The sequence below is a fragment of the Notolabrus celidotus genome, chromosome 4, assembly GCF_009762535.1.
Source record: "Notolabrus celidotus isolate fNotCel1 chromosome 4, fNotCel1.pri, whole genome shotgun sequence".
Taxonomy (NCBI): Eukaryota; Metazoa; Chordata; class Actinopteri; order Labriformes; family Labridae; genus Notolabrus; species Notolabrus celidotus.
The window spans coordinates 3,555,812-3,844,169 of NC_048275.1; the positions used below are offsets into that span (position 1 = coordinate 3,555,812).

Below are 288,358 nucleotides of genomic sequence, written 5' to 3' on the forward strand. Positions count from 1 at the left end.
ATGAGGAATGAAGAAGAGGGCTTTTCAGGCAGACCAAAATCTGATTTCAAAGTGTTTTTTTGAGCATAAACTTTAAAGACATGTTTTGGGGACCTCTTAGACCAATATATGTTGATGAAAAAAGCGTGATATGTCACCTTTAAGATTACGAGTTTTGCCCATATAAGGACATGACTGACGTGACTCCCAGTCGGGAACACATAGCTGTTGGCTAAGAGGCTCACACTACGTCACACTCTGCCTGGTTGAGTTCTGCATTTCCAATATGGCTGCCGCCGTCGATTGGCTTCAAAACAGCGCTCAGGAACAGATTGGTGACATCACGGATACTACGTCCATATTTTATACAGTCTATGATCGTATTGGATTTTTGTTTGTCTGTATCACGTGGATTTGTACATATTTTATCATATCATCTGCATAGAATCAAAACGTCTTATCATATAACATCCATGTCATGTCATGTATTATAATGTATCATCATGTAGTGTATATTGTATTGTTTTTGTTAACTTGTATTTTATCATATGGTATCATACCGTATGGGTGTGTCGTATTTTTTCTCATCATATTTAAGAGCATTTTGGACAATAAGACTTTAAAGCATGGCTTTAATTAATGATAAATGTGCTTATTTTGTGACTTCAGCATCTTTGGAGTCAAAGAAGCTGAGAAAAACTACAATAAGTGAATTTACGTCATGCAGCTCTTTACAGCCAGTGTCTAATAACAAGGCTGGATCCTGCTCAGACCAGGGTGAGCAGCTGTCGGGACACGGCATGTTGGAGCTGCGTAAATGCTTGTGGTCATTCTTTACTTTAGTGCGCTTCAAACTGTGACTTAAATCTCACCTCCCTCTCCCAAAGGCCCTTCCTCTGGTCAGCCGCTGGTGTTGCCTGCGGTTTCTGTGGCTCAGCTGCAGCTTCACGTGCTCCTGCAGATGTTTACAGACTCTGCGTATGCAAACAAGATCTGAAATTAATTAAGGCCATCTTCTGACTTTTATTTCCATATCATTTTTTCATTTGAGGTAAAAAAAAGAAAAAAAAAGGAGCTCGACATGCCAAACACTGGCTCCCAGATCTGCAGCCACACCTACGGCTGCTCTCTTTTCCTCAGGGGAGAGACATGGTGTGAGAGTGCTTTTTAACTTGTCAGGACTGAAGAGCTTCTTTCATGACGCCAGACAGGAATGGAGAGTGTTAGAGGTGAGGGTTTAGTCATCACCTTTTTTCTCTGTTTACTCTTCCCTGAGAGCATCCTGCACAGGAAACAAACGGTCTGTATGACGGACCGGCTGCAGGAGCGTTCAGCCATGTTTCCCTCACACCGTCTGATTATAAATCACACGCCTGCAGGAGGAAGATATCAACATTCTTACAAGTAATTACGTTAAATATCACCTGTAATTACCGCAGAGAGCAGCTACCTTGTGATGTGCTGACAAAGGATTACTGAGGTGGTTCAGAGCTTGCAGATGATTGACAGCGTCCCTTCGGTTGCGTGTCAGAAGCCTGCACTCCACAGTAGCTCATTGATGCTTCGACCACGACATCCACTCGAGGGAAAACAGAATAGGTGATCATTTGATACCTCGGGTGAGAGAGCCCACCCTGAAGAGAGTGGAATAATAGTGGACACACTGAGGGTCGCTCTGACTGAGCAAACAGGCTGCGAGTGTTTCTTCAAGTGGCCCGTTATGAAAACAGAGTGTGGATGGGAGGGTCTTTGTTATGGTGTCTCACCTTTAGTCTGTTTGGATTAGGTGTTAATGATAAAGCAAGGATATGAGTCACAGGCTGCATCCGTCAAAGACTGCATGACGTTGATGGCTGTCTCATTTTGAAGGCTCCTTCATTCGCCTCCTACTTTTCCTAAAGGATGCATTTGGTGCATAAATGTCGGTCTACCTGTCAGTGTTTTTTTCTCGAATTCAGATCTTCCACTGACTGTTATTTACTGTTTATGTTTGCTTATATGTTCCTCGCTTCTCCATTCTGTGCAAAAGTAGAAACATTGCAGTGCAAGATGGCTGCCTCCGTGAGAGGGGACCGTTCCTATGTAGATCTAAATGATGCATTCTAAGCTAACGAAACAAGATCATTTGAAATGAAGGGGATTTTACACAAATTTAAACATACGTATGCATGATCAATCAATCAATCAATCAATCAATCAATCTTTATTTGTATAGCGCCAAATCACAACAAATGTTATCTCAAGACTCTTTCCAAACAGAGCAGGTCTAGAATGTACTCTTTGTTCTATTGTTAACAAATACCCAACATAGTAGCTATTGCCGCTGGAGTCCAGCATGTCCGTATCAGCTGGACTCTGGCACGTCCACATCAGCAGGCCGTCTACAGCAGAGATCCAGAGAAACCTACAAGACAAGGGAGCTCAGGGACTCCAGAAAGTACCTATAAATATTGCTCACTGTACCACTGTACCTTTAAACAGCACACACTGTACCTTTACATACTACTCACTGTACCTTTAAATACTACTCACTGTACCTTTAAATACAACATACTGCACCTTTAAATTTTACACAGTACCTTTAAATACTACACACTGTACCTTTAAATACAACATACTGCACCTTTAAATACTACACACTGTACCTTTAAATACTACACACTGCACCTTTAAATACTACACACTGTACCTTTAAATATAACACACTGCACCTTTAAATACCACACACTGTACCTTTAAATACTACACACTGCACCTTTAAATACTACAAACTGTACCTTTAAATATAACACACTGCACCTTTAAATCCTACACACTGCACCTTTAAATACTACACACTGTACCTTTAAATACCACACACTGTACCTTCAAATACTACACACTGCACCTTTAAATACCACACACTGTACCTTTAAATACTACACACTGTACCTTTAAATACTACACTGCACCTTTACATACTACACACTGCACCTTTAAATACTACACACTGCACCTTTAAATACTACACACTGCACCTTTAAATACCACACACTGCACCTTTAAATACTACACACTGCACCTTTAAATACAACATACTGCACCTTTAAATACTACACACTGTACCTTTAAATACTACACACTGTACCTTTAAATCCTACACCCTGTACCTTTAAATCCTACACTCTGTCTGCCTGATTGTAAATATTAGTCAGTGATGAACGGGTATTTTCTTCTTAGTTTGGTACAGGCCTTATATCACCCTGAGTTTAAAGATGTGTTCAGAGCTCACACAGTGGACGGCCTTCAGAGCTGAGTGTGTCCACTGTCCAGCACTGACTGCTTCTGTTCCAGCGGCCTGAACACCCAACATATACCTTCTTTCACCGTGGGGAGTGTTATCTTTCTGTCTCTGGGGAGGCTACATTACCAGTCTAATCTTGTATCCAAAGGTAACATCTGTCTTTTATGAGCAGATTTATTTTTCTAACTGGCTGTTTGTTTTTCAGTGGGTGTGAGGGTGGAAAAAATGGGGTGTCAGTGTATAGATATGTATATATAAACATTTGTAATTCACACCAGGTTAGCCTGAACCCTTGCAAACGAGGAAAAGTGGGTTCTCACCTTAATTCAGGTGAAGTTTAATAAATTATTAATGTTTGAACATCCTCTACTGACTCATGGTACCATATCAAATCATATCATACTGTATCATATCCTAGCTTGTCTTATCATAATGTATCATATTGAATTATGTGTTCAATATGATATCAAACCTTACACACTTTATCGTAATATGTTGTATCATATCACACTGTAATTTAATCTATTACCCGTCTCTCTTACTGATCTTCAGGCTGTGTAACATACTTGATTCTGATTGGTGGAAATCCCTTGACAACGGTTATTAACTTTCACTAACATGAGCAACACCAGAGGCAAACTGATCACACGTCATGTCAAATCAATCCAACCATAAAGAGTTCCAGCATATTATGCTTCTGCTTGTTAAAGGTACAGTGTGTGGTATTTAAAGGTACAGTATGTGGTATTTAAAGGTACAGTATGTGGTATTTAAAGGAACAGTATGTGGTATTTAAAGGTACAGTATGTGGTATTTAAAGGAACAGTATGTGGTATTTAAAGGTACAGTATGTGGTATTTAAAGGTACAGTATGTGGTATTTAAAGGAACAGTATGTGGTATTTAAAGGAACAGTATGTGGTATTTAAAGGAACAGTATGTGGTATTTAAAGGTACAGTATGTGGTATTTAAAGGAACAGTATGTGGTATTTAAAGGAACAGTATGTGGTATTTAAAGGTACAGTATGTGGTATTTAAAGGTACAGTATGTGGTATTTAAAGGTGCAGTAAGTAATAATTAAAGGTACAGTGTGTAGTATTTTAAAGGTGCAGTGTGTAGTATTTAAAGGTACAGTGTGTAGTATTTTAAAGGTGCAGTGTGTATAATTTAAAGGTATAGTGTGTAGGATTTAAAGGTACAGTGTGTATGATTTAAAAGTACAGTGTGTAGGATTTAAAGGTACAGTGTGTATGATTTAAAGGTACAGTGTGTAGTATTTAAAGGTACAGTGTGTATGATTTAAAGGTACAGTGTGTAGTATTTAAAGGTACAGTGTGTATGATTTAAAGGTACAGTGTGTAGTATTTTAAAGGTGCAGTGTGTAGTATTTTAAAGGTGCAGTGTGTAGTATTTAAAGGTACAGTGGGTAGTATTTAAAGATACAGTGTGTTGGATTTAAAGGTACAGTGTGTATGATTAAAAGGTAGGGTGTGTATGATTTAAAGGTACAGTGTGTATGATTTAAAGGTACAGTGTGTATGATTTAAAGGTAAAGTGTGTTGTATTTAAAGGTACAGTGTGTTGTATTTAAAGGTATAGTGTGTAGTATTTAAAGGTATAGTGTGTATGATTTAAAGGTACAGTGTGTATGATTTAAAGGTATAGTGTGTATGATTTAAAGGTACAGTGTGTAGTATTTAAAGGTACAGTGTGTATGATTTAAAGGTACAGTGTGTAGTATTTAAAGGTACAGTGTGTATGATTTAAAGGTACAGTGTGTATGATTTAAAGGTACAGTGTGTAGTATTTAAAGGTACAGTGTGTATGATTTAAAGGTACAGTGTGTAGTATTTTAAAGGTGCAGTGTGTAGTATTTAAAGGTACAGTGTGTATGATTTAAAGGTACAGTGTGTAGTATTTTAAAGGTGCAGTGTGTAGTATTTAAAGGTACAGTGTGTATGATTTAAAGGTAGAGTGTGTAGTATTTCAAGGTACAGTGTTTATGATTTTAAGGTGCAGTGTGTATGATTTAAAGGTACAGTGTGTATGATTTAAAGGTACAGTGTGTATGATTTAAAGGTACAGTGTGTATGATTTAAAGGTACAGTGTGTAGTATTTAAAGGTACAGTGTGTATGATTTAAAGGTACAGTGTGTATGATTTAAAGGTACAGTGTGTAGTATTTAAAGGTACAGAGTGTAGTATTCAAACTCTATACATTGTATTATATCTTATCTTATTAAATCATATCGTATTGTATTCACAGTATCGTGTTGTATCGTATCGTATCATATTTTATTGTACCATATTTTGTCGTATCACATCGTGCAGTATTGCATCCTGTCATATCACATCATATTATATGGTTCAGTATCATGTTGTTCTTTATCCTGTCGTATATTGTATTATATCATATCGTACTTTATTGTATCATATCGTATTGTATCACATCGTATGGTATAGCATTGTATAGTATCATGTCCCAGATATTCCTATCATACCATTCAGTGAGGGGCGCTCACTTTGACCTCTCTTTGACTGAAGGAATCATCCAGAGCAGAGTCAGGTGTGTTTGACTGATTGCTCCTGATCTGGACTCATTGAGCTCCTCCTGAGTTAGTGAGAGGAGCTCTTCTGTGTCCGTTTGTATCTTCATGCTGCAGAAGTTAGAAAGAGAACAACGGTTTTAATCGACACTTATGTGGATTAGTTGAAATGAAGCTTCATAAATAAAAAACAGGAAAGCCTGCGATCTGTGGATCTAAAGTGAGAGTGAACACGACCCCTGAGGGGATATTTGTTTGTGCCTCTCTGGTTTGAATTCATGGAAAGAGTTTACAGTAACGCTCTAACTGTGTGTTTGTTAAATTGTCACTGTTGGAGAGTGATAGGTCTGCGGTGAGGTCGGTAATTGCCACTCTTACAACACTACTATCTAATTTGGGGAGACCAGAAACTCTCACATTGTGTTGTGAAGGGAAGAGCAACATTTTAAAGAACATAATGTGGAACAACAGGAGGAAGAAAAGATATATCTCTGTAGGTGAATCGATCCATGTCTGCATAGTTTTGAGTTGACCACATTAGGTTCCCGCCTGCAGCCACAAAGCAGTAAAAGACTAAGGTGGACAGGGGGGGGCGAACTTTCCGTCATGCCTGCACATGACCTGCAGAGCCATTAATCTCAGTAAGCACTTCGAGGTGACCAGGAGCTAAAACATGCCTTTGACTTCACGGATTCTGTGCAGATGTTTCAGATTCGACATCAGTCAGAGCAGCTTGTCAGCGCGCCTCTAAACGGGTCTGTTTTCAGTCTCACATCTGGAGGAAACATAAAGTAAAATAGAAGTGAAGCTGCATGATTTTTGTCAGGGTACATTTTATTCTCAGTGTTTACAAATATGCTCCTCACACTGGTCTGAGGTGGACATGTTGAGACGTGGGACACATTGACGGGCAGGGAGATGATGCAGAGTGAAGCGCAGCACAGTCAAGGTGAGCTGCAGGCTGCCCCGCGGTGCATTCCTTCAGCTCGTGCAGCCAAAACACTTGATGAAAAGTGAAAGTGCAGTGAGGACTGAGTATTTTCAGAAGAATAACGCTCCCTCCGCCCTCCCCTTTCTTTCTCAGTGTTGCCCTTCCCTCAGGTCATTCATGTGAGGACAGGAGCCGAGGTTCAGCTCCACCTCTGACCTCGGTCAGGTTCACTGTGCAGCAATTACACAACCCAAACATTCCCGCCTCACGCTGCAAGGGGAGGAAAGCTCAGGACTCAAAATGTGTGAAATCAGGATATCATGTTGGTGAGAGGTTTCTGTCATCACCAAATCAAATGTTTGATTCCTTTTATTTGTGAACTTGGATGGTGCTAAGGTGGTTCTAGCCTCTCTAGTGTGTCTCTTTGAGGATTATTTTATGCAAATGTCAAATACAAATAACCTTGCTGTGCAATTTGTTGTACTTATAACACAGGAAGTCTGTTTTCCAACTTTCAGTCACTGTAAACCAAGTTCCAGGTGTCTAGCTCAATGTTCACTCTCCGTACCTAGCTTGCTAGCTTGTTAGCTTGTTAGTGAAGCAGTGTTAATGATCCCACTTGTCATCACTCATCATTTTTTGCTATGTTTCGTCACTATTTGCCACCAATCGCCCTTATTTTGCTGTTATAATATAGTGTAAACACTCAGTAATGTAACCTTATTGGCTGTGTTTAAGGAGAGCGCCCTCTGCTGGTGCCCCTGCAGACTTGGGTGGTGCAACCTGTGCATCGCTGCAAGAGTTTTGTACCCTGTCTCCTTGCTAAATAGAAAGGTAAAACCAGGTTGAAACCTCCAGCTTTGAGAAATGAAGCAGAAGTGTGAAATTGCAGTTCCTCGAGTGTCCACTAGAGGCTGGGTCTGTAAATACTGGAAGCCACATACACACTCATTCAAAAACACCTGAAAAGCTCATTTCTCTTTTGGGGGGTGAATTTGTTGGAACTCATTAGTTTTAAAGATATTAAGATTACAAGTTATGGGGGCATTGGTGGCCTAGCGGTCCAAGCGCCTCACATACAGAGGCAACAGTCCTCGTCGCAGGGGTTGCCAGTTCGATTCCCGGGCCACGACCATTTCCTGTGACTTCACCAACTCTCCACTCCCCACATTTCCTGTCTCTTCAGCTGTCCTAGCAAATAAAGCCAAAAGGCCCCAAAAAATATAACTTTAAAAATTAGGAGTTTTGCAGCGGCACAGAGTTGATGGAACACTGCAGCTGTTAGCAAAGGTGCTAACGGCTCGCCTCAACTCCACCTCTTTGCGTCATACTAGATTGAACAAAGTCAGGTTGAGTCAGTATTTCCAATATGGCGACCACTGACGATAGGCTTCAGAAAGAAACAGGTGACGTCACGAAGACTACGCCCGAGTTTAATGCCGAACACTTTGGAGACGTTGTTGCTTTGTCGTGGAGTAAGTGAAGCTCACCACGTTATTGTGTTTTGCTAGCTTAAACTACATTACCTGAACCTGATCACCGTAAGTCGACCCAGTTCACTCAGAGAACGACTATTAATCAACTAATCACCTCTTATAGGTCACAAAGCTCCTCAGCGGCTCTTATCCAAATACTTCCCTGTGAGGGGCGGAGTGGGTTTGTGCAAAGACTGAAGCGATTAAATAAAACCTTTTGAAAATGATTTGCTTTGGCAGGTATTGAGGGAGTTAAGCTAAATACACATTCCTGCGTTGGCACTAGAAATAGATCTAAAAGGAGAGGAGCAGTTTGCAGGGTCACAGGTTTGCAGATCCGAACATGTTGGCACGCACACAGATCGACTCTTATCAAACGCACAAAGGAAGGTTAATAGATGTTTAGTGAACGCCGTAGATGTCACGACTCCTTGGAGCTGATGATTTATCTAACACGCTGCGTTGTGAAACATTTGATCGCACATTAGCGTCCGTTTGCGCGGGACACCAGAATCTATCAAAGACGTCCCGGAGAGGTTTGGTTTCATAAGGATGCTTCAAAGCAGACGGTCTTGGCCACACGCCCAGGAACAGGCCTGGAGCGCTTTCATCTCCCTGCGTCCTACAGCATCTCACAGTTTCTCACAACACAACACACACACATCACACACTCTGTGGTATTTTGCAGACCTTCACTTTTGGGTACATCATGTCACTTTGTGGATCTCTTGGGAGCTGAATACCACCTCAGGGTCGACATCTTCTGTTACATGGAAACACGTCTGTATTTCTAACAACATGGTTTGTGGAATGAGGAGCGCTGTATCATAACGGATAACTGCTGTGCAGGAAAATAAGACTCCAGACTGAGCCTTGAAACCATAGACTGCAGAGATGATAGACATCACCGCTGTGACATCGCCCATCGGTTTGTTTGGCATTTTGTTTCCTGCCATGTGGTTTCTCTGGAGCCAGAAGTGACCATATTTGTACAAGGCGAGCTGGGAGAAACCAAATCCAGCTGGTCCCATCCAGTGTCGCCAAATCCTCAGTACAGGAAGTAGCTGTAAGGCGTTTTTCCACCGGAGGAACTTTACCCTGGAACTACGTGCGCTTCGATCGGTGGACCCAGGGTCTAAATTTAGTTCAGGGGTAGATAATCTCGCCCCTGAAAGCCCTTGCTAGGGTGGTAGTACTTTTCAAAGGTCCCGGGGCTTTCTGGGGGGCCTCCAATGCTGAACGTGTCTGATTGGTAGATTAACAATAACATCACACACATCTGTGATTCACTTGATTTCTCTTTCTTTCATTAGTTTTTATTTGTTCTATCTTTTTTGTATGTGTGTGTACTTTTCAAAAGAAGAAGCTGTGATGCTCTTGATTTAGCAGCTTGTAACAGTAGTCTTCTCTCAGCCCACCGTGAATGCGTCTCTCCTCCTGGTGTTCCGGTTTTAAAAGTGACCCTGTAAACTGGAGACCTTCTGAACGTGTCAGTGTTTGTGGAGTTCTCCAGTTAACAGGGTCGCTGTTTAAACCAAAACACCGGGTGATCTAAAGCCGCGTTGAAATGTCTTTGCTACTCGCGCTTATCTCCTCTCACGTGTTGATTCATTCTTTGCTTTTCCATGTTTTTAACGGCAGGTGCAAAATTTTCACTGTTTTGCATGTTTTTATGCTTTTGGAGCACAATTTAAAATTTGAGAAAAAAAAATTTTTTCGACAGGCTCTGGGTCAATTTTTTTTTGTCAATTTTTTTTGGTCAAAATTTTATTTTTTCAAAAAAAAAAAAAAAATTTCAATTTTTATTTCAAATTTTTATTTCAAATTTTTTTTTTTCAAAATTTTTTTTTCAATTTTTTCCAAAAAACATTCACAGTCATTGTTTTTTTCATCTGTGATTCACTTGATTTCTCTTTCTTTCATTAGTTTTTATTTGTTCTATCTTTTTTGTATGTGTGTGTACTTTTCAAAAGAAGAAGCTGTGATTCTCTTGATTTAGCAGCTTGTAACAGTAGTCTTCTCTCAGCCCACCGTGAATGCGTCTCTCCTCCCGGTGTTCCGTTTTTAAAAGTGACCCTGTAAACTGGAGACCTTCAGCTGAACGTGTCAGTGTTTGTGGAGTGCTCCAGTTAACAGTGTCGCTGTTTAAACCAAAACACCGGGTGATCTAAAGCCGTGTTGAAATGTCTTTGCTACTCACGCTTATCTCCTCTCACGTGTTGATTCATTCTTTGCTTTTCCATGTTTTTAACGGCAGGCGCAAAATTTTCACTTTTTTGCATGTTTTTATGCTTTTGGAGCACAATTTCAAATTTGAGGAAAATTAATTTTTTCTTCAGGCTCCGGTCAAATTTGTATTTTTTTTTTTAATTTAAAAAAATTTTTTTTTTTTTTAAAAATATAATTTTTTTTTTTCCAAAAAAAAAATTAAATTTTTTTTTTTTAATTTTTATTTCAATTTTTTTTTTTTCAATTTTTTCCCAAAAAAATTCATAGTCTTTGTTTTTTCCATCTGTGATTCACTTGATTTCTCTTTCTTTCATTAGTTTTTATTTGTTCTATCTTTTTTGTATGTGTGTGTACTTTTCAAAAGAAGAAGCTGTGATTCTCTTGATTTAGCAGCTTGTAACAGTAGTCTTCTCTCAGCCCACCGTGAATGCGTCTCTCCTCCCGGTGTTCCGGTTTTAAAAGTGACCCTGTAAACTGGAGACCTTCAGCTGAACGTGTCAGTGTTTGTGGAGTTCTCCAGTTAACAGTGTCGCTGTTTAAACCAAAACACCGGGTGATCTAAAGCCGTGTTGAAATGTCTTTGCTACTCGCGCTTATCTCCTCTCACGTGTTGATTCATTCTTTGCTTTTGCATGTTTTTAGCGGCAGGCGCAAATTTTTCACTTTTTTGCATGTTTTTATACTTTTGGAGCACAATTTAAAATTTGAGGAAAATTTATTTTTTCAACAGGCTCCGGTCAAATTTTTTTTGTCAAATTTTTATTTTTTTTAAAAAAAAATTAAAAAAAAAATCAATTAAAAAAAAAAAAAAAAAAAAAGTTTTCAAAAAAAAAATATATATATTAATTTTCAATTTTTATTGTCAATTTTTATTTCAAAATTTTTTTTTTCAATTTTTTTTTTTTCAATTTTTTCCCAAAAAAATTCATAGTCTTTGTTTTTTCCATCTGTGATTCACTTGATTTCTCTTTCTTTCATTAGTTTTTATTTGTTCTATCTTTTTTGTATGTGTGTGTACTTTTCAAAAGAAGAAGCTGTGATTCTCTTGATTTAGCAGCTTGTAACAGTAGTCTTCTCTCAGCCCACCGTGAATGCGCCTCTCCTCCCGGTGTTCCGGTTTTAAAAGTGACCCTGTAAACTGGAGACCTTCAGCTGAACGTGTCAGTGTTTGTGGAGTTCTCCAGTTAACAGGGTGTTCAAACCAAAACACCGGGTGATCTAAAGCCGTGTTGAAATGTCTTTGCTACTCGCGCTTATCTCCTCTCACGTGTTGATTCATTCTTTGCTTTTCCATGTTTTTAACCGCAGGCGCAAAATTTTCACTTTTTTGCATGTTTTTATGCTTTTGGAGCACAATTTCAAATTTGAGGAAAATTAATTTTTTCGTCAGGCTCCGGTCAAATTTGTATTTTTTTTTTTTTTGATTAAAAAAAAAAATGTCATTTAAAAAAAAATATATATATTTTTTCCCCCAAAAAAAAATTAAATTTTTTTTTTTCAATTTTTATTGTCAATTTTTTTTTCAAATTTTTTTTTTTCAATTTTTTTTTTTTTCAATTTTTTCCAAAAAACATTCACAGTCATTGTTTTTTTCATCTGTGATTCACTTGATTTCTCTTTCTTTCATTAGTTTTTATTTGTTCTATCTTTTTTGTATGTGTGTGTACTTTTCAAAAGAAGAAGCTGTGATTCTCTTGATTTAGCAGCTTGTAACAGTAGTCTTCTCTCAGCCCACTGTGAATGCGTCTCTCCTCCCGGTGTTCCGGTTTTAAAAGTGACCCTGTAAACTGGAGACCTTCAGCTGAACGTGTCAGTGTTTGTGGAGTTTACACAGCTGTTGAAACACAGAGGGAGAGAACACAGGCGCTACAATCTAGAATGAAGAAATAACCTATAATCTTGTTGCTCATGATCTTATCTTATCCTTTAGGTCATGAAGAGGTATCAAAACCTCCTCACAGTACCTTCTAAAGAATGATTCTTCCCCTCTTCTCTGCTGGGAAAAGTTACCTGCTAACAAGTGCTTACATATAGCTGAAGATTTATCCTCTTTAAACTAGAGCACATGACATCTTGTCCAAGATTATTGTTTGATATCTGCATGAAAATATCCCCAAAAAGCTCCAACACAATGCCTAAATTAGCTGAGGTGACACTTAGCAGACAGCTAGCAGCTCCCACGTGTTACTTTGAGCTACTGGCCCTTTAATTATGCAAACTCAAGCCTTAATGTAACTTTAAAAAGTGTGTTATATAAAAACATGAAAAGAGAAATGTTTTGTACCAGGCTGTAAACATGTTTATTCCTGCTGCTGTAAAGTTGGACGTGTTAACATGGGACTCTATGGGGACTGACTCACTTTTGGAGCCAGCCTCAGGTGGCCACTCGAGGAACTGCACTCCAGATTTCCCAGCTCATGCATGAACCTGGACTTGCTGAGTAGGAGCACTTGATTGAGGAACAGACCTTGACCTCTGTCACATGGCCCCTGAAACAGAGGTCTCCTTATCCACAGCATCAGACCATGAGGTGTCTGCAGGGGGGGAGGGGAGGGACGGGGGAACGGGTTCACCCTGAGATGTTGTTTTGCATTTCTGTCACATCATTATTCACAAGGATACTCTGGAAAAACTGAACGTGGACTGACAGAGGTAATAAGGACCCTGTCTAAACCACTGTGTAATCAGAGTTAAGCGTGCATTAACCCTCATATTGCAAAGCTTCCTTCCTGGTGGACACACAGATCATTACCACGGGAAGAGGTGCATTTAAAAACCTTCAAACACCATTAATCAGCCTGAAGGAGGGAGCAATCATGTCATGAATGGCTGTTTCCTGAGATCATGAGGATATTCACAGCAATGCAAGATGTGAAAGTAAAAGGTGTCTCAATATCTGCACTCTCACTTCTCTCAGGGGGGTGGGGCTTCTCAGGCTGGAGGTAGCTCTGCTGCGACCTGCTTCAAGGAGGTGAACACCAGTCTCAACCACCTTAATATGACTGACTTTACTGGTGTATGATTACATGTTTCAAATAAAGCTTTGGTAGATCATGGTTCAATCACCCTTCAATCACCACATCAAGAAAACTGTCAAGTCCTGTTTCCTTTATTTAAGATCCATCTCCAAAATCAATCCATTCTGTCACATTCAAGGATTTAAGAGGATTCAAGGTCACATGCCGACCTGGAGAAAGTTATTCACTCATCTTCTCCCGTTTAGATTACTGTAACTCCTCCTCCCAGTATCACCAATAAATCACTCTCTCGCCTCCAACTGGTCCAGAACGCAGCAGCTCGGCTTCTAACTGGTTTTAACAGACGACATCACATCGCTCCGCTGGCGTCTTCTTAGAATAGATTTTAAGATTTTACTGACCCCTTAAAGCTCACCTGGGAAGAAATGCTAACACAATATGAGCCATGTCACGGCCTTAGATCCTCAGGTGGAGCATTTTTGATCGTTCCAAAGTCGAGGCTCAAATGCAAAGGGGGTCGAGCTCTCTCCATGAGAGCCCCTCGACTTTGGAACGACCTCCCTGAGAAGATAAGGCACGCAGAGTCAGACATCTTTTAAATCTCTTCTTAAAACCCATTTTTACAGACTTGCTTGTATAAGACTTCATCCTTCTAACTGCTTTTACTTTTATTTTATTATCATTTTTAGTTTTTATCCAACTAATTAATTGTTTTAAATTGTATTTGATTATTTTATTTCATTATTTATTGTTTTAAAGCTCCTGTGAGGAACTTTCAGCTTGTGTCGTTTTTGTCGCCCCTATGGGCAAACATGTACATCTTGTAACTTTCCTGATATTGTCCTGTACTTGATTTTTGGATCACTTACTGTAAATATTTTTCCTTGAAATGCACAATAATGCTGTTTTTTCAGCACGCTGTCAATCGTCTGGTGTAACACCTACCCCCTCACAGCAGTTTCATGCATTAAAAATAAGTATATGGAAATTTTCAGTCGTGTCGCTGATGGTCTAGATTGCTTTTGAAGGTCATAAAGGGACATCAGTATCAATATGGATCTGTTTCACGACCACACAAAAACTTCTCATAGGAGCTTTAATTTATTTTTATCTATTTACTTATTCATTTATTATTTTAATGTTCCTAATTTATCCTTTTCACTTTTTCTAATTTTCTTGATGTGATGTCGTCCCCTTACTCTGAAAACCTCCTTTATTGTCCTTGTAATGCTTTTATTTACTTCAATCCATTTTCATTAATTAATTTTGATTTATTTACTTGGTTTATTTATCCTGGAAAAACCTCTTAAACAATGATTTATTGGTCTATTTTCACACCTCTTCATTGTGTTTAATTGATTCTTTTTAACCTCACGTTGTATTCTGTGTTGCATTGTTCAAATTCCTCCTCCCTGTCTGTCTTATTCGAACCATGCTTTGTTTGTCAAAGCACTTTGTAAACATTTGTTTTTAAAGGTGCTGTATAAATAAAGTTATTATTATTATCAGGGTTGACATGATTTTCTTCCCACAACATTGAAAGGTGCCTGAATAAAAAGTTGCACATGAGCTCACACGTGGGTTTGTAGTGGAATTAAAGCGTCCCTGTTTAATCAGAGGTTTGAAAACATGGTGACCTCAGAGAAGCTAGCAAAAGCCTTCACCCAGAGGAAAATTTTACTGCTCAAGGCTTTCTCTTCTAAGCCTCTGGAGACAAAATTGAGATTCTTACTTCAGCTTCATTCAAGTTTCAAATTGTTCTCATTGGTTTCTCCTAAAATTCACTAGGAGAAATAGCTGAGACCATGACATGAGTCTTATTTGAGACTTAAATGAGAGATCTCATTAATGGATCATTTTCTTCTCTTTTTTTTAAATATATTTTTTGGCCTTTTTGCCTTTATTTGACAGGACAGCTGAAGAGAGACAGGAAATGTGGGGAGTAGTGAGCGGGGGAAGACATGCAGGAAATGGTCGATCGGCCGGGAATCAAACCGTCAACCCCTGTGACAAGGACTGTAGCCTCTGTATGTGGGGCACTTAGACCGCTAGGCCACCAGCACCCAAAAGAGCCCTTTAATTGTAATAATCTGGCTAAATCTGGTCAGCCCTTTTGCGGCCCATATTTTAAATAAATGGTCTGTCATACCTGGAGATATGAAATCTCTATCTGTTGCAGTTTCTCTCAAATCCACTAAATCTTTGTGAAGTGGTTTTGTTCCAAACAGACTTGTAAAGGAAGGACCAGACTGTGAAGTCAAAGAATAGATCATTTCACATCTAAATATCTGATCTTGAAGTGGTTCAAATGTTTTAATGAGAATTGTAAGTTTGTTGACAATTACATTGAAATGTTAATTTTGCATGGCACTATAAATGTTCCTGAAAAGATGAGCTCAGGATCTTTCTTTGCTCCATCTGAGCTCAACTTGAGACACAAAAACTGAGTCTGACAAAAACAAATGGATGAGGTTAGATTGAGAGAGCTCCCTGATTTCTCCACCTGAGCTCAAAAGGAGTCACAACACTTGAGAAATACCTGAGAGTCATTTCAGATTCTGACCAGATCTCCTTTTGAACTGAAAGGGAGACTAAGCTGAGACTTTTTACAACTTTTTTTTCTGGAGGCAAGAATGAGAAACAGGAGACATAAGCTATAGTCTCATTTAGCTTTCAAACAGATCTCATTGTTGTCTAGGAGACAGAAATGAAACACTTTTGAGATCTCCTCTCTAAATTTATTTTCCTATGGGCAGACCTCAAAGGAGTCCTTGGTGCACTTAGAAGTAAATAAGGACACAAATCAGAGCGCTGAATATCCATTTTTCACTGAAGCCAACAATCAAAATCAAAAAGCTCACATGATTGATGCCCAGCTTTCTGAACGTGTATTTGCATTAAAGCTTTATCTTATATCAAGCTGTTAGCTCTTTATTAACATGCGTCACACTGGGAGGGGAGAGATTAAGTGGGATCAGATTAATAACTGGGCTGATCACCAGCAGCTGTTATTTATGGGACATCTGCCAAACATGAGTCCATTTTTTAAATCCCCCTTGTTCTCTTTCATCACGCAGATTTACGACGGCTCCGGTTTTACGTGGTGTTACTCAACGGATAAACGAGGCGGGTAAATTTGAACAGACCGAGATAATGAACGGTTTAATTGAGACGGGAGAGAGCGGAGCAGCGTCTGTTTGATTCTCGTGTGTTTCAGCAGAGACAGACGCTGATGACATACGTCGACATAAGTGGAAGCTCTGGTCCTGCCAGGTGTTGTACAGCTGGACGATGAGCCCTTAAGTGAGTCACTGTAAGATCTGTCTGGTATGTTCTCCAGGTGGTCAGGAGAGAGTTCCCTTTAAGTGAGGCCAGGCTGTGAAAGGTTAAACTCTCACATGTGGATATAAACTGAGGGAAGGAGCTCAATGTTTATGCACAAACGTACATCCTGTATTTAAAGATCGTATCATCTCTCTGACCGTGCATCAGGGTCCAGATTATAAAGAAAGAACTGGTTTTAAAGTCATTTATTGGGGTCAGTTTGCCTTCATGAGACCGGAGAGCTGAAGACTGACCGGTCAAAGAGAGGGAGCAACATGCAGCAAGCAGTCGTGACCAGAACTTGACCCAGCAACTACAGCGACAGGGTCTATAGCCTCTGGGCGTGTGTGTCCTAGCCCCTAAATTTAATGAATCTAAATTGCTTTCCCACGCTGGAACACAACGGGGTCTTAAGGAGACCACACACTACAAGATAAACCATCTTAAGCCCGGTTACCCCCCCACCAACAAAAGTCAGCAAAGTCCTGTGTTTTGATAACTCCCAAAATCTAGAACACTACGCTCCCAACATGCAGGCCTGCTCGCCGTATCTAAAGTCCCTAAATGTAGTATGGGAGGTAGAGCCTTCAGTTAACAGGAACCTCTCCTTTGGAATCATCTACCAGTCAGGGTCCGGAAGGCAGACCCCCTTTCTACTTTTAAGAGTAGGCTTCAAACTTTCCTTTTTGATAAAGCTTATAGTTAGAGCTGGATCAGGCTTGGACCAGGTCTTAGTTATGCTTCTATAGGCTTAGACTGCTATAGGCTTAGACCGACACACTGGGATCCTATCTTTCCCTCTCTCTCCTCTCTCTGCCTGTCTCTTACTTTAACTCTTCCTGTCCCATTAAAGTTACTAACCATAGACCTTTCTGGAGTCCCTGAGCTCCCTTGTCTTGCAGGTTCCTCTGGATCTCTGCTGCTGTGGACGTGCCAGACTCCAGCTGCTACAACTATCCGTCTCTCCACTATCATCTCTCTCTCTCTTCAGTCTGGTCCTGCTGGAGGTTTCTGCCTGTTAAAGGAAGTTTGTCCTTGCCACTGTAACTTGCTAAATGCTGCAAAGTGCTCTGCTCATGGTGGATTAAGATGAGATCAGACTGAGTCCTGTCTGTAAGATGGGACTGGATCTGATCCGGTCTTGATGTTGGGTCTTTGTTAATGATGGAGCATAGAGTATGGTCTAGACCTGCTCTGTTTGGAAAGAGTCTGGGGAGAACGTTGGTTGGGATTTGGCGCTTTATAAATAAAGATTGATTGACTGAAGAATGCGTGTCCTTTTTGAAACCTCTGTATGGTGACGTCTGAAATCTGGTACCTGATACACAGACGCTTCAAAGAGGCCTTGAAGGGGCCACATTCACTCGGCGGTCAGCGGGTCACTTTAAGTTATTTTGTTCTTTCTTAATTAGACCCAAACAGGCGTGTGTCACGGGTCAGCGGTTGTAGTCAGAGTGTCATCTTTTGTAATGACAAGTTTTTGCTGAGGGAGAGGATAACGGCTCGGACGAATAACCTCCTGTCAAACACGGGTCACCTCCCCAACCCTGATGAGGCTCCGGGACAGATGAGAACATCTACGTTGCTCACGGGGTCATGCTTTTTTAAGGAGATCTGAAACGTTTCTTTGATGTGACTTTGATCCTGACTGACAGTTTAAAGCTTGTTTACCCCTCTCTACCGTCCACCGAGGCGCCTGGGTGTTACAACACATCAGTTTGCGGGGCAGAGGACCTTCCAGTGAGATCTGCAGCCTGATAGCTTGTCAGTTTGTCAGGTTCTTGCAGCTGCAGGTCACCAGGAGAGCTGGGTCACTAATCTCTTCGATCCTTGGAAGGCCAGAGGAGAGAATCCAGGGTCCAGTGTCAGAGCACAGAGCTTTCACTCAGAGGAGGCCGGTGCGTGGAGCGTCACCGACTCTTTCAGGTGCGCCAAGCAGAGCTGCCAAGTCTTCCTGGTAAGCTACAGAAGTCTGCCAGACAATCAAAAGGTTAGAAAGAGTGTCATGTAAAGTTTCTTGGAACTCCATGCTCTGCGTCTGATTCATCTCCAAACAAGGAGACGAGCTTTTTATTCTGTTGCCTGTCAAAAACTGATGTGCAGACCCCTTTGGGTACTGGTGCGTGTGCAACCCTCAGTGAGACCTACTTACATAAGTTACCTGCTAAAACAAACACACTCCAGAGGAGAAACTGCAAACTGGATCCAGTGCCCGAATAAATGTTTGCATGTGGTTCAGGGCCAGAGATCTAAAACCACAAAACCAATCCACATCTCTCCCCGGTCCCAACACAGAGCCTGTGTGTTTTAACTTCATACTGAAGCATTCATCTATTCTTTCTTTTTGGGGGGTGTACTATGAGGTATTATGTAAAGTCCTGCAGACAACAATGCATCCCCTTTCTCCTGAGTATAACGCTTTCAGATAAGACCAATAATACAAAGTGGTCTCTTCCTGTGTCGGAGTTCAGCAGAACAAAAGCTCAGTAACACCACACGCTTATTTTTGGTTATCTATTTATACTTGAGGAGGTAACCTTTGCTGCAGCAGGCTCGCCTTGTTGGAGCAGAGGAGTGTTTTGGTGCAGGGGGGAAGAGGTGAAACAGTCCAGTCTTTGTGCCTGTGGTAAAGTCACTGCATGAGCTGCTGGCTTCACTAAGGAGTTTATAAAAACCTCTGACTTAGGAAGAGGATTTCTTAAATCTCAGGGTTGGACCTCAAATCTCTGCACCGTGCTATTTTTGGCTCACAACTTGACTTCCACGCACAGAACGCCACGAATAAGTCAATGCATGTCAAACACTTAAAGAGCATAGACCAGATACCTGATTATTATTGGATGCTTATCAATCACTCACCAATGAGACACCATCCTGACAAGGTGACACGAGGAGGGGTCATGTCTCAACCTGTTGGGATTCTAACCCCCATAACCACCCACTCACCATACATTATCACTGTTATAACTAAGCTGCCAGCTAAAGACGTAAACAGGATCACAGGACAGGATGTTGTGTTCCCTCTCAGAGATGGTTGGGGGTCCAGTAGCTCCTCAGGCTGCTCTCACATCCGTTCCCCCTAACTGTCATTATTTCCCCACTCTCAAAACCAGCCTGAGACCACACCACAGCGTCAACAGGCAGACGGGGAATGAGTGGGACTACTTTCTGTGGATTGATTTGATATGACGTGTGATCAGGTTGTCTCTGGTGTCTCTTTTGCTGTCTAGAATTAATCAGTGTTCTAATTGGCTTTGATGAGTCAGAAGCATTCCATTCTATTCTCCTTCATGTGGAGTGATCTGACCAATCAGAATCAAGTATTTAACCCAGCTGGGTAATAACACAACAAACAAATAGCTGTAAGATTTAAATCTGAGACTAGTTCTGACTCTTATTAGAGATGGTTGGGGGTCCAGTAGCTCCTCAGGCTGCTCTCACATCTGTTTCTGCTAACTGTCATTATGTCCCCACTCTCAAGACCAGCCTGAGACCACACTAACTCACTCGGTCTTGAGAATTCTACTCTGTTCTTTCGCTTTGATCTATTGGAATCATTCCATTCTATTGTCCTTTGTTGTGTTCCATTCCATTCTAACAGTTCTACCACAGTATCAACAGGCAGAGGGGAAATGTAACATGATTTGATATGACGTGTGTGATCAGGTTGTCCCTGGAGTTGCTTTTGCTGTTGATAGTTAATTAACTGCTGTTATGGGATTTTGACCAATCAGAGTCAAGTATTTAACAGAGCTGGGATTTCAAGTTGGAAGAAGAAATGGAGCTCAGACTTCTCAGACGATGTGTTGGTCCAATAAAGTCGGACATTGTAAGATTGGACTCTAGTACCCCTTTTCAACCGAGGCACTTTCAGGGCCGGTTCGGAACCGGGGCTCAATTGAGAACTGTTTTTACCTGTTTCGACTGCAAGTGAACCGGCTCCCGGCCAGGAAAACCGGTTCCAGAGCGGCTCCAACTCTTTGTTGCTCTAGAACCGCAAACTGCTTATGTCAGGAGCGCGGGGCGGGGTTGCCGTGATCACAAACCCAAACCAAACGTGTTTCTGCCATTGTCCTGCAACGAAAAAATAAAAAAGACTAATGGACTCCAGGACAAAGCAGTGGTCTGCCGAGGAGACTAGCTGCCGTCGTCCGCTATCGTTGTTGCTGCAAGGGAAAAGTTCACGCTAGCGCTGCTGGGAAAAGTGGTCATGTAAATCTGATTTCATGATATGCCTCTTCCACGGGCTCGAGCGGGCAGAAACCCGGTTCACGTTGGTCGAAAAGAGGTAAAGGAGGCTTGATTAACTTTTGGAGTCAGCCTCAAGTGGCCACTCCAGGAACTGCAGTTTTTAGGTACTTCGGCATAAGCTACGCTTTGCAGGCCCCAAAGTTTCCTGCGTGAAAAACCCTCAGAGACGATGGTGTGTACATGCTGTGGACAGGCTGAACTTGTGTATAGAGTTCTGTAACTGGACATTTTCACATGTACACAGCTGGATGTTCCTGCAAACTAGACCTCCTGTTTCTAGAAATCACCAGGAAGTGTTGATCACACTTTTGTCTTTCAATTGTGTTTCTTATCATCATATAATCTTAACTATCTGTTCATGTAGGACTTTAATGATAGAGGAATGTTTAGAAGGGTCTTCTAACTTATTTAGAGTCCACATTTCGACAGAACCCTCCTCAACAAACCCTCTTAAGAGATTTCCTTCTCAAAACATCCTAGTGTCTTTAAATAGCTCAGAGCTGAAAGGAAGTATAGAATATATACCTCTGTGAAGGGCACACTTTTCTAATATCATACGCAGATTGACCCAAAAAATGACAGGCAGGCCATTTACCTGCGTGCCTCATGAAGCCTTCATACAAGCAGTCCCTGTGTCTCTGATTCAGTGACACGGAGAGCGAGTGTGTGGACCTTTTTAAGCCGATCCTGTATTACTCTCTTGACCTGGTGTATGTCCTCTGTGAAGAGAGGCTTTGTTGCCCTCAGACAGCTCGTAGCCTTTAACACACACCTTCATAATAGTATCTGTGTCTGTGATTTTCCATTTGGAAACTTGTGAGCTTTTTAACCTCACATCCCCGGCTTCGCTCTGCACAGAGAGCGGGAGAGCGTAATCATGGTGAGGCTGATGATACAGTGGACCACTGTGGCTGCACGCTGATAGCTTCACACACACGTGCCAAAGCATACAGGTGAGACTTAAGCTGATCTTCATGTCTCCTTGTGACGTGCCAATACCTGAGAGTTGAACGGCTTAGCGAGCGTCAGATCAGACGACAACTGAGCCCCGGTGAGGATGCATTTTATACAAACAGAGCCAAGTGTCTGCACAAACTCTCACTCGTCTCTTGTCTGCTGTTGACATTATCAGAATTTTGTAGTTCTTTGCACCTGCTGGATGTAGGTTCCTCCTTGACCTTTGACCTGTTAGCTTAGCAGAAGAGTAATCTCAGTAACAGCTGTCCTCTACACTGGAGGCACGACTACTGCTGGTCTCCTGCTGTCAGACTGACTAATCTTCTCACTTTCACTCAAAAGGATGGACCTGATAACCTCTATAACTTCCCTTCAGAGAGAACAACTTTTTCAGGCGGCAAAGGATAGCATCTGAACTTTTGCCGAGGCAGTTTTCAAGCAGTAACTTCTGGGGCCAGTGTTGATGTCCCAAAAACTGCAGTTCCTTGGAGTGGCCACTTGAGGCTGGCCCCAAAAGTGTGTCAATCCCCATAGAGCCCCATGTTAAAATGTCCGACTTTACAGCAGAAATAAACTCATTCACAGCCTGTTGTAAAAACAATGTGTATTAGGGCTTTAAATGAAGCGTAACTACCTCTTTGAGTGACAGGTGGAGTTGCTACATGTCAGCTAAGCTAATTAAGTCACCAAACTTAAGCTCTGGTCCGTGTTTGTGGTGTTGGAGCCATTTGGAGATTTTTTCCATGTGAATATCAGCACACACTGCAAATTTAGGAACACCACAACTACAACATACTGCGAACACACCGTTACCTGCAACATCCGTCCCACAGGCTTTACGATGAACACGGTGCATTGTGCTATTTTCACAGAGAAGCCATTCAAAGTCATTCACCGACTTCAGGAGGAGTTACACTTTCAAGCTGGTGTGTGATTGGTTAAGTGAGCGTTGGATCAAACCGAACGGTGGTTGATTAGTAATGCCTGAAATCGAGTCTGTCCCAATTAAGGAGACAACCTTTGAAGGACCCAGCTTTCGTAGTCTGTGCAGACCGATCAGGCCTAACTGAAGTGAGATGGTCTGGTCTTCGGAGGAGTTACTGTTCCCACCCTTACACTGGCGTCACATAGCCCCACCTCTATCGCCTTGCAATGGATGGCTAGCTGGCTAATAAACTACCAAAGCTAAGCACGTAACCTAAGCAGCTTCACCAACGTTTCAACAATTATTTCACATTTCAATGTTTTTGTCTTTTATAACATTTGCACAGCTCACTATTGAGTTAAAACCAAAATACTATAATTCAACAGTGTGTTACTCGGCTGTTTGAGTGTCCGCAATCTTGTTTGAATTGGCGCACAACTGCAGAGGATGCACCTGATGCATCCTCTGCAGTCCGGTATAGGTAGGACACATTTGTAGGGGCCCTCAAACGCAACCTTTGCAGGATGCAGCCGTCGAATTGGGACACAGGTGTCAAAACGCTAACATCTGACTTCCACAGATCCATGTCCAATCCGTTTCAACCCCGGTCTGGCTCCGTGCTCTCTCGTCTGTCAACACCCACCGGTTGCGTTTTCAGAACGGAGCACCGTCAGACAGCTGGAGTCTGCTGGGACCGAGGTTTTTCTGCGGTAATCCCTGAATCAAGGATTCTCCTCCTCCTCCTCTTCTCATCCATGTTGTCTTTCTGGTCCTCTGAAAACCTCTGACCTGTTGACTCCAGGCCTGGCTCCGCTCATCATGATGGTTTGTTGTTGTAGTTAAGTGAAATACGATCTGGTGATAACACAGAGTGTTTTATTCTGAAAATTAACCGGATGTTTTCATTTTGTTTTGGTGAAACCTGACTTCCTGTCCCGCTCCATCTGCTCTGTTGAGATTGATGCGTCGTGCTCCGATCGATAGAAGTCTTGTGTATCTGATCCGGAGGACTCAGACCTGCCGGATCAGATACACAACCAGAACACAATGGAGCAGATCCAGTGGAAGTTAACACATTGACTAGAATAGAAACCTATCAGAAGAAATGGAAATAAAAGGTTGCACCACAAGAAGTATTTGCACTTGCTTCGTGCCACAGAGGCGTCCGACAGGGCTGCACACACAGGAGTCACTGCAGAGCTGAAGTTGTCGTGTGGCTTCTCTGGGTGAAGGCGGGGGCTGAGTGATGACTGGATTCAGTGTTTGCTTCTGGACGGGTGACAGTCCGGGTCAGAGGTTCACTTTCCCCTCAGCTCCGTCACTCTCTCCCTGGACCGGCTTTCAGAGGCTCAAAGTGAAGGTTTGATGGGGAGGACTCGGAAGAACTGTGGCATCTGGCAGCGGCAGCCTACCTCCACATCCTGAGGGCCGGAGCCAGAGCCGCTCTGTGGTGGCCAGAGAGGGGAACAAGGTGCACACTGTGATCGGAACGCTCGAGGAGGGGAGGTTCAGGTTTCTCCTTTGGAAGGTGTTTGCCACAGAGAAGCTCGCTGTGAAGAGGGGAGGACTGGAGGAGGGGAGACGGTGGGAAAGTTCATTAGTTCCCAAAGAACAAAAGGAAATGAATCAATAAAACTGAACCAGCATGTGTTTGTGACATCCTCAAACTCCCCTCCTTTAAACGCTTTACTTTAACATTACTGTAAATCATTTGGGAGAGCGCCACACTTACACAGTGCCAGATGTTGACACTGACGTCAGAGCTCAGTAAAACACGCATGAGCTCACACTAGCTTGATTATACTTAATATGATACTCCTGACCTCAGCGCACATTAAGATGTATGACCTCTACATATGAGCTACATGCAGTCATGCTTGCAGACGTGAAGCCATCACCTGAATCTCCTTCTTAATGGAAGTGATTACTGAAAACCAGAACACGTCTCTGGAGAGGAGGCACCGGCTTGCAGTCATTGATGCAGGACTTATGAGAAAGTACAGTGGTACATGCATGAATTGACAACATTAGTACGGCTTATACAGTGACACCATTACACACAGCCTCCATAACCAGGCCATATAAAGCAACAAAAGCTTCCCCATGTTGGTCTGAAGGGCTTTTATAGGACAAACATCATTAATGCAGCTCATTTAGACTTTACTTTGAGGCTTTTTTGCACAGAGTTAGAAAAGAGTGATAACTGCACTTGAACATATCACATTCACTTTGATGCAGAGTGACCTAAATGTTACACTCTTAAGATCCATTTTATAGTTGTGTTTTGTGCAGAATGTTCTGTATGGGAAGTGTGCAGTACATGTTGTGTGTTGTTTGTTGTTTGTAATTATAGTACAGCTGTGGAGGAAGCTAAATGTTTGCAGAAGACAAAGACAAATTTTCCCTCAGAGGACAATAAATTGTACCATATCAAACTTTATCGTTATGTCTCTGTCAAATCATATCAGGCCGTATCGTTTTATATCGTGAGGAATGATGTCAAATATACCAGAACTGCAAACACCTTTATTTGTATCGTGTTGTTTCGTTTCATGTCGTGTTTTATCGTATCCAATCGTGCTGTATGGTATCATATCGTGTCATATCATGTCGTGTTTACATCATTTTCCATTCCATTTTACTTCCTCCACTTATCCGGGTCCGGGTTGCAGCGGTCTCAGCATGGAAGCCCAGACACTCCTCTCCCCGACCACTTCTGGGCCGCTCTTCTGGGAGGATACCGAGGCATCCCCAGGCCAGCTGAGAGATATAATCTCACCAGCGTGTCCTCGGTCTTCCCCGTGGCCTCCTCCATGACGGACACGCCCGTAACACCTCCCCAGGGAGAGGTCCGGGAGGCATCCTAACCAGATGCCCGAACCACCTCATCTGGCTCCTCTCGATGTGGAGAACCAGCGGCTCTACTTTGAGTCTGAGCTCCTGACCCTCTCTCTAAGGCTGAGCCCAGACACCCTGCGGAGAAAGCTCAATTCGTCCGCTTGTATCCGCCATCTTGTTAAATCAGTCACTACCCACAGCTCATGACCACAGGTGAGGGTTGGAACGTAGATTGACCGGTAAATTGAGAGCTTTCTAGCTCAGTTCTCTCTTCACCACAACAGACTGGTACAGCGTTCGCATCACTGCAGACGCCGCCCCGATCCGCCTGTCAATCTTGCGCTCCCTCTTCCCCTCACTCATGAACGAGACCCCGAGATACTTGAACTCCTCTGCTTGGGGCAAAGACTCTCCTCTGACCCGGAGTGGGCAAGCCACCCTTTTCTGACTGAGCACCATGGTCGTATCATATCATTGATTATATCCTATTGCAAGGAATGATGTAAAGCATACCAGATCTGCACAGACCTTTATTTGTATCGTATCATGTCGAGCTGTATCGTGTCTTATCTTGCTGTAATTGGTTTCGTATCATATGGTGTTGGGTTGTTTCATATCATACTTTTATTGAACCTAAAACAATGTTTCAAAGAATTACAGATCTGTAATATTTTTTTATATTTTCATATTTGATCATATTAATATTCTGCTTTGTATTATTATATTTGTATTATATTCATTCTTGCATACTGAAGCATGTTCAAATCTTATGCAGGTTTTCTATACTTGCTCTGTCTCTATCAAATAAATACATAAATGAAGATAAGATAAGATACTCCTTTATTCGTCCCACAACAGGGAAATTCATGTAGTTACAGCAGCAAACAAAAAGGTGCACAGTACAAGAATTTAACAAGAACATATATAAAAACAAATGTCCATCAGAGACGACAGCTTGGCCATAATTCTCCTGTCAGCCACCACCTCCACAGGGTCAGCAGATAAATATCTTAGATTAACTTGGCATGAAGATGAGAAACAAAAACAGAATCCTGACAAACTATTAAAATACAGCTGTCAGTAAAGTCTGATCATTCTTGATAGAGTCATAACAAGTGAGCAGAACTTGTTGTCTTCTGAAAAGTTTCCCAGATAACAGAAGGAACCTGTTTGAAATAGGCCGACCAACAGCAGACTCCTACATCCTCTCAGACAGACTAACTTTAGACATCGTCAGGAGAGCTGTTTACCTCTGTTTTCCCGTCTCTGTGCTAAGCTAAGCTAAGCTTACTTCAGGCATACTGCACTGATTAGACACTTAACCAGGTGATGATGTGTTGAGATCTTTTAAGCTCAGTCAACATTTGAAGTTTCATAATCTACAGATGATGCATTGTGCACTGGGGTGATTTCAGTTTAATATAACATGTTTATCACTGTTTGTTTGAGGATTGGTGCACATGGCTGTAGCAGACGTTTGGATGCACTGTGCAGCTTTTCACCTTCCTCAGAGAAGAGGCTCGTCCCATCTCCACCATGACACAAGCTGACTTGACATTTCCTCGTGCGCCAACATTTGCACCCAAAAATCTCAATCTGCTTAGTTGAGACATACACAGGATTACAGGTGCAATCTTTCGTGGAGTGAGTGGTGGTGGAGATGTTAGAGGGGGTATTAGCGAGCGCATCTAAGCTGGATTTAAGATGAACTGACCGTTCAACCCCCGCCGGTGCATCGCTGTAGTGAACACTGGACGCTGAGGAGAGCAGAGCTTCTGCACGGGACGGCAAGGATTCATGAGCTGGCATGGAAGCACCGGCCATGGAGATAACGCTGAAGGCTATTCCTCTGAGGATAGTGAATATTCCATGGAGGAATAATAACCTCAGCACTCTGCATTCAGACCCTCCTCTGTCTGAACAAGGGGAGACTCTCATCGGAGTCTACCTGTTAGTGTTAGGTGAGTCCGCCTCAAAGTCCAGGAAGATGATAAACCTGGAAATGTGGCTGTTTGTGTTTCTTATTGTTTCCTCTCAGATTCAAATATTTTAGGACAGCTTGGGAATGTTAGAGCAATGTCCGAACCATCTTCAAGAATGCATAAATTTAAAAAATGATGTCCAATGTGCATTCAATTAATATCTTTAAAGTGGTGAATGAACTCCTGCAAAAGTGCTCAAAATATTTACACTTAGTTTGAAACGTTGTGTAACTTGTATGAATCTGTTGTGCACCCATTTAAAGGTTTGTTTGTGTTTGTTCTCAAAGCCCCCGACACATCACACCAGGAATACATTTAATATTTTTTTAGGTTTCAACAGCTATAAAGACTTTATTTGTATTTTTCTCCAGTGGTCAGTGCATCCATGAAACATTGTGTTGTTGATCTGTTTGTCCACTTCACAGATTTCACAGAAGCTGAATTATAAAAAGACACAAGATCTGTTTTTTTATTACTTTAATTTAACTTTAGAGTAAAAAATGTCCGCTTGTTCTTGATCTCGGCCGCTCAGTGTTACAGATAAAGGAATAAGAATGGTCATAACACTCCTCTTCCTGCTTTACCAGCTATACTTAACTCTAAACGATTCTAATCTTCGCCTCTGTAATCTTCTCTGCTCTGCTTGGTGGTCTGCTGTTCTGCACAATGAGACTCTGACTCTACTCTACTCTGCTACAATAACTCTACCTGTATCTGCTCTACCTTTCTTATCCAGCCTTCTCAACTCTAGTCCACTCTATTACAATTAACCCTGGACCATTATGCTCTACTTCAAGTCTACTCTATTGTACTCACCCAACTCTGGTGTACTCTGCTCTGCTGTGGTTTAGCCTCCTCTAGTCTCCTTTATCCACTCTACTTGATTCAACTCTGTCTAGTCTACTCTGCTGTACTCTACTCTGGAATACTTTAATCCACTCTATACAAGTCTACTCTTTGTCTTCTACTCTTCTATTCTGTACTCTACTTTTAATCTAGATAACTCTATTACTTGAAACCATACTCTACCCCACTTAACTCTCCCTCTACTCCACTCTACTCTAGTCTACTCTACTCCACTCGACTCTACTGTAGTCTACTCTACTCCATCCTACTCCACTCTACTCTACCCTCATATTACACTATTCTATTCCACTCTACTCTACTCCAATGTAGTCTTCTCCCCTGTACTCTATTGTAGTCTACTCTACTCCACTCTACTTTTACTCCACTCCACTCTACTCTACCCTATTCCACTTTACTGTAGTCTGCTCTACTCCACTTCACTCTGCTCTACTGTAGTCTACTCTACTCCACTCTACTCTACTGTAGTGTAGTCCACTCTACTCTACTGTAGTGTACTCCACTCTACTCTACTGTAGGGTACTCCACTCTACTCTACTCCACTCTACTGTAGTAGTCTACTCCACTCTACTGTACTCTACTCTACTTTTTCTCAACTTTACTCTACTCCATCCTACTCTACTGTAGTCTACTCTACTCTACTCTACTCTACTCTACTCTACTCTACTCCATCCTACTCTACTGTACTCTACTCTACTCTATTCTACTCTACTGTAGTCTACTCTACTCTACTCTACTCTTCTCTACTCTACTCCATCCTACTCCACTGTAGTCTACTCTACTCTACTCTACTCCATCCTACTATACTGTACTCTACTCTACTCTATTCTACTCTACTGTAGTCTACTCTACTCTACTCTACTCCATCCTACTCTACTGTAGTCTACTCTACTCTACTCTACTCCATCCTACTCTACTGTAGTCTACTCTACTCTACTCCATCCTACTCTACTGTAGTCTACTCTACTCTACTACATCCTACTATACTGTACTCTACTCTACTCCATCCTACTCTACTGTAGTCTACTCTACTCTACTCCATCCTACTCTACTGTAGTCTACTCTACTCTACTCTACTCCATCCTACTCTACTGTAGTCTACTTCACTCTACTTTTACTACGCTCCACTCTACTCCATTTACTATATGATACGTTACTCCAGTGTACTGTTTTGTACTATACTTTACTCTTCTTGTCTCCACTTTACTCTACTCTACTCTGGTCCAATCTCATCTACTCTACTCTACTCTAGTTCGAGCATCTTTACTCTAGTCTACTTCTCTCTGCATCACTTTGCTTTAATGTAGTGTTCTCTACTTTACACTTTGTTTCTCTAAGCGATTAAAGTCGTACTAACGGCTAATCTCAACTTCACCTAATTGATTTATATCCAGTGTTCTCTAATATGTCGTATAAGACAGAAGATAAACACTTTAATACATCTCATAACTTCCCTTCATGTTTCTTTACTGTCTTTGAAACACTGACCTGTAAACATGATGGTACTAAATGTCCCGTGTCTGGTTCTCTGTGTTTCTCTGCAGGATGGCTGTCCTGGTTTGGAAACAGTTTAGTGATGTTTGTCCTGTACAGACAGAGAGCCTCGCTGCAGCCAACAGACTTCCTCACTTTAAATCTCGCCATCTCCGACGCCAGCATCTCCGTGTTCGGCTACTCCCGAGGGATCCTAGAAATATTCAACATCTTTAGGGACGACGGGTATCTGATCACCTGGATTTGGACATGCCAGGTAAATAAAACTGGGTTTTAATACAGTCAAAGAAAGAAATAGTGTTTGCATGTGAGTAACAGTCGGTGGCATTGTGATAACCTTGGACTAAAGCTCCCTGAATGTGATGACTGTGCAGAACAGGTAAAGGAAAAACGTGTATGCATTGATTCTCTTGATCCAATCCCCATTAATGAAGTACATTAAAGGAGTCTGAGGCAGTATTACGTGAATGAGTATGCATGAGTGTGTGTGTGTGTGTGTGTGTGTGTGTGTGTGTGTGTGTGTGTGTGTGTGTGTGTGTGTGTGTGTGTGTGTGTGTTCGCTCAAGGGATTATGCGAGTAGCCATGTGGGCTGGAGGTTAAATCTCTAATCAGATTAGCCCTGTGGAGACCTTTAAACCAGGGAAACTCTGAGCAGAATGGTACCTGTCAACAAGCAAACAGGAAACAAATGAGGCTGCAGGGGAGGGGGGGGGGGTGCTCGTTGCATCACCTCACCGCAGAGTTTCATGTTGTTGAGTTTTATCGTTGCACTGGGATAAAAGATGAACTCTTCCAGGAAGAAGAGCTCATTTCTGTGTCTTCCTCCTGCCACAGGCTCCGCTTGAAATGAAATAGTTGTCATACTTTAACTTGGAATCCATCCAGGGTATTTTTCTTGCTCAAGGCTAGCTGTGGCGGAGATGGTGATACCCATGCTGCAACCAGAATGAAAACAAGCTGCAGACTCAGAAGCCTCAAGCTTGAACAGGAGGTCTGTGGCACCGCTCGGGCTTCTCCGCGGCCACAGAGATGATCTCACGTTGCAGACATCCGATCTGAAGTTTTCAGGTGGAGGAGAAATATTGAGATAGCGGTACGCCCCTCTCATTTCACCGTCCCCCTGAGAGAGGTGGGAGTAAATAAAAGGAAACTAAGAAGTGACATAAATAGAGGAGGGAAGGAGCAGGAAGGTGGAGGAGACAGGCATGTGAGAAGCATTAACAGCTTACTGCATCGAGCATGATGGAACATGAATGCTTGAAAGCTGGGCCAGTGTTTTTCAATCTGTGGGAGAGGATATTATTGAATATGATGGAGCCTTGTGCCAGCCTTTAATGCTGCAGAGAAGTGCCAATTAAGTGCAAAAGGTGTGTAAAAAAAACACACAAGCTTTGATGAAGACATGAAGATGCAGAGGTAACACAGGGGATCAAATCACATCGTTTCAGCAAGCCGCAAATCTCTATTCTAAGAAAAACAGATAATGAGCAGTGCTGAATTAAAGTAAGACTAGTCTAGACATTAGTTGTCCGGTAATCTGCTGAATGTGAGGGTGTAAAAGCGTGGTGACTGACAGTAATAGGATTAAGACTAAGGAAGATCAGGAAATTAACCAGCGAGGGACCTTAACTGATCCGTGTCACCTGGAAACGGCACAGCAGGCCGCCGTAGAATAACTCCATCCATCCATCCACCCACAGCTGTTAGCACCAGATCACATCCCAAACTGTGGACTGAGTGCTTAAAGGGTTTGAGGTTCAATGCATTGTGCAGCCAGCAGAATACAAAGGCATGCAGATAACAGGAAGTGCTCCTCATCTGCGGCGTCTCCATCTGATAACGTCGGATCCAAAAGAGACTCTGCAGCCTGAAGACGTTTCAGAGATGTGACCGACCTCTTCTTTGTGTCTCTCCAGGTGGACGGTTTCTTCACCTTGCTGTTCGGCCTTGCGAGCATCAACACCCTGAGTGTTATCAGCATCACCAGATACATCAAGGGCTGCCACCCCAACAAAGGTGAGCGCCACACTTCCTGAAAAACGAGCGAGGGAACGCAAAGAGAGCCTCAGACCGGCGTCTCTGCCTGCCTCACATTCCTGCAGCTCTTATCTGACAGAAAAGTGCGGTTTTGGGTGCTAATGAAACCTTATTACCGACTCCAGCTCGGGAAATTACTACCATCCGTCTCCAGCAATTTCATTTACATTTCGCCAACATGTCATTTTGGAGATTTGAGGTGACAGGAGCTATTTTTGGATGCTGAAGAATGTCTTAATTACATGGAAATTAGGCCGAGTCTGTGTTGTCAGAATGGGATAAGAGCTTTTACTGTTTGCGGTTGTGCATAAAACACGAGCAATATAAACGTGTACGTGGGTTTTTTAAGATCGGTGTTAAAACTATGAACTCACATCAACAACTTTATTATGTGCAGCTGGGAGTTCTGCAAACACTGAGTGTAATGAAACGACCTTAGCGTCTGGTACTTAGCGCAGTTTGCATTCATTTCAATTCATTCAGGTGAATCACACTGACATCACACGTCACTGGTCATACAACCCTAACAAATACCAACTTTTTACATGACTAAAATTACCTACTGTGGCTTTAATTGGCATTTGATTTAGATTATTTTATCTGTTTGAGAGAACAACCAAAATCAGTGACTGAGGTGTGACTTTTCCAATCTAATTTTGTGATTTAACTCTTAATAAAGTGATTAAAGTGTATTTAAAATGTGAAAAGTAGAAATATGGATATGCAATAGGTCCATCTTCAATGCATTGTAACTCACATTTCTGAAATTTGAGAGTAACTGTGATAAATTGATCATAAAGTCTGTGATTAAATAAGAGGAGGGGGTGACAAAGAACTCCTTTAACATAATAAATTTGACCAAACGTTGACAGAAACAACATAATGTGATTAAATAATAATAATAATCTTAATTTATTTATAGAAACTAAAAGTCAATAAAAAGAGAAATGTAAGGACGACAAATAAACAATAAAAAAACAGAAACATAGAATATAACATTAAAAACTCTCATAAGAACTGTTATTTCCAGACACACTGAACCAATCAGAGTCCTTTATTTAAAAAAAGGGGCGGGCTCTTTAAGATGACGACACAGTAGAGCTGCTTCAGCCTTTTGGTAAACAACCAAGATGGCAGCTTCAGCCATAGGGAGGTCTCGTTGAACTAACTGGATGATGTATTTGTACTCTGATTGGTTGTGAGTCTCTCTATTCGCGCCCAGACCCATTCGTCATGTGTGAGTCTGACGATGCTCGGCTTAATTAGAGTCAGCAATTAGGCCACATCCCTTGCAGTTATGTATTCTGCTATGGCATGCTGCTACGTAATGACCAATCACAGTTAAGTACTTCAAGTTAGAGCCTGAGTATTCATTTATGTCTCTGTTTTTTCAGCCTCATTCGTATTCCTGATGTTAACTTCAACTCAATTTTCTTTGGACTCATTTAACTTTTACAGATTTTTTTATGCCAGTTCTTTTTTGTATGGCTGCTCATTTTTGTATCGTGCAAAAGAGGTCATAATGCCAATCTGTACTCATCTTTAAGTGGAGTAATTTGAGACTATTGTGAAATCTGTGTTTCCCAATGCCTTTGTATCAAGCAGTGTTATTATTCCCCTCGTTCCCGTTATGACGGACCAATCAGAGCTAATCTCCAATCCTCCGTCTTGATTGGTCCGGCACTATGGAGTATGCACTATGCCGGACTCATAACCAATTGGAGGACTATGAGCTGTGTTGGCATGGCTTATAGGAGCAGAGAGGGGAGGGGCGGGGCTTAGAGGAAATCTGGATGGGAGGGATAGTGTTGAAATTCAAAGTCCTTCTCTCTGAACAGATGTTTACTCTGTGACGACCAACAGCAGCTTTAAATCCAAATGCTAAATCTAAATATTAAATAAAAATAAAAATGTCAAATTATACATCCAAATGTTAAATGTTGCTTTGCGATCCTAAATAATTAGCAAATATGCAAATTCACACTGAGGTCTAGCGGAAATACCAAAATAAAAGCTTCAGAAAGCGACACAGACTTAGCAATAGCAACTTAGCTTGTCTGTACCATAGACCATAGGATGTGAAATCTCTCTGTGACCTCCAAAACTGCCTTTCAAACATTTAACATTTAGATTTAGCATTTATATTTAACATTTAACATTTACATTTAAATCTGCTGTGAGGAATTTTTGATTTGTATTGATTTTGGCGCCCCCTGGGGACAAAGTGATACCTCTTATCTCTTGTTCTGTACATGCAAAAGTAGTGTTTTGTACAAAAAGATTATCCTGTTGTCTTCCAACAGTCAAATTTATCACACAATTTGATTATTTTCCATGAGAAGAGTCAGATAAATGCTGTTTCTAAAGTGAGATGTCAATCATCCGGTCTGACACCTACCCCCCTCACAGCCGTTTCAAGCATTAAAATCGTCAACAGAGCAGGTATCAGTGTTGTTGCTGATGGTCTTGTTTACTCTTAAAGGTCATGAAGAGGCATCAGTATCAGTTTCAGTCTGTTTCTCAGCCAGTTCAAAACTCCTCACAGTGCCTTTAAAATTAAACATTTATATTTAACATTAAAGATTTAGATTTAACATTTAGATTTAACAGTGATTTTAACTTGAATATATTTTTCACTACAAAATGAAATGTGAAGAAAATCACAAAGTTCCTCTGAATGTGATAAAGAGGTGACTTTTAAAAAGACACATTATATTTTTTGACATTTAGGAGCTTTAGCTTTCTAGAATTGTTGCTTTTATTTTCATTGTGCTTAACTTTACAAATGGTGCCCCATATATGTGGGCGTGCAAGTTTAACAAATAAGCCAAATCGGCGCCCGTTGTTTGCAATATTTGATCTTATTTCCTGCCCGTTTATTTCTATGAAAAGCACACTGTGCTGCATGTTTGTATGAAAGGTGTGATACAAAATAAGTTAAGCTGGGTAATAATGGTCATCAATAAATCAGAGAAACAAAGGTGCCACACTTTGCTGAACCTCCCCCTCACACTGTGCTTTCCTCTCCTTACAGTATATTGACATTAGATAAGTGAGCTCTGCAGAAATAGACCAAACAAAGTGATTTTCTTCCTCCTCCTGAACACAAAGAGACGTGCACTTTGTTAACAGAGACTCTGTTCACTCGCAGATGTTTGCAAAGGCTGCTAATGTAAGAAAAGACCTCATTGTTCAAGAAATGTCACAATCCTGACATTCAGAACAAGTCAGGAATGTTGCATCTTTTAAAGCCTCTCACTTTTCCATCCTGTGCTCGCCTGACTCATAACGTCTAACCTTTTAAAACTGAGATCTGTTTGATAATGTGGCGTTTGTGTTCATGTCTCTGCAGCTAACTGTATCAGCATAAACACCATCGCTGTGGCGCTGATCTGCATCTGGGCGGGCGCTCTGTTCTGGGCCGGGGCTCCTCTGCTGGGCTGGGGAAGCTTCACAGGTCTGATCTCACACACGAGTCCAACACATGACACGAACACGACCTCTCAAATCTGACTCTGACTCTGCGTCTGTTGTTCCTCAGATCGAGGTTACGGCACCTGTGAGGTGGACTGGGCCAAAGCCAATTACTCCACCATCTACAAGTCGTACATCATCTCCATCCTCATCTTCTGCTTCTTCATCCCCGTGATGATCATGCTCTTCTCTTATGTCTCCATCATCAACACGGTGAAAAACGCCAACGCCATGTCAGCGGACGGTTCGCTCACGGCCCGTCAGAGGAAGGTGGAGAGAGACGTCACGAGGGTAGGCGATGTGGAAAATATAAAGTTGATCCTTTTAGGTTTTTAGTTGGATTGACGTCATTGGGGAAGTAAAACTAAACTCCTTTATAGAGAGGTGGAAGATCTGTTTGTGTGCTTTACTTATCAACAGTATATTTAGATGATTGTCTGCACCGCCCCTGCAAAGCTGAGCTGTGTGGATGGGATAAGGAGCAAAATCAAGAAGCAGCTTCTGGCTTTGCAAATTGAAGCCACGGTAGAAGTGCAAAAGTTGCAGTTCCTCAAATGTCCACTTGGGTCTGGCTCCAAAAGCCCATGAACCCCCATTAGAGCCCATATTAAACTATCAATTTTCATAGCAGTGATAAACATGTTCAGTCAGGACCAAAATAAATGCAAAGCAGGCAGAGCAGTAGCAAAGACCCCCAGGGGACAGAACAGAGCGAGCATCAGTGGCGATATAAATGACACTGGTAAAATCAGACACAGCAGAAAGGAGGAGCTGGGGTGGAGGAGGGTTGTGAAGAGGTTTGCAGGGAGAGCAGCAAGAGAAGGCAGGCAGAGCAGTTTAAATAGAACGCACATTTTACAATTTGCCAATTGAAGGCGTCGATATAATCATCAGAGCTGTCGGTTGATAAGGGCCGGTCTTAAAAGCAGCTGATGTTCTGTCTGCTGGTTTTACTGAGGCTAAGGTTTAAGCAAAATTGTCCTTGACTTGGGACAAAGGTTTGTTTGACATGTAGGCATGTTGTATCCAAACTAAACTCAACTTCTGCCTTCTTCTTAAACTGATAGAAAGTGAGTTTGAGTCAACATGGAGACCTCCATATTTAGGCTTCCTCCTTGGAAACCACTAGGTGACATCCCTGAGACTATGACCATGTTTACAGGCAGAGCACACCTTACCCAATGAAAATGGCCCTTTTTAACGCCCTTCAATCTTTGTCACTCATTAATTTATGCCGTACAACATCTGTAATCCTTTGTATACCTATCAGGTTTGTTCTTCAGGATAGACAGTGTCATGGCGTGCTCAAACTTCACTTGGAACACTTAAAAGATGGTGCATGTTGGTGTTTTTCTGCAACTGTAGCTAGCTCTACTAAAAGAAAACATAAACACAGCACTAAACTGAAGAATATCATGTTAAAGATAATGAAAAAGGACCTCAAATGAGCATTTTTAGACATGTGTGGAATGACTTCTTGCATATGATGATGTAGCATGTGTCAAGTTTGTGTTGTAATACAAGGGAGGAGAACTAAAATGCGGACTATCAGAATAAATTTAACAAACAAAGCAGCAGGAGCTCAGCTGGTAGAGCAGGCGCCCCATGTACAGAGGCTACAGTCCTCGTTACGTGGTCCCGACAGTACTTGGTGAATGTCATCCCCCTCTCTCTGGTCACACATTTCCTGTCTCTCTCAAGCTGTCCTTTCAAAATAAAAGCGTAATACCATAAAGTAATCTTGATACACGAAGAGGCAAAACTTCGTCTCACTCTCTCAAAGTCCTATTAAATCAAAATCAAAGAAAATACAACACAGTCCAGCGAAACGGGGGGGAAACAGACAGAGACAGGAGGAAAATATATAAGGGGTGAGAAGTTTGATGAAAGGTGAGATCAGAGGCGGGTGAGACTGGCAGGACAGGTGAAGACACAATCATGAAGGAGGGAAGGGAAGCAGTCAAACTGTTGCGTACAGTTTGTCACTTTCATTTCTTTATTTTGTCTTAAGAAGCTAACATTTACTCCAAACCCATCCAGACTGATCTCCACTGAAGGGAAACCCCTGATTTCTGACAACGACCTCATGTAACCCCCCTCCAAACAAACAAACAAACCGTCCCTTTAAACACTGATTAAAACATATCCTGTCTGCAGTAAACCTCCTCTCATGTAACTCCAGCGCTGACAATCGTTCCCTTATGTCCCCCTCTCCAGATTTCCATTGTGATCTGCACGGCTTTCATCATGGCCTGGTCTCCATATGCAGTGGTGTCTATGTGGTCGGCCTGGGGCTTTCATGTGCCGAGCACGACCAGCATCATCACCCGCCTCTTCGCCAAGTCTGCCAGCTTCTACAACCCGCTCATCTACTTTGGCATGAGCTCCAAGTTCCGTCAGGACGTCTCGGTGCTGCTGCCGTGCACGAAGGAGCGCCGGGAGGTGGTGCACCTGCAGCAGTTCAAGAACATCAAACCCAAGGCGGAGGCTGCGGCTGCGGCCGTGCCTGCGTCGCTTCCTGTTAAGAAGGTCGAGGTGAAATACATCAAAACAGAATCCCATCATGACAGCGACTCGGGGGTCAACAGCCCCCCTCAGACCCCCCCGTCTGGCCCTCAGGAGCAGATCCACATCGACCTGCCGTCACACATCGAGACCTCAGACTACTGGTGCGACCGGCTCTAAGGGCGGTCTGCGTTTCACATGAACTGATGCTGAAAGAACGAGGGGAGATTATCAGTATTTTTGTATGCTCCTGTCTTTACTGAGTTGGTAAACTGTGTCTGTAATGAATGTTAATAAATTATTTATCAATCTCACGTGTGGGATGTCACACCTGTTCTTTCCCAGGACTCATTCAATCCAAATGAGAACAGTCTTCTGCACACGTCATGTGCAACAATACAGTTAGCCTGTTAGCATGAAGGAGATTCCTCTTGTGCTGTTTGTGATAGAGCTTTGAATCAACTCTTGGAAGGAGACGAGCTCTAGAGACAAAGAGGATTCGAAACGTCTGAAACACTCGACTTAAAACAAGAAGACAGATTTTAAAAGTCATGTCAGAGATGGACCGGTGTTCCAGTTCAAAGAGCGACCCTGTTAACTGGAGACTCTCAGCGGGATGCATCCCTCACAAACGTCTTTAGACGATCAGTAAATATCTGATGAGGATATTTGGAGAATAAAAACTAAACTAGGATGCATTCCCGAGGACTCCTTCTGTGTTTCAACAGCTGTTGTAAACTCCACAAACACTGACACGTTCAGCTGAAGGTCTCCGGTTTACAGGGTCACTCTTCAGACTGGAACACCGGGAACTGACAGAGACGCATTCACACTATCAGGCTCAGAGAAGACTGATGATCAGGAGGTATTAAACCAAGTGAATCACAGGTGTGTGTGATGTTATTGTGGACTGAGGGGGGAATAAAAACATTCATCATTGCAGGCCCCGCCCCCAAAGTTCCAGGACCTTTAGAAAGAGTTCCTCTAAAGGTCCGAAGTTCCTGGCTTAAAGTCTTGGAAAGATGTTTGAGGGGCATAAGGGGCTGAAATGTGCAGAGAGTGACGTACCGAGGAAGGAGATGCACAGGAACATTTGGAAACACTGATCCGTCCTCGACTCAACAGAAACGTGATGGCACAGAAGTCTCCCCTCTCCACCCGGAGGGCACTCACGCCGATTATCTCCCATTTCTCCCACATTCCCTGAGAGATATCAAACTGCTCTCAAAAGAAATGTGTCCTCTGACGCCTCCATTTATTCAAGCTGCAGGATGTCAATCAGCACAGATCAGGTTGGAGGGAAGGTACGGCTCTTTTGATACTGAAACTGTAAAAACTTGTTCCAGGGGTGAGGTGAGTTAGGACAAATTTTTCTGTTGACAAGCGTTCAACTAATGACTCTGCTGAAAGAGGAACGAGCAACCCTGAAATAGCTACTCATAACATCAACGTGTAATTATTTACTTGAGCCATGAAGGTTTAATTTAAAGAAAAAAGTTCCCGAGGTGTTTCCTGTGGTTCGGTAAAGACCTTAATCACACGCACAATGAGCTCTTTTATCGCAGCTCCCAAGTCCTTTAAATCAAAACGGCAATCAGCCTCAGGATAACCATCGTATGGAGCGTTACAGCAGCAGCGTGTGTGCCAATGTGCAGAGAGCAACAGGCTCTCCCTGTTAGCGTGTGTGTGTGTGTGTGTGTGTGTGTGTGTGTTTGAGGGGCTGTGTGTGACGCTGGATGTGATTTGAGGTTTCTCAGATAGGTGTTGATTGGTTTCTTTGATAGAGGAGGATCGATGCCCCGGTGAGAGTTCACACTCTCCTCCTGGTTGTCAGAAGGCCGAGTGTTCGTGCCTGTAGTAGTTTTTGCAGCAGCTGTCTTGTAGCTCAACTCCTCACTTTTCTGCACGCTGTCTCACGTTCTTTAAATACTTTTTAGGCAACTTATGTTAAAACCTCCAACAAAGATGGCGGTCAAACCTCAATTTATAGTTTTCAGTCACGAATCCTTCCCTTTACACCACCACCAGGATGAAAGCCTCTGAAAGTACAATCAGATAAATGTGTTTAGATAGATAGATAGATATACTTTATTTCAGACCCATAGGTCCATAACAGCAGCAGCTGTTTAGGATCCGGTCGGGTCAGTAACGCTGCAGTTTGAGGGCTGTCTCAAAGACGTGTGGACAGGAGGAAGCCTATCTTGCCCTCCAAAGGGGCGGGTCCATTAAGGTGTGACATCACATGAAAGTTAAGAAAAAGGCCCAAGTTAAGTATTTTCTTTACCGCTTTGGTTTTGAACGTGTGTCTGCCACGCTCTGATGCAGAACGGCAAACTCCAGCGTTTTCTGTTGTTTTGTCACATTAACTTTTTTAGAGACTTCTCGTACTGTAGGGTTGTTTTCTTGTTTTACGGGCCTCAGTGTCCTCTTCTTAAAACTCACATGTATTGGCTTTGCTTTAGCTTATACAGTACTCTCACCTCGTATCATCAAAGTATTGGATGTTCCTTATTTTTTATGATTTTTTATGACCTTTATTTACCTTTTTTATTGTTTCTTTCTTTTTTACTTAAAGTTATCTGTCCAGTTTTGACTGTTATTAGATCTGCTGTTATTTGTAACACTTTGGAACTTTGTTTTGAAAAGTTCTGTATGAGTCAAGTTTTTATTATAATTATTACTGGGCACAGAAAGGGTTAATTTTAGCCCTGGACTACATTATCACCATTATTACAATTTTTAACTTTGTTTTAGCATCATTTTTATTTTCATTTTACTCTGTCTTATTTTGTAATATTATTTATATTTATTTTATTTATTTTATTTATTTTATTTATTTTATTTATTTTATTTATTTTATTTTATTTATTTTATTTTAATTATTTTATTTTATTTTATTGGTATTTATCTGATTCTATTTGAGTCTTTATATTGTAATGATTTTATTCTATTTTTATTTATTTTATTTTATTTTTCCAGTATTTATCAGATGTTGTTTTATTGAGTTTATTGTAATGATTTTGTTTTATTTTTAAGTATTTCATCTAACTCTCCTCAATCTTGTTTTACTCTTCTATCATCTTTCTGCTGTTGTTTCCTGTCTCTCTGTAATTATGTGAAGCTCTTTGAGCTGCATGTTTGAATGTGGACACACCTCTTGGATCAACCCGTCCTGGAGGACCTGAGGGGTCTTAATGCTTCTTAACAAACAGATCTGAGACCTGAGAGGTATTCTGGTCCAGGAACATGTAGTCCTCCAGATCTCACAGAAATCTAGCATAGAGATAGGAGGACTGGTGAAATGTTAAAACCAAACTTGAATAAAAAACATGAAATCTGTTTTTAAAGATATCTGAGAAAGTGGTGGATGAAGTTACCTCCACCTGAGCTCTGTTATCTGCAGGCTGGACTCTTCTTGGTGCAAACAAACATGACTTCCCTTTGCACCTTCTCTTGAATAGAGTCTAAAGCTCCCTCTGAGTTCATGTTTGTCCTGTGAGCAGGCTCAGTTTTCTCCCTGACATGTGACTTTTGTTCCATATTTTCTTATGAATCTGATCACATGTGCATGGTGAACTTTTTTTTTACAAAGAAGTTTGAGCTCCTTTTTCTAAGAAGCTTTAGTAAACCAAACATCTCTCTCTGATGGCTTTGCAGAAGTTTAACTTCTTTTCAAAGCCATTTGAAGCTTTCACAAAGCTGTTCTGTCAGAGTTCACAGCTCGAGGTTTCTCCGAGCATGGCAGAGGAGATGCAGCTGAAGTGCAGAGAGTCTTCTCCTTTGAGATGTTGAAATGTTAAATGTGTTTAAAGTGCAGGATGCTGCTGCGTTGTTCTGCTCTCTGCATCCTCTGCAGACAGAGCGCCCCAGGTTACTGATCTCCTCCTGCGTGGGTGCAGAGCAGGGTGCCTGAAGTGGGACGGGCAAAGAGGGGAAACTCTGGCCCCGTCTCCTGCAGGATCTCCACGTTTAATGAGAGCTCCGATCCTGCAGGAGTAAAAGTCCAGGTGGAACAGCTCCGCGCGCTCACTCTCTCAGGCTCTCTCTCTTCTTTCGGATTTTAGTGGAAAACTCTGCGAGGATTTACTTTTCTAACATCTGGAGGAGAGTTTCACCTTCTCAGGTAGGTTCACTCTCTTTACTTTAAGGATTCAAACAGAAAGCTTCATTTCTGCTGCTCATGAAGTGGCGTTTTGTGTTTGCTGCTGCTGCGTGGCAGGAATGATTTACCGTGGGTTTGAATGATGCGTAATTGCGCATGAATGATGCTCAGAAGTCCAAACGGTTAAAGCTTTTAAAAGTCCAGTTTGTATGAAACTTAAAGAGACATTTAATATAAAGTCTGGTTGTTTTCACTCCTTTGTTTACTTTTTGTTTTGGAGTTTATGACTGATTCACTTCAGCTGAGCTCGAGATAAACGAGCTGCTGCTTGAATTCAAAGTTTGTGTGACTTACTTTTTCCTGGCAACACCCTCCCTCCTCTTTCTTTGGATATATGTTTTATCTGAATGAAATCAGCCTCGATCCTTCATGCTGCAGCCTGCTGAAAACCATCCAGCTCTTACCCTACTTTTCTATTTCCTTACCTGGAGAACCTGAGCTCTTATTTTGAAATGACTCATTTCGTTTGTATAAAAAGCAGAAATGTGAGAGGGCGTTTGTTTTTATATACTGTTCATTGTTTGACATGTCTCTGTGTGTCCTCTCTGACGTTTCTATACGGTTTGAAGCAGCCTGATTAAGAGCAGGTGGTCTCCATACAACATGTCCAGCAGCAGACTGCAGGCTGTGGCTTGCACTGAAGCTGGTGCCAAGAATTAAAGTAATTCAGCCTGTTCAGCGCTTGATAAACAAATACTGTCCCTGCAGCAGCAGCAGCACCCAAAAGGCTACAGAACTGACCTTGTAGAGACATGTTGGCTTTCCTTCGCGTCTGATCTCTCCTATGGTACTTCTCTTGGCTTGTTGCTACAACACTTGGCACATCTAACACGCTTACAGTACGCTTCTGACACCTGTGATTGCTGAGAGTTTGCACTCCCTGGCACTGGGTGTGTGCAAATACTGTCTCAGGCATGCATTCACTGGAATCACTGAGGAGCAGCAGGTTCTAGGTGGGTCATGACATCCAAATGAGCCTTTAAGTGCAAACCCTTAATGTATTGAAACATCAGAGCATGAATGTATGGTGCTGCAGAGACGGCAACAGATGGTGTGAAGTCCTTGATGCTGCAGGCTGCATGACCCATGAGGTGGGAAGTCCAAAAACGTCCTTAAAGCTGCTGTGAGGAGTTTTATACATATGTTTCATACTTCATTTAGCTGGTCTGCAGAAAATAAACCACCTACATGCACACCTGGCTGTGTTTCCTGTGGTGCTGTTAATTAACTTGCTGCTACTGATGCTTCTATTAATTCCTGTTAGCTTACCCTAACCTTAGGGGTCATCAGGCAACAAAGAAAGACAGAAAACTAATGAAAGATTTTTAATTTTGCAAGATTTTATTTGAAATGTAACTATTTTTTTGTTAATACTTTTTAGAATAATGGGTAACATAGACAACTTTAGATCATTTCAAAAAGAAAAACAATTCTGAAAGACATTTTGCGACCCACACTTTGGGAACCACTGCTTTAGAGTGTGTTTTGACCACAGGGGGCGCCAAAGATGACACAAATAAAAAGTTCCTCACTGTAGCTTTAAAAATCCGGGGTAAGAAAAGAAGACAAGACTGCTCACTAAGGCTTGATGACCTCAGCTGTGACAAATGTGGTTTGCAAACCTGTATAGTAAATATTATAACAATCTTTATTTATGAAGCCCTTTTCTAAACTCCCATTCCAAAGTGCTTCATAAGAATAAAACCGTGCATTTCAAATTCAAACAAGGTGCTTAAGCCTAAATGAAAGGGATGAAATCCACTCAGTTATGCTCTATTCCAACAAACATGCATACTCTGCTGATACATTACATAACCTAACACTGATGCTCTCCAAGACCTAAGCATGAGGGTAGACGTGCAACGATTGTCAAGTTGAGCCTATGACACCTTGAATGTCCTGAAACCACCTCACGCTTTAAATCACACGACAAAGGGGAAGAAAAGAGAGAGACAGATGTGTTTGAGGAAGACAGAGCCAAGGCGAGGTGAGACTGCACGCTCTGCCTTCCTCCAGAGAGGAGAGAGAGAGTCTGTGGAGAGATGCAAAGAAGAAGATTCCTTTGAGTATCCAAGCGTTGGATATTCAACCTGACAGTGTGAACATGCAGAAATGACATAAAGGATGTATCAACGCTGCAGAAAACATCAGTGCACATTCAGAGCTGCAGGACGTACTCAATCTGACTGCTCATTATCACCATCAAAGCAAATCATCATCTCAATCTGAGCATGTGCAAGAGGAACTACATCAACCAATCAGACGACGTCCTGGTTGCACACTTGGACAATCAAAGGGAACTCCAAACACCTGTAAGCAACCCTCTGATTCAGGAGAGATTTATTCACACACTCACTTCAGCCTCTTTTACACACGCAACACACTCCTGCTGATTGCACAACGTGGTGAGCTGCAGGAAGTCCAATCTGTTCAACCAAACTTTATCTGGGATTCCTCCGGGCAGCTTAGGAGTTAAATGTCTGCAAGATGTCGGGGTGAGTCGATGAGTGGGAGAGGAGTTTCTCTGCTTTCGTCTCTCTGCTGCTCCTGCAAAGTTTGTTTGAATAAGTCAAAAATATACATTCATTGGTTCGGTTTATTGTCAAAAGATGAAGTTAAATTTGTTAAAACCGACTCCATTATTCACCACGACGGTCCGGTACAACGCCTGCATCACTGCTGACGCTGCACCAATCCGCCTGTCGATCTCACGCTCCATTTTACCCCCTAGATACTTAAACTCCCCCACTTGGGGCAAAGTCTCACTCTCCACCGAGAGAGGGCAATCCACTGTTTTCCTGCAGAAAACCATGGCCTGCTCTGACTTGGAGGTACTGACTCTCATCCTGATCGCTTCGCACACAGCTGCAAACCACCCCAATGCCTGCTGGAGGTCCCGGCTCTTAAGAAGCAAACAGAACCACATCGTCTGCAAAAAGCAGAGATGAAAGATGAGGAGACCCTCCTCCCCCGGCTGCACCTTGAGTTTTGAACATTTCATGCCTTTATACAGAGGATAAGACAGAGGGTAGATGAGAGGGGTCCAGCTGCTCTTAGATTTGAATTGAATCAGTCTGCTCGCTTTGAGGACTTTGATACTGGGACAAAACTGAGCAGCAAGCATGAGTGGATAAACTTCTCTGAATGCACGCATTAGGTGTTTGAATTCAACTCTCTCGGTTGGTTCATTGCCATAGCGTCCCAGCCACTGTGTGCACAATAAGGCATCATAGCATCCCTCATGTGACGCATCGTAGCCGTCTACTCGCTGCTCTCAGTCGTGGACAGGATGGTCTAAAATATCCCGGTCCATCTCTGACTGCAGGAAACAAGTTAAAGAACTTCTTCTCCTTTAACTTCAGTCTCTTTCGTTGTGTTTCTCCCACCTCTGAGGACAGAAAGAACTCTGTGAGGGTGAGAATGTGAAGTAATGAGGCTTTCAGAGCTGTACCAGCTCTTATCATCAGCAGCCATCAAGCACTCAGACTGCCCTGTGTGTGTGTGTGTGTGTGTGTGTGTGTGTGTGTGTGTGTGTGTGTGTGTGTGTGTGTGTGTGTGTGTGTGTGTGTGTGTGTGTGTGTGTGGTCTGCTGGTGTTTTAAGAGCCTGTGTGTGCTCATATTGAAAATAGGCACATCCAGCCTCTGTCCATCCTGTCTGCATCACACTCATTGTCTACCTGTGACTGTCCTGCAGGTTGGCGTTCCCTCCTGCAGGTTGGTGTTCCCTCCTGCAGGTTGGCGTTCCCTCCTGCAGGTTGGTGTTCCCTCCTGCAGGTTGGCGTTCCCTCCTGCAGGTTGGCGTTCCCTCCTGCAGGTTGGCGTTCCCTCCTGCAGGTTGGCGTTCCCTCCTGCTCGGTGATATTTCTGTGTATAAAACGATGTGTGTGTTTTTCTGTGAGAGGTTCATGAAGTTCGTTGGTCTGACAGGAAAAACAGAGCTGTGTGTTGTGTAATCCTGGTGGTGGAGGCTGTTTTGTAATCCACGTTGTAGTGAGAATGTTGCCATGAATTGAATTTCTCATTAAGTCCTTAAACTATGTGACCCGTCTGAGCCGCAGGGTTTAAAGTGACTGAGCTGAAGGACATTTCATCTTCTGCAGAGGCTGAGAACATACTTTAGTTCAGTTTGAGGAAAGCTTCTCGCAGAATCAATCAGACTTTATTCATAAAGCACTTTTCATACGATGACACTGTGACACAAAGTGATGAACATAAAAATATATGAGAAAAAAGGTAATGTAAAGATAATAAATTAATTAAATAATAATAAAATAAAATCCCTACTCAACAATCCATATGCAAGGTTAAAAACGTGATGTACTTTTTTTAATTAATAGAAGAATTACAATATGCAATATGATATTTAAAAAAGGAAATAAATGAAAAAATATATAAAAGAAGAATATGCCATATTCAAAGTTAAGAACATGATGGAAAAATAAATAGATTAAAAATATATATATTAAATTAAATCCTAACTCAACAATCCATATCTAAGGCTAAGAACATGATGAACAATGGTTTTGAGCAAATATTAATAATATGACATATTGTTTAATTGCATTCTTGTATTTTTAAATGTGTAGTTTCTGCAACAGGCAGAAACCTCCAGCAGGACCAGACTCATGTTAGACACACATCTGCTGAGACCGTGTTGGAGAGAGGGATAGAGGGAGATGAAGAGAGAGAGAGAGATGATAGTGGGGAGACAGATAGTAGTAGTTATAGCAGCTGGAGTCTGGCACGTCCACAGCAGCAGAGATCCAGAGGAACCTACGAGACAAGGGAGCTCAGGGACTCCAGAAAGGTCTATAGTTAGTAACTTTAATGGGACAGGAAGAGTTAAAGTGAGAGACAGGCAGAGTGAGGAGAGAGAGGGGAAGACAGGATCCCAGTGTGCCAGTCTAAGCCTATAGCAGCATAACTAAGACCTGGTCCAAGCCTGATCCAGCTCTAACTATAAGCTTTATCAAAAAGGAAAGTTTGAAGCCTACTCTTAAAAGTAGAGAGGGTGTCTGCCTCCCGGACCCTGACTGGTAGATGATTCCAAAGGAGAGGGGCCTGATAACTGAAGGTTCTACCTCCCATACTACTTTTAGAGACTTTAGGTGCGATGAGCAGGCCTGCATGCTTGGAGTCTGCTTTAGCTACAACTGTGTCTTATCTGGGGAATAACACAACACCTACACATCAGCAGCCCACCCTGTTTGTTGTTTATGTTTTAAAGTCTTTATCCCTCGTGTACTGTGGCCTCCTCCTCCTCCACAGCTACCTGATCAGCGATAAGGTCTCCCACATCTCTGTTTGTTTATGTTATGTGATGAGATTCTGCAGAGGAAACTCCCTCCAGCTCCTGTGAAGGGATATCATTTCCTCCTGGTTTCATTGCAGGAGAAGGAGGCGCTCACTGAGGACATGAATTAAGAAGTCTCAAATTATTGTCTTTTTCTGCATTTTAGTTTTCCTACGCTGATGTCATGGCTCTTTTGAAAGACCAGCGTCGGTGTATGCAGGGGTTTCGTGTGTGCTAAACATAGCTCTGTATGATTTCACAGGTCAGGTTTCCCGGCAGGTGTGCGGTGGATCCACTCACACACAGCTGACTCACCGCTCACTCGCTGCAGCTCCAGTCTCCTGTACTGTAGATGTAAATATCTGCCCCGGCTTGTTCCCCCTGCCTCGGCTTTCTTCCCCCCGCGAGGACAAATTGTAGTCCTGACTGTGCAGCAGGGATCTACCTGCCTGTCAAAGCACAACGCTGGAAAAATCATGTCAGTGCTCATGAATGTCAGATAAAAATGTAGAGCTGCATGAGGGAAAGTCCAATCTCTGCCAGCTGCAGGTATATTAATATCAACTGAACATGTGTGTTTGCCTTAAAACTGTCATCACTGACGGGGAGATCATGCACTTCAGCTCACAACAAGAACCACAAGAATGCACAGTTTGAGGTGCTACAGTCTGGGATGCCTTGTCAGAGAGAAAGATGGAGTTTTAAAGGACATGTTGCATGCTTCTCTTACCTGGCATGCCGACATCAAACCTGAATTTGGCGTTGAAACTGAGAAAGTTATCTCTGTGGAGCAAATTCAGAGACGAGGAAATAATGAAGCAACTATTGCAAACAAAACTACAGTAAAATCCAGGATATAAGTCACACTGGTGAACCAGCTGTCCTCTTTTTGGTGGTTCAATCTGTCTTCCTGCATAACAATAAGCAAGTCAACAATGTGCAGTCTCAGTGCAGCCGTGTAGCTCTTTCTAGTATCGTCTGTTTTCATCATGTGGAGTTTAATCCAGGGTAACGATGATGGTTATGAGGTACAGAGGCATCGATCAATCAAACCAGCCCTCCACAAAGTTTGTTTACTAATAAGACCCCACAGATTTCCTTAAGTGCATGCTCATCGTATTCTTATCAATGCCTTGGTTACCTTCCTGATTGATTACTGTAACTCTCTCCACTCTGGTCATCCTCACAAGCTTCTTCTTAAACTTCTCCTCATGCTCATTAACATCTAAGGGGTTGACTCGAGCATTCAGCCATGCAGCCTGCCTCAAACTCTCACCCACAAACCATCCATGACTCTGACTCTCTTCACTTCCTGTGGCTCGTTTGTTGTGTGCGTTTTGACAGCAGACGAAAGTCCTGGGAAGATTATGCAAATCAAGCAATTTTATGAGACAGACAGGCGGGCATCAACATGTGAGACATCACAGTTAGCCTGTTAGCATGAAGGAGATTCCTCTTGTGCTGTTTTTGATCGAGCTTTGAATCAACACTTGGAAGGAGACGAGCTCCAGAGACAAAGAGGATTCAAAACGTCTGAAACGCTCGACTTAAAGCAAGAAGACAGATCTTAAAGCCGTGTCAGAGATGGACCAGTGTTCCAGATTAAACAGCGACCCTGTTAACTGGAGACTCTCAGCCGGATGCATCCCTCACAAACGTCTTTAGACGATCATTAAATATCTGATGAGGATATTTGGAGAATAAAAACTAAACTAGTTTGCATTCCTGAGGACTCTCTCTGTGTTTCAACAGCTGTTGTAAACTCCACAAACACTGACACGTTCAGCTGAAGGTCTCCAGTTTACAGGGTCACTCTTCAGACTGGAACACCGGGAGCTGACAGAGACGCATTCAAACTATCAGGCTCAGAGAAGACCGATGTTCAGGAGTTATTAAACCAAGAGAATCACAGGTGTGTGTGGTGTTAGTGTGGACTGAGGGGGGAATAAAAACACTGAGGGTACTCTACCATTCAGAAACGTTCAGCATTGCAAGCCACGCCCCCTAAAGTTCCTGGACCTTTGGACAGTACAGGGAGAGATTAGCTACCCAGGAACTAAAGTTAGACCCTCGTTCCTGCTGTCAAAAAGAACTTATTTCCCTTTCTACCTTTTGAGGGTCACCTGCACACTCAATGATGCTGGTGATGATGTTGCTGACATCAGGATCTCATGATGATGATGATAAACCAGTCAAACACTGTGTTTACACACGTCGTCCATCTTTGCTTGCATTATACTTCTGTTGCATCCACAAAAGCTTCTGCTAAATGAATCTACCTTTTGTAACATCATGCAAAGGTGCACTGGGGGCGGAGCTTCAGTTTCAGCGCCCATGATTCATCATGGCGTGCTTTCACGTCTTCGTTTTCATTGCACTGCTTCATATTTCAAACTCTGCACTGCGTCTGACCCTGCCTCAGATCTGGCTGCACGATCACTTGATTGAACCTGCTGGTGTGTGGCGACAGTGACAGACGTGACGCCGCCCTCCTGGGAGGTACAGCATTCCTCTGTTAACAGGGAGGCCTCAGTCATCGCCTCGGCAGAAAGGAGCTCCCTCCTCCGCCCGGAGCGAGGACTGTGGCAGCTCTCGTGTGGAGTTCATCCCCCAGCGAGTGTCAGATGTTTTGTAGCTGTCTGTCTCGGCTCAGGCTGCGATCGCTCTGCTGTAGTTATCTCCCGCGCTATCATTACTCCAGGAATGACGTCTCGGCGGCCCACTCGCCGGCTTCACCTCTGATTTATGTCTTTATGTGAGTGTCACTCTGGGATGAGGATGACCTTTCTCTCCACGGTAAACAGACTGTATTTCTCACAAACACAGATCTGATTGAACACAGCTCCTCATTACATAAACGTTAAATTACACGTGTGTGTGTGTGTGTGTGTGTGTGTGTGTGTGTGTGTGTGTGTGTGTGTGTGTGTGCCCTGTCATTGAGCCTGACTCTGCAGATACAGGGAGGACTCTGACACCGTTTCGGCTCAGGCCCCAGAAGTTCTCTGCGGAGCTTCTGATTGGCTAACGTGTTCGACCTTTCGTGCCCATTGAAAGCTAAATGAGTCATTGAGCTCTGTGTGAAGTTACAGTCCTCAGTCTGTTTCCTATTTATCCAGAGATCTCTGGAAAGCGTTCCTCGGTGGCATTGAGTTTACTCTGTCTTGTTTCCAGCTGACACTTCACACTCAGAGCTGTTGATTCAAGAGTCCAAAGTTACTTTCAGTGAGCGAGCAGGAAATGTGTTACAGAGAATAAAAGTTAAACTGTGCTGCTTCTCCTCTCTCTCTCTCTCTCTCTCTCTCTCTCTCTCTCTCTCTCTCTCTCTCTCTCTCTCTCTCTCTCTCTCTCTCTCTCTCTCTCTCTCTCTCTCTCTCTCTCTCTCTCAGGTTTGGAAGTTCTACAAGAAACACTGGCAGAGCTGTTGAACCTGCACACCTCCCATCATGACCAGAGCATCCCTCACTGCTGTCTGCCTTGGTGAGAAACACTTCTGCCTCATCTTTGATGACAATAACAGAGTTAAAGAGAGCTGCAGGGATGCACCGACTGAGGAAATCAGGCCTTCAAAACATCCGACACTAAGCAGAGAGGTCATGTTCCGACGAGGGACTCAAATCTGTTGTTCTGTTGGCTACCAACTAAAAGACGACCCTGATTTAAAGACGATTTTATTGATTTAAAAAGGATTTATTAAGGCAGCGGTTTAGTTTAGTTGGAGGAGCATGCACCCCATGTACAGAGGTCCTAGTTGCATGATCAACTCCCCTGTCCCGGCATGATTTGGTGCATGTCATTCTTCCCATATTTTATGTCTCTCTCAAGCTGTCCTATCAAAATAAAAGCCCCCTTTGAACCTTGTTACTGTTCAATCAATCAATCAATCTTTATTTGTATAGCACCAAATCACAACAAACGTTATCTCAAGACACTTTTACAAACAGAGCAGGTCTAGACCACTCTATGTCAAATTATGAACAGAGACCCAACACCAAGACAGGATAAGACTCAGTCTGACCCCACCTTAATCCACCATGAGCATTGCACCTCACAGTATTTAGCAAGTTACAGTGGCGAGGATAAACTTCCTTTAACAGGCAGAAACCTCCAGCAGGACCAGACTCATGTTAGACACACATCTGCTGAGACTGAGTTGGGTCTTGAAAGATGGATAGAGGAGAGTAAGAGGGAGTGGTGATAGTGATGAGACGAGTGGTAGAAGCTGTTGCCGCTGGAGTCCAGAACATCCGCAGCAGCAGGAAGTCCAGAGGAACCTACGAGACAAGGGAGCTCAGGGACTCCAGGAAGGTGTATGGTTACTATAGTAACTTTAATGGGACAGGGAGAGTTAAAGTAAGTACTGTTATCTCTACCTCCTCTGGTGTCAGTGACTCTGTAGAGATCAGCAGCTTAGAGATGCTCTCTCCAGCTTTGGATCACAGGACAGGATGTTGCTCCAGTTTTCCCTCTCAGAGATGTTTGGGGTCCAGTAACTCCTCAGGCTGCTCTCACATCTGTGCCCACTAACTGTCATTATGACCCCATGACCAAGACCAGCCTGAGACCACACTAAGGTTTTTACCACAGTGTCAACAGGCAGAGGGGGAATGAGACGCATTCCACTCTATTCTTAACTGACTCCTTTCTGTGGATTGATTTATATGAGTTGCTGCTGAGAATGAATCACAGCTGGTATGGTGTTCTGACCAATCAGAATCAAGTATTTAAACGGTGGATTGGTGCATCCCTAGTTCTTTCTCCAGAATCAAGTTGTTGTTCATTCACACCACCAAACAGCATCCTCAGCCACAGAGATCTTTAGCGTGCAGTTTGTGTTATTTCATCTGTTGTTATGTGTATCTCCCTCTTCTTCACCACAGCGCTCCTCCTGTCCTGTGCCTGCTGGGCCAAGCCGAAGAAACCAAAGCAAGGTACTCACTCATCCAGAAAATCAAGAATATCACTTCATTGTGTTCAAGCTTTAACTGATATTATCCGTCTGGGCACAAAATGTTCTGTTTAAGTTCAGAAAGTCACTGTAGCCATGATTTGGTGATAGCCAGGCCAAAAATGTTTTGTCAACAACATCAAACAGACACAGGCTGCAAATTAAGACAAAGAAATCTGCCACAAAACTTTGAAGAATGCATGAATACCAAATGCACTACAAATACAGAAACGATGCAAAATCAAAAACACACAAACTTAGAATACAGAAGCATGGATACAAGTCTGTGTATACACCAGAGGTGCTCCAGGCCTCTAGAGGGCGCTAAATGGAACTGTTTTTATTTTCTAAACACATCTTATGGAGCAATGATTTATGATGGAGACATGGGCTGCTGCAAGAACAACGTCTTAGACCCATGAAGGGAAGCCGTGGACCAACAAAACCTGGAGACTTACTGAAGTCAGTTTGACGTCAGGGAACAGAGGAGGATTTCTGCCTAATTTCCCTGCTTGCATCCCACGCCTGACCCTCTTTCTAAGGCCACCAAGGATGACTGATGCAAGACCTTTATGCCTCTCTTCTCCCAAATCGTCTAGGTCAAAGTCCAGATCCATATTCGACCCCTATCATGCCTAATCTCTATTTTTTTCAGCACAGTTTCTGTATTTGCAGCTTCAACTTGTTGCAGCTATTTCTGTTATTGTATAAGTTTGGATTCTTTCCATCGTTCCTGAAGTTGCCGCCTGTTTCTTAGCTTTCTTTCTTGCAGAGCATTATCCTTTTTTTATCCAGAACAGTCCACACATTCATCAAAAACCTGGGCTCAAATTGGAAGAAGTGTATTCCTCCTTCATAAAACCAGTGTATCTTTTCTCCTCTCACAGTTGTTCCATCCATAGAGTGTGATGTCCGAGCAGGAAAGATCAACCTCCCAGAGTTCATAGTCAAATGTCCCTCACACTGTAAGGAGACGAAGCAGCAGGTGTATGGAACCAGCGTGTACGCCTCCATCTCCAGCATCTGCAACGCCGCCATCCACAGGTCACAACCTCAGAGTGATGAACGCCAAATAAAAGTCACATGACGTCTTTACGGCACTCAGAGCTGTAACATCTCTATGTGATGAACCTTTGTGTCCTCAGTGGGATCATCACCAACACGGGAGGGAAGGTGATCGTGAGGAAGATGGCCGGGCAGAACATCTACAAAGGCAGCAACTCGTATGGAGTGCGCTCCCTCTCTCTGCCCAAGTGGAGGGAGTCGTTTGTTGTTTCAGGTATCAGTGATGACGGATAAAATGTCACACACAGAGTTTAAGAGTAATCAAACCAACAACTTGATCCTTTGTGTTTCAGTCGGGAAGCCCAAGAAAGGAGTGATCTACCCGTCAACTCTGGACTACGTACCCTCAAGACCAACCTACGTGAAAACAGGTGAGCTCAGAGTCGAATTACACTTACATGAGGCGACTCTGAGATCAGTAATTATAGGAGATGTAGACATTTATATTCTTATAGTTCTTATCAGAAGTCAAACCTTTGTCTACAAGAGTCGACCATCACCACACAGGGTTATAGTCCTTATCAGAAGTCATACTGTGGTCTATAGGAGTCGACCATCACCACAAGGGGTTATAGATCATATCAGAAGTCATACCTTTGTCTACAAGAGTCGACCATCACCACACAGGGTTGTAGTTCTTATCAGAAGTCATACTGTGGTCTATAGGAGTCGACCAAAACCTCACAGGGTTATAGATCATATAAGAAGTCATAACCATGTCTACCCGAGTCAACCAAAACCCTACAGGGTTATAGTTCTCACTAGAAGTCATACGTTTGTCTACAAGAGTCGACCATCACCACACAGGGTTATAGTCCTTATCAGAAGTCATACTGTGGTCTATAGGAGTCGACCATCACCACAAGGGATTATATATCATATCAGAAGTCATACCTTTGTCTACAAGAGTCCACCAAAACCTCACAGGGTTATAGATCATATCAGAAGTCATAACCATGTCTACCCGAGTCAACCAAAACCCTACAGGGTTATAGTTCTCACTAGAAGTCATACCTTTGTCTGCAAGAGTCGACCAAAGCCACACAGGTTTAGTTCTTTTCAGAAGTCATACCTCTACCAACAGGAGTCAACAAAAACCACACAGGGTTATGTCTGTGAAGGTTCTCTGTCATCCAGGTCCTGGTAATTCAAAGCTTGATCCTGAGGATAACTGGACTTGGAAGAAACATTTCTACCAAGTCCAGCGGCCTTACGGATCAAGCTTTGAATCACACAGGGTTATAGTTCTTACAGGAGTCGAACTAAACCTTACAGGGTTATAGTTTTCATCAGCTGCTCACAGGTGTAAAGGTGAGAAGGAGTTCAAGTATCTGGGGGAGGTAAAATTGGTCATCAGGTTGAAAGATGTGATGGGGAAGCATCAGGGGAAGCATCAGGTGTTGTATGGGAGCATCGTGATGAAGAGCTGAGCCTGGAGGCAAAGCTTTTGAAGCTGATCTATGTTCCAGCCCTCACCTCTGACCATGAACTCTGAGTAGTGACCTTAAGAATGAGATTACAGATAAACACTGACAAAAGGAATTTCTTCTGGAGTGCAGAAAGCTGAGAGAGAGAATCCTGCTCTTTTGCATCCAAAGGAGTCAGTTCAGGTGGTTCAAGTACCATAAAAGGATGCTTTCCAGACACCCCCCCTTTGGAGGTTTTCCGTGCATATTGATCTAGCCTGGGAACAGCTTAGAATCTCCAAGGAGGAGCTAGCAAATGTTGCCAAGGAACATCTGGGTCAACTTGCTTAGCCCGCTGCCACCACAATAGATAAAGTTGCAAGTTTGTGAGAATAATGGTTCAAATTTTGGGGGAAAAAGGTCACAAATTTAGGGGAATATGTCTCAAATTTAGGGGATTAAAGTCTCATATTTAGGGGAATAAAGTCTCAAATTTAGGGGAATAAAGTCTCAAATTTAGGGGAATAAAGTCTCAAATTTAGGGGAATAAAGTCACAAATTTAGGGGATTTAAGTCTCAAATTTAGAGGAATAAAGTCACACATTTTGGGGGAATAAAGTTGCAAGTTTGGGGGAATAAAGTTGCAAGTTCGGGGGAATAAAGTCACAAATTTGGGGGAATAAAGTCTTAAATGTAGGGGAATAAAGTCACAAATTTAGGGGATTTAAGTCTCAAATTTAAGGGAATAAAGTTACAAATTTGGGGGAATAAAGTCACAAATTTAGGGGATTATAGTCTCAAATTTAGAGGAATAAAGTCACACATTTTGGGGGAATAAAGTCTCAAATTTGGGGGAATAAAGTCTCAAGTTTGGGGGAATAAAGTCTCAAATTTGGGGGAATAAAGTTGCAAGTTTGGGGGAATAAAGTCACACATTTTGGGGGAATAAAGTCACAAATTTGGGGGAATAAAGTCACAAATCCGGGGGGAATTAAGTTGCACATTTGGGGGAATTGAGTTGCAAATTTGTAAGATTAAATTAGTATATTTTGGCGGATAAAGTTGCACATTTTGGATAATAAAAGTTGCACATTTGTGAGAATAAATACCCAAATTTAAGAGAATAAAGGGACGTATTTGTGGAAATCAAGTCCCAAGTTTGGGATGTTGGAGATGCACTTTATACCTGGGCAGCCTGATGAAGGGTTTTCAGACTCCTGAGGTTGTTACTTCAGGTTCAGACTTTAAAGTCCTTCCTCTCCGCTGCTTCGTGGGGACAAAAGGTTACCTGATAGACATCCTTGCGCTTGACTCCAGCGTGTTGAACTCCGCTCAGGTTGAGCGAAGAGTCAGAGCTCTGCAGTCTGCTGAAGAATGTGAAGAATGCATTACAACCCAGCCGTTACTGTAGGCGCTCTTCCTCCCCGTCCATCCGTCACGAACACGACCGCCTTCATCTGTCGTCTCCTCGCAGGTCACAAGGAGGTCAAAGCGGTCACCACGATGCTGCCTGCTACCACTGCACCTGAACCCACCACGACGACGACACCTGAACCCACCACCACCATCCCTACCACCACGACGCCGGCTCCCACCAGCACCACACCCCCGCCTCCACCCACCACCACTAAGGCCAGAGCTGCTGTGCATAAAGTCAGGGACGCAGGTGAGTCAGACTAACGATCATCATACGACATGTTGCATACATACATGTAAGAAAAGCTCAGCCTCTTCTTCATTAGTGGATCCATGTATGTGATGTAGAGGATTGTGTCTTTACTCAGTAAAACCGATCCAAACAGAAGATCCAGAGCAGATTAACTGACGTAGTAACTAACCACATTCAAAGATCTTAAATTGAAGTTTTCCAGAAGAAGCTTTGACTTGAGTGAAACTGAGTGATGAAGTCTCTGCAGCTGATCCCATCACTGCAATGATGACAAACTGCAGCAGGTCTGTGATGAAGTGGTTACAGTGAAGTTCAGATCATTGAGTGACAGACTTTAGAGACATGTCGACCTCGAACATGAAACGTCTCCTTTTATGGTGAGACTTTTGAAGGTTTAACATCCAGAAACTTTAACCATAACATCTTTAAACAAAGCAGTAAAGTAAGTCATATTATACATAACAAGGTAAATTAGATGAATGTGTCTACCCACCTTCTACTTCCTACCTCCACCAGATATGTTTGATAGCCTTGATTTATTCAACGCTCAAGCAACACACTTTGGTTTTTGTCAACTTCAACAATATTTAACAAAAAACTACTACGGCCATTGTAAAAAACACAAAAACAAAATGGAGCCAGAAGAGAAAAGTAATATTTCATGATTAAAGTGAAAATTTCTGACAAAAAAATAGGAAATTGGGAGAATACAGTGGAAGAAAGTCAGAGTTGTGGGAATAATGTCACAAATCTGGGAGATTAAAGTCACATATATGGACAATTAACTTCACAATGTTTGGGAAATAAAGTGGCAAATTTGTAAGAATAAAAACACAAATAAAAGAGAATTAAGTGGCAAATTTGGGAAGATTAAGCAACCAATACATTTGTGTATTTGGGAGATTAATATTGCAAATTTAGGAGAGTTAGGACGCACATTTTTGGGGGATAAAGTAAAAAAAAGTGGAAATCTCTGATATCTGATGTTGTCACTTTAGAGTCAAGTCAAGTCAACTTTATTTATATAGCACATTTAAAAACAACCAGTGTTGGCCAAAGTGCTTTACAAGGTAAAAAGTAAAAATTACATGAAGACAACAATAAACAACAACATAACAGGATATTAATGTCCTCTTCACGAGGAGAAGGCCAAAGAGAAGAGATGGGTCTTCAACAAAGATTTAAAACATTCAACAGTTGGGGCCGATCTTAATTGGAGTGGCAAGCCATTCCAGAGCTTGGGGGCCGCTGCTGCAAAGGCTCGGTCTCCCCGGGTTTTAAGGCGACTTTTAGGCACATCCAGGAGCAGCTGGTTTGTTGACCTCAGTGCTCGGGTTGGGTTGTGAGCATGGAGAAGATCAGCCAAGTAGGATGGTGCCAATCCATTTAGGGCCTTGTATGTTAAAAGTGCAACTTTAAAATCAATCCTGTGACGGACTGGGAGCCAGTGGAGAGCACGCAGCACAGGTGTGATGTGCTCCCTCTTTTTCCTGCCAGTCAGGAGGCGAGCTGCCGCATTCTGTACAAGCTGCAGGCGCTGAATAGACGCCATGTCTAAGCCGACATACAAAGAATTACAATAATCAAGCCTAGCCGTAATAAAGGCATGTACAACTCTCTCTAGATCCTTAGGAGGGAGATATGCCTTTACCTTTGCTATGAGTCTCAGCTGGAAGAAGCTGGACTGAACCACAGAAGAGATTTGTTTCCTAAATTTGAAGGCACTATCAAAATGAACTCCAAGGCTCTTTACAGAGGAGTGAACATTTGCTGCGAGAGGGCCGAGAGTGCTCCCATCGAACTGTTGGGGCTGTCCAAATACAATGACCTCAGTCTTTTCCTCGTTAAGGTGCAGAAAATTTAGGCTCAGCCATAACTTTACCTCTTTCAGACAGTTGAATAAGGACTGCAGGGATCCATTCCTCTTTAAGCTGAACGGCATATAAATTTGCACATCATCAGCATAGAGAAGTTGAGATACTGTATTGGAGGAAGAGCTCATCTTTTTAAAAGAAAATGTGAGAAACCTCTGAATCTTCTAAATATTAAATGCAGTTTATAATGAAGATACTTAAGGGCTTAAGGATTGTTCTACTAATGTACAATATCACTGCCTATTACAACTGTACTATGCTGGACTGATGAATGCTGGATGTGACTATTAGACCAACTGTGCAAAAAGTATATTAAGAGGTCCTGAGCTATGTCTCTTCAGGGGATCGCTAATGCATCAAAACAGAACTTCAGATAGCTGAGTGAATCCTTACATCCCTAAACCTAATGAAAAAATTGTTATTCTCAAAATTAAGGAGACAATTAGAATACTATTAAATACTTTGAGTTATAGGTCACAGGTCAAAACAGTCTTTAATTTTAGTTCTAGAAGTTTCATAACTAAGGAGTCATTTGGGAGACTCTAACAGCCGACATGATTCAAATAATCATCACTCCTGACTGAACTGAACACTTGATCAGCAGACCGTTCATCACTCTTATTAAATGCAAACATAATGAGATGGTAATCATGTTTAGTCACCCTCCCTGCTCTGGATATTAACGCAGACACAGCGAGTACACAGCGGAGCCTCCAGGTATGTGTGGAAATGAGATCGGCCGAACGCCAGAAAGTCTCTGAGCCGTTTCTGACTCTTTCATTTTCTGTAACAGTATCTCTCCTCCCTTCATGCTGGCACCACGTTTGTCTTTCTTCTATCCAGGCAGCAGTCACCCGTACCTTGCCTCTGTGGCAGCCGCCGGTTCAAGTAAGTGAAGCGAAGCAAACAGGGGTTACTGTAGTGTCTGTCTGACTGTGGTGGTGTACGGCGGTGTGGTGTGGTGGTGCTGCTCGTACCCTTGTATCGGTCATGCATGAAGGATTTTCATTTTTACACTAAGAGTGAATTCAGCAGAACATGAAGAACCTCCTTTATCTTGGTGTCAAAAGAGACTCTGAGGCTACATCCACGCATATACAAACATCTCTATGCAGTTGCAGAAACGTGCATAAGCATGCCAGACCAGCAGGTGGCAGTAACGTGTAACCGCTCTGTCACGTCAAACATATAGAAGAACATTGTGAGCATGCATATTGAGCTTCTTCTTGAGCAAGCGGCATGTTTAGAAGAAGCTCTTGCGCCATGGTGTAATGATGAAGTAAAGCTAGGTGTCGTTGTAAACATGCAATTAAACCTAACGGTGCCGAGCAGACATAAACAAACTGCTAGCCCACGATCTTGGCACATGCATGATACATATAAACAATAAATTCTGTGCTCAATTTGAGGTATTGATGTCAGTGTTTTTCAACCTTTCTTTAAAACTCTGTTTGCGTGGGAACAGGAAGCTAACACAGAGAAAAACTAGCTCTCAATAATATCCACGTAATGCAGACGATGCCTCGGTGTGCTCTAAAGGTGTTGTAACCTTAGACGTATAATAATGGGCGCAGTCTCAGTGACATCCAAGAAGCAGAGTTTCGAAGCCAATCATCAAAAAGAATGAGTTATAAAAACTCAACCCCGTAAAGTGTGTATCGATAGAGGAATGATCTATTCAGACCAACACAGTTTCTTGAACCAGGCTGTAAACATGTTTATTTCTGCTGCAAAGATCGTCTTTGAATTGGTGTGTATGTGGTTTACGGTGTTTCTGCAGCCAGCCTCTAGTGGACGCTCTGGGAACTGCAGTTCATTTTTTAAAGTTATATTTTTGGGGGCTTTTACACCTTTATTTACAGAGGAGAGGACAGTGGATAGTGTAGGGAACGGGGAGAGAGTGAGGGAATGACATGCAAGAGAGGGGCCACACGCTGGAATCGAACCCGGGACGCCCGCTTTGGCGCGCATCTTAACCATTAGGCTAAATCGGCAACTGCAAACTGTAGTTTTTAACACCACCTCATCTGTTTCATTTCTCATGACCGGATGTTGCAGCTTGGAAAAAATTAACCACAACAGCACAAAATTGCTGACGTGCCAAAACCTGCACTTCCTGAAGTGTCCACTAGAGTCTGTCTCTTGCAGTGAGTCTAATACTCACTTTTCACTCTAGTTAAACAAAAGAGTAATCAGGAGGAAGTGGGCCTTTACTACAACAACTAGTTAACATTTTGAGTCCCCATATATTAACTTGTTACTTGTTAACTAGTTAATGTTTTCCCCGTGAATCCTCCCGCTGTAAAGATCGTCTTTTTTGAATGGATGTGTATGTGGTTTACGGTGTTTCTGCAGCCAGCCTCTAGTGGACACTCTGGGACTGCAGTTTTTCACACGTCCTCATCGGCTTCATTTCTCATGGCTTTGGAAAAATGAACCACAACAGCACAAAAAAATGCAGAAGTAGCAAAACCTGCAGTTCCTGGAGTGTCCACTAGAGGCTATCAGGAGGAAGGGGGCCTTTACTACGGCAACTAGTTAACATTTTGAGTCCCCTTAAATGAACTAGTAACGTCAAAAGAGACCCCAGTTAGTATGAATAGTAGACATTTTGGACATTACTTGTTAGTTAGTAAATGTTTTCCCCGTGAATCCTCCTGATCGTCTCTTTGAATGGGTGTGCATGTGGTTTACGGTGTTTCTGCAGCCAGCCTCTAGTGGACGCTCTGGGAACTGCAGTTCATTTTTTAAAGTTATATTTTTGGGGGCTTTTACACCTTTATTTACAGAGGAGAGGACAGTGGATAGTGTAGGGAACGGGGAGAGAGTGAGGGAATGACATGCAAGAGAGGGGCCACAGGCTGGAATCGAGCCCGGGACGCCCGCTTTGGCGCGCAGCTTAACCATTAGGCTAAATCGGCAACTGCAAACTGCAGTTTTCAACACCACCTCATCTGCTTTATTTCTCATGGCTGGATGTTGCAGCTTGGAAAAAATTAACCACAACAGCACAAAATTGCTGACGTGCCAAAAGTGTCCACTAGAGTCTGTCTCTTGCAGTGAGTCTAAATACTCCCTTTTCACTCTAGTTAAACAAACGATAATCAGGAGGAAATGAGCCTTTACTACAGCAACTAGTTAACATTTTGAGTCCCCGTAAATTAACTTGTTACTTGTTAACTAGTTAATGTTTTCCCCGTGAATCCTCCCGCTGTAAAGATCGTCTTTTTTGAATGGGTGTGTATGTGGTTTACGGTGTTTCTTCAGCCAGCCTCTAGTGGACACTCTGGGAACTGCAGTTTTTCACACGTCCTCATCGGCTTCATTTCTCATGGCTTTGGAAAAATGAACCACAACAGCACAAAAAAATGCAGAAGTAGCAAAACCTGCAGTTCCTGGAGTGTCCACTAGAGGCTATCAGGAGGAAGGGGGCCTTTACTACGGCAACTAGTTAACATTTTGAGTCCCCTTAAATGAACTAGAAACGTAAAAAGAGACCCCAGTTAGTATGAATAGTAGACATTTTGGACATTACTTGTTAGTTAGTAAATGTTTTCCCCGTGAATCCTCCTGATCGTCTCTTTGAAAGGGTGTGTATGTGGTTTACGGTGTTTCTGCAGCCAGCCTCTAGTGGACGCTCTGGGAACTGCAGTTCATTTTTTAAAGTTATATTTTTGGGGGCTTTTACACCTTTATTTACAGAGGAGAGGACAGTGGATAGTGTAGGGAACGGGGAGAGAGTGAGGGAATGACATGCAAGAGAGGGGCCACAGGCTGGAATCGAACCCGGGACGCCGGCTTTGGCGCGTAGCTTAACCATTAGGCTAAATCGGCAACTGCAAACTGCAGTTTTTAACACCACCTCACCACCTTTATTTCTCATGGCTGGATGTTGCAGCTTGGAAAAAATTAACCACAACAGCACAAAATTGCTGACGTGCCAAAAGTGTCCACTAGAGTCTGTCTCTTGCAGTGAGTCTAATACTCCCTTTTCACTCTAGTTAAACAAACGATAATCAGGAGGAAATGAGCCTTTACTACAGCAACTAGTTAACATTTTGAGTCCCCATAAATTAACTTGTTACTTGTTAACTAGTTAATGTTTTCCCCGTGAATCCTCCCGCTGTAAAGATCGTCTTTTTTGAATGGGTGTGTATGTGGTTTACGGTGTTTCTGCAGCCAGCCTCTAGTGGACACTCTGGGACTGCAGTTTTTCACACGTCCTCATCGGCTTCATTTCTCATGGCTTTGGAAAAATGAACCACAACAGCACAAAAAATGCAGAAGTAGCAAAACCTGCAGTTCCTGGAGTGTCCACTAGAGGCTATCAGGAGGAAGGGGGCCTTTACTACGGCAACTAGTTAACATTTTGAGTCCCCTTAAATGAACTAGTAACGTCAAAAGAGACCCCAGCTAGTATGACTAGTTGACATTTTGGACATTACTTGTTAGCTAGTAAATGTTTTCCCCGTGAATCCTCCTGATCGTCTCTTTGAATGGGTGTGTATGTGGTTTACGGTGTCTCTGCAGCCTCTAGTGGACACTCGAGGAACTGCAGTTTATAACATTTTCCCTTTGGCTTCATATTTTAAGAGCAGGGGTTGCCACTTGGTTCTGATTATAGACTCTATATAAAAACACATTTAGAGCTCCCCCTGCTGGCTGGCTGCAGTATAGGTCATAAAGCCCCGCCTCCTCCATGTTAACAGATGGAACATGGGTCAAACTATGAGTTCAGTTAACTTGTTTTCAGCCGTAAACTCTTCTGTCTGGGTTTTTGGTTTTGATCCAAACTTGTGATGAATGATGCCGCATGCTTTTTGTTGAAATGTGCCCACACTCTGTTATTCTCAACACCGGTACAGGACAGTCACAGAGCAGTCAAGGGAAGAGTCCCAGTCAAGGTATGTACATGTTTTATTGAGGCTTTAACACTTCATATAAGTCCTCCGGTGTAACTTACCCCTGGCATCTCTTCAAAGTATTCAGAGGAAGTGCCTACCCCAATAGATTCCCACAACGTGCCAGTGCAGGTAAACCAACTTCCTCGTGTGTCTTTGTTCTCTCTCCAAAGACTGTCTCAACGTTTTCTTTAACTCTGCATGACAGTCTTTAGCTTTTAAAACCTCTCACTGGTCTTCTAAAGTCTGCCTGGACCAAATCCTGCTCAGCTGTCTTTGAGTTGGAGTAACTCTGACTGCGTGTGAACGACGTCTCTGTGAGGCATCGTGGTGTTTCTAGCTCAAATGCTAACATCAGCATGCTAACGTGCTCACAATGAAAATGCCGTAATGGTGGCCTGTTTTAACCCATTTAACCGTTCCATGGTGATGGATTCTTCTCTGCCTGTGTCGGTGGATTGAACATGAACCTGTCCTCATTCAGCTCTCCTTCTTCTCTGAGCTCTGCGGTTCACACACCTTTAAAAACAAACTAATGTCTCAACTCTGAACCCTGCTGCTATCATCACCACCGCTCATGGGTTAACTTTCTTTGTAGAGATCGCTAACCTAAAGTTTCTCTCGCCTGCTCCACTCCTTCATCATATTGATGGACAGGATCCAAGATGAAAATGTCCGTAGCCTGCCGATTTAGCATGCTAACGAAACTAGCGTTTTAGCCACATTGTTTTCTAATGCAAGCTAACAGTTTTACCTCACCTTACGGTCTGTGGTGTCAACAAGCAGAAGCTAAATGTGCCTGAACTCTTTTCTGTGGATTGATTTGACATGACGTGTGATCGGTTTGTCTCTGGTGTTGATCACGTTAGAGAAAGTTAATAACTGTAGTCGAGGTGTTTTGACCAATCAGAATCAAGCATCTTTCATAACCGTAAGATCAGTAGCTCAGTGTAGACGTCTGATGCTGCAGAGCTGCGTTCCTGCAGGGAAGTCAGGTAACACAAAAGTGATGACAGATGATGAAAGTTACAATAATTGCTTTTAAAATAGCATCCACATTGAAAGTTGATTTATCAATTTGTATAGCGCCAAATCACAACAAATGTTATCTCAAGACGCTTTTAATAAACAGAGCAGGTCTAGACCACTCTATGTCAAATTATGAACAGAGACCCAACACCAAGACAGGATAAGACTCAGTCTGACCCCACCTTAATCCACCATGAGCATTGCACCTCACAGTATTTAGCAAGTTACAGTGGAGAGGACAAACTTCTTTTAACAGGCAGAAACCTCCAGCAGGACCAGACTCATGTTAGACACACATCTGCTGAGACCGTGTTGGGTCTGGAAAGAGGGATAGAGGAGAATAAGAGATAGAAAGAGCGGTGATAGTGAGGAGGCGAGTAGTAGAAGCTGTTGCCGCATGGAGTCCAGCACGTCCGTATCAGCTGGAGTCTGGAACGTCCACAGCAGGAGGACGTCTACGGCAGCTCAGAGGAACCAATGAGACAAGGGATTTAAAAAGTAATGCAGATAATTAACGATTAGCGCAGCTCTGCAAATTCATCATGACTTCCTCAAAATGCAAAATGAGACAGAGTTGCAGTCCCCTTAAATCCTTAATGATGATGCAGGCTTCATGGAGCTTGACGCTCCTCTACAGTTCTCTGGACTATCAGTGAAACGTAAGAACGTCTGGTTCTCTTTTTAACGTGAATAACAGACACATCAAACATCCGTCTCCTCACTGCTGTTGGTCACTTCACCCTCTTGGCTTTCAGTGTTCTATCCTTCACGTATCCTTCTGAGGTGTGTTCAGGTATCTAATCAGACGTCTATTCCCAAATCTTGGTCTCAGGTCTGCGCAGACCAGAAGCAGGCTCAGCTGTCAGGAGACAACCTTCCTCTCCAGTCGGTCCAGGTCAGCCTCATCGTCAACACACACACACACACACACACACACACACACACACAAACACACACACACACGAGCAGAATAGACGTGATGGACTTGACAGGTGAGGGGGAAGGTGAAGGGCGTCAGGTGGACAGAGATCTCTGTTGGGACGAGATTCCAGGAGACGTAAGTCGGACCCTCGTATCCCGTGTGATCGTCACCTCAGGGTCACCGCTAATCCTCTGCTAACATTCCTCTCATGATGACCGCTGTGCTCTGTCATCAGGCACATCCTCTCATTCATGTTTTCACTTTCTGAGATGAAAACAGGCGAAAGAACCCGCAAACACTCCCAGCATATATCCTTTTGTTTTGATATCATGCTGTGCAGAAAAATGCCTTCAACTTTACTGAAAGAAAAACAGCTGGGCTGCATTTCTGGATGCTGAAGTTCTTCTCCCCCCTCTCTCTCTCTCCCTCTTCTTCCTCTTCTATCCTGTCTGCCTGTTTCTCATTGCTACAAACAGCCTTTAACAGAGTTCAGCCGGCCCCACCCGAGCGGACTCCGTCCATGAGCCAGCCTAACCAGGGTAAGTACCTCCAGACTCTGAGCGGGGGTCCTCACGCTGCACACACAGGCACACGCACTGATGTAGAGAGGCAGACAGGTGAGATCACACAGAGGCCATAAAACCACGCTCCAATTGTTTTATTAAGCAGCACTAACGTCCACCCTCTGTGGGATTCCTCTTTAAACCACAGGCGGAAATATTTTCACTGTGCTGGAAGTGAAAAAACGAGCTGTGAGCTCTTTGATACGCTTTCAAGATGAGCGATGATGTGACGTTTGGGTTTGAACTTCTCTCATGGAGCATCCAGAGATGTTTCTGAAGTGGGACGAGTGTAGAAGATATACCTCCTTTGGGCAAAATCAACAAAAGGAATCCCCTTTAACCTGCAAAAGCATCAATGTTCTATTTAAACTGCTCTACCTGCCTTCTCCTGATGCTCCCCCCTGCAAACCGCTTCACCTCCTCCACCCCAGCTCCTCCACTCCTTCCTGATGTGTCTGTTTTTACCAGTGTCATACGTATCATCACTGATGCTCCGTTCATGGTCTTTGCTGATGCTCTCCCTGCCTTGGCTTTTCATGTGTGGACATGAAAGAGAGGGGAGGTGTGCTCTCCCCGCCTCAGCCCAATATAACTTATTGCATGCAGATGATTCATTCTTTTTACGAGAGTGGTCCTGACTGAGTTTACTTTTTTATTACTGCTGTGCAAATAGACATTTTAATATGGGGTCTAATGGAGGTTAATGGGCTTATGGAGCCAGACCCAAGTGGACACTTAAGGAACTGCATTTTCTTTGCACTTCTGTCTTAGCTCTAATTTTCAACACCAGAAGCTGCCTCTTGATTTTGCTCCTAATCCTACACACACAGCTGAGCTATGTTTGCTGCAACAGCTGACTTTGTACATCATACAAATAGATCTTCATGTGTGGAGAGAAAGGGGAGGTGTGCTCCCCCTGCCTCAGGCTTTGGCATTCCACGTACACACATGGAAGGGCAGGGAGCTCCCAGAACAGAGCCGTACCGCCAAATATAACTTATTGCTTGCAGATAATTAATTATTTTGACGAGAGTGGTCCTAACTGAAGGTCCTTTTTTAAATCAACATGTTTCTTAGTTTTTACTATTTCTATGGCCTCTAATGGGGGGTCAACGGCTTTGGAGCCAGACCCAAGTGGACACTTAAGGAACTGCAATTTTTGTACTTCTACCTTAGTTTTACTTTTCAACACAAGAAGCTGCTTCTTGATTTTGCTCCTGATTTTATACACATGTAAAAGAGAGAGGAGGTGTGCTCTCTCCACCTCAGGCTTTGGCATTCCACGTACACACATGGAAGGGCAGGGAGCTCCCAGAACAGAGCCATACCGCCAAATTTAACTTATTGGAGGCAGACGATTAATTCTTTTGATTAGAGTTTATCTTGTTTTATTGAAATGACATCAAAGTATCTTTAAGATGTTATATCCTCGTGTCAACAAATCTTCTCATAAAGACTCAATACGTTTGCACAGTCACATTTTAAATTACAAGCAAGCCTTTTTCTTCACACTGTGTAAATATTCCAGTAACTACACTTTTATTCGACAGTTTGAAGGAGTTTGCTTTGGATTTTGATGAACTGATCCCTCTCCTGCGCACCTTTCTTGTGAAATAGATGTGCAAAGAGTTTTTCTACTTTTGAAGTACCAAAAAAAGAAACGTTCAGATGCAACAACACAGCACAGATAGTTGTTTTTTATACTTCTAATTAGGCATATATCCAATCACAGTTTAGGGTTTTGGGGAGCATGTCATCCCTGGCTGCCCTGACTGTCTTCGTCCTTCTCATCCTCTCGTCATGTAGCCTCGTCTCTTTATTCTCTACAGATATAAATCTCACTGTATATGTTCATGATGGGGGATTTGTTCACTATCAGAAGCCAACATCATCACGTACATGTCACTCTGACTCAGCAGCAGTCTCTCATCTTCCTCTTTTGGAAGAGACCCCTGTAATCTCTCCCTGTCAGTGCAGGTATAACACCTCCTGACAGATCCCATCTGCCCCGGCCTCTCCCGTCTCTGGTGAGTGCTTTCAGAGACAGACGGGATGAAAGCAGCAGCACAGAGTGGCTCCCAGAGAGACCTGATCCGCGGCTCTGCAGGATCTGGGTCGACTCTTCGGCCTGTCAGGAATAGAAAGCTCTCGCCGAGGTTTGGCTCGGTGGGAAATGTGCTTCTGTTTTTGCTTCTGAGGAATGCAAACCAAAGGATCCTAAAATTAGTCGAACTGCAGTATATCTATTTCAAAGATGGCAGACTGTATGATATAAAATCTAAAGCTGGAGCATCACCCGTGTGACCTTTCTCTGCAGAGTGTGAAGTGTCTATAATGATAATATTTGACTTTATTGATCTCCTCAGGGACATTCTTCATCTTTGGGGTCAGAGGTCAGAGTAGGGACTCTCCAGCAGGGTGCATGCTTGCTGTCGTTGGAGTTTTAAACTCTGATTTATGAGTTAAAGGCTCGCCCCCCCCCCCCCTGTCACTCTGCCACCCGTCTGCCCCAAACAGATGTGTGGATTTACAGCTCGGCGTTCTGGAAATGTTACGACGATGCAGTCGAGCCGCACTGCTGTAATGAGGTGTCCCCATGACAGCCACTGAGGTTAATGAAAAACCTCTCACCAGATCCAGTTTGTTAGATCTCTGTGTTGGTCTTTAAATGCGTTGCACATGTTTGTATGACTTTAAGAGAAAGTGCAGTTCACTCCTGCTCCTCCAGACGTTCCTCAGACTGAGATTCAGACTTTTCACCTCTTTTGAACTCCTTGAACTCCAGTGGCAGTACTCGTCATTAGAGCGTTTCTTTCTACATCTATGCAACGAGGCAACCTCCAAGCTGGGGAGGGACGGTGAAGAGATCAGGGGCCGAGGTGGACGTAAAGCAGCAGCTTCACCTGTGTGAGCTCCGGTGATACGAGCTGCTGGCCGTCTTCATCCTAACATTATAGTCTTCACTGTTTTAGTGGATTTTTTTTAACCCAAAAAACATTTTTTTCAAATCAAATTGTTTAGAGTTATATCATTTAGAATCATATTGTTGCATATCATATTGTTTTAAATGGAATCATTTTCAATTCTACTGTTATTGTTTTAATTTGAACGAATACATTTTGTATCATTTTGAAGAAATAGTTTTTAATCAAATCCTTTTGAATCGAATGGTTTCAAATCTTATTGTTTCAGATTCTATCGTTCTGAATCAACACAGTTATCAGACAGTATCATTTCGAATTGTAACGTTTCCGAATCCTATTATGTCAAATCAAATTGTTAAAATTGAAACGATACATAATGTTTTGAATCGTATCAATGGAATCAAAAAGTTTCAAATCAAACATTTTGTGTCCTTTCCAATCGTTTCCATATTGAATCGTATTGTTTTTTTATTATTATAACCTTTATTTAACCAGGAAATGCTCATTGAGATTAAAAATCTCTTTTCCAAGAGAGTCCAGGCCAAGAGAGGAAGCAGCACAGTTACAGAGTTACAATTTTACAATAGACATAAATACAAATATCGGACGCACACAACAGCTACACAACAGGTACCTCCAGAAAAACAGCATGTCACATTTAAACAAAACATCTACAGGCAGATGCTTCAGCCTCCAAGTCGTTTAAGGAGCGCTTAAAAGCATTCAAAGATATCATATCAGACAGTTTTAGATCGTTTTGTAAAGCATTCCAGGTCGAGGGAGCAGCAAACCTGAAGGCCTTTTTCCCTAGTTCAGTCCTGACCCTCAGAACAGATCGTAATAAAAGATCCTGAGATCGAAGATTATGACTTCCTGAGTTCTTCTGTGCAATATATGCGAGGAGGTAAGAGGGAAGTAGTCCTAGGATGCATTTTGTAAATAAGAAGATGCCAATGTTTTTTCCTGCGTGACGACAGGGAGGACTATTCTACTCTCGAGTACAGCACACAGTGATGAGTCATCGTTTTAAAATTTGTGATAAACTTCAAAGCTCCAAGTTTTCAAATTGAATCGTACCGATCCAAATCAGTATCATATTGTAACCTTTTACATCTCATCATATTGTGAGGCAGAGCTGGAGATATTTGTCCGAACCCGAACCCGACCCAACCCAACCTGACGGTTTGCTCATAATTTCTATCATTTTAAACGGGCTCGGGTCGGGCTCAGGCTTGCGCGGTATATGAGCGGTCAGGTGAATCTGGACTCCCCTCAGCAAGCAGTCGTGCGTCAACGGCACGAGCTCTTGCTCATATGTAAAGTGATAAAACAGGACCTCTATAAGATCGCATCATTCCTCTGACCAAAATGTAACCAGCTGAGAATGTTGTCACACTCAGACAGGGAGGACGTACACGCTCATGCCCGCACTCTTCTGCAAGCTCTGCACGGTGCTGCAGGTCCACGACGAGATGTGGAGACTCCAGACCCAGAGCTCTCCAGAGACGAGCGCGCTCCTCCTCCGGGAAAAAGAACGACTTTTTAGGAGTGGGGACGTGTACAGCGAGCTGACTGGGAAGACGACGAGGTACTCGTCAGGGAAGATGAAACCAATGTTCTTGGCTGGTGGAAGATAAACAGACCATCCTACCCAAAACTTGCTAAATTAGCCAGATCAGTACTGAATAATGTCGGGGCAGTCGGGCTGTAAAAAAATCTAGGTCATTCGGGGTCGAACGGGTTCAGGCAGAATTCTGTCGGGCTCGGGTCAGGTCTAACTTTTAAGGCTCTATTGGGGCGGCTGTGGCTCAGTGGGTAGAGGCGGTCGTCTATCAATTGGAAGGTTGGCGGTTCGATTCCAGCCCCGGCAGTCACATGCTGAAGTGTCCTTGAGCAAGACACTGAACCCCGAATTGCTCCCTCTGTTGTTCAGAGGTGTGTGAATGTGAACGAATGAGATTAGCTAACACTGATGGTCCCTTACTACATAGCAGTCTCTACCATCAGTGAGTGAATGGGTATGAATGGGTGAATTTGACGAGTAGTGTAAAAGCGCTTTGAGTGGTCAGAAAGACTAGAAAAGCGCTATATAAGTACAAGTCCATTTACCATTTACCATATTGTGAGGTATTGTATGATATCACATACTGTAAATATGATATATTCCCCAGAAGGTCGTCTTGACCTCGCAGGTTTAACTCTGCGTGTAAAAGTCAAAGAGGATAAATGCTGATTCATGGTCTGCTGTAACACAAGAGGTCGGAGTATCCCCGCTCGTCCTCTGACCTCCTGGCCTCCCTGATCACCGAGGTGACTATGATCTGAAGAGTTAACCTCAATCCTGGTAAAGCACTCGTTTCATCAGAATTATCAACACTGCTGTCTGCTGTAGAGCACTGTGCCTTTGAGTCGCAGCAGATTAAGCTAATCTCTGCGTCCTACTATCTACACTGTCCCTGGTTTGACACCAACTTTAGAATAATACTCCCACGCTTCACTTGGCTCTCCCACCCCGTCATCGTCAACAAAGGCCCAGCTCGCTCGCTGCCACTGGATGGGAACCTCAGAGCCCGGCCCGAGTGTTTGTGTAAGCTACCCGTCCACCGCAGGGAGGGGTTAACTGGAGTGTGTTGACGTGGATCGGTCAGTTAAACAGATGAAATGCTTTGTTATGGTTTCACTCAGCTGTTGGGGCATCTAGTGGTCAATCATCGAGTCTGGCTGATGTTTTTGATACACTTAAACTCAAACTTTGACTGTGTGGAAGTAGAAAACAGAGCACACATCCCTCAGCCGTGCCTCCTCTGTCTCTCCCCTGGAGGATAACGCTAAACGCTTCAGCCTTCAGACGCTCAGTCACCGTCTGTCTCTGTGTCTGTCTCAAGGCTGAACATCTTGTGCATACCCCACTAATAACCCGGCAGGTTCAGTGGAGGTCACAGGTACGCTCCTCCTTGATGCTGAACAAAGCTGTCTAATCTCCCCCCGCACAGCTTTTCCCAGAAGGGAGTGGGCGCCTCCCTCCGTGCCTCGTCCTGATTGGTTCCCAGGTGCTCGACGACCAACAGGTAGGAGAACATTCAACATCATTTCTTCTCTCACCATTCATAAAACATGATCTAAGATATGTTTCATGTAATGTTTAAACACATAGAGGTAAGTATGGTAGAGGGGGAATATTTGAGTTAAATAAATGTTATGTTAGCCACTAAAATGCTCTAAAAACATCCCATAATTAACTGGTTTTGAGCTTTTAACTCATGATATAAACGCTGACTCCATTGCTTATTATATGAAGCATTTTTTAAGTTCTCATTTGAAGTCAAACATTATTAAGAGAGGCTTTTATTTTGGAAAATACACAAGAAATGCAGTTTTGCGAGTATCCTAGGCTTCAAAAAACGTGTTAAACGCCCCTTGAAGCCTTGAGTTTAGCAATTCAGCCAAACCCTGGAACCAGAGGTGACAACATTTGACAGAGAGAGTGCTAAAAATGAATTAGCTGCTGGATTAGAGTCCAGCTAAGAGTACAAGACTGTTTGTGGAGGATGCTGACCCAGGTTGAGTTTTCTGGGACTAAAGAAAAAAGCACAGTTTTTACAAATAGCCTGAAATCCAAAGCGGTTGCTCGTACCAGGCATGTTTATGTCAGCTGTAAAGTTCGACGTGTTATCATGGGCTGAATGGAGACTGATGCGCTTTTTGGGGCCGGCCTCTAGTGGCCAATCAAGGAACTGCAGTTTTTGGCACTTCCTGAATGGGCTTCATTTTTCAGCCTAATCACCACTTGGACTATAAAGTTAACAAGCTGTCTTATTTCTGGTCCTTACTGAACCTGAGAACATTTTTATTCAAACTTTGGTTCAATCAATATTTTTAACGTTACCTCCTCTTAAAGTCTTGTTAATGTTTGACTCCACTAATGATTACTTTAGTGGGCTAACATGTTCAAAACATGGATGTTACAAAGGAAGGTTTTCCCCCTCATGATTCATCCATGGTTAAAACTGAAAGTTTTAACACGTAGAAATAATTTAACCATGTTTAATATCTTAGTGAGCGGTGTTAGCATGTTAGCTATTTAAAGCCTGTATTAATAGCCTGTTAGTATGGGAGCCCTAAACGTACATGAATCCATGCGTTTCATTTCCTCTGTTTCCCCGTGATGAAGAGTTACCTTCAGTTGTTTTCTGGAACATCAGACACGACACGAACACATCGACGCACAAGTATGTGGAGCTCACGTCCTTGTCGACCACTGCTGCGTAGGGTCAGAAGTATAAACCTGGCTTTAGACTGGGTCATTATGGGGATTCCTGGGCTTTTGAACCGGCCCCAAGTGGACACTTAAGGAACTGCAGCAGCTTCATTTTTCAACTCTGAAGGCTGCTTCTTGGTTTTAATGGGAAAACTAGATTTGTTATCTTGATGCAAAGAGAAAAGAAGATCTGAAGGAAACAACTGAAATCAACTCATCACAGGACAAGAGAGTAAATCAAATGTATGGCTGCATGTTAGCTTAGGGCCTGAATGTAACCCTCCTAGTCCCTGATGCCCCCCCTCTCTGCTGTACATTCAGATGTTAGTTACGGAGCTCCAGACTCAGGATACACGTGGAGTGAGGCAGATGCGTCTGAGATGACAGGTAAGTCAACAACATGACAGCATGGTGTGCACTGCCCCCTGTCACACAGGCAGGGTACTACACATGTATATGCTTCTCTGTTGCATGCACATACGCAGCATGCTTGAGTTAGCGAAGCAGTTTGGTATCTGCTGACCATGTATGTGTTGAATTGGCTCCATATGTAAGTACATGCAATGTGTCTCTCAGGACGAGTGTTAACATACCAGCTGCCTGCCATATGAGCGAGTCCTGTGAAGTGTGGAGACGAGCACAGAGCAGGATGATAGTTAGTGCATGAGAGAGAGAGAGACACTGTGAGGTGATAATGCTGCACAAAGCTGTTTCTTTCATGGGTCTGGGATTGGTCAGGGAGTGCGGGGTATGTGACCAATCACAACCATGAAAATGTGGTTTCCTCTTGAGTTCATTGTGGGAATACTAACGGGTTTCACGACATCCTCCTCTAGCTCGGGATCACAGGCCTGATATGTCAGAATATGAGCGCTGGTTTTATAACTTTGGACCGTACCGTAAGTGTGTTTTTATTCTTTAAGTTGGGATCTAACATCTGTGTGGGTTTCACTTTTATATGTTCATGTACAGACTGAAATGTTTGCATGTTTGACCTCACATCTCTCATGTTCCACATTGTGTTATTTTTGCTGACACACGAATAGTTCATACTTTTTTGAGATACAGTTTTGAATTTTGGTTGTGTCATTATTGTACATTGTTGAGGTAATGCACCCCTTGTGTTGTTTATGTAACGCACACACTGCCATATTTGATCGGTTATATTGGCATTAAACCCAGAAGAGAAGAAATTCTGTCACATTATAATAAAACAAAGAATTTATCTACAGAAGCCAGCGGAGGATTGGTCCATATGACACTCATAAAGAATTGGAAAGAGTCGTTCAACATGTTGGGAAATATAAATTCTGAGCTCAGGAGTTACAAAAGAAGATTGATAGCACCTTAACTCAGGTCCAAAGACGCCAGCAGCCAGTTAGCTTAGCTTAGCACCAAGAATGTAAACAGGGCTTAACTTTTAGCTGTCTACAAAGGATGCTACGTATGTTAGAGCTATAGTAAAGTGAATGTGGAGTGTTAGGTAAAGGATCATGCATGTTAGCAGGTAGTTATCTTTTTAAAGATGGCGTGATGACTTCCTGTGACAGGCTGAGTTATTATCTGAGGGGCTCAGTGTTAGCTTGGTCTCTACCTGCAGCAGGTGTGCTTTATGAACCAGCTCTCCTCACCTCCATGCATCTGTCTCATCTTCATTGAGGATTTTTACCCCCCGGTGTGCGTTAGTGACAAAGACACAACCGGGGGGACGTCTGTTTAATACTTGATGTTTGACGTTGTTGCCATGGTTATCGTAAAAAGCTCGGCATCTACAGCTTTATTTAATCCAGTTTCTTGAAACATCAGACACCTTTAGTGAGTTTGGATCAACTCCCTGTCATCAGAGATGAAGATGCATTTCAGAGTGCCGTGAGCTGACTGTCTGTCCAGTGCGCCTGTCACTGCAGGTGCATTCAAGGACCGTCGTAAATGTGCAATACAGACCTTTCATGGCATTTTTCAAGAGAGTCAAGAGAATCAAAATACAGTCACAGTTGTCACAGAGAGAATGTTTCCTATATCGACAGCCTTAGAGTGTCTGGATATGATGCATTCAAGAACAGTACTGTTGTTTAGTTTCCCCTGCTTCTAGTCCTAATAAATCTAATCTAATGCTAAGCTAGGCTAACTGGTATCCATCTTTGCATCCAAGTCTTTCCCCCTAAATGTTGAACTACTCCTTCAGAGCTGCTGAAGATAATCACAGTTCAGTTGTTATATCCGTATCCATAACACTGAAATAAACAAACCACTTACAATATGGCGCATTCACAAAACCCAGAGCCCTCACTGTCAGATTACAGGCCATGGTTACCAATGTTTGAACAACATCCACATCCAAGAGAAGGGAGATGGTTTGGTAGAGCGAGCTGGCACCACAAAAATAAAAATACCACAACACATCCACCGAATGAAACCGGAGGAGGCGTGTGGAGAGGACTGTGATACGATGATGTTTGTATTGATTTTAAATCTCTTTACTTTTAGCACCTCGAACCTCCGACCCTGACACCATCCGTAAAGTACCGTTGGATACAACCCATACCCGAGGTGAGCTGAGGAACACACACCTGTCTAATCCAGCATCAGTGACATCACCAGACATAATCCTGCCCTGCTTTTTAGCTAACGCTGCTTTAGCTTTCTTATTTTTGCTTTAGCTTAAATGTGTTTGATTAATAAGAGTCTTTTTGTAATCCAGTAATCATGTCTGCTGCTTTGTGGTAGCAATGTGCTAACGCTTGGCTTGTATGATATCTGTGCAGTGGAGCCGGTGGATGTCTGGAAGCCTGAAGCTAACCTGTATGAATCAGGTGAGATAGCTTGCACGCTGCTGCAGCACCATCAATGCAATGTGACCGGGGACTTTTTATGGGAGTTTTGTGTTCTGGACTGAGTCTTTGTCATAGATTTAATCAGAAAAACATTAAGTCTGTAAATCTCATATCAAAACGTAGGCTCCTATAAGACACAGCGCTGTAGGAGCCTCATTGATCAACAGAGCTGCCAATCATGGTGTTGTAGCTAACATTTATATAGCATCAAATAACTTATGAAAACTAAAATTATCTTAAAACCTACATTTTATTTGACGTCCATTTTTATTTTAAAGTTTGACCCATGTCCCATATGCTTATATGGAGGAGGCGGGCCTTATGACGTATACTGTAGCCAATCAGGATAAGGTGCTTACAAAAAACAAGATTCAATGGTTACAAAAGAAACCAAAAACCGTCTCTTACACTCAGGACAGGCGGCAAGGACAAACTTCCTTTAACAGGCAGAAACCTCCAGCAGGACCAGACTCATGTTAGACCCACATCTGCTGAGACCGTGTTGGAGAGAGGGACAGAGGGAGAGGGAGAGGAAGAGAGACGATAGTAGGGAGACGGATAGTAGTAGTTGTAGCAGCTGGAGCCTGGAGATCCAGAGGAACCTACGAGACAAGGGAGCTCAGGGACTCCAGAAAGGTCTATGGTTAGTAACTTTAATGGGACAGGGAGAGTTAAAGTGAGAGACAGGCAGAGAGAGGAAAGAGAGGGAAAGACAGGATCCCAGTGTGTCAGTCTAAGCCTATAGCAGCATAACTAAGAGCTGGTCCAAGCCTGATCATAAGGTGCTTTAAATATTTTTGGCTTCACTCTTGGGTAGCTTACATCTCATCCATCACTCTACACTCTGTGGTCACCACAGATAGTGTCCGTCTGTCAGCAATACACAGCTTCAGCTAGCTTGCACTTGATTAGCAACACGACACTGTGGTTTACTCTCGCGCATAAAGCTAATTCAGTATCCATGCGGCTTGCTTGGACCGCCGATCCCATCATACTCATCATCATCGTCGCTACGATCATGGATTTGAATACTTAAGACGCTGCGTTTAGTAGCCAGGATGTACGTCAACGTCGCCGCCATATTGGTAGTGGCATTCCTGAGAGTCGCACATACACATGTACGTGGAAATATACCTCCTGACTGTTTTTATACGACTGATCCTGTCGAAATTAGACAAATTCCCATTGACATATCGCAGCAGTGGGACAGAACAGTCAATGCAGCATTTACATATATATGTCTAAAGTTACAACGTCCTCAAGACAGGTTAGCATTTAGCATTTGTCGACACGTCAATCACCTGCCGTTATCAATAACACCAGTGACACAGCGACAAATTAGCTTATTAGAATGACACTTTTTATGACTCAGCACTTTTTTCCCATCTTGTTATAACTCAAATGATTTAACACCTGTTGAATCTGAAGGTAGGAACAGTCTGGAGTAAGGTAACACATCAAACCAGGCGTTAAAATAGCACAGGTTAGATCAACGATCATCGTGTATCGCTTCATTGGAGCGACATAATCTTTATTAAATATGATTATATGTAGTATTTAATGCATGTTACAGTCTGATGTATCCATATGTTTATATATAGGTGTGATTCACACATTGCTCCAAAACACGACTATTTTCCCCACTTTTTGTTCGTAATGTTTCCAGTAAATCCCACGTCAGAGAGTATTTTCCAACCAAACTGAGACTTGGTAATGAAAAGCATCTGGGTTATTACTCAGCCTGTATTTTTAGAGATTTGTAGACCAATTCAAATGTAATGGCTGCTTGAGGTTAAAAATCTTTGCCTGTTTGGCGTAGTTTTTCACCACAACAAATACCGGCTGAGGTTTGGGATCTCTGGAAAGCGTGCCATGTGAAACTTTTAATTTGATTCCGACCGGTTTTAAAAATTTACGAAGCTATAAGTGTTTGATAACATGTGATTACACTGTCTTACATTATTAAAGGTTATGCTTTAAGATTGAATGTTTTGGGACTAAGTTGTGTTTAGTGATTACATCATGAAGAAGGTTTAAAGTATTTTAACTAAAAAGTGATTTTCATGTGATACTTCTGTGTTTCTTCATTTTCAGGCTTCAGTGTCAGAGAGCAAGAACCTCCACCCAGAGCACCTGAGCCAGTCTCACAGGGAGACCCAAGTATGTTCAGCAAACTCATGTGACCCCTCTGAGCATATAATTCATATTTGATAACTGCTTCCAAGATTATAACACTCCTGGTGACAATTAGCGTCAAATATTCATCGCAATTTTCCCATACTGAGAGTCTGTGCTTCGTTAAAGAAGCATTTAGAGTTTATTTTATCAACAAACATCTGTGAGGGCATTTTTTAAATTGCAGCGTTCACGTACCGTTTCAACACCAGAGAAAGGTCATGAGAAACAACTTCACAAGTGTGCTTCCATGATGCAAACCATGCCTGGACGTTTATCTTTCCTAGGCAGCTGTCAGAGGAGCTCAGTTTGGTCTTTGCAGAAACGCTCCTGGTGTGCAGAGACTTGAAGAGTGACCTAGATGTGGATTCAGTCAACACAGTCCATTTATTTATTTCCTGCAAGTGAATCAAGTGCACTAAAAAAAGAGACAAACAAACTTCAAACTTACCAGATTTTGTGGTGGAGCGGTCACAAACCATCCGCCCTCCTGACCTAAACACTGATCTGCCTCTTATTTATTTACCTCAGCTGCAGCAAACAATAACACCCTCTGAATATACAAAAAACAAGATTCAATGGTTACAAAAGAAACCAAAAACTGTCTCTCACACTCAGGACAGGCGGCAAGGACAAACTTCCTTTAACAGGCAGAAACCTCCAGCAGGACCAGACTCATGTTAGACACACATCTGCTGAGACCGTGTTGGAGAGAGGGATAGAGGGAGATGAAGAGAGAGAGAGAGATGATAGTGGGGAGACGGATAGTAGTAGTTGTAGCAGCTGGAGTCTGGAGATCCAGAGGAACCTACGAGACAAGGGAGCTCAGGGACTCCAGAAAGGTCTATGGTTAGTAACTTTAATGGGACAGGAAGAGTTAAAGTGAGAGACAGGCAGAGAGAGGAGAGAGAGGGAAAGACAGGATCCCAGTGTGTCAGTCTAAGCCTATAGCAGCATAACTAAGATCTGGTCCAAGCCTGATCCAGCTCTAACTATAAGCTTTATCAGAAAGGAAAGCTTGAAGCTTACTCTTAAAAGTAGAGAGGGTGTCTGCCTCCCGGACTCTGACTTCTACTCTCTTCCAAAGGAGAGGGGCCTGATAACTGAAGGCTCTACCTCCCATACTACTTTTAGAGACTTTAGGTATGATGAGCAGGCCTGCATGTTTGGAGCGTGAGTGTTCTGAAGGTGTCTGACCATTAAGAGCTTTGTAGGTCAGAAGAAGGATCCTAAATTCTATTCTAGGTTTTATGGGGAGCTGGTGTAGAGAAGCTTAACACGGAGAGATGTGCTCTGGTCAGTACTCAAGCTGCAGCGTTTTGGACCAGCTGGAGAGTCTTTAGATAGGACTCATTTAGCAGAAACACTTAAACATGATCAAAAGCGTCGCCTTTTCATGTGTCTGTTCGACTTTTTGAGGCAGCAAAGAAACATCTCACCAAACGCAGGAACTGAATCAGCTGTGACGTGTTGTGTTCCTGCAGACTGTAAGGTGGACCTGGCCTTCCTGATGGACGGGAGCTGGAGCATCGGGAAGAGGCGCTTCAAGATCCAGAAGGACTTCCTAGCCGAGGTCGCTCAGGTCATAAACGTGGGCTCAGCTGGACCCATGATGGGAATCATCCAATACGGGTAACCTTAACTGCTCAAGAGTAAATCTGCACTCTGGGTTTAATAATCCATGCACACAGATTTATAATCCCTGTTCAAAGTCAACCCTTAACTCCAGGGAGATTGGACTCACTTAGTCCAGTCCTTGTGATCTGGAGGAAGAAATCACGTGTCCACAGTTTATGAATCCCGTGCCTTCAGACTGCAGATGATTGAGCACAGATTATTAAACTATGGGCATGAATTATTCATCGTGTGCATTGATATGTAAATCAAAAGCACAGATTTCCACATGGCTCTTTTTCAGATAAAGATGTGTGTTTGTGTGTTGTGTGTGTGTGTTGTGTGTGTGCAGGGACGACCCAGTGACAGAGATCAGCCTGAAGTCTCACTCTAACTCCAGAGAGGTGAAGTCTGCCGTGGATAAGATCGTGCAGAAGGGAGGTCTCTCCAACGTGGGTGAGTGACCCGCTACAGTAAATGCCAACAAGCGCAAGTGTGAAAGTCTCAGAGCTGCAATTATCACATGGTTTACTAGGCAGGCACATATTCACATGCAAGGAGGGAATTAAATCTAAATCTGCTGTGAGACACTGTTAGCTAAATTACAGTCCTGTCAGCCTTGTGTTTTTCCCTCCGCTCTGACGAAAGTGCGTTTTTGGTTTGGGGCGGTCGAGGGGGTCAGCGCTCCGAGGCAGAGAGCTGTTTTTCTGCTTGGCTTGGTGCGTCAGAACGCGCCCGCTGCCACGTGTCTTTATGGCTTGCTAAATTCTGCATTCACATAACTCTGTTTGTGTTTGAGCTCTCTAATCATACGACAGTGTGAGAGGCTGTGAAGAGTCTGTGCTTCAGCCTGCTATCATGTAGACCACCAACAAGACCAGCACTGAGAGGACGGGTCTATTTTAGTGATGGTAGAATGTGTGCAGATACATGTTCATATTTGTGCTCTGAACACGTTTATGCAGAGGCTGCAGCTTAGACTAACTTTGGATCGTTAGTTGCGGTCCGCCATGATTCTCTACTCGTGACTTTGTTGATTCTCTGCGTCACACGCCTGCTGACTGGAAAGAAGCAAGGTGATCACATCAGTCCTGTCCTTGCATCTTTAAACTGGTTGCCTGTGAACTTTAGGATCCAGTTCAAGGTCTTGTCTTTAAGTGTTTAAATGGTCTGGCACCGTCTTATTTATCAGACCTTGTACAGCCTCACAGTACATCCAGAGCACTTAATTCATCAGACCAGCTGCTCCTGGCAGTACCTCGGTCCGGACTCTCTACTCGTGGGGTCAGAGCCTCAGGGGCGCCCCCAAAGCTGTGGAACAGCCTACCTCTCCAGGTTAGAGCTGCACAGTCTGTGGATCACTTTAAAACACTGCTGAGAACCCATCTTTGCTCCTTGGCGTTCAGTCCTAGCTAAACAAGAATCCTTGGCTTCTTACTTCTTCACTCTTTCTATTTCCTAAATTGAGCTCTTACTGTTCTTTAATTGTTTTTATTTGTTGTTATATTGTGTATGATTATATTGTATTTTAATATCTGTACAGCACTTTGGTCAACTGAGGTTGTTTTAAATGTGCTTTATAAATAAAGCTTGACTTGACACGTGATGCAACGTTACACCGACACAGCAGGTCCTGACAGAGGAGACAAACTTCCTAGTAAAAAATTCTCACTGATGTTTAATCTGAAAGATCTAAGTCGCTGTTAGGAACTGAAAAACACGTTCCTTATCGAATCCACGAATCTGAGAAACTTGGAACCGCTTTCTGTTACCAAAGCTGAACAGTCTCATCCCTAAATTCAGACTCTCAGGAGGAACAATCATCTTAGAAACCATGTGTTTTAGAATCAGTGACAATTACAGTCCTCTATCTGTGACAGGCTTCGTGAAAAGGACGCTTTCCTCCTTTTAAAAAAGATCACAACTGAAATCTGGCTCCAGAAAAAGAACCCCTCAGGAGCCTGAGCTGTTAGACGCTGACTTTAGAAAGAGCTGGAAGACAGTTAAGAGGGAAAACGGCCTCTTAATTCAGCCTGTAAATCAAGTATTGAGTGGAAGCTGCAGCTCCTGTGAGAGACAGTTTAAGGAACTTGATTTATGAATCATCCTGTGACCTCATTTGTTCGCAGTTTGTATTTTCCTGTCATTAATTTTAATTTCTACTTGCTGAACTTGCGATCTAATAAATTAATAGATGAGATAGGAAACTGCTTCTGTAGACTGAGACATGTTTCAGAGTGACAGCTTTGTGAAACCAGCTTCACTCAGCATTCCTGCATCAAGCCTCGTATGAAGCATCCTTTAAACTGTCTCTCTGCTGCCCCCTGGTGTCCGTGCAGGGAAAGCCCTCACCTACATCAACAGGCAGTACTTCAGTGATGCAAACGGGAACCGAGGTGCGGCTCCAAACGTGGCCGTGGTGCTGGTGGACGGCTGGCCCACGGACAAGGTGGAGGAGGCGTCTCGGCTCGCCCGGGAGTCCGGAATCAACATCTTCTTCGTCACCATTGAGGGTCCGGACGACAACGAGAAGCAGAACCTGGTGGAGGCCAACTTCGTGGACAAGGTGGGGTAGACTGGGTGCTTCATTTACAGACATTTAACGTTACTCAGTTCCTGTTTGAGCACTTCTCTCAGAGTTCATCAGCTCAACTTAAAGTGTGCAAAAGATCCTGCAGGAAAAATCTTTATTAGGAACCTGAATCTGCTGCTTCAGACCTCTCAAAGACCGACGTGGTGCTGATGTTTTTGAGGTTTTGAAGGGATTTAAAAAGTTAAGATGTGAGCGTGTCTCTCCTCCTGCAGGCCGTGTGTCGGACAAACGGCTTCTTCTCCCTGCCGGTGAGCAGCTGGTTCGCTCTGAGGAAGGCCGTGCAGCCGCTGGTGAAGAGAGTGTGCGACACGGACCGCCTGGTGTGCAGCAAGACCTGCATCAACGCCAACGACATCGCCTTCGTCATCGACGGCTCCAGCAGCGTGGGGACCGGGAACTTCCGCACCGTGCTGCAGTTCGTGGCCAACGTGACGCGGGAGTTCGAGATCTCGGACACGGACACGCGGGTCGGCGCCGTGCAGTACACCTACGAGCAGCGGCTGGAGTTCGCCTTCGGGCAGTACAACAACAAGAACGAGCTGCTCAACGCCATCAAACGCATCAACTACTGGAGCGGAGGGACGAGCACCGGGGCCGCCATCACGTACGCCGCCGAGCAGCTGTTCAGCAAATCCAAACCCAACAAACGCAAGATCATGATCGTCATCACGGACGGACGCTCCTACGATGACGTCAGAGCTCCTGCGCTGGCCGTGCATCGCCAAGGTCAGAGGTCAACCTGAAAAATATGTGTGTGTGTGTGTGTGTGTGTGTGTGTGTGTGTGTGTGTTGTCAGTGAGGTGTGCAACAGTGTGTGTTTGACGTGACAAACACACACGTGAACCCTGTGAGTGTAACCCCTCTCTCTGTCCTCCAGGTGTGATCGCCTACTCCATCGGCATCGCCTGGGCGGCGCAGGACGAGCTGGAGTACATCGCCACCGACCCGGACAAGGAGCACTCCTTCTTCGTGGACGAGTTCGACAACCTCTACAAGTTTGTGCCCAAAATCATCCACAACATCTGCCAGGAGTTCAACTCTCAGCCCAGGAACTGAGGACGCACGCAGCGGGGAGCGGCGTCCTGACAGAACTCAGATTGTAAATTTGCTCTCTCTGCTGCACAGACGGCGGCGGCGGCGCTGGATTGGCTGCGGCGCCTTTATTTGAACGGGGGAGGGGTTTGAGTTTAGGGGAGGACTGTGGGAGCGGGTCCCAAATGTACGGTGGTGCCGATGTTAAAGGGTTTCGACACAGCGGCACGCTCACGTTATCTCTCTATCAAAGAGAGCAGAACATTAAATATCTGATAAGAATAAGAAGTAACACTTTACAAAGTTTAACACGTCGTCACAAAGAGCTTTATTAGTCTTTGAAGTTCAGATCAGCTGACTCTGAGATAAACTTCTCGGTTGCCAGGTTGTGAAAAATCCCCCTTTATGTCAAACCTTTTCTTGGACCTGGAAAAAAAGCTGCTGTTGATCAGAGCCCGGTTCTTCAGGACGTTTAATCTGAATAAGTCTGATTCAGATTTGGGAATGCATGTTTCCTTCCCACCATGAATCAAATAATCCAGATCACTTAAATCCAGTTTTTTAAAGAAAATAAATGGATCAGATCAACCTGATCCAGTTACAGACTTACAGCCAAGTTCCACCAGATCCGTGTCCGGTCGGTCTCTGATCCTTAACAACTCCGCATCTGATAGGTTTCTAATCTAATCAATGTGTTAACTTCCACTGGATCCGCCCCATTGCGTTCTGGCTGCATCGCTGATCCGGCAGGTCGGAGCCCTCCATCAATCTCAACAGAGCAGATGGAGCGGGACAGGAAGTCAGGTTTCACCAAAACAAAGTGAAAACATCCGGTTAATTTTCAGAATAAAACACTCTGTGTTATCACCAGATCGTATTTCACTTAACTACAACAACAAACCAAAGTCATGATGAGCGGAGCCAGGCCTGGAGTCAACAGGTCAGAGGTTTTCAGAGGACCAGAAAGACAACATGGATGAGGAGAGGAGGAGGAGGAGAATCCTTGATTCAGTGATTACCACAGGAGAACCTCGGTCACATGACTCCAGCTGTCTGGCGGTCCTGCGCCGTGCTGTGTTCTTAAAACGAAGCCGGTGGGTGTTGACGGACAAGAGAGCACAGAGCGGACCAGACACGGATCTGGTGGAAGTAACGGGTTTGAAAGATTACCAAATGCCTTAAATGGGACTACATGCTGTATAGGTAGATGTAGTCCACAGGGGGGCGCCAGAAGGGGACAACACCTGTTTTTAGTCCCTGTAATCAGCTCTCTGCTGATATTTTGGATCCAAGTTATTCCAATCGTCCTCAAAAGTTGTGAACACAAACTGGAGGCTTCATCCTGGATTTGATCTCCCGATCCGTTCCCATTGGAGAATCCTTTTTTGTCTTTTGAGCAATCCAACTTCAAGATCTGATCCAGTTTTAATCCAAACAGATTACGTTGAAAGACTGGGCCCTGATCTGTTCATTTTGGGGAACTTTTTTTTGATGCATTTTGCACCCAAAGTTTATGGATTTGATTTGAAACAAGTTTAATTTAATCTGATCGAGTGTTTGGACGATAAAGACAGAAAAATAAGGAAATAAAAAGACAATATAGAGATTAATAGATATAAAACTATCACACCTGTTTCCTTCTTTAAAGATAGCAGTGGGTTATTTTGTTGCAGATAAATTAAAATAGAAAAAGGGATTTTATTCCAACCTCACAAACCCAGAAGTTTCTCTCCAATCCAGCATTAATAAATAATTCAAAAACATAAATAAAGCCTTTAAATTCAACGGAGTCAAAGCGTGTCGTTAAAGAAAGCGGTGCAGAAGTGATGAACGAACATTAAGCTACTTTACGGGACACGTGCTCGCAGAGAGATGTAGATTTAAAGCATGCCTAGCACTTCCTCTTATGGCTGAACATCCATTAACCTCATAATACGGTGCATTTTATACAGTTCTCTGGAGAGAGGAGGAACTTTGGTGCGTTCGGAGTTAAAGTTTATAGTTAAAGTTCCTCTCGGTACGGGAGGGGAAACGGGGCCGAGAGCAACCACGTGAAAGAGGAGCGTTTTATCGTCTTCTCGGGAAAGAAAGAAAATTTATCGGCTTTGTTTTCTGAAAGTTTGGTTGCTTGGAACATCGCAGGCGTTCCTTTGTTTTGTTTTTTGAAGAGTATTTATGATTTCTCCCTGTCGTGTCCAGTTTGTACATATGCATATTAAAAACCTTTCGCTAAAAATGTTCAGATATTTGATCAATATTTTTTTGCAATTTTTAATAAAATAAAGAAAATGAAGACTTTCAAAGACGATGTTTCACTCTTTTGATTCTTGACTCTGTCAAATACAAACACACTCATAGAACATTTATCATTACATAAACCTGACTGTCACTATCCAAAGGAGTCATTATCTGGGATTTCATGGACAACTATCAAACACACATGTGAATGCATTTGCCATTTATTGTTGTTTGTTTGTTTATATCCATGATTAATTTATACCTGATTCCCTTACTCCTTACAGTATCAAGGGATTTATCTCACTGTCACACTGGTTGAATTTTTGGCTAAAAAGTTACTGAATCGATTTCAAGTCACTGAATCGTTTAGGATCGAATCGTTCTAAATGAACAAATATCGTCCTTTAATCGCATCGGCAACCACGAATCGAGTCGGTGTTAAAAATAATCGTTACACCCCTATAACGTACAGTGCTAATAACTGATTTTGGTAGTAGTTCTAGATCAGGGGTCAGCAACCTTTAACACTCAAAGAGCCAATTGGACTCGGTTTCCACAATAAAGAAAACACTGGGAGCCGCAAATCCTTTTTGACATCTAAAATGAAGATAACAGTGCATATATTGTTTTTCTACCTTTATGCTATGTATAAAAAACTAGAGTTGCTTATGAAATCAATGAAGTGCTACAGGGAAAATGACATTATTTCTGTATGCAAAGAAAACATTTTAAACATTTTAAACTCTGGGGAAAAAGAACATGCTGGGAAGGTTTATGTCATAAAAAGCCAAACTTAAATGATCCATCTGCAAAACAAAAATCCTATGTGACGTCATCCTTCATGTACCAGAGCATGTAGCAGAGTGTTGACCTAAATTGAATTTTTTACTTTTAAAAGCGCACTATTTCACCAAACAATATAAAATACATATCTGTAAAGTATAAGTGTCGATGTGTGAGACCCGCCAGCGGGAATTTCGAAGATTGTGATGCATATTTTGAGCGGCAAAATTTTTTTTTTAAATAAAGCTGCTTTCAGTTCACAATAATCTTCAAATTTAGAATTACAAAAACTAACAAACAAAAATAGAACACATTTAAATTGATCATCATTTATTTTCCAAAACCCCAGGGAGCCACAGTATAAGGATGAAAGAGCCGCAGGTTACTGACCCCTGTTCTCAATGTAAAATAAATATAACATTTCACCAATTTCATGACCATCTTCATAATTTGAGGTTTAGGGGAGGCTTCCATGTGTGTAATCCTTCAGAGTAATTTTTTTTTTTTTTTAAATCAAATTATAAAAACAGACTAACATTAGCTATCTCTACCTAGGGGTGTAACCGTGCTGCATGAGAAAGTTTAAAATCAGTCCACTTTAAGTTAAATTCATCCATGAAAATTACTCAATAGACCCTACTGTTTGTAAACAGTCAGGAGTGCGCACGCAACTTTTTGATGACGTAGCTGTAAATGGGTCTCTCCCTTCCGCATTCTTTCAAACAGCTAATGATGCAAAGTTCTGAATGACTGTAAGCCTTGATATAATCAAAATGACTGTTATTAATATATATTTAGTCCTCACAGAGTTTCTACTAGTGGATAAAAGAGCGACACACCAAAAAGCTTTACTTTGAACCAGGAAGTAACGGGTTAAATTAGCCGTTACTAGCTCTTTAACATCACAGCTAATGGGGGTCCCTTAGCTTCCGGTACGAAGTGGACACTGCAGTTTTAATAATAAATAAAATAATAAAATCTAAATAATGTTCGGATCATCTTTTATAAACTCTGATGTTTAGTTTCCGGTCATTTCACTTTTCACGGATTTATCGACCGTTAGTTTGAATCCAACAGACTGACCTACCTTTATCTTCTGCGCATGTGCAGTCTGTGTGAACAGGCTAGCTTCCGCCATGCTAACGATAGCATGACACGGTAAAACAGCCTCAGTGCGGCAGTTAGCCGGGTCGAACTCGAATATAAAGACGGAGCAGTTAGCGGGTTCGGTTCTGAAACTCTTGGACGTGGGCCGGTTTCGGTTGGACCTGTATTCGTGGCCCAAGGATTGACTGTTTAACACAGGCCCAAGCGGACATCCGGGGGCGACCTTTCAAAATAAAACCATGTGTGTAACTGGAACAGGAAAAAGTGACGACAAAATAAAAGCATCAAAAGTAACATTTTTAAACCAATATTTTCATAACCCATCTAACACTTAAATCCACTTGAACCACATATTTCACAATCACCATCTTTTCTAAAAAGATCCAAACCAGAGGCGGGTTCTTGTTTTACAGCAGGTTTTTATTTGAACATACTTTCATATACAAACCAGTGACTGAGAAAATGGCTCATTTGAAGCTGTACGCCACATGTACAACATCTTGATTGATTTTGAAACCCAGGATTGTTTTCCTCCTCACAGCTTACAGCAAACCGGAATACCTCGGACATTTCTCTTCATTCAGTGTGTGATGGTTAACTCATTATTTCAAACAGTCCTACAGTACTGCACTAATTTCCTGCTAAACACTGGACTACTGTAAATATCCGGACATGATACATCACGTTGTAGTCGAGCATGTCCACACGGTTGGGGAAAACTACATACAGTACAAGCCATTCAATTCAAACGAGAGCAAACTGGCCAAAATCAGTTAGTTATTCCTAAAATGGACATCTAGAACCAATCTGAGCTGTACTTATAACCAAGATGGTTTACTTTGGACACTTATGTTTGTAATCTGAAGTGTACAGTTACCTCTAATGGACAGACGTTATATTAAATGGTCTGTATCTGTCTACCAGCTTTGCCGTGAAATGCACAAAGTTGATTCCCCGACCACACTTATCAAAAAGGAGCACTCAAACTCACGCTGCACAGTAAATTTTAAGACTGAATATATATTTTGTTTATTATAAGCATTTGTAATTTTACATCCAATGTTAAAATCGACAACATTGTGATAACCAGCTCCACGTCTCTGTCGCCGTCCCCTCCCTCCCTGTTCCCAGAAACAAAGCTTGTTAAAATAACATTTTTCCGAGACCTTTTTAAAGCAAAGGCACATTTTGTCGAAACGTGTTTTCAAAAGGAAAATAAAGGCAGGCCAGCGAGAAGAGTCCGTCTGGGAAGCAGAGAAGAAGAAGAAGATGATGAAGAAGAAGAAGAAGAAGAAGAAGAAGTGAGAGGCCTCCACGACAGCTCCAGCGAGCCTTCAGTAACCCACATCTCTGGAACATCACAACACAAAACCTGACTTGGAGTAAAAGGACTCAGACTCGGTGCGTCTGAGAGGAGAGGTCAGAGGTCAGAGGTCAGGGGGATTTGGGTTAAGCGTGAAGTCACAGGGCAGAAGACCGGTGTGAAATCTCATTCTCCACTCCACACTCTCTAACACTTGTCCTGAGCCTCCTCGCGGCGGAGGTTGAGTTTAAGTCTGGGGGTTCTTGGGCGGGTGCTGTGGGGGGGGGGGGTCACACCCAGGCCTGCCTGGATGGAAGATGAGGGACTTGAGAGCAGTTCTCCTCCTCCCCTGCCGACCCTTTCATGGCCCGTTTGAGGCTACGGCTACATGGTCTACCAGTCCGACATGAAACCAGTGAGCTGTGAAAGGTGAGGCTGGACCCGTGCCCGAGGGTCCCTCCCCTCCTGTGTCTCTATTGGTCCCTGATCGCGGGAGGCGGAGTCATTGGGCGGGGCTGCAGGGAGAGACGCAGCTCCCCGTCATACAAACACTTTGGCGAGAGCGTCTGCCCCGGCGCTGGCGATGTAGCACTTTGACGGGTGGAACGCCACATCGTGGATCGACTCCTCGAACTTCTTCCTGTGAGCCGTGAACTCCTGGATGCAGGTTTTACTCTCCAGGTTCCACAGGCGGATGGAGCAGTCGTGACCTGCAGAGGACAGGACGGTTAGAAACGCTGATATATCACTGATTTCATCCAGAGGAACTGGAAATGTGGAAAACATTATTTATTCTTTCACAGCGGTGACCCTGACACACAAATCCTCAGCTCTGAAGGAAGGAGCTTCATCCGCCCTGCTGTGTGTCGTCTCTCTGTCACAGCTCTGCAAACACTGAGGATTTGTGACAAGCTTCCAGCATCGTATGCAGACGCACCAGCTACAGATTTATTTATTTATTGAATTATTTTAAATAAAATAAAATAACAGGGTTTGATAGAGAAAAGTACAAATAAAATTAAAAAATATGGAAATAAATAATTACATAGAAGTAAACAAATAAAAACAAAATTAATAAAATGATTTAAAATAATAAAATAAAGATTTAAAAGTCCATTGTTCGAAAAAGAAATGTTAATAAAATGTAAAATAATTAATTCATACTAAATAAATAAATATATTAAATTAAATAAATAAATAAAAAAATTTAATGGTTGGAAAAAGTAAAGTATAAATAAAATGTAATTAAAAATAAAAATAAATGCAAACAAATTTAATGAAAAGTTAAAGAAAAAATTATATTAAAATCAAAAAGTTCATGATAGAAAGAAGTTAGAATTAAATACAAATTAAAAATTAATAAATGCATAATAAATAAAAAAATAAATACAAATAAATAAATAAGAATAGTCGCTGGTTTCCAAAGAGAAAAGCAAAAATAAAATGAATGTAACTTTAGATTATTATTAATTTTATATCAAATTTAAAGAAAATAAATCATTCAAATAAAAAAAAAATTTGATAATGTACAGTATATCCCAAACCAGCCCATCAGAGAGTCACCAGTTACCTTTTAATATCTGTTGCAGACACTAAGAGAGCAGAAAGGAGAAAGAAAAGCAAAGACTTCTCCTTCCATCTTCTGGTATCAAAAGAAGATCTGGTATCTTAACGAATATTAACCCTTGATGTTCTGCAACTCTTCCAAAAAACCCTGAGCCCATCCTGAGCCTGTGTCCCTGTAATCTACACGGACTCTCTGCCAGTCTGTGTCAGCAGCTAAAACCCCTTGAATGAACTGACAGAAGGAGACAGGGGAGCGGATACTTACTGCCCGACATGAGATAGAGTCCGTTCGGATCCACAGCTAAGCTCGTGACGGCGTCCAGGTGAGCCACCATGGAGTGAATCAGCTTCCCGCTGTTGTTGTCAAAGAACTTGATGTGTCTGTCCTCCTGAGCCGTGATGGTGATGGGGAGAGTTGGGTGGCTGAGGACCTTATTGATCTGACAAGGAGTGCCTGGGGGGGAAAGAGACGGGGACAGTCGAGATCAGGAGAGTCAGAGAGAGAGAGGAATCACTTCTTCTGTGATGGAAACAGAAAAACACTGAGGGAGAAAGGAAGTTCCTTCAGCTGCCACTAGATGTCACTCAAGAGCTTCAGGTCTGACTCTACTTCCTCTCTGCAACCCTGAAAGAGACTTTCACTGATTGGCTGTCAAACCTACCCGGCTCCAGATTCGACTCCAGATTGAGGACGAGCTGACGGGTCTCCATGTTGAAGAGTCCGATCTGTCCGTTTGTGAAGGAGGTGACGAGGTGGGCGGGTTCGCTGCACACCAGGTCCACTGAGGAGGGAACTCCCAGGTCTGAGACAGAAACGTAGAACGTAAGTACTTCATTTACACACTGATAAAGAGAGAATTAAGCGAGAGTGAGGCGTACTTTTGTCTTCGTTGAACACGGCGAGGGCGGGGGAGGTGGTGTTGGCGTCCCACAGCCTCACGGTCCCGTCTGCAGAGCAGGAGAGGAGGCGCTGGTGTGCGCTGCTGTAAACCAGACCCCACACTGAGTCGGTGTGTCCGCAGAGTGCTCCACGCAGCATCGAAGAGTCTGACACACAAAACAGAAACAGTCAGTTAACTTCTCTCTCTTCATCTCCCTCTATCCCTCTCTCCAACACGGTCTCAGCAGATGTGTGTTTGGTCCTCCTGGAGGTTTCTGCCTGTTAAAGGAAGTATGGTGCTTTAGGTGAAGACTGAGCGGGGAACTGACACACTGGGATCCTGTCTTTCCCTCTCTCTCCTCTCTCTGCCTGTCTCTTACTTTAACTCTTCCTGTCCCATTAAAGTTACTAACCATAGACCTTTCTGGAGTCCCTGAGCTCCCTTGTCCTGTAGGTTCCTCTGGATCTCTGCTGCTGTGGACGTGCCAGGCTCCAGCTGCTACAACTACTACTATCCATCTCCCCACTATCATCTCTCTCTCTCTCTTCATCTCCCTCTATCCCTCTCTCCAACACGGTCTCAGCAGATGTGTGTCTAACATGAGTCTGGTCCTGCTGGAGGTTTCTGCCTGTTAAAGGAAGTTTGTCCTTGCCACTGTAACTTGCTAAATGCTGTAAAGTGCTCTGCTCATGGGGGATTAAGATGAGATCAGACTGAGTCCTGTCTGTGAAATGGGACAGGATCTGATCCTGGTCTTGATGTTGGGTCTTTGTTAATAATAGAACATAGAGTACAGTCTAGACCGGCTCTGTTTGGAAAGAGTCTGAGGAGAACATTTGTTGTGATTTGGTGCTTTATAAATAAAGATTGATTGATGTGACTTGACTTTAACTCAGCTCTGTTACCGTAGGAGTCGTAGGGGTCGATGTTTGGGTTGGGGGTGTTCCAGCACTGTATGGTCCCGTCGACTCCTCCGCTGAAACACTGCTCCCCTGAAGTGCTCATCACCACGCTCAGGACTGCCCCCCTGTGGTTGAAATGAAAACTCATCATCAGAACATCCCGTCTGTTAAACATACAGATTCCTACTCCTGATCCACGCTGTGTTTTTCTTACCTGTGGGCCCTGAAGGTGTAGATGGGTTCAACATCTAAAGAAGCACTCCTGTGGACAAACAGAGAACATTAATGCATCACGCAGCTCTGAGTATCAAAGTCAAAATGAACGGGGTGTACATTTCTGATATAGTTGCACAAAATGCGGCGTTTGTTGTCTTCGTGACAGCTCCCTCGACTCTCAAACGGCAGCAGCTTCTAATTATAAACACGTCACATCCCTGCAGACGGCGTGTGAGCCGTGATGAGACATAACTCCCGTCGCTGAATCGTGCGGCGGTGCAGCAACGACCCGTGATCGACCACAGAGCCCTTCTTTCTCAAACTAAACTCACAGCTGACGAGACGAGAGAGGAGACGGCTGGATAGTGAGTTAAACAGTGAGTTTGAGCCCGCCTCCTCCATATAAACAGATGGGACATGGGTCAAACTTAAAAATAACAACACACATCCAAAATGTTCTCACAGTTTCTGCCCTTATCACGCTAATTTATGCATAAGTGTTCATTTTGCCAACAAGTTTGGTGTTAATCAGTTGAATGATGCTACAAACAGGGAAAGTGGCATCATGATTGACAGCTCTGTTGACCAATGAGGCTCCTGCAGGGCTGCGTGCACTGGATTATCAGAGTAGAGGAAGAAAACGTAACAGGGAACTTCAACAAAATGCTAGTTCAGTCTGTTTTTGCTCTGTCACAGCACCAGAGGCTCCCCTGAGTGTGTCTGCACTTTCTCAGCTTCGGCAATCCTGAAATCTCCACAGCAGATACGCAAGAGTGAGCGAGAGGAGTGGACAATAAAAAAACCCTGCATTCTTTCTAACGGCCAGCAGGGGGCGACTCCACCAGCTCATCCTGGAGGTTATAGTTGGCAATATAGAAAAGCATGCCTTGGGTGTGGCTATCTTCTGACTGACAGGAGGTTTTAAACATCTCTTACTTTTTGGCAGGAGCCGTCTTCTGCAGGTTCCACATCTTCAGCGTGTGGTCCTCTGATGCGGTGACGAGCACGGGCTCCACGGGGTGAAAGGTCAGAGCTCTGATGCCGTCAAAGTGGCTCCGCAGGGTGAACTTGGGGTTCCACGTTTTCCTCATGGCGTCTTTGTTGTTTCCGATCTGAGGAGAGGATAACGGAGAGTAAAGATGATTCTAACTGCTCTTAATAACCATGCAGGACTTTTCTCCTCGGTTATTTCTTTCTCTGAAGAGTTCTCTGTGCATTCAGATCGACCTTTTAAAGCACTTTTACCCTCTTAAGGCATTCTCTCATGCAAACAAAAATCTCAAACTCGACTGATATATTCCCCTGAAACACCTAAAGCTCGTCCCTGACAGTCTATGTAAAAATAGAATTAAAGAAAGATGTGTTTCTGTAAATTTGCTGCAGATTAAAGGAGTTAAACTTCAATAACATGCACAGAAATAGTTCTCCCAAGAGAGACACGGTTTCATTTAATGGCTTCGTTTCTGCCTCTTCAAACTCACGTCGTACGCCAGACTGTCGGCCTCGTTGGCCACGGTGAGCCCGGCGAGCTCCCCCAGCCCCAGCTCGCTCTCCATGGCCTCGTCCGATCCCATGATGAACGACTTCCCCGAGGTGGGCGGGAAAGTCAGCGACTCAACTGTGGATAAAAACATCGTCACTTAATGATGACAACAGAGAGTCGTGATCGTGATTTAACTCTCTCTCTGGGGCTGATTTGTGCTTCTTTACCTTCTTCGGTTCTGTTGGCCTCGTGCTCGTTGAAGCGGACCGCGTTGGGCCTGGGTTGAGGTTGGGACGGAGGCTGCATGTGAGACAGATCCTCTGCGTCTCTGAGGTTAGCCAGCATGTCCTGCAGCTTGGACCGGTTTGGCCCTGTTTAACGAATCAGGTCAACAGTGTTACCGAAGAAGAAGACGATGCACAGTCGTGACAAAGAGAGAGAGAGAGAGAGAGAGAGAGAGAGAGAGAGAGAGAGAGAGAGAGAGAGAGAGAGAGAGAGAGAGAGGCAATGAAAAAACGATGAGGAGAATAAAATATTTTAGTGGAAGCTGAAGAAGAGAACTCAGGATGAAGGTGGAGGGAAAGCAGCACTGAAAAGGAAGAAAACAAATTAATAAGTGGAGAGAAAAATAAAAGGTAGAGTCAGATCCAGAGTCTTTGTTAGATGAAGTGAGGAGGAGGATAATGTGTCTGTAAATGTGGGACGTGTGGAGAGAAGAATACGACATCCAGCTCATCTTTAACAAACAAAAACAGGTCCTGATGATGAAACTTAAACATCAAATCACAAACAAACTACACATCCTGTGTGCGATCGATGTAAACAACAACCTGCCTCACTGATTCATTCGCTTTGGTCCATAACAGCCCTACAAAGTCACTGTCCCATGTTAGTTGCACTCTTTGGGGTACTTCCTCACGTAATGGTCCTCCCTGGATCAGTGATGCTCTTCATTTCAGCAGAATTTTTAAGACTTTCTTTGATCTTATTAAAACCCTGCAGTTCACAGATCTACCTCAGAGAAGCTGGCTGCAGGTTTTGAGTTTTTTCTTCTTTCATCAGAGAATATCTTCTCTTCATCTTGATCCTTTGAGCCTTTCTGCAGCACAGCAGCTAAATTCAGGGCAGAACACGTTCTGATGTTCTGGGTGGAGTTGTAGGTTATCACATGGAGTGTTTTTTCTTTTAGTTATTTTGTCTTTTATAACTTTTGAATTTATTTATTTAATATTAACCTATTCATTTTATTGTATTTTCATCATTATTTTCTTTTGTCCCTTCTCTATTTATTTCTATTCTATTTTAAATTATAATTATTATCATTTTATTTTTTTCTCTTCACTATGTATTTTCTGTTTCAATCATTAGTTATTTTTATAGTTAATTTATTTTTTTATTCTCTATGTATTTATGTTATATTTTAAATTTTTATAATTATTGTTTATCATAATTATTATTTTCTTTTTTTCTGTTCTCTATTTATTAATTTAACATAAATATTAACCTACTTATGTTATTATAGTTTCATTATTATTTTATTTTTTTTAAGTTCTTTATTTTTATTTATTTATTTGTTTTAAATATTAACCTATTTAATTTATTGTATTTTTTTCTTATTATTTTTTTATCTTATTAATCAATTTTAAGTATTAACCTATTTATTAGTATCATTTTCTTTTTTTGTTTTCTACTTATCTATTAATTTTCTATTTATTATATGATTATTTTCATTCGTTTATTTTTTTTTCATTAACTAATTTATTCACTTATCTTATTATTTTTGGTTTCTTACACAAGAACAACATTAGTTGCCTAAACTGTTTAAGTTGATCTTCTGTATATAATGTGTAAAAACAGATCTTTTTAAACAACAACATAAAAACAAACTCCTTTAACTAAGACAGAGCGGTTATTGTGACAGTGAGGAAACGTAGTCCTGAAAAACAACTGAAACTGCGACCTGAAAGTGCTCCTGATTAAAAATCCTACTCCTGCGCTGGCTGCAGAACACCGAGGACACACACGGCTGTGAAAAATCTCCAACAGCTCCCTTGATGATCTCCTCCACACGCCCACAGAGCGCTAACGTACCGACGCAGTGTGAAGAACAAAAATAGAAAGCCAAGTGTAAAGACCGGTGTTGTGATCAAATGAAGAAGAGAGCGAGATGGAACTCATGATTCAATCACAGCTTCAAAAAACAGTAGGACGGCAGAGCGCTGGCCTCACAAATGTGAAACATAAGAGCTCTCAGCCGCTGAGTGAGGCTCCGTCTGAAGTGGGCTGTTACACACCCAGAGCTGAGTCACTGGAAAGGCTTTTAATTGCTATTAAAGAGCAGCCAAGTGACTTATTATTACAGCAGTGGAGGATATTTATGACTGGAGGAGATGTAGGAAACAGATGAAGGTGGAGACGAGTGCTTGTTTATGTTTGACAGGACGAACAGAATAATGAAGGGAATAAAGAGGTGACACATTAAAACGAGAGACAGGAACATGCACCAAGCATTAACTTGTTCAGGGCCCCGTTGTTCAAAAGTATTCTGATCAGAATACAGCGATCGGATTGGATTGTTTCTGATTGAATCTTGTGTGCAGGAAGAACAGTCAAAACCAGGAGGAACACAATCCAGGATAATGAGATCCTGGCTTCATAATCTGAGGAGGATTTCTTTCTCTCTATAAACAGATATCTGCATAAAGAGCAGCTAACAATCTGTTCTACATCAAACATTTACACTGAGACACAAATCTGCTTGATGCTGTGTCACTAAAGACAATCAGCGTTTAGATTTCCTGACTTCCCTGAACGCAGCATCAGAAATGATGGATCCCACCTCCATTCAACAAACAAACATTGTAGACGTAGTTTTCTTCTCCTCTTGAGGACAGACCTGACAAAGCTTTTTACTTTCAGCTACAACTAACCTGTAATTACAGATTCTGATTCAGAGACATGTTGAATCTGGATCTCAGGGTCTGGGTTTTAGTCTGAGAAGGGTTCTGGTCTCTGTCTGTAGTCTGAGTAGTATCCACCAATCAGGTGTCAGCAGGAAGAACAGTCTGTATGGAGAGCAACAGCAGGTGTTCTAGAATTCTGACATCAAAGACAGAATTCTAGAATTCTAGAATACTAGAACTCTGTCTTTGATGTCTGAGGAAAAAAAGGAACATTCCGTGAAGAAGGTCAGACCTAAAAAAACATCAGTGGCAATCTGTATCTCAGGGTCTGGATTTCAGTCTGAGAAGGGTTCTGGTCTCGGTCTGTAGTCTGACTAGTATCCACCAATCAGGTGTCAGCAGGAAAAACAGTCTGTATGGAGAGCAACAGCAGGTGTTCTAGAATTCTGACATCCAAGATAGAATTCTGGAATTCTGTCTTTGAGGTCAGAATTCTGAGGAAAAAAAAGGAACATTCCGTGTAGAAAGTCAGAGCTAAAAAAAAAAAAAACATCAGTGGCAATCTGTATCTCAGGGTCTCGATTTCAGTCTGGGAAGGGTTCTGGTCTCTGTCTGTGGTCTGAGTAGTATCGACCAATCAGGTGTCGGCAGGAGAAACAGTCTGTATGGAGAGCAACAGCAGGTGTTCTAGAATTCTGACATCAAAGACAGAACTCTGTCTCTGATGTCAGAGTTCTGAGAACAAAAGGAACATTCCGTGAAGAAGGTCAGAGCTAAATGAACATCAGTGGCCTGTAATAAATTAATAAATGACGCTACATGGAGAAAGATGTGGAGTATCATTTTGAGCACTTGTAATTGAAGTATGTTAATCTTAAAATCTGTCTCTGGATGATTTATTCTTGGAAGAGTGTTCAGATAAAGATGTTATTTTCAAATCCAGATCGCTCTGATCCAGATGAAACCTTTTCAACAACAGGGCCCAGAGGATTCACAGGAAGACAGAAGAGACGTTTGGAATGAAATGAGACAAAAAGGACAGAGCAGTGCCAATCAAAGGCATCGTAAGGAGCAGCTGAAGAAGTAGATGAAGGAAAAACAGCAAAGATGTTTGCTTTCTTTTTTTTTTTTTGGCAGCTGAACTCAGAAAATCAGTCTCAAGAAAGAAGAGGAGGAGGAGGGAGGGAGGCAGCAATGCCTGACAGGACTTACTCTTCACCCCCTTTTTCAACTTGCGCTCCTTTTTGTACTGCTCCTTCAGTTTGGTTATCAGGCCCGGGTCCACGTCCCAGGCCTCAGATATGGGAGCTTGCTCGTCCTTCTCTACACAGAGGGAACAAAACCAGACCGAGAGGCTGCTGAGGATCCACTCTGATGGAGGCTGAGAGACCTCTCAGACTCTCCTGGAGGTTTCTCAGGCCTCCAGGAGACTCGTCTTAAACAAGAGCCGCGTTTACAGCCGGCTCGTTTCATCTTTTGAGGGTTTAGTTTGGACTGGAAGAAGTCGTGAAGTCAACATCATGTGAGGAGTTCTTTCATTTGAACATTTGGATTCTGAGAAATCATCTTCACCTCAAACGTTTGGTGAAAATCTTTATGTTCAAATACAAAGAAAAACCTCAGCATGACGTCAGGCCCCTTTTTATTTCTCAGCTTTGAACCAATCAGGTTTAAAGGTGTTGATTTGAGGACACACAGGAGTGGGAGACACATTGTGGTCACAGGCTGGCTATGGGAACACACAGTGGAAGAGATCACACACTATGGGGTTAAACAGAGACACTCCAACATCATGGTTTATGAACACAGCATGAGGAATGAATGACGAGAACTCTGGAGTCAAAGTCAGACAAAACACTCGGGTATCAACTTGTGGATAAAAATACGATCCTTCAGGTGCTGTGGATAAATCTTTAGTTTCTTCTGATCCGACTCACCCCAGTCTGTCCCGTCCCCGTTGCCTCTGGACTCCGGTGAGGTGTCCATCTCATCAGGACTGGAGAGAAAGTCGAACCCCTTCAGCGCCTCCTCTGTGTCGGGGTCCTCACTGGTGTCCATACTGGCCGGCGACGGAGAAGAAGACGACGCTGGCTTCTTCCTCAGGATCTATGAAATAACATCATTAAATCGTACGCCGTAACTTTCAACATATCTCTGCGTGAGTGCCGACTGTTTCCTCACCGTCCTGGATTCAACGTTCATCCGGTCCTTCCCCTCGCTGTCATCCTCCTCGTCTTCATCGCTGAACTCAGCCGCCGCATTCTCGATGAACTTGAAGGCCTCCAGTACGGCGCTGCTGTCTGACAGCTCAGCTTTCCTGATGAAGAATGATAACACACGTACATTAACAACATATATCTGATACTACAACATTCAGTTCCTCCAGAGTTATGATGTGAACCTTGGTCCACTTGGCAGCATCGTATTTCCTGCATTTACAACATTTCTAGAATCGCCATAGATCTGCCGTAAATCAACCGTAAATTGGCCGTCAAATCGACCGTACTTTCCATCTTTTCTGACCTTCCCTCTCTCTTCCTCTTCATAATAACTGCTTTATGACAGCAACATTTATCAGCCGTCAGTTCCTAACCATAGACCTTTCTGGAGTCCCTGAGCTCCCTTGTCTCGTAGGTTCCTCTGGATCTCTGCTGCTGTGGACGTGCCAGACTCCAGCTGCTACAACTACTACTATCCATCTCTCCACTATCATCTCTCTCTCTCTCTTCATCTCCCTCTATCCCTCTCTCCAACACGGTCTCAGCAGATGTGTGTCTAACATGAGTCTGGTCCTGCTGGAGGTTTCTGCCTGTTAAAGGAAGTTTGTCCTTGCCACTGTAACTTGCTAAATGCTGCAAAGTGCTCTGCTCATGGTGGATTAAGATGAGATCAGACTGAGTCCTGTCTTTAACATGGGACTGGATCTGATCCTGTCTTGATGTTGGGTCTTTGTTAATGATAGAACATAGAGTACGGTCTAGACCTGCTCTGTTTGGAAAGAGTCTGAGGATAACATTTGTTGGGATTTGACGCTTTATAAATAAAGATTGATTGATTTATAGTTCACTGTGTGACATGATATATTTGGATATTCTCCTCAGGTGAACTCACCCTCTGCTGCCCTTCGCTGCCGTGTCCGTCCCGTTGACCAAAGGTTCAGTACCGGTCCGTTCACCCGTCCTCCCGCCTCCATCTCCGGCGAGTCCCAGCAGAGCTCGCACACGCTGAGACTTCACGTCTAAGATGGTGTCTGTGTAGCCGACCTCCTGCAGGTACCTGGAACAAGAAGAACGTTAAACGTCAGGAACGGAGACAAGAAAAAGACAAGGAAGGACATTAGAAAAGGTAAAAAGATGGAAAGAAGGAGGAATGAAGGACAGAAAGAAAGGAGGGAGGCCATGAGAAAAGTAGAAAAGAAAGAAAGAAAGAAGGAAAGGAGAAAGGAAGGGATAACAGAAAGAAGGAAAGAAAGAAAGACGATGAATAAGATGAATAAGGTTTCAACGTGATCGGAGCTGTGGAGGAGTCGAGGACTGTAACTGTTCGTGTCAGTATTACACCTCCTCTGACTCTGACGCGATGCAGAGAAACCTCCTGTGTTCAGAGCGAGCGACAGGCGGAGAGGGAAAAGTGGCGTCCTCATCAGACAGCATGTCGGGTGGATGATGTGTGAGGCAGCCTGACGGCGTCTGGGATTATGTACTCAGACTGAGAGCGGACTGAGACGATACGATAACAGAACATGAAGGGTTCAGAAACACTAAAGGGTGTAATGACTGCCTCCGCACAGCAGAGGGCGCTCTCTCACAGCTCCAACACACTTTATACCACCGGACATCTGAGACAAGACGAGGGCAGAGATAAACATCCTGGTACTTTACAACCACTGAGATAGAGAGGAAAATAATAAGAAGAGGGGATGGGAGAGGAAGAAAGGAAGGGGCCAAGGAAAGAGAGGTGGAGGAAAGAAAAAGGGACAATAAAAAAAGAATAATTTAGAGAAATGAATGAATAAGAAAAGGCAGAAAGGAAGGAAGGAAATAAAGAAAAAAGGAAAAAAGATTGGAAAGGTAAAAAGTAAACAAAACGAAGGAAGGATGAAAGAAAAGAGATAAGGGAGGAAATGAGGAAGGTAAAAAGAAAGGAAGAAACAATTACGAAAGAAGAAAGAAATGGGCCAATGGAAGAAAGAAAGGTAGATGAAAGTAAGGAATAAAGAAGAAATAATAGAAGGGAGAATGGAAATGAAGGAAAAGGGGTAAAAAGAAAAATACATGAAAAACAAAGAAGGAAATAAAGATGAAAGGAGAGACGAAAGAAGGAAAACAAAAGTGAGGAAGAAAGTAAGAAACAATAAAATGAAGGAAGGAAAGGAGGAATGAAGGAAAGGTGGGAAGGAAAGAAAGAAGAAAGGAGGGAGGGAGGACATGAGAAATGAGGGACAGAAAGAAAAATATGAGAAAGAAACAAAAGTGAAAAAAGTAAAAAAGATAGAGAAGAAGGAAAGGAAAAGAAAAGAAAGACAAACAAAAAGGAGAATAAAAATGAAAATGAAAAAGAGGAACAGATTGGAGAAAGAAAGAAAAAATGATAGAAGGCAGAAGGGAACTAAAGAAAAATGAATGAAAGAAAAAAAATGACAATCAAAAGAAGGAGAAGATAGATGAAAGGAGGGAGAGAAGAAGTAAAGTAAGAAGTCAAAGAAAGAGGGAAATAAGAAAAGATAGCAAGAATGAAGGACAGCTAGGAAGGGTAGAATGAAAGAAAGGGAGGACATGAGGAAGGTATGAAATGAAGAATGAAAGATAGAAGAAAAAAAGGCAACCAAAATGAAGGAAAAAAATATGCAAAAAAAGTAAGAAAGAAGGAGTAAAGACCAAAGTAAGGGATGACAGGAAAAAAGATGAAAAAAGGAAGGAAAGAAAAAAAGACAACAATAAAGAAAGACAGAACATAATGACAGACAAAGACACAGACGGATGAACAGATCAGTCTTACTGTCTGAGGAGCTGGCGTCCTTGTTTCCAGGACAGCTGATTGTTGAGCGACCCGGTGGACTCGTTCTCGTTGGCCTCGTCTGGAGGAGGAGAGGAGGAGAGGAGGAGAGGAGGAGAGGAGGACAGAAATTAGGGCTCTGCAGACGGCTCGGCCTCGGACATTATTTCCACTCCACAAACACGAAGACCACATTCCTGCATCTCAACATCCTGGCAACGACACGCATCGACCTAAACCTCAACCTCAGTGTCCACAATTTACTGCTTTCACTTCCTGTGTGGTAGACTGACGTTCAGGCCCTCAGGCAGCACTGAGACATGACTCTGTAGTGGAAGTCACTGCATTAAACACAGACATGACTCTGTAGTGGAAGTCACTGCATTAAACACAGACATGACTCTGTAGTGGAAGTCACTGCATTAAACACAGACATGACTCTGTAGTGGAAGTCACTGCATTAAAAACAGACATGACTCTGTAGTGGAAGTCACTGCATTGAAAACAGACATGACTCTGTAGTGGAAGTCACTGCATTAAACACAGACATGACTCTGTAGTGGAAGTCACTGCATTAAACACAGACATGACTCTGTAGTGGAAGTCACTGCATTAAAAACAGACATGACTCTGTAGTGGAAGTCACTGCATTAAAACAGACATGACTCTGTAGTGGAAGTCACTGCATTAAACACAGACATGACTCTGTAGTGGAAGTCACTGCATTAGAAACAGACATGACTCTGTAGTTGAAGTCACTGCATTAGAAACAGACATGACTCTGAAGTGGAAGTCACTGCATTAAACACAGACATGACTCTGTAGTGGAAGTCACTGCATTAAACACAGACATGACTCTGTAGTTGAAGTCACTGCATTAGAAACAGACATGACTCTGAAGTGGAAGTCACTGCATTAAACACAGACATGACTCTGTAGTTGAAGTCCCTGCATTAGAAACAGACATGTCTCTGTAGTGGAAGTCACTGCATTAAACACAGACATGACTCTGTAGTGGAAGTCACTGCATTAAACACAGACATGACTCTGTAGTGGAAGTCACTGCATTAAACACAGACATGACTCTGAAGTGGAAGTCACTGCATTAAACACAGACATGACTCTGTAGTGGAAGTCACTGCATTAAAAACAGACATGACTCTGAAGTGGAAGTCACTGCATTAAAAACTGACATGACTCTGTAGTGGAAGTCACTGCATTAAAAACAGACATGACTCTGTAGTGGAAGTCGCTGCATTAAACACAGACATGACTCTGTAGTGGAAGTCACTGCATTAAAAACAGACACGACTCTGTAGTGGAAGTCACTGCATTAAAAACAGACATGACTCAGCAGTGGAAGTCGCTACATTAAACACAGACATGACTCTGCAGTGGAAGTCACTGCATTAAAAACAGACATGACTCTGTAGTGGAAGTCACTGCATTAAACACAGACATGACTCTGTAGTGGAAGTCACTGCATTAAAAACAGACATGACTCTGTAGTGGAAGTCACTGCATTAAAAACAGACATGACTCTGTAGTGGAAGTCACTGCATTAAACACAGACATGACTCTGTAGTGGAAGTCACTGCATTAAAAACAGACATGACTCTGTAGTGGAAGTCACTGCATTATAAACAGACATGTCTCTGTAGTGGAAGTCACTGCATTAAACACAGACATGACTCTGTAGTGGAAGTCACTGCATTAAAAACAGACATGACTCTGTAGTGGAAGTCACTGCATTATAAACAGACATGTCTCTGTAGTGGAAGTCACTGCATTAAACACAGACATGACTCTGTAGTGGAAGTCCGGTATCTCACTCATGTCTGGTTTTCATACTGTAGTTTAATCGGCCTCTCATGTTGAAGTTTCTTGCCATCATTAAGTCAGATTGCGACACTTCTCCTCATTTTTATTCATGAGAGCTGTTTCAAAGCGCCCGAGCCCTTGAAGTGTTGATGAATGAGGGGAGGAGGGGAAGAGGTGTGAGGTGGTGGAGGAGGGGGGGAAGAGTAGAACACGAGGAGTGGGAGGTGTCGCTCGTACGGTGGCGCCCGCACCTGCCCGCTCCTCGCCCTCCTGAATTAGGCATGACCCACTTTTTTTGAGCCACCCTCGACTGTCTGCCCTGCCAAATCAACCCCTTCACACACACACGCACACATACACACACACGCACACACACACAAATCTTATTAACACGTCTCTACCCTGCACCAAATTTTCCAGGCGACTTGCGAGCCGAGTGCTGACGTTGTTAAATATCAAAGTGAGCTCTGATTGTCAACAGACCGTCAAAGAGAGTGTGTGTTTCTGCATGCTACACACACACACACACACACACACACACACACACACACACACACACACACACACACACACACACACACACACACACACACACACACACACACACACACACACACACACACACACACACACACACACACACACACACACACACACACACACACACACATCATTGCTCTTTCTAGGGTATCATAAGATGTGGTTGGAGCGTGGACAGCCCATTTTAAAGGTGTCAGAATGCATCACTAAATATCAAGTATCTTGTTTTAGCATTAAGAACAAGCCGCTGATAACGAGTGATAAATCTGCTCTCTGTTTTCACTGCCTGGTTGTTATGTACACAGTTTTAATAAGGTACACATTACCTGCTGGGATGTTGTATTTAGATTGAGGTGTGTTATTAAAGCGCTCATGTTATTAAACAATAACAGAGGTGCTAATCCAGCGATAGGGTTACTGGGTTGGAGTGTAAACACGAGAGTCCTGCTGATAGAAAGGGACTCATCCTCTCAAGCCATGTGGCTTTATTACAGATATTATTATATAGCATCATAGCTAGCTTTAGCTTCCAGCTTCAGCAATGTTTAAAGTCCGATAAATCCTGACTTCACGGGTTTCGGCACAAAAATGTCGTGAAGTGGAGGAAAGGGTTAAAAAACATTCATCAAGCTAGTAACAGCAGCTAACTGACGTGTTACTTTCTGTTCTTCAAAATAAAAACACTTCCAGAGAGAAGTGGGGATGGAAGGAGAGGGAAGTAAGGAAGGGGCCAAGGAAAGAAAGAGAGGTGGATGAAAAAATTAAAGAATAAAGGGTAGAATAATGGAAGACAAAAGAAGGACAAAAAGAAATAAAAGTAAAATAAATGACAAATAAAAGAAAGAAAGATGACAGGAGGGAGGAAAGAAGGAAAGAAAAGAAGACATAACAATCAGGATTGAAGAGAAGGAAAGGTAGATAAAGGAAGAGGGAAATTAGAAATGATGAAAATAAAGAGGTATGAATATTTTTTGGTATCTAATAATCTTAAGTCTTTTGTGAATAACCCAAGAAATATCCCTGGACTTTGATTTGATTTTATACGTCACGTCCCAAACACAACCGTGAAAGATGTTGCACTCCACGGTGACGCACAGGTTGTTGTTTGTCTCGTTAAAAAGATGTATCATTTTTATTTGGGGATTTTTAAGTTTTACTTTAGGGACATTTTCACCTTCTTATTGGAGTGGACTGATGAAGAGTGTGGGAGCAGAGAGCGAGGAAAGATGGTCCAACTAGTGACCACATTGAAGAGGACTACAGCCTAGGTACATTAGGGCTGTCAACGAATATTCTAAATTCGAATATATATTCGAATATAAAAAAAAAACAACGGAGATTCGATTGTGAAAATTAATATTCGACTGTGGAAAAAAACACATCAGCGGCTGCTTTGCGAGTGGGCGCACTGCATGACGGGTCAGGGACAGGTCACAGGAGTCCCACATGCACAGCGTGAAGCAGACAGCAGAGAGAAATCCTTCCGTCCCCGGATCCTCAGTGCGCTCTGAACGCGAATTTTCCTCCGCTGGGAATACAGTGAATAAAAAGAGATCGGGCCTCTTCACACTGACTGTCTCGTGTTTTTGGCAAATAACCTGTCAGGCCTCAGACCCTACATTGACAGTGGACTAAAAGAGCCAGACAATCAGTGACACTGGGATAAAATGCAGTTTTCCTCTCTTTTTTTATACAAGCACCAAGAATGTAAGTGGACTACTTTTTTGTTTTTAACTTCAATTAATGTGAATAATATTTGCTTCAATCACTGAATGAAGCCTGCCTATATTAGGGACAAGAGTAGGACCTTTAATTGCTCGCACAAGTCTTGTTCTGCACTCACTCAGCGCATTGTGCACAGAGAGGGGAGGGGGGCGAGCGAGAGGTCTCCGGTCTTCAAAGTGTTACGGTATAGACCATTAGATAATTGACTTGTTTTTAATGTGTAGGTATGTTTTATGCATGTTATATCTTAAATAGCGGGCTGCACGGTGGTGCAGTGGGTAGCACTGGTGCCTCACAGCTAGAAGGTTACTGGTTCGAATCCCCGGCCGGGCGGGTGCCTTTCTGTGTGGAGTTTGCATGTTCTCCCCGTGCAAGCGTGGGTTCTCTCCGGGTCCTCCCACTTCCTCCCGCAGTCCAAAAACATGCTCACCAGGTTAATTGGTCACTCTAAATTGCCCGTAGGTGTGAGCATGTGCGTGAATGGTTGTCTGTCTCTGTGGCTGTTTCCGAAATCGCCTACTATACTAGCAGTACGTACTGATATGTCCAAAATTCAGTATGTAGTAAGTAGTATGTGAACAAGAGCAAAATCTGCAGTATGCCAAAACTCCCCGGATGTCTACTGATTTGGGAAAATATCTCAGTGTGCATCGGACCAGTCTGCCTCGCGTACTGTTTCCCATAATGCACAGCGCTCGTTCTGCTTTTTCTTTTTCCTCATTTTTTGACGGGAGGAAATCCGTTTTTGGGTGCTGTGAAAGTTATCAAATTACATATAAACCACTTCCTAACTTTTTAAATCATAAATGGATGCTAAATAAGCTTTTTATTTATCGGCTTCGCCGTTGTTTACTTCCGCTTTCCGAAACCGGAAATCCAGCGAAGTCTGGCTCAGCATGCTGCATGACAGATTGGACAGAACAGTCATACTACATACTAAATTCAAACGCAGTATGTAGTAGGCAATACCTACTGCCTACTACATTAGTAAGTAGTATGTAGCAGGCCGTTTCGGAAACAGCCTCTGTGTTAGCCCTGTGATGGGTTGGCGACCTGTGCAGGGTGTACCCTGCCTTCCGCCCGAAGCCAGCTGGGATAGGCTCCAGCCCCCCGTGACCCCTAACGGGATAAGCGGTCAAGATAATGGATGGATGGATATCTTAAATAAAATACATATACAAGTAGTTATGTCTCCTTGTATTAGTTTGTCCACCTGTTATGGACATAATGCGCAAATATAGATATTCGAATGGTTCGAACCTCTGGGATTTTTAGAGCGAATATTCAGACGTCATTTTGGAGCAGTTTTGACAGCCCTAAGGTACATGGGGCGCACACCCAAACCACGAGGCTAACGGCTCCATAAAAAGATATATCTTTTTAACTGAAATGTTGGAAATGTTTGAGAAAAACAACCGTCAAAACTTGTCGAAATTGAGTTGTTTTTGTTTTTGTGAGGTTGACTAGTTCAGCTCCTCTCTCCTTGTTTTTATTGGACCGGAGATTTCATACCAGGAGCTGTGGCGCATGAAGGATGACGTCAAACTCTTCATAGGCGCGCCAGTTTTGAATGCCGGTTAGTGCAAATTGGTAACTGAGCATGTGCAGATTTTCTGACCCTTACTTTTGCAGTTTTGTATTCTTTTAGGGAAGTAGAAATATCTCTCTTTAGTAAACAAGTTCATAGAAACTTTTTTGGGATACATGTCATGAGTCGGCAACATCCCGTCCTGCAGAAGTGGTAAAGAAGATTTGTGCTACTGTCGTTGTTACATAGGAAACACGGGACAGTTTCTGAAGAAACATGCGCAACTTATTCAACTTTTTAAAGTCTAATATAATGTTTTTAAATTAGGAAACACTAAAGATTCAATTAATCGTCACATAAAGTAAAAATGAGGCAAAACGTGACACCTGAGAGGCTGAATCTGGGCTCAAAAGAAGTTGTTTACTTTTTATTTGATGCCAAATTTTTCATGTAGTTCTTCCAGCGATCAGAAAACAATATTACCTCTAAGACGACAGCTTTAACTGGAACTACTTTCTCAGAATGAGTCTGCATAAAATCTGCAAACAGCTCCGTGAGGTGCTCAGAGAATCAGGGCATCTTTTCCTGAAGACAAACCATCTGATGACTTTATCTCTCTCCGACTCTTACTGAAGCTCAATATTAATCAGCATATCAGACACTGAGAGGCCAGCTATCGAGGCCAACAAGATTCAACACGAGCGCAGCCTCCACATGCGTACCAGTCCTGTCACTTGCGGTATGTGAACTCGACAATCATGATGATTTAGGACAAGGAGGAGGAGGAGGAGGAGGAGGAGGAGGAGGAGTGTGCACTTACCAGAGTCGTAGCTGGGAGGCTTCATGTCCCCTTGATTTAACTCCGTCCCATATTTTAACTTGTGGTATTTTGCTCTGAAAGAAAAAAGAAAAGGAGTCAGATAAATAAGCAAACAGGGCCGATCAGAGAGGTCTGAGAGGGAGTTATTTTTAAAACGCTCATTATACGAGGAATCTGCATAAAGCTCTGAAAGTCGTCCTGCTCCACTTCTCGTAGCACGCTCACATGCAGCGCTGCAAGGTTAGACACGATTTAATTAATACCACAAACTTTAGTGCTTTGGGTTGTTTATTGAGGTGTTTATTTTTACCTGGAATTACCCGCTGAGATTAAGAATAATCTCTCTCCCAGAGGAGTCCTGGCTGAGACAGAAACAACAAACTACAAGAAGCAACAACGACCAAGAACATGAGCAGCGTCCGTCAGGGCCTTAATCCAGGTTTCAAAACCTTTAAAGGTTCTAAAATAATCCACTTTATGGATTTCTCCTAAAAGAAAGCACTGGAATACAGAATTTTCTAGAGTCCGTCCATTTCATCACATAATTACTGCAGCCTCTGATCCAATGTCTCCAAAAAGTTTTTACAGATTATCTCTGCCTACAAATTCTGCTCGCTTCAGATTCAGTCTTCCTTTATTCCTCACAAGGTTTTAAACTGGTGCCAGATTATCCGCAAAGGTCTCCTCCTCTCCAGAACAAATGGACCCTCCCATTTAAAGCTTGAATGCACTTCAGATGCATCCTCTGAAATCCATGAAGCATGCCGTATCTGCTCAGAAATGGTGCAACGTACTGATACAGTATCATCTATGCTTCTTACAGACACAAATATCTTCCAAAGAAACACAAGACAGGATTAAACTGAAAAACAGAAGCGTGTTTGCTTCCTTGGGTGGCCGTGAAGTGACGTTAATTTAGAAAAAAAAATTAAATAGAATATAATAAAAATTCTAATTTTCCTGCAAAGATCGTCCTTTCTCCGATTTAGCAAATATTTAAACTATCCTGAAATATGTTGACTATAAAAAGTGTTGGGTTGATGCTGATGTGTGCACACAGTAAAAAGGGAAAACCCCTGTTGTAGTTTTCTTCATTTCCTCAATCTTACCCAGGAAGTACCTAATGCGTCCTTTCAAAATAAAACCCACGTTTGTCATTATCACAGGGAAAACAGTTTCAAAGCTTCAAACTTTAATTTTTCTGTCTGCCAGTCACTTACTTTAACTCTTCCTGCCTCATTAAAGGTACAAACCATAGACCTTTCTGGAGTCCCTGAGCTCCCTTGTCTCGTAGGTTCCTTCAGTTATCAGGCCACTCTCCTTTGGAATCATCTACCAGTCAGGGTCCGGGAGGCAGACACCCTCTCTACTTTTAAGAGTCGGCTTCAAACTTTCCTTTTTGATAAAGCTTATAGTTAGAGCTGGATCAGGCTTGGACCAGCTCTTAGTTATGCTGCTATAGACTTAGACTGACACACTGGGATCCTGTCTTTCCCTCTCTCTCCTCTCTCTGCCTGTCTCTCACTTTAACTCTTCCTGTCCCATTAAAGTTACTAACCATAGACCTTTCTGGAGTCCCTGAGCTCCCTTGTCTCGTAGGTTCCTCTGGATCTCTGCTGCTGTGGACATGCCAGACTCCAGCTGCTACAACTACTACTATCCGTCTCTCCACTATCATCTCTCTCTCTCTCTCTCTCTCTCTCTCTCTCTCTCTCTCCCTCTCCCTCTCCCTCTCCCTCTCCCTCTCCCTCTCTCTCCCTCCCTCCCTCCCTCCCTCCCTCCCTCCCTCTCTCCCTCTCTCCCTCTCTCCCTCCCTCTCTCCCTCCCTCCCTCCCTCTCTCTCTCCAACACGGTCTCAGCAGATGTGTGTCTAACATGAGTCTGGTCCTGCTGGAGGTTTCTGCCTGTTAAAGGAAGTTTGTCCTTGCCACTGTAACTTGCTAAATGCTGCAAAGTGCTCTGCTCATGGTGGATTAAGATGAGATCAGACTGAGTCCTGTCTGGAAGATGGGACTGGATCTGATCCGGTCTTGATGTTGGGTCTTTGATAATATATTTTTTCAGACATCCTTCCAGACGTGACCTGTTTCGTAGCAACAAGGCAAAGTGGTAGTTATCCCGGGTTAAGTGTTGCACCTGAGGCGGCGTGTGTGTGGTGATCTCAGAGGAGAAAAGTGGATAAATATACACCACAAAGCCAACGAGGTTGATCTGCTCTCGACTCCTCACGCTCCCTCTCTCTTCAGCCTTCATATCTAACACAGGCGACACATCACACTCAAATGTAGGTGTTAAAACATCAACCTTTGAGCGATATTCCTCTGTGCTCTCATTCCACACATTCCCAGAGTCCCTGTTGTTATTGTTTAGGGAGGAGTCAGAGACGGAGGCCTCACAGAGAGAGCATAAAGTAGTGACAATGACAGCTACATGTTGGGATAGAATGAATGTGAGGAGGTTGATCCTGATTTATTACAACTTCAGCCTGATGGGGCGGACTTAACAAGCTGTCAGAGGGTGTAAACAAGGAGTACAGACTCTAACAGTGTCTTCATGAAGACTGTGGTTGCAGATGAAGTCAGAGAAGACGTTGCTAAAGGAGGACACCTGAGACGCTTCCTGCAAAGAGAGGGTGTGTTTGTCCTCTACAGGAAAAGGCGTTCATGCCAATTAAGGTGTCTGAAAATGGTGACCAGTAGAGGGCAGTAAGAACGAGACGAAGGCCGTACAACAAAGATGACGCCATAGAAGGAGACAGACAGGCCGGCATCATGAAGGAGATTCCTCTTGTGCTGTTTGTGATCGAGCTTTGAATCAACACTCGGAAGGAGACGAGCTCTAGAGACAAAGAGGATTCAAAACGTCTGAAACGCTCGACTTAAAACAAGAAGACAGATTTTAAAGCCATGTCAGAGATGGACCGGTGTTCCAGTTTAAAGAGCGACCCTGTTAACTGGAGACTCTCAGCCAGATGCATCCCTCACAAACGTCTTTAGACGATCATTAAATATCTGATGAGGATATTTGGAGAATAAAAACTAAACTAGGGTGCATTCCCGAGGACTCCTTCTGTGTTCCAACAGCTGTTGTAAACTCCACAAACACTGACACGTTCAGCTGAAGGTCTCCAGTTTACAGGGTCACTCTTCAGACTGGAACACCGGGAGCTGACAGAGACGCGTTCACACTATCAGGCTCAGAGAAGACTGATGTTCAGGAGTCATTAAACCAAGAGAATCACAGGTGTGTGTGGTGTTATTGTGGACGGAGGGGGGAATAAAAACACTGCGAGTAACGTTCAGCATTGCAAGCCCCGCCCCCCAAAAAAGTTCCTGGACCTTTGGTAAGAACTAGCAGGGAACTAGCGGAGAGGGGATGGAAGTGTGGTTTCATTTAAAGCAAGATGATGTCAACAACACGCTGAAACATTTGTTGATGCATCACAGCATCAAATATCAGGAGCCATGTGTTTGACGCTCTACGCCACCGGTGTTTTGGTTTAAAGAGTGACCCTGTTATCTGGCGACTTACAGCTGAATGCATCAGTGGCTGTCGGTTGCAACAGCTGATCCTCGCAAGTGCATCCGGGTTTATTTTGTCAATATTATGACACAATATAGTCATCAAACACATCTTTGATGATAACCTAAAGGCATGCATTTAACACGGTCACCCTTTAAACCAAAACACCGGTCAATGAGAGCTTCCTGTCTCAGCAGAGCAGAGAAGGAACAGCAGACGTCATGTTTTAGTTCCTGTTTGCAGTCAGCTGTTATGTTCTGTACGAATCTGGCATAAGTAAAAACATCTCCAGAGTCGGATGAACGAGCTGCTTTATGCTTCTGAAGTCACATTAATAGAAAGGCGTTGACATGACAAACATATCTCTGTTCCAGGGTGCAGCCACGCGCTGTAAAGGAGAGGAAATGCAAAGTGTGACGGCCGAGAGACCACAGGGAGCTTTTGTGTGACGGGCTGCTGCACAGGAGAATGATAACAATGCAACTCTTCAGGTTTACAGAAGAAAGAGAGGGTGGACAAACAATCCCTCTCTCCCTCTTTCCTCTCAGCACCTCGTCCTTCTGCTGAGAGGACGCCGCAGAGTCATCAGCAACCAGCGGCAAACAAAGCCTCCGTGCCAACACATGCTCCCGTCCTCAGACATCGCACCAGCTGGACTCGGGGGAATCTCTCTGGCACACTCGCAGAGCTGTGTTGTTTGCTTCTGCTGACACCAGCGGAGACATCCGAGTGGTGCGCAGAGAATATAAACAAGTGGACGCTGGCAGTGTTCCTACACCTGCTCCACAGCAGGTACAGCTGATGGTTTAATCTCACGCTGCCGGGCTCATGTTGTAGTATTTTTTAGGAGTGCACAAAACGTGGAAGCTCTGCAGACCAGCTGAGGTGTTTGTGTGTGTTGTGGGTGGGCAGAAGCAGCAGTGGGTGGTAGGACACTCACCTCTCTTGCTTCAGCGCGTACTCCAACATTTTGATCCTCCTCACGAGGTCCTTTTTCAAGTTCTCCTGGCCTTTCCTCTCGCCCTGCAGGAAGGCGATCTGGGCCTGAAAGCACAAAAAACAGGACGACTGTCAGGACACATTTTAAAGAGTGAGACGTTTACTGAGGAGCAATTTAAAAATAGAGACATCGTCTCCGGAGTTCTGGCATCTTTTCATGTTCGCAAGGTAGCAACAAAGACTCGTCTACAAAGAGAGATTCACATCTGAGAGCAACAGCTCCTGTCAGGACTGAAATAGGACGATGTCAAATCAATAAGTGAGGCATGATGGGAAATAAAAAAGCCAATCTGTGCTGTTCTATTTTAATCTAACCTACTCACTCTCCCACACACACACCCTCCCCTCTGCACACCATTGTCTCTCCTCTGTAACAGGCAGCAGCTGTTGACGCACTCGCTCTGAGTCAGCACTACCTTACATTACACACACACACACACACACACACACACACACACACACACACACACACACGTATATGCATGCCTGCGCGTGCACATGCTGGCTCGTAATGGAGTGGTAGAGGCCAGCTCACAGAGGAGCACGGAGAGCTACAGCAGATAAATCAAACACGCAAAGATAAACTGCATCTATCCTGCAGCAGGATCAGACATAACACCGGTGTGATGAATGCAAAATGTTTAATTCACTCAAGTGACATAAAGCAAAGACAATCTCAAGTGATACGGAGGCTTAAGGGTGCAGAAGCTCCTGCTTTATGAGAGGAGGTCATTTTTAGATGTGTTTCAGAATCAAGTCTTCATTTTAAGATAGTTAGGATGGAGGAAAAACTAAAGGAGAAGAGAAGCAGGGTTCAACAATCTGCCTCTCACTCACAGCTGCGTATTGGTAAAGACTTCTGGACATCTTGGGATACTTCTTAGTACTCCTCATTATTTACTTTAAATTCAAAACTCTCTTACTGATCTTCAATCTGTGTAAGATGCTTGATTCTGATTGGTCAAAACCCCTTGACTACAGTTATTAACTTCCACTAACATGAGCAACACCAGAGACAAACTGATCACATGTCAAATCAATCCACGGAAAAGAGTTCAGACACATTTAGCTTCTGCTTGTTGACACCATAGACTGTAAGGTGAGGTAAAACCGTTAGCTTCCATTAGAAAACAAAGTGGCTAAAACGTTAGCTTCTGTTAGCATCATGCTGGTAAACAATGCGGCTAAAACTGTGAGTTTCAGTTAGTATCATATTGGTAAACCAGGTAGCTTTAACTGTTAGCTTCCATTAGAAAACAAAGGGGCTAAAAAGTTAGCTTCTGTTAGCATCATGTTGGTAAACAATGGAGGTAAAAAACGCTACTTTCCGTTAGCATTTTATTTGTAAACAATGCGGGCAAAGGTGTTAGTTTCTGTTAGCATCATATTTGTAAACAATGTGGCTAAAATGTTAGTTTCAATTAGCATTTTATTGGTAAATATTGAGGTAAATGAAGCTAGTTTCTGTTAGCATTGTACTTGTAAACAATGCGGCTTAAACCGTTAGTTTCCGTTAGCATCAACTTGTAAATATTGAGGCAAAAAGCGCTACTGTCTGTTAGCATTGTGTTTGTAAACATTGCAGCTTGTAGTTTTTTTTTCTTTTAGCATCATATTCGTAAACCATGTGGACAAAAGCGATAGTGTCTGTTAGCATTATATTGGTAAACCAGGTGGTTTGAACCGTTAGCTTTCGTTAGCATCAAAACAATGTTGCTAAAACTCCTGTCCATAAATCTGATGAAGGGGCAGGTGAGAGAAACTTTAGGTTAGCGATCTCTACAAAGAAAGTTAAACCCTGAGCGGTGGTGATGATAGCAGCAGGGTTCAAAGTTGTGACATTAGTTGTGTTTTAAAGGTGTGTGAACCACAGAGCTCAGAGAAGAAGGAGAGCTGAATGAGGACAGGTTCATGTTCAATCCACCGACACAGGCAGAGAAGAATCCATCACCATGGAACGATCCCTGACGAGGAATCACTGGGACTATTTTTGCACACATCTTTGATTTCCACATCGATGTAAAATCAGTGTTTCTGCTTGAAGCTTTAAATCTAACCCGAGGAGTGTTTTGTCCTGGCTGGGTTTTAGGGGTTACAGCAGGGTACAGTCTGCCAAACAGGCCGCTGAAATCTCTCAGACAGAGGGATAAGTGTGCTGTTGTTCCCATTTCAGGACTTCATTAAGACCACACTCCCAGTTAAAGTCCACCTCAGCTGCTGAAGAGATTGTGCGTTAGAATTTAAGCACCGCTCTGTAGTAACAGAATAATAAGACTGCAATGTTTGAGTGGAAGACAGCCGACCTCCTCCGGTCCAACTTCACAAAAACAAACTCCGGTTTCCTCTTGAGAATAATACGAGCCCATAAAAGCACGTTAACATCTCACAGGGACTGAGCGTTGACTCGATTCCCTGCGTTTGGCTCCACATGCAGAGGATGGTGCGAGTTTTGAGTGGGCCGGATCACAGTTTCACACTGATGGCGAGTAGCTCTGCTGCTGCTGCTGCTGCTGCCTGCAACAATGAGTCATGACAGCGCTTCAATCTGCCTCGAATTAATAACAGCATCTCTCCGCAGAGGAACCCAGAGCAACCTGCCTGGTCCGGTGCCCTCCGGATTTACAGTCTGGCTGCACAAACATCCGTCTCTCCCTCCCTCCATCATTTCTGAGCCTCTTCCCCGCAGCTGGATCTATACTAATGCATTCAGGATTGACAACAATGTTAACAACGTTCAGCATTCGTCTGACTCTGCTGGCTGCACATCCTTGAGCCAGTATCAGTGAGAACAACACAAAGGTCGGACTTCACAGAGAAGGCCTCTGGTGCATTTTTAAGCTGTGTGACAGAAACACGCAGGAAATACCGGAGAGTGCAGAAAGGAGAGAGAGAGGGATTCCTCTGTAGCCGGATATGAAATGATGTGTTGTAGGTTTTCAGGAGGAGAAAAGGAGGCACGCACCAGGGCACAAACGAATACTTCACATGAAGAATTATCACTGTTTGGATTTGGCGTGCACGCAGATTAACTCCTCTCTCTCTCTAAAGGAGCTCAAACTCGAATCTAATGGAGGAGAAACATCCTCGGGGGGCTGGAGCGCCATCACATGCAGCCAAAATCTACAAATACCTCATCAAGCTGATAGCAGGGAAATGCATGTGTGATGTGGAGCAGAAAACTAGGATCTCATGTTAACGTGGACACGCATGCAGACAAAGACTGCTACTTCCTGTGCTGTGTTTTTTCCAGAGAGACTACATCTGGATAAGAGGGCGGAGTTTGGCTACAGTGGAATCCAGAAAACTCAAACAGTGCTCCACTGTGTTCAGCAATGTGCAGCTTCTATGCAGACGTGTAGCTCCTTCTAGAACCATCTGTTGTCGCCACCATGACAGCTTCCTGTACGCTAGTTGAGCGCATCTTTTGGTAGTGTCGGTAGTTTGCAGAAACTCCAGCTATCGCCCTCTGCTGGTCACCTGCTGCCTTAAATTGAGGCTTCTTTTCAATTAAACCAGCTCTCCGCTACGTTTAGTGCCTCAATAGTACGTAACTGTTTCTTATAACACATGATTCTGAGCTAAAGAGGAAAAAAGCTGTTAAAGTGGCGCTGGTCCACCTCACCATTTATCCAAAAAGGTATTAAAAGTGCGTTGATACACCAACTTTAACCACAGATTGTGCAAAAAGCTGTCACACATAGAATAATACGGCGAAATATAACGTCATCCTGACCTGTTTGATACGTTCATTGATACACTGGCACTACATATACATGTTAATTCAATACTTAAAGCACTCGAAATGAAATGAAATTGCGTCACTACTTCATGACTTGTGACGCTATTCACCAATTGAAACACAAACTAGCATGATGCACAAGACTTGCACCTGATCCGTGTCCAGTCTGTCTCCAATCCGCTGTGGTCCGGCTCCGTGCTCTCTCGTCCGTCAACCCCCACCGGTTGCGTTTTCAGAACGCAGCACGGAACAGGACCGCCGGACAGCTGGAGTCATGTGACCGAGGTTTTCCCCACAGTAATTCCTGAATCAAGGATTCTCCTCCTCCTCCTCTCCTCATCCATGTTGTCTTTCTGGTCATCTGAAAACCTCTGACCTGTTGACTCCAGGCCTGGCTCCGCTCATCATGACTTTGGTTTGTTGTTGTAGTTAAGTGAAATACGATCTGGTGATAACACAGAGTGTTTTATTCTGAAAATTAACCGGATGTTTTCATTTCGTTTTGGTGAAACCTGACTTCCTGTCCCGCTCCATCTGCTCTGTTGAGATTGATGCGTCATGCTCTGGCTCCGGTCTTGCGTCACTGCTGTGGAGGGCTCAGATTGTCGGAACTGAGACGGAGCAGGAACGCAATGGAGAGGATCCAGTGGAAGTTAACACATTGACTAGAATAGAAACCTATCAGATCTGGTGCTGTAACAGATCAGAATCCAAAGGTCTCCAAACAGGGCGAGTCAAGCCCCCGATGTGTTGCAGAGCAAAGCCAGCCTCAAGTGGCCATTGGAGGTACCGCAGTTTTTGGCTTCATCGTCCGCCTTAGACTTTCACCGTCACTAAGTTAAAACAATAAATCAGCACTGACTGATACATCGATCGACTGTTCCCTTCTTCATCCACATGAAGCACACAGACCTCGGGCGTCCCGCGGTGCCAGAGACAGAGAAGAGTGCAGCTCTGTGAATCCCTGGCTCGCCATCTCTCCTCCATCAAACATTAACCTTGGGAGGAATGCAATGAGTCAACTCGGGCCATAAAGAGACACAGGAAGCATTTAATTCCCGGCCTCACACTGCCTGCATTATTGGGCTGCTGGATAAGGGCTCCTTAGTGTGTCTGAGAGAGAGAGACATGGAGCACGGGGTGGCCGTCCACAGCACAGGGCTGGACAGAGGAGGAATGAGAAGCAGGTTGGTCGTTGGAGAGGGAAGTAAACAAATGATTCAGGTGGGATCTTTTATTACAACTAGACCCCAGTGTGAGCTGACTAGTTCCTCCATAGGTAGAAAGAAGGAAGCACAACAAGTTAGATGGACGTTTGTTTATGTACCAGTTAGCTAAACAGTTAGCAGGACAACCAACGATATACGGCATGTTTGTTTACTCTTAAGTGACGTTTGACCGCAAGACATTGTCCCAAATTTGCAGTTTAGAGAGCGTGGACTCCGATACGTGTCCGTTTTGTCTTAGGTTTCAATTCAAGTCAATGTGTTAGCTTCCACTGGATCTATTCCATCTCAGCTCCGACAATCAGAGCCCTCCATAGCAGATACGCAAGATGTCTAGTTTTTCTGGATGCTGGAGCACGATGCATCAATCTCAACAGAGCAGATGGAGCGGGACAGGAAGTCAGGTTTCACCAAAACGAAATGAAAACATCCGGTTAATTTTCAGAATAAAACACTCTGTGTTATCACCAGATCGTATTTCACTTAACTACAACAACAAACCAAAGTCATGATGAGCGGAGCCAGGCCTGGAGTCAACAGGTCAGAGGTTTTCAGAGGACCAGAAAGACAACATGGATGAGGAGAGGAGGAGGAGGAGAATCCTTGATTCAGAGATTACAGAAGGGGAAACCTCGGTCACATGACTTCAGCTTCCCGGTTGGTGTTGACGGATGAGAGAGCACGGATCTGGAGATGTTTTAAATCTTGGAGTGCGAGTCAGGCTTGAGGGAAGAATTTAAACACATCTTTTATTCTGATTTATTTCATGCCCCTTTATCAGCTTCCATAAGCTTAGTGTTAAATCTGATTGTTTCAAACTATCAGTGAAAATCTGAGCTGGAAAACATTTGTTTTTAGTTTCACCGTCACCGCACCACCAGCATGATATAATCACAACCAATAAGCATGTGTTGTTGATGGTGGTTAATTACACAGAAGATAGGATCTCATATCTTCTTTTTAACTTCACTCTCAGTCCCTGAATGTTTGGTGACTCTACATGATGTCACCACGGTTTATATTTAGAGAGGACCGTGTCGTCTGAGATTTGCGAATGCCAGACATGTTTTCCTCCAGACTCGTTCTGCGTCATCGCCTTAGACATCTACAGCACAATGAGGCCATTTAATCCAGACAGAGTGAACACTGTGAGAACCCCAGTTCATCTGTGCGGGCCGCCTGCGCTCACTCCATTTGTAGAAGAAAATTCACTCACACTCATACATTCACAAACAAAATGGTCGCACATGCCAGAGAGCATGAAGAAGAAGAAGAAGGAGGAGGAACAAGAAGGGGGGCTCGGTGTAAATCCTACATTTACAACGCAAACATCCTTTTACTCCAGAGTTTTCTCTCTTAGTTACCACAAACCAAGGAGGACCATGATGGCCGACCCGACGTGCATTCCACGCATGCCATTACACGAGAAGCAAGAGGGGGAAGAGAGAGGTGCTGAAATGTTACTATGGCTGTGACAAAACACCGCAGATTAGCCAACCCTCTGAGTACGGCTGAACAACTCAACATATGTTAGATTCACAACATCCACAGAGCCTTCAACGTCACTAAAACACCACCACCGTGACCTCAGAGGATATAAATACAGATAAAAACATGTCAGTCAGGACCACTCTCTGCAAAATAAGTTATGTTTGGTGGTATGGCTCTGTTCTGGGAGCTCCCTGCCCTTCCACCTGCGTACGTGGAATGCCGAAGCCTGAGGCGGGGAGAGCACACCTCCCCTCTCTTTTGTGTGCACACATGAAAGAGCAGCATCCACACTTCAGGCTTGGAGGCCCAAATTTCCTTCTTATTGCCGAGGTCAGACTAAATGTTTGAAGCACGATTGTAGCCTGATCCAGCGACCCCCAATATGAGCGTTTAATCAAACAAACACCAGGATAACGCCTACCGACCTCCAGACAGGAAGTCTAGCATGTTTGATTTCTCATTATGTGCTCTGTCACGTCAGTAAAGTTGACCAATGAGAGCAGAGCGCTCTGCATCTGCAAAAGTCTGTGCATTTAACAAAAAGGCAAAGTGAAATAAGACAAAAGAATTGGTTTGTGGAAACGGGCCCTAAGATTGCCTTATAACTTTGTTATAACAAGAGGTATTGTGACAACAGAGTGCTCTGCATGCACCAAAGTCACGAGCATAAATGAAAAGACGGCAAAGAGAAACAAGACAAAAGAAGTTGGTGCCAGCAACTAAGAGGCTTTTAGTGGAGGCAGGTCCTTAGATTGTATCGCGGGCAAAGTCCTTGAAAGATAAGGTGATCATAACAGGAGGCATTTTGACAACAGAGAGAGCTCTGCATGTGCAAAAGTCACAAGTGTAAACAAAAAGGTGAAGAGAAAGAAGACAGAAGAAGTTGGTGCCAGGGCAAAATAATTCTGTTAGTGGACACAGGCCCTAAAATGGCAACTAGGTAAAGTGTTAGAGCCCATAAAGATCATTTTATCATTGCAAGAGTCATTGTGACAAAGCAGAGAGAGCTCTGCATGTGCTAAAGTCACAAGCGTAACCAAAAAGGCGAAGAGAAAGAAGAACTAAGTTGGTGCTACCAAAACAAAAGTTAGTGTTAGTGGAAACAGGCCCTAAGACAGCCTTTATCATGTGTCTTTGAGGGACGACCACAACAGTAAGCCACTCCCACCTCTCACCCAAACATGACTTAAATAAGAAGTAAGCTTAATATAGTGTAAGCAGGTGAGTTTAGCTAGCAAAAACTAGATTTAGCGACCAATCATGTTATCAAAACAGTTTTTAAATCCGGTGTAAAGTTGAACATTTTAACATGGGGTCTAATGGGGACTGACTCACTTTGGGAGCCAGCCTCAAGTGGACGACTGATGAACTGCATTTTTCGGCACTATCATAATGTCTTCCCTCTTCAGCCTTTTAAAGGTTACTTCAGGAACTGCTTTCACATCCACCTCAGACTGTCAGTGTGAGTATCAAACAAAGTGCTTAGCGTAATCCACTGCTCAGTTTTTCCTCTCCAGTGAAGAACTGAGGACCCGGAGCTCAGTCCTTCAAATGCAGACATCGATCCTGCCTGCTCCTGTGTACGCTGGGCTCAGACTCAGGACTGCTCTGAGGGTCAAAGTCAGAATAAGATCCTGCAGAAACCAGGATTTCACACAGATCTCTTCCACTGCACGACACGCATGAAACAAAGAAAATCCTCCCAAGCAAAAATAGATCTCCCCTCACCTCCTGAACCTCCTGAACCTTCACACACACATCTGCTGTTCACACCTCATCACGAGTTTCCACTTGAGCTTCATTTTACACTTTGCCGTCACGTCAGGTTGGCACCACGGTGCTACCTTACAGGGGTGCAAACAAAGGCAGCGCGATGGGCTCCTTGAGGACGAGGGTGCTGCATCCCATGTGCTGCATTAATATTACATAAGGCTTTGGCGCACACGCACTCACATACAGTACTGCATCAGCATTTTCTCTGACTAATATGTTGTCTGAGAGTAAGGTGTGGTCCCGGCGGAGGCATGTTGAAGAGACACACTGCAGCTTTGCATCAGAGAGATAAGACGCACTGCAAAGAGACGGAGATTCAACGCCATGAGACGTTTGTTTTTTAATCCTCATGCGCCTTCGTGCTGCGTGCACAAACACCCTCCTTCCACAATGAATAGATACCATCAGTTAATTGAAAGAAGATCAATTTACGCCGCCCTGAGCGACAATACATCAGAGCATCGCAGGAGATCTCGCCGGACAGGTGGCATTTAAATAACTCAGCATGCACAAACTCCTCAATCATCTTAAAGCAGTTCATTTCTCATGCCGTGCAAAGATATAAGACTGTATTCCGGAGTTTAACTGCTGCAGAGTGAGACATCTTACTATGCGTCCTTCTATCTCTGCTGAGTGTATCATGTGTGAAATAGTGACCAGGAAACGACAGGTAAACAAAACATAGCAACACGGTGGTGACCGATGCAACACTGTCACATCGTAAAGTCTCTAAAGTCAAGAGGAGATTTGTTAACCAGAGCTGGCTTTAGTGGAAGTCTCTAAACCTAGATTGTAGCTGTGAAAAGCCCCGCCCCCTCTTCATTTTCATTGGTCAGTGAAGGAGATACGACATCGACGAAAGCGACGGTACTCATAGTGCCCTATTACCCCTCTAGAACACTACGCTCCCAACATGCAGGCCTGCTCATCGTACCTAAAGTCTCTAAAAGTAGTATGGGAGGTCAGGCCTTCAGTTATCAGGCCCCTCTCCTTTGGAATCATCTACCAGTCAGGGTCCGGGAGTCAGACACCCTCTCTACTTTTAAGAGTAGGCTTCAAACTTTCCTTTTTGATAAAGCTTATAGTTAGAGCTGGATCAGGCTTGGACCAGCTCTTAGTTATGCTGCTATAGGCTTAGACTGACACACTGGGATCCTGTCTTTCCCTCTCTCTCCTCTCTCTGCCTGTCTCTTACTTTAACTCTTCCTGTCCCATTAAAGTTACTAACCATAGACCTTTCTGGAGTCCCTGAGCTCCCTTGTCTCGTAGGTTCCTCTGGATCTCTGCTGCTGTGGACGTGCCAGACTCCAGCTGCTACAACTACTACTATCCGTCTCTCCACTATCACCTCTCTCTCTCTCTTCATCTCCCTCTATCCCTCTCTCCAACACGGTCTCAGCAGATCTCTGTGCAGATGTGTGTCTAACATGAGTCTGGTCCTGCTGGAGGTTTCTGCCTGTTAAAGGAAGTTTGTCCTTGCCACTGTAACTTGCTAAATGCTGTAAAGTGCTCTGCTCATGGTGGATTAAGATGAGATCAGACTGAGTCCTGTCTGGAAGATGGGACTGGATCTGATCCTGTCTTGATGTTGGGTCTTTGTTAATAACAGAACATAGAGTACGGTCTAGACCTGCTCTGTTTGGAAAGAGTCTGAGGATAATTTGTTGTGATTTGGCGCTTTATAAATAAAGATTGATTGAATGATTGATAATAGATAACTTGCAGGGAGGTGCAAAACAAACTGGACCTGGGAAGTCATAATAATCAAGCCGGCTCTAAAATGGACTCCAAAGCAGGAAAACACTGCGGTGCAATCAGAAGGAGGGAAAACAACGTCTCCATTTTCAACGCTTTATCTGGTGAGTAAACCGATTCACGACTCCCACAGACCGGTGACCTCAAATTTACTGTAAAACTCGGGGAAGCAAGCAACTTTGTGGCACAAACAGGCAGCTGTCCCACACGCCCACGCAGACAGACGAAGGCTGTAAGTGAGAATTAACAGGCCGACAGCACGCAGAAAGGATCTGGTGTGACCAACAGGGACGGCAGAGTGAAGCTCAGAGGAGCAGACTTCAGTTAATAAACAGAGAGTCCCTTCAGACCGGCTCACTGCGAAAACACAAACGCTTTTAAACTCAGAGTTTCACTGAGAGGACGGACTCTGCAGAGCTTATAGATCGACTGATTGATATATTATTGATCCTGAACCGTTACGGGACAGATTAACGAGGCAATGCATGGGGACAGGAAGTAGTTTCTGGATCATGTTCATATATGGTTTTCTCTTTTCATGGGTCTGTTTTAACCTGCATTCATGGATGCAGGGACACAGTGAGGGGTTTCTAGGAGTGACTTTGAGCCCATGCAGTGACTTCCACTACAGAGTCATGTCTGTTTTTAATGAAAGCGATTTTTAGCCAATGTATTGACTTCCACTACAGAGTCAGCATATTATTGGAGTGATTTTGATTCCATGCAGTGACTTCCACTACAGAGTCAGGCCTGTTTGAATGGAAGTGATTTTGAGCCCATGCATTAAATTCCACTTACAGAGTCAGTGATTTTGGGGAGTGATTTTAAATCTATGCAGTGACTTCAACTACAAAGTCAGCATATCATTGGAGTGATTTTGATTCCATGCAGTGACTTCCACTACAGAGTCATCTCTGTTTTTATTGGAAGCGATTTTTAGCCAATGTAGTGACTTCCACTATAGAGTCAGTGGTTTTTGGGAGTGATTTTAAGACTATGCAGTGACTTCAACTACAAAGTCAGCATATCATTGAACTGATTTTGAGTCCATGCGGTGACTTCCACTACAGAGTCAGATGTTTTTGGAAGTGACAAACAATAAAGAACCAAAACGAGCTTGCCTTTTTTCTTACAGTATATTTACCCCTTTTTTATGTCTTCAATAAGCATTAAAAACACAAACGCTTTTAAACCCAGAGTTTCACTGAGAGGACGGACTCTGCAGAGCTTATAGATCGACTGATTGATATATAATTGATCCTGAACCGTTACGGGACAGATTAACGAGGCAATGCATGGGGACAGGAAGTAGACCGTGAATACACACTCGATATGTGAGAGAAACTGCATCTCATCGATGAGCTGCTGCATTTAAACACACCAATTAGACACCATGATAAAACATGGAGCAATAACTGAAGCAAAATACACCATCAAAATATACAACAATGGATTCAAAATACAGCAAAATGTTAAATCTGAAATATTTCTAAAGAAAATACACTATTACATTATTTCAGTAACTGTAAAATGATATTTTATTTTATGTAAAATAAAATGTCTTTGTTTCATCTTTAAGATAAACCAAAAAAAAGTTAAATACTTTGTTTGCAATAAAATCAAAAATCTGTGCCATAAAAATAAGTTTACAATCACAACAGATTTTATATAATTTAAATCTGTATCTGTGAATAAACTGAATATTCAAATTACTGTAATATTTGTTAAATCACTAAAAATTCAACAATACAATTATCAGAGGACGACCTGTAGATACGATTTTAAAAATTAAAATCAGTATGATATATGAAGAATATACTATTGTTTTACCAAACTAGAATAGGATGTATATAAATTAAAATCTATAAAATCTATAAAACACTGACAGAATATACCAATTAAAAATATACAACAATACTCTATAAATAAATAAGATCTGACAGAATTAAATGGTAAAATTCTGGAAAATACTTGAGACAAAATAAAATATATACGACAAAAATGTATACACAAACAAAATATTTATATTATAAAAATGTACTTAAACCCTAGAGATAAAATACAATTTTACAAAATATACACTGTTTTTAGAATATACTGTATATGAATGAAAATTCACCAAAAAAATCTAATTTGAAAAATTACCAAACCAATGAAATATTACATAATTTAGATAAAACTGGTCAAAAATACAGTTTTTGCTGAATTTATATACACTAAAAATATACTAGAATGTAATAAAGTTATATATCTATATCTTTCAAATTTACTTTTATGCAATTTTGATTTAAATGAATGTATGTTTAATATAAATTAGATAAAATATTATAGCTCTAAAAAAGATTTTTTTTAAATAATACTTTATATAATTTAAAATGATTGAATATATTAACTTGTGACACCTGCATGTTTTATATGTTGTGTAGCTCTCCTAGTTTCCACGTCAGTGCCTCAGAGGAACACCATGGAGTGAGCTGTGACTGCCTCTGAGTGAGGAAGCATGTACTCTGGTGTTTTAGTACTTTCCCACTCTGAGGCGCACGCTGTGTGGGCAAACAAAAATAACTGCAGCTCGAGGGCGGACGTAGAACAAGGAATGATGGTGACACCCATTCCTGCATGCCACTGTATGAGCTGCTCCTGCTGCAGTACTGCTTACTGCTGCACCATCAGCTCCACACGCCTCGGGCTCTCCCATTAGTAAAAGTAAACATGAGGTCGCAGTGATAAGTTACAGAGCTGAGGCAGGTTAATTCAAGCTGTGGTCTCCACAACATGGAGATAAGTAATCTAGTAACACAGGCCACATAATGAGCTCACTCATGGTCTGAGCTTTTCCTCCAGAAACACACAAACACACTTCTATCCTGGAGAGAAAAGTGGGTCCACGTTTCAGTCTGCACCCACACAGAGCCACCTTACACCCTGAGTCACCTTCAACCTTCTCCTGGTGTCAGATTCTGGCTGCTGACAGAGACTGCTGGAAGCAGATACTCTACAGAGCAGGGATTTCCCCATAACTGGAGGGCTGGTGAAGCTCTCTGGAGCGCTGCCCGGCCGGTGCGGGGCGTAACTCGACTCGACCTCCGTCATCGCGCCTGGAAAAGATCTGTGAGGAATCGCCGAAGTTTCTGGATCATGTTCATATATGGTTTTCTCTTTTCATGGGTCTGTTTTAACCTGCATTCATGGATGCAGGGACACAGTGAGGGGTTTCTAGGAGTGACTTTGAGCCCATGCAGTGACTTCCACTACAGAGTCATGTCTGTTTTTAATGGAAGCGATTTTTAGCCAATGTATTGACTTCCACTACAGAGTCAGCATATTATTAGAGTGATTTTGATTCCATGCAGTGACTTCCACTACAGAGTCAGGCCTGTTTGAATGGAAGTGATTTTGAGCCCATGCAGTGACTTCCACTACAGAGTCAGGCCTGTTTGAATGGAAGTGATTTTGAGCCCATGCAGTGACTTCCACTACAGAGTCAGGCCTGTTTGAATGGAAGTGACTTTGAGCCCATGCAGTGACTTCCACTACAGAGTCAGGCCTGTTTGAATGGAAGTGATTTTGAGCCCATGCATTAAATTCCACTTACAGAGTCAGTGATTTTGGAGAGTGATTTTAAATCTATGCAGTGACTTCAACTACAAAGTCAGCATATCACTGGAGTGATTTTGATTCCATGCAGTGACTTCCACTACAGAGTCATCTCTGTTTTTATTGGTAGCGATTTTTAGCCAATGTAGTGACTTCCACTATAGAGTCAGTGGTTTTTGGGAGTGGTTTTAAATCTATGCAGTGACTTGTATTATAGAGTCAGCATATCATTGAAGTGATTTTGAGTCCATGCGGTGACTTCCACTACAGAGTCAGATGTTTTTGGAAGTGACAAACAACAAAGAACCAAAACGAGCTTGCCTTTTTTCTTACAGTATATTTACCCCTTTTTTATGTCTTCAATGAGCATTAAAAACATAGCAAATAATGCTAGCGCTACGGTAGCATTAGTTAACAAGGGAGCAAAACTCAACAGAACACCGGTGTAGTGATATCTTTCAAGTCTTGCATTCAAATCTACTTTTGTCTTCCTTCTGTCCTGACTATCATTTTCATTCTCTCTCTGTGAACGTCATGAAAACACAACGTCCGTTTTAATTTTGTCATCACTTTAGTCTTAAAAGACTAAAGTGATGTAAGATTAACTCATTAATTACTGGCAGCAACAATCACTACCTGTCAGATTTAAAGTGGTTATTAACGTCGGCTTCGAAACTTGTTGCAGCATGAGCGCTGCACACAAACAGAAGCAGGAGAAGGAGCAGCAGGAGGAGGAGGAGGAGGAGGAGGAACAGTCGTACAGTTCCCGAGGAGAGGAGCGGCTCCGAAACGCGACCTAACAGGCTGGCTGGACGACATTCCTACGATCACAGAGCTTCACCTTCCTGACACACAGAGACTGGAAACACGGCTCCAACCGTCTTCCATTCAACAAGATAAAGTAAATCCTGGGAGGAGAGACTCCACTGAGCTGTGAAATCACTTTGTGTACATTGTTAAAGCTTCTGTAGGCGGCAGCAGGGTGTTTGCTTTATACATGATCCTCTGTGTGTTAGGTTTGCACTTCATCGTTCTGTCTCGTTGTCTGAGAGTAGCAGTGTTATCAAGACCAGGAGGTGAGGGATCTTACAGGTAAAGAAAGCCCGGTCAGTCCTCCTCCTCCAAACTCAAAGTTCTCAAATCACACACTAACAGGTCGCTCTTCCTCGTCTGCACCAGTCGCACAAAACAGACGTCATTGGGCTTCTTGCAGGAATAAAACCAGCAGGGTGGAAGGAAAATATCCATGTAAAGCTGTTTGCATTCACACATACCGCCAACAGGGCGTACATTTAACACCCGCCAAGCACCAATGGCGGGTAAAAAATTTGTTTGGCGTGTAAAACAAAAACACACACACCCACCAGTGGCCTTTGGTAAATGTTGTATTTCATGTGAGGTTTTGATTTCCCCCATGTCTGCCAACGGTCAGGCTATTTTGACCCTCGAGGCGATCTGTACTTTGATACGGCGTGACGTCAGCTACTGCAGTTCTATTCATTCCCTTTGCTTGAAGAAGCACGACGGGAGGAGCGTTTTGAGGAAGATGTGGCGCCCAGAGACTGTATAAATAATGGAGGTAGTATCCGTGACGTCACCCATCTGTTCCTGAGAGCTGTTTTGAAGCCAATCGACGGCGGCAGCCATATTGGAAATGCAGAACTCAACCAGTCAAAGTGTGATGTAAGGAGGCGGGGTTTGAGCCTCCTAGCCAACAGCTATGTTTTTCCGACTGGGAGTCAAGTCAGTCATGTCCTTATTTGGGCAAAGACTCGTAATCTTAATATCTTCTGAACCGTCGCGTTAGAAAAAAATTCACCCCCCGTACAGTGTGTGCCGATAGAAAGATTAGCTACGTAGAGCCAAGCTGTTTTTTGAACCAGGCTGTAAACATGTTTACAAATGCTGCAAAGATCGTCTTTTTCCCATTCATGTCTATGTGGTTTCCGGTGTTTCTGCAGCCAGCCTCTAGTGGACGCTCAATGAACTGCAGTTTATAACACTTCCGCATGGGCTTCATAGTTTGAGACCAGAGGTTGCTGCTTGGTGGTGACACATCCCCGGCATGAAGCCACCACAAACAAAAAGGATAAACAAAGAGGCAGGAGACGATGAAGAAGAGGAACAGACAGATAAACGGAGTAATGCCACTTTGGGGCGTTTCAAAGAGAGCTGGAGAATTGACGAGGCTGTTACTGTTTTAAATCAAATAAGGCATCATTTTTTTATTTGGCGGGTAAACTTTTGGAGATCACTAGCCAATGGCAGATGAGGTAAAAGGTTAATTTTATGCCCTGCCACCAACCCTTAAAATTCAGGAGGTTTTTAGGAGCTCTGTGGATGTGTGAACACTGAATTAAAAATGCCCCAAAAAATCTGCAGAAATCAAAGAAGCTGTCCTTTAAAAAGAAAGCATATTTTAAAGATGCATGTAGAGTAAGTGTTACTGTTTGAGCACCTGGATATTCAAGCTGTTCAAAGCTGGATTCGTCACAGTTTCTCTGCAGAGAAAGTAAACCTGACAAACACAGATCTCATTCTTGAATCGTCTCTGTGCTGCAGGGATTACAGGATGATTACAGGCAGGTCAGAGTCTGCTGCAGGTCAGATCATGTTCAAAACAGAAACCACACTCGTATATGTCGCAACTGCAACAAGAAGTCAAATTTGAGCGCGCTCAGTTTGCCCGCCACAAACAAACCTCCCCGCAGCCTCTCTCTGCTGCGCTCGCTCGCTGCAGTCTCTGCTGATAAGCTCGCCTCACGACAACAGACAGGAAGCTCGGCGCACGGGCCTGATGAGTCAAAGCTCTACTACAGCGAGGGGAGGATACGTCATCCATCTGAAAACAATGCAGTGTCTCCCTCCGGTCTCTGTTCGCTGAGGTCAGGCTGCTGACTGAGCCGCCTGTAGTAAACCTGAAAGTCAGCGTTGGCTCTCGGCTGGAATTCGACAACTACGGCATCAGAACTGGGTCAAATCAGTCAAAGCTTATGTTTTTATTCACGTGTTGGATGTTTTCTGTCACAACGCTGCAAACTGGGAGAAGAAGAATTCAGCATGTTTGCAGAAGCATCAAAGAAAGGTGAATAAACTGGACCTGAATCCAAGTGCATTGACAATACTTGAAGAATTCCAGAAGTGACGCATCCTTCAAATATGACCCCAAACTCCACACCAACTTCAGCTGCTCATCACACAACAATCAGACACATGTTGCAGCACTCAAACGATGAAGATGCTCTCCAGATACGTTGATGATAAAAGCTTTGACTCAAAATAAAATCAGCTAATGATAGGGTGTAAGTGTGATTTGGAAGTGGAAGTGATGTTGAGCCCATGCAGTGACCTCCACTACAGAGTCACTCAGTTCGTTGACCCTGAAAATGTGCACAAATTCATCTTTGAATTCCTTATTCTCTTTCATTTCTGTTTTAAATGTTTGTTATTTGCACCAAAACTCCAAAACACAGGCGCCTTGTTTGTGCAAACCTTACCCTGCAGTGAGCTTTTATTTTGAAAAATGACTGAAGGTTGCACTGATGCATCATTTCAGCATCATAATTGGGCTTATTGATGAACATTGGAGCCCATGCAGTGACTTCCACTACAGAGTCACGTCTGTTTTTAGTGGAAGTGATTTTCAGCACAAGCAGTGACTACCACTAGAGATTCAGTGGTTTCTGGGAGTGGTATTGAGTCAATGCAGTGACTTCTACTACAGAGTCGTGGTTTCTGGAAGTGATTTTGAGTCCAGTTTGTGTCAGATTATCTTTGTGGTGCCTTCCTTCACAGTCAGCTGAGATTAAGGTGCATATTTGAATCAATACGATCAATTAAAAGCACGACGTCTCGTCTCCGGGCGCTGCAGCAGCTACATAGGAGCGTAAACACAGAATAACACTGACTCTGCAGCCTCCTGTGTGCTGTTTGCTTCACGTCAGCACAGACGGCTCCGCAGAGATCGAAGCACTTAAACCAAGCTCTCCTGAGCAGTCATCTTTCTGGGTCAGAGATGAAACGCCATGAATCAAGGCGAGGTGCTTTACTATCACGTTAGCTGACTGCAAGAAGGCAGGTAGCCACGGAGTACAGCTTCCTGACCTGCAGCTGAACTAGCCTGGCTCTCTGGATCAGACTTCCAGACTCTAGAGTTAGAGTCAGATTAAAGAGGTTCTAAACTCCAGATCAATACACGGAGGCTTCAGGAAGAACAAGCTGCATACACCTTGATAAAAGAATGACGTGGAGACAGAATCTGCCCCGAACGTTCGGGTATTTTTGTGCCATGACAGCTCGCCACTTACATAACTATAAAACGATCAAACAATGAGAACATGTGAAGGAATTCTAGCTCTGTTTTCAACATTTTAACAAACACACTGAAGTTGTTTTTATTAAGATAACAGCCAGGAGTCTAATCAATAATTTAAATAATCTCAAAACACAGCCCTGTGTTAGTATTCTGAAATAAACCCACTATATTCAAAGTGTATTTGTGTCAAGATACAAACAAACAAGAGATTTAAATGATCAAATAACATCAAACCATTAAAAATAATCAACACTAGTATATTCCTCTTTCACCAACTAATAATCAGGACTCTGTTTTTGGTGACTGCACAGAAATTTCCACGTTTATTAAAAAAAATTGAAATAATTCAAATTAAAGCTACAGTAGGGAATTTTTAGCTTGGATTCAAAAAGACTGGAATTAATACTGATGCCTCTTTATGACCGACATGTCCATGACGATATTAGCAAAGAGAGAAGAGGTCTGCTTTGTCCACAGGGGGCGCCAAAGTCAAAACAGACTGAAAGTTACTTACAGGAGCTTTAAACATTGCACTGTCTAAACGTCAATATCCATAATGTGAATACACACCTGTTAGCTCTAAAACAAGTAATCTGATTGGTCGGGAGGCATTCCATCAGTGCTGATATAGAGGATAACAGCCCAGCCTCCACTCAGACCGTCAACAGATGATAAATCTACATAAATGACGACTTCCTGATAAATGTAGAAAGTAAGCAATTGTGACGTAAAGGAGGCGGGCTTTGAGCCTCCTCTCCAACAGCTACAGTGTTCCCGCCTGTCAATCAAGTCAGCTGTGCCTCTCATTGGAAGACTTGTAATCTTAATATCTTCGAAATTGCCACGTTAGAAAAAAATCACCCCGTACAGTGTGTGCCGATCGAGAAATGAGCTATCCAGACTACACTCGTCTTTTGAACCAGACTGTAAACATGTTTATTTCTGCTGTAAAGATCGGCTTCTTTGAATCGGTGTGTATGTGGTTTCTGGTACTTCCGGAGCCAGCCTCAAGTGGATCCTCAATGAACTGCAGTTTTTAACATTTCTGCATTGGACTCATATCTTTAGACCGGAGGTTGCCGCTTGGGATGCACCGATCCTACTCTCTAGATCCCGATACCGATATCCATACCTGGGCTTTGGTATCTGCCGATAACGATACTAGCCGATCCGATCCTGGTTTTGATTTAACAATCTCTATTCCTTAATGTGAGGATAGAATCATGTTTTGGCAACTTCAGGCTTTTCTGACTTTGTAAACCAAAATAAAATGAACATTTTTAAACTGACAGTATCATTATTCAAGAGATTATAAATGTGTACCAGCAGTTTGTTGAGTAAATCTTCATAACCAACAGATATCACAATTCAACTGTAAACCTCAGCAGTGCATGAGAGGAATTGGCTTCTGTTGTAAACACAGAAAAGCATAGAACTGAGATGAATAGATCTGTCATATGGATCGGCACTATATATCAGCTCTTTGACACCGATATTCGATCTAGCCGATATCCGATACCAAGATCGGATCGGTGCATCCCTAGTTGCCACTTGGCTCAGCTACATTCAGATTTATCGGTGCTAAGCTAGCAGTGAAAAATAAACGCTCCTGAATGTATTTATTTATTTTCATATTAGTGATGATACAATGTATTATTTTGATGATGTTTATTATTATTTTACTTTTTTTAGTGTCTGTCTTTGTTTATTATTACTTGACATTATTTTACTATTTTTACATGTTCAAAATAAACATTATAAATTCAAAATAAGATAATGGAAATAACGATAATAATATCGAATATCGTGTTGTCCTCACACCTTAGGTTTGGGCCTGTAGCTTCACTATGGCTGTGCTGATATTATGTAATAATACATAATGTTAAATATATGTTTAGAAAATATTAAATTATTAAAGAAACATTTTCTACATTAATAAAATACTTATTTCTACTCATAAATATAAGTAGTAACGGTTAAAAAGGCTAAATATGTCCCAGTTTGACCTTAAATATATATTTTTAACATAATTGACTTTATTTAAAAATAATATTAAATATCTTTAAGTTATTTAATGTGATATTTAAGTGTTTAAATAATAAAGAGGTCTCATGTTGTTAAAGTTTCGCCCCTCCGTCGGTCAGTCAGGGGGGCTAATGCTAATGCTACCTAGCTAACATGCTAACAGAACAAACAGAATGTGAGCTCGCGCCTCTTTAAGGAGCTCTGCGGGTCTGTCCCTGACACCAGGCCGGGTCTGGATCAAACAGCCGGGTCTTACCTGTAGTTCTGCCCGCTCCACCTCCCACTGAGCCCGCTCCACCTCGAACCGGGCCCACTCGTGCTGCAGGAAGTGCAGGATCCCCGGGATGCTGTACTGCGCCCTGCCCGCCTCCCCTGCGTCCCCGTCGGGCAGCGGTCCTTTGCCTCCTCCCGGGGAAACAGAGTTATTGTTGTTGTTGAAGAACACTCCGGGCCCCGCCTGCTCGTCCATGGCCGGGCTCGGTGAAGCTCCGTCCGGTGTGTCGCTGGTTCGAGGAGCTAGATCCCGACGGAAGGGCAGAAACGGTCGGTGTGCTCGGTCTGCTCGGTCTGCTCGGCTCCGGGGAATGAACTCACTTTCTGACAGCTAGCTGTCATTCAGTGACGTCAGAGACCACGGCCACGCCCACATGGAGCTGGAGGAGGCGCTCGATCCTGACACCGAGACTCCCCGGAGGCGGGGTTTAAGTCTTATTTTGAATATTTCTACATCTTTTACACCCTTTAAAAGTATCATTTTAATCCACAACCAATAAGAATAAATATATTCACAAAATAAGTGAGAAACTGACTCAATTTCTGAACTGCAAAAGAAGATAATTGGAGATATGTGTCTTAAATGAATGCACTTTTTTAATGGTAGGACTTATGTAACAGCTTCATATTATTTTGGTGAAGTACTTCTATTAAACTTCTTTATTTATTAAACTTTATTTGAGTTTATTTGATTAGGTCAATGCACATTAATAAACATTTCAACAGGATGCGTCCATAAAAATATGCCAGAATTAGCACAATATCTACATTTAATCCATAGTCCCAAAGCGGGTGATTAACATAAGACAAAAAACAAGATTTAAAATTACAGAATGTCACAAGACAGTTAACAGGACACTACACAAACTGTATGATTAAATGCAGTGATCTCCACTACAGAGTCATGTCTGTGTTTAATGCAGTGACTTCCACTACAGAGTCATGTCTGTGTTTAATGCAGTGATCTCCACTACAGAGTCATGTCTGTGTTTAATGCAGTGACTTCCACTACAGAGTCATGTCTGTTTTTAATACAGTGACTTCCACTACAGAGTCATGTCTGTGTTTAATGCAGTGACTTCCACTACAGAGTCATGTCTGTGTTTAATGCAGTGACTTCCACTACATAGTCATGTCTTTTTTTTAATGCAGTGACTTCCACTACAGAGTCATGTCTGTGTTTAATGCAGTGACTTCCACTTCAGAGTCATGTATGTGTTTAATGCAGTGACTTCCACTACAGAGTCATGTCTGTTTTTAATGCAGTGACTTCCACTACAGAGTCATGTCTGTTTTTAATGCAGTGACTTCCACTACAGAGTCATGTCTGTTTTTAATGCAGTGACTTCCACTACAGAGTCATGTCTGTGTTTAATGCAGTGACTTCCACTACAGAGTCATGTCTGTGTTTAATGCAGTGACTTCCACTACATAGTCATGTCTGTTTTTAATGCAGTGACTTCCACTACAGAGTCATGTCTGTGTTTAATGCAGTGACTTCCACTACAGAGTCATGTCTGTTTTTAATGCAGTGACTTCCACTACAGAGTCATGTCTGTTTTTAATGCAGTGACTTCCACTACAGAGTCATGTCTGTTTTTAATGCAGTGACTTCCACTACAGAGTCATGTCTGTGTTTAATGCAGTGACTTCCACTACAGAGTCATGTCTGTGTTTAATGCAGTGACTTCCACTACAGAGTCATGTCTGTGTTTAATGCAGTGACTTCCACTACAGAGTCATGTCTGTGTTTAATGCAGTGACTTCCACTACAGAGTCATGTCTGTGTTTAATGCAGTGACTTCCACTACAGAGTCATGTCTGTGTTTAATGCAGTGACTTCCACTACAGAGTCATGTCTGTGTTTAATGCAGTGACTTCCACTACAGAGTCATGTCTGTGTTTAATGCAGTGACTTCCACTACAGAGTCCTTGTGAAACCAGATAAAGGCAGCAGCAGCTCGGCGAGTTGAAAGAAACTTTATTAAATTTTCAAAGATCAGGAAGAGAACACAGCGGCGCTTTAACACATCTGCAAACCTGAATCATGACAGCAGCTGACGTTCACAGATTTTGCTCTTACACATTGATACATATTGATCGCAATCAATTATAAGCAATAGATCAAATTCTTTGATATGTTTCATAAATATTCTCCAGTTTCCCAGCAGGCAAACTTACTGCCTAAAACAATTCAAGTTGGATGCATTTAATTCAACGTCTCATTCTGTGCTCAAAAGAATCATCAGCTTTAAACTTTCAGTCACGTTTAAGAACATTAAGTAAGAATGTTTAACATAATTAAAGAGAAAAACAAAGACAGAGGCGTCAGTAACATTCAGATGATCAGATGAAGAGGACTAAATCAGGAGAGATACACGAATGATAACCGGGGAATGTAAGTTGTGTCCCTTTAAAAGTGTGCAACAAGTCTGGAGGTGATACATTCACACATCAACGGTTCCTACTGATCTTAAAGTGAGTTTGTTAAAGTGAACATTCAAATGTTTTGAAAGATATTTACATCCTGTGAACTCATAGAGGAGTTTCATTCATAGCAAAACAAAGACGCGATGTAAATAAATAAATACACTTGTGAATAAACTGTATTCGATGACACGGCGGGTTTTTGGAGCGTTCAGAAGAAGCTTGTTTTCAGTTTGATGGTCGGTGCGGCCTGCACGGCCGGCTGAGCTAGTCTGGCCGCAGCTTTAGCTCTGCTGCTGGCCTGGTTGGCCCGTATCGCAGATTCCAGACGGATTTTAAGCTCAGGTGCTGCACCAATCACTGTCTTGAAGGCCGCTGGGTAGAGGGGGCCAATCCGCATTAAGTTCTGGAGAGCGAAATCATGCAGGCCTTTGGAGACGTGGGGCGCTGAGGAGATTGCGTTTTCGTCCAGGAGGTAGGAGACGAGGGTTGGCACGAGGAGAGCCAGCAACTGCACCCCTAATGAACAGGAAAAACAAAGAGACATTAGGAGAGATTAGCTCCAACAGAAAGATTAATGAGGAAACGAGCTGAGGCCACAAATCCAACACATGACACAACGCTGCAAACACAACTGTGGAGCCACTGCAACCTGCAGGATGCTGCTACGTGTTTGATAACGGTGCATGAAGATAAGGTCTTAACATGAAGCTGGGTCTTTGATCTAAATAAACAAATAACTGGAACAAACCTAAAGGCCGGATCAGACTGAAAGCTCCTGTGTGGAGTTTGTACAGGGGCAGCAGTAGCTCAGTCCATAGGGACTTGACTTGGGAACCGAAGGGTCGCCTGTTCGAGTCCCATGGACGAAGTTTTGCAAGTGGACTGGTGGCTGGAGAGGTGCTGGTTCACCTGCCTGGACACTGCTGAGGTGCCCTTGAGCAAGGCACCAAACCCCCAACTGCTTGGGGTGCGCTGGTTGATGGCAGCCTCCTCCCTCTGACATCTCTCCCTAAGTGCATGTGTGTGCATTGTATGTATATACCAAAAAACTGTGCGTGTAGCATGACCGAAAAATAAGAGTGAAAAAATTGAATTTCCCCCTGGGGATTAATAAAGTACGTTCTTCTTCTTCTTCTTCTGAATCAGACTGAAATTCTCCATAAAACACAAAAAGTTTTATTTTCTTTATTAATTTAAATTAAATAAACAAAACTTCCAATATCTTCAGGGTTCTTATGCACATTTAAAAACTCACATTAACATTTTTATTTCTTTTTAACTGGGTTTTGGTTTCAATTATTATTATTTAAATGTGTTTATTTTATCTATCTGTTTATTTATATTATTATTATTTCATTTCTATATTGTGTTTCATGTAAAAAAAAAAAAAAAGGAGATATTTGTTTTTCACCCAAATGTGACAAGTCTTATGTAAAAATCAATAAAATACTAATTACAAAAAAAAAGCACATTTAATACGTCTTTAGTTCTGTTTTTGCACGGCAGAACAAACTGTAATTCGCAGGGATGAAAGCCTTAAAATATTCAACATGTACAACATGTTACAGAGGAGCCCCTAATATAAGCACATGTTGTTATTAGCTCCCACTGCAATCATGACGAGTCCAGATACAGGAGAGGTTAAGCCATACAGATGTTCGCCTTCAAAATAAAAGCACAGGAGCAGACTGTCATCACAAAACTTAAACAGATATTAAATGTAAATGTTGTGGACGAGTAAATATACAAACAAGAACAAGAAAATAACATCATATGCAAGACGATATAGATTTGATGAAGTATTCAATCTTTTTAAGGCTTTTAATTTGAAAAACCTGATTTAGGATTCGTGGGAACCCTGATTTTAAGTACAAAGAAGAATTTTATTTAATTTTTGGGTCTTTTTGCCTTTATTTGATAGGACAGCTGAAGAGAGACAGGAAATGTGGGGAGTAGAGAGAGCGGGGGAAGACATGAAGGAAATGGTCGACCGGCAGGGAATCGAACCAACGACCCCTGCGACCCCTTAGACTGCTAGGCCACCAGCGCCCCACAAAGAAGAATTTTAACCCCAGATATGAAAGAAACAGTAACACAGGACAGCTTACCGTAACAGAAACATGATCTTAATTCACTTCTTAAAGCTCTCTGTGTGAGTGTGCCGGTGAGTTTCCGTCACTATGATGAAGCTTGATGTTGAACCAGTTATAAACAGTCAGTCCGCGCTGCATGGACTCTAAACTTAGCTCTGCTCTCTGAGTCTCAGAGCTAAACGCTAAGAGACCTCCCGCAATGGATCCGAGCACTCTAACAGAACAAACATGATACTGCAGCGCCCCATTAAGCCGAGGAGTACTTACGGTTCTGCTCTTCCCCCATGCCCACCAGATTCTCCAGGACCCTGATGCCCTCCTGCACGGCCTGCAGCTCGGCCGCGGTCCCCGGCCGACTGCGCTCCACCGCCTTCAGCTTCTCCACCATGAGCGGCGCCAGAGCGTGGATGTACGGGGTGGAGAGGGCGCGGCTGGAGTGCTGGAACACCGACAGCAGCAGCTGATAACACCGAGCCTGAACCTGTGGAGAGAGGGTCACAATCACTGAGTCACCTGGGACCTGGACATCAGACTTACACCTGGTTCATTTTTGACTCTGAAGTTGTGAACAGTGGAAAATAAAAAGTGGAAAATACTGAAAATTTGAAGACTTAAACTCAATGATAAAAAAAATCAGATACATAATTTCAAATGCAAAAAAAAATTCAGTGCTAAGAATTCAAAATGAGACTGATTTACTTCCACACAGAGCTCTCTGCTCTCAGTCTGTCTGTAACAAGGAGCTAACAAATCTCAGTGTTTGCTGACCGCTGAGTGAGGAGAGTTATCAGTGTGACAGAGGGCGGAGCAGAGACACACAGCAGGAAGGTAAACAAACAAAATCTGGCACAGTCTTGGAATTATACGTTCTCTGCTGTGAAACAATCCAAAAATAAGGTCTAATTTACTTTTTTATCTCTCTCTCTCTCTTTCTTTTCTCTCTGTGTCGATCCACCTCTCTCCACCTGAAGTAGCTCTCGTTGAGAATATAACTGTTGATCTGTTTTTTAACAAGTTTTGGATCTTCTCAGTCACAAAGTCTGCCTTCTACCACCTCAAGAACATCTCCCGTCTGCGTCAATCTCTCTCTGATTCAGTTGCTCAGACCCTCATCCACGCTTTCATTACCTCCTGGCTGGATTACTGCAATGGAGTCCTGTTGGGGGGACCCAGCAAGGCCCTGGACAGGCTCCAATACATGCAGAACTCAGCTGCCAGGGTTCTCACGCACACCAAGCCCTGGCAGCACATCACCCCCACTCTCATTCACCTCCACTGGCTCCCTGTTAAGTACCCCATCACCTATAAGCTCCTCCTCTTCACCTACAAATCCCTGCACGCCCTCGCCCCCCAATACCTGGCTGACTTCCTCCACCAACACACTCCATCCCGGAACCTAAGGTCTTTGGACCTGGGTCTCCTCTCCATCCCCCCAGACTAAGCTGCGGACCTTTGGGGACAGAGCCTTCAGAGGAACTCTCTCCCTCCCGACATCCGCAGCGCCCCAACCCTGGACACTTTTAAGAAAACAATCAAAACGTACCTTTTCCTCAAGGCCTTTCCCCCTTAGATATCCCCACCTACCCCCCAGACCCCCTACCTGACCCTGTGAAGCGACCTTGGGTTTCTTGAAAGGCGCTTTATAAATTATTAAAGCTATGAAACGTAAAAACTAACGGAGGTTGTATCGACCTTTCCTTTGGATATGAACCCCGTCTTTAGGGGTTAGTAAAGATGAGTTTCCCGTCCCCTGAAAGAAGAGGTTTGTTAAAGTGACGCGTACCGTCGGGTCGCTGGAGTTCAGTGCGTTCCTGAAGCGCTCCATGCACCCTTTCTGCAGAACCGTCACTCCGACCAGTTCCCCGCTGGCAGACAGCAGGAAGAGAGTGATCGCCGTCAACATGCTGACCTCATCCGTGTCGGGCCGGGACTCGTCTGCAGAAACACACACACACACTGAGATTAGATAATGATGTCATACTTGTGTCCGTCTCACCTGTGTGTGTGTTCGAGTGTGTGTGCAAACCTGGCTGAGAGTGCTCCAGTACGGACGCCAAGCTGCTCCTCACCAGGCCGGTCCACTCGGTCTGAATGCTCTCCACGCGGGCGAGCGGGGAGGTGATGATGGTTTTGATGCCCTGCAGGGCGGCTGATACGGGCGCCGGCACAGAGCCGTCTGGGGTCTTTACAGCGGTTTCCTTCAGGACCCCCGTGATCAGGAAGAGAACGGTGGGCAGGATGGTCATGCTTCCTGTAAGAAGGGAAAGAGAGGATCAGATTTAAGCTGCAGGGAATCATCCAGAGGTGTCGAGTTACTTCCTCTGTTTGAGAGTTTAAAGTTTAATTACTGTTAGCGAGCACAAACACGACAAATGAAGGGCAAGAAGGCTAATGCATCATGAATAAAACACAGAGCTGGAAGAGAACCGTGTGTGTGTGTGTGTATGTGTTTGTGTGTGTGTGTGTGTGTGTGTGTGTGTGTGTCGCCCCAGGCCTCACCAGCAGGAGAGCAGAGCGAGGGCAGCTCTGCCAGGATGGAAACTGTGTTCGCCACGAGGCGCGCGCTCTCTTCGGGGAGCCGCTGAGGCCTGAGCGGCACATGGCTGGGCGACTCCCTCACACGTGCGTTGAGCTGCGGTAAGTGGCGGACCAGGATGAAGACCAGCAGCTCCATGGCGGCAAACACCAGGGACTTCCCGGGGACCAGCTCGCCCGTGTCGCCTCCCTCCCCGAGGCCGAGCTGAGGGTCTTTGTCGCCTTCTTCGTCTTTGCCTGAGATAAAAGATAAAGATAAAAGTCATGCTGCGTCTTCCACTAGCTTTAAAGTTCTGTAAGTGCACCTCAGCACATCTTGCGTTATCTGAACACAGCAGTGCTCAGGTGTAATGTAAGGTGCATTGCACTGGTCCCTGACCTTTGCCGGTCTTCTGTTGCTGCAGGTGGTCCTGTGCGGCCCTGATGGTCTCCTGTACGACGGCCGTGACCTGGAGCTGTACGGCAGAAGGATCCCGGGTCAGCAGCAGCCTGTGCAGCACGTTCAGGAGCTCCACTGCCAACAGCTGCAACAGAAACAACGTTGACTCTGATGATCACAAATATAAACTTTGAAATCTGCATCACATCCGTCCCCAGCTGTTGCCTTCAGGTTAACTTGTGAATCTGATGCATGTCTGCTTTACAGTAAAAAGCCCAAACAGGTCTACTTGAGTTCTGGGGAGTAACTCAGTCAGCAGTGGAGGAGTTAACGGGGGATTAAACGCAGACAAGGCGATTGTTTTTTGACTTGTGGTGCAGATCTTCCTCTCCTCTGACTCGGGTCCTCACCTGGTCGTCTGCGATGTGGGACTTGGCAGACGGACACTCGAGCAGAGTGAAGAGCGCCTGCAGGCAGGACATCACATGTTCGATGGGCTCCTCGGGCCGGGGGAAGCAGAGGAACTCTATACTGACACCTGAGAGACAGAACACAAGAATGCACTTAGAGTCTTCTCTTTTTCTCCGTTATAACCTTTTCAGAGACAGTCGATGTGAAGCTGCAAGAGAACGATCGTCCTCTCTTCTGTCATGCAGTCTGGGGATCAGTAATGTGTAAATAATGCACGTTCATGTTGCAAGAACCAAAAGTTAAAGAGCACCAAAATATCCCCAAACTTCCTGACGTCTACTCGAGGAACAGAAACATGAATACTACATGACGTGGCTTTCTACCCAGCATGAGGTGCATCCGGTCTTCCACCGACTCCTCGAAGCTCTTGGTGGTTAAGGAGGTTCCCTGAGTGAGAGCAGGACTCCTGGAGGCAGCAGAGGAGACTTCTTCTTTGTCCTCTCCAGCTCCGAACCCGGTGCTGCTCAGCCACAGCGCCACGGCGTGCAGGACGGGAGCCCAGGAGCCGCGATAGTGGAGCCTCGCCGTGTCGATGGTCTCCGGAGTGTAAAATGCTCCACCTGAAAACACACAGAGCTGCTTCTGAATGTGGTACTCTGATAAAGTGTTGCATCACTTTACACACTCGGGACCCTGCAATGCTGATTTCTGATTGGTAGATTACCCTCAGTGTTTTTATCTCACACTAACATCACACACACCTGTGATTCTCTTGGTTTAATACCTCCTGAACATCAGTCTTCTCTGAGCCTGATAGTGTAAATGTGTCTCTGTCAGCTCCCGGTGTTCCAGTCTGAAGAGTGACCCTGTAAACTGGAGACCTTCAGCTGAACGTGTCAGTGTTTGTGGAGTTTACAACAGCTGTTGAAACACAGGAGGAGTCCTCAGGAATGCATCCTAGTTTAGTTTTTATTCAAATGTCCAAATATCCTCATCAGATATTTAATAATCGTTTAAAGACGTTTGTGAGGGATGCATCCGGCTGAGAGTCTCCAGTTAACAGGGTTGCTCTTTAAACTGGAACACCGGTCCATCTCCGACATGACTTCAGACGTTTTGAATCCTCTTTGTCTCTAGAGCTCGTCTCCTTCCAAGAGTTGATTCAAAGCTTGAACAAAAACAGCACAAGAGGAATCTCCTTCATGCTAACAGGCTAACTGTGGTGTCACACATGACGATGTCGGCCTGTCTGTCTCTTTCTATGGCGTCATCCTTGTTCTACGCCCATCCTCTCTTTCTTACTGCCCTCTACTGATTCTGATTTACATAATCTCCATGCTGCATTGGAGACAGGAACCATTCAGTTTCTTGATGAGTGGTTCCTGGACCTAAAGTTTCTAGTATTTCTGGTTGAAAAGTGCTTCTAGTAGGAACCAGGGTTAAATGAAGCCCCAGGAACTTTGAGTTAACCTCCCAAAGGGTCCCTACTCTTGCTTTGGTACTTTCTAAAAGTACAGGAAACTTGGTGTGGACCTTGCAGCTGAAAATCTGGTGGTGTACATTTGATTTGTTTAATCTTCATGATTCTTATGGTGCGTTCAATTTCCCGACCTTGGATCCAGACTTTAAATAAACCAGGTAAAAGTAGAAACTCAGCTCGTACCGTCGGGCGGCAGCTGACTGGAGAACTCGGCCGGCAGAGTGAGCAGGGCGTAGTCTCTCAGCATGGCGAGCCACAGACGGCTCAGCGAGGGAAGCTCCGGCTGCACCAACGTGATCAGGCTGTCAGGAGGAAGCACGTCTGCGCTCAGATCGTCCTCATCCTCGTCGTCGTCCCCGCTGCGGACCGGTTTGGCCGGCTTAGACTCTGCTTCTTTCTTGATCTTCATTGACACCACGTACACCTGAGGAGGAGAGCGCGTGCACAGTCAGATCAACATCAAACAGAGGCATGAATAACGGTGCAGATCCTCGGTCTCACCTCGGCCCACGCCTTCAGCACGGCCAGCTTCTCCATGGTGGTGGCGCTCTCGCTGTACAGCTGACTGGAAGAGCCTTTCCCAGCCTGCACTTTGTCCAGAGACGACACGAGGAGGTTGTGAACTCGCCGCAGGTCGTTTAAGTCGCTGACCACGCCGCTGCCGATCCACGTACTGCACACCTGCAGGCATATAGGGGAGTCGAGGTAACAAACTGTGACATAGGGAGGCAAACCGGGTCCTAAATCCATCCAGCCCACGATGTGCAAGTCATGTTTTTCATCAAGAATCTCATCATGCTTTATTTCAACCCTCAAACTTATCACTCATTGATAATAAAGGCTGTTTTGTGACGTGCAGATCGCCCCCTGGTGGTGGTTTCAGACATTAAAATTCCCTTAATCTAAAGGCTGACTGTCTTGTTTGGTTTTGAATGACATAAAATGACGACAGTATGAAACTCAGTCTGTTTCCTCACCAGATAAAAACTCCTGAGTGGAGCTTTAAATCAGAGGTGAGCGTCTCTCACCTGGCAGGCCTTAGCTGTGATGTCAGACGGAGTATCAGGAGAGAATGCCGGTCTGAGGGCGGCTCCCACGTTGGCCTGGTACTGTTCCAGTATGACGTGGCCCGGGAACTCAGGCTCGGGTACTTTTGCAAACTTTTTAATGATGTCCTCCAGCGCCTGCAGGCCGGCCATCCTCAGCTGGTTGCTGTGGTCTGTGGCCGCCATGAAAGCCATGCGGATGAGGTCGGACAAATGCAGAACCAACAGATCTCCTGGAAGGATGGAGAAGGGAGGAGAAACACTGAATGCATTTTCACGTCAGCAGCAGCAGCAGCAGCAAGGCATGACTTCAGCCTCCTTCAGGGTTTCTGTTGTTTCTTGACTTCAACAAACAAAAAGATCCGTTCCTAAACATTCAGTGTTTTAGCAGTAACCCAAAGAAGACCGGATGTTGACCCTGAGGCCGAAGACCCTGGATGGAAATGGAGCGGTCTTGTCCATTAACAAAAATCTAAATACATTGATGTATCGGTACTTTTGCATCTGCCTGTTTTTGCTCTCCATACAAGCTGTTTCTCTACTTTTAAGAGTAGGCTTCAAACTTTCCTTTTTGATAAAGCTTATAGTTAGAGCTGGATCAGGCTTGGACCAGCTCTTAGTTATGCTGCTATAGGCTTAGACTGACACACTGGGATCCTGTCTTTCCCTCTCTCTCCTCTCTCTGCCTGTCTCTTCCTTTAACTCTTCCTGTCCCATTAAAGTTACTAACCTTAGACCTTTCTGGAGTCCCTGAGCTCCCTTGTCTCGTAGGTTCCTCTGGATCTCTGCTGCTGTGGACGTGCCAGACTCCAGCTGCTACAACTACTACTATCCGTCTCCCCACTATCATCTCTCTCTCTCTCTCTTCATCTCCCTCTATCCCTCTCTCCAACACGGTCTCAGCAGATGTGTGTCTAACATGAGTCTGGTCCTGCTGGAGGTTTCTGCCTGTTAAAGGAAGTTTGTCCTTGCCACTGTAACTTGCTAAATGCTGCAAAGTGCTCTGTTCATGGTGGATTAAGATGAGATCAGACTGAGTCCTGTCAGTAAGATGGGACTGGATCTGATCAGGTCTTAACCTAACCTCAAGCTTTGTTCTGTCTGTACGAAAGAGGACATGATCTTCAAACTTGCAGGTTGTGATCAGAAACCTAAAAACAAAGGACGGCTGGAGTTCTGGTTCGTGTGCGTGAGGACATACCTTTGGGGTTCTTGGCCCGTGCAGAGCGTGCAGCAGCCAGGTCGAAGTGCGCTTTGTCGTTCTCACACAGCAGGATGATGCGGCACAAGCAGTCCGCAGCGAACACACGTGTGACCCAGCGCGGTGCCACCGAGGGTTTGGACTTGTCGTCTTCGCCCAGACCCGTGAACATGGTGTCGTCGTCCATCTCGTCTTTTTTCTCAGAGTCCTCCTCGTCTCGCTCCACCTCGAACACGACGGGCGCTGCTACGTCTGACAGAGACGATGGGAGGGTTTAAAAGAAGCTTCAAGACCTCTGCACTGTACTCATGTTCGGCTGTGTTTGAGACGTTTCAATTGTTGAAATCTCTTTCAGCTTTGTTTCCTCTGAAGCCGATAATCGCCTGTGATAGTTTGTTGGTTTGTGCTCCTACCTGTAGTTGCTGCCAGGACATCCTTGCAGAGTTTCAGCCAATGAGAAAGCTTCTCCACAGCGAGAGACGACAGCATGTGGCCCAGCGTGTCGTGGATATCAGAGCACAGCTTCCTGTCCGTCTCCCGGTCCAGCATGCCAAACAGAACCCCCTCCAGACCGGTCTCTGTGATGTTGAGATCTGAAGCAGGTACAGAGTCAGAGCGTTGTCATTGTGTTTAAACAGACGGGAGCAGTCGGTCGGGGGGTTTGTACTCACTGATGGTTGGATCTTTGCAGTCTCCCGCTCTCTTGGCCAGACTCATGGCGTACTCACAGACCTCTGCGGCCTCTCTCTGAGCGAGCTGCCTCAGACAGGCCACTGCAGCGCGTCGCAGCAACAGGTGAGAGCTGCACAGGTGCACCTGCAGAGGTTTCACAGCACAGTGTAAAATTCAGGGAATTTTCAAAGTTGGAAACTTTCCATGGGAATTAACAGGAATTTACTATATCAGAGGTTGGCTGTTACTAGTGAACTTAAATATAGCAGGGTAAAATATATTTTAGCATAATTCCAATAATTCCCATAATTCCCATTAATTCCCATTAATTTGCATAAATTCCCAAAAATTCCAATATTTCCCATTAAGTCCCATAATTCCCATAAATTTAAATATTTCCCATTAAGTCCCATAATTTGCATAAATTCCCATACTCCCATAAATTCCCATAATTCCCATAAATTCCAATATTTCCCATTAATTCCCATAATTCCCATTAATTCCCATTAATTTGCGTAAATTCCCATAAATTCCAATATTTCCCATTAAGTCCCATAATTCCCATAAATTCCCATATTTCCCATATTTCCCATTAAGTCCCATAATTCCCATGAATTCCAATATTTTCCATTAAGTCCAATAATTTGCATAAATTCCAATATTTCCCATTAAGTCCCATAATTCGCATAAATTCCCATATTCCCATTTACTTGCATACATTTCCATAAATTCCAATAATTCCCATAATTCCAAAATTCCCATAAAAACTATCCAATTTGGAATATTTCCAAAATTCCCCAGTTTATTTTCCCATGTAAATTTAACCGAAAACTCTTCAGTAAATTTACTGAAAATGTTCCCCCCCTTTTCCACCCCAGTTAGGATCTTAAGACTCAGACATTAATGAATGCATGTGTTTGATCCTCTGAAGCTCTTACGCAGAGACACGGCACCAGGCTGGACAGGTTGACGTGGCGAGGAGCGAACATGTGCAGCTGCTGCAGACAGGAGATGGCAGCCGCCTGCACCAGAGAGTCAGAGTGGTCCTGCATTATCGCACAGCCCACCAGGCAGGACGAGCGGATGGTGGAGATAGTGGCTCCATTTCCTGGCAGACCAAATGACACCAATTAGGAAGAGAAAGAGTCACAGCTGCATGTCTCTGAGTCTGCTGCAGGAGCCAGAGGAACCGACCTCTGATCTTTAAATGTCTGTAATCTCTCTTTCTTTGCTGTAACGTATGATTTCATGATGATTATGATAGAAAAGAGAGAGAGAGAGAGAGAGAGAGAGAGAGAGAGAGAGAGAGAGAGAGAGAGAGAGAGAGAGAGAGAGAGAGAGAGGGGACTTTGAGGAGCCTCTACGTACACAAGGGCTCCTAAAACCTGCCTGCTGCAGTGAATCAAACAGATCGCACTGCCCCCTGCTGTCTGGTAAAGACTGTAACAGAATAAACTGGGACCATGATGTAGTCAGAGTTACCCTGAAGTTCTGGTCCCACGGTGGTGATGAGAGCTCCCAGGCAGCGGCCCAAACACTGGTGCACCTCGGTGTGAGAGGGCGGCACGGTGAGCAGCAGGGTGAGGACCAGAGACAGAGTCGGCTCCACGTAGCCTCTGTACATGGGGCCGCTGGAGTCCACGATCAGAGCCAGAGAGTGCAGAGCCCAGGTCTGGAAGAAAACGGAGGGAGAGTTGAATCAGTGATCGAAAAGGGGAAGAAGTGAAAGCTTAAAAAGTTTGTTCCTTCTTCTCATGAGTCAGTCACAGTACCTGGACCTCATGAGAGGATCCATCCTGGGCCAGAGCCAACAGGATGCTGACGCTGGTCTTTAGGTGCTGGCCGGATCCGATCCCTCCGACGTATCGGTGCAGGCAGCCGAGAGCGAGGGAATGACCCGTCCTTGATACGACGTCACGAGCTGACTTCAGCCTGAGGAAAGAGGAGGAGAGAGATACACACGATTACTGAAGACACAGAGAGGTAAGAGTTCCTGTTCCCTAAAAGATTACACACACTGTGAAGGGCAAGGAGTCACTGTTAGACACTCAGATACTAGACTCTGATGTGACACCTTAAAAACTCCTAAACTCAAACCTCTGACAGAGTACAAGAACTATTTTACTCATCTCTTATTTATTGAATTATTATATTAGATTTGATATATTATCATTAATTGTATTTTAATTCATTTGTTTGTACCATTTTATAATTCTTATTGGTATTATCATTACTACAATAATAATAATATATATATTTTTTAATAAATTAAATTTAAAAAATAATTAAATTGTAATTTTATTTTATTGTATTTTATTTTACATCATTATTATAATTATTATAAATTGTATTTGTATCTAATTTACTGGTATTTATTAATTCTATTTATTAATTCTACAATTAATATTAATTGTATTTTTATTGTAATTTATTTATTTATTCTATTTTTTTATTCTTATGATTTTTACTGTTATTATAATTAATAATAATTATAATAATAATAATAACAGTAATATTATGTTGTATTTGTATTTAATTGTATTTTACTTATTCATTGTATTTTATTTTATATTATTATTATTGTTGTCAATTTTATTTGTATTTAATTTAGATCCATTTAGTTTATTTATTTTACTTAATATGTTATTATTGTTATTCTTATTAATAATAATAATAATAATTTTGTTTTACTGTATTTCATGTATTTATTATATTTTTATTATTATTATTGTTTTTTAGATTTTAGAGTTCACGTGTGTGAATGCAAGATTTGTTTTGTGTGATTTTGTTTTGTGTGTTCTGTCCTCCATTAGTGCACATATATACATGTGATGATATCTGTGTAGAAATGTTTATACCTGAAGTTGTTCAAATCAATAAAACAGATTTATCCTCCTGGGTATAAATAAATCCAAAAAGAGAAGCTCACTTGTCAAAGCTGGTCTGAGCCATCCTGGCGATGAACGTAGCCTCTCCCACCACCTGAGCCATCCTGCCCAGAGCCTCTCCGGCAGCACAGCGCAGGATGGGGTTCGGATTGTCCAGCGCTCCCATCACCAGGGCCAGAGCCGACTTACGGACCTCCTCAGGACCCAGAGTGCTCTTGTTCTCCGCTAGACCCTGCAAGACAGGAGTACAGGAGGATCAACTTTAAACTATTGGACCCTCGTCTCCTGAACTGATCCCAGAGTCGTCTTCCTCTTCATTTACGCACCTTGAGGGCACTGAGCACCGCAGTGAAGATGTTCAGCTGGACGGCCTGCTGCCGGACTCCTTTGGCCTGTTTGATGCACTCTGCAAAGTGGTCCAACATCTGCAGCCTGGAGCAGAAACATAAAGGGTAAAAGTCGTAACGGTGCAGTGAAGAGAATGAAGTCAAACCAGCAGCTCCTGAACCCCTCACCTGTGTTTGAAGGAGACATGAGGGAAGACCACTCCGAACAGAGCCACCGAGGCGTCGATGACCGACACGCCCAGAGGGAGAGGCCCGGGGATGGCCTCACCGACGGGGACACGCAGGTAGATGGAGGAGGGGTCGTGCTCCAGGGCTCCACTGCCGGACGCACTGTTGGGCTGCAGCTGATCACAAAGGAACCATCAATGTGTGAGATGTTACTAAAGCACAGAGAGAAGGTGTGCACTGGCCTCAGGGTTGAGGGGAGGAAATGTCAAACTTACATACAGTAACTGAAATCCTGCTGCAGCTGTTCTAAGCTTTTGTACATGCTTACCTGCAAGAAACTCAACTACAATCCAAACCAGACACACATACTTACATTTATTAAAAAGGGAAGTATAATTATTATATCATTGATGGTTTCTCACCTGATCCTCGATGGACTTGTGGTCGGTCTCCTGCAGCCACGAACCCATGAGCACGCTGTCGTCATAGTGACAGAGAGAGCGCAGCAAGGAGGTGGTGGTGTTGGCCGAGTTGTCTGTCAGAGTGAACTCAGCCACCAGCTCCCTCAGGAGCGCGTTGAAGCTGCCTGCAGGAGAGAAATCACAGAACGTCCACACGTGCTGCTCAGATCCTTTCAAAATAAAACCAGAAATCAGGAGAGGCTGCGTTACCTTCGTACGTCTTCGGGGGCAGAAGAGCCAGGATGTCGTACAGCCTGAGCCTCACCATGGCCGCGCTCGCTTTGAGGTGAGCACCGTGGACTTTAATGATGGCGGGGACACTAGAGGAGAAGAAAACATCACAATCATTGATGTATAATCACAGGAAAGCACCACTTCTGATACTGAAACCTGGTCCTGAGCACAAAGAGGATTCTTTCTGATGCTGCAAACAGAGGCGACACTCACTGAGACATCATAGTCATGGCACACTCGATAGGCGTCATGAGTCTGCGGATCACATCCTCTGTCAGCAGCTCGGGACAGTGAGCCACGAAGCTCCTCATGGCTGCAGAGGAGAGAGAGACGGGAGTGTTAGCTTCACACTTTTACAACCTGTTGTCTTAGAACAAAGGGATCATCGTTCTTTACCACACAGAGCTCCAGCTCGACCCTCCAGAGTGACCTGCCAGGTGAACGAGTCTCCTCTGGCCTTCTCTGCCTCCAGCTCCTTCTGTGAGCGAGGGAACACGTTCCTCCACAGCAGGAGCATCTTGGGGAGGTGATAGCGCACGAGCGAGGGACCTGGGAACAGATCCGACATGAAGGTGAGGAGGGAGATCGTGCTGTTTGACGTTGCAAAGCAAAGACATGTGTGGAGAGCTCACCCAGAGTCATGAGGGCTCCCAGCAGCAACCATCCGGCCTGCGTGCGCTGCAGGGAGAGGCGGCTGTTCTGAGCAGCTGTCCGCAGGAGGTCTTCGGCTATACTCACCACCAGCTAGGAGAGAAACACACATCTGTAAGGAGCGGTGCTGTCTCACCTTTCAAACTGTTTCACTGATTAAAGAGTAAAGTGATAATATGCAGCCACCTGAGGGAAACACTCACAGGTAGTTTGAGCGCCTCCTGGTGTTTAAAGGTAGAAATATAACTTTTAACAGAGGCGCTACTACTTTCTTTAGGCCACGGCTCTGTCTGCATTTAGAGGGTAAAATGACTCCCGCTCCCATTTTTTCCTTCCTTTAGTCTTTAGTTAATACATACCTCCACCAAGAAAAGTGCATAAAGGCATTACCTTCATAATTCACATCCTGTACCTGAGTTTTGGGAAACGAGCACTCATCTCAGTTTAGGTGTACGCTCCATTTGGGATTTTTGTCAGCACTTCACTTTCACTTCACATCAAAAAACCTGTTCGTGTTTGCATTATTTGAGGACACAACACAGATGCGCTCCTCCGCCTGCAGCGCACTGATCAGCTGTTCAGGTCTGCAGCGCACTGATCAGCTGTTCAGGTCTGCAGCGCACTGATCAGCTGTTCAGGTCTGCAGTGCACTGATCAGCTGTTCAGGTCTGCAGTGCACTGATCAGCTGTTCAGGTCTGCAGTGCACTGATCAGCTGTTCAGGTCTGCAGTAGACTGATCAGCTGTTCAGGTCTGCAGCGCACTGATCAGCTGTTCAGGTCTGCAGTGCACTGATCAGCTGTTCAGGGGCCTCATGTACAAAGGGTGCGTACGTGCAAAAACTTGGCATACGCTCTTTTTCACGGCAAAGTTCAGATGTATCAAGAGTTAAATGACCGTAGAAATATGCGGTGCATCACTCCAACTTCATGGCTGGCGTGATGCACGATTCCACAGCTGTTGATCGTTGCACACAGATTCATGCATCTGGATATTTTTGTGCGTGCAACGTTTGCTGGATTTGAGCGTACGCCATGTTTCAGTAAGAAATCCACGCAAGTCTTTGTACATGAGGCCCCAGGTCTGCAGCTTCAAAGTTATAAAAATACAACTAAACTTAATACTGAGTGATTCTGACCGCGCCGATGTCATGCCATTTAATGCAGACACACGTGGACACCTTCATGAGCCAGAGTTTACAGAGGGAAGGAGATTTAATGCACCGGAGGAAAAAAAGGAGAAACTTCAGAGCTGAACTGGAGAGCAGGAGAGATTCAGAGTTACCTGGTGGTGCAGGTGTGTACACTGTGAGCTAATGTTTACAGTTTACACACAATGAACCCAGAAAACTTCATGCAGTCACAAGTAAGACTTAACAACACTCCCTCTAGACCTTCCCGCTCCTTTTAACTTCTTTATCCTGTCCCGTCCCAATCACGTGATTAATAGCAAATTTGACTCCCGTGACCCGTGGGATTATAACCAGGTATTTTGAAGTTATTTAAGTTACGAGTTTTGCCCATATAAGGGCATGGCTGACTTTACTGACAGGCAGGAAGACTGTACCTGTTAGTGAGGAGGCTAAAGGCCCGCCTCTTTACCTCACACTAGCTCAACAGAAGTCAGGTAGAGTCAGCATTTCCAATATGGCACCCGCCAACGATCGGCTTCAAAACAGATGGGAGTAGCCCCTGTTCAAATATTCTGGTGAGTCTCAGTTTCACAGTAAATGGTGAGTTACTCAGAGGCATCACTCTGCTTCTTGTAGGATCAGTAAACTCATGAGTGGCTCCACACCTTGCCCTTGGAGTGAGGGATCCCCAGCGGACACTGGTGAACTCCTCCCAGCAGAGCCGCCATGGCGAAGCTGTACCCGCTCACAGCCTCCGGTGAACTCTTCAGGTTGTTGATTCTCTCCGCGCAGCGATCCAGCAGCGGGGTCAACTGGTAGGGCAGCGCCACGGCAACGCAACGCAGGCACCACGCAGCCGCCAAACGGGCCGCCATGCTCGGGTGAAGCAGCACGGAGGTCACGGTCTCGAGAAGCCCTGAGGAGGAGGGGACAGAGGATGTTGGATTAATTTACTCTAACAGCAGAAATTAAAATATTTGATGTGTTTCAGTCGTTCATTTATGATATTAAAACTTTGAGCGGCTCATATTCTGTCAAATGAATCATCACAGTTAGGCAAATTACAAAACAGGGAACAGGAAGTTGATGTAGATATGACAGACAGAGCTGTTTAGTATTTGATGTCTCACCTATGGAAGGCTCCTGGATGAGCGGCGATGATGTGGCGCTCAGACTGTGCACCAGACTGCCGAGTTCTTTCAGGGCGCACACCATCACATGCTGACTGGCGGAGACGTCGGCCGCCCCGGCTTTGTTCTCCCCGCTCATATCGTTCACGACGGCCTCTGAAGAAAACACCAGAAACAACAACGAGACGGATTCATCAGAACAAACACACAAACACTCGACATGAAGATCAAATATCCTTCAGATTATCATGTTTACATGTGAGCAGCGGATGGATAAGGTGGCCTGAACTGAGTCATAATGAAGATTTTTAATTTCAAATAAAGATTTTTTATCAGTTATGTTTTATTCTCTGGGGTCTCAGGTAAACTTGCTTTAGGCCACGTTATCCATGCATCACAATCACACATTCAAAATACACAAAGATCCCAACTTCAGCAGTAAAATACGACGGTGTATCAGGGCCATTAAAAAAATACAACAACAAACAGATCTGGAAGAGAGGAGCAATATTTCAAAGATTAAAGTCATAAATTTATGAGATTTTAAAATCATAAATTAGTGACATAAAAGCTGCAGATTGGTTTGTTTACAAATTGTATATTTTGTGAGTTAATACATTTGCAAAGTTGTGAGATTTTAAAGTTCCAAATGTGAGAGAAAATGTTGCAAATTTGTGAGAACAAATGTGTAAATTCATGACTTTTAAGGTTCAAGATTTGTAAAAATAAATCATAATTTTAAGAAAAAAAGGCGTTAAATAATGAATTAACAAAAATGCAAATTTCAGATAAAATGTCCCAAATTTGTGAGATTTTAAAGTCGCAAATGCAAGAGAAAATGTTGCAAATTTGTAAGAAAAATAAATTCATTTTTGAGAAAACAATTGTAAAATTGTGAGTTAATAAAAACACGAATTTGTGAGGAAAAAGTCATAAATTCAGGACGTTTTAAAGTTCTAGATTTGTAAGTTTATTAAATATCAAATTTCTGAGAAAAATTTCATTATTTTTAAGAGAAAAGTCTTTAAATTATGAATTAATAAAAATGCTAATTTCTGAGAAAAAGACACAAATTTGTGAGATTTTAAAGTCACAAATGCAAAAGAAAATGTTGCAAATTTCTGAGAAAAGTTTCATGATTTTTGAGAAAAAAAGTCACAAAAATGTGAGTTTATAAAGTTGCATGTTTGACATAAAAAGTCAAAAAAAATTATGAGACTTAAATTTGTGAAAAAAAAGTTTTAGATTTTATTCACAGAATTGTGAAATTATAAAGTCGTAGATTTGTGACTAAGAGGTCTCAAACTTTGTTTGATCAAGTTTTGAATTTGTGTGAAAGAAGTTGCAGATTTGTGAGATTATAAAGACTTAAATTTAATTATCCCACATTTTTTAAAGATTTTATAGTAGAAAATTTGTGAGTTTATTAAGTTGAAAATGTAGTTTGTTATAAAAACTTAAATTTCCTTGAAAAAGATAATATGAAGTTGCAACTTTGAGAGATTACAGATTGTTAGAGCACCTCATCACTGTAGCACATTTCACAGTTTATATCCAGATTAGTACCTGCTGCGATCATGCAGAATACTGCTATCACATAATGAATAAAGGAATAAACATTCTGTTGTGTGTGATGAGACAGGATGAGTTTGTGACTTTAGTCTCTGAATATTTCTCTTCTCCTGCGTCTCTGTTTGTGTTTTATTTTTTAAAATGGCCCGGAGACGCCGTCGTACTAAAGTCCCTCAGAGTACAGAATAACACCGCACAGCTTTCCCCCACAAACACAGATCTGAGGATTTAAACCACGCTGAAATGTTTTCACAGGATAAATGTGACTTTATTCAAATACAAAAACACCAAGCTCCTCTTTAAGAGACCTGAAATCCTCAGAGCTTTGACAGACAGAGTCAAGAGAAGTCGTGGAAAAGAGAGAGAGGAGAGGGGGGAGAGACGTGAAGCTGCTTCTTTCACTGTGGCTGAGATGTTCCTACAAACACTGGGAGGACTGGCTTCCATCGTGACTGCAGACATTTGCCTCTAAAGCGGATCATAATAAAGACTCATGTTCATCAGTTTAAAGGTTACAAAGCAGATCAGAGTAAGAATCATCCTTTTTGAAGGAGGTGAGGGTGAATTCAAACATGACTCAGGTGTTTTTATGAAGCAGGGGGAAAATGGAACTGAAGAAACGACGTGCGGTTTATGTGTCTGTGGATTTACGGGCACATGCTGCTGCTGCTGTTAGGGAGAGTCATCAGCTCCTCTGAGGGGTTTGTAATGCAATAACAGAATGTGGATCTGCAGGCAAACAGTCATGGAGGCGATGCAATGAGTAGCTGGATGCTGAGCTGGTGATGGATAAAGTAACCGGACGTTACGGGGATGCTCGTTAAAGAGAAAGATGCAGAAAGCAAAAGGAGCAGCCGTCTCCGTGCACACACAAGCGCAAAACACCATGCAGAAGTTTCAGCGACTAAATGAAGGATGAGTTAAAAGTGATAATAAAGGATGAGTACTTACTCTGTAACGCTCTGAACCGTGATATTTCCCCCCCATCCTCCTTACCCACAGCCCTCATTTGCTTGCTGATGGCCTGGCAGATTTCTTTGCCGGCTGCGATTTGCGCTTTCTCTCCGAGCAGGCCCCCCAGGGTGGCGCGCAGCATGAAGGAGACGCAGCGGCGCGAGTACACAGCCTCGACGTGAGTCTGCGTGGCCCGAGGGTGGGACACCAGGTCCAGGACGTGGGACAGGAAGGTGGCGAAGTTGCGCTCCAGCCACTGACCGCCGAGCGTCGTCACAAACACGACGTAGGCCTGAGGACGAGTAGAGAGGAGTTTTGAAAACACCTGTAGCTGCAGCACGTCCCTCTGGAGGATAAAACAATCTTTGCAGACTGGCCTCACCTGAGTCACGCCCACCCGGACCTCTCTGCTGACAGAGCCTCCCCCCTTCAGCATCTCCCCCCCGCTCTTCAGGAAGCCGGATCCGCCGCGCAGAAAGCCCGTGGCCATGAGCTCCAGCACCTCCTCCAGAGTGGCCCGCTTCACATTCTGACGCATCACTGAGGAGACAAATCACCCGAGGTCACAAACAGAGAAACCGTCAGATGTTCTTACTCCGGGTAGAGATCCACGCTTTGACTCACCGGCTGCTTGTTTGGGTATCAGCGCTGTGGCCATGACTGTGCCCAGGAGTTTGGCCACCGCCACCCGGACGCCGTAGTTCGATCCTTCCAGAGCTTTGAAGCACAGGGTGGCCACATTCTCCAGCTCTGTGGTCCACATGAAGACGGCCTCGTTCTGCAGCTCCAACAAGCACTGAGCGAAAAAACACATGAATCAGGACAACCACCCTGAAATCTCAGATATGCAATTCAATATATCTCCAAAACATCTGTTTTCATCCTCCTCTCTCTGCCTGTCTCTTACTTTAACTCTTCATGTCCCATTAAAGTTACTAACCATAGACCTTTCTGGAGTCCCTGAGCTCCCTTGTCTCGTAGGTTCCTCTGGATCTCTGCTGCTGTGGACGTGCCAGACTCCAGCTGCTACAACTACTACTATCCGTCTCCCCACTATCATCTCCCTCTCTCTTCATCTCCCTCTATCCCTCTCTCCAACACGGTCTCAGCAGATGTGTGTCTAACATGAGTCTGGTCCTGCTGGAGGTTTCTGCCTGTTAAAGGAAGTTTGTCCTTGCCACTGTAACTTGCTAAATGCTGCAAAGTGCTCTGCTCATGGTGGATTAAGATGAGATCAGACTGAGTCCTGTCTGTAAGATGGGACTGGATCTGATCCGGTCTTGATGTTGGGTCTTTATTAATAATAGAACATAGAGTACGGTCTAGACCTGCTCTGTTTGGAAAGAGTCTGAGGAGAACATTTGTTGTGATTTGGTGCTTTATAAATAAAGATTGATAATATTTGAGTTGCAGAAAGTGAGATTTTAAGCAAACAGGGAGGAGGTACAGATTCTATAATGTCAATCAAAACAATGCAAACTTATCAACATGAAGAGGACATTCTTCTGTCTTATTAACACTCCAGTGATGAACACAAACCGCATGGATGTCCGGTGAACACACTCTTGCACTCTTCACAGGAAGCGTTCTTGCACAACACATCTCAGCAGCAATGACACAGCAGAAAGCAGAGCATCAGTGGTTCCTCTTTTCACTGAGGTGCTCCGATCAATCATGTCCCAAATATCTGACAGGAGCAGAGGATGTCATCCTGGGATGTTACTGATCCAGAACTTCATCTAGACTCATTTTCCTGCACATCCACTCCCCTTAATGACCTTCACACCGCTCACCCTGCCTTCTATTTTTGCACATTTGCAGCTCAGTTATTTGATCCTCTGTTCTTTTCTGTGTTTTTGCACCACCGGACGTTTATCTCACACCAACCTTAGCCACGGCACAGCGCACAGCCATCGACCTGTCTGTGAGCAGAGAGCGAGCGTTCTTGTAGATGTCTCTGTGACATGAAGCTGCAGCTCCACCCAGTCCGTTCAGCACCTTCTGCAGGCTGAGGAGGATCTCTCCTCGGCCTTGGGACTGTAAACAAAGAAAGGGTTTTAGTCATCCTGTTACACCTCATTGTACAGTTTTCTCTATGCCCCCCCCCCCCCCCCCCGTCTTCAGACTCGTACCTCTGCACTCTTTAAAGCCTTCAGCAGGTTGTTGATGGTGTCTGGGAAAGAGCTGCCCAGCATCCTGCCCATCTTCTCGTAAAAAGCTCCGACACAAGCCACCGCAGCTCTGCAAGAAAACACGCAGTTCATCAAAAACATGCACAGCTCTTCATAATGTGATCAACATTTCAATGAAAGAGAATAACGTGTCATGAGTTAGATTTAACCACAACGCTTCAAACATGTGAATATAAACACAAAGAGACTGAAGGAGAAACACAGAGGTTGATGCTGCATTCGTCTGATCCTCAGACTGTCCCATTTATCGAACTGGGAAGTTGTTATTCCAAATTTATCAATCAATTAAGTGTTACTTATATATCACAACTTTCATACAAATCACATGTAATGTGCTGCAAGTGCTTTACAGCGATAAATACAAACAATTACATAAAAAAAACTGAATATATAAAGATATAAATGAATATATAAATGGATAAATATATTTAAAATATATAAAAAATACATAAATAAATTAAAAAATTAAAAGTCTAAAAAAAGTACTTGAATAAATAAATAAATTAATATATGAATAAATTAAAAAATATAAAAAATACATACATTAAAAAATGAATAAATAAGTTTAAAACTTTTTAAAATAAACAAATATATAAAATAATAAATAGATACATAAATTAAAACCTATAAAAATACATAAATAAATATATGAATAAATTAAAATACATGAAAAATAAAAATAATAATAAATAGATAAATAAATAACTAGAGGCAGGAGTTGGATCTAGCAATCTCTATATGCAAAGCATTCGTATCTACAGCTGTTTAAACAGGCAGAAGTTGTACTGTGTAATTTGCATTGCCCCTATCAACCAAATTTTAAAATAAAAATATATAAAATAATCATAATTAAAATAAATACAGACAGACAAAAAAATCTAACCAAATAAATAAATAAAAATAGATAATGACATAAATCAGAAATGATTCAGAAGTAGAGATTGCTGCACATGTTTATAATTAAACAACTAAATAAATCATCAATAGTTGAGACAATAATAATAATAATAATATAAAAGTAAAGCTAAAAGTTTAAGCACTTAAAATATCAATACAAATTAGTAGTAAAATGTTAAAAAATGAAGAGTCTTGAATAAAAATAATTGAATATTGAGATCAATATAAAACATTAAAATGATGAAATTATCTTGATATTAAACTTGATATAAAGCCAGTTTGAATGGATGAGTCTTTAATTTATGTTTAGTTTCTCTGTGAAGCTATAAATAATAAGTCTGATAAATTATCACTCTTTAATAAACTCACAGTGTTAATAATAACGTGAGAGAAGAAATGATTTGTAACACAGGAATATATGTTTCATGTTTCTGACCAACGTTCTGCTGCTTTGGTCCGGTGTAATGTGACATAAAAGCACATATTAAACTGTGACTCTGATTTTAGAGAAGCCTAATCTAAATAAATTTTCAGGTTGGATTTTATCTCTGACGTCTTGACCATCTTGTGTTCCCACTCAGCCGTCCTGAGTCTAAACAGAAACGTGCCGAAATGAAGGAATGATGATGGGATCAAACATGGACGCAGTTTCTATCACCATTAAACTCCTTATGTGCATTTAATCCCCCTTTTGAAACATGAAATGTCTCTGAGCAGATTAGGATTAACTGTAATAACGCCTGAGTGTAGAAAACACAGGCTTTACTTTAATGTATGCTCGAGGTTCAAACACACTGCTGCGTTCAGAGGAGCTTACAGTTTGGTGGGCAGGTACGCGGGCGTGTCGTCTTTGCTTTTGATGATTTCATTGCATTTATCCAGAGTCTGGAAAACAGTGAAGGTGTCTCCGATGCTGTAGAGGGTGGCCAGGTTCTTGGCCAGCAGTTTCCTGGTCGGTGGTCCCGGGGCGCTGCTGATTAACCCTGTCAGCTGCTCCACCAGCTTCTTCTGCTTCTCCTTCACATCCACCTGTTGTGACGACACACAGAACGATCACAACACGAGTCTGACCGTGAAACACACAAGCAGAAAAACAAGGCATGAACCCGAGTACTCACCCTATTTGCTGCCACGAGTACTTTATCCAGGAAGCGGAGCCATTCGAAGATGAAGACCGGCCTCTTGGCCTCTGTGATCTGGGCCAAGGCCTCTTCATTGAGCAGCAGACTGTGAGCCAGCTCCATGATGGCGAGGACGTCTTAGCACGGCTCTGCACACCTCGCCTCTGAGATGAAAAGATTCAACAATCACACAGAGAAGCAGAAGAATCATAAACAAGAACACCAAGTCTCTCTTTGTCAAACGATTACTCAAATCTAACGACCTGATCGACTTCTAAACTACAACACAGGAAACAGAATTTGATGGATCATTTAAACAAACATAATTAATCTGAAACAGTCCAAGACTTCTTCTCAAATGTTGTTCCTTTTTAAAGGGTGTTTTTAATCCAGGATCATGAGCACGCCAGTCTGTTACATTAGATTCTCCTGTGATTGTAGTCCAGGTTTTTAACAGGCCCAGGATTAAGTAGTCCATGTAGATTTGTGTGGGCCAATGCTGCAGGAATTGGAGGGTTGTTCATGATAGAGAGAGTTTGATGTCTTCCCACCCGGCTTGATGTTAATCAAAGGTTTAATCTGGGCTGCAAGGGGCCACTCCTCCTCCTCCTCCTCCTCCTCCTCCTCCTCCTCCTCCTCCTCCTCCTCCTTTTTCTAAAGGTAGGTTTGAATGTGGATTTATGCCAGACATACGAGCTGGGAAAGAGGGTTTTTATAGGTACTTACAGATCCGCCACTTGGTGGGAGCTCCTGACTATGCAGAACCATCAAAAGTAACACAACTATTCATAGATGCTTATAATCCGAAGGATGTCAGATGCACAACAACTTATGTAAGACAGCGCTGGGAAAGAGAGGTTAACATTTTGATATCGGATGAAATGTGGCTCCAAATATGGAAAACTCAATCCTCATCCACAAATGATTTTTCTGGAAAGATTTCTGTTGGAAGAATGTCATTCGTTCTTTTTATTACCCCTCATCAGAAGTCCAAATCAAGGGGGTCACAGTATTTTTGCTGGAAGCAGTGTGGAGCAGTCTCTGCTGAGTTTGTACATTCCTTCAGCCTGTCTGGAGAGGCGTGGAACACTTCATCTCAGAGATTTCAGGAATACCATTTGAATCCTCTTTCATCTTTCTGAGGGACGCATATCTTTGACTATGGAATAATGTTTTTGATTGAAAGAAGCATTAAAGTTCTTTGCTCCGTACTTCACCTTTTCTACCAGATGTCATAAATTAAGTCTTTACAGGACATGTAATGTTATAATATCTACCTAAATATTTAATGTTATTTCAAACGTGTGTAATAATCGAATAATGAGGATTAAATGAAACCCTCCCATCCAATCATTTCACAGCATATAGCAGCACTTTGATTATTCAGACGCTTTAAACTCTCTTCTTTCTGTTTTTTAAAGTGTCTGAAGCTGAATATGGAGCCTGACAGCTTTGCTCCTCTCTGACAGCTTTGTTCCTCTCTGACAGCTTTGTTCCTGACAGCTTCGTTCCTCTCTGACAGCTTCATTCCTGACAGCTTCGCTCCTCTCTGACAGCTTTGTTCCTCTCTGACAGCTTTATTCCTGACAGCTTCGCTCCTCTCTGACAGTTTTGTTTCTCTCTGACAGCTTTGTTCCTGACAGCTTCGTTCCTCTCTGACAGCTTCATTCCTGACAGCTTCGCTCCTCTCTGACAGTTTTGTTTCTCTCTGACAGCTTTGTTCCTGACAGCTTCGTTCCTCTCTGACAGCTTTGTTCCTCTCTGACAGCTTTATTCCTGACAGCTTCGCTCCTCTCTGACAGTTTTGTTTCTCTCTGTCAGCTTTGTTCCTGACAGCTTCGTTCCTCTCTGACAGCTTCATTCCTGACAGCTTCGCTCCTCTCTGACAGTTTTGTTTCTCTCTGACAGCTTTGTTCCTGACAGCTTCGTTCCTCTCTGACAGCTTTGTTTCTGACAGCTTCGCTCCTCTCTGACAGCTTCGCTCCTCTCTGACAGCTTTGTTCCTCTCTGACAGCTTTATTCCTGACAGCTTCGTTCCTCTCTGACAGCTTCATTCCTGACAGCTTCGTTCCTCTCTGACAGCTTCGTTCCTCCCTGACAGCTTCGTTCCTCTATGACAGCTTCGTTCCTCCTTGACAGCTTCGTTCCTCCCTGACAGCTTCGCTCCTCTCTGACAGCTTCCATCCTCTCTGACAGCTTCGTTCCTCCCTGACAGCTTCGTTCCTCTCTGACAGCTTCGTTCCTCCCTGACAGCTTCGTTCCTCTCTGACAGCTTCGTTCCTCCCTGACAGCTTCGTTCCTCTCTGACAGCCTCCAGCCTCCAGCTGTTGATAGCCGAGCTGTTAGCTACTAAGCTAGCTAGTTACTAGGAGTCTGAACTCCGACCCTTCATCCTCTCTAACCCGAGCTGACTCTCTTTATTAACCTCTTTAAAATCATCTATTATCACTAACACATCTCATGAATAACCTCTGATTAAATATAAGGAGTGAGGTTAGCATCCTACCTGTGTTCGACAACCCAGGATGAATGACGACGAGGAGCGGCGGTGTCACATTGAAACACGTCCGACGGGAAACCACAGAAACACTGCTGGGGGAAGAATAGTAGTGTTCATTAAATCAGTCGGTTTTTACATTTAAACATTTAAATATTTAAACATCTAAACATTTAAACATTTAAACATTTAAATATTTAAACATTTAAACATTTAAACATTTAAATATTTAAACATTTAAACATTTAAATATTTAAACATTTAAACATTTAAGCACCAACAAAAACAAAAACTCATGAAAGTTAGGTGAAAATAAAACAATAAATACTGTTGTGGATTAAACTGGTCCAAAAGGTGTAGGCTGAAGCTTCGGCATATTATTCCTGCCTTTATACATGACATCTAATGTTACAAACACCTGCAAATACTAAGTTTCAGTCACATCTGAAAAAGAAGACAAAGTTTCTAACATTTAAAAAAATAATAATAATAAAAAGAAGAAAATGTAACTAAATTGTCAAGCATTTAATACCAGACAAGTAGAGATTAAAAGTATACACAACCAAAAATATTAACTGTCATATAAATTTTGTATATTAACTAAGTGTGTAACACCATTTTTAATATTTTTTAACATTTACTAAGTAACACTATTTTTAAGATTTTTTTTAACAATTACTAAGTGAGTAACATAATTTTAAACATGTTTTAGCATGTACTGAGTGAGTGACAAGATGTTAAATATTTTTTTAACATTTACTAAGTGAGTAACACAATTTTAAATATTTATTAAACCTTTCCTCCAATTTTGACTCTTTGACAGATTCACATTTCTACTTTAAATGTGTCGTCCTTCTGTTCCTTTTAAGCTCTTTCTTTATAAAATCAACAAAAACATGATATGATTATTTGCAGGATCTGTTCAGCTGATGTATTTAAACATGTATTTGTTTATCCGGAATAACCTTTAAATAGGTCCGGAAAGATGTTCCTGACGTGGACTGCGTTTCCACCCGGAATGTATATGTAAACGGACCTAACAACAGAGACCGAATGCAGAGCAGAGCAGAGCAGCAAGTCTTCACTCCCTGAACCTGTTCTCTGTGGATTTAATCTCTGTGTGTTTGTTGAAGATGTCTGATGAAGAGGAGGACTACATGTCAGATGCCTTCCTCAGTAAAATGTGAGTCTTCTGTTTGTCTTTATTTAAAGATTAATACTCATGTTTATATGATCAAGATTCATCAGGGTCCTCACAGTTTGGCCTCTTAAGACTTAAAGGCTAACAACAACAACAACAACAACAACAACAACAACAATGAAATAAGCAACAACAATCAATGATAAAAAACATTGGTATGGGGTCAGTTATCTACGGAAGAGGATTAGGGACACTGAAAGCAAAACATTTGAATGTAAGGACGAGCAGAAAGAAAATGTTCTAACCTGTAATTTTGTTTTAATTCTCAGATCGAAGTTAGAATTCTGACTTCAATCTCAGAGTTCTAGAATTCTAACATTAAAGTCAGAATTCTAGAATTCTGGGACTAAAGTCTTTAACCTTAGAATTCTAGAATTCTGACTTTATTTTTCTCAAGAGTTCTACATTTCTGAAAAAGAATCAAAATTCAGAGATTAAAGTCAGAATTCTAGAATTCTGACATTTTTTCAGAATTTATACTTTAATAGCAGTTTCTGGATTTTTTTTATTTTTCTCAGAAATTCTAGAATTTTTACATTAAAGTCAGAATTCTAGAATTCTGCTTTTTTTTTTAACAAAATGCAGATTTTTTTTCTTAGAATTCTGACTTTAATCTCAGAATTCTTGAATTCTAGAGTTCTACAATTGTGAGATTAAAAAAAAAAAAAAAGATATCTGCCTAAAAAAGACATTTTTGCCAGCCCGCCCTTTCTTTTTTTTTTTTCATTTAAATTTTTATTGAATTTTTAAGAAACATATAAACACATAAACAAGTACAGGGTGCTTTAAAAGAATAAATCTTGTTTTGGCATAGACATACTCCGACATGTCACATAAAAATCGTAGACAATCAAAACAAATATATCACTTATAACAATAAATCCAAATATAAGAAATCCAGTCCTTTAAGTGAAAGTGTGTTGTATTTAGTCTCTGGCTCCAGTGTTCCTATCAGTTTTTGAATATTTCCAAAAAAGTTCCCAGGGGCTTGTCCTGTCCTCCATGTTGCCCTTCAGTCTGCAGAGCATAGACTCGTAGGACGCTGTCTCTACCATTGCTTCCATCCATTCCCTCAGATTTGGAGAAACAGCTGTTTTCCAATGTCTTAGAATAACTCTTGAAGCTGTAACCAGGCCTACCATGATAACAGAAAATGTTCTTTTCGATATTGTTGGTATTTGGGATCTGTCCCCTAGTAGGCACATGACAGGAGTCAGGGGGACCACAGAACCAGACCATTCACTCAGGAAGTTCACAATTTTTACCCAGAATGGAGCCACTAATGTACATTCCCACATACAGTGCAAAAAAGTTCCCAATCCTGTTTTACATTTCCAACACTCATTGTCATTCATCAGTTTCATTCTATGTAATCTCACAGGGGTATGGTAATATCTGTGTATAATCTTATACTGTGTGAATTTCCCTCGCGCCTCCCTTACATACTTCCCACAACCTGCCAGCCCGCCCTTTCTAAAAAAAAACATTTTTAGTGGCCCCAACATTCTGATTTTTCTCTTAGAATTCTGACTTTTGTTCTAGAATTTATACTTTAATAACAGAATTCTAGAATTTCTGAGAAAAGTGAAAAATTCTAGAATTCTGATATTAAAGTATAAATTCTAAAACAAATTCTAAATTTAACAGATGATTTATTTTTTTAACTCTGACTTTAATCACAGAATTCTAAAATTCGAGAGTTTTACAATTCTGAGATTAAAGAATTTAAAAAATGCCTTAAAAACAGTTTTTTCTTGCACACTCAAAAGAGCCAGCTTTTAGAGACCCTAGTCCTCTTCCACAGCTATCAGCTAAATTGTTATTTGCAAAATCAGAATAGCCCGTAATTTTCTCCACTGGTGCATCATGTCTAATGTTACTTATAACAGTGTGTGAGTGTGTGTTCATTAAACGCTTTAAGCCTGAATTTCGACCTCATTGTCATCTTGTGTTCTTCTCTCCATCAGTCAAGACGTGAAGCCAGGCGTGAGCATGTCGAGGAGGGTCAAAGAAGCGATGAAGAAGGAGACCAAGCATAAAGAGACCAACATCAAGAACCGACAGAAGACCTTCAAGGAGCAGGAGACAGAAAGTAGAGAGGCAGCTTTACAGAACACCATCAGCAATGAGAACAAGGGATTCGCTCTTCTGCAGAAAATGGGTTACAAAGCTGGTCAGGGCCTCGGGAAGAAAGGCAAGTTTCTTTCTCCTGATCACTTCATCGTTTTCTGCTCTGTATGTTTTTCATGCTCTAACGTTTATTTCTGTCAACACTTCAGGAGCAGGGAGGGTGGAGCCTATTCCACTCAATATCAAAACAGGTACGTTTGAAGCTCAAAGTGTGTATGGTAACATGTGCAAAACCAGCTGATGTCTTATACACACACACACACACACACACACACACACACACACACACACACACACACACACACACACCTCTGTGTTCTGAATCAGACAGAGGTGGGATCGGGATGGAGGAGGTGAAGAAAAGAAAAGCAGAGGAACAACTGGAGAGCTACCGTCAGAAAGCACGAGCCCAGCAACAGAATGAGACCAAATCTCTGGAAGACTTTCGGTGAGGTTATGAGGCGGCTCTGAGATGCACCATGCCCCCAAAGGGGTCTTTAAATAGACCTGTTCCAGAGTCTTGGTGTGATCACGTGCTTTTTCATTCCAGGTCGAGAGTTCGGACAGAGAGAGAGGAACGCAAGATTGAAGGAGATCTCGGGAGGAGTCAACGAGCCTGTTCGCAGCTCGACAGTCAGAAGGTCAGTTTCAAAGTTTGACTGCATTAAAAACAGACATGACTCTGTAGTGGAAGTCACTGCATTAAACACAGACATGACTCTGTAGTGGAAGTCACTGCATTAAAAACAGACATGACTCTGCAGTGGAAGTCACTGCATTAAAAACAGACATGACTCTGTAGTGGAAGTCACTGCATTAAAACAGACATGACTCTGTAGTGGAAGTCACTGCATTAAAAACAGACATGACTCTGTAGTGGAAGTCACTGCATTAAAAACAGACATGACTGTAGTGGAAGTCACTGCATTAAACACAGACATGACTCTGTAGTGGAAGTCACTGCATTAAAAACAGAAATGACTCTGTAGCGGAAGTCACTGCATTAAAAACAGACATGACTCTGCAGTGGAAGTCACTGCATTAAAAACAGACATGACTCTGTAGTGGAAGTCACTGCATTTAACACAGACATGACTCTGTAGTGGAAGTCACTGCATTAAACACAGACATGACTCTGTAGTGGAAGTCACTGCATTAAAAACAGACATGACTCTGTAGTGGAAGTCACTGCATTAAACACAGACATGACTCTGTAGTGGAAGTCACTGCATTAAACACAGACATGACTGTAGTGGAAGTCACTGCATTAAAAAAACAGACATGACTGTAGTAGAAGTCACTGCATTAAAAACAGACATGACTCTGTAGTGGAAGTCACTGCATTAAACACAGACATGACTGTAGTGGAAGTCACTGCATTAAAAAAACAGACATGACTGTAGTAGAAGTCACTGCATTAAAAAAACAGACATGACTCTGTAGTGGAAGTCACTGCATTAAAAAAAACAGACATGACTCTGCAGTGGAAGTCACTGCATTAAACACAGACATGACTCTGTAGTGATGGATGAACACAACAGTTATGACGTTCTAGTTTATCAGAAAGAAAGAAGTTCTTGTTTGTGCTCAGCCTTCTTCGGGTGTATTGTTTGTTTTCAGGGCATCCTTGTGCCCAGGGAGTTGTGGTACTGGCCTAAAGTGGAGTCTGAGGAGGAGGAAGATGATGATAAGGAGGAGGAAGAAGAAGAGGAGGAGGAGGAGGATGAGTTTGTAGAATTAACTGTGAGTATATGTTGACTGTTTTTGTTCAGTGGTGTCATGTGTAAAGCTTTTACTGGTCGTACTGTTATCAAACCAAAGTAAAAGACAGATATGTTAAAAGTGCTGAATCCACTGAATTTAATTTGAGTTTCTCTTTCACAGTCCTTTGACAAACTCCAGATTCTGACGTCCTATCTGAGAGGAGTCCATTTTTACTGCATATGGTGTGGGACCACCTACAACGGTAAGAGTGAGAGAGTGATAACAGCATGGTGACAGGGTGACTGCTGTCTTTAGAGCCTTAACTGGTGATTATATGTTCTTTTCTTTGTTTACAGATGAAGATGACTTGTGCTCTAACTGTCCTGGAGACACAGCTGCAGACCATGATTGAACTTGGGGGGATCAAAGTGATCATTTTATGTGTTACATAAATCATAGAACTGTTTAATGCAGGAGACGTTAAGTCCTGGTTTGATGCATGTTTGCAGGATGTTGTCTTAAAATCGTCCTTACTTTGATAAATCCAGTTTGATATTCAGGATGTGGTTTGAGTATTTGTAGATGTACAAAGTGTCTGAGACGTGTTCAAAGAGCAGTCCATACTTCTGTTTTCATTAAATGTTTTTTTTTATAGAGGTTGTGTTGTGAGTCTTCCTGTTTGCTCGTTTGAGAGGTTCTAACTTCAGTTTATAGATTCTACATAAACATGTGTGTTCTGGTCTCTGTCTGTAGTCTGAGTAGTATCCACCAATCAGGTGTCAGCATGAGAAACAGTCTGTATGGAGAGCAACAGCAGGTGTTCTAGAATTCTGAGAACAAATGGAACATTCCATGAAGAAGGTCAGAGCTAAAGAAACATCAGTGTCTCTAATCCTCTTTCATAGACCTCCATTCAACAAACAAACATTGTAGACGTAGTTTTCTTCTCCTCTTGAGGACAGACCTGACAAAGCTTGACTTTGGACTTTTGACTAATCTGCATCATGATGTTGTTATTTCAGCAAACTGAAGACCCGTTAATTACAAGAACATCACAAGAACATTAGTTCCTGTTTCAGGTTCATACCACTGAAGGAAGCCAGAGGGAAGCCTCTGTGGGACTGTTTACAGTGAAGCTGAGACTCAGCAGGAACAGAGGAACGGGAGCTTCATCATGGGATATAATGAACCAAGAAATGGAGTTTGTTTGTAATATTCTTGAACTAAAATTGGCCCTAAAAACTACAGCTCCCATGAGTCTTTGGTTTGGGCTCAGTCAGGCATTCTAGTTTATTAATGTGAACAAAATAATCATTAAGGCGCCTCCAGCCTGTCTGTGGTTATGTACATTTGAAGAAACATTGAAACTCAAATTAATTAAATACAAGAGAATAAGTGTAACTTTTAGAGGTAGCGATGACCCGAGTTTCTCTACTTAATATTTCCATATAATTGTTTTTAATTGAAGATGAATTAAGTTTAAATGTCTCAACTGTATATATCTTTCAGTTTACTCTATTCCTAAATTATTTATGTAAATTAATATCAGCAGATCATTATGTTACATTATTTTTTACATTTTTTGTAAACATTTTTCATAGAATCTGAAAACAAAGTCTGGTCTCTGGTAGCTACTCTGTGGCCTTGCAGTATGTCTCAGTCTTCCTGGGTCTGTATTTATAATTCACACTAACAAACTGATTATAAACATCCCATATTTGAATCACACTGTGTTTTTTCAATACCTTGTGTGTTAATAAAAACCTGGTGCAATTTTATCTGTGCAATAACTTACCTTACTATCTATTCATAAGATAGGAGTGTACAGGGTGTATATACCTGTAATATTTGCTATATTCTATTTTATTTTAACCTTTATTATTTGTATTATTATTATTTTTTGTGTTATGATTATTATTTTAGTTTTTATTTGTATTCCATCCGTCCATCTTCTTCCGCTTATCCGGGTCCGGGTCGCGGGGGCAGCATTCTCAGCAGGGAAGCCCAGACACTCCTCTCCCCGGACACTTCCACCAGCTCTTCTGGGAGGATACCGAGGCGCTCCCAGGCCAGCTGAGAGACATAGTCTCGCCAGCGTGTCCTGGGCCTTCCCCGTGGCCTCCTCCCAGTCGGACATGCCCGAAACACCTCCCCAGGGAGACGCCCGGGAGGCATCCTAACCAGATGCCCGAACCACCTCATCTGGCTCCTCTCGATCCGGAGGAGCAGCGGCTCTACTTTGAGCCTCTCCCGGATGTCTGAGTTCCTGACCCTCTCTCTAAGGCTGAGCCCAGCCACCCTGCGGAGAAAGCTCAATTCGTCCGCTTGTATCCGCCATCTTGTTAACCTACAAAGCCCTTAAAAATCAGGCACCCTCGTATCTTAAAGAGCTCATAGTGCCCTATTATCCCTCTAGAACTCTACGCTCCCAACATGCAGGCTTGCTAGTTGTACCTAAAGTCTCTAAAAGTAGTATGGGAGGTAGAACCTTCAGTTATCAGGCCCCTCTCCTTTGGAATCATCTAGCAGTCAGGGTCCGGGAGGCAGACACCTTCTCCACTTTTAAGTGTAGACTTAAAACTTTCCTTTTTGATAAAGCTTATAGTTAGAGCTGGATCAGGCTTGGACCAGCTTTTGTCATGCTGCTATAGGCCTAGACTGCCGGGGGAACTGGCACACTGACACACTGGGATCCTAGCTCACCTTCTTCCCCCCAACCCCTTCATCACTTACTTTAACTCTGCCTGTCCCATTAGAGTTACTAACCATAGACCTTTCTGGAGTCCCTGAGCTCCCTTGTCTCGTAGATTCCTCTGAGCTGCCGTAGACGTCCTCCTGCTGCGGACGATCTGGACTCCAGCTGATACGGACGTGCTGGACTCCAGCGGCAACAGCTTCTACGACTCATCTCATCACTATCACCTCTCTCTCTCTTTTACTCCCCTCTATCTGTCTTTCCAGACCCAACTCAGTCGAGGCATGATGGCTGTCTAACATGAGTCTGGTTCTGCTGGAGGTTTCTGCCTGTTAAAAGGAAGTTTTTCCTCACCACTGTAACTAGCTAAATACTGCGATGTGCAATGCTCATGATGGATTAAGGTGGGGTCAGACTGAGTCTTACCCTGTCTTGGTGTTGGGTCTCTGTTCATAATTTGACATAGAGTGGTCTAGACCTCCTATGTTTGTAAAAGCGTCTTGAGATAACGTTTGTTGTGATTTGGCGCTATACAAATAAAGATTGATTGATTGATTGATTGATTGTTCTTTCGGTCACTACCCACAGCTCGTGACCATAGGTGAGGGTCGGAACGTAGATTGACGGGTAAATTGAGAGCTTTGCCTTCTGGCTCAGCTCTCTCTTCACCACGATAGACCGGTACAGCGCCCGCATCACTGCAGACGCCGCCCCGATCCGTCTGTCAATCTCCCGCTCCCTTTTCCCCTCACTCGTGAACAAGACCCCGAGATACTTGAACTCCTCCGCCTGGGGCAAAGACTCCCCTCCGACCCGGAGAGGGCAGGCCACCCTTTTCCGACTGAGCACCATGGCCTCAGACTTGGAGGTGCTGATCCCCATCCCCGCTGCTTCACACTCAGCTGCAAACCGTCCCAGCGCGAGCTGGAGGTCACCGCTCGATGGAGCCAATAGGGCGACATCATCTGCAAAAAGCAGAGACGGAATCCCAAGGCCACCGATCCGGAAACCCCCCGCCACTTGGCTGCGCCTAGAAATTCTGTCCATAAAAGTTATGAACAGAACCGGTGACAAAGGGCAGCCCTGGCGGAGTCCAACCCCCACCGGGAATGAATTCGACTTACTGCCGGCAATGCGAACCAGACTCTGGCTCCGACAATACAGAGACTGAATGGCCCGTAGCAACATACAATTTATTTGTATTGTTATTAATAATACAATTTTTAACTATGTAAGTACATTGTTGTATTCCCCTGTCTAATCTAATTACTTTTTTTTACTTGAAGCTCATTTTGTGTTCCAGTGTATTATTATTTTTATAATAATAATTACTATTATTTCATTATTATTACTATTATTATTGTATTATATTATTATTATTATAATTATATAATTATGATCATTATTGATTTATTATTATAACGTTATTATGTTATTATTGTTATTGTTATTACTTTTATTAATATTTTAGTTTTAGTTTTTTTATTATTATTATTAGTATTAGTATTATATTTCTAACTATGTGGGTACATTGTTTTATTCCCCTGTCTAATCTAATCTAATAACATTTTTTACTTAAGAAGTTAATTTTTGTTTTCAGTCATATTAAAACGGATCTGGATATTTTTGACACAGTGCTGATATTTCCGACGTCATTTGAACGCGCCATGAGTGACGCGTTCTGGAGAAAACGAAACTCACTGTCGGTGCAGGATCTGTGGGGTCTGCTGGGATCTGGAAGTAGACAGGAAATAGAGACAGGAAAAGATGGACTGCTGTTACCTCTGCTCCTTGTAGAAGTTTGTTAATTAATGAAATAATTTTTAAAATGAATTGATGTTAATGTTTGAACTGCTGACGTCATGATGGAGGGAGAGAACTACGTCGCTAAACTGAACGAGTTTGGACAGAGGACTCCTTCAGTCATCAGATATGAAGACGTGGGAGTTGAAGGGCCGGACCACATCAGAACGTGAGTGGATACAAATCTCTGGTTCCATGAGGGGCCTGTAGAAGCATGCAGGGAGCAGGTCCACACAGATCCAGGACTTTAATGTGACCCCCAGCCTCCATGTCTTCAGTGTTTGTTTGCAGAAAGTTTGTGGGCCTAAAGCATGTTCAGATTCTGCCTCCACGTGAGTTCATCCAATCATGGAGTTAACTTCTCAGTAACACACATGTCACAGGACTGTTCATGTGTAATAAACTGAATGAGTATGCTGATGTATGTGTAGAGGAGTTCTTCACCTGTAAGGTCATGTTTCCACCGAAAGTACCAGGAACTTTTTAGCTCTATAGGCCTTAAAAGGACTTCACGGCTGCCTTACACAGCTTCACATGATCAAGTCAGTTTATTTATTCTGCACATTTACAAAAAGCTTGAGTTGCCCCAAAGCTTACTGTAAAAGCTGGGAGTTTAGAGTCTGCCTCAGACCCTCAGGGCTGTGCTCTTGGAAGAAGTACCCTCTGAGCAAGTCCCAAGAACTTTCGGTAACCCACAGAGTCTGAGTAGCTACACGTTTAGGGTTTGGTCAATACAATTGGTACCCCAACAGAAGGTTGCCATCGCTCGTCCTAAACCCCAAATATCTCCAAACAGCTGCCATAGAGGCATTTCAAGGGTCCAGCTCTTTCAATTAATCAATCTTTATTTATAAAGCGCCAAATCACAACAACTGGTATCCTCAGACTCTTTCCAAACAGAGCAGGTCTAGACTGGACTCTATGTTCTATTATTAACATCAAGACCGGATCAGATCCAGTCCCATCTTACTGACAGGACTCAGTCTGATCTCATCTTAATCCACCATGAGCAGAGCACTTTGCAGCATTTAGCAAGTTACAGTGGCAAGGACAAACTTCCTTTAACAGGCAGAAACCTCCAGCAGGACCAGACTCATGTTAGACACACATCTGCTGAGACCGTGTTGGAGAGAGGGATAGAGGGAGATGAAGAGAGAGAGAGAGATGATAGTGGTGAGACGGATAGTAGTAGTTGTAGCAGCTGGAGTCTGGCACGTCCACAGCAGCAGAGATCCAGAGGAACCTACGGGACAAGGGAGCTCAGGGACTCCAGAAAGGTCTATGGTTAGTAACTTTAATGGGACAGGAAGAGTTAAAGGAAGAGACAGGCAGAGAGAGGAGAGAGAGGGGAAGACAGGATCCCAGTGTGTCAGTCTAAGCCTATAGCAGCATAACTAAGACCTGGTCCAAGTCTGATCCCGCTCTAACTATTAAGCTTTATAAAAAAGGAAAGTTTGAAGCCTACTCTTAAAAGTAGAGAGGGTGTCTGCCTCCCGGACCCTGACTGGTAGATGATTCCAAAGGAGAGGGGCCTGATAACTGAATATCCCCAAACATCTGTCAAAGAGGCAGCTCCAGGGTCCATCTCTTTGACCCCCCAACTGGGAAAACCTTTTGATCACTGTGCACCCTCTGTCACTTTTCTGTTTACTGTGTTTTGTGATTTGATCTCAGGTATACCGTCAGAGTCACCCTGAATGGAAAGGCGTATCCTGAAGGAGTGGGGAACAGCAAGAAGGAAGCCAAAAAGAATGCAGCTAAAAACGCCTGGATAGCCTTGATGAAGGAGACGACTGAAACTGTAAGATTATTCTTGATTTCTGAACTAAACTAGAGCTTTACACAGGAAGCATGTCCTGAGCTCTGTTTTGTATCATCCTAACAGAGCGAGAAAACAGCAGAAGTTTCTGTTACACCTGTGCAACAGACAAATAACAAGGCTGTCAACTTTGTAAGTTGGCTCAACGAATACGGGAACAAGACTAGACTGTTGGTAAAACCTGTGGAGTCTACAAGAGAGGGAGCTAATAGTGCTTTTCAGTAAGTCATTATAGTAGAAGTTATTCTCGTTAAGGAACTAACTGAAAAGAAATCAAAAGTGATATTTGTGATGCTGAATTCTGTAGCTTCGTGGTTGGTGATAAGGAGTATCCAGTTGCAATCGGGAAAAACAAGAAGGAAGCAAAGGAGGAGGCAGCAAAGCTCGTGTATCACGAGATATGTGGCAATAAAACTACAGAGGTAAGTCTTTGATCATATAACCAACACCAACTGAAGTCACTGCATTAAAAACAGACATAACTCTGTAGTGGAAGTCACTGCATTAAACACAGACATGACTCTGTAGTGGAAGTCACTGCATTAAACACAGACATGACTCTGTAGTGGAAGTCACTGCATTAAGAACAGACATGACTCTGTAGTGGAAGTCACTGCATTAAGAACAGACATGACTCTGTAGTGGAAGTCACTGCATTAAAAACAGACATAACTCTGTAGTGGAAGTCACCGCATTAAAAACAGACATGACTCTGTAGTGGAAGTCACTGCATTAAAGACAGACATGACTCTGTAGTGGAAGTCACTGCATTAAAGACAGACATGACTCTGTAGTGAAAGCCACTGCATTAAACACAGACATGACTCTGTAGTGGAAGTCACTGCATTAAACACAGACATGACTCTGTAGTGAAAGCCACTGCATTAAACACAGACATGACTCTGTAGTGGAAGTCACTGCATTAAAAACAGACATGACTCTGTAGTGGAAGTCACTGCATTAAACACAGACATGACTCTGTAGTGGAAGTCACTGCATTAAAAACAGACATGACTCTGTAGTGGAAGTCACTGCATTAAAAACAGACATGACTCTGTAGTGGAAGTCACTGCATTAAAAACAGACATGACTCTGTAGTGGAAGTCACTGCATTAAAAACAGACATGACTCTGTAGTGGAAGTCACTGCATTAAAAACAGACATGACTCTGCAGTGGAAGTCACTGCATTAAAAACAGACATGACTCTGTAGTGGAAGTCACTGCATTAAACACAGACATGACTCTGTAGTGGAAGTCACTGCATTAAAAACAGACATGACTCTGTAGTGGAAGTCACTGCATTAAAAACAGACATGACTCTGTAGTGGAAGTCACTGCATTAAACACAGACATGACTCTGTAGTGGAAGTCACTGCATTAAAAACAGACATGACTCTGTAGTGGAAGTCACTGCATTAAACACAGACATGACTCTGTAGTGGAAGTCACTGCATTAAACACAGACATGACTCTGTAGTGGAAGTCACTGCATTAAAAACAGACATGACTCTGTAGTGGAAGTCACTGCATTAAACACAGACATGACTCTGTAGTGGAAGTCACTGCATTAAACACAGACATGACTCTGTAGTGGAAGTCACTGCATTAAAAACAGACATGACTCTGTAGTGGAAGTCACTGCATTAAAAACAGACATGGGCTCAAAATTTGACATTCTTGTCTTTTGTTAAGTTTTCATAAATAGAGAAATGAGATCACTAAATGTTTTTTGTAGCAGGCTGTAAACATGTTTGACATTTTAACATGGGGCTCTATGGAGACTAACTCACTTCTGGAGCCAGCCTCTAGTGGCCACTTGAGGAACTGTGTTTTTTTGGTACTTAATCATTGGCTTTTATTTACAAAATCAAACTTGTTTTCAAGACAGAGGATGAGAAAAGCAGCGGTGTGTCGAGTCGACAGGAGGAGGAACTGAACATCATCAGGTGAGTACGAACATTTGAAATGTTTCTATTGGCTGTTACTTGTTTAAACTAACGTCTGATTGGTGTTGGTGTTACAGCGATAAGAAACAGAGCCCGAGTGTGGTAACTAAAGGCGTAGATGTTACCGATTCAAATTACATCGCACTCCTCAACAACTACTGTCAGAAAACAAAGCGGTTCCATGATTACATCTTTGAGAAGAGATCTGGTCCCGCTCATAGCCCTCTGTGAGTACGGCCGTCGACTACACGGTTTGAAAACTTGGTTTGAAATACAGTGATCTGAATATTTCTGTCTGCCTACACAGGTTTTATTACAGAGTCACGATCGACAAAAAGGAATATCCCGTGGCTGAGGGCAAGAATGTCAAGGAAGCCAAACAGAATGCGGCTCAGCTGGCCTGGTCTGCTTTTCAAGAGCAGTCAGATTTTGACAGCAAGGTAGGTCAAGTGTTCTGTTGTTTTTAAATGATAAGTGTGATTCTTTTTCAAACTGCAGTCACAAGTTGTCAAGCTTGGAGGAAAGCCACATAACAAATGAACCCTTCGTTTTTCCCTCCAGTTATCTCTCGGGTGTGTTGTGTCTGATGAAGTTACAGCAGCGACGTCGTCCACGCCATCAAGGACACCGTAAGACATCGACTGACAACCACTGCAGATTGTGAAGTTTGATTTTCTACTAACGTCTCATTTTATTTTCTAAACAGGTCAAGTGACACCAACTCAAAAAGTGCGCCAACAACTTCAAGTGACTCTTTTATTGTTTTTAGCAACCCATCAACTCCTGCCAAAGACCAGGTTTGTTATAATACTGCTGCGGTGTACAGAGCTATTATTGCGTTCACATTTGTGGATACGTGTTCACTAGGGGTGCAACGATACCAAAATTCACGGTCCGGTTCAGTTCGATACGTTTTCGATACAGAAAAAGAGAAATGTGCATTCCTTTTTTTAACTTGTAGTTCATTGAAATTACCAACATTTGTTTCAGCTCAGAAGCACAGTTTTTAAATTAAATTAAATGTACCAGGGGCAGCTAAACCTGACACGTGTTCTGCTGTGCATGGGGGGATCGTGCGTGCGTGCGTGCGTGCGTGCGTGCGTGCGTGCGTGCGTGCGTGCGTGCGTGCGTGCGTGCGTGCGTGCGTGCGATACAGAGAGCAGAATTGTGAACTCAAGACCACGTGGAGACAGAAATGACATCCCGTCATGTAAATAAGATAAATAACAAGGATATTTAGTCTGTTAAATAAAAGAACCAGGTATAGACCATAGACTGTAAAAAATATGGACGTAGTATCCGTGATGTCACCCATCTGTTTCTGAAGAGCTGTTTTGAAGCCAATCGGCTGCGGCAGCCATATTGCTTCTGTCGAGCCAGTGTGACGTAAAGAGGCGGGCTTTGAGCCTCCTAGCCAACAGCTGCAGTGTTCCTGCAGGCAGCTGTGCCTCTCATTGGAAGACGAGTAATCTCAATATCTTTGAAATTACCGAATTAGAAAAAAATTCACCCCCCTCAAAGTGAGAGGACATCGAGAAATTAGCTAATCAGACTCCACTCATCTTTTGTACCAGGCTGTAAACATGTTTATTAATGCTGCAAAGATCGTCTTTTCCCCATTCATGTTTATGTGACTTCTGGTACTTCCGGAGCCAGCCTCAAGCGGATCCTCGATGAACTGCAGATTTTAACACTTCTGCATTGACTCATATTTTTAGACCGGAGGTTGCCGCTTGGTATAGACCTGATCTATGAGAGAGGGAACCTTGAACCACTTCTGCTTTGACTTCCAAGAGGGGGCGGGACCCGACGGGTGCGCCCCCGTTATAACGGCAGGGGAAACACTGTCCGGTATCAGACTGAAGTCTTACCCAGCATGCAGTATAAGACCACAAGTAATGCAAATACGCACTTTAAAACCACATCACCCGGTCTAACATCACTACAGGACCACAGAACAACTCTGCTCTGCAACCAAAGAGGACACTCGTGCTTCCATCTCCTGCAGGCGCGCTCACACACACATACGTGAACATATGAACACAGCAGACCGTTGTATGGTGAAATATATATTTCCAGATGAAGCACAGTTAAAACAAACGTGACCAGCTTAGACTGAATGAATGTGGGAGGAGCGAGCAGTTCAGTGGACCTGCGCTCGACAATGCAGTCCAGAGGAGTCGGAAACAGATCCTCTGAACTTTCAGCACAGAGCGCCTCGTCAGAAGTTGATCACATTAATATAAAATTGCGTATCGTTCGGTTCATAGGGCGAACCAAACCGTGACCACTGTATCGAACGGTTCCATACAGATACATGTATTGTTGCACCCCTAGTGTTCACATTTGTGGTCATTGTTCACATTTGTATACCACTTTACGCATTCAGAAGTATGTTTTCACCTTTGTGGATGTGTGTTGCATTTGTCGATCTGCTTACACATTTGTGGATATGTGTTAATCACGTTTGTTTCTACTAGTTAAGAATTGAAGGAGGATTTCTCTGAGCCACTCTTCATCTTTGTAATAGATTGTGAGTTTATAAACCTGAATATAATCTGCGTTATCTTCTTCTGTCCCACGACAAACATTCAGAGTCCTGCTGTGAAGCCTAAAATAAAGTAAGCTGTCTTCTTGGACGTGTTGTAAATCTGCACATTTTGTTTCTCCTGACTCTGTCGCTGATTGTCGTTCTTGATGTCTTTATTAGACTCGCTGCCAATTTCAAAAATGCCCACGACCGCAGCAAAGAGGTAAAGTGAAGAGATATTAATCAGGCATGTTTTGGCTTTGTTTGATATTTGAATCTCTTTATCAGGACTTTATTTTGCTTGATTAGGATATGGTTAACTTCAACTGTAAGAAAGACGGAAACAGTCTGAGCGAGAAATCATCGAACCAGTCCGTCACCTCCAGGTAGGAAAATACAACGTGTGTGTGTTATGTTCATGATGCAATAGTTGTAAAAAATACTCACTCAGTCCTTTCTGATGATCTCAGCAGGTTTACTTTAGAGTTTGACTCCATAAATCTACTTGGCAAAGGAGGCTTCGGTTTTGTTTTCAAGGCACGAAGGAAACTAGAGGACAAACTTTACGCCGTGAAGGTCGTCCACTGGAAACAGTAGGTCAAGAGTGACTGATTCATGGGACATGTGCTTCACGAGCCGTGCACAGCGAGCCTAAGTTCATTCATGATTTTCCTCTTTGGATCAGAAAAGCTCTGAGAGAAGTGGCGGCGTTATCCGACCTGAACCACAGCAACATCGTTCGATACTACACCTGCTGGCTGGAGGATTCAGAATACCACTGGGAAGGCACAGCAGACAGTTTCAGCAGCTCCCAGTCAGTCTCACCCTCTTTCTGAAACCCTCACAGCTTTAGATTCACTCCATGTGAAGGTATCTCAGCTCTGCATCCCTTCTGTTTTTAGGTCGACCGGTAACTCAGAGAAGAAGTGCCTCTACATTCAGATGGAGCTGTGTGAGAACAGAACTCTGAAGGAGTGGATAGATGAGAAGAATATGCAGAATTCAAAGAAGTCTCAGCGAAGTTTCAAGAGGAGAGAGGAGAGTCTTTGTATTGCTCTGCAGATAGTCGGTGGAGTGGAGTACTTTCACTCCATGAACTTCATCCACAGAGACCTGAAGGTGAGGCGGAGCGACTCAGATCATTTAAAATCAGAGTGAAAAGAGAAGCTACATGTTTGTTTGTCTCCCACCGTCAGCCTGCCAACATCATGTTCGGGAGAAACGGGGAAGTGAAGATCGGAGACTTCGGCCTGGTCACCAATGAGAACGACGACGATGACAACCTGGTGGAGAGGACCGAGCGCAAAGGAACCCGGTCGTACATGGCCCCTGAGCAGGTGAGCCGGTCCAAGTGATTCAGAGGAGCACGGCGTAGAACAGATTGAAGCTGTGCCTGAAACAACAAGAGGCCAGCTCTTCCCTCACACTGCTTCTGATTTTCTCTCTTTGTTTTCTGACAGATGAGCGGGAAGACTTATGACAAAAAGGTGGACATATTTGCTCTGGGGTTGATCTATTTTGAACTCCTGTGGTACGTCTCCACTTACATGGAAAGGAAGGCGGTGAGTTCCTCTTGTCACAGTTTTTCCTCTCCATCAGACTTTAATATAAGAGCTTGATTTAACACAAATCTGAAAAGCCGTCATGTGTACGTGTTGAATAATGTGTTTTTGCATCCTCTGTCTTTTCATGAATTTCAGATTTGGAACGATGTCAGGACCCAAAAACCTCCTCAAGGATTTTCACACAAATTCCCCCTCGAGGTACACCAGGACTCCATCTTTACTCTTCTTTACAGCGTCCTCTTTAAGAAACTTTCCCCAGGAACTAGAGACTCTGTGAGGAACTATGTGTGTTTCAACAGCAGGAACCAGGGTCAAACTTTCGTTCTGAGGTAGTTAATCTCCCCCTGAAAAGTCCCTGCTCGGGGGGTAGTACTTTCTACAGGTCCAGGAACTTTAGGGGGCGGGGCTTGCAGTGTTGAACGTCTCTGATTGGTTGAGTATCCTCGGTGTTTTTATCTCCCCCTCCATCCACACTAACCTCACACACACACCTGTGATTCTCTTGGTTTAATACCTCCTGAACATCGGTCTTCTCTGAGCCTGATAGTGTGAATGCGTCTCTGTCAGCTCCCGGTGTTCCAGTCTGAAGAGCGACCCTGTAAACTGGAGACCTTCAGCTGACCGTGTCAGTGTTTGTGGAGCTGTGGCTCAGTGGGTAGAGTCGGTCGTCCATCAACAAATGTGAACGAATGAGATTAGCTAACACTGATGGTCCCTCACTCCATAGCAGGCTCCACCATCAGTGAGTGAATGGGTATGAATGGGTGAATGTGACGAGTGGTCAGAGCGCTATATAAGTACAAGTCCATTTACCATTTGTGGAGTTTACAACAGCTGTTGAAACACAGAAGGAGTCCTCGGGAATGCATCCTAGTTTAGTTTTTATTCTCCAAATATCCTCATCAGATATTTAATGATCGTCTAAAGACGTTTATGAGGGATGCATCCGGCTGAGAGTCTCCAGTTAACAGGGTCACACTTTAAACTGGAACACCGGTCCATCTCTGACACTGCTTTAAAATCTGTCTTCTTGCTTTAAGTCGAGCGTTTCAGACGTTTTGAATCCTCTTTGTCTCTAGAGCTCGTCTCCTTCCAAGAGTTGATTCAAAGCTCGATCAGAAACAGCACAAGAGGAATCTATTATTATTATTATTATTATTATTATTATTATTATTATTATTATTATTATTAAGCAGGAGGTTCAGTGGGGGCAGATTGAAGGGACACTCAGACTTCATTAATTGATGTTAAACAGATCAAAATATCAGTTTTTTCTGTGTTTTGTTGCAGAGTCAGATAATAAAGTCGATGCTGAGTGTGAAGCCAGAAGACCGACCTGAAGCAAGTCAACTGAAGACAGAGCTGGAGGAAGGCTCTCGTATACTCACGGCCCGTAAAGACGCTCATCGTGACAATCGGACCTTCTGATAGCGTCACGAGAGGAAAACGGTTGTCAGCGGGTCGCCACGGTTATCTCATGATCTCAATTATTTGAGCTGATTGCTTTCATTTCCAACATCTAGATTTTAAATGAACAAACATGTCTGTAGATAAAGATGGACGACGCTTCCATTGGCCTCTCAGACGGCACGGGGAGCTCTAGTGGTTTGGGCTTCACTTTTGGGGAGTTGCTGTCATGTTGCTCATATTTATGCAGTGTGATAAAAAACGAACCTCCGTCATGTTTTCCAACATTTAAAGTCAGACTGATGTCTCTAAATGCCGCCTTGTTGCACCTTGTTTTTTGAAGTCTTTTAAGCACCTTATTAGAAAACGAGCGCCCCTCTCTCTGATGCACTTCTAATGTTCAAACACGCTTTAGTGTCTGGAAAAAATACTTGTTTTTTAAAGACAGGCAGGTTCCTTTTTCTGCTGGTATGAAATATTATTCTAGTCAATGTGTTAACTTCCACTGGATCCGCTCTGTTGCGTTCGGGCAGCGTCTCTGATCCGGCAGGTCGGCGTTCTGAAAACGCAACCGGTGGGTGTTGACGGACGAGAGAACACGGAGCCGGACTGCAGCAGATCAGAGACAGACCAGACATGGATCTGGTGGAAGCCCTAGCCCTGATTCTATGATCAGAGCTGCACACTATGCAGCGGTCTATTATGCAGAAATAACAGACCTCACAAAGCCGTTATCAACCAATCAGGAGTAAATATTAAATGAACAGTAATAATAATAATAATGCAAATATAATAAACTTGATTTTTAAAGAAGTGCTAAATTTAAATCAGTTATGATATTTATGGATTATGGGGAAAGTTATCAAGCCACAATGTATTTTGATGAAATACTCAAAGCAAAATAATGTATCCAGAAGAAAGGGCAAAATGTTTTAATCACAAATAATCATGTCCTGTGAGATGTCCTGGTCAGCTGGTTTTAATATTTTTATTCTTGAATTGGTTAAATGTGTTTACAGTGATGTCATGTCACGACCCCTGCTCTGTAAATAAATGTTAATTGCACTCTAAAACTTTTACATCTTGAGTTTAAAGTTTTCATTTCCTTGATTTTGTTTTAAACGATGTTTATGTGACGAGTTTTTAACTGATTTTGAAAAAGTGACGCTCTCATACTGACATTGCAATAAAATGAGATTATCAGATCGGTTCATCCTGAATTTTAGTGTCTTTGTTCGGGGCAGTTTTTCTGTGAAAGAAGTCTACTATCCCTCACCCTGAAGTCTCTGTTTAGAGCTCTGTGTTCTGTTATTAACAAAGACCCAACATCAAGACCGGATCAGATCCAGTCTCATCTTACAGACAGGACTCCGTCTGATCCCATCTTAATCCACCATGAGCAGAGCACTTTGCAGCATTTAGCAAGTTACAGTGGCAAGGACAAACTTCCTTTAACAGGCAGAAACCTCCAGCAGGACCAGACTCATGTTAGACACACATCTGCTGAGACCTACCGTGTTGGAGAGAGGGATAGAGGGAGATGAAGAGAGAGAGAGAGGTTCAACATGATTTTATTTTGAAACTCTGTCCGTGTTCCTGGCCTTGACTGTGGAGATCTGCAGCTAGACTGTCTTGAACCTGCTGACACCTGATTGGTCAACACTGATCAGACCACAGTCGCACATTTTCAACCATTTTCATTTACCGTGTTGGAGAGAGGGATAGAGGGAGATCAAGGGAGAGAGAGATGATAGTGGAGAGACGGATAGTAGTAGTTGTAGCAGCTGGAGTCTGGCACGTCCACAGCAGCAGAGATCCAGAGGAACCTACGAGACAAGGGAGCTCAGGGACTCCAGAAAGGTCTATGGTTAGTAACTTTAATGGGACAGGAAGAGTTAAAGTGAGAGACAGGCAGAGAGAGGAGAGAGAGGGAAAGACAGGATCCCAGTGTGTCAGTCTAAGCCTATAGCAGCATAACTAAGAGCTGGACCAAGCCTGATCCAGCTCTAACTATAAGCTTTATCAAAAAGGAAAGTTTGAAGCCTACTCTTAAAAGTAGAGAGGGTGTCAGCCTCCCGGACCCTGACTGGTAGATGATTCCAAAGGAGAGGGGCCTGATAACTGAAGGTTCTACCTCCCATACTACTTTTAGAGGCTTTAGGTACGATGATCAGGCCTGCATGTTGGGGGCGGAGTGTTCTAGAGGGGTAATAGGGCACTATGAGAGCTTCGTAGGTCAGAAGAAGGATTTTAAATTCTAGTCTAGGTTTTATGGGGAGTCAGTGTAGAGAAGCGAACACTGGAGAGATGTGTTCTCTCTTCCTCGTTCTAGTCAGCATTAGAAATTTACATCATGTTGTAACAAAGCACAGGGTTATAATGCCTGAGTAGCATGAATCCTGAAGAGCCGTTTGGAATCCAAAAGATCCGACTCTCTTCAAGTGAACCAAATGATCGGATCACTGAAACAATCCGAAACGCCCATCACAAGTTTTAGTGTCATGACTCCCATTTATTCAAAAACGAAACTAACAGGCTGATAAAGGGAGCTGAATCGATACTGAGCACAGAGAGAGGCAGGAGGAGCTGCAGGAGCAACATCAGAAAGGAGAGGAGACTTCACTTTCAACCTTTTTATCCCAGTTTATCTAAACCGAGCTGCAGCTTCCACAGATCCGTCCTTTATCATGGATCCTGAAAACTACATCGCCAGACTGAACGAGTATGGACAGGTCCACGGATTTGTGCCTGACTACAATTACCGCCCTGAGGGACCTGACAACAACAGGACGTGAGTTGTTTCTTTTCCCACTGTTGGACTTTACAAACTGTGTGTACTGTCTGTGTCCAGGTGAGAACAGCACAGGTCAGGTGAGGGGTAAAGTGCTGTGTCACTGAGTGTGTAACTACAGCACACACAACATGGAGGATTACTGCCTCCTAGTGGCTGAACATGATAATGTGCTGTTTTATACACTTCCTAATTTCGCTTTGACCCCACCTGTTGATCAGATATGTGATCATTTCTCTTCAGGTTTTACTCCTGGGTTGTCATAAAGGGAGAAACCTTCCCTGAAGGTGTCGGGAAGACGAAGAAGGAAGCCAAGCAGAAAGCTGCTGAAAAGGCTTTGAAGATGTTGAAAGGTGAAAGTCAGGAATCCTCTAACTCTGTAAGTTTCCTCTTTGCTTCATTAAACAGGTTCAGCTCAAAACGCTCTTTAATATATTATATTCAGTGCAGAAATCCAGTTTCTCAAATGATTAGAACATGTCTTATGATCACTCTAAAAAGGGATTTACGTGTCTGGGACAGGGGTGCATCTCCCTCGACTGGAAGTGAAGCTTCCACCAAAGCGTCTGCCCCCTGGTGGCTGACTGCAGTATAGGTCAAAAACTCTGTCTCCCCCATTAATTTAAATGGGGCTGCAGTCAAACTTCAAACAATAAATACACGTCGTACGAATGTTTCTCCCACCCGTATGCTGTGGTGATATGTAGTTAGTATTTGACTGTTTTGTGTTCAAGGCCTCTTTTTCCTGAAAAGTTTCTTCTTCGTTGGTTATTAGAGTTTAAAAAACGGGGTTTTACTTCCTGTTTCCTTTGATTCACAGCCGCCGTAGAGGGAAATTTCGAAGGACACACAGCGCTTTGTGACGCTACGCTGTAGGGCGGAACTAGTTACCGTGTCGACACAGAAATTACCATGGCAACTACAGAAATTCTGTGGCTTCGCAGACTCTGGCTGCCCAATGGCGGCCCCCAGGAGCGGAATTTTTTGGATTCAGAACCGTACAACGGGAAGAGGCGGAGCAACGCTGTCCATTTTTATTTACAGTCTATGGTCTGGGAGCGCCCACGACCTCAGTATCAGTGCGCTTCTCATTGGCGTTTCCTGTTGCTAGGATATGACAGTAGTCCCGCGGCAAATCCGCTTCCCTGATGTCGCGTTCACACCAGACGCAAACGGTTGCACTAATTGCACAGATACAAACGCGTGAATGTTTTAAGTTTACTTGCTCAATTTGCACATCAAATCCACATGAACATGAGTGCAAATTTTCACATGAGGGGGGGGGGGTTCCCACAGGGTAAGGGGGTGAGATAGGATTCCAGTGTGTCAGTGCGCCAGTTCCCCCAGTTCCCCCGGCTACACTGAAAGGTAAAGCCGGTTATGCTAAAGGGGCGGGGCTAACTTCCAAGTCCAACCGGCTCGATTCACTGGAGTTCAGATTTTTCAACTCACGCAAATTATTTGAGCGTATAATTAGCTTAATTCGCGCAAATTAATTTGCATCACTACACCGATGCGCGCCGACTGCGCCACCAAGTTTGCGCCGCCAGACCAGAACTCGCGTCTATTTGCGTCTTTACATGTAATTCATTCGCGCAAATGTTTTTATTTGCGTTACGTGTGAACACCCCATAAGTGATTGTTGGGTAAGTTTTAAAATGCTCTGTATTTCAAGGATACACTGTGAAAGCTATTGACAGAAATCGTGTCGTAGCGTTAGCAGCAGCTCTAAATAGAAAATTGAACCTCGAAAAAAAGAAGTGTGATAGCTTTTCCCCTTCGTACCGACCTCCGCCATTGTGGGTTGACAAAGCTGATTCCAGAAGTCCCGCCCCTTCTTGATTCTGATTGGTTGGTGATCAGGAAGTGAAATTGAAGAGCACAATGGTGTTCCAAAAAAGTTAACTGTTTTCAACTGAGACTGCTTGAAATGCTGAATCCCATCGTGTTTGTATAGAAAATAGGCGCTACTAGCACTCAAAACACCGGTAGTGGACTCAGTACCTAAGTTAAGTAGTGGCTTCAGCTGGTCTGTACATTGAGCTGGGTGTTTCTTGTCGTCCTATCAACAAATACCCCACAGACTCTCTACAGGTTCAGGTCAGGGCAGATAAACACAGTAATGTCACGGTCAGCTAACCGTTTGGTGGGAGTTTTGGCGCTATGGGCAGATGCGAAGTCCTACAGGAAAAGCATCAGCATCCACTTAAAGATATGTTTTTTTGTTGTTATTTTTTTTTAAAGTTATATTTTTGGGGCTTTTTGCCTTTATTAAATAGGACAGCTGAAGAGAGACAGGAAATGTGGGGAGCAGAGAGCAGGGGAAAACATGCAGGAAATGGTCGTCCGGTCGGAAATCGAACCAGCGACCCCTGCGACGAGGACTGTGGCCTCTGTACGTGGGGCGCTTAGACCGCTAAGCCACCAGCGCCCCTTTTGTTGTTATTTTTGAGCTGTTGGATATACATTTAACAATATAAGTAGCCTAAAATGATTTAGATTATGTGTAATGATTGTGAAATATATTACATTTTTAGATTTTTTTAAGCTGCATTTGGATGTTGTCCCAAAGTGTCATTTTATATTACAGCTCATAAATAGCTTCACTTTAGCTTTAAGCTAGCTGTTAAAAATGTTGATTTTTATACATTTTTTACTGTTATTATTGTGAGGTTTTTAATTTACCTGTTTCGTGCGTTTAAGGTAATTAATTTTGACCTAGTTTGTTAAAAATGGGTTTGCATTTTTAATCTTTATTTTTTTTCAAGATTATTTTTATGTTAATTTTCCTTTCAATATTTATAGGTAATGCCTTACCTGTTGTCATATGGCTCTCTATCCCTTTTCACTTCCCCTTAATTTTCTTTTTTCTTTGCATTTATTTTTCTTGTCTTAATCACCTTGAGCTGCTTCCCTTATATGAAAGGTATGAATTATTTAAAGTTATATACGTTATTTTTTTTATCGCATTTCTTCAGTTTTAATTTTTTTTAATGATTGTATTAATGGACAGAAGGCATGTTGAACTGTAGGTTTAAAAGTTAAATACACATCCATGGCTTTAACCTCTTTGACATGTATTTGTTGTTGTACAGCGAGAAAATGCAGCTTCACCTTCACCTTCAGTTTCACCGGTCCGTCAGACGAGTGCCAGCGACGTCAACTACATTTCTTGGCTATATGATTATGTTCAGAGGAACAGGCTGCAGATAAAGTGTGAGGAGTCGGCAGGAGTGGGACCAAATTCAGCCACTCAGTAAGTCTCTAAAAAGTATCCTTGTTTTACGAAGTTGTTAGGTCATTATTTTTAAGTAAATGAAATGTCATGTGGTCTCAGAAGGTGTTACTTCAAAGTTGGTGATGAAGAGTATCCGGCTGCTACTGGGAAGAAAAAGAAGGAAGCAAAAGAGAAGGCAGCCAAGCTTGTTTATGATGCGATAAACTCACCGGTGAGTACAGTACACCAGTTTCTTCCTTTTTAATCAAAGGGTTAAAAATACACGGTCTCTGTTATATCACATACTCAGCAGGCTACAGTACAATGTTTGAACCAGCATGTTTCAAACCAACGAGTAGAAGCACGCTTTAATCTGAGGTACTTCTTGATAAAGTTTTAGATTATATATTGATCAATCAATGTTTATTTATAAAGCACCAAATCACAACAAATGTTAACTCAAGACTCTTTCCAAACAGAGCAGGTCTAAACCGGACTCTATGTTCTATTATTAACATTATTATTATATTAGAACAGACCTGGTCCAAGCCTGATCCAGCTCTAACTATAAGCTTTATCAAAAAGGAAAGTTTGAAGCCTACTCTTAAAAGTAGAGAGGGTGTCTGCCTCCCGGACCCTGACTGGTAGATGATTCCAAAGGAGAGGGGCCTGATAACTGAAGGCTCTACCTCCCATACTACTTTTAGAGACTTAAGGTACGACGAGCAGGCCTGCATGTTGGGAGCCTAGTGTTCTAGAGGGGTAATGGGTTATAAATAATATATTTGCCATAATGCTAAACACCCTTTTCTCTGTAATCCAGACATCTGCCAGATCAACGGTTTCTGGAAATGGAGCATCTCCCGGGTTGTCAGCAAGGTCAGCTACACTGTAATGGAGCGTTCACACCAAATGCAAATTAAATCATTAGTGTGACTGTAAAGTCGAATGTGAATCACATGTAAAGTCAATGTAAAGACAATTTGGGTGAACAGAGGATTTTGACGCATGAATTGAGCGAGTAAACTCAAATCATTCACACGTTTGTATTCTGTCGAATACGACGATCCACTGCGTTCGGTGTGAAGGTGACATGAGGCAGAGCATTGAATTAATACTGAGGAAGCTGTACTCACGCCTTTCTTGTACTCCTTTAGGATGTCCCATCAATCATCATCATCGAGCACAAGTGACTCAGTCGTTTTTCGTGACTCATCAAACTCTTCTGGAAACTGGTCTTTGGCGGTTGTTAACAAATCTTCTTCACTTTTTAAAAAATCTTTATTTATTATGTTTAAAAACTGCAGACGACCAGTGGCTGCAATGAAAGCAATGACTTATACAACTTGTTTTTTAAATTACAGACGTCCTCGAGCTCCTCTGGTGGTGCATCAAGCAGGTATTCAACTTCATATTTACTGACTCAACACAAACTGAAACTTGTCTTATATCGTAGAGTTCGATTATGTAACAGCTGCAATAAGTGCTCGCATTATTTCTTCCTAGAGAGTCTTTTTCATCGTCATCAAGCATGCAGAGAAACTCTGACAACTTGGGAATATTCACAAACTCATTCAACTCTTCCATGGATGAGGTTTGTACTTCTGTCATAAATGTAATTATCTCATTTACTTTGCACTTTTTACTTTGTTTTACTTTGTATCTGGAGAGAGCAACAGAATTTTATGTACCACCAAAGTACAACAAGAATGATCTCATTACACCGTACACCAGAGGTCTGCCAAGACACGTCAGCCACCCTCGTGTCGCGTTCACACCAGACGCGAACGATCGGACGAATACAGACGCAAGAATGTTTTGTGTTTACTTTGAGTGCTCAAGACGCAAATATTCACAAGAGGGAGGGGGGGTTCCCTTCAAACGCCGCTCCAGTCTGTCGTCATTAAAAAAGGTTGGGCTCGGAGGCATTGAATGGGGAAGCCAGTTATGCTAAAGGGGGCAGAGCTAACTTCAAGTACAACCGATAGCTGACAGACAAAGTCTTTCACAACTCATCAGATAATCCTCCTCCCTCTCTGTCCTCACAGTGAGCTCCTGTTTATTCCTCATCCCATAAAAACAGGTAGAGTCATAGAGTTCAGGGAAGCTGCTCAGAGATAGAATCAAAGTGTCCCATATATTCCAGATGAGTGAATCTCCGCTGGTCCATACGTCACACCTCATGTCACCGGGTAATCTGCACGCTGATTGGCTATCGTGGTGCAATGGATTTGCAGGAGTTCAGATATTTCAGCTCTTGCAAATCATTGGCGCCATTCGCGCCACCCAATTCGCACCGTGAGAGCACTATTCGCATCTATTCACGTCTCTACATTGACTTAGCATGTAATTCATTTGCGTTTGGTGTGAATGCCCCATAACACTCAAGAGAAGACAAGCAAATGTTCAAGGTCCCACTGCATCCATTGCTGTCCCTGGCTGAACATTTACTTCCTGTATCAGATAAAGTTTAATACAGCTACACAGAACAATCAGGGCAGGCTCCAAGACTCTATATATATTTCCTTCCTTTACTTCCTAAGGTTGATGTCAATAACAAGACTACAGGAGAGAGTCATATCGAGGCAACGCCCAAGTCAAGGTATTAGAATAAGCATTTCCACTATTCCACATGATCTTAAATATTTTGACATGAAATAACCTTCAATGTTTCCGCCTCTCAACAGGTTTACCGCAGACTATGATTCCATCCAGAAGATTAGCAGTGGAGGGTATGGATGTGTTTTCAAAGCAAGACATAAATTAGAAGACAAGGATTTTGCGGTGAAGATTGTCCGCATTGAGGAGTAAGTGTTCAGAAGCGAGGTTCCAGTTTGCGTTGCAGCTTGTGATTGAGCAACGACTTGAACAGATTTATTCTCTTGATCTCTCATTGATTAGGACAGCTCTTCGAGAGGTACGCTCACTATCAAACCTCCAACACCTTAACATCGTCAGATACTACACGTGTTGGATGGAAGACTCAGGATACCAATGGGACAACTTAGTGGGCCGATACCTCTCCCCACGGTAAGTACCATGCAAACACCTGGAGGGTTTTTTACATCAGACTTCCACCAGGTGCCTGACTTCCTGTCCCGCTCCATCTGCTCTGTTGAGATTGATGCGTCTTGCTCCGGCATCTGGCACAAATAGAAGTCTTGTGTATCGGAGTGGATCCAGTGGAAGTTAACACATTGACTAGAATAGAAACCTATCAGATCCGGAGCTGTGATGGATTGGAGACGGACCGGATCTGGATCTGGTAGAACTTGGCCGTTATATCTCAGGTGAACGATCAGTAATGAAATATTTTAAACTCTTATGTTTTAGGTCCACAGATTCATCCCCAGCAAAGTTCCTCTACAGTCAGATGGAGTTATGTGACACCAAAACCCTCAGGGGTTGGATTAAAGAAAAGAACGATCAGTCTCTGCCAGACATCAAGAGAAGAGAAGAAAGTTTGGTCATTGCTCGACAAATATTCAGTGGAGTCAAGTACATCCACTCCAAGAATCAGATCCACAGGGACCTCAAGGTGAGACCAGATTTTACTTTGTGGGGCTGACACAAAGCTGAGGTAGAAACTAAGTAAATTCATGTGTATGAGTACATTTGATTAGCAGGACTGGGTGTCATCATTTCTGATTGATGAGTGTGGGATCAATCTATGAGTCGACCGTTAGGGTCATGGTTGGGATTAGGGTGGATATTTCATCTTCCAATGAGCCCATGTTTCAATTGTTATTTTTCCCCTCCCATGTGTCAGCCTGACAACATCTTGTTTGGCTTGGATGGAGAGGTGAAGATCGGGGACTTTGGTTTGGTCACCGAAGATGACCCTGTGGTGGAAAGAACATCGGATGCAGGAACCGAATCTTACATGGCCCCTGAACAAGTGAGAGCTCAACAGTTCATCTTCCATGATGGTCACTTTAGGTTTTGAGGTTCAGCTGCTAAAGACGTAATAACTGTTATTTTTCCATCACAGTTTTTTGGAACCTATGACCGAAAAGTGGACATCTTTGCTCTGGGGTTGATCTACTTGGAACTCCTTTGGAAACTCTCCACCGGACACGAAAGAATAGCAGTGAGTCTTTCTGAAACACATCATTGCAAAGTTGTGTATCTGCACTTAATTGCTCTTCTGCATCAACCGGATTAGTTTTAGTAACCCAGATTAAATTTGAAGAACCACATTTGAATAATGAGAACTGAAGTTTCAGTGAGGATATAATGCAGATTCAGAGAATATGAATCCAAAAGTTTTAGAAAGAAACGGGAATTCAAATCATGCTATCTCAGATCCACTATGAAAAAAAAATTCAAAATATATGATTAAAATTCTAATTTTTTATTAAATGTCCAAATTGAGCAGTTCAAATTCAAATAGGCAACAGTTTGTGAAGACGGGACAGTGTGAATCCAAATGTTTGGACATTGCTTGTGGCGTCCCCCAGGGGTCAGTGTTGGGCCCAAATTGTTTCATTCTTTACATCAATGACATATTTTAAATTTCAGAATCATAGAAATGGGCGTTATTTGCTGACGACACAAATGGCTTCTGGTGCAGAGTAACAGAAACTTTTGGACTTAATTGCTTCAGAGATCAGCAAATATAAATAATTAAAATTCAGCTTATATCAAGCGGCAACCTCCGGCTGTGAGAAATTCAGCCAATGCGGAAGTGCTAAAAAATTGGGTTCCTCCAGTGTCCACTTGAGGCTGGCTCCAGGAGCACCGGAAGCCAAATACACACCCATTCAAAACAGCTGATTTTGGTCTGAATAGCTAATTTCTCTATCGGCACACACTCTACAGGGGTGAATATTTTTATAACTCAGTAGTTTTGAACATATTGAGAATATGAGTTTTTTGTTTTAGGTCGACCAAAGTTAGGTTGAGTCAGCATTTCCAGTATGGGACCTGTTGATAATAGGCTTCAGTAACAACTGGATGACGTCACAGAGACTACGTCCCTGTTTTAGACAGTCTATGGTTCATACTGACATATTTCTGCTATACAGCATTACATGTTGTCTGAGTATTTCTGTTTCACTAACATGTTACTTTGTTCCTGTGTCTCTGTATGAACACCAGGTTTTTCGCGAAGCCAAAAGACAGACGTTCCCCAAAGGTTTCTCTGAGAGATTCTTCCAAGAGGTAGATTTTAACGCTCTTATTATCTTAATGAATTTTGTTTTCCACTATAACTTTACAGGATTCATTAAAGTGTCCCACAGAGCTGCCGAGAGGCTGATGTTGTGTTCACACCAAACACGAACTCTCGCTTAATTAATGCAAATACCCCGCTCCATTCACGAGTATCCAAAGACGTGAATCTTGCGAGAAGGAAGGGGGTCCCTTCAAACGCCGCTCCAGTCTGTCGTCATCAAAAAGGATGAACTGGACTACATTGAATGGGGATGCCGGTTCTGCTAAAGGGGGCGGAGCTAACTTGCTAGTATAACCTATAGCTGGATTCAAGTGACCGACAACTCAGCAGATAATCCTCCTCTCTCACTTTCCTCACAGTGAGCTCCTGTTTATTCCTGATCCCATAAAAACAGGTAGAGTACTGACTAGAACGAGGAAGAGAGAGCACATCCCTCCCGTGTTAGCTTCTCTACACTGCCTCCCCATAAAACCTAGACTAGAATTTAAAATCCTTCTTCTGACCTACAAAGCTCCTAATGATCAGACACCTCATAGTGTCCTATTACCCCTCTAGAACACTACACTCCCAACATGCAGGCCTGCTCGTCGTACCTTAAGTCTCTAAAAGTAGTATGGGAGGTAGAGCCTTCAGTTATCAGGCCCCTTTCCTTTTGAATCATCTATCAGGAGGCAGACACCCTCTCTACTTTTAAGAGTAGGCTTCAAACTTTCCTTTTTGATAAAGCTTATAGTTAGAGCTGGATCAGGCTTGGACCAGCTCTTAGTTATGCTGCTATATGCTTAGACTGACACTCTGGGATCCTGTCTTTCCCTCTCTCTCCTCTCTCTGCCTGTCTATTCTGATTTTATTCATCATTCATTAACGTGCGTACAAAGGCTGATTATGTTCCTTTCTTCTCAGTGGAACATGATCAAGTCGATGCTGAGTGTGAGGCCAGAGGATCGACCTGAAGCGAGGGCACTGAGAGCAGAGCTGGAGGAGTGGGCTCACAATGAAAACATGGACCGAACAAAGTGATGTCACAAAAATCTGTGATGAGAGGAATGTTTGGAAGTCATTCTGCTCTCGTGTTTGATGAAATGTTGGGTTTTAGGAGTGAATGTGGTCAAATGAAACATGTCACATGACTTGAAATCCGGTTTTAAATTGGAGGACTTTAGATTTGCTCGATGAGGTAAAAGAAATATAAGTCACTTATCTGTCACTAAACTTGACTATTTTCATTGAATGGTTGCAGTTTTTAGATATTGAAAGGTTACGTCTTGATTAGAGGATTCATGTTCAGCTTCTGTCGCTAAAGCTGAGGGTAGAATTGTTTGTGTTTGTTCCTTTGAAACGTATTTTAAACACAGTTACTTACCACTTTTGCACTTCTTGTTTTTATGACGTATTGTTTACTGTCAGTGTATTGATAGTCCTGTCTGTAACTTTGTGTGGTGCTGCTATTGCCTTTGCTGTTAACAAGGTAACTTCAGGCCAATCGGTACTCTTGATCGTGGAGTCGGTCAAAAGACGGGAGCAGAGACGTGCAGGACGCTTTGTCAACCCCTCAGACCATAACGATCAGTTATTAATGATGCATTCCTGACATCATACGTCAACAGAGACTAAGAGACCAACAGTAGAACTCTGGAGTTGTACTAGATGTAGAATTAGGCGTGTTTATCGCTTTGAGTCATCCATCCATTTCCATCCGCTTATCCAAGACAACCCCCTCCCCAGCAGCGTTTTCCAGCTCCTCCTGGGGGATCCCGAGTCATTCCAAGGCCAGATAGGATACATGATCCTTTCACCTGAGCTCTGGGTCTACCCAGACGCCTCCTCCCAGGTGCCTGGAACACCTCCAAAGGGAGGCGTCCAGGCAGCATCCTTATCAAATGCCAGAACCACCTCAGCTGACTCCTTGTAATACGAAGGAGCAGCGACTGTACTCCAACTCAAGCACCTGACCCTCTTTCTGAGGCTGACTCCAGACACCCTTCAGAGGAAACTCATTTCAGCCGCTTGCATCTGGTGCTTTCTTTGAGAACCCAGACCTCATGACCACAGATGAAGGTCTTTGGCACAACAGCACCAATCCACCTGTCAGTCTCACTATCCATTTTACCCCCACTTGTGAACGAGACCCTGAGATACTTAAACTCCCTCATTCGCTCCCCACCCAGAGAGAACAATCCACCGTTTCACGGCCTCGGACTTCAAGGTGCTGACTTCACACTCGGCTGCAAACCGCCCCAATGCCTGCTGGAGGTCCTGGGCTGAAAAAGCCAACAGAACCACATCGTCTGCAAAAATCAGAGCTGGAACTCTGAGGCCTTTAAACTGGGACCCTCCTCCTGATGTGCCTTGAGATTCTGTCCATGAAAGTCACAAACAGAAGCAGGAAACCCTGGGGGAGTCCAACACGCACCAAGAACTTGTCTGACTTACCACCTGCAGTACCCCCCACAAGACCACCAAGGCACATGATCGTAGGCACCTCCCGTGCCCCAAGAATCCTTGCACCATAGCATTGTTAGCGGCTCTAGACTTTGAAACTTTAACTTGAAAGAAGTGTGTTGACTTCCTCCTCCGTTAACAAAGTTGATATCAGAAGTCCCGCCTCTTCCTGTTTCTGATTGGTCGGTGATCAAGAAGTGACATTGACGAGCGAAGTAATGAAAGGCTCAAGATTTTAAAATGTAACTTCCTTTCCGTTTATATCTGTCAAGCTTTATTCAAAGTAATCATGAGCTGGTTTATTAGGGTGAACTGTTGACATTTTATTATTTTCTGGAAATGCTGAAATGATGTTTGAGCATCCTTTGAACTCAATATGTTGGAAAATAAAGGTTTTAAGGGAGCTGGTTTAACTTGTCTGACTGTTTAATCGAGGTTAGCTAACACACCTGACGAGTGATTGAGGGTTTAACACCGTGCTAATGCTAATGAATAACCTTTCTAACATGTATATATTACTCTATGTGGACAACTAATAATGAAATAATTACAGATTATATTTAAAGCTGCTGTGAGGAGCTTTCAGTTTGTTGAATTTGGCGCCCCCTGTGGACAAAGCAGTCCTTGCCGGTTTCGTAATTAGTGTTTCTTGACGCAAAAGCTCATCCTACTCTCTCTTAAAGTCAGACACATCTCTCATTGAGAATCTTTGCTGTTGAACATTGGTGAAAAAAAAGGGTGCATGCAGTTATTCATGTGGTCTGACACCTACCCCCCATAGGTGGTTTCAGGCATTAAAGACAACTTTATAAAAGTAGTCTCTCTTCTTGAATTTGGTTTTGATTGCTCTTTTGGGTCAAAGCAAGATAGGATTATTATTTTTAGTCTGTTTTACTATCAGTTAAAAAAATCCTCACAGGAGCTGTAAAGCTGCTGTGAGGAACTTTTAGCTTGTATCGATTCTGGCGCCCCCTTGTGGACAAAGTGATACCTCTTATCTCTTGTCCTGTACATGCAAAATTAGTGTCTTCAGACAATAACCTCATCCTGTTGTCTTTTAAGGTTTAGATTTATCGCACAATGTGATTATTTGTAATGAAAACAGCCAAAAAAGGGTGTTAGTAAAGCGAGATGTCAATCATCTGGTCTGACACCTACCCCCTCAGGGCGGTTTCAGGCATTTAAAATAACAACAGAGAAGGTATCAATGTTGTTGTTCGTGGTCTTGTTTGCATTTGAGGGTCATAAAGAGGCATCAGGATCAGTTTCAGTCTGTTTCTCAGCCAGTTAAAAACTCCTCACAGGGCCTTTAAGCAAAAAGTTGATGTACAATTTGTGAATACACAGAAAAATGTAATAATATTAACAAACATTGATGATGAGGAATCTGATGTTGGGAAGTCAAGCACCAAATTCTTGCCAGTTTCCGAGATGTTGTCCACAATGTCCACACTGCCCCCTGGATGGAAACAGGGGTCACTGGCACCTTGTCCCTCCTCAGATCCACAATCAACTCTTTGGTCTTCGTCACATTGAGCTGGAGGTGGTTCTACTCGCACCATGTGACAAAGTTGCCAACCACAGCCCATCAGCACATCCAGGACACGAGAGGAGCCGATATCCGATATCAATATCGGATCGGGACACCCCTAAAATTTAGCATACCTACCCAAAGACACGGGACAGGTGGGACGAATCAGGGTGGGGCACACAATCACAGAGGAGGGAACACAGGAAGTGAAAAATATTATAAAATAAAACAGGAAACAGTACAAACAAGGAGTACAGGAGGACCAGGGTAAGAGATGACAACAGCAATACAAACTTTACTTTCTCTGCTGGTCCCCTGTATGAACAAATGTTTGAATAAAATGTCAGAATTTCAACTCTGTGATACTTTTACCAAATCCACATTTACTTCTGTAAAGATATGATCATGGAAGAAGGAGTGTGTTTGATCTTCTCATGATCCAGGTTTAAAATTCCCTCAGGGTGACCTTTTATCATCATCATTTTTAATAACAGTCTCAAACATCTCAGGGACAGAGGAACCAGTTTATTGTTGTCTTCTTCTGTGTGGCCTGCAGGGGGAGCTGTGGCTCTGTGCAGCAGCAGACTCCAGGCCTGCTCAGCCTGATAGTGAGGGAGCTTTACTCTCAGTGAGAAGGAGCTGTGTGACATTTAATCATGCCTCCGGCGCATGCTTGGTGATTAGCATCTCTGTGGAAAACAACAGAAACGAGTGCAAAATGCAGAATCCCACACGCTCACCTGGTCGCAGAGCGCACACTCACACAGGCTCTGATAATTAACACACATTAACTCAGCGTGTTGACTCATGAATCCACACATTGGAGAAACCCACAGACATCGCCCTGGGTGCTCGCTGGAGGTGGATTGACTACCCTCATGTAGATTGAAGTGCTCGGGCCGGGTTATTTTAGAGGTTTAATCCGGATTAGAATGACCCAGTTTACCTTTGGTCCCATTCTTTAGAGAGAAGTTTGATCAACCAGATACAGACTTTTAAAAACAACCATGTCTCCAAAACCAGAGCTCTGAATGAGACCACATACTTAGTCCACAGGGGGCGCCAAAATCAATGCAAACAAGATCATGACAGTTTTAATTCATCAATGCATATTGATGCTTTTGATGCAACGACTCATGCAGCTCAAATCCTTTATTCTTTCACAATCCCTAATGTTCACTCTGAAACATAAAGGTCTACAGTGTGAACTATGGATTTAAAATGTTGGACCTTTTGTTTTTGATCTCCGGTCTGAATCTGGCCCTCCACAGGGATCAGGACAATCCTGATTTTGAACGACCCGTTCTCAGGCTCTGATTCAACCTAACAGAAATACGATCAGATGAGAGACTTGGTGGTTAATTCTTTCTGGTCGGTCGTGGCTCCACTTTAAAATCTCCCTGTAAAAACTTTGTGTGATAACTGAAGCGACCATAAAGGCTTCAGGAATAAACCAGGTTTAATTTATCCTCTTGTGCAGTATTCTCAAACCTTACATGATATCTTAACCTCTCAAAAGTTCACCAATGTTCAAATGGCTTCAATTCTCATTTGTATTTTCAAATAATGACACATTCAATGTTGCGTCAGCCCACTAGGGGGCAGCACAAAAGGGCGATCAGCGTCAAATTTACGCAACAAGTACGTCCACTATGCTCAAACTCCAGAGGAGATATCTGCCTCTTTAGCGGCTTCAAGCTTCAGTGCGTTCACAAGTTAGTTACTGACAGGTTTTCAGTTAGCATCTTCAGTCTCTTTATGACATCTCTTAGCTTTAAGCTTAACTTTAGCTAGCTACATTCTGCGGACAGAAGTCACCTTGATGAGAGCGCTGAAAGTGACTCTAGACTTCTACATTTAATGTAACATGAGCTGGATTAGTGCTCTGTAAAGAGGATGAAACTGCAGTGACTGGCTGTTCGAGGAGATCAGGTCTGCTGAGTCAGTGGACTCTTTTAAATCCCTTCTTAAAACATATTTTTATCACAGAGCCTTCCCGGATTTTATCTGAATTTTATTTGACTTTGTTTTATTTTAACTGTCTTAAGAAATATAGTTTGAAATAATTTTATTCCTTTAGAGTTCTTTTAGGGCAGGGGTGTCCAAAGTACGGCCCGGGGGCCAATTGCGGCCCAAGGTCCATTTATTTATGGCCCCAAGCTTCCATCTTAAAGTGTGTTATTTATAGCATGAATTAATAGCATTAGAAATTAATCACATTCTAAATCATTTGTACATTTGCAGTTTCGTTCAAGCGCACACACAAAACTAAAGTCAATCCAGAAACGTCTCAAACAGCTTCACATGGATTACTTGTATAAAGCCAAAGCTCTGGGAATTCTGCAAGAAGGCAATAAAGAAGAAACACAAGAACTCTTAAAGTTGAGTTCAAATTAATGATTTTATCATGATGTGAAAATGTTCTTGATGAACACTAAAAGTTCAGAAGACACAAAAGAGGACACACGAAAAAATCTAAATTATGAAATTGTGCAGAAAATGCCAAATTTGGTGCATAAAATTAGTTCAGAATGCAGGAAAATAAATATTTAGTTCTTCAAATGTTGTCTGCTGGTCAGACAAGTCTTAAAAAACAACTTGAAAAAGAAGTGTGATGAAATCCAGATCGTGATCCTGCCATAGGAAAATAATGATACAGTATTTTTCCCACATTGCCCGACCATTTTCCTCCAGAAGAAGATAAAGTTTGCTAATGTACGTGGCTTGTGGAGAACTGAGGACTACCTAGTTACCGATTTATTGAGAACAAATGTAAAATAATTGTTATTAAATAGAGATTTCATCTATAACTTTTAGGATTCCTAAGTCTCGGTAGGAGCCACTGGCTCTAAGGTATTCTGACAACATCAAATGTGGCCCTCTTTGAAAAAAGTTTGGACACCCCTGTTTTAGGGGAATTTTATGTCTTTTGAAATATGTTTTATTTCTTTATCTTGACTTGTGTTTTTTTTTCATGATCTGCCTGTTTTATTTTGCTGCCCATGTAAAACACTTTGTAACCTGGTTTTGAAAGGTGCTCTACAAATAAAATTATTATTATTATTATTCTTTAAAATCGCACAAATTGATTTAACCAGCTTTTAATTCATAACATTCATTATTACTGCTTTCTCACAAACATTTTTTTTGGGAGGTTTATCAAGTAAAAAAAATTGTTTTTCTAACGTTTTTTTTTTTATTCCAGCTTTGATCTCAGAATTCTAGAATTCTGAGATCAAAGCCGGAATTCTGTGAAGTCAGAATTCTAGAATTCTGTGAAGTCAGAATTCTAGAATTCTGTGAAGTCAGAATTCTAGAATTCTGTGAAGTCAGAATTCTGAGATTACAGTTTAAAGTTTGAGGTAAAATTCTAGAATTACGTCTTTGATCTCAGATCTCTGACCTTCATCTCTGAATTCTAGAATTCCTGAGATCAAAGTCAGAATTCTGGCTTTATTCTCAGAATTAAAAAGAAAAGTTAAATAAAAAATAATAATAATTCTACTCGCCCTCCAAACATTTTTTCCAGAGGCCCTGACTCTGTGCTGTAGTTTCTGTTAGTCTGACAGTAGTCTAATTTTGGAGGGAGGATTGTTCCCGGCATGCAGAACCTGAACAGTTAATTTTATGCAGAAGCTAAATTGAGAGTGTCCTCTTTTATTGCTACATTTATTTAACCTGATTGTTATTTCACTTCCTGAATAATTACCATCAGTTTTCTGTTCCAGTTGAAGATGCCATTAAGATTTTAACTGCGTGACAAAACTTTGAGTCATTCCCTCCTCGACGTTTTCGCCACAAAACAATGTGCTCCCTCATTGTAGCCGAATCGAAGATAAGAAGCCAGGTTTGAGTCCAATCTTCCACAGCTGTCGCGCTTGTGTGAGCAGGGTTATTGGATGTATTGAGGTCACTTCCTCTGAGAGCAGTGTGGGCACTGAAGCAGGGCTCCAGTCAGCGGCCTGGACCGTGTAGCCAGGGTAGGGGGGGGGGGGGTAAAATGGACTCACCAGTCAGGAGCACAGCAGCAGAGTGTCTCCCTGAGAGTCCCCGGGGTCGAAAGATTACTGTGTGTGCAGGAGCAGAGTTTGTTCTGCTCTGCGTGTTGCAGAAATCGGCCTCAGAGTGCTAAGACCAAACCGTCGCCCACCGGCAGACATCAAAATCAGACTGACAGCTGAGGATGCACGGGAGTTGTCAGATGGTGTTTTTGTCATCCCTGCCTGCGCGTACATCTCAGAAGTTTCTGGTACGTCATAGCCCACTTAACCTCCACTGAACTCCGGTGAACTGGAGCATGACCACATGCTGTTTCTCGCCAGAGGCCCCACTTGGCTTTTACTCTGGACTTTCCACGTTTTCAAAATCCCATCCAGCCGGTGTCCTCCTCACTGGAGAAACACTGCCAGTTTATTTAAAGGGTGACTTATCGTGTTGAAACAATTGACTGTAAACAAACATGGATGACGCATCTCCGCCTCCTCCTGTTATACAACAGTGAAGCCTGACATCTTGCCTTTGTGACATTAGAGTCTGCACACTGGGAACAAGACTGGGGGAGCAGCATTAAGGACTTCCAATGGACCCATAATTTACCAATAAAACATCAACGATCACTTCGATTCCAATAAATACAAACAACTTCTTTAATCCTGATGAGTTTGGAGCAGCTCGAACATTAAAGACGCCAAACACAGCGATATGCAGACGACATCAAACTATACATCTGAGCCATAAGACATGAAATAACACCTAATATGTGAATAAACTGAACATAATCAGTACACAGAGTCATGCTCGTGTGCTGCTATCATCTCACACTGCTGTCTTCAGATTGTTTGTTGAATAAAACTCATGGAATCAAACACATGGATGATATTTCACAGGTTCCTGATGCAGAGACGATCAATAGCACTAACACTGAAGATTACAGGATTTATTTTGGGGCGCTGGTGGCCTAGCGGTCTAAGCGCCCAACATATGGAGGCCAACATCCTCGTGGCAGAGGTTGCGGGTTCGACTCCTGGCCGTGACCATCTCCTGCATGTCCTCCCCCTCTCTCTACTCCCAACGTTTCCTGTCTCTCTTCAGCTGTCCAATCAAATAAAGGACCGAAGTCCAAAAAATAAAACTGAAGAAGGAGGATTTATTTCAACTTCAATCAGTCAACCAATCATTACTTTTTATTGATATAGCACCAACACATTGCAAATGTTTAGCTACCAACAAACAACCCTTAACTCCAGACCTGATTTTTGGTTTTATTGGAGTGGGTAGAAGCTGTGTGTGTGTGTGTGTGTGTGTGTGTGTGTGTGTGTGTGTGTGTGTGTGTGTGTGTGTGTGTGTGTGTGTGTGTGTGCAGTTTTCTTGGCGTGCTCTCTGAGGCAGCTGAAGGAGCTGTCAGAATAACTTGACTTACGCTGCCTCGTGTCACTTTGTGTGGGCTGGTAATTTACTACAAATGATATTGCATTCTCTCCGCTGACAGCCTGCCAACGCTGTCAGTGGGCAAAGCCAGAAAAGTCGTTTGTCAACTTCTTTGCCCCCTCGAATCCCCAAAACACCCCCCCCGGTCTTTGCGCAGTCGCAGACGCACCTCGCAGCTGTAAAGGTCAAGGGCAGGCAGCAGAGTCACCTGTTAAATGTTTAATAAGTCGGGGACAAAGCCCCATCTGGAGTTCAGCGGAGCAGCAGGGGAGGCGGCAGTGTGTCAGGAGGATCCTCTGAAAGCCTCTGCAGCCGGTTACTCCCCTGATTCCTCCTGCAAAAATGACAGCCCAGCTGTTGTGCCGATTTCATGCCCACGGGGAAGACATGTGTGACGTGATGCAACCATGATGTGAGCGCGGAGGAGTATGAAAAGGGAAGGGGGAAAGAGAAAGCACTAAAAGATGTAGCATGGGTACCACAGTGCTGTGTGAGGACAATAAATGGCACACTTTGGTTCTGGAGTTTGTGTCGCAGGAAGAAATCTGAAAATGGGCGAATTCCAGAAGGCTGGCTGGAAGTGGGCTGCTTCAGGCCACGCAGAGAGAGTCCTCATCAGGAAGAGGAAGATAATAAGACTGCTGCTGCAGAACAGAAACAACATCGGACTTCCACCAGATCCGCTACGGTCCGGCTCCGTTCTCTCTCGTCCGTCAACACCCATAGGTTGCGTTTTCAGAACGCAGCACTGGGCAGGACCGCCGGACAGCTGGAGTCATGTGATCGAGGTTCTCTCCTCCTCCTCTCCTCATCCATGTTGTCTTTCTGGTCCTCTGAAAACCTCTGACCTGTTGACTCCAGGCCTGGCTCCGCTCATCATGACTTTGGTTTGTTGTTGTAGTTAAGTGAAATACGATCTGGTGATAACACAGAGTGTTTTATTCTGAAAATTAAGCGGATGTTTTCATTTTGTTTTGGTGAAACCTGACTTCCTGTCCCGCTCCATCTGCTCTGTTGAGATTGATGGGTCGTGCTCCGGCATCCGGCACAAATAGAAGTCTTGCATATCTGATCCGGAGGACTCCGACCTGCCAGATCAGAGACGCAGCCGGAACGCAACGGAGTGGATCCAGAGGAAGTTAACACATTGATTAGAATAGAAACCTATCAGATCCGGTGCTGTGACGGATCAGAGACGGACCAGACATGGATCTTGTGGATATACAGATATCAATGATGATACATGTCCAGTGTAGCTGACGGTTAGCAATGAATGACTTCCTGTCAAGCCTTCCTTTTCCATTCGCTGCATCGTTCACTGTTCATTCAGCAACTTTAGAACAGACCGTCAGACAATCACTTTGTGCCTTCTGTTGCACGATTGGTCAACAAATAAAAGGAAGGACACTTCCAATAATAAAAATCAAGCTCCCGCCAGGACTCTACGTTAGTCTGTGGAAAGGGTTTGAAAATAGGGCCGCTCTGTTGTGTACCTGCACCTGCACAAACGTTCCTTACTTCTTGATGGATGCTTCCAAATCATGCAGACAGACATCTGAGCATCTGAATACATCACAGCCCTCCAAAGACTGTGAGCTTACAGTTTTATTTGACTCCAAATAAGTCATAATGCGGCGCCTAATTCTACACCTGCACACGCACACTGAGGCTGCGAGATAGGATTCATGCTGGTGTGCTATTACCAGCTCTGTAGTGAAGTGTTAAGAGTCTAAGAATTAGAATATCCAGCTCTGCCAGAATCAAACGAGGTGACATCATTGCATAATTTAAAGGATAAATGGCTTTACAGCAGGTTGTGTGATGGCGGCGGTAATTAAGAGAGCCTGTTTCTTTAAAAAGGGTTGCAGAGAAATAAGGCGTTAAAAAGGCGAGCTCGTCAAACTGGCAGATGAATTGAAAGATGGAGCGAATTGACAGGAATTAACTTCTGTAATGTTTGCAGATTCATGGCTGCCTCTTCCTCTTAGTGTCAGTAGTAATTACAGACACCTCTGGGAGAGGCAGGGAGGGGGATGAAAGCGCCGTGAAACCAGGACACCACCGGAGCCAGAAACAGAAAGATGGGGCCAGTGCTTGAACGCTACGCCATGACAGACAGCCTCTGGGTCTGTTTTATTCTGCTGCCAGGAGCTTTTTAGGATTCGTTTTATCTGCTCTGCCTTCCCACCCACCCACACACCCACCCCTCTGGATGGTGCTCCAGATGATTTGTGTCCAGTTTGGCTTCACTCGAGCCAACACAGCCTCCGAGAGCAGCCACTCTCTGCCTCCTTCTCTGCAATCAGTCTGTCTGTCTCCTGTTTAAGAGCTGTTCACTGCAGCAGAAAGGTCACTCCAGGTTATGTGATTCAAAATCTACTCTAGTGCTTCAAATCTGGATTTCTCTGAAGCTGGAGGCTTCGTTTAGACCACGAATGAAGGATTCTGATACAATACATCGAATGTTAGACCTCAAAACTCACTGAGGAGAAATCGGATCAGACCATCCAAGCTGAGGGATCTGATTTTTCTCAATGCCAACCTGAGGACATTAATAATGTTTGCCCCAGTTTGGTTCTGGTTCTGTTTACTTGAGATGGTTCTGGTTCGGTTCTGGTTCGGTTCTGGTTCTGTTTGCTTGAGTTTGGTTCTGATTCTATTAACTTAATTCGCGTCTGGTTCGGTTCTGGTTCGGTTCTGGTTAAGTTCTAGTTGGGTTCGGTTCTGGTTCGGTTCTGGTTCGGTTCTGGTTCGGTTCTGGTTCGGTTCTGGTTCGGAACTGGTTGGGTTCGGTTCTGGTTCGGTTCTGGTTCAGTTCTGGTTCGGTTCTGGTTCGGTTCTGGCTCGGAACTGGTTCGGTTTGGTTCGGTTCTGGTTCGGTTCTGGTTCGGTTCTGGTTCGGTTCTGGTTCGGTTCTGGTTCGGAACTGGTTCGGTTCAGTTCTGGTTCGGTTCTGGTTCGGTTCGGTTCTGGTTCGGTTCCGGTTCGGAACTGGTTCGGTTCGGTTTTGGTTTGGTTCTGGTTCGGTTCTGGTTCTGGTCTGGTTCTGTTTTGGTTTGGTTCTGGTTCTGTTTGCTTGAGTTTGGTTCTGGTTCTGTTTGCTTGAGTTTGAGTTTGGTTCTGGTTCTGTTTGCTTGAGTTTGAGTTTGGTTCTGGTTCTGTTTGCTTGAGTTTGGTTCTGGTTCTATTTGCTTGAGTTTGAGTTTGGTTCTGGTTCTGTTTGCTTGAGTTTGGTTCTGGTTCTGTTTGCTTGAGTTTGAGTTTGGTTCTGGTTCGGTTTGCTTAAATTTAGTTCTGGTTCTAACCCTAATCCTAACCCTAATCCTAACCCTAATCCTAACCCTAATCCTCACCCTAATCCTAACCCTAACCCTAATCCTAACCCTAACCCTAATCCTAACCCTTATCCTAACCCAAACCCTAATCCTAACCCTAATCCTAACCCTAACCATACCCTAACCCTAATCCTAACCCTCACCCTAATCCTAACCCTAACCCTAATCCTAACCCTAATCCTAACCCTAACCCTAACCCTAATCCTAATCCTAACCCTAACCCTAACCCTAATCCTAATCCTAACCCTAATCCTAACCCTAACCCTAACCCTAATCCTAACCCTAACCCTATCCCTAACCCTAACCCTAACCCTAGCCCTAACCCTAATCCTAACCCTAACCCTAACCCTAACCCTAATCCTAACCTTAACCCTAACCCTAAACCTAATCCTTACCCTAACCCTAACCCTAACCCTAATCCTAACCCTAACCCTAATCCTAACCCTAACCCTAACCCTAACCCTAATCCTAACCCTAACCCTAATCCTAACCCTAACCCTAACCCTAACCCTAATCCTAACCCTAACCCTAACCCTAACCCTAATCCTAACCCTAACCCTAATCCTAACCCTCACTCTAATCCTAACCCTAATCCTAACCCTAATCCTAACCCTAATCACAACCCTAACCCTAATCCTAATCCTAACCCTAACCCTAACCCTAACCCTAACCCTAATCCTAACCCTAATCCTAACCCTAACCCTAATCCTAACCCTAACCCTAACCCTAACCCTAACCCTAATCCTAACCCTAACCCTAACCCTAACCCTAACCCTAATCCTAATCCTAACCCTAACCCTAACCCTAATCCTAACCCTAACCCTAACCCTAACCCTAACCCGAATCCTAACCCTAACCCTAACCCTAATCCTAACCCTAACCCTAACCCTAACCCTAATCCTAACCCTAACCCTAACCCTAACCCTAATCCTAATCCTAACCCTAACCCTAACCCGAATCCTAACCCTAATCCTAACCCTAACCCTAATCCTAACCCTAATTCTACAACCCTAAACCTCAGACTGCTGTAGGCTTAGACTGCCTGGGGAACTGACATCTGGGATCCTGTCTTTCCCTCTCTCTCCTCTCTCTGCCTGTCTCTCACTTTAACTCTTCCTGTCCCATTAAAGTTACTAACCATAGACCTTTCTGGAGTCCCTGAGCTCCCTTGTCTCGTAGGTTCCTCTGGATCTCTGCTGCTGTGGACGTGCCAGACTCCAGCTGCTACAACTACTACTATCTGTCTCTCCACTATCATCTCCCTCTCTGTCTTGGACCGTCTTTGTTAACGGGTTAAAGGTGAACCAAGTGAAATATTCGACTAACTGATCCCACCTCTGCAGGATTGCTAACTCCAAATGGTAAAATAAGATGCTTCACAGCTGCACAGAAACTACACTTTGAACCTTATACCCTCTTTGAGACCCCATAACAGACTTTACTAGTGCGGTTTGTGATCTGTAGTCTCTCCTCGTCCACACTTGTATGTTTAATGGTTGATTAAATGAGGGTCTGGGTGTTTTCAAAGCTTGTATTCATGCTGTTCGCACTGACACACTACCTCTGAAACTTTTTACATCCTTCATATAACCCGATAAGATGTCCTTTAAAAGCCCCCTGTGAGGTAAACACGGTTATATCAAACTCGATGCACCGCACATCTGGGCTTTCACAAATCCTTTTAGGGATGCTTAAAAGTCTCGATAGCTGGCACGTGGCTCCAGTGTTCTTCATCAGACCCAAATTTGTGGCACCGCTCTCTGAGAGCTGCCTCATAAATGGATTTCTGGTCGTGTGTGAAGCCTCATCGGGGAGTCGCTGCACCATGTGGCCATCTGTCTTCTTCTTTCCAGCCCCCTGAGCCACTTTCCCAGAAATCAACACCCCGTGGTCTAAGTCACCCTCGCCATCCTGTCGTCTGCATTTATTTATTTATTTCCCATTAAGGTCTTGGAGCTCTGTGGAGTGGTTTTCCCTGAGAGTGCCCGCTGTGCTCTGTTATTACAGGCGTGTCATTCTGCAGAGAGCATTACAGATAATATCCTCTGATGTCATCTCAATGGACCCAACCACCGTCACGTCACCCACGGCTCATCAGAGGCCTTTCATTCTTTCTTTTTGAAGCACTGAGGTGACCGCCATGTTGGTTTATTGGAGACAACATTAGGTGAAACACTGAAGCTAGATTGAATGAACTATTTGGGCTGCTACTGGTTCTTCACTTTGTGTACGCTATGCTCCCAACATGCAGGCCTGCTCATCGCACCTAAAGTCTCTAAAAGTAGTGTGGGAGGTAGAACCTTCAGTTATCAGGCCCCTCTCCTTTGGAATCATCAACCAGTCAGGGTCCGGGAGGCAGACACCCTCTCTACTTTTAAGACTAGGCTTCAAACTTTCCTTTTTGATAAAGCTTATAGTTAGAGCTGGATCAGGCTTGGACCAGCTCTTAGTTATGCTGCTATAGGCTTAGACTGACACACTGGGATCCTGTCTTTCCCTCTCTCTCCTCTCTCTGCCTGTCTCTCACTTTAACTCTTCCTGTCCCATTAAAGTTACTAACCATCCCTGAGCTCCCTTGTCTCGTAGGTTCCTCTGGATCTCTGCTGCTGTGGACGTGCCAGACTCCAGCTGCTACAACTACTACTATCTGTCTCACCACTATCATCTCTCTCTCTCTTCATCTCCCTCTATCCCTCTCTCCAACACGGTCTCAGCAGATGTGTGTCTAACATGAGTCTGGTCCTGCTGGAGGTTTCTGCCTGTTAAAGGAAGTTTGTCCTTGCCACTGTAACTTGCTAAATGCTGCAAAGTGCTCTGCTCATGGTGGATTAAGATGAGATCAGACTGAGTCCTGTCTGTATAAATGGGACTGGATCTGATCCGGTCTTGATGTTGGGTCTTTGTTAATAATAGAACATATAGTACGGTCTAGACCTGCTCTGTTTGGAAAGAGTCTGAGGAGAACAGTTGTTGGGATTTGGTGCTTTATAAATAAAGATTGATTGATTGAATCTTTACACTATGTTTGTTTCTTTATGTCTCTCTCTGTAAACTATAAATGCCTTTATCAGGTGATCTACTCAGACACAAAGAGAAAACACCTGGATTGTCCTCTTTACTACACAGAGAGCCCTGATGTACCCTCTGGTGTCCTCCAGGGGGCACTGTTGCACCAGGCTACATCCTGCAGGTTAGAGCTGAAGGAGAAGGAAAGTGGCGTTGCTGCCTTCCACCCTGTGTTTGTGTTTCCACTCTGTGAGACAATGGCACTGTACTGTTATCCACTGTAACCTCCACCTGCAGCAGGAGACGGAGCGTTTGGTACAGAAATTAAAAACAGACTCCAGATAACATCCCCACACTTCTGTGTGACCCACAACAACAGGATGTAGGGAGCATGGTGACTGTGGGATATATATCATTCAGAGGCAGATGACTCCATTAATCGATACCATGCCATATACTGAATGATAGGCGCCCTGATAATAGAGCTGGTGAGCTTGTTTGAATTAAAGAGGATTTACTGGAACAATAGGTTGGAGCTCAGTTCAAGGAAGCCAGTGGTTTCATACATGTGCAGTTACTTAGAGGTTACATATGTTTCTATGTTTGAAACAGAGCTGTAGATAATGTATAACGTGAAGTACGACATCCTTGACCTTGCCTTGAATCTTTTATTACATCCCACTCCTCAAAACCCTTGATTGGCCTGCCCCTCACATCTCACCCCGGCTCTTCTCACCACCAGTTAAACCCCCGTCTCTCCTCAGGTATTAGAATAAAGATACCATCGTTCACATTGTTACTGGCCTCCTTCTCCCCTCCCGTCCTTCAGTACAAATGATCTCTCAGCACTAATGAGCACACGTCTAAAAATACCCTCCTCGTCCAGAGAGTGCGGCTGTGTTGTGGTGCGTGTTGCGCTTTAACAGATGTTAGTAGTTATGGAACATCGGAGCGGCGTAATGAATAGAGGCACAGCTTTACCCTGTGACTTCATTTTAGTATTCAACATGCATCTGCACCCACACACTGAAATTCCGCAGCCGTGGATCCAGCTCAGACGCCCCCTCCCCTCCCCTCCCCGGCTACCTTTTTAGCATACCGGTGGTGTTCTCTGTTGCCATGGTAACGCAGCGTGACCTTTCTTGGGAGGTCGAGCGGCTCCCGTTGAAGAGATTTCACTCCAGCAGCACCCATTGGTGGTCCAAAGTCTGGTTAGAAACGGCCTCCGGTTTGACGGATGAGGGAAATATTCCAACTGGACTCGTCTCACGGTGAAAGAGAACGTAAGGTGATGGATGGAGCCGTCACCACCCTCGTTTAATTAACCGACAGCACCCCCCAACGTCCCCCTGCATAAAGGTCCAATGACTCAATTCATAGAGAAATGTGTGGGCGTGGACATGTTTGCTTTAGCCAACCTTCCACACGTGGTACAAAATAAATATACTAGAAACAAAATAAAGATATTGACACATTTGATCAGCTGCTTCAAAGTGTGTCACTCATTGACTTCTTCACTACATATTTCAGGTCTCTGGGAGAGTAGCAGCAAACCCCCGAGGCTGAGAAATGCAGCCAAACTCAGAAGGCCCCAAAAATTACAGTTCCCCAAATGTCCACTAGAGGCTGGTCCCAAAAGTGTGTCCGCCTCCATAGAGCCCCATGTTAAAACTTCACAGCAGATGTAAACATGTTTACAGCCGGCTACAAAATCAGTTTTTGTCACTTCAGGGGGTATTTTAGTACTTTATATGTTTATATCTTCATTAACTAATTTCAATTTTTTTTCAAACATGTTTATGAAAAATTTCATAACAGGATAATCACAAAAAATATGAAAAGTAAGCCCCAACAACAATACTGACTGCCATATTCAGAACAAAACAAACTGTGTGTTTGAAAAGGAGAGAGGGGAAGCTCATTTATATGTACCTATATTCATTTTTAATACCAATCACAGGACATATTTGCTTAGGCAAACTTCTACATGAGGTAAAGAATATATATATATATTTGAATTAGAGATGTCGACACTTTTTGGTGTGTCGTTTAAAAAGTGTCACTCATCAAATTCTTCCCTACATAGTTCTAGTCTCAGCGATGACTGCTCGATTGAGACAAAAGTGAGATTAGGATGAAGCTGCAAACTATTGGGCTGAGAAATGCAGCCAAACTCAGAAAGCCCCAAAAACTGCAGTTCCCCAAATGTCCACTAGAGGCTGGTCCCAAAAGTGTGTCCGCCTCCATAGAGCATCTTGTTAAAACCTTACAGCAGAAGTAAATATGTTTACAACCTGCTACAAAGACATTTTTGGTCATTTTAGGTGGATTTTTGAATACTTTATAAGTTTATATTGTCATCATTTAATTTAGATCTTTTTTCAAACATGTTAATGAAAAATTTTGTAACAAGAAAATCACAAAAAATATGAAAAGTAAGCCCTAACGACAATGAGTGCCATATCAATAAAAAACAAACTATGTTTGAAAAGGAGAGAGGGGAAGCTTGTTTATATATATCTATATTTATTTTTAATACGAAACATAATTAGGGGGCGTGGCCTCTTTGAGTGACAGTCGGTAAATGCTAGCTATCAACTAGATGTCCCCTCACTGAACTATAAACTCCTGTGAGGAATATTCTGTGTGTTTGGCGCCCCCTGTGGACAAAGAGTTACCTCTTACATCTTTGCTGATTCTGACAAAGTCTCCTCCTGCTGTCTCTAAGTAGAGAAATGTTTCCCTCACTTCACTGAAAGGCTGAATGAGGACTAAGATGTTGAAGTTGAGCTGTTGACTTGTTTGTCTTCACCGAAATACCAGACACACCTCCACTGGTTTTGTCTTTTTTGCAATGGCAGACACAAAATAAACAACAACAAATGTTCTTAATGTTGGAAAATCAAGAGCATATAAACACAATACTTACCATCTGACTTTACACCTGACAGATGATGTTTAGTAAATTGACAACAAAGCTTGTCTCAGACTCGACGTAGGCATGATGTGGCTTGTCCCAAATACTGACACAACCATGTGATCATGAACAACCAATAGGGAGCAAGCAAACTTTACAGCGTTCTGTTAAACCGCCACTAGGAGGTACTAGACTATTTTCAACCACTAGTTCCATCACGTAAAAAAGTAAGCGTGCTGTAAATCGTCTCGTCCAAAATGCTAATGAATTAGCAAATGGACACAGTTAGCTTAGCATTTGCTAACCCCTCACTTTTCTCCCATGTGCGGTCTCTTCTGGCCAAACTGCTGAGCTCACGTTACTTCCAGAAAGGCATCTGATAAACCAAATGACGACTTCCGTCATTACGTAAACAGTCTGAGGTACGAGCTCGTCACGGCTGAATAAGACTCAGCTAATGACCTGTAGACTTCCACGCTAACAGAAGAGCGATGCACAGACCTGAACGTTACGCAGTGATGCAGGGTGACTGTGAAACCACATGGGGAGAAAGCCTCTGGATGATTTCAGCAGACTATGAGTTCATTATGACCGGATCAGAAGTGCCAACCCCGCAGAATGTTTGCAGCATGAGAGTCAGCTGTAAGCGAGACCCCACACCCTTTTCTCTGTCCGTGAGAAACCGAGAGCAGACCTCCCCCTGTTCCTGCCCAAGGGTTCCAGTCTAATGCGGACAAGATGTTGGATGTTCGACAGCCTCCTTTTCTCATTTGCGGTGCACATCTAGATGAAAAGGTGGCGAGCGCCAGGAGCAGACCTCTGTGGAGGGGATTCATTAGATATTACAATCTAAGCTTCCTTCAAGGCCAGGGTCAAAGATGGCTCCCATTTGCACCTTATTTCATGGCCAGGAAGATAATCGACCCACGGAAAGTCCATCTGGTTCACATGGAGGTCTTGTGCAGGAATGGCCTTTGTAGCACGCAATGTCGAAAAGTCAACACAGCTCCAAAATGAGGGGCAAATGAGGACTGTAAGAATGGACACAGTAAGATAACATCAACATTCATTTCTCCCAGCTCAGCGTGGTCAGGTTTTCTAGTCTGCACCATGTGACAATCTCATGTGTTTCCATGCCCCGGTTATCAGTGAGGCTGGTGTCTTTGTACAGTCTCGTCGAGTGTGATAGTGCCACCGTAGCCTCCCTCTGTCCTCATGGTCTGCTTTGTGTCCTTCACAGTCAGTAATCAGATACAGCGGGCCGATTGTGGAACAAACGACCCGGGGCGGTCCAGCTGCACAGGAGTACAGTTTCAGCCCTGAAATGATGATGTCACCACTCCCATGTGACACGGCTCAGTTTCACTGTCAGATCAATTATTCACAGTGTTTAATTGGATCAGCTGAATCCAGATCGCTCGGGGGATCCATTTCCAGTTACAGCAGCTGCAAATAAACCCTGAGCCAGCACACCAGACATAAGGCTCCAGATCAATATCCGCAGACAGCAGCACACCTCCCTGCCTTCATAAAAACTCCATCCAAGTTTCCTTCAATGGGAGGAAATAATGAGGGCTGCCCTGACTAAGTCAGTCGTTTGTCATCCCCCGTTTCTAATAATCTTACATCTTATAAAGAAACCAGATAAAGGTTTGAGTCCCTGTGCAAAAACATGTTTTGAGTAACACAGTTAAAAAGATGCATCATGGAAAGGAAATGTAAGAATCCAAACAGCAAGACTGCAAAATATACATTTGTCAGCACATACGATGTCTTTGCATTAAAGTCACGAGTTAATTTACTTCCTAACTGTTCACCACTGGTTAGCTTAAACCGTGCTTACTGCTAACTAGCTAACTTACAAAGCAGTGGTGATAAAACGATCCGCTCGTCAAATAAATAACCTCAGAACGGATCTTTGAATTGCGTGATTTGAATGAGTTCAAGCACAGGATCATTTAGGTATGTTGCAATCAAATGTGACACAAAAAACACTGCCTTTTCTTGACAACATTTCCAAAAAAAACACAACAAATATTCTGTCCAAAGTGCCAAATCATCTTTTTCTGGTAGGTCCCAGTTTCACTGTGAATAGTAGGTCCCACAGAGGCTTACACAGTTTAATGTATTTGAGATTAAGATAAAGGTGTAAACTCTGAGGGCTGAGGAATTAATCCAAACTCAGAAGGCCCCAAAATTGCAGTTCCCCAAATGTCCACTTGATGCTGGTCCCAAAAGTGAGTCAGTCCCCATAAAGCCCCATGTTAAAATGTTACAGCAGATACAAACATGTTTACAGTCTGGTACAAAAACAGTTGTTGTCACTTTAGCTCATTTCTTCATTCATGACAACTGTTCGGGGGTTCTTTTTATACTTTAGAAGTTAATCTAATAATTGATTAATCTAGAGGTTTTTTTTTAAATATCTTAACAAGAACATCATAAACTATATTAAAAGTAATCCCTAACAACAATATTAACTGCCATATTCAACACAAAACAAACAGGACGTGTGTGAAAAGGAGAGAGGGGTGAAACTCACATATATTAAGGCTCAACACTAAGCATGATGAGGGGGCGTGGTCTCTTTGAGTGACAGGTAGGAGCAATCTCATTAAACACCACAAAAATTCTGTTTAAGCTGCCTGTTCATTTCCTGTGGTAGGTCGCAGTTTCACTGTAAATAATAAGTCACAGAAACTTACACAGTTTAATGTATTTGAGATTAAGATAAAGGTGTAAACTCTGAGGGCTGAGGAATTAATCCAAACTCAGAAGGCCCTAAAACTGCAGTTCCCCAAATGTCCACTAGAGGCTGGTCCCAAAAGTGGGCTAGTCCCCATAGAGCCCCATGTTAAATGTTACAGCAGATACAAACATGTTTACAGCCTGGTACTAAAACAGTTTTAGTCACTTCAGGAGATTATTTTTATACTTTATATGTTTATATATTCATTGAGTAAGATAAATATTTTACTCAAACATGTTAATAAAGTAAAAGAAGAACATTTCTTCCAGTAGGTCCCAGTTTTACTGTAAATAGTAAGAAGCTTCACACTGGCTCACTACAGCGATGTGAACCCGTTGAACCAGGTTCCCTTTTGATCTGATTTGATTTAACAGATTGAAACGCTGACAGAGTGACTACACCATGATGCAGATCTGTAAAAAGAAATGCTTTATGCTTTCTCACGTTAGTTTGTTAGAGGAAAAGAACATTTTTAGCACTTTTAAATTGGTTGTTTTGTGAAATGAGGTCAGACTGATCTTCTCTGATGTATTCAAGGAAGTCAGGAAAATGCAACCTCCCATCCCTTCCTGCAAAAAACACATTTGCCGTCGTCTGTCCTGACAGCAAATGTGATTCATTGAACTCAACTTTATAATATGCTCCATACGTTAAAGCTCATCTGCTCCTTCAGATGAATCTTGGCCGCTCCATACTGTAACACATGAGTCGGAGCGGAGGTGATGACCTAAGAGCATTGAGCGAAGGCCAGGCTGTGATGATGTTGCGTTCATTAATCACTCAGACGTGTACAGTGGCGCTCGCAGCCTCTTAGTCATCAGATATTCCCAAGGCTTCTGCTCTGCCCCCACCTCCAGCTCGTTACAGGGCCTCCCAGTCAAAGGTGGTCTTTGTACTGGGCTGGGGAGGGGGGGGGCAGAGGCAACCAAGTCAGCCCTGCTCCCCCCCCGTTAGTACTGGGTTTCATGAGTATAACATAAAGAGTCTTCCATTCACAAGGCGAGGATCAGAACACAAGGGCTGTATCTCTGTGGAGCTGGAGAGAGACCAGTCCATTCATCTTCAGTCTCAGGACGGGACTCACACTCAAAGTTGTTTTTACGATTAAACACAGCCATCTTTGTTTTCCCACGAAACCCACAGTGTTTATGTTGCCTTCTTTTGAGGTGTTACTCACCTTACTGACTGTTTATTCAGCAGTAATTCAATGTAGAACGTACCTCACTGGATCTTATCAACATGTACGCTCTGAGGAAAACAAATCAGCTGTGAAGTAATCCAGTGTACAGACTCTAAGTGGACGTGTGAAGTCATTAAAACCCTATAAGGTGTAATGGAAATGATTTATTCAGCCCCTGGTACTCGTGATCATGAAATAACCTTGAGGGCATGAATACGTCTCTTTCATTCCCTCCTTGTTTGCAGGTATATCCCACCTACAGAGGCCGGACTCACAGAGTGTGGAGTGTTTGTTGGCAGGATGTCAGACATGTTCTCGGGTCAGAGAAGAGCCTCGCTGTGACTCCATTCATGACACATCCTTTGACTGGAGGATACTGCCGTCTTTGACTATCAACCATCAGCTCACACCTGCCTGCTCAGACTGTGTAAATAATGGACTAAGGAGTCATCTATTGGTTTAACAACTCAAGGTTGGTATTTAGACTTTTTACAGGAGCCGGAACGGAACGTACTTAGACGAGGACTGGAAAGAAGAACAAAAGGTCGGCACAAAGTTCCATCATTAGCTGGTGAATGAGGCAGTTAACCATCATATCACCCACACCCACAGGATGAGAGTCTATTTGTGGTGGTAGCTAATAATAGATTGTTGTTAAGTAGCCTGAGGCTGCAGGTAAATGACAGGTACGTTACATAATTGGTCCGTCCATCATTAAACAAACCGCCGTCCTATTTGTTCAAAACATCCGATTCTAATTTGACTCACGCACAGATAACTGCCAATTAGTGCTGAAATAATAAATAACATACACAAAACAAAGACTGGGAGAAGGAAGACTTGGAGTGCTGGTTTGGATTGATGGTTACCGTACCCACAGGATCCACGAGTCCTGCCAGAAAGGCCCCAAAAGTAACGTACAACAAATGGAGCACTGAGTCTTTGGATTGTCTTTGAGCACAAGAAACCCTACAGCTGAATATAATAACTGAGCTTTTCTCTGCTTACATTTTTTCCCATAATATTTGTTATTTTTTACACTCAAAAAAATAAGAGAAACTGAATCAAGAATCGATGAACATTGAAATGATACCCAACCCTTACAGAGTCCGTCTCTTGTTTAACTTCATTACTCAAGACACATTTTTACAGAGACGCTTTTATTCTGTGATTTTATTTAATTTGAATTAAAATTGTATTGGTAAAACCTACTGTGGAGGAATGGATTGACATAATCTATGATATGTTTAAGATGGAAAGGATTACCTTTGCTTTAAGACTGCAACAAGGAACTTTTTCGAGAAGATGGGAAAGATGGTTAACGTATGTCACGCCAATACGACCATCTTTTATCTGAAGGGAATTTGGGTGTCCATTTTCTTGTTTTCTTTTATATTCTCTCTGTAGAGGGCTTTATGTGTCATTGAGGTTTACCCCAACATGTTTTATTTTCTTAAGTTCTTGTTCTTATTTTATTACATTTAAAAAATAGTTATATGTATATATTACTGGATGTGTGAATACATAATGGATCCTTGTACAATTTGGTACTGCTTACTAAGTCTGGGCTACAATTGTACAATTACAGACGGCTAAATGAGAAATATGATATGTACTTTCATTGTTTGTACGGACCTGGATATTCATAATAAAAAAAAAAGAATTTCAAAAAAAAATAAAATTGTATTGGTCTGTTTTATAAGTTTGAATGCTTTTAAGTTTTTTAAAATTTTTATTTTATTTTATTGCTTTAATTTTCTTTATTGCTCATTGTGAAGCGAGTTTGTTCCCTGTATTGAAAAGTGCTATATAAACAAAGTACTATTATAAGTATTATTATTATAACCATAGAATCCATATGCAAAATATTGGTTGTATCGTGCAATCAGTCAAGCTTTATTTATAAAGCACCTGTTATACAAATCAAATGCAATTCAAAGTGCTTTACAGCGATTGAACACAAGAGAGAAGCAGAAATAAAATAATGGCGAGACATATTCAAAACAAAAATGGATTTTAAAATAGAGACTAATGCCCAACAACAACAATAAAATATGTGTAATTAAAATAAGTTAAAGCATCAAATTTATATTAAGGATATAAATAGTTAAAATAAATACATTTGACTGAGTAGATACATTAAAATAAAGGAATACATTAATTAATAAATGCAAATCAAATAAACAGTAAAATAATAAAGTAACATTTAAATCAATAAATCAATATAATAGTTAAAGTAAGTAATAAAATAGTTAAACCCTACATAAAAGCCGGACTGAATAAATACGTTTTTAGTTCATGTGAATAAGGGGTCTGAGAAGAAGTATTTCTAAGGAGTTAATTCCAACAGGTGATAAAAAAAACAGTTAAGTCTTATAAGTCCTGTAAAGTTGTTTTTTTTAATATGGGGCTTAATGGGGATTTACTCACTTTTGGAGCCAGCCTCAAGTGGACGTTTGGGGAACTGCAGTTTTTGGTGCTTTTGAGTTTATCTGTATTTCTTGGTTTTAATCTTCCACTGACAATAAATGATGTTCAAGTAAAGCTTGTTAAACCTCTTCTGAAGAACAGATCTGTAAAGTGACATATCGCTGGGTTTGAGTGGCTCCTGTTAAATATTATCATCATTCCAAAAGAGAGCCGAATAATGATGAGTGAAAGTCCTGCATGAATCAGAGTGCCGATCAACGCCTCCCTGAGTCTGATTCTATTAATCAGACGTGCTGACGGGGTGAGGGTGGCCGGGTTTGTATGTCCTGCAGCTCCACTGGACCCGGTGAACTTGTGACTGGTGACCTTTCCTGCGTTTCTCTTCAACCTGAGGGGACGTGCTGGGGAGACCCGGCTAATCGGCTTTGTTCACCACTCAACTGCAGCTCTAATAAGCCTATTGATCTGGATCCGCATTGATCTCCTGTGCAGGCTGGAGCCGGCTGGGTTAGCAGGTTGGGAGGGTAAATGGAGAGAGGAGACGGGGTTTGGACTCGTCATTTAACAATCAGGCCTTTCCTTTGAGTGGATTTGGTTTGAGGTCATTTTTAGGGAACAAAGCACGTACTCTACAACGTGGATTAGCTTAGCTTTATTAGCTTTCTGGGACTTTAAAAACACAGGCTGAATAAATCTTTCAAATTACAGACAATGCTTTATATGTTGGGCTTGTAGCTGTGCCATTGAGCCTGTCTGTTTGCATGCAAGTGAGGACATCCTGGTGATTTAGATGCAGCGTGTATGGCTTTCACATTATTGAATATGCTGAGGATGGTAGGCATGGGACAGTTTACATATATATTATATGTATATAATGAAAGGGGCATTATGTTACGTCAGCAGAGACACTCCCGCTGGGATTTACGGCCCGGCTCTGCAATAACAAATCGGCGTCTGAAATGCTGCGTCTGTCAGAAGCGGCTGTTCGTTCATGTTATGAAATATATGATTCAATTTTGCGCTTGACTGGCCATAGTATAGAACATAATGTTAAGTGAGTCATATGGGACATCATGTATGGGCTTGTGCTTTTACTGCAACACTGCAGTGTGAACAGTTTCTTGTTTAATGAGAACACAAAGTGATTAGCTCAGACTGTTAACTGCTGCATCAGAGAAATAAGATCCAGTACTCCGCTTATTCACTTGTTGACGTGTGCATCGTGCAGCCAGTCTCAGCCAATCATATGTGTTCCTTTGAATTTCTACAACCAATACAAGATACCAAGAGACATTACCTAGGTGTGTTAAATATTTGATTCTGATTGGCTGAAACCCCAAAACATAGTAATAAACACCAGTGACAACCTGATCACACACGTCATATCAAATCAATCTGCAGGAAGGGGAATAGAATGGAACAGATCAAAGCAGAACAGAACGGAATTGAACACACCAAAAGGAGAATGGAATGGAGCGGAACACATCAAAGGGAAATAGTACGGAATAGAACACATGAAAGGGGAATAGCACCGAACAGAACACATCAAAGGAGAATAGAATGGAATGGAACACATGAAAGGAGAATAGAATGGAATGGAACACATGAAAGGGGAATAGAACAGAATAGAACACATCAAAGGAGAATAGAATGGAATGGAACACATCCAAGAAGAATGAAACAGAGAGGAACACATCAAAGGAGAACAGAACAGAATGGAACACATCAAAGGGGAATAGCACCGAATAGAACACATCAAAGGAGAATAGAATGGAATGGAACACATGAAAGGAGAATAGAATGGAATGGAACACATGAAAGGGGAATAGAACAGAATAGAACACATCAAAGGAGAATAGAATGGAATGGAACACATTAAAGGAGAATAGAACAGAATAGAACACATCAAAGGAGAATAGAATGGAATGGAACACATGAAAGGAGAATAGAATGGAATGGAACACATGAAAGGGGAATAGAACAGAATAGAACACATCAAAGGGGAATAGTATGGAATAAAACAATGAAAGGGGAATAGAAGGGAATGGAACACATCAGGGGGGAGAGTAGAATGGAATGGAACACATCAAAGGGGAATAGTATGGAATAGAACACATGAAAGGGGAATAGAACACATCAAAGGGGAATAGTATGGAATAAAACACATGAACAGGGAATGGAATGGAACACCAAAGGAGAATAGAATGGAACGGAACAGTCGGGCTTAGAAACAACATTAAAATTAACTGTAACAATTAAGCGTCATGATGATGGGAGCCAGGCCTGGAGTCAACAGGTCGGTGGCTTTCAGAGGACCAGAAAGACAACATGGATGAGTAGAAGCTCATCATGGAGGCAGGGAACTGTTGATCCAGTAATGATTCAATAAAATTGGTCTCTCGACTCCAGCTTTCCGGCGGTGCTGCTCTCTGCTAGTCGAAGGATAAGAGAGCATAGAGCGGAGATGGACCGGACACAGATCTGGTGGAAGTTGGCCGTTACTGTCTTTATGAACCGTGGACATAAAGCCAAACGATCCTGTGTTTCTCATGAGGAGTGTGGCAGAAAGTCCGGTGTTTGTTGACCCAGGTTGCAACTTTCATACTGCATCACCTCACTTATAACTTAAATGATGCTACAGCACCTCTCCTGACACGCTGGGTCGCTCACTAAGCTGCTACATTAGCAGCCTTGAGATGAAGACCGATTGCTGAAACTCTCCGTTCAGCCCGCCTGCAGACTCTGAGACAACATCATCGCTCCACGATGTGCTGAGAAAGTTGGCGAACTCAAGACTAATGTTCAATATGACATAATGTTCCCTATTTCTGACCGCTTATATAAACATGTTCTGTTGTGCCCTGAGCCCTGACAAATCTATTTCAGAGCATACTGCCAGAAAAGGCTCTGGGACTGTGCTGCTGTCAGAGCTGCACACAAATCCTGGGAGAATCCTCAAAACCAGAATGACTCAGACGCTGATTGGTCAGGGAAATGAGTTTTCCTCCCGACAGAGCCGCACCTTGTTTACTCTTGGCCGTGCTCCCTCTCCTGACGTGCATTCAGAGGGAGGATGATTGCTGCCTCACATACTGTAACACAGTCATCATCAGGGCGCTGATGTTAACAGCACTTCCCCAGACAAAAAAAGAAATGCACTCAACTCTTTCGTAACAAACATGACCTGACAGGAGGAGAGGCAGTGATAAGAGAGCGAGCTGACGTGGGGTTAAATACGTTCCAGTTGCAGAAGTGAATTAGGGCAAAAGTGGAGCTGGAACGGAACAGACAAGCCCGGGCTCCTCCGGGGGGATTATGAAACCAGCCTTTACAGTGAAATGATTCTCCATTCTGATGTTTTCATGAAACATTTCTATTTCTGTATTATCCTCCGCTCACCCCGGCTCCCCACGCACACACACGCATCAGAACACGCTCAGCGCGCTGGACGTGGCTCTGAGGGTGATCGTGGATGGCAGATGTAGTCAGCCAAAACATGCAGAGTGCAGCAGAGTGTGTGTGTGCACTCTCACACAGGAACATGCATGCGTGCACAAAGTGAAAGTGCAAAACAGAAGAGTCCAGGAGATTGAGACATCCTCCGTGCAAAAGCAGATGTCCTGTTTTGATTCTGTACACTCCTCACACACACACACACAAACACACACACACACACACACACCCTGGCAACAGAACAACCCTTCCTGGTGTTCACATGAAAGGCTGTAATCAGGGTTGAGTAACATTTGCGTTGCGTAATTCTTCTTTGTTTTCTCTGGGGCCGATGTGGAAACTACTCTGGACTACAAGTCATACAGCTCTGCCTAATTCCCACTCCCCTCTCCCACACAGCACAACAAACTCACTCACTCTCACACTCTCTCTCTCTCTCTCTCTCTCTCTCTCTCTCTCTCTCTTGGCCCTGTGGCAACAAATACTTCATGTTCGCCTTCCCTTACATCGTGAGATCATCAGCCCATGTGTGTATGTGTTGCAAATATTCCCAGCTCCCCCGGCCAAGTCTGCCCTGCCCCCGTCAGACAGAAAAACGCTTGCATGTGTAATTTCTGGCCCGGAGGGTTGACGGAGGAGAAGTAACAGTTGGTGTGCATGTGTGCGCCGTCCACTTGTGCCAACATGTTCTCTGCTCCTCTTATTTGTGCGAGCCTGGAATGCTTTGTGTTTTTCTGCACAGTGAAATCTCTGAGAGCTCTCGAAGCCGCCGTGACCTCTGAGCGGGGTCAGAGGTCACAGCGGCATATTGTCCCAATATGGAAGCTGCTCTGCGGCACATAAAGGCCGGACTCTGAGCTCTTTGTGGGGGACGCGGGTCGGGTCAACAACACTTCCACAGAGCAGATCTGTGACGTCTGAGCGAGACAGAAAGAAATGTGCGTTCTTTGATTCTTTTGTCTCCTCGACAGACCTGGCTCTGCTCCAGCTGTTACAGCGAGGAAGAGATGGAGCCGTTAGGACGAGTGCATGAAAGGATAGAGATGGAGGGAGAGTCACAGAGGAGGAGGAGGAGGAGGGGGGGGTGTCTTCTGTAAAATCCTGTTATGCAACCCCTCTTTTCTGCGGTCGGCGTATTGCATCTGTTAAAAAACGAAGGAGAGAAAAAAAAAAAACAGCTTTGCAATTAGCGCTCAGTGTCCTGAGGGTCCTGGTCTCCCCCAATCACATCGCTGCGTCCCGCTCTCGCCGGCGTGCGTGTTGCTAAGCAGATGATGTGACTCAGGAGCACCCACTGCTGTGGTTATGGTGTCAGCGTGGAGCAGACGCAGCGATGGCAGCGCTCCGTCTCCGCCTGCATGTGCCGTGATGTTTACTGGAAGCGAGGAGGCGTGCAAATGAAACCAGGCCGCATTGTTGTTGTTGTTGTTTTCTCACTGAGCGTGGCGAGAGAGAGAGACGAAGCTTGAGGCCCGTTTCCTTCAAGGTTTACAGAGAGTTAGGGTGTGGTCTCCATGCACGGACGCTTCCTCTGCGGTGTGTTTATGAGTCTAGTCCTGTTTCCTGACTCTCAGATAAGGACCACCCTGCAAGGCCTCGTCTCTCTGCACCCGTCAGCAGCTCATGATCCCCGGGGAGGCTGCAGCGCTGATGTCATTACTCAGCATTTATCCACATCTCCTGTTACCTGACGGCTGAGAGAACCATGCATCGTCACATATCACCCGAGCACTCGTGTTCATAAAAACAACGCGCCTCGCCTCAGGCCGTGCGGATCAGAGCGGTGAAATATGTCAGGAGCTGCAGCCGGGCCTTTCTTCGTCACTGCTGCACTAATTGTGACGGAGTGAAGCTGAAACTAGGCGAGTGTGTAATCAGAGCCTGAAAAGATGGTATGTTGAGGTTGTTAAATTAGGTCAGGCAGCACTAAAATGATGCCTCGCAGAAGCACTCAAGAGGAGGAGAACGCTCTGCGTGAAGGAGAGGAGGCTGTGTTTCATTGTTCCACACGGCCGCGGCTAATGGTCTCCATCCCCGGTGTGAATGGAAGGTATTTGTGCGAGAGTGTGATGCATTATTTAAGAGTAAACACGGTGGAGACAGAGAGGCCCAGCGGTGGTGGGGCGGTATTGATTGTGACAGGCCAGAGGAGACATGCACACCTCTCTTAAGTGTCTGGGGCTTCTCACTGTGCCCCCGCAAATCAGCTTTTATTGCTCCAGCTTTGGAGTCTCCACAGTCAGCAGCCTATCAGGCAAAGCAGCTTAGCAGAGATAGCCTGCGGCAGTCCCACTGTGGGCCTTACCGCTATCAATCGATCATTCATCACGAGTCCCTAAGAAACAAAAACAAGAAGCCAGAAGACAACCAGGGAGGGAGGGAGGGAGGCGACCAAGGAGGGAGGGAGGGAGGGAGGGAGAGCTGGAATGTGTCACACGGCTCTTGGCTGGGTGGAAAAACCCTGTCAGGTTTTATTTGGGAACAGTCCACGTCCTGTTCTCTGCAGCTCAAATTGAAACATTTGAGGAGGAGAGAAGAAAAGTAATGAGAAAAACTTTCTGAAAGAGGTCGAATGAAATGTGGCCCCCCCCGGTGCCCCCCGTCCCTCCCTCCCTCCCTCCTCCAGCCCTCCTGCACATTCCTCTCCCCTCAGCAGATCTGGCATGCCCCACAGGAGGCGGCGGCAGCAGCAGCACAGTAATCTTTTCAAAAGGGCGGATTTGAGCGGCCGCCAGGGCAGCCGGCCAACTATTTCTCATTTGGAGCTGGCCTGGAGATGACCCTCCTGTTGGAGCCCCGCTCTCAGGAAAAACAAAAACGCCAGCGCCGAGCGAGGGAGCGCCTTGGCAACGCTGGAGAGCCGGGGAACAGACGAGCAGAAAGAAAACAGGGAAACCGCAAGCCTGCTCTCAGGAACATCTGCACCGCCTTCCTGTGTGAAAGAAAAAATTAAACTTAATACTGTCTGCGGGAGCCCGGGGGACGCCAACTAAACATGGCAGGCCTGGGTTTCATTCTGCTTTCTCTTCTGGAGATCCGTCTGCAGGACTTTTTTTTTTTTCCCTCTCTGTCTAACAATTCCCCCACCCAGCCCCTCTCCCTCCCTGCAGCCCAGGCCTCTTGCACTTTCAGAGGAAGCCCACCCCTGGCTCAGGAGGGGCGGCTCTGCGTCCCTGTTATGTTAGCTAAATGATGGATGGACAGGAAAACTAAGAATCCGAGTCCGACATTCCTGCTTTTACAGTGGGACGAACGGGCGGAGGGGGAATTCCTGAGCGTCTTTGTAATCACTGTATGTTTGACAGCGGCTGCAGTGACCTCCATCCAAACTCGCGGTCGACCCCAGACAGAAGTGCTCGGTAATTATCGGGGTGTTTCTCAAAGAGTCGCAGAAAACAGGCAGCGAACGGAGAAAAACCAAGGACAGGACATGTGGAAATGTTTGGCGGCTTAAAGGCTTTGTGAGTCAGACCTAAGACATCAAATTCCACATGCAGGGTTCAGATATCGTGTCTGTATGCAATGTTTACCACCACACTCAGCCCTGACTTGGCCACTGGGCCAATAAGACGCCCCGGCAGCCAGCTTTAGGGAGGGAGCCGGGGACGACAACAAAGAAAGCCCTTATGTTTTCCCTCTAAAACTAGTCTGTCACCCCCCCCACGCACACACACACACACACACACACAAACACACACAAACACACACACCAAAAAACAACGCTCCAGTAAAAACTCATCACACATCTGCCAGATCCGCTGAGGCCTGCCTCCAATTATCCGCCCACCACGCTGGAATCCCAGGAAGGCTCTGTCCGGCAGAGCGTTTGATGTTGCCACGCAACATTTGACAGAGAACAGGGCGGCTTTGAAAATCACAGTGTAAACTCGCCTGCCAAGTTTGACGTGAAGAAAGAGGGGGATGGTGATGGAGGGGTGAAAGGGGGGGGCGGCCGTGTCGGGGGGGTTAGACGAGGAAAATGCCACTAGATGGAAAGCAGCTGCTGACGGCCGGGAAACATCGCTTTAAATGGGCCCAAATGTGGCGCAGCGCTTCCAAAACCTCGGCCCAGCGGTCAGCAGTTCTTCTTCCAGACCTTCTGCTGATGTGAGCAGACGAGCACGCTCAGAGAGAGTGTGTTTGAAATATGGAGCCAAACAACCAGAGGTTAAAGGGACAGTGCAGTGTTTTTTGTGAGAGGTTGTAGGAGGTAGTGTGGGTGTGATGAACAGGGGATCCTGGTCAGCTAAGCCCCTTTGTTCAGAAACAGCTAATGCCTGCATGTCTTCATCATAGACTATAATAAATGGAAGTAAAATGTTCAATTAAAAAAAATAGAAATAAAAATAATTTTGAAAAAAATTAAAAATAATAATAATTAAAAACATAAAAAATAAATGTTATAAAAAAAATAAAAATAGAAGTAAATAAATGGACTTGGTCTCTGTGACATCACACATTAGTCTCTGTACACGGTCGCCATATTGGAAATGCTGAGTCAACCTAACTCAGGTCGATCTCATGCAGTTGAGGCCAACTTTTAATAATAATTATCATAATTTAGTTTTAGTTTAGTTTAGTTTCTTTATTATTCATCGTGTCGTGCACCATAAAGGTGCCCAGCTCATATGGACTTACAAGACACTACAAAAACAAAACAAAACAGGAGCAACAACAGAAGAAGAAGAAGAAGAAGAAGAAGAAGAAGAGACAAGAAAAAAGAAGAGCAGTTACAATCCTGCACATGTCCAACAATGACCTAAAGTAATTCAAAAGCACAGAGGTACTCTTCAGACATTTGACAGTGACAACAACTAAATCAGACAGAGGGTGCTCCTACGCTGCTGAACAGCATTTAACACAAACTGAGCAAACTGGAACACTTTGTGTGTAAACAGGAACTGAAGTCTATCTTCATCAGACATGGAAAACAACATCAGGACAGTTTTCTGATATTTTGTTGAAAAGGAGGGACCTGAGATCATGATATGATGGACAGTAGAATAAAAAGTGCATTTTATGTTCAACTTCCTTCAGATCACACAAGGAACACTTTCTCTCCTCCTCTGGAACAGAGTGGAAGCGACCTGTCTCTAATGCCAGAGGAAGGAGACCACATCTCAGCTGAGCACACACAGACCTCTGAGCTCTGGTTAGGTTAAGAGTGACGTAAAGCTCTGGCTGATACATTTTTTTGAACAGACAATATGTTCTTAGTTTGGGCTTACAGGACTTCTTCTAACCACTTGTGTTTGTAAGTGTCAAATAGTTTTTTATTTAATCTGACTCACTACAAGTTAACTTGTTTCTATAAATATATTAGAGACCTATAATAATATTGATTTTAATTATAGAGCTCTTTTAAAAAGCCAGGTGACAAAGTGTTTTACATGGGCAACAAAATAAAACAAACAGGTCATAAAATCACAATCTGATCAGGCAAGATACAAAAAATAAAACATGTTTTAAAGACACAAAATTCCTCTGAAATAACTCTGAAGGAATACAATTATTCTAATATATATATATATTTTTAAACGGTTAAAATAAAGTTTAATAAAGGTAAAGCCTTGTGATGATAGTATGTTTTAAGAAGGCCGATCATTCCAGTGTCGTCTTTGCTAACAGCTACAGTGTTCCCACCTGTCAGTCAAGTCAGCCACGCCCTTATTTAGGCAGAATGTACGTTTAATATCTTTAAAAATAAAAAGTCATATAAGAATTCACCTCTTATAAAGTGTGTGTCGATCGAGAAATGAGCTATCCAGACTGAAATATTTGTCAGTACCAGCCTGTGAACATGTTTATCTCTGATGTAAAGATCGGCTCTTTTGAATGGGTGTGTATGTGGTTTCTGGGGATTTTGGGACCAGCCTCTAGTGGACACTCAAGGAACTGCACTTTTTGGCACTTCCACATTGGCTTCAAATTTCAGGTTTTACACAGCAGGCAGCATAAGCTCATTTAGTCAGAATCAGACGTACAATGTGTCGACAGAAAGGTGGGAGTCTCATTTTTAAGATGCAAAAAGAAAGAAAACTGTTTTTATTTTAAGTTGATTCAAACAGGAGCATGTAAACACGCTCCCTGCAGGCATCAATGCTTTAAATGATATCGTCACAGATTTGTGCGTGAACATCTTCTGATATTTATTTTCTATCAGGGTTTAAAAATAAGATAAAGTCGTGTCTGTTACTGAGAGAGGAACTGGAGCAGCTCCGTCTGAGTCTGATTCAGACTAATTATGGTTTCAGAGCACAATGATGAATGTAAAGTGAAACCACGGCTGATCGCTGTGAACCTCCTGAGGCAAATGAGGTCACAGCAGCTCCAGTTTGTTTGCAGTCTTTCCCCATTACAGTATCAACACGCTGATCTGGAAAGGTGACATCCGGGAGGCATGACTGTCATGAGAAGCTGCGGCAGCGCTCGAATAATGACCCGGCCACGCCTCCCACACAAAGACAACAAGTACAGTAGAGGAGCTGCATTCTTTCCCACGATGACTGGTAGAGCGAGGTAAGGTGAGACGGATTAGCTGCTGGGCAAACAAACGCCATGGTGCACACAAACACACACCTGCACACACACACATACACACACACACACACACAAACACACCTTAACCTTTCACGGCTGCAGAGTTACAATGTCATACCTTTAGGATGTCACGTTCACACTTTAAGGACGTACAAGTTTTAAGGTGGCATTTCAATAAATCAAATGTGCACTTTTATATAATCTTACTTTGAAAGACAGAAACATCAAACAGTTTGACTCTTGGATATTAAAAAGTTTATTCCAAGAACTATCAATCTTTTCGTACAAAGAAGCATCTTGAAAGTTAGCTCTACCATTTCCTAAGGCAGAGTGGGCGTGGCTTACCAAGTTTGATTGACATCTGCTTGGCCCCGCCCACAACAATGGTGCTTGTCACAATCAGTGTCGTGCACATAAACTGTATAAAACATGGACACCGCGTCAGGGACGTCACTCATTCTGGAGAGAAGTTTTGAAGCCCAAATGTGGTGGCGGCCATATTGAAAATGGAAACAGGCCCTAAATCATCCCACTTCCTGTTTTTACTTTTAGACTCTAAATGAAACACAAAGAAGGCTAAAGTGGGTTTTACCTGAAGCCCCTCTCAGGCACACCTGGTCCTGTTTGAAGAGCAGACAGAGCTAAAGGGAGATCCTACAGGTCTCACTCTAACTGACCTGAGTTCCTTAACGAGCTCAGTGAGATTTCACAGCTTTGTTTAGTGTAAACATCACTGACTGTGACCGGGCTGGAAGAGCACACAGCAGCATTATCTCAGAATCAAAAACACTGATAACAAGGTCAACGCCACGGACGCCCGTTAGCTTCAGAGAGACGTCATTAAAAGGAAGAAATAAAAGGTCAAGAATAAAGATATTGCATCACGGCGAGGAGATAAAGAATGTAAAAAAAAAAATATGGGATAAAAAGTCAAAATTAGAATACATGATTTCAAAATTATGAAATAAAGTCAAAACAATGAGTAAAAAATTTGAATTAAAAATCATTATTTTTGGAGACTTTTTGAAAACAAGATATTATGTCATAAATATATATTATATAAAAAATATATATATATGATAAAAAGTAATTTCCTTCAGACAAAGTCAAAATTATAAGATATTAAATAATAAATATGATATGAAAGTAAAAGAAACGTATGATAAAAAGTAATTACTTTATTAAGAAATGTCAAAATGACCCCGTATCTCCGCTTCTCAAACTCTACTGTGGCTTCCACTCTTGAAAGTATTATGCTTGACTAACTCTGGACGCTGCCCTCATTTTGAGAGGAAAGGAAAAAAAAAAACCCAACCCCTATACTAATAATCTACCTATGTGTTGTATGATTTTGTTTTGTTTTCTCATATCTGTATAAGTGGATATATATGTGTATGTATATATGGATGTGTGTGTATATATGTATATTTATATACATATGTTGTATATATGTATATATGTTTTCTTTTCTTTATTATTTATGATGGATGTGCAGACCAATGTTGTGCAAGTTTTCTGTTACTGTTCTTTGTGAAAAAAAGAAAAAAACCCAATAAATATATTTAAAAAAAAAAGAAATGTCAAAATAATAGGATATGTATATATTAAAAAGTAATTACCTTGAAACAACATTTTTATTACATTTAAAATTATACGATATAAATTCAGAAATTATTATCATTAATATTTTAAAATATAATTACATATGATAAAAAAGTCATAACCTTGAGACAAAAGATATTAAATTTTAAATATGATATTCAAACAATAAATATATATATAAATATGATATAAAAATCCAAAATGTTTGCTGAAAAGTCATAACCCTGAGACAAAAGGTCAAAATATGTGAAAAATAATTTAAATCAAACATTTTATATAAAAATCTAAATTATATTATGAAAAGTTTTGACTTTTGGATAAAACGTAATAATTCTAAGAATTCATTTCTTGACCTTAAATGAACTTTTCCTAAACAGTTATAAACATAGAATAAGAAATCATAATAATTATGAAATAAAATCAAAAAATTGAGAAAATTAAATATAGGTCATAAATTAACATAACATTTTGAGATTTAATGTCACTTTTTTGGTCAAAATGTAAATTAAGACGTAAAATTGAAAGAATTAGATTAAAAATCAAATAGATAAAAGTCAAAATTTTTAGATTTAAAAACCAAATTCTGATAAATTAGAAATTCTGGCAAAAAAACGTCAAAAAATATTCTCATCATTTTGCCTTCTCACCTCCTGACTCTGTTACTTCATAATAATGACTCTTCTTTAAAGCTGTGTTTTAATCTGTCTTTTCTTCAGTCTGTCTGAAACCTCGTCCTCAGAAGTCGGATCACATGGTGTAAAATTATCTTTCATGACTTGCATAAAAACTGTAAACGGACGATGACACACACCCTCTGTTGTCTCCTGCAGGATATTGGTAGCAGCGATCCACGCTGATCCCCTGACTCTTTGTCTCGCTCCATTTAAGCTGCAGATAAAGTTACACACTCTCTTCCGGAGCAGAAAAGATCACATTGTCCTCTTTGACGTGCCGGGCTGCATTATCCCTTCATACGGGTCTGGTTCCCCCCTAACAGACATCAGCCTGTTCAGCAGAGACGGCACGCAAACACATGCAACATGTGACTCACATGACGACATGCTGGATGTGTTAGCATGGAGGCAGACACAAGGAAGGGCAGCAGGGAGGCGTTTAGATGGATCCACAATTTAGGATTATTTTCTTTGTTGAGTTATTAATGACTTTTTTTATGTTTAGTCCCCAAAAATGTTTTTTTTTTAGGTCTGACCTTCTTCACGGAATGTTCCATTTTTTCAGAATTCTGACATCACAGACAGAATTCAGGAATTCTGGAATGTATGGAGAGCAACAGCAGGTGTTCTAGAACTCTGACATCACAGACAGAATTCTGGAATTCTGTCTTTGATGATGTCAGAATTCTGTCTTTGATGTCAGAATTCTAGAACACCTGCTGTTGCTCTCCATACAGACTGTTTTTCCTGCTGACACCTGATTGGTCGATATTACTCAGACTACAAATGTACTACGACACTAAAACACTGTCAATGCTGGAGTCCAGACCCTTTTGTTACAGATTCCAAATATTCATGTGAACTCTGTGAACAGAGATTAAATTCAGGTGGATGTTGTCTTGCACGACATTTCAAGACATGCCAACACATCTTCATCCGCCACTTGTTGCATTTCTTGTGATGATTTTGAATTTTCCCTGCCAGATATCAGATGTTTTGTTGTTAAAATCAGACGCTGGGTGATTTTAGCAGCTCATCCTCTCCCTGAAAAACAAAATGGCGGTTGAAGTTGTGATTGGCGAGGGCCTTTCACTTCACTGTGAGAGAAATACAGAAAAAAAAGAAGAGGCAGGCAAATCATGTTTGAAAGGATTTACCCAAAGGCCATCAGCTGACTGTCTACAGCTGCTTTCACCCTCCCCTCCTCCCCCCTTTCACTCCCCCTCCCCTTCCCCTTCCCCTGTGTGGTCTCCATGGCAACAGCCCTTCCAAATCTGGCCGCTGCCTGCCTCGCTCCATCACAACAACGAGTCCCATTGATGCGTCTGTGGAATGCGTCGTTGCCCTGTTTCTGGGGGAAACCTGAGGCCATTAGTGCAGCTGCTCGCTGCTCGCTGCTCGCTGCTCGGCGCTGAGTGAACGTACAGTTTGAGTGTTGGCTTGGTCTCGCTCCGATGAGAGATAAACACTGAAAACACGAAGAGGAGCCTCTGAACGTCTCACTGACGTGTGTGTAGAGATCAGGAAGTCGGCTATTTAAACTGATGCTCCTCTATTTCTAACGGGCAGACCTCATTGAGCACAGATCACATTATTCTGTCATGTCCTCTAAAAATTCAGTGTAGTGACAAAAGGTTTGCATGGCTGAACCACTGAAATACTTGATTCTGATTGGTCAAAACCCCATAACAGTGGTTATTGATTCTGAATAGCAAGAGCAACACAAGAGACAACAAAACCACACATTTCACCTCTGCCTGTTGACACTGTGGCAAAACGTTTCTGATAGTATCAGTGACCACACATATTATATTATATTATATTATTTATTCATAGAGTAAAACACTTTTAAAACCCAGTAGCCAAAGATTGGTGTTTATTAGGGACCTCAACAATTAATCAAGTATCGATTAATTGATTGTTAAGAACTTACTCAAATGCATTTTTGCGTTTCTGTTTTTTGATTTAGTGGAAAGAAACAAATTAGATTTTGTTTTTGACATACCTGATGATAATGATGAATCGATAATTGATCGTCAACATTTCCAAAGATCGATCACGGTAATTAAATTTACATCCCTAGTGGCTACAGAGAAAAGAAGTGAAGAGGAAAGCAGCACAAAAACTAGCGGGGGACGTTAAAACCAAGTGCCAACCTCTGAATGTGAGGAATGAAGACGATGTGGAAGTATTTAAACCTGCAGTTCCTCAAGTGTCCACTTGAGACTGGATCTAGAAGTACCAGAAACCACACACACACACCCATTCAAAAACAATCCTTACTGTTAAAATCAACATGTTTACAGCTCGGTTCAAAAGTTAGTTTAGTAGATAATAAGGTTAAGAGTTTTGCAGAATTAGAAGAACAGCTGACTCTGTCTGGTTTGGCTCTGCAACCAAACTAGACAAACACAGACTGCAGCGGACTATAAGGACTGCAGAGAAAATCATCGGTGTCGACCTGCCCCCCATCCAGGACTTGTACCGGTCCCGGGCCAGGAAACGGGCAGGGAGCATTACCGCTGACCCCTCACACCCTGGACACAAATTCTTCAAACTCCTCCCCTCCGGCAGGCGCTACAGATCACTGTGCGCCAAAACAACCCGCCATAAGAACAGTTTCTTCCCCCAGGCTGTCACTCTGATGAACACTAAACCATAACAGTGTCATACCTGTCAGATAAATACTCTCTGTAAATATACATGTAGATATACAATGCAACAATTCTCAAGCAGAATTCCATATTTCTATTTTTTGTATTATTTAACTTCTATTTTTATAATGTAAAACTACCTCTGCAACTCACCACTGCACTTTATCATATTATTTTAGCCTGTACATATTAGTCAAGCTATTTGTTGTTTCTTTGTATTTATAGCTAAGGTTATTGTTATTATATTTTCATTTTATTTTTTATTGTAGTTCTTATTCTTATTCCTATTCTTATGCCTTGTACAAAGAGAGCACAGTTTACCAAAGTCAAATTCCTTGTGTGTTCAAGCATACTTGGCGAATAAAGCTGATTCTGATTCTGATTCTGATTCTGATTCTTTACTGACAGGCGGGCGCACTGTCACTGTTAGCGAGGAGGCAAAAGTCCCGCCTAAACTCCATGTCTTAGCGTCATGCTACATCGACCGCAGCTAGGTTGAATCAGCATTTCCAATATGGCGACTCTGCTTCACGTCACTGAGACTACATCCATTTATGAAACTATGTTTAAAACACACGAGGAGCTGAGTGAAAAAGACGTCTAACAAATTGATGAAAACAGACACGGTGTGAGCTTTGACAGAGCGGGGGGAATTATAGAGTGGCAAGAAAATGTCAACAGAAGAAGACCTAATACAGGCACTGCTGTTATTTTCTGTATCTGGTAAGAACGCCAACAAAAAGCACTCATGTTTGGACTTAAAAGCCAATGGAAATATTAAGTTTGATGTTGATTTGACTCGCAAGTAAGCTGAAAATAACACCGCTGCCAAGGAAGTGTTATAACAACCATCAAACCTGGGGCCCTATTTTTATTTGGCTGCATAAATAAATCATTTTAAATCTTTACATCAATATTAAGATTCAACTTGTTATCTGTCACATATTGTGCAAGATCACAGTTTCTGATACAGCTGTCCTTTTAGAGATTTGCTCCAAAGGATTAAAATTACAGACTAGAGTTTGTAACATGCAGCAACAGTTTGAACTCCAAAGATATTTTATTTACGAAAACTTCAAACCGATTCAAGTCGAAAACACTTCAAACATTCTTCCTTTCTCATTAAAGTCGTCACTGATTGGCTCTGCGTTGGTGACCAGTTGATTTATCAGCGTATTGTTGCAGCTTGTTTTATGTATTGCATATTTAAGTGTCAGATTTACTGTAAGGACTCTCATGTCACTGTCTCTTTAAAGGTTTAACTCAGCCTGCTGCCCTAAAGGTTTTTAAATATTTCTCTTCCATCATTTATAACACGAGCTCAGACTCCAGTGCTCCTGCATAAATCACAGACGACCAGATAACGTTTGAAGATGAGAACGTGTGTTTAAGCCTTTGCATGTTGTCACTGTGTTTTTTTTTAAAGGGGCTTAGAAGCAATTTAAGCTGCATCTCAATCATTTGACACTAAGCTTCTCACTCATTAAGATGTAATTACTGTTGTCAAGCAAGTGACACATCATTGGTCAAAAATTAATTAGTTCTCTGCATCGAGCAGCGACTCAATAATCAGTCATTGTGTAAATAAGGGAGACCTTAAAGGCAGAACAGTCAGAGTGACGTCTATACTGCAGGTTCTCAAAAGCATGAGTGATGGAGTATTGATCTGAGTGAAAGAACACCTAAAGGAAAAACTGTTCATGACGGATGTTTTGACAGATGTGACGTGTCGCTTTTTTCTGTGTTCAATTAATGGAATCACAACCATGACTGTGCAAATATGGAGGTACCAGTTAAAACATATACATCATCACATGCCAAGAGAATGAGGCACTTCATTTTAATGTGCAACATCACTGTTCACATCAGGTGCAATAAAACTTAAATCAAATGTGATATACCTTTTAAAACAAGTGCAATACTACTTTTCACATCATGTGCAATGTTACATTTATCATATTGTGCAATTTAACTTTTCACATCATGTGCAATAAAACTTAAATCAAATGTGATATACCTTTTATACCAAGTGCAATACTACTTTTCACATCATGTGCAATATCACTTTTTATTCCATATGCAATATAAATTATTATTCCATATGCAATACTACTTTTCAGACAATGTGCAATATTACTTTATATGTCATGTGAAATACTACTCTTAATATCACGTGCAATAATACTTTTCATATTATGTGCAATATAACTTAAATCAAATGTGATATACCGTCAACTACCTGTGCAATGTTACTTTTTATATCATGTGCAATAATACTTTTCACACAATGTGCAATCTAACTTTTTTATTCAATGTGCAATGTTACTTTTTATATTAAACTCAATATAACTTTTTATTCCAGGTGCATTATTCCTTTTTATATAATGTGCAATGTTATTTTTCTTTTGCATAATATTAGTTTCATTTTGTGTGAAATATTATTTTCTTATCATGTGCAATATAACTTTTCTTATGCGCAATAAACCTCATTATTTGCAATTTACCTAATCCAGCCTATAAGCTAATATGTTAGCTTATTTCATTTGTGATCAGATGCAATAAAACTTTTGAATCTAAGGGTAAATGTGCAATATTACTTGTCTAATATGCGTATTGACACCATGTGAAATTTAAGTTATACTTTCATCACCATTTGGGACGCTACTTTTCATATCATATGAAATATCACATTTTACATCATGTGCAATATTCATGTTTAATGTTAGTGTTCATTACCTTAGGATTTTCATATCATGTGCAATATTACTTTTCATATAGCTTTTAGTTACATCGTATCCAATCACGTATCTTAGCCTATCGTATCGTACGGCATCATATTGTATCCTGCTGCAGATCTCAGGGGAGAGAGAATTCAACAGTCAGTTATGTGATTACAACATGAGGGTTAGTCACTAGGTGTCCAGGTGTGACATAGACATACAGAGAGGGACAGAGACGGACAGAGAGGGACAGATATGGACAGAGATGGACAGAGATGGACAGATATGGACAGAGATGGACAGATATGGACAGAGATGGACAGAGAGGGACAGAGATGGACAGAGATGGACAGATATGGAGAGAGATGGACAGATATGGACAGAGACGGACAGAGAGGGACAGAGATGGACAGATATGGACAGAGATGGACAGATATGGACAGAGATGGACAGAGAGGGACAGAGATGGACAGAGATGGACAGAGAGGGACAGAGACGGACAGAGATGGACAGAGATGGACAGAGAGGGACAGAGATGGACAGAGATGGACAGAGATGGACAGAGACGGACAGAGATGGACAGAGATGGACAGAGATGGACAGAGAGGGACAGAGATGGACAGAGATGGACAGAGATGGAGAGAGATGGACAGATATGGACAGAGACGGACAGAGAGGGACAGAGATGGACAGATATGGACAGAGATGGACAGATATGGAGAGAGATGGACAGAGATGGACAGAGATGGTCAGAGACGGACAGAGAGGAACAGAGAGGAACAGAGAGGAACACAGAGGAACAGAGAGGAACAGAGAGGGACAGAGAGGGACAGAGAGGGACAGAGAGGGACAGAGAGGGACAGAGAGGGACAGAGAGGGACACAGACAGACAGATATGGACAGATATGGAGAGAGATGGACAGAGATGGACAGAGACGGACAGAGAGGGACAGAGATGGACAGATATGGAGAGAGATGGACAGAGACGGACAGAGATGGACAGAGATGGACAGAGATGGACAGAGAGGGACAGAGATGGACACAGACAGACAGATATGGACAGATATGGAGAGAGATGGACAGAGAGGGACAGAGACGGACAGAGATGGACAGAGATGGACAGAGATGGACAGAGAGGGACAGAGATGGACACAGACGGACAGAGATGGACAGAGATGGCTGCTAAAATCATCTCAGGAGACAGAGGTCGTCATATTAAGTCCCTCTAATGAACCTCTTCCTGCTTTGATCTTGTTTACCTCAGCGGCTGCTCGGCTGCTGAATGAACACACAGGAACAGTGCGGTCTTTGTGTGAACCCCCCCCCCCTACTCTGTGTTCGCTGTGGATGGTAACCCAAGCTTCAGAGTCACGAGCTCCCCCTCTCCCCTCTCCCCTCCTTCTCCTTCTCAAGCAGGTAACGAGACCAGCTGTTGCCATGGTTACGAGCTACAACCAGTCTGGAGATGGGAGGGGGGTTTGGTGGCGTGAGAAGGGGGAGGCCGGGCTCCCTTCGCAAGGACGCCTCAATCACACCCAGCATCGGCTTGCACCGCACGCAGACCGACTCTTTCACCGGCACGGCGTTTAATCATCTCGCCGCTGCCTTTGTGCTAAACGGCGTACATCAGGGGAGGAACGCCGTACAGCTCCACAGAGCGGCACGGACATCAGCTACTGTGAGTCAGCTGTACATGCACAAAGGCTGTCTGCATGCTAACTCAGTGTTAGCAGAGAAACAGAGGGAATCAACTACAGGCAGCACGAGGTGTGGGTGCACCAATCACACATTTAATACAATAAGGAGGCGCCGCCTGCCTTCAGTGTGCCGCTGTGTTCCTTCAATATTTCTCCTGTTGGTGTTTTTTTAACTCTACATTTTTCTCTACATTAACGTCCGAGGTTAAGACGGGAACCTCAGGAATAATTAAGGCTTCAATAAACGTAGGAATGATTGATGATCAGCATATTGAAGCCTGATTGATCAACATGATGTGAATGTTTGACTCTCTGAAGAGGAATCTGTGAGGGTTGTGTCGTCCCTTTTCTTAAATAATGAAACGCTTAGACGGAAAAATGTGAGGATGTCTTGAAGAGGAGACGTTTGGAGATCGTTGCAAAGTCTAAAAAAAACAATTTGTAAGATGTATCTCTGGAATATGTTTATGTTTGAGCTATTAATTGTTTAAAAATGCTATTATTATTATTTATTCACTTTTTTATTTATAGATATTTTTTGTATTATTATTATTATTATGTTCTATTTATATATATATATTTTTATTGTTATTCTTATTGCTTTTTTTACCTTTTGTATTTATTTATTTTTTTAATATTAACCTATTAATTGTAGTTTCCCTATTTTTTATTTTCCCTTCTATTTATTTATCTTTTATTTTAAATTATTATCATTTATTATTATTATTGGTGCCTTTTTCGTTCATTCGCTTATTGTGTCTCTTATACAAAAACACATCCCTTGCTTTATTTGTTTACATTTATCTTTTGTGTGTAATGTGTAAAAATTCAAATAAACAGATCTGTGAAATAAAAAGAAAAAAGCTAAATAAGTGAGGTTATAATACTCAGGGTTAAAATAAGAGTTGCATTAAGCTGCAGTGTGGATGAACGCTCCCTGCTTCACTCCGTCGATCCTCCCATCCATTCATCCCTTACTCTGTTAGACTATTTCCATGGCAACTGTGAGAGCGAGCCAGCTTTGAAATGTGACTCGTCCATAAAATCACAATGAACCCTTTTCATATGGATTCCTCGTCACCGCCTCGGTGCGTGACGAGAATACACATACACACACACACACACACACACACACACACACACACACACACACACACACACACACACGGCTGTAAAGGAGATCTATATCCAGAGTGTGTGATATAAGAGGAGGTGTTTGTGTGAATCCATATCAGCTAATTATCAGAGCGTGTGTGCTGCACTCAGTCACAGCAGGAGCGTCATTCATCGGGCTGAAGTTTGCAGACTGTTCTCAGGAAGGAGAGAATTAAGAACGTCTACCTTGTTTACAGTTTATATCCACTACTGATGCTGCCAAACTAATTATGATGGAATCAGTCTGTTTGTGTGAAACAATACAACTCTTTCTCTTCAAGCTGCAGCTCTGCACAGCAACATGTCCAACACATGAATGGAGAGGGGAAGTCTTCACTATCTTTGTGTGTTTGTGGAATATATTAATGACAGATCTGATGCAAATGTAATAGTTTATGTAGGGCTAACATCCTGCAGTGAGCTAGCTAAAAGCGCAGTTACCATCGTCTCTAAGCTAAGATAAATATTGTTGTGTTGTTATTCATTGTGGCACATTCAGATGTCTGCCAACAGCACCAGTGAATAAAGCTGAAGTGAATATTTTTGTGAATCAGATATATCCGTCACAGCTCTGGATCTGATCATTTTTCTATTCTAGTCAATGTGTTAACTTCCACTGGATCCGCTCCGTTGTGTTCCGGCTGCGTCTCTGATCCAGCAGGTCAGAGTCCTCCGGATCAGATACGCAAGACTTCTATTTGTGCCGGATGCCGGAGCACGACGCATCAATCTTAACAGAGCAGATGGAGCGGGACAGGAAGTCAGGTTTCACCAAAACAAAATGAAAACATCCGGTTAATTTTCAGAATAAAACACTCTGTGTTATCACCAGATCGTATTTCACTTAACTACAACAACAAACCAAAGTCATGATGAGCGGAGCCAGGCCTGGATTCAACAGGTCAGAGGTTTTCAGAGGACCAGAAAGACAACATGGATGAGGAGAGGAGGAGGAGAATCCTTGGAGCCGGATCGCAGCAGATCAGAGACGGATCAGATACAGAAAGACAGGACTTGTTATGTCTTCAACAAACCCTGAAGAGCTGTTGACATCATAGACTGCATTATATGTGGATATCGTCTCAGTGACGCCACCCACTGGTTTCTGATGAGATGTTTTGAAGCTAAACGCCTCTAACTAAACAAACCTGTGAATAACTTTTGTCCTTCTTATCTTGAAACAGTTTATTTATATGAAATAAACCTCAGACAGTGGACGAGTGAAGAATCAGCTGCTAGGTTTGCTGTAAAGTTGGGCGATGGAGTTTCCTGAGCTCAAGTGGACACAAGAGGAAGTGCAGTTTTTGGCATTTCTGCACTGGAGTAATTTTTCAACACCTGAGACTGCTGCTTTGTTTACCTATAGAACAGACTGAGACATGGCGCTCAGGATGAGACGTGGCGTTCAGGATGAGACATAGCGTTCAGGATGAGATGTGGTGTTCAGGATGAGACATGGCGTTCAGGATGAGACGTGGCGTTCAGGATGAGACGTGGCGTTCAGGATGAGACGTGGCGTTCAGGATGAGACGTGGCGTTCAGGATGAGACATAGTGTTCAGGATGAGACGTGGCGTTCAGGATGAGACATAGCGTTCAGGATGAGACGTGGCGTTCAGGATGAGACATGGCGTTCAGGATGAGACATGGCGTTCAGGATGAGACGTGGCGTTCAGGATGAGACGTGGCGTTCAGGATGAGACATGGCGTTCAGGATGAGACATAGCGTTCAGGATGAGACGTGGCGTTCAGGATGAGACATGGCGTTCAGGATGAGACATGGCGTTCAGGATGAGACGTGGCGTTCAGGATGAGACGTGGCGTTCAGGATGAGACGTGGCGTTCAGGATGAGACATGAGGTTCAGGATGAGACATAGCGTTCAGGATGAGACGTGGCGTTCAGGATGAGACATGGCGTTCAGGATGAGACATGGCGTTCAGGATGAGACATAGCGTTCAGGATGAGACGTGGCGTTCAGGATGAGACGTGGCGTTCAGGATGAGACGTGGCGTTCAGGATGAGACATGGCGTTCAGGATGAGACATAGCGTTCAGGATGAGACGTGGCGTTCAGGATGAGACATGGCGTTCAGGATGAGACATGGCGTTCAGGATGAGACGTGGCGTTCAGGATGAGACGTGGCGTTCAGGATGAGACGTGGCGTTCAGGATGAGACATGAGGTTCAGGATGAGACATAGCGTTCAGGATGAGACGTGGCGTTCAGGATGAGACATGGCGTTCAGGATGAGACATGGCGTTCAGGATGAGACATAGCGTTCAGGATGAGACGTGGCATTCAGGATGAGACGTGGCGTTCAGGATGAGACGTGGCGTTCAGGATGAGACATGGCGTTCAGGATGAGACATAGCGTTCAGGATGAGACGTGGCGCTCAGGATGAGACGTGGCGTTCAGGATGAGACGTGGCGTTCAGGATGAGACATGGCGTTCAGGATGAGACTTGGCGTTCAGGATGAGACGTGGCGTTCAGGATGAGACGTGGCGTTCAGGATGAGACGTGGCGTTCAGGATGAGACATAGCGTTCAGGATGAGACGTGGCGTTCAGGATGAGACATGGCGTTCAGGATGAGACATGGCGTTCAGGATGAGACATAGCGTTCAGGATGAGACATGGCGTTCAGGATGAGACGTGGCGTTCAGGATGAGACGTGGCGTTCAGGATGAGACATGGCGTTCAGGATGAGACATAGCGTTCAGGATGAGACATAGCGTTCAGGATGAGACGTGGCGTTCAGGATGAGACGTGGCGTTCAGGATGAGACGTGGCGTTCAGGATGAGTCATGGCGTTCAGGATGAGACGTGGCGTTCAGGATGAGTCGTGGCGTTCAGGATGAGACGTGGCGCTCAGGATGAGTCGTGGCGTTCAGGATGAGTCGTGGCGTTCAGGATGAGACGTGGCGTTCAGGATGAGTCGTGGCGTTCAGGATGAGACGTGGCGTTCAGGATGAGACATGGCGTTCAGGATGAGACGTGGCGTTCAGGATGAGTCGTGGCGTTCAGGATGAGACGTGGCGTTCAGGATGAGACGTGGCGTTCAGGATGAGTCATGAATCTTACGAGAACAAACAAAAGAAATGAAATGAAAGGTTCTGAAGAAGGAGGACGGTTTGTTTTGAGCTTTAAACACAAAACGTTAGATGAGGTGTTATGAAATATTAATCACCCTGAAGAAGCCGCACGTCTGATTTTAATTTATTCAGCTGCACAATTAGCATCGGGTAATTAGCATCGGTAGCATACCTCCATCAATCCTAATAACAACAACACTACAGATTCCCTTTGAAATGCTAAACCGGGAGAAGCTTTGTCCGGGACATGAAAGACACTCAGACAGCCAAAATAATAAATTCCTCACGATGCTCGTCTCATCATTGTTATCATTTTTCTTCTGAGTAAGGAGTCGGAGCAGCGATGGATCACTTCCACTCCCGGCCCACGCTTCCTCATGCATAAATTCTCATTTGTTCCTGCATTAGGGTCACTCTGCTGTAATTGTTTGTTTTACTTCTGATGATTGAATAACAACCTGGCGGCGGTGCCATGCTGTGTTTAGCACATGTTGCTATGGTTCACGGGCTCCTTTAATTGGATTTTGTTGTTTCCTGAAAAACAAGGTAACTCACTGGATTGCTCAGCAACCTCAACAATTTACCCTGCGAGTGTGTGTGTGTGTGTGTGTGTGTGTGTGTGTGTGGATGCTCACTGATGGCTCTGTAGTTGTAGCTGTGCCTAAATTTAACCAAATGAGGCAGCAGAGTGAAGAAAATCAAAATTCAGAGGGGAAATGGAGCCTGATATTTGTGACACTGACACCATCCATGCATTCAAATTCAGCCGTGCAGCAGCAATGTGTGTGTGTGTGTGTGTGTGTGTGTGTGTGTGTGTGTCTGTGTCTGTGTGTGTGCAGGAGAGAGCTGTGTGCATGTGAACTGATGGGTGAATCATTACCAAGATAACACACAAGCTGTAAGCTCTTTTGCTGGCGCTGGTCAGAGGGAGAGAGCGCCGTGACGAGTGGCGTGTAATTACCATGGCTCGCTGCCTCTACTCGGCCGGACTCTCACGCTGCCCTCCACATAAACAACCGCAACAAACAACAACAACACCCCCACTACAACGAAACGTCCTTGACTTTGTCTCTGTGGCTGCGAGCGGTCCTCTATCAGAAGCTTCCAGACTCGGGGTCCGCTCGATGCCTGAGTGACTAATCGCTTTAGAGGAGCGAGGAGCGAGGAGCGGTGGAGCCCGGGGGCAGGTCTGCAGTTTTTTCGAGTCCGAGGGGGGAAAGCAAAAAGGACAGTGTGTGACATGAGTGACAGAGAGAGAGATGCATGAAGTCAAGGCAATATGTGCTCAATTCACGTCGGACCAGATATGTTTCCATCCGAAGGGTCGTTTGTGCGTCCGAGGGTCTCACTTAGTCAAACTTTTTCTGTGTTTGTCATCGTCTCAATAAAAATCTGACCTTTATGAAATCTAAAGTACGACCCGTTCACATATCTTTAGGCAGTGTCGGCGACTGCTTGGCGTCCACGGCCACTAGGGGGCCTTGGAGAGTTTGCAGTGATATTAAAGCTGCTGTTGGTAGTCGTGATATAAACATCAGTTTAGAGAGATTTCAAATGTCAAAACAACCCCTCTCTGCTCCTGTAAGCCCCGCCCTCCAGAGGTCATACGCAACTCGGGTGTTGATAAGTGTCCGAGCCCTCAGGTCTCTTCATCGTGTTTTGCTTGTGTGTGCGGTCGAGGCCAAAGGAGGAATTGGAACTTATCTCGAGGCTCGCCGCTGTCCGCCATTGTTGCAACAAACTTTGTTTACTTCTCGAGCGCGTTCTAAGAGGAAGTAGTACCAGCTTCCCAGCCAATCAGGACGACGTATTAGGAGTCGCAACTTGATCAGGACAGAGTGTCAGGGAGTAGCTCTGATTGGTCCATCATAACGGGGTGGCAGTAGCTCAGTCAATAGGGACTTGGCTTGGGAACCGAAGGGTCGCTGGTTTCGAGTCCCAGTATGGACGAAGTTTGGCAAGTGGACTGGTGGCTGGAGACGTGCTGGTTCACTTGCCTGGGCACTGCCAAGGTGCCCTTGAGCAAGGCACCAAACCCCCATCAACTGGTTGATGGCAGCATCCTCACTCAAACATCTCTCCCTAAGTGCATGTCCACTGCATGTGTGTGCATGATTGTGTGTATATACCCAAAAACAGGGCGTGTAGCATGACCGAAAAATAACACGAGTGGAAAAAATTGAATTTCCCCCCTGGGGATTAATAAAGTACGTTTCTTTCTTTCTTTCTAACGGGAACGAGGGGAATAATAACATTGCCTGTAAAAGGTACAGTTTTTTACACCATTCCTACAAACAGCAGCTTTAAGAAACCAAATCTCCAAATCGTGCATTTCTGTCCGTCCTAATCCTCCGCCGTACACCGACTCATTTCAGGGAGTTTTGGAAGATGTAAATTCTCAAACATATCCGTGTGTGAATGCACGACTCACACTTTATATCTGTCTAATATGACAGATAGAGACTCAATACTCATCCATTAAGAGCGATGAAGAACGTCCTTTAACAGGCAGAAACCTCAGGCGGCACCAGACTCTTGTTTTGAACTCTACAGAAACACACCGTCCTTTTCCTGACGGATCATTTCCTCTCATTAAAGTCTCTTCCCTGTTTTCGTGTTTTTCCTGAGCGTACTTTCTGCAGAGGAGTCAGGGTTTGAAAGCGGGGACTCTCAGGGTGCCAGCAGCGTCTCAACACCCACCTGACTGCAGGAGGTGTTATCTGCCCCGTGTAGGCGCTCCGCTCCTCTCCATGTCTTCCCTCTTCTGATAGCGTGCAGGTGCCTCGAATTTGAAACTGGTGAATTCTTCAGGGGAAACAACAAGAAGTCTGTGCGCGTCGTCGTGAATCATGCAGGATGAACGGCATGCAAAATTGATGCCTCCCCCTGCAAACTCCTCAATTATATAAGTTGGCCTGGATGTATGAATCTATTAATGTGTCTGCAGTGCTCTGTTTACAGCTCAGTGTTGGTGTGTGGATGTCTCACGGCTCTGCACAGCTGGTGTTTTCAGAGATGAAGAGGAGTCTGTCTCCCCTTTATCTGATAGAGGAGGTGATTGGAATATTAATGCTCTATGCCGAGCGGAGCACAAGCCATGCCCGGGCAGATTTATTCAGCAATCAGGAGGATGTGATGCAGCAGAGAGTGAATGGGAGTGAAGTCAAACAGTGTTGTCAGTGATGTTCAAAGCGCTGAAGCTGTGTTTGTTTTGATTTGAGAATCTTTCAGAGCTTTTAGGTCAAATTTAAAAACACGTCAGGAGTAGAGGCGTGTCGTTTTTCGGCCTCATTGGATTCTGAAAAGGAGATAATGAACCCTTGAGGTGGGAACAGAAATAGTTACCCTTCAAAGGCCGTGTTTCATCACCTATTCGTTTATCATACTCCACCTCCATCATCTCGCGACGCCACACGCTCCCTGCTCCACGCCGCACCAGAGCCACCGGCCCGCCGGCATCAATCATCCACCCACCCACACTCCACTCGCCCCTGCATGGAAACACAGGGACACGAGCGCTGCTGTCATGACGGGCGAGATTAAATGACGAGGGATGAAAGAGTAAAACCTTCAAAAGAACAGACACGGACAAGCCGGACAAATGACACCGCTGATATGGATCGCAGGCGCCACGCTGACACCGTTTCATTTGTTCCCCCCAAGTCAGAGGACGAGGTGCGAGGCCGGAGCTGACTGAACACACAACACATCGTTCAAATGTCACCCATCTCTAATGTTTGCTTTTCGTTCCACCTCCATTGACCGAAAACAACATGGACACAGCACCGTTACCTAACCTCTGTGTTTGAGGACAGCCTTTCTCTAATTCACAAATATGACATTTTGGACGCCGCCATGTTGGTTTACTGGAGCAAAATGTGAGCATTGCAAAGTTACAAAAGCCAAGATACTTCGTTAGCTGGGGGCTGAGCTAGTTAGCTATCAAGCTAACGTAAAAGAAGAGTTCTTCTCATGTTTCTTTATATTTTTTTGGCCTCCACTGGACAGGATAGCGGGAGAAGACATGCAGCAGATGGCAAATGCCGGGAGTCCAACCAGCGACCACTGCCGCTATTTATGACAATACTCCCGATTCTGGATTTTGGTGACATCATTTACAAAATGGCCTCAAAGAAACTGGACACTCTTTATCACTCAGCCATCCGCTTTGCCACTAATGCACCCTTCCACACTCACCACTGTGATCTCTATAAATTGGTGAGGTTGCCCTCCCTTCATACCCGGCGGCTTCACCACTGGTTTCATTTTGTAGACAAGTCAAACCTGGGCAAGACACCTCCCTACCTGCCCTCTCTCCTTCACGTCACCCAAGCCTCATATTGTACCAGGTCCAGTAAATACATCAAGCTCATCATCCCCGGTACTTCTACTGTTTTCAGCTGTAGTTCCTTTGGTTTTGCAGAAAGCTAACGACTGGAACAACTTACAAAACACCCTCAAACTCTCAACTTTGACTCCACTCACAACCTTCAAGCTAAAACTTCAACAGACTTTAGTTGACTGTTGCTCCTGCTGATCACTTCGGACCTTACTTACATGCATACTTTTAAACACACATACTTTTTAACACCTTGCGCACATTGCCTGTTACTTGTTCACTTTTGTTGTATTTTATGTTTATATGTCTTTGTGTGTGTATGTGTTCCTGTTGGCGCCTCTTGGTCAGGTCATGTTTATAAATGAGAACTGGTCCTCAAATATTTTTACCTGGTAAACTAAAGGTCTAATAATAATAAACTATGACTTCAGCCTCTGTACATGGGGGGCACGCCAACATTGCTAGGCTAATAGCGCCTCTGGTTTTCTCATCAACATGGCCGGCCTTTAGAAACGAGCTACAGGCTGAAACTGTGTTCGTACCAGGCTGTAAACATGTTCATTCCTGCTGTAACATTTTAACATAGGGCTCTATGGGGATTAGCTCACTTTTGGGGCAGACTCTAGTGGACACTTAGGGAACTACATCCTCTTTTTTTATTTAAATATAAGTGAATACATTTTATTATTCTCAATAAGGACACTTCTTCCTCCTCATCCTGCTGCATCATCACCGGCGAGTGACCAGAAACAACGAGCAGAGGAACCACAGCAGATCAGCAGACACTCAGGTTTAATTGATTGAGGATTCTGGGTGAAATATTCCAGCAGCCTGTTTTATATTCACAGGGCAGACCTCATCCAGCTAATGCTAGAAGTGCACTTGTTAAATTTCACAGAGCTAATCTACGAAGCAATCAGCGCGCATTATTTGACAAGTTCAGCTTCACTTTTGACATCAATTAGCGAGCTCTCGTCAGGGTTATTTTTAGAGTCGGCACACGGTGACCGGGCCGGAGCTTTAACAGCTGTGAAGGATCCTGAATGGAGCTTTTAAACCATAACACAGCGTTAAGCTGAGGACACACAGCACAGTGTTGTTGTTGTGTGTGTGTGTGTGTGTGTGTGTGTGTGTGTGTGTGTGTGTGTGTGTCCAGCGTTAGAGATGCTAGCCCCTGCATCCTGCACTGGTCTTAGTTGGAGTCGGGCCAATGTCATTTCACAGCGCTAAGCCTTGTAAGATAAGATGGGAGACATCAGACCCTGACCAGCTCAAATGAATGGGATGTCACTTCTGCTTAGAACCACAAGCTTTGTCCTCTGCACCGTCGGATGTGTGTGTGAGTGTGTGAGTGTGTGTGGACTCTAAACAGAGAGGACATATCCAATCCTAAAGGAAAGAGTTCCAGTGTCCGCACCCGGCCTGCTGAGAGGTAATAAGGCCCCCCGTCCACGCTGGCAGAGAGCGCCCGGACATCTGCTGAATGATAGTTGATTTTTAATCTGCTCTGGGTAATTGCTCTGAAACACGGTGCTGCTCGGGTCCTGCAGGATTTCGGCATTGGAACAGGTGGGTCCCCTCTCTGCAGCCTTCAGACGCCGTGGAGCACGTCTCGTTTTAATTCTGCACAAACAGACACATGAAGCAGGTGAGCTCTGCAGAGATGTAATTATCGATGTTGGTGGCTCTGGCTCAGCCGCGCCCCGGCCGCAGATCATCCAAAGGTTACCCTCCTCAGATGAGGTTGAAAGGTTGTTGATTTCAGACTGCGAGCCGGGGTGTTGCTATGGGAACCTTTCATGGGTCTGGCACCGGCGGGAACAGGGGCGGAGCTTGGCGAGGGCCCGGGAGGCAGCAGGCGCACAGGTGCCCCGGCCCGAGCAGCTGCCTCCCCCGTCAGATAAAGAGAGGTTTGTTGTCGCCCCCCCACAACACGCACGTCAATCTCCCCTCGCCCTTTTCACTCCCCTGTCTCCTCGCTCTCCTCTTCCCCTTTTTTCTCCTTGGCCTTTGATCAGGGATTGGATTTGCTGGTAGAGTGACAGAGGCAGGAAGTGCTCCGAGGCACAGGAGGGGCCATGGGGTGCTCGGAGTCGGGGCCAGAGCTGTCCACAGTGGTCTCTGTTTCCCTGGGCCTGCGTCATCCTCGACCCTGCAGTCACAGAGGCTGGCTTTCAGCCTTGACTCTCATCATGGTCGATCTGTCAGAGCGGCCCGGGCCCACTGATCACAGAGAGGAGGAGGAGGAGGAGGAGGAGGAGGAGGAGGAGGAGGGGGGCTGAGATTGAAGTCCTGCCTGGATACAGCCCAGGACACAATGGCATCATGTATTTATCCACAAATCACAAAGGTGGCCTTCTCTGTGTCCTCAGGCCGGATCGTGACCTCTGACTCTTTTTCTTCTGTCCAGTAGGATCAAAGGAGTCACTTCTCCAACACTCTGAGCTAACCTGCAAACTGAAAACAACAACAAGGAGCTCTAAATAAAACCAGCAGAGACTAGACTTGTGTAACAACCAGTGGTTGAACTCAAAATACTCTCCAGCTGTTTCCAAAAGGAGAAAAATGAACTGTAATTATGTCGACTGGAGCGGGACAGCCTCCCCGATAGACGCTCTCCGAGACGTTAACGGAGGTAAACTGTATTTAGAGATCTAAAAACGAGGAGCTCAGCATCACATCACGCTATTTTAATCCAGCTAAAGTCAGTCCATCTAAATTACATGTAACTGTGAAGAAACGCACGCCTCCTCAGTGTCCTCTAAACCAACCTGAACTCTATAAACAACAGAGCAACGTCTCTATCACAATCTACAGCAAAGACAAAGACCCAACATCAAGACCGGATCAGATCCAGTCCCATCTCACAGACAGGACTCAGTCTGAGCTCATCTTAATCTACCATGAGCAGAGCACTTTGCAGCATTTAGCAAGTTACAGTGGCAAGGACAAACTTCCTTTAACAGGCAGAAACCTCCAGCAGGACCAGACTCATGTTAGACACACATCTGCTGAGACCGTGTTGACTGTGTCAGATTCTTTAAAATATCAGATTTCAGAGACGAACTGATACCGACCTCGTGTCTGTGTGGAGTAAACAGCTCAAGCCAGGAGGTGAAGAGCTTTACATAAAGACTTGAGGTAGACGGCTGCAGCTAGACTAGATTTAATAAACAGAAGAACATCTCTTTCTCGTTTACAAACAGAAACGTTTGGGATGACTGGAAGTGATTTTCAAGACAGATCTGGGACAATAATGATAAATGAGTCTAGAGTAGAGTTTACGTTAGCCGGTATTCATATTGGTCCGAATATACGACAGGTGTTTCCTCCTTAAAATACATGAGAAGAAGTGGACTAGCCTTATAGTCTGGGTCTACACCTTTACATCCCAACATTCGTCCATGAATGTGCAATGAAGCAAACGCCACACGTCACATTTACTGATTAATGCAGCAGCACAGAGAAAACAGATGGACCTGAAAGCTCAACAAAACATCAGGATAACACTTCTCCCTTGATTCTAAAAGAACGAGCGTAGACAGAGACTACCTTTAACGTCTGCTTGAAAAAGACGGTAAAAAGGAGACTGTTGTAAAGACGGGAGGATTAACGATCAACCGCAGAAATCTGCACCTCACAGAGTGACAGGAGGGACGGGGAGGACTCTGCTGCTTGTGCTGACTTTATAGACGAAAACAAACGAAACGTTAACACCTTTTCTCCAGTACTCACTGGATACTATACGGTTAGAAATGTGCAGTTTAACAACAAATCAAACATACAGTGGAATATGTAGACAGCTCCATGACCCTACATGTCTGTAAACACTGGTGAGTGATTATATTAACGCCCTTCCTCCCTACTGCTCTTCCTCCATGCAGCAGGTTGGCATTGACGCTTTCTCTCGCGTTGCATGATCTGATTATTCATTAATCTGTCAATTTCAAAATACAAATATGATTTGCAGGGTGACGGTGTCAGTGTTTTTTATGTTTTATTGCTGTAAATGTAAATTATGAAGCAGATATTCAGAGTGTATGACTTACTCTGGTGTGGAGCCCTGCTTACGAACACAAATATATGTTTTTACAGGAAGTGCTTTCTACAATAAATATTATATGTTAATAAAACTACATAAAAGTGTTTGTGGAGAGAGTCAGGGTCGGTCTGATCACCCAGCCTCCCATCATTACTGCTGAACTAAGCTGACCGTGACTCGTCTCTAATCCTGATCTACATTCCAAAATGTTGATCGATTTAGCATAAGCTAACGTAGCTTTATCTTTGTGTGTGGTTCTTCTCATAAATGTGCATGCTGGGGCGCTGGTGTCCTAGTGGTCTAAGCGTCCCCCTATTGTCCTCGTTGCAGAGGTCGCTGTTTCGACTCCCAGCCGGTTGACCATTTGCTGCATGTCTTCCCCCTCTCTCTAGGCAAGGCAAGGCAAGGCAAGGCAAGGCAAGGCAAGGCAAGGCAAGGCAAGGCAAGGCAAGGCAAGGCAAGGCAAGGCAAGGCAAGGCAAGGCAAGGCAAGGCAAGGCAAGGCAAGGCAAGGCAAGGCAAGGCAAGGCAAGGCAAGGCAAGGCAAGGCAGCTTTATTTGTATAGCGCATTTCATACACGAGGGCAACTCAATGTGCTTTACATTAAAACATTAAAAGCATTGGAGACATTCAGACAGGCATAAAAGAACACATAAAACAGAAAAGAAAAGGAAAATTAGAAATATATTAAAAATTACATTAAAATTTTAATTTAAAGTGGGTTAAAATAATCTAAGATAGGAAGGCAGTGGCAAATAAAAAAGTCTTAGTCTTTGATTTAAAAGAGGTGAGAGTTGGAGCAGACCTGCAGCTTTCAGGGAGTGTGTTCCAGATATGTGGTGCATAATGACTAAACGCTGCTTCACCATGTTTCGTTCTGACTCTAGGAACTGAAAGCAGACCAGTACCTGATGACCTCAGAGGTCGAGGTGGTTCATAAAGTAGTAGTAGATCAGCAATGTATTTTGGGCCTAAACCATTCAGGTCTTTATAAACCATCAGCAGGATTTTAAAGTCTATTCTCTGACAGACAGGAAGCCAGTGTAGAGATCTAAGAACTGGAGTAATGTGGTCTACTTTTTTGGTCCTTGTTAGGACTCGAGCAGCAGCATTCTGTATGAGCTGCAGTCGTCTGACTCCCCACCTTTCCTGTCCCTCTTCAGCAGTCCTATCAATAAAGGAGAAAAATCCCCAAAATGTACCTTAAGTATATAACTTATATATAATTAATATATATATAACTTATATATAAAAGCTATCCATAAATGTGCATGCTGTGTGTGAAAGTGTATCACCATGCTGCTTGTTCAGCCTGTGTACAGTACAGTACATGTGCAGGCAGGGGGGCTGGGGGGACAGGGGGGGCACTGACAGCAGGGTGGCCGACCTCCACAAACCCTCTGCCTCCTCGACAGCGTGGGCGGAGCTGCACCTGAGGCGCCTGCTCTCTCCTGCGCCGCCCTGCCCTCCTTCCCCTGTTTACTGACCAGCTTGTTCTGTTTATTTGATTCAATTACAAAACACACTCTGTGATGGATCTGTTTAACGTGGCGCGCTGCCAGGGAAAATAACCGTGTTCCCAGCGATTCCAAGAAGCCCAGCAGCGTGGTCACGGAGGCCGTGATGATGACATGTCAGCGCAAGGCTAACACAGCACGGCCCTTATAGTCACAACTCAGCACAAACTGCAGCCTTGACGCTTTGCACAAGCTGTACTCGCATGTGCTTTCACTGATTCACGTCAAAGAGGAGATAATTGGCAGGATATGAGAGGTGGAAAAGATGAAACACGTGCAGGGCGGCGATGTTTCGGTGGTTCTGGGTGCAGCAGGGACTCGCTCCCCTCCCTCTGATGGAGGGTAAAGTTGAGCTGATCTCCCTCAAATCGCTCCAAATATCTTTGGCGCCATTTCAAAATAAGCATGAAGAATCCCTGCTCCAACATTGTAAAAATCTAAGACAGCTGTTTTGTGCTTATAAGGCTTATCTCCCCATGTAAAGACATCTCCGGGCGACCAGCAGCAACAATGAGCAGCTGTGGCCAAATTTAGATAAAAGCGGATGATTTAAGGAGACTAAACGACTCCTCTGCCTGGCGATGCTCCCTCACACAGAGCGAACACTTGAGTTTGTACAAACGTAACACTATAACTGCGCAGTAATTTATTTGGCAGCAGGCTGAGCTCGCTGCAGAGGGATTACAAGCTGTTCAAAGCCTCGGTAGGTATGTGGGTTTGGACGGCTGATGTTTTTCCACAGCAGTAAATGGTATTGCAGTTAATTCTGTATTTTGGCACCGATCTGCAGCTGGAAAACAACTCCTCTGTGCCAGAAGCTGTTTATTATTGCAGAGAGCTTTTACCCAAAATGGCCATTCAGCTACTGCAGGGTCCGTGTTGTTCTGACCTGGTTGCGTGGTAACGGAGCAGGAACGTGGCAGACTGGAGGATACACTCGAGCATGAGCACAGGAGCACAGGAGCACCCACACACACACCTAATTATAAAGTACAAACACAGCAGGTTTTCAGTGTTTGAGAGACTGAGTCCATACTAAGAAGATTAAACTGACTTTACTTCAGCTGAAATTTATCACCTCACTTTTTAGGATCATTATCTTTTAGCAACCTTTCTGATTTACTGTTTCATCCTGTTCATCTGTTTGTTGTTTGAAGGGTTTGTGCTCATTGTTGCTATATGACTGTAAAAAGTGTGCTGTAGAACTAAATCTAGCTTTAGCTGACGCAGCATTCTCTATCCTCTGATGCTTATATACTTCCGGGATCGTTGGCTAACTTCTCCATATTATGGGCTTCACTCTGACGGTATGAACCTGAAACAGGAACTGATGTTCTTGTGATGTTCTTGTAATTAACAGGTCTTCAGTTTGCTGAAATAACAACATCATGATGCAGATTAGTCAAAAGTCCAAAGTCAGGCTTTGTCAGGTCTGTCCTCAAGAGGAGAAGAAAACTACGTCTACAGTGTTTGTTTGTTGAATGGAGGTCTATGAAAGAGGATTAGAGACACTGATGTTTTTATTTAGCTCTGACCTTCTTCACAGAATGTTCCATTTATTCTCAGAATTCTAGAACACCTGCTGTTGCTCTCCATACAGACTGTTTCTCCTGCCAACACCTGATTGGTGGATACTATTCAGACTACAGACAGAGACCAGAACCCTTCTCAGACTTAAATCCAGACCCTGAGATCCAGATTGCCACTGATGTTTTTTTTTTAGCTCTGACCTTCTTCACGGAATGTTCCATTTGTTCTCAGAATTCTGACATCAAAGACAGAGTTCTAGAATTCTGTCTTTGATGTCAGAATTCTAGAACACCTGCTGTTGCTCTCCATACAGACTGTTTCTCCTGCTCACACCTGATTGGTGGATCACTACTCAGACTACTCAGACTGAGACCAGAACCCTTCTCAGACTAAAAACCAGACCCCCTGAGATCCAGATTCAACATGTCTCTGAATCAGAATCTGTAATTACAGGTTAGTTGTAGCTGAAAGTAAAAAGCTTTGTCAGGTCTGTCCTCAAGAGGAGAAGAAAACTACGTCTACAATGTTTGTTTGTTGAATGGAGGTGGGATCCATCATTTCTGATGCTGCGTTCAGGGAAGTCAGGAAATCTAAACGCTGATTGTCTTTAGTGACACAGCATCAAGCAGATTTGTGTCTCAGTGTAAATGTTTGATGTAGAACAGATTGTTAGCTGCTCTTCATGCAGATATCTGTTTATAGAGAGGAAGAAATCCTCCTTGTGTTCCTCCTGCTTTTGCTCTCCATACTGAAGCCTGCTGATGCTACTTTCAATGCTGAAGTCCAGACCCCTCAGTCTATAAAAACCTTCATTGCAGTAAAATCCCAAGCTGCTATTTCAATAGGCTGCTATGATTCCTCTCACTGTGGAGCTCATTGTTGATTATATTTGATATATTTGACGAGCAGCGGCCGAGGTTTTCTGTTATTTTTAGCTGAATCTAAAACCCGTGCCAGGAAAGAGTGAACATGGTTAAAGCCGCCTTGTACGGATAAAAATAATCATCAAAGCGTTGAAAAAAACAGCAGGAATGCACACAATGGTGCAGCACATACCCAGGAAAGGGTTAACAGTGCACTCTCTGGCTTTCATTTCCTCTTCTGTTCCATCTGAACAAACAAGGCGGGTGACCTGACAGAGCACAGAGGGGCGGGGCGGGTGGGGTGGAGGAGAGGAGGGGATGTGGAGGGAGGGAGAGAGAGAGGAGGAGGAGGAGGAGGGTGCCGTGACTGGAATATAACCAAAGAGAGAGGAGGGAGAGGAGGGGGGGAGGGAGAGGGGGGGGGAGGACAAGCAGAACCACGTGACAGTGAAAAGCCTGCAGGCTGCTGTGCTGGGAAAGGCAGACAGAGAAGAGACATCCCCCCATATTGACGCTGCCGTTTCTACACAACAACAGTTCTGGGAAATGGCCGCCGTCTGTACTGTAGCTTCTATTTACATGAGAGTGATTCAGCGCTTATCTCTTTCATCATCATCATCATCGTCATCATCGTCTGACCCTCATGCTTCCCTCCTCTCTTGTGTTTTTTTCCCTCTTTCCCCGTCCACGCTCTTTCTCCTGCATGAATGAAATCACAGGCAGAGAAACACAGAGCAGATAATGAAAGATAAGCGAGGGGGGAAATGAACGCTAGAGCCAGTTACATCGGAGGAAAGAGGCAGTGATGAAGGAGGGAGAGAGTGCAGTCTGGACCAGGAGCACTGGAGACATGAGTCACGGCGAGCAATCTCCCAGGGGGCTCGTTGGTGCAGTCTATAAATGGAAATAGCAGCAAAACAGCGGCTTCCCTCGCCCACCCAGGACTAGGTTATGCCTTATTAGAATCTGATGGCTTGTGACAGCGGCTGCTTTGTTTAGCCCCGGCCTGAACTCCCCTCTCTGCAGTTTTCTTGACCTGGAAAGTGAATTTAAATGAATGTAAATATCAAATAAGCTGCTTAGTGTCAGAAAAATCTCTGAGTGCAGGAGGAACGAGTTACTGAAAATAGGTCACGAGGTGTTTTTAACCAGAGACTCCTCGTCTCTGGGTAAATTTAACCCGTCTCTGTTAAAAGAAGTTGATGAGTGACATGAACCAGTTAGCTTGGCTCCTTGTTTCCCCTCGGCTGCCTGGCCTAGATCACACATTTTTTAAATATCTGGGACAACCTGCGGAAAAGAGGAATGTCTCGCAAAGGGACCGAGTGGTGTCGCCTCAGAATCTGTGTCGTACATGTTTACAAATCATTTACTGCAGTATGGTACAGTTTCAGATCCGAGGTGATGCAACACTCAAGGTTTAGTTCCTTCAGTTTCAAGAAGAGAGGACGCTTATCACGCAAAAATCCAAACCTCTTTCCACAGATTCAATACTGCTAAAAGTGGATTTATAATTCATGTTTTCTGGTATTTCCAACATATTTCTCTTCCTCCCTCTCAGACAGATTTATCAGAGCACTTGTCTGAGTCTGAAACTTACATTTCTTCACCTTTATTTGATTTGCACGCTTTCACCTTGAACATTTCCACTGAAGGTAACATAAGACTCACCTTTAGACATTTAAATGAGTTAAATGTCTCAGCTTTGAATATTGATCCTGTTATCTCTACCTCTTCTGGTTGAAGTGACTTTGTAGAGATCAGCAGCTTAGAGATGACCAGCCTGAGACCACACTAATGTTTTTACCACAGTGTCAACAGGCAGGGGGGGAATGTGACGACTACTTTCTGTGGAATGATTTGATATGATGTGTGTGATCAGGTTCACACACATCAAAGCATTCCATTCCATTCTGCTTTGATGTGTTCCATTCCATTCCACTCTCCTTTGATGTGTTCCATTCCATTCCACTCTCCTTTGATGTGTTCCATTCCATTCCACTCTCCTTTGATGTGTTCCATTCCATTCCATTCTGCTTTGATGTGTTCCATTCAATTCCACTCTCCTTTGATGTGTTCCATTCCATTCCATTCTGCTTTGATGTGTTCCATTCCGTTCTGTTCTATTCTGCTTTGATGTGTTCCATTCCTTCCCTTTTCATTCCATTCTATTTTAGCATTTTTACCACAGTGTCAACAGGCAGAGGAGAAACGTGCCAGACTCGATTCTATGGATTAATTTGATATCGTGTGAGGTGGGGAACCTGATGTTGCTTTGGCTGTTGACAGTTAGTCACTGTAGTTTTGGGGTTTTGACCAGGCAAGGCAAGGCAGCTTTATTTGTATAGCGCATTTCATACACGAGGGCAACTCAATGTGCTTTATATTAAAACATTAAAAGCATTGGAAACATTCGGACAGGCACAAAAGAACACAATTAAAATGACAAATATAATAAAACAGAAAAGAAAAGGAAAATTTTAAATATATTAAAAATAACATTACATTTTAATTTAAAGTGAGTTAAAATAATCTAAGATAGGAAGGAAGAGGCAAATAAAAAGGTCTTAATCTTTGATTTTAAAGAGGTGAGAGTTGGAGCAGACCTGCAGCTTTCAGGGAGTGTGTTCCAGATATGTGGAGCATAATGACTAAACGCTGCTTCACCATGTTTCGTTCTGACTCTAGGGACTGAAAGCAGACCAGTACCTGATGACCTCAGAGGTCGAGGTGTGTGTCATCTGCATAGCTGTGGTATTTTATTTTGTTGTTTCTTATTATCTGACCTAAGGGGAGCATGTAGATGTTGACCAATCAGAATGAAGTGTTTAACTCAGCTGGGTGATAAATAATACTATTTAACAAACTGCAGCTTTTATTATGCTCCTTTTTCTGTTGTCTTTTGAGTGTTATTATAATCTAATATTTGTCCCCTTTAAGTGAAATAACATTGTGAAGTGTAGCATTAAACATCTAAATATTTAAAGCATTAAATAACCTCTACTTGGTCTTACTCATATAAGACTTATATTCCATAATAAGTGTTCACAAATATACATTTGCACATTATGTGTTGATCAAGGTCAAAATAAATAAACACACACACACAAACATAGTGAAGGTAAAACAGCTCCAGACATTTATTGATTTATTTCTACACATCACACAGAAGCATCAAATCCATCCTGTATCAGTCACCATGGAAATGTCATCATCAGCTCCAGGTAAACACACAGTATTAGGACAACAACAACAACCCCAACAACAAACACAGGGGTGGCCTTCAGCGTGGAGCCGCGTCCCCTCACCTGCCCTCCCCTTCTGTTCATATTAGTTCAGCCTGAAAACTTAAGAGGAGGAAAAATGCCGAGGGCCTTCTTCGGAGTTTTCTGCAGCGCACTTAAATCTACCTCTGTCACTTTACCTCTCACTTTTACTCCACTGAGATAATGTCTTCACCGCCTCCAGGGATGATCTGCAGGATGAACCCTGCAGATGAAAGAGAGCACTGTGTCGACAGGTGAAAGAAGAGAAGAGCAAACACGACCTGGCGGGGAGGTTTTTAGTGATGGCAGCTAAACAAAAGCCCCGCGGCGTCCGCGAACATCCCTCCCTCCTCCTCCTCTGGTGGTGTGTGTCGGCCCGGCATGCTGGAGCTCCGTCTGCATCTGTGCTCCTGTGCAGATGAGCTCCACTTTAGCTGCAGGCGGAGCAGGAGCAGGGTGTGTCTGTTTACCTTGGAGGCAGGTGGTGGAGGAGAAGGAGGAGGGGAGGGGGAGCAGGTGGAGCTGTGCCAGGTAGACGTGACACCGCTGCTGATGAAATGTAGTAAAGTCAGTCAGACAAAGACCGGCCACGTGGGCTAACACCGTCCAGAGCTGCTCTTATTAAGCTCTGTATGTATCTGTGGGTCTGTCTCAGGAAGTCAAACATCAGGTGAGGAGTCTGCAGAACCTCCAACCTTAAAATCTCAAGTGATAGAGGAAATATCCTCTGAAGAAATAATTATGATAATTACTCTTCATTTTTTAAATCTATTTTGGAATTCCTTGACAGTACTGCTGTTTCCCCTCTGCATGTTGACACTGTGGTAAAAACATTAGAATGGAACGGAACAGGATGGAACACATCAAAGCAGAATAGAACGGAATGGAACACATCAAAGAAGAATAGAACGGGACGGAATGGAACACATCAAAGCAGAATGGAACGGGACGGAATGGAACACATCAAAGCAGAATAGAATAGAAGGGAACACATCAAAGCAGAATGGAACGGGACGGAATGGAACACATCAAAGCAGAATAGAATAGAAGGGAACACATCAAAGCAGAATAGAACGGGACGGAATGGAACACATCAAAGCAGAATAGAATAGAAGGGAACACATCAAAGCAGAATAGAACGGGACGGAATGGAACACATCAAAGCAGAATAGAACGGGACGGAATGGAACACATCAAAGCAGAATAGAACGGAATGGAACACATCAAAGCAGAATAGAATAGAATGGAACACATCAAAGCAGAATAGAATAGAATGGAACACATCAAAGCAGAATAGAACGGGACGGAATGGAACACATCAAAGCAGAATAGAATTGAATGCTTCAATGCCTGAGACAGCCTGATCACACACACGTCTTATTAAATCAATCCTCAGAAAGTAGTCCGTCAACCCCCCTTCATTCAGTCTGACTCTTGAGGTGAACTTCTTGCAGTTTGAGATAGATAATATTTACTTTTAATTACATTATCTAGTTTTTAGGGCAGTGATATCAGGCCATTTACATAAAACATTTAAAAACAATTATGCAAAAAGCAGATCACAGAGGTCACTTGTCACTTTTGCAAAAAAAAAACCCTCAGATAAAATAAATTTTTTGTTTGAAACAGCTAACATTACAAAAAAAACAGCAAAATATTGTAAAAGTCTGATAAAAATGAGTCATCAAAGCTTGAGATGAGACGGACTGAGTTGCTAAATGTTGCTAGTGATGGATCGTGGTGAAATATTTGAGGAATATATTCTTAATAAGACATCTGACATAAACACGTCACAGACATGTTAAATCATCTCCTCTAATTTCACCTGAAACAACAAAGAAGCTCACTCAACGTGTTCAAAAACTCTCCATCAGAGCATATTCAGGCAGTTTGCTAACGTGCTTTATCTACAGTGACGTGCAGTTTGTTTAGAGCATGATGCAACCGGGTGAAACCTGTAATAACACACCCATGGACGGAGTAATGATGTGTTCTTTAGTTTCAGTTTGAAGCTTTATTTGTTTTTCCTGCAGCCAGTTGAGAGTAATGCTGCTTCAGCACGGCGTAAACAGCCCACAGCGCCTCGCTCTTAAACACAGTCCTCCTCCACAAACTGATCTCACCGCGGGGCTTTGGCTCCACGTCCCAGCAGCCCTCGGGCCCGCATGACAACGGGAGGCCTGTTTTTCCACGCAACATAGCAACACCGCCCTGAGCTAACTCTGACCACTGACAGTCAAAACACATTATTGGCTCAGGTGACGGGAGATGTACACTAAGCAGCACCGAGACTCCAGGGAGGGAGGCAGGGAGTGTTCACACCCACTGCTGAGCTCACATGATGTCATCTGAGGAGAGGAGGGTTTATACCTCTCATTCGCTTTGATAAACAACAATTATTATTATATCAGCTCAGAGTGTAAATCCTGACAGGTGGACTTACCTACAAAGAGATGCACGTGTCAGCGAGGTGTGAGCCCACAGACACAGGTTTTAGAGTTTTTCCAAAACCTGTTTCCGGTCTGGATTTCAGTGTGGGAAGAGTTCTGGTTTCTATTTGTTGTGCATTTGTAGTTTCAGTAGTATTTACCAATCAGGTATCAGCATGATTTACTGTCTGCAGGAAAACAGTCTGTATGGAGAGCAACAGCAGGAGGAACACAATCCATGGTGGTTAATCTGAGGAGGGTTTCTTCCTCTCAATAAACAGATATCTGCATGAAGAGCAGCTAACAATCTGTTCTACATCAAACATTTACACTAGGACACAAATCTGCTTGATGCTGTGTCACTAAAGACAAGCAGCGTTTAGATTTCCTGACTTCCCTGAACGCAGCATCAGAAATGATGGATCCCACCTCCATTCAACAAACAAACATTGTAGACGTAGTTTTCTTCTCCTCTTGAGGACAGACCTGACAAAGCTTTTTACTTTCAGCTACAACTAACCTGTAATTACAGATTCTGATTCAGAGACATGTTGAATCTGGATCTCAGGGGTCTGGGTTTTAGTCTGAGAAAGGGTTCTGGTCTCTGTCTGTAGTCTGAGTAGTATCCACCAATCAGGTGTCAGCAGGAGAAACAGTCTGTATGGAGAGCAACAGCAGGTGTTCTAGAATTCTGACATCAAAATGGAACATTCTGTGAAGAAGGTCAGAGCTAAAAAACAAACATCAGTGTCTCTAATCCTCTTTCATAGACCTCCATTCAACAAACAAACATTGTAGACGTAGTTTTCTTCTCCTCTTGAGGACAGACCTGACAAAGCTTGACTTTTGACTTTTGACTAATCTGCATCATGATGTTGTTATTTCAGCAAACTGAAGACCCGTTAATTACAAGAACATCACAAGAACATCAGTTCCTGTTTCAGGTTCATACCGCTGAAGGAAGCCAGAGTGAAGCCTCTGTGGAACTGTTTACAGTGAAACTGAGACTCACCACAAACAGATAAATGGGCCTTCGGTTTCTCTGCAGACATTTTAATCCACTTTAGATCTGAGCACAGTTCCTTTTTCGCTGCTATGACTTTATCTGGTCCTCACTGGTGTTGATTATAACAACCTGATGAACCAGTCGGCTCAAGTTTTGAAGCATCAGTCTGAAGAAGACACATAGTATGATCTCTAACTGGTTCTTTCAGGTTCTGTTGAGCCAGCTAACAGACACTGAAGAAAGTCCGGTGATGCTGGACTCAATTGGTAGAACTCCCCTCAGGGCCGCCGAGAGAGCAGCAGACGTTTGAATCTCATATTTCAAAGCCTCAGAGACCTCTCGGTCCTCGTCTACTGTAAGTCTGATTCATCCTGACGTCTCTGCAAGGTTACAGACTCGGGTAAACAAATCTACAGCCTCTTACGCCGAGGAGTTATCCAGCCGATCTATAGCCGCGGGAAGATGGAGTTGTTCTTTTTCATTATCACTGCAGGGGTTTGAGTCATTGCAGAAGACTTCCGGCCCACCGCGGAGCTAATGCAGCGAGCAGCATAAGTCACCCACAGACAGAAGAGACAGCAGGATCAGTAAGTCACCATCATGTCCTTACACTTCCTTCAGCTGAGTGTTGTTTGTCCTCAAAGACAATGTGCTGCTGTTTATACGCCCTCATACATATCAATTACTTTACGACTCGGGTAGTGTCGTCCTCAAGGTGCCTCAAATTAGGTTTCAATGTCAGCTTACAATGACGAAAATAACAGAGCTCTCACCTCCAGGCGGTTCAGCTCCTTTCACACATGCACTCCTGGAGATTTACAGACTTTGTTCTGCAGGGCTGACGATGATAACGAGGACATTTGTCTTCCAGACTTTATTTGGACTTTTACCAGACGGCCTTCTTGTAACATTTCTGCAGGAAGTCAGGATGTGTGAGCCTCCACGTTGAGCTGAATTTCTCTGCCTGATTCTCTTCCCTGCTCGCCCCTGTTGTCTGCTTTGTTTTTGTGCTTCAGACACAGAAAAGTTCAAATTCCTGAAAACATTACGGCCTGAAACCATCCAGAAAATGTCAGAAGTTCATGTGCGAAAGCAGCTGCTGACTGAAACTGAAACCCCTCCTTCTAAACAACACTGAAATCCAGGCTTACACAAGCAACGTGTTCCTCTTGCATCAGCACACATACTTCTTTCCACATAACGTTGAGCTGTCAGCAGCTCTGGTGTTTATGAGGGAGAGAAGGAGGGAAGTGAAACCTCTCTGTGCCTCTTTGTTGCTCAGGCACGCTGGAGGATTGGATTCCTGAAAACTCGGACGGCTGAAGATGGCGTCACCCTGGTCGTGATTCAGAGACGAGCAGTGTGCCCTGAGTGAACTTCCTGTTTCACTCTGAACACAGATATAGGGTTTCTCCAGAGCGACCACATGCAGGAAGTGACTCACACTTATTCACCAGTCGTCTGCAGGCCCCAGAGTGACAGGCCGTGGAGGGGGCCAAATTAGCTTCTGAAACTTTAATCTCCTGCAACTCAATTATTTAATATCTGAGCCTCCCACTTCAAAGGAATACCTCAGCTGCCTCCTCCCGCGCCGACCGTGATGGAGGCTTTCATTCCCTGTCTCCTGGAGGACTCACCCGTTTCATATCTCTGCCCTGCGGTTTGAATGAAATCTTACAGTGCTCCCTGAAATCGCAGATATACTGCACTAATAAACCGCAGTGCATTGAGAGCCGAGGCGGCGGCTGCGGCGGGTGAAATTACAGCGTTAAACTTTAGTTTTGTCACCGTGCACTTACACTTCCTAATTCTGGATTCCCCCTCCAATTTGAAAACAATCATTTGCAGCTGCGGAGTGTAATCTCCTCAGACTCCAAAAGGCAAGAGAGGAAGCAATTACTGTGATTTGGAATGCAGCGTGAATACAAACCCTAATGGAAATATGCAAAACAAGCTTATGTAATAAATAGGAAATGGATTTGAATGCAGACTGAGGAATAAATACTCTGGACGGTTTGTTTGTGAGCCACGTTCTCTGTACAATACCAAATGTCCTCTGAATATAAATGATGTCCTTGTTTACAGCAGGATTCTTCATGGAGATGAGGTCATGGAAATGAAAAAGCCAGCAAAGGTAAAGAACAGAAATAACCTTGAGACGAGGGTCATAAATTATTGCAGAATTGGCCTTGATTTTTGTCTCACGCAGACGGAGCACGTTCGCAGCCCTGTTGCTATTGGCTCGGTGGAAAAGTGGATCGGAGGAGTGGAAAGTTAATCCGTGAGACCTCCCCAGCCCGAGAGGAGAGAGAGGAGGGGGGCGGTGTGTGTCTCTGTGGAATCACACACATGCATAAATATCCTGCTGCAGTGACACACACACACATTTACAGCCAGACGGATGACACACACACACACACACACACACACAGACCTGCAGAGATATAAAAACACTGAACTTAGTTGACGTTTGGCGGTGCATGATTCACGATGCTGTGCTCAGACTTTTTAAAGAACTTAAAGGTCTGCAACCGACTTTATGTTCACGCTTCAGAGATAAGACGCCATCATTAAAGCTTCCTTACGTGTCCTTTATGTTAACATGGACAATGCATCCATTAGAGGGCGCCACTCAGAGTCAAAAGATGCATGAAACAAATGCTGCAACAGTGGAGGAGGTATCGAGTATGCATCTTTTCAGCGATGAGTTGAAAAGAATCTCAGATACGACAAATCCTAAACTTCCAGATCTTTAATTTTCCAAACCGTTCTTCTTCATCGTGTTTTGCTGGTCTGGCTTGAACTGTTTACCACGCTGCTCGACACTGCCCTCATGATTTCCACCAAGGTTTCATTTACTTTAACTCTTCCTGTCCCATTAAAGTTACTAACCATAGACCTTTCTGGAGTCCCTGAGCTCCCTTGTCCCGTAGGTTCCTCTGGATCTCTGCTGCTGTGGACGTGCCAGACTCCAGCTGCTAAAACTACTACTATTCGTCTCCCCACTATCATCTCTCTCTCTCTCTTCATCTCCCTCTATCCCTCTCTCCAACACGGTCTCAGCAGATGTGTGTCTAACATGAGTCTGGTCCTGCTGGAGGTTTCTGCCTGTTAAAGGAAGTTTGTCCTTGCCACTGTAACTTGCTAAATGCTGCAAAGTGCTCTGCTCATGGTGGATTAAGATGAGATCAGACTGAGTCCTGTCTGTAAGATGGGACTCGATCTGATCCGGTCTTGATGTTGAACATAGAGTACAGTCTAGACCTGCTCTGTTTGGAAAGAGTCTGAGGAGAACAAAGGTGGTAGTGGGTGGATTTGTTACCTTGTTCTTGGAGCTAAGCTAGCTAAGCAGTCTTTATATACTGACACTCTCTTTTCAATAATTCGTTATCTGCATGCAGTAAGTTATATTTGGTGGTATGGCTCTGTTCTGGGAGCTCCCTGCCCTTCCAGGAGCCTACGGCGGGGAGAGCACACCTCCCCTCTCTTCCATGTGCATACAGGAAAAGCCAAGAAGGGGAGAGCATCAGCAAAGCATCATAATCTCAGCTGCAGTCACATGAAAAGAAAGAAAGAGGATCTATCCGCAGGTGTTTGATCTACGTGATTTTGGATGTCATATTAAAGTGTTGCATAACTTTGCTCTAAACCTCTGTGTTCCTTTAACGGAGGAATAAAACCCTTAAGTTTCCTTTTAGAACATTTTTATGAGAGGACATAAAAAAAGAGTCTCGCCTGCAACATAACAACCGTCTTTCAAAATGGTAAACAGGAACAAGCATGGCTGCCAGCATCACATCATATCTGGCAGCGTCCACACGGAACAGATGGCTTTTCAGGCAGACTACATTAAATGCACCTAATGAGCCAGCGCATGCATGATCTCATGCTAGCCTACTTCCATTCTTAATCTCCCTCCATCAGGCACGTGTGTGCGGGTGCGAGCGATCTGTCCCGTCTGTGTGTGTGTGTGTGTGTGTGTGTGTGTGTGTGTGTGTGTGTGTGTGTGTGTGTGTGTGTGTGTGTGCACTAACTTGTCGGCTGAATGCATACAAATGCAGATGTGTCTGTGCGGGCGCAGGATGCAGGATATTCAGTGAAAAGCTTTTTCCGAGTGGAATGACTCTATCAGGGGAACAATGGGTATTCTGAGCCCAGCAGTGTGACAAAGGTTCACACTGACACGCTTTCCTAAATTAGGCTGTTCAGGCACAGGAGGGAAGTGAGCCCTGCTCCTATTCTTCTCCTCCACTCCAAGGTCATTGTGCAGACGGGAAAAGGCTGCACAGACATCTGACATGACAAGCTCTCTAAAGTGGGTTAAGGGTACTCTGCTTACAAATGTGGAAGCTGCAGAGGAACGCTGTTTGAAGAGAGCAGCACAGAAGAGAGATAGGTGATGAGTTTAAACTTTCAGGGGTGACATAAAGATGGACGACACATCTCCCTCCTACATGTAAGTGAAGCCAAAACCATGCGTACCATGTGCTGTGTGTGGGTTTGAAGCAGACGCTCACGGTTAAGGCTGATTTATACTTCTGCGTCGCCCCTACGCAGCAGGGGCGGACATGAGCATCTCATACTTGTGTGTTGATGTGTCCGTGTCGTGCAGCAATTCTCCTCCTAAACTCTTGAGGGCAGTGTGGTCTCTCTGATAGCCGGTCGCCTGCTTCCGGCCCCGCTACGATCTCTGTTTACTTTTCCTCAGAGATTCAGAGCGTGTTCTGTTAACCTACAGCTGATACATGTTGCTGTTTATCATACAGACATGATTACATGAAGAATAGAGAGGAGGAGAGGAAATACACGGCCGATGTCCGAGATCCTGGAAGTGCTGTAAATGCGGGAAAGACAATGCCGCCAGGCTTGCGGTCCGCGTCGGCTCTATGGGTAGTTACAATTTGGAGGAGGTGCACGTCAGCTACGTACCTATGCCTCTGCGTAGGTACAAGAGCTACGCAGACCCCCGGCGTAGGCTACAAAGTCGATTCGATGCAGAAGTACAAATCAGCCTTTAGGGTTTGTTATGTTTCCTCTCACCGTTCCTCTACTCTGATAATCCGGTGCACACGGCGCTGCTCAACACATCTATCAATCATGTTTCAGAGATAAGACGCCATCATTTAAGCTTCCTTAAGTGTCCTTTATGTTAGCTTGGATGTTAAACAATGCATCCACTAGAGGGCGCCACTCAGAGGCAAAAGCTGCACGGAACAAAGGTAGGTTTTGATCATGCATCTGTTCAGAGATGACGCAAAAAGTCTCTCTGGGAAAACCGATATGGTAAATCCTAAACTTCCAGATTTTAAATTTTCCAAACTGTTCTTCTTCGTCGTGTTTTGCTGATTTGGTTTGAACCACACTGCTCCACACTGCCCCCATGTTTTCCGATGGTACTGCAGCGTCTTGTTAGCCTCCAGAAAACGTGCGTAACTAAAGACAGACCGAACTCAGAGACTCATGAGACGGCCAGCTCATCCAGTAATAAGAGATCGACTCATATCATCGACGACACGTCTCAGTTTAAATCTCCGACAGCTGGAGTAAAGTGACTTCAACTTTTCACCCGGGACCTTCAGCATGGGAAAACCACGACCCGGGCTGATGTCATTATGAGATAACCTGCTTCACATCCGACCCTGCGTTCCTGCTCTGCACGCCCTTCCCTCTCTCGTAAACACGGCCCCGCTCATGAGGATGTTGCAACTCTGCAGCGTGGATCTGCAGATGTGAACAGAGAGGCCCTTTGAAGGAGCGGGGCCCTCCTTGATTCCACCGCCTCCCCTCCCCGAACCCAAACTCCCACCGCACACGCCTGCTTCCAGGAAACCAGCTGTTGGACTGTGGAGAAGGGAGGAGGTGATATTCTATATCAGGGCTCTGAATCACAGCTCCATGCTCTGTATTTTTCCTTCGGTGGTTTGGCTGCCTGGCTGGCTGGGCTGCATGAGGAGGAATGTGTTATGGAGCTGCCCCGAGCGCTCAGGGACTGACTGGGAGACCGGGACAGGGGGTTGCTGGGTTATTACGTGGCCTCGGGGGTGCTTATTTAAACCAAAGTCCTGTCTGGACTTTTGCACTGAAACACTGTTATTGTACTGCAGCTGCATGAGACACAAAGGCAGAGCGCTGGAGAGAGGGAGGAGGAAGAGGAGTGTTTTCATGGGAGGGGGAGAGGACGAGGTCTGGACAATGTCATCGCTCCTTCCCAGGAAACAGCACAAACAATCAGTAAAACAGAGGAGGGGTGCAGCGCGGGGACGACACGTCATTAGAGGTTGCATGATGGGAAATGAATCTGGGGACAGAATGAACCCACTCTGCAAACTGCAGCTGCAGGATGTTAAAAACAAACACTGCAGGTTTGACTGAGTGTGCATATTAAGGTGTGACACACTTTCTGACAAGCATCCGGTTGGGGGAGATTTATCACTCCGCTGCAGAACAAAGAGCAGCAGCTTTGCAATCATTTAAATGGAAGGAGACAGATCTGTTTAAGGGATGGAAAATGGCACGTCATGCAAGACTGGAAGCCACAAGCATCAGCGCGGAACCTGAGCCGGGGATTCGTGCAAAGTAAGAGGAAAAGTCAGAGTCTGGCGCGCGCTGTGGAATGGCGGAAATCCTGGTCTGATTGTGCAGCGGTGTTTGCTTGTGCTCAGACAGCTCGGAGGAAAGGAATGTGTGGCCTACATTCCCTCCTGAGCCCCCGCCTCTGCTTCTCCAACACCAACACTCACTGTCAGCACGGCCGGGCTTTAAGAGGCCGCATACTGAAAACAATAAAGGACGGAAACATTCGAAGCACACGCTCCTGATTTACAGACATTTTCCAGGGACTGGGGTTTTTTAAAAAAAAACACATGACACGGTTTGCTCTGCAGGTTTCAAAACACAGCTACGCAGGAGGCAGGAAGGGGTTAAGTCTGCTGCAGGGAGGAAAAAGAGAGGGGTGGAGGTATGGGGAGACGGAGGAAGGAGTGGGGGAGGGGAGTGAGTGTGTAAGGGGGGAGGGTGGGGATCAGCGCTGCATTCAGATGAAATTAAATGGAGGCTAAAGTGCTGACTCATTGCGTTCAGGCCCTTTATTACCTGCTCCGTCACCCCGGCTTTACGGGGAGGGCTGCCAGAGGAAGGCTGGGGGAGGGAGGGAGGGAGGGAAGGGAGGCTCCCTCATTTACAGGAATCCTTCTGGAGGCAATAACACTGCAGTCAGGCAGCCAACCCTGCGGCTCACCTGCACTCTGCCAAAGTACCTTTAGGACAAAAACACACACAAACACACCAACACCCCCTCCTCCTCCTCCTCCTCCTCCTTTCTGACTAAACAGGAGGAAGCCTGCTTTTGCTGCTAATGAGACATCAAGGGGAGCAGGGGATCCTGGTCTGGGGGGCCGTGGTGTTGTGTTTGCTTTCTGTGCTTCCCTGTAAGAGTGGTTCAGCACAAACATCGTGCCGGGAGAGCATTATTTTTGTACATCTAAGATTTTTTGTGATCAATTATTTATGGTTTATGTGAGAAAGGGGAAGCATTACGATTTCCCAGACCGGCCCTCTCTCTCTCTGTCCTCTAACCCCTGAATAAACAGCCGGGGTTAGAGGATACTGACGGGAACACCACACACAAAGTAAACCCCCAACAACAACAACAACAGACGAAGACGTGTTACAGAAGAAAACAAGTCCCAACAAAAACAATGGGCCACATTTTAACCCAGAAATAGGATAATTCCTAAAAACATGCAACGTTATAATTAAAGGACAAAGAACTTCATCATGCATCTGCAGAAATAGCCAAAAGTATACATTAAAATATGCACAAATTTCCCCCCTCACAAACCAACCTGAAGCTTTATGCATGAACGAAAACTGCCAAAAACTGCACCCGACTTTACCCAGACCGTCTCCAACCAGCCCCTGAGCAACATCTCTGCAGAAGTCAGGGCGAACTAACGTGAGAATGTGAGCAGGAAATATTCAGGAGTACTTCTTTATATCATGTGATTCATTCAAACCGGGAAGAGAGACATGCATCAATACAAATATGCAAGTTTGAAGTCGAAGAATCGTCTGCGTACACACGTAGCATTCATATAAATGTGAAACTGTCACCATAGAGTAGGTCTTTGTTGTTTCGTCCACCATCATGATGCTTCTGATGTCACGTCCCCCCTCCTCCTGGGACTCTTCCCCAACCAAACAAGCCCCAAGTCCAACAGAACAAGCAATTTGGGAAAATTTGGGGGCGGGGCTTTTGAGATATTGGGACTGCATATATGAAAATTGCTTCTGATGACGACGATGCATATTTTCAATTGTGAGGTGATGTAAATGTTCTAAAGCTCAAGCTATGCAATATCTCAGCACATCATCTTTGCAGCTAACAAGCTAACAAGAAGCACCTTTCACTTTGGTCTTTCTCCGGAGGTGACGTGTCGTAAAGTCAGAGAAGACTTTGACTTTATTTAGTTGTAATCTTTGAGGATGGAGAATAATTGTGTGTCAGCAAACGTGCGGCTCCACCTCGCTCACATCCTGTTATAACACTGTAAGAAGTGTGAGCCTTCACTGTGCCACCATGAGCATCGCAGCTAATGCTCACCACGCGAGGTGATGTCGTTGTTAGCGGTGTGAAAACAGAGGTAGGCTGGGTGACATGAAACACATCTTTACAATGTTTAAAGTCTGCTCTTGTTGTTGAGCAGTCATCTTATGAGTGGTTACACAATGGGCATGATGTATGGCTGCGGGCATCCTGGCGCTCTCTCCCTGGCAGGGGAAAGCGCTTATTGCTGCTGATCAGACGAAATGGACTCCAGCTCTGTGTCAGGCTCCAGTTTGTCTCAAATGGTCTGGGCAATCAGAGCATACAGCCAATAAATGGATGCATTCTCCGTGTCCTGGCTCAGCTTCTCCTTCTCCCTCATTACTCTCATTACTCTGCAGCTTGTGGGTTATCTAATGCTCTCCCCATGGCTTACGGTTTGGCTGGGGATTAGACTCATTTTTCCAAGGGCATTTTATAAACAACCCTGTGTGCCTCCCGTTCCCGTGGGCTGGGCCGACGCAGCAGCAGAATTTACGACCTCGGAGGCCTTGTGGCCTCTCTCCTATTGCAATACATTATTCAAATTCATTCTCTCTCTCTCTCGCAGAGAGCGGAGGGCAATTATTTGAATATCCGCAGGAGTGCAGCTGGAGTGCCACGGCTCGTCTTCGGCGGCAAAGACGCTGAAATTGCCTCACTCCCGCGGATCAAGGTTGTCGCCGATGAAACACAATAATTTATGACACGGTTTGATATTTCAGTGAAGTCATTGATTCCCTGGTGTTGGACCTTGGCGAGGACAGCTTTAGAATTATTTTTTTTTTTACAGCACTAATTGGACGCTTGGCCGGCTGCACATGCTGTAAAATGGATTTTCTCCTGAATCAACAGAAACAGCTTCAGATATTCAGCATCGCTCCCTCACACTAAAAGTTACGTTCAAGGCTTCTGTAGAAAACAGAAGCAAAACTGTGCTCTCCAAAGACTGAGGACTCACACTGCCGGGCCTCTTCCCTTAAAGTCAGCCCAACGCTGTAAACAGAAAGACTCAAAGCCTGTTTCTACGGCTGGTTTACTTTGTTCTGATTCAGATGAAAATAAAGATCTATGGTTGCATTTTATCCTCAAGTCGTTTGTGTTCACTCAACAAAGCAGGCCAAAGCAGAGGCTTTCCTTATGTCGTCACGTTACAGTCTCGTTTTTAAGTTTTAAACAAATGCATGATGGGAAGCCGGTGTTTTGGTTGAAAGAGCAACTGTTCAATCTGACGACTATCAGCAGGTTGTTGTGATTACAACAAGCAGCAACCTCCGGTCTCAAACTATGAAGCCCATGCAGAAGTGTTATAAACTGCTATACATCGAGAATCCGCTTGAGGCTGGCTGCAGAAACACAGGAAACCACATACACACCCATTCAAAGACGACGATCTTTGCAGCATTAATAAACATGTTTACAGCCTGGTTCAAAAAACAGCTTGGCTCTATGTAGCTAATCTGTCTATCGGCACACACTGTACGGGGGGTGAATTTTTTTCTAACGTGACGGTTAAGAAGATATTAAGATTACGAGTTTTTGCCCAAATAAGGACATGACTGACGTGACTCCCTGACGGGAACACATAGCTGTTGGCTAGGAGTCTCAAACCCCGCCTCTTTATGTCACACTCTGCCTGGTTGAGTTCCGCATTTCCAATATGGCTGCCGCCGTCGATTGGCTTCAAAACGGCGTTCAGGAACAGATGTGTGATGTCATGGATACTACGTCCATATTTTATACAGTCTATGGATTACAACAGCTATCAAAACATGCATCTTATCTTTTATTATAATGTCAAAATAAACTCATCACATATGTCTTTAAAGAAAAACTAAAGGTGAGAGACATGTTTGGCTAAAAGTCACCATTTGACAGGGTCACCATTAACAGCATAACACCGGCTTCAAAACCGACTTACTTGGAGCAGTAAAATCCACACAGATATACAGTGTGTGAAGCTATCAAATCTAAAATGATAAACATGCAATAACTACTCCAGTGTTGGCTTCAACAAGAGGCTTCTGTTCAGCAGAATGAAGTCCTCGTTTGGACGCCGTCCCGTTGATAATGTGTCAGGACTGAGTTACTGAAGCTGTCCCACTTCTCTCCGGTGAACAGGTGCAGCGTCCTTGTTTCTTTTTCAGCAGAGCTCCTCGGTGTCACACACCTACATCATGATGTAAGTGTTGTTCACACCACGACAACACATGCGTTTGTACCATTCACCAATTCCATTACAGAGACGGAGCGTAAGTCACACTCCATCACACACCTCCTCCTGTATGAGGTCTGAAAACTGAAGCTGAACACGGTGATATGAAGTAAAGTCAGGAGGTGTTAGAGTGTCAGCCCTCTGGAATCTGATCTCACCTTCTTAAGCCCAACGTTAGATTCTACATTTCTGTTGAATTACTAATTAAAGTGTTTGTATAACCTTTGCATACACATTCTTTTTTTATATTCAGCTCCCAATTAAAATCCTGAAAGATGCAAATTGAAGCTGGCTTTGTTGATACTGCATCCTCGACAATTTACTACCACATGAAAGGGTCAAAAACATGTTATTTAATTGAACATATCACATAACAAAGAAGGTATGAAGCAACACTAGCTTTCACTCTCATTCTGATTTCTTTTTGCTCTGTTTTTGGTCTCCACCTTCATATTTTTGGTAATTTGGAGTTACTCTAGTCACCAATCAAACCTTTGCTGCATTCAGAAGACTTTTTCTCATGTTAGGAGATTCATTTGCGATCGTTTAATTATCCTGGATCTTTTCACTTACATGACCCCCCATCCATCAAAATCTAGGCTGAAGGAACCGTGTTCTGCCCAGAGAAGGTCAAAAGGTTCTGGGTACATTTAAGGACGTGACTATAATGGATAGTTGGTCATAAAAAACTGAACTTTCAGCACTTGTTTTGTAGAATACAAAGCTAGTTTGCGGACACTTACAAGTCTGGTTCTTCTTTTTGCTCTGTTTTGGTCTCCACCAGGTCGGGGGATTTAATGCAAGGACTTTTGCCGCATTATTTACCAATGAAAACGTGTTTCAACCACAGGAAGTTACTTCAGGGACTGGGGACTTCAGGAAGTAGAAAGCCTGCTTTTGCGTTAGAACCGGGGTCCAGATTAAGTTATTAGGACTTTGGTCCACCCCCCAAAAAATACTTCTCTTTGAAGGTACAAGGTCTTTCGAGACTATGCTTGTGGTACTAACATTTCTGATAAGTCAAGTACTCTTAGCATTCAAGACTGTATAATTTAATCACAGGTCTTTACACTAATGTGGAAAAAAGGCAACGATGGGCTACAGGAACCTTTTAGTTCCTAGAAAAGTACCTACTTGCAAAAAAGGTTCAAGTTGCTTTAGTGGAAACATGGCTTTAATCAATAGTTAGTCATAATAATCAGAACTTTCTGCACTTTTTTCATGGTGTAGAAGGATAGTTTTTCCTTTTTGCTCTGTTTTGGTCTCCACCATGTCAAAATTTTTAATACTATGATATATCAAGGACCTTTCCTGCATTTAGTACCTATGAAAATGTGTTTCAAGCACAGGAACTTTCTTAAAGGACTGAGGACTTCAACATTATTGGGATTTTAGTCCACCCCCTGAAAAGTCTTTTTTCTTTTTGAATGTACGGGGGACTTTCGGGACTGTGTTTGTGGGAGTAACATTTCTTATTCAAGTACTCCAAGCATTCAAAAGTCTCTATAATTTACAGGTTTTTACACTATGGGGAAAAAACACAAAAATGGGCTTCAGGAACCTTTCAGTTCCTAGAAAAGTGCCTACCTGCACAAAAGGTTCAGGGTGCTTTTGGTGGAAACATGACTATAATCAAGAACTCTTTGAATCTGCAGCTGGTTGTACTTAAGTGAACTTATCAGCACTTCTTCTCCTCATACGAGGTTAGTCATTACTATTATATCACTGACTGTGAAAGGTCTGATTGTTACCTCCTATGTCTGTCACCTTAAACAACACCTCCACATTACACATGGGAAGCCCTGTTGGTAATGATTAATGCTCGGGGCAGCTTTAAAAGCATTGTGGACTTTATCTCAGCGGTTTATGAGAATGGGGTCACGTGAGATATCTTACAAAAACAGATTTGTCACTCGGTCCTGACACCGTGTCTACTTTCTTCTCTATTCTGCCCTTTTCCTGCCACACCTGTCTGAAGTATCAGTACACGCCGGGTCCAAAGGTCAAGTTTAATCCAGGAAGTGATATACTGTCCCGCTTTAAGTCTCTTTTATAGAGCCCTGACATTCCCTTTGTGTGTCTCTGTGTCTTTGTATGTGTTGGAAGCAGGGATAACGTTTCCAGGAGCACATCTTCCTCAAAATATCTCATGTGTCTGTATCCAGTTCTCGTCACTGATACCGTGAAAGCAAATCGCAGAGATAACAAAACCTCATTCAATCCCTGAAAGCGGGACGAGGACAGGTAAGAGCCCGTCCTCCATCTTTCCCACAAGTGCAGTTTTTATCCCCCTTTGGGTGTGCCTTTGGTGTTAACTGATGAAAAAAACCACTATGATGCAACTGCGTCTTTATTACTGACAGTACACGGTGGGAGGGTTTAGCTGCGAGTGCCTGCGGCTTGGTAAATAAATCATCTAAAGTCACTGAGGAGAAAAGCTCCAACAATAAAAGATTTTTCTCCCTGACGGGTGAGTCACCGTTCAAAGGAAAAGGAGGCCCAGATTCTCCGCCGCTGAGCATTCAGGCATCAATTTCAGCGGAGTGAAAAGCCAGCTGACAATGGAGCTAATTGATGAGGATTATCCAGCAGAAAAGGAGGAAGCCTGTGACGTGACTCATCGCGGCCATCTGTGCGGGTGTACTGTATTTTCACAACCGAGCCTTCGAGAGCAGAATAACTTCCTCTTTGGCATAAAGCCCCAAACAAACATCACCCTAACCCGAGCCAGACTGCTGCTGCCTGGATCCTACTTTCACTTGCACCTGTGCTTCAACCGCCCTCAGCGTCTGACTGAGCGAAGACAAGTACACCCACTGAGTGTGATATACTGAGGAAAGTGTGAGTCATATGAAGCATCAAAACACTTCTCTCAAAATGCTGAGACCTGAAGTCACACAGACTCTGAAATTCCCAGTGAGTCGACTGTCTGATGACGTTGATGTGTTATCAGCTAATCCAGACACAAAGACAGGGCGGCCTGCCATCAGGAGCCCTTTTTTTTAATTATGAGACAGAGTCTCGGCCCCACTTAGAGCTTCACAGGTTTACAATTATCTCAGAGCCAAGCCAGACATCTCAAGTATCAGTGACACATCAGTCAAGAGGGCTGCCTTCAAGGAGACAGCATTAAACTGCACGCACACAGCAGGAGTTTAAAATACTGACGGATTTAAAAACCTGTTTGGATCACAAACTTCAGGAGAAATCTACAGACACTCTCTTCTTATCTAAAACACGCGCTATAAGATGTGACAACACAAAACAAGACACAAATATTGTCAAAATGTTAGAATGAAAAATGGTGAAAACTGAGAGAGAGAGAGAGAGAGAGAGAGAGAGAGAGAGAGAGAGAGAGAGAGAGAGAGAGAGAGAGAGAGAGAGAGAGAGAGAGAGAGAGAGCTGCTAAATATGTGTCTGCCTGTCACAGCCTGAGGGACGCACCATCCCATGGGGTTTGATTTTGGGTGGAGGTTTTGTGAGCGCGCCGAATCGGGTGAGGACATTGAGATATGCTGTATAGGTGACACCATCGTTCATTAATGCATATAAAATATGTAATATATGGTTGATATGTATGTGATGAATATAATATGTAATGAATATGGTGTGTGATTAATGTATATATGGTGAGTGTAATGTGTTGTGAATATATATAATGTACTGTATGAATTTATGTGCTTTGGCAATAATATCTCGTTGTTCATGCCAATAAAGCAAATTTGAATTTGAATTTGAGAGAGAGAGAGCGAGCTGCTAGTGAAAGGAAAGCGGTGAAACAAGAAAATAAGACTTTATTTTCAGATAGATTCACAGTGATCACGTTCCAGAGAAGTCATAAACTGTCCATGTATCCTGCATGCTGTGTGTCTCTGCTCTGCTCTCAGTCACACCGGAGGCTCTCAACAAAACCCAGACCAAAACTTTCCTATTTTGTTTTGATTGTTTTGTTTCTTCTCACTGTTTCCCCTGATCCTTCTCTAATTATCTATTTTTTGACTGACTCAGTTATTTGTATGTGCTCTGTTGTTGTCGGTCCTCCCTCAATGTGTTTTCCGAGGATTTAAATAAATAAGATGATGATGATGATGATGATGATGATGATGATGATGAGTGTTTGCTCCGTCATGGCACCAGAGCTGGTAGGTTTCAATTCTAGACAATGTGTTTACTTCCTGCTGCGATGTTGACAGACGAGGGAACACGGAGGAAAACCACAGCAGAGCAAAAGACGGTTCAAGTGGAATTCACAGATCGACACATACTGACTTTTTGTGGAATCATTTAGACGTAGAGACAGCGATGTCTCCCAGACCCTGTTTATATTTCATCAGTTTAAAGCTGTTAGTAGACAAGAAAATATAGACAACACCACACTTCTACTGGATTACCAATATTACTAACAACTTATGACCAACTATAGATTAAAGCCATGTTTTCATTGAAACTACCCTGAACCTTTTTTGCAAACAGGTACTTTTATAGGGACGAAAAGGGGAATCGACTAAACTACAAAAGTCTCTGTAGTTTAATCACAGGTCTTTACACATTGTTGCCTTTTTTTCCACAGTTGTGTAAAGACCTGTGATTAAACTACAGTACAGAGACTTTTGAATGCTAAGAGTACTTGACTTATCAGAAATGTTAGTACGGCAAGCACAGTCCCAAACGTTCCTTTACTTTCAAGGAGAAGTGCTCTTAAAAGGGACTTTTCAGGGGGTGGACTCAAGTCCCAATAAATTAATGTGGACCCTGGTTCTCTGTATGCAAAAGCAGGCTTTCTACATCCTAGAGTCCCCAGTCCTTTGAGCAGGTTCCTGTGGCTGGAACTGGTTGTCATAGGTTCTCAATGAGGTAAAGGTCCTTGATATATCATTGCATTACAGCTGGGATTGGTCGTCAGATTTAGATACACTTTTTGTTATACTGGTCAAAATGATATTTATGTCCCGATGACAATAGACGGAGTCCTGAGGTAATGCTACATTCAAATTCATGCTAGTTTTTTTCCGTCGCTACCAACCCTGGCTTTAAACCCCTGACCTGGTGGAGACCAAAACAGAGCAAAAAGGAGAACCAGACTTGTACGTGTCCACAAACTAGCCTTATATTCTACGAAACAAGTGCTGAAAGTTCTGTTTTTCATGACGACTATCCATTATAGTCACGTCCTTAGAAGTACCCAGAACCTTTTGTCCTTCTCCCATTCCTTCAGCCTCGTTTTTAAAAAGGGGGAGAGGGGGTCATGTAAGTTAAAGATCCATGATAATGGTCGGTGCCAAAGAGTTCTTTTGTTGGGTATAGAAACAGGTAAGATATCCTTTGATTTCTAAATTCTAGTATCGAACACCTTACACATTTTTGATAGCACTGATATCAGAGGGTAAATTGTATGGACAGATACTCAAGTCTAGGTATCTGAGTTGGTATCAGGAGGGAACACATGGAACTGGAATATTTGTATTTGCGGTATTTGTCTCTCATCGGCTGTTCTGGTTCGGCCCACAAAGTTTTAGAATCCCAGAAAACAAACCATAACTTTGAGATCTAAACCCTGAAACGACCAGATAAAGCTACGAAGTCTCAAACCAGCTTCCTGTCCAGTGTGTCCCGAGGGAAAACTCCAGTGCTCTGAGTCAACACCACATCTTTATCTCTTCTTTCATGCTTTATCTTCACTTTCTGTTTTCCTTCATTCTTTCTCTGGGCAGCACATTCGATCCCCATCGTGACACAAAACCACAAGTTCTTAACGTCTGTGTCACTGCGGTGAAATCACTCAGCCTGCGAGTTTCAGAAACATAAGATCATCAGGAGCGTTAGATTAGCGTCTGAAACCAGTCTGCTGAGGATAAAACGTTCCCCCGCTAAGAGCCAGACGTGTAGTGACACAGCTGTCTCTCCTCACAGGGGGAAATTACAGTGTTCAGAGGGTGATTTTCTGATTCAGTCAAAACGAAAATACCCTTTAACTTCAAAGTGACCTTACAGGAAGAGCAGTGAAACCCTGGGGGAGGATTTCGTGTGTCTGAACACTTACAAACAAAATAACACTTTCAGATGATGCGTCTGCACAGGTGGGAGGCAAAAAGTTTGAATACTTATACTATTCTGAGGTAGTATCTGTATTTGAATATGTGTGTATTTTTCTGACCTGTTCATACTCTCACCTCCTTAATTTCAAACGTCAGTACTTTCCACCCCTTACATTTTCAAACACACTGACTTGTGTTTGAGGGAAAGTTTTAACCTTTATTTTCCATCATGACTGATCTCAGCTTAAATGACACCTCAAGAAATATCATTTATTGCACTTACAAATAACATATCATATTCAAACAACCAAGCAACACCTTACTTCACCTTTAGTTTGATTTCTATTCAGCATCACTTCACATTTCCATCCCAACACTGATTTCAAGAACATCTCTGAGTCTTCAGCTTCATTTATTTAGTCACTGTGAACCAGATCTGTTCTGTCCCTCTCATGTTAAAGTCTTCATCCAGACTAACATCAGAAGGCCAGAGTCGGCTTCAAACTTTCCTTTTTGATAAAGCTTATAGTTAGAGCTGGATCAGGCTTGGACCAGCTCTTAGTTATGCTGCTATAGGCTCAGACTGGGACACTGGGATCCTGTCTCCCTCCTCTCTCTGCCTGTCTCTTACTTTAACTCTTCCTGTCCCATTAAAGTTACTAACCACAGACCTTTCTGGAGTCCCTGAGCTCCCTTGTCTCGTAGGTTCCTCTGGATCTCTGCTGCTGCTGTGGACGTGCCAGACTCCAGCTGCTACAACTACTACTATCTGTCTCCCCACTATCATCTCTCTCTCTCTTCATCTCCCTCTATCCCTCTCTCCAACACGGTAGGTCTCAGCAGATGTGTGTCTAACATGAGTCTGGTCCTGCTGGAGGTTTCTGCCTGTTAAAGGAAGTTTGTCCTTGCCACTGTAACTTGCTAAATGCTGCAAAGTGCTCTGCTCATGGTGGATTAAGATGACTTCAGACTGAGTCCTGTCTGTTATATGGGACTGGATCTGATCCGGTCTTGATGTTGGGTCTTTGTTAATAATAGAACATAGAGTACGGTCTAGACCTGCTCTGTTTGGAAAGAGTCTGAGGAGGACATTTGTTGTGATTTGACGCTTTATAAATAAAGATTTTTTTTATCATGAACTGATTTAGCTTTGGTTCGTCTCTGATAATCTCTCTGCATCTCTTTAATACCTGTTCAATCAGCAATACACCTGTTGTTGGTGCTAAAGCTAGCTGCAGCTCTTACTGCTTCATATATCTTCAATACATTTTTGTTGCGATGGCGACCTTTCAGGCGATTTAATGAGGCCGGCTGCATAAACACACGGAAACCACAAACACACTCATTCAAAAAAGGAGACATAAACATGTTTACAGCCGGGTTCAAATAACGGATAAGGTCTGAATAGCTCATTTCTCTGTCGGCACACACTGTACAGGGTGAATTTATTATAACTTGTTATTTTTGAAGATATTAAGATCACAAGTTTTCCCAAATAAGGGCGTGGCTGACTTGATTGACAGGCGGGATTCCTATAGCTCAGGGGTTCAAACTTTTCAACCCGTGACCCCCAAAATATAGATGCCAAAGACTTAAATGTTGCTTCATACTTCATTTACTTCATACTTCAAAATGAGTTTACCTACATGCATGTGGCCGTGTTTCCTGTGCTGCTGTGAATGAACCTGCTGCTACTGATCCTTTGGTTAATTAGCTGTTAGCTAACCCTAACCCTAACTTTAGGAGACATCTGGCAACAATAAAAGGCAGAAAACTAATTAAATGTACTTATTTGCAGGGTTTTATTTTAAATGTAAGTTTTACTGTTGTCTTTATTTTTTACAATAATGGGTAAAATAAGCAAATTTAGATTACTTAAAAAACGAAAAAACCTGGAAGACATCTTGCGACCCCCTATTGGTGTCTCACGACCCCCCCAGGGGGTCCTGACCCACAAATTTGGGAACCCCTGCTATAGCTGATAGCGAGGAGGCTAAAGGCCCGCCTCTTTACCTCACACTAGCTTGACAGACGTTAGCTTGAGTTCAGTATTTCCAATATGGCGTCCACTTACAATCGGCTTCAAAACAAATGGGTGACATCACGGATGCTACGTCCATTTATTATACAGTCCATGGGTTAAACTTGAGGACTTGTTTCCTCCTCTCTGAGTTCTTGCAGCATGTTTCACACTTCGTAATCCTGCTGTCCTCTGAAACAGTGAAAACATCCACACCGGTGACGCCGTGTTTACTCTGTCGTCAGCTTGTTGTGTTCTTCTTCTCTGCACGTGATGATGGACCGCCTACTGTGTCAGCATGTGTAGGCTTGTTAATAGGTTAAATATAATAATGATAGTTTCACTCCATTGATCTTTGATTTGATGTTAGAATGATCCAAAGTATCTGAGTGTGTTTTTACCGCCTCTGTGTGTGAACGAGGGAAAGTGATGAATTAAAAAGCATTGCCCTTCCCCCCATACGTACACACCTCCCTCCCCCCCTGCTGGTTTCCTTCTGACTCATGGGGGATTACTCGTCTCATCACTTTGATCTGCTCGCCACTGCCAAAGCTATTTTCTCCACCCAGCGATCTGAACGCTGCCGTAGCCCACAGGCAGAGGAGCCTCACATTCAGGTTCATCTGCCCACTGACACCCAGACCGCTCCTACGTTACCCACGCTGCACGGCTCCTCGGTGAACACGAGGCGGAGTCCATTTTTAAGAGCCAATTTCAGTTAGCAGAGCCAAAAACGGTATCTGTATGGTTATTCGAGGATGTTGCACAACGGCGATGAATAACAGTCACTTGTAACCACAAACAGTTTGCTCCTGATGCAACAGGATCTCCCACACATGATGAGTGCAAAAAAAGGAAGGTCAAAGCTGACACACACACACACATGAGCAGAGCTGCGATGGAAAATATCTGTATTATTAGCTCTGCCGGAGGGTTGTGGAGCTGGTGGCGTGGAGGCAGAGGAGAGGAGGAAAGTATGCTGACACTTTGACACTTTTCTGTTTGAAGAAGTAGATTAAAGAGCGCAGCAGATGGCAGGGCATCAACCTCTCCCGCAGAACATTCCTCTCACCGTCGCAGCCAAGGCACAAAAATTTGATGACACTTTTTTTTTAATGACACATGAATCAAAACGAAGCGTGTGAATCATGCTGGCACTGATGTGGCGAGGAGTCTTCCCCGCTCAGCCTCATCTGGTTCATGGTGTTCCTGTTGCTGTGCTGCAGCGCCAGGTGAACTCTCAGACATCAGTCACTGTCATTCAGCTCTGCGTGCAACAAAACTAAGACAACAACGCCAACTCCTTGATGTATAAAATGTTAGGAGGTTGAATTCAAACATTATGATGATATAAAACACAAACATAACTTAAATTAGGACTAAATATCATTATTACGAATGTTGCTAAAGTGAAATGCAAGTGAGTAGCCGTGGATAAGTGAACGCCATCATTTCATGGTTCACTGCATCCACCTGTAGAGCGCTCAGTTATCTGTTCCTGCTGAGTCTCAGTTTCACTGTAAACAGTTCCACAGAGGCTTCACTCTGGCTTCCTTCAGCGGTATGAACCTGAAACAGGAACTGATGTTCTTGTGATGTTCTTGTAATTAACGGGTCTTCATAACAAAAATAACAACATCATGATGCAGATTAGTCAAAAGTCCAAAGTCAAGCTTTGTCAGGTCTGTCCTCAAGAGGAGAAGAAAACTACGTCTACAATGTTTCTTTGTTGAATGGAGGTCTATGAAAGAGGATTAGAGACACTGATGTTTTTATTTAGCTCTGACCATCTTCACAGAATGTTCCATTTGTTTTAGAATTCTGACATCACAGACAGAATTCTGGAATTCTGTCTTTGATGTCAGAATTCTAGAACACCTGCTGTTGCTCTCCATACAGACTGTTTCTCCTGCTGACACCTGATTGGTCGATATTCCTCAGACTACAGACAGAGACCAGAACCCTTCTCAGACTAAAACCCAGACCCCCTGAGATCCAGATTCAACATGTCTCTGAATCAGAATCTGTAATTACAGGTTAGTTGTAGCTGAAAGTAAAAAGCTTTGTCAGGTCTGTCCTCAAGAGGAGAAGAAAACTACGTCTACCATGTTTTTTTGTTGAATGGAGGTGGGATCCATCGTTTCTGATGCTGCGTTCAGGGAAGTCAGGAAATCTAAACTCTGATTGTCTTTAGTGACACAGCATCAAGCAGATTTGTGTCTCTGTGTAAATGTTTGATGTAGAACAGATTGTTAGCTGCTCTTCATGCAGATATCTGTTTATAGAGAGGAAGAAATCCTCCTCAGATTAACGACCATGGATTGTGTTCCTCCTGCTGTTGCTCTCCATACAGATTGATTGGTCAATATTAATCATAGAGAATAGAATCTACATGTTTGTGAATCTATGATAGAGTTGTATAGCAGCATGAATGAGTGATATTGAGGGTGAAGGTGTTGACTCAGGTGTGTAGAGTGTCTGATGATGTTAGTGGACCCGCTGAGGTGCTGTGAGGTGGCGATGTCTTTCAGGGACGACAGGAAGTCAGTAATTTTCTCATGTCTCTGCGACGCTCCTTTGTCTGCAGCAGAGCCTGCATACATTCAGACGCAGTGTGTCAGTACGCTCCTGATGGTCGCCCAAATGCCACCAGCAGCCTCCTCTCCGCTCCCCCCTCTGAGCGCCGCTCGCCGCTCGCCTCTGAGCGCTTACGTGACTCAGTGTTGGAGAGAAATAATTGTCTTTCGCCTTCTCTTTCTGCATAATTTCCCTCCCACCTCCATCCATCCATCCTCCCTCTCGGAGCCTCGGAGGAGCCGGCGTTATCAGCGGGTGTCATTTCATGAGAGCCATCATCAAAGGCAGCTGCTGCCTGGTTTCCATGGAAACAGCCCACTTCAGGGGAGGCAGATCGGAGGAGGCGTGTGCGAGGATGCTGGGGGTTACCATGGAGACTGGAGCACCGGCTTACATAAGTATTCAGCGAGTGTGTCTGTTGCACCAAGGCACATTCCAGCATATAATTAATGCTCAGAGTGTTTGCTCGCCGCTGTCGAAAATTACAACAGTGTCATTTCAAGTGGCAGGCACCGCCGCCACCGCCGCAGTCAAGGTCAGGCTAATTTCCCCGCCAATTAAACACAGCTTGTGCATGGAACAGCTGTCAACCGCCATCTCCAAGGTGACACATCAAATCACGCTTTTTCACCGTCCCACAAACGCTTCACTCCCAGATGTTTCTCTCCTCTTCGTGGGACGTGATATCTGAAATGTAACGAGGGGAAGGGGAAGCATCAAAGGGCTCGGACCGGACAGGAAGTAGGAGGAAGTCGATGTGTTTTATTGGCCTTGAGGTATTCTGCCAATAACTAATGGATCTCCTCTGAAGAGCAACACGGTGGTCAAATTGCCTTGAGTGCCCGGACTCCAAATGGAAGCAGACAAATGATGTCCGTCCTCTCTGCTCTGTGAATAATGCATTTTCTCTGTCTCTGATTTATGCGCTCATCACATCGTATATTCTGCCGTCTCCGCCGAGCCGCAGCCTTTTAAGTCCTGATTGCAATTAGCTTCTGAATCTATGCTTCACTTTCATCTGGGCTGTATGAAGCTAACTGATGTTCTGCTGCAGCCGTCCAGACAGAACAACAAACAGGAGGCTTCTCTAACCGGAGGGTTCAGAACATCAATAAAGAAGTCTTTTGACCTTTTTGATGTCTCAATATTTATCTTTGTATTTCTGAGTCCGCCTCGTCTTCGTACATATTCATCCTGTTTCTCTTCACTGTCCTCTGTTGAACCGATTCTGGGCTTTAAGTCAACCGTTCTCGAACACCTCCGTTTTATCATGAAGGATGGAATTCACAAACTTCATTCGTTTAAAGGTGACATATCATGCAGAATGGACTTTTTAATGGTTCTCTACCTGAAATCTGTGTCCCTGTCTACAAACCCCCCGAGAATGAAAAGAATCCATTCTGCCCCTGTTCTGATTTCTCCACCTTTCTGTAAATGTGTGTGAAACGAGCCGTTTCAGTTTTCAGTGTTTTTGTTACGTAACAACAATATCCGGTCTGTCACGGAGTCAGAGCTCGGAGCTTGTTCAGCTCATAGACTGTATAAAATAATACTGAATCCCTCCTCCGTTTTTAATTCCCTGCACAAATGTGTGCTAACAAGGAGCTTAGGAGGGAGGCATGCTAGTTGTAGGCTGTCTTAATAAACACAAAGGTCGGTTTGACTCCCCACGTCTGCAGATTTGAAGATCTAGTGGATGATTTTTATTTATCATGGATAAGTGCTAGCGCTAGTTAGCATAGCTACATAGCTACATGTCGTAGCTGTAGCTGTGTACCAAGACACACGTCGACATACTGACAAATAAAACAACAAGAAACACAGAATCTGTGACCAATGGTTCAGAAAGGTCCTGCTGCCTTTCTGGCAGAGGTCGGTTTGACTCCCCACGTCTGCAGATTTGAAGATCTAGTGGATGATTTTTATTTATCATGGATAAGTGCTAGCGCTAATTAGCATAGCCACATAGCTACATGTTCATAGCTGTAGCTGTAGCTGTGTACCAAGACACACGTCGACATACTGATAAATAAAACAACAAGAAACACTAAATCTGTGACCAATGGTTCAGAAAGGTCCTGCTGCAGGCGCCTCTCCATCAGGATCAGATTCTGGATCAGATTCAGAGGGTTAAAGTAACGTGATCTCTGAGCAGCCGTGTATATTCAGCCAACATGTAAACATTAGATCAACGTGCTGGAGAGCCGAGGCACATCCACTTCCGGAGGGGGCGTGGTCAGAGGGAAAACAGACTGTTCTGATGAGGAATAAAGAAGAGGGCTTTTCAGGCAGACCAAAATCTGATTTCAAAGAGACCAATATATGTTGATGAAAAAAGTGTGATATGTCACCTTTAACATTGCGCAATTTCTCGTTGTTCATGTCTGAACTGAGTTGGGAAGAAAGCTTTAAGGAGTCTTATATTCCTTTATTATGGTCAAAACGATACTTTATGAAGCTTTGAATCTAAAAAAACTTGTGTTGTTGTTTTTAAAAGTAAACTAAAGACTTACCTTTTCAACCTGGCTTTTAAATTGCAGTCATTTCTTTATAGCCCTGGACTGGGTTATTATCATTATGATCATAGTTTTAACATCATTTTTATTTTAATTTCATTATAATTTTCTGGCATTCATATGATTTTATTGTATTGACTTTATTGTAATTTATTCATTTATTTGTGTGGTATTTACCTGATTTTATTTTACTGTAAAGATTTATTTTCTTGATTTTATTGTCATGTTTTTATGTAATTAATTTTCTGGTATTTATCTAATTTATTATTATTATTTTTTTAAATATTTCATGTTATTTTCCTCCTCATTTTAGTCTTGTATCATTTCACATATTACTGTTTTCTGTCTCTCACTTTGGGCTGCCTGCTTGAATGTTTGAAAGGTTCTATATAGAGAAACAAAAATGAGTTGAGTTGTATCGTCGAGGTCTGGACTCTCGAATGCCAACACTCAACATTCAAAACCAGAACAAAGAGACCCATAAGTGGGCGGAGCTATGATGCAGATTTTAAGGAAGTGGTTATGAATGTAGCAGAGATGTTAAACAGCTGTTAAAGAGCGGAAAGATGGAGGTTGAAGGTATGCCCATTATAGAGCAGACATGCAGCTGAAAGCCTCAGTGATCACACAAACACAAGCCAGCATTTGCATAAACATGGAAGCAGCGTCCATGTGACTGCACACCCAAAAATACGGAGGACTTCCATACCTCCACCCTGCTGAGGGCGTGAGCTCGTAGCTGGAACCATGCTGAGAGCAGCAAACCACGTGGTGGCTCCTCGACTGTTGGAGAGAGAGAGAGAGAGAGAGAGAGAGAGAGAGAGAGAGAGAGAGAGAGAGAGAGAGAAAGAAGGATGTGAAACACGTTGGTTAGGAAACCGCAACACAACAAATGTACCAATAACAGAGTCACAGCAGGCAGTGCCAGGCGGGGAACACTCAGGGTGGGGGTGTGGGGTAATCGTTTGACACGTTAGGACTGGAGGAGATCTTCCTCTTCCTCTTTTACTCAATTATATGCCAACCACACAATGCCACAGTCACACATACACAGAGGCCCAAATACTAACAAAGAGAGACATCACATTGAAGGGGACGCACACCACTCAGCGCCTTGAATACTTTGGGGTTAGGTGCCTCAGTGGCAAGGACAAACTTCCTTTAACAGGCAGAAACCTCCAGCAGGACCAGACTCATGTTAGACACACATCTGCTGAGACCGTGTTGGAGAGAGGGATAGAGAGAGATGAAGAGAGAGAGAGATGATAGTGGAGAGACGGATAGTAGTAGTTGTAGCAGCTGGAGTCTGGCACGTCCACAGCAGCAGAGATCCAGAGGAACCTACGAGACAAGGGAGCTCAGGGACTCCAGAAAGGACTATGGTTAGTAACTTTAATGGGACAGGAAGAGTTAAAGTAAGAGACAGGCAGAGAGAGGAGAGAGAGGGAAAGACAGGATCCCAGTGTGTCAGTCTAAGCCTATAGCAGCATAACTAAGAGCTGGTCCAAGCCTGATCCAGCTCTAACTATAAGCTTTATCATAAAGGAAAGTTTGAAGCCTACTCTTAAAAGTAGAGAGGGTGTCTGCCTCCTGGACCCTGACTGGTAGATGATTCCAAAGGAGAGGGGCCTGATAACTGAAGGTTCTACCTCCCATACTACTTATAGAGTCTCTAGGTATGATGAGCAGGCCTGCATGTTGGGAGTGTAGTGTTCTACCTACGAGACAAGGGAGCTCAGGGACTCCAGAAGGGTCTATGGTTAGGAACTTCAATGGGACAGGGAGAGTTGTTTGGTTCGTAGTGTTAGTTTTGTAAAATCCAAACATGCTGCATCCACTTCAAGCCCAATAACTTCTAAAAAGTGAAGACAGCGGGTGAATCTGCAGTGATCAGTGAGGCAGTGAAGGCTCCACCAGGTAACTCTGGATCTCTCTGCTCTTCAGTTTCTCAGAAGTGTCTTTTTTCAACCATCTCACTATCCCTTCAAGCTCCTCTGTGATCCTTATTATGACTCCCAGCTGTCATTTGTAATGTGTGATGTTTCCTGGATCAAGTTAAATCCATCATTCGGACTCTCTCAGCATTAAAAAAGAGGCCTGCTGTGTTCTGGTTGAATCAGCATATCAGTGCGGTGTGCAGCTGCCTCGCAGTAAAAGCATGAACCGAGGTGACTTGAATAACTATCGCATGCGACTGTTACGCCGGGGACAGATGGCAGGAGGGGAATGCCGTCTGACTAAAGCAACCCGGAGTGTGACAGGGACATGCTCGGCTAAGTGAGAAGAATGCGTTGTGACACTCCTCCGGGGCACCTTGTGAGCAGCGTGACAGTGGCATGAAAGCATCAACATGCCAGTTTTCACAGAGCGGCCCTCTCCGTGCACGCCTGCCAACGCTGCCGACACTTCAGTTCAACTTCCACGCCACGGGAAGGACGACTTCACTGACGATGCAACTTTCCACCATCAGGACGGGGATTTGTTTTTCATATTCAGTAACACCAGTGATGGAAACAATGGAGGACCTCAAACTCCTACTTCACTACGACTCGAGTATCATCCTGTGACGACTATCACAGGAAGTTAAGAATACAAATGGCGGGAAAACACTGCCAACAGTTCGCATCATGACTTACATCATGCTCCACCTTTAGCTCTGCACTGTTTAATGTTTGCATGATAACAAACCGGATTGATGCAATGATGAGCAAACTTGCAAATACCACACACTACTGCAACGTCCTTCCTCTGTTCAACGCTACCACTTTGTGACATGTTTGGCGCCCCCTGTGGTCATATCAGTGCATGTCATCTCTTTGTGGATTTGTCCCGCACATGCATATCTAATATTTTGCAACGAAACATCTCCTCATGTTGTCAAATGACGGTCAAACTTATCTCTGCCTGTGGTTTTGAACTAGGACAGATGTAAACAAAGGCTGTTTCTGAAGTACACTGTAACTCACTTTCCCTTCAGCCGACCTGGTGACGGATTAATCAAACTTTAAAAGTGACTTTGTGACTTTTGTGAGTCATAAAGCAGCATAAGAACTAATTAAGATGTTTTAAAATGAATGCAGGGGAAAACGCCACAGTTCAAAGTTCAAAGTTTTCTTTATTGTCAAATAAACTGCAGTATGCACCAGACATGCTGAGGATTTGATATTGCGTTTCTCTCTCAGACCCTCAGCGTTGATTTAGGGGGGGTCAGTGACCGGGTTAAGTCTGTGAAGGGGGCACTATGGGAAGAGGGGGCAAAACAGGGTGAGAGTTCAGCATCCTGACTGCCTGGACAGGAGCTTTAAACAAAAAAATTATGACAATGAAAATGCAAAGATGAAAAAATGTAACAATAAATAAATATATTTTTAAAAACAAAAAGCCATGATGTAAAAAAAAAAATAGAGATAAGATAAAGAAATATATATTTATTATTTTTACTTTATGACCAAAGAGAACTGTGTTTGCAGGAAGTTTTACAAGTCCCATATAACGGTATTATTAGCTGCTTACAGCAAGTCCTGGTTCTCTCTTAAGCTAGGTTCTGAATTCAGGATCTGCAGCCTCTCAGTTTCTAACCTCATGCTGTGATCTGAGTGGGCGAGGTCGTCTGAGAGGGGGGAGGGTACAGAGGTGGAAAAACAACCAATTAAATATGGTGAACGCTCCAGAAGAAACTGAAGTGATCAGAACGCTCATGTTTGATCATGTGCACACGGCGGCCATTTTTCTATGATGTCACTCTCAGGGAAGGAAGCTCAAGTTCTGGGATAATACCAGATGTTATTAATATTTAAAGAATAGTTCAAACAAAGAGTTCGCAGCTTCCTGATAATCTGACTCATAATCTGAAAATACAATGAACTTGAAAATCTCACATTAAAAGTTTATGAGGGCTAATGTTAGCCACAAAGTGACTTAATGCTAACATTAACCCTTTAATGTCCAAATATCACAACAGATGATCACCGTGTTAGGCGGATTGTTATTAACTATTGACTAAAGCAAAACTAGGAGCGTGCAAATTAACATCGGCAACAACAAGCCGTACAAAATTAAAAATAAAAACAGAAACCTCATTCAGAGGTTCAGAGGATCGGCAGCCTCTGCTGTGATCTGAGTGGGCAGGGGTTCCATGATGATGAGGCACTGCTCTGATTGGCTGCTCTAAATGTTGTCATAGTGACGAGGGTGCAGAGGAATGTAGAGGTGGAAAAACACCAAATTAAACATGGCGAGCGCTCCAGGAGAACTCACACCAGAACACTACACAGGATCCAGGATCCAGGAAGTCTCTGAATGATACATTAATATTTGGGGGTTCTTGCCTGTCATGACATCACCACAGGAGCCGAATCAGAGCACCTTGTAGAAGCTACGTTATCCCAGAAACAGTGCAGAGGCTTTTACAGTGACGGTTTCTCAGGTTTAAAGGTCAGACGTTATCTGCCGTCGTGAGTAACACCCGTCCTGTGTTGTGATGTAGCCGTCTCGTGCGCTGTCATTTATTAACTTTTATGTTCTGTTTGTGTCTCATACTAAATGATCATGAACGTAAATCAAATCAAAACAAAGTGATGCCTCTGCCAGCGTATAATTATTCGCCCGAGGTTGTTGTCATCATTACAGGCTGTAAATTTATATCTCAATCAAATCCACCTTTGGCTGACTCACCGCTGCTCCAAGTGTGTCAGAGCAGCTGTTGCAACACGACACGTTATGCTGTTACACAAAGACCGCAGCGATAACGTGACTCGCGCTCAGAGGTATTTTTATGTTCTGCACCAACAAAACAAAGATGACTGCGTTGGGTTCGCCCCTCAGAAATACGCCCTACTAGCACAATTCCACGAAGTCAGTGGAAGCTTTCCAGGCCCGGCCCTCTGCAGGTGAAGACTGTTTGTGTTGGCTGAGAGTCAGACTCTGACAAACCTGCTCACCTGTAATCAAATCAGAGGCCAACACCCTGCTTCATGTGTCAGAGTTTCTGTCTTAATCCAGCTGTCTGTTACATGAGGTCACAGTTTGAGAGAAGCTGGAGTACAGATTGTTATATTATTGTTTTTACTGAGGGGGCTCTCTATCGGCACTTCTTTTAAAAACATGCAGCAACACTTTATCCTGCAACGAACACAACAACAACAAACTCACTTTCTCATGCAGGACGCAACGATGCATGCAGAAACCAAAGATAATCACAATGCATGCACCAGAACATAAACACACCTCTGTCCGTACATGAGTTTAAAGCAGTGAACCTAAATGACCATCAATGTCATTCACAAAATAATGAGACGAGTCGTTTCCCGTCTGTCTCCTGTGCAGGGAGCAGCTCATGAAATAGCTGCATTCCCTTCAGATGAGTGATTACCGTTCATCGTGACGCCCTGCAGGCAGCTTACACATCGCTCAGGCACATTTCTCTCAGCAGCAAACATATTAGAGCCCGAACCTCTGTCATGCCGACTCTGCAACCTTCC

The 288,358-nt window shown here is 43.3% G+C and overlaps 7 protein-coding genes and 1 long non-coding RNA gene across 14 annotated transcripts in view; 5 read left to right on the forward strand and 3 right to left on the reverse strand.

The window, feature by feature from the left end:
• Positions 1-27,539: 27,539 nt before the first annotated feature.
• LOC117811882 (opsin-5-like) lies at positions 27,540-38,348 on the forward strand. The gene is made up of 6 exons (XM_034682376.1): positions 27,540-27,678; positions 30,108-30,313; positions 31,975-32,074; positions 35,448-35,552; positions 35,637-35,860; positions 37,787-38,348. Exons 1-6 carry the CDS (start codon positions 27,540-27,542, stop codon positions 38,252-38,254), a joined length of 1,242 nt encoding a protein of 413 aa, XP_034538267.1. The 3' UTR covers positions 38,255-38,348.
• Positions 38,349-42,003: 3,655 nt separating this feature from the next.
• On the forward strand, positions 42,004-85,627 carry vit (vitrin). 4 transcript variants are annotated; one of them, XM_034682559.1, is made up of 23 exons: positions 42,004-42,197; positions 50,917-51,007; positions 52,408-52,458; positions 53,363-53,519; positions 53,621-53,754; positions 53,834-53,911; positions 56,421-56,612; positions 59,333-59,377; positions 63,355-63,393; positions 63,472-63,522; positions 65,252-65,314; positions 65,818-65,880; positions 71,822-71,896; positions 73,408-73,473; positions 73,923-73,985; positions 75,574-75,636; positions 75,852-75,899; positions 78,015-78,080; positions 79,580-79,727; positions 80,062-80,165; positions 82,049-82,275; positions 82,515-83,028; positions 83,180-85,627. In XM_034682559.1, exons 2-23 carry the CDS (start codon positions 50,974-50,976, stop codon positions 83,356-83,358), a joined length of 2,460 nt encoding a protein of 819 aa, XP_034538450.1. In that variant the 5' UTR covers positions 42,004-42,197; positions 50,917-50,973; the 3' UTR covers positions 83,359-85,627. The 4 variants fall into 4 exon arrangements, with proteins under 4 accessions (XP_034538450.1, XP_034538449.1, XP_034538452.1 ...); XM_034682558.1 differs by lacking the exon at positions 42,004-42,197 and adding an exon at positions 44,570-44,731; XM_034682560.1 differs by lacking the exon at positions 42,004-42,197 and adding an exon at positions 50,184-50,326.
• Positions 85,628-87,861: 2,234 nt separating this feature from the next.
• Positions 87,862-133,190, reverse strand: strn (striatin, calmodulin binding protein). Its single transcript, XM_034681689.1, has 17 exons — positions 132,844-133,190; positions 112,608-112,711; positions 108,146-108,219; positions 101,715-101,793; positions 99,828-99,992; positions 98,898-99,033; positions 98,654-98,822; positions 97,929-98,039; positions 94,041-94,184; positions 93,812-93,948; positions 93,267-93,442; positions 92,329-92,376; positions 92,118-92,239; positions 91,211-91,378; positions 90,994-91,134; positions 90,597-90,785; positions 87,862-89,475 (listed from the first exon to the last, which is right to left on the reverse strand). Exons 1-17 carry the CDS (start codon positions 133,054-133,056, stop codon positions 89,306-89,308), a joined length of 2,346 nt encoding a protein of 781 aa, XP_034537580.1. The 5' UTR covers positions 133,057-133,190; the 3' UTR covers positions 87,862-89,305.
• Positions 133,191-134,823: 1,633 nt separating this feature from the next.
• On the reverse strand, positions 134,824-161,442 carry heatr5b (HEAT repeat containing 5B). 2 transcript variants are annotated; one of them, XM_034681621.1, is made up of 35 exons: positions 161,360-161,442; positions 158,851-159,017; positions 158,550-158,761; positions 156,776-156,884; positions 156,531-156,680; positions 155,268-155,439; positions 155,026-155,183; positions 154,686-154,935; positions 152,118-152,273; positions 151,653-151,903; positions 149,838-149,949; positions 149,602-149,754; positions 149,419-149,518; positions 149,182-149,291; positions 148,933-149,096; positions 148,511-148,686; positions 148,322-148,427; positions 148,037-148,227; positions 146,880-147,039; positions 146,590-146,779; positions 146,046-146,215; positions 145,107-145,251; positions 144,849-145,028; positions 144,436-144,687; positions 143,217-143,467; positions 142,690-142,869; positions 142,372-142,612; positions 141,092-141,328; positions 140,708-140,835; positions 140,298-140,442; positions 139,883-140,155; positions 139,410-139,634; positions 139,167-139,318; positions 137,651-137,864; positions 134,824-135,806 (listed from the first exon to the last, which is right to left on the reverse strand). In XM_034681621.1, exons 2-35 carry the CDS (start codon positions 158,974-158,976, stop codon positions 135,499-135,501), a joined length of 6,147 nt encoding a protein of 2,048 aa, XP_034537512.1. In that variant the 5' UTR covers positions 158,977-159,017; positions 161,360-161,442; the 3' UTR covers positions 134,824-135,498. The 2 variants fall into 2 exon arrangements, with proteins under 2 accessions (XP_034537512.1, XP_034537511.1); XM_034681620.1 differs by having other exon boundaries at positions 154,641-154,935.
• Positions 161,443-162,366: 924 nt separating this feature from the next.
• On the forward strand, positions 162,367-167,041 carry gpatch11 (G patch domain containing 11). The gene is made up of 8 exons (XM_034681628.1): positions 162,367-162,533; positions 164,519-164,745; positions 164,831-164,872; positions 165,009-165,129; positions 165,232-165,322; positions 166,302-166,424; positions 166,566-166,647; positions 166,742-167,041. Exons 1-8 carry the CDS (start codon positions 162,484-162,486, stop codon positions 166,795-166,797), a joined length of 792 nt encoding a protein of 263 aa, XP_034537519.1. The 5' UTR covers positions 162,367-162,483; the 3' UTR covers positions 166,798-167,041.
• A 3,723-nt stretch (positions 167,042-170,764) lies between these two features.
• eif2ak2 (eukaryotic translation initiation factor 2-alpha kinase 2) lies at positions 170,765-181,364 on the forward strand. 2 transcript variants are annotated; one of them, XM_034681622.1, is made up of 19 exons: positions 170,765-171,052; positions 172,558-172,684; positions 172,769-172,923; positions 173,010-173,124; positions 174,588-174,649; positions 174,727-174,876; positions 174,957-175,089; positions 175,211-175,278; positions 175,356-175,446; positions 177,245-177,270; positions 177,360-177,402; positions 177,489-177,565; positions 177,650-177,772; positions 177,865-177,993; positions 178,082-178,298; positions 178,376-178,516; positions 178,640-178,741; positions 178,880-178,942; positions 180,035-181,364. In XM_034681622.1, the coding sequence occupies exons 1-19, from the start codon at positions 170,943-170,945 to the stop codon at positions 180,170-180,172; spliced, it is 2,070 nt and encodes a 689-aa protein (XP_034537513.1). In that variant the 5' UTR covers positions 170,765-170,942; the 3' UTR covers positions 180,173-181,364. The 2 variants fall into 2 exon arrangements, with proteins under 2 accessions (XP_034537513.1, XP_034537514.1); XM_034681623.1 differs by having other exon boundaries at positions 170,778-171,052; positions 177,653-177,772.
• A 1,272-nt stretch (positions 181,365-182,636) lies between these two features.
• LOC117811381 (interferon-induced, double-stranded RNA-activated protein kinase-like) lies at positions 182,637-194,190 on the forward strand. 2 transcript variants are annotated; one of them, XM_034681625.1, is made up of 16 exons: positions 182,637-182,942; positions 183,186-183,321; positions 186,038-186,198; positions 186,283-186,391; positions 186,983-187,038; positions 187,317-187,404; positions 187,524-187,558; positions 187,666-187,753; positions 188,703-188,761; positions 188,847-188,966; positions 189,061-189,189; positions 189,493-189,697; positions 189,929-190,057; positions 190,151-190,249; positions 191,260-191,322; positions 192,239-194,190. In XM_034681625.1, exons 1-16 carry the CDS (start codon positions 182,839-182,841, stop codon positions 192,353-192,355), a joined length of 1,698 nt encoding a protein of 565 aa, XP_034537516.1. In that variant the 5' UTR covers positions 182,637-182,838; the 3' UTR covers positions 192,356-194,190. The 2 variants fall into 2 exon arrangements, with proteins under 2 accessions (XP_034537516.1, XP_034537515.1); XM_034681624.1 differs by having other exon boundaries at positions 182,639-182,942; positions 186,280-186,391.
• Positions 194,191-255,343: 61,153 nt separating this feature from the next.
• LOC117811385 overlaps positions 255,344-288,358 on the reverse strand; it is a 39,829-nt gene continuing 6,814 nt past the window's right edge. The window contains exons 2-3 of the long non-coding RNA XR_004630992.1: positions 283,588-283,661; positions 255,344-255,719 (exon numbers count right to left, since the gene is read on the reverse strand). This is a non-coding gene — a long non-coding RNA (uncharacterized LOC117811385). The remainder of the gene's footprint in view (positions 255,720-283,587; positions 283,662-288,358) is intronic.

Bases quoted from the DNA above. Each gene is read 5' to 3' on its own strand.
- LOC117811381 (XM_034681624.1), top strand. From the start codon at position 182,839: ATGGATCCTGAAAACTACATCGCCAGACTGAACGAGTATGGACAGGTC. The intron at 186,392-186,982 runs GTGAGTACAGTA...TCTGTAATCCAG, and splicing joins ATGATGCGATAAACTCACCG to ACATCTGCCAGATCAACGGT. The intron at 187,405-187,523 runs GTTGTTAACAAA...TTTAAATTACAG, and splicing joins CTGGAAACTGGTCTTTGGCG to ACGTCCTCGAGCTCCTCTGG.
- vit (XM_034682559.1), top strand. From the start codon at position 50,974: ATGACCAGAGCATCCCTCACTGCTGTCTGCCTTG. The intron at 51,008-52,407 runs GTGAGAAACACT...TCTTCACCACAG, and splicing joins CCTCACTGCTGTCTGCCTTG to CGCTCCTCCTGTCCTGTGCC. The intron at 71,897-73,407 runs GTAGGAGAACAT...CTGTACATTCAG, and splicing joins AGGTGCTCGACGACCAACAG to ATGTTAGTTACGGAGCTCCA.
- LOC117811882 (XM_034682376.1), top strand. From the start codon at position 27,540: ATGGAGATAACGCTGAAGGCTATTCCTCTGAGGATAGTGAATATTCCA. The intron at 30,314-31,974 runs GTAAATAAAACT...GTGTCTCTCCAG, and splicing joins CCTGGATTTGGACATGCCAG to GTGGACGGTTTCTTCACCTT. The intron at 32,075-35,447 runs GTGAGCGCCACA...ATGTCTCTGCAG, and splicing joins GGGCTGCCACCCCAACAAAG to CTAACTGTATCAGCATAAAC.
- gpatch11 (XM_034681628.1), top strand. From the start codon at position 162,484: ATGTCTGATGAAGAGGAGGACTACATGTCAGATGCCTTCCTCAGTAAA. The intron at 164,873-165,008 runs GTACGTTTGAAG...GTTCTGAATCAG, and splicing joins TCCACTCAATATCAAAACAG to ACAGAGGTGGGATCGGGATG. The intron at 165,323-166,301 runs GTCAGTTTCAAA...GTTTGTTTTCAG, and splicing joins CGCAGCTCGACAGTCAGAAG to GGCATCCTTGTGCCCAGGGA.
- heatr5b (XM_034681620.1), bottom strand. From the start codon at position 158,976: ATGGAGCTGGCTCACAGTCTGCTGCTCAATGAAGAGGCCTTGGCCCAG. The intron at 154,936-155,025 runs GTGAGGCCAGTC...ACTCGTCCTCAG, and splicing joins TCCGGGTGGGCGTGACTCAG to GCCTACGTCGTGTTTGTGAC. The intron at 143,468-144,435 runs GTATGTCCTCAC...CCATCCTTCCAG, and splicing joins ACGGGCCAAGAACCCCAAAG to GAGATCTGTTGGTTCTGCAT.
- eif2ak2 (XM_034681622.1), top strand. From the start codon at position 170,943: ATGATGGAGGGAGAGAACTACGTCGCTAAACTGAACGAGTTTGGACAG. The intron at 172,685-172,768 runs GTAAGATTATTC...TCATCCTAACAG, and splicing joins TGAAGGAGACGACTGAAACT to AGCGAGAAAACAGCAGAAGT. The intron at 177,403-177,488 runs GTAAAGTGAAGA...TTGCTTGATTAG, and splicing joins CCCACGACCGCAGCAAAGAG to GATATGGTTAACTTCAACTG.
- strn (XM_034681689.1), bottom strand. From the start codon at position 133,056: ATGGACGAGCAGGCGGGGCCCGGAGTGTTCTTCAACAACAACAATAAC. The intron at 90,786-90,993 runs GTAGGTTTGACA...TTTCCCCCCCAG, and splicing joins GGAGTCGAATCTGGAGCCGG to GCACTCCTTGTCAGATCAAT. The intron at 89,476-90,596 runs GTAAGTATCCGC...TGTCCTCTGCAG, and splicing joins ACTCTATCTCATGTCGGGCA to GTCACGACTGCTCCATCCGC.